Below are 288358 nucleotides of genomic sequence, written 5' to 3'. Positions count from 1 at the left end.
TAAATATGCATATACAACATATACATTATATATATGCATCATACATATACAGATACATCATATCACATACATATACGTGTATCAAAATATCAAACTGGAGGCCAGCATGTAACTCAGTTGATAGAGTGCTGGCCTAGCATGTATGACATCCTGGGCTCCATCCCCAGCACTACCTAAATGGTTGTCATGATATAAGCCTGTAGTCCCAGCACTGAGGAAACAGAGACAGAAGAATTAGATCAAAGTCAGCTACACAGCAAATTCAAAGCAGACATAACTATGTTAGACCCTTTCTCAACAGTAAAAAAGAAAACTGTACATTTAAGTACATGGAGTATTTTGTACATTAATTATACCTCAAGAAGTTTTTTCCAAAGTTTAGGAAAATTTGAATTTTATATAATATAAATTTTTATTTTGCCCTGGACCAAACTAAGGCATTTTTTTCTACCTGATCATCTTTCCTACTATAGTTCCATTGTCTATCATATACTACTGACATTTAAAAATTATTAGTGATAAATATTCATATGTCTCATCATATAATTTTTTGTTCCTTGAACTATTTTTTCAGAAAATGTATATTCCAGAGCTGAGGGTGTAGCTCAATTGACAGAGTGCTTACCTAATCTACATAAGACCCTGGGTTCCATGTACAGCACTGTGATGGTTTGAATAAGTTTGGTCCCCACGATTCATGTGTTTGAACACTTGGCCCATAGGGAGTGGCACTATTAAGAGATGTGGCCTCATTGGAGTGGGTGTGGCCTTAGAGTTTGGGTTCTATTGCTGGGAAGAGACACCATGACCAACTCTTAGAAAGGACAATATTTAATTGGGGCTGGCTTACTGGTTTACTTCCCCTCCTCCTCCATTCAGTCCATTATTATCATGGCCGGAAACATGGAAGTGTCCAGGCAGGCATGGTGCTGAAGAAGCTGAGAGTTCTACATCTTGATCCAAAACCAGTCAGGAGAAAACTGTTCTCCAGGCAGCTAGGAGGAAGCCCACCTCCACAATGACACACTTCCTCCAACAAGGCAACACCTCCTATTGTGCCACTCCCTGGGCCAAGGATATTCAAACCACCACATTAGACTAAACCTCTGATACTATAAGTCAGCCCCAATTAAATGTTTGCCGTTGAAAGAGTTGCTGTGGTCACAGTGTCTCTTCATGGCAATAAAACCCAAACTAAGACAAGCATCACACAAAGCTTGGATGGTGGGGCACATCTGCAGCTCAAGCACTCAGGAGCTGGAGGCAGGAAAATAAAAAGTTCAAGGGAAGTGGAACCAAGAATGGTCTAAGCTTAAGGTCAACGTCAGCTATTTTTGATGTTATCTCATCTCAAGAAACAAAGGAGGGGTGCAAAGGAGAGGAAACGGAAGGAGAGGGAAGGGAAGGGGAGGGAAGGGAAGGGGAGGGAAGGGGAGGAAATGGAAGGGGAGGAAAGGAGAGGAAACGGAAGGAGAGGGAAGGGAAGGGGAGGGAAGAGAAGTGGAGGGAAGGGAAGGGAAGGGGAGGGAATGAAAGGGGAGGGAAGGAAAGGGAAGGGAAGGGAAGGGAAGGAAAGGGAAGGGAAGGAAGGGGAGGGAAGGAAAGGGGAGGGAAGGAAAGGAGAGGAAAGGAAAGGGGAGGAGAGGGAAGGAAAGGGGAGGGAAGGGAAGGAAAGGAAAGGAGAGGGAAGGGAAGGAGAGGGAAGGGGAAAGGGAAAGGGAAGGAGAGGAAAGGGAAGGGGAGGGAAGGGGAGGTGAGGGAAGGGAAGGGAAGAGGAAGAGGAAGGGGAGGGGAGGGGGAGGAGAGGAAAGGGAAGGAAAGGGAAGGGAAGAGGAAGGGGAAGGGAGGAGAGGAAAGGGAAGGAGAGGGAAGGGGAGGAGAGGGAAGAGAAGGGAAGGAGAGGGAAGAGAAGGGAAGGAGAAGGAAGAGAAGGGAAGAGAAGGGAAGGAGAGGGAAGAGAAGGAGAGGAAAGGGGAAAGGGGGGAGGAAAAAGTAAGTGAGAAATGAATGGTTGACTCTGAGGGAAGCAGGGTGAGAGCAGGAAAAGATCCTTGAAATAAATGGCTGAAGGCAGAGAACACTGACTTCTTAACCAAAAGACAATACACTATATTTCTACAAAAAGCTGCATTTTATCTACCCTCTCTAGGAGCTTAGCCTTGCAAATATCAGCTCCTAGAAACAGAAATTGCACTGTTTACGAGCATTTCCCAGAGCATCTGGACTGAAACATGCTATTTGATGAGGACAATGATGTGCCAAAGGAATCCTGATTGTGCTCGAAAAATCTAGTTATTCTGCAGCTGTTTAAAACAAGTGGGGCTTTTCAGGACTCGAAAGAATGAAAACAAGCCAAGATAGCCGATTGTTTCAGACACCATCTGAATACTATGAGGCGTAGTCTGTCTTGTAAATTCTGGGCACGTGGGCCTTAGCTCATGGCCTCATCCATCATAAACTCTTCCCTCTTTGCGGGCTTCTCCTGAAACTGTGCTGGTGGCCTCAGCACCAGGGGTCTCTTAACAAGGGATGGCTCACCCTGACTTTACCATGCCTCTGCCTGTGAACACCATTAACCTCGTTGTGTTTTAAGCCTATCCAACTATGCAGAGAAAGAAGAGTGGAAGATCAACGTGTTTTACATGCTTGGTGGATAAAAGATTACATAAAGTAGTATTTACTTTTAGATGGTTTTTTCCTTTTCTTTTCTTTTTTCTTATGTGGAGTGTGTGTGTGTGTGTGTGTGTGTGTGTGTGTGTGTGTGTGTGTGTGTATGGGTGCATAGGTTGATGAAAGGAGTACTTTTTATTAGCCTTTGCCTTATTTACTGAGGTCTCCCAGGTGAACCCAGAGCTTACTAATGCAACTCTTCTTGTTAGCAGCTTGTTCCCAGGACCCCCATCTGTGCCTTCTGAGCACTGGGATTCCATGCCTCATCGCCCAACAAGGATTTATGTGGAGTTTAGGGATATGAACTCTGGTGCTCATGCTTGCCACTCGAGCAGCAGTGGATGCTAAAGCCATTTGACTCAATACTTTTTTTACACAAGTGTGTGTATGAGGTGTGTGTGTGTGTGTGTTTGTGTGTATGTGTGTGTATGAGAGGTGTGTATATGAGAGGTGTGTGTTTGTATGAGGTGTGTGTGAGAGAGAGAGAGACAGACAGAGGGACAGAGAGACAGAGAGAGAAACATGCATGTATGCATATGAAGGAAACAGGTCAACATTATGTTTCTCTCAAACACTTTCTACCTTAACTTTTGAGACAAACTATCTCACTGAACCTGGAGCTCACCGATTCAGCTAAGCATACTAGCTAGTGAACCCTGGATCCTATTGTCTCCACCTTTCCAGTGCTAGAATTACAGGTGTATGTGCTGTACACATATGCATGTGTGTAAGCACATGTAAGTAATACAAATTGTTCACTGAGCCTACTGTTTTAGCATCAGGTTGTTCAGCTTGAGAAAAATCAAGCTAGAGGAAAAAGGTTAATTTTGACTTGTGGTTTCATCCACAGTTGCTTGCTCTATCTGGATGCAAATGGGTGTATTTCAGGGAGGAAAGACATGGTTGGGAGAACAGGGTTGTTCACGTCATAATGGCCAGGAGACAAGGACAGAAGGGCCGGGAACCTGATCTCCCCTTCCAGTGCATACTCTCAATTTCCTTCTACTGAGCACCCCCTCCAGAAAGTTCTTCATCCTCCCAACAGCAGCATCTGCTTGCTCTGGCTCTCTCATTATTTCTGTCTCACCATCCCCATTTTACCTGCCCCGTGGGGAGTGAAACAAATGTCTTAACTTCAACTGGAGACCAAGCGTCCAACACATAGCCTATTAGGGAACATTGAAGATCCAAATCCAACACCTACTGTCTAAACTTCTCCTATGAAATGAGCACTCTGTGTATAGATCCTTTCTCTCAAAAATTGTGAGTTTACCAAAGGCAGGGCAACGTGTACCTCTTTGGATCTTAATATTGAGCATATATTCAGCCTTAATATTTTCACTTTCAAAAACTATTTGTATGGCACCTCCTAGGCAGTCATCTGTGTCAAGATGAAGCCAAGTGACTGGCTCTCAGAAAGTCATTGAAGTGGACAATGAACAAAAGCTTCTTTCTGTCTAGTCATGGCCACCGAGGTAGCTGCTGATGCTGTGTGAAGAGTGGTAGGGTTATGTGGTCCGAATCTGTGGTGGGAATGACAAACAAGGGTTTTTTTCATGAAGCAAGGCATCTGGACCCACAGCAGAGTGTCTGCTATTGAATAAAGGGACATTCTTGTTAGAGGTCAAGGAGAAAGTGCAAATCTATTCAGGGATGCATGGTGGATGCCAAGATGAGTGCTCTCAACTTGGTTATTGTTTAAAAAATGTTTTAATTACAAAGGCAAGAAGGATGTTTCTGGACTGACAGATATTACTATGCCAAGACACTTGGGACCCAAACAAGTACCCAGAATCCAAAAGCTTTTCAATATCTCTAAAGAAGTTGATGTCGACTAATATGTTGTCAGAAAGATCTTTAACAAGGTAGAATTCCAGGACTAAAGCACTTGTTATTCCATGTCTCCTACAACACCAATGTGGACTTATTGCTCTGAACAAACAATGCACTAAGGAAAATAAGGAGAAAGCTTTAGCGCATGCTTACTGTCTTAGGGTTTTACTGCTGTGAACAGACACCATGACCAAGGTAACTCTTACAAGGACAACATTTAATTAGGACTGACTTACAGGTTCAAAGGTTCAGTCCATTATCATCAAGGTGGATACATGGCAGCATCCAGGTAGGCATGGAGCAGGAGGAAGTGAGAGCTCTACATCTTCATCTGAAGGCTGCTAGCAGAATACTCACTTCCAGTCAGCTAGAATGAAAGTCTTAAGCCCACACCCACAGTGACACACCTACTCCAACAAGGCCACACCTCTAATCATGCCACTCCCTGGGCCAAACATATATAAACCATCATACTTACCTTTCTGCCAAAGTTTCAAATTCAAAGAAAAACACCAGGAACAGATTGTACAGAGATGTAGGCTCTTGGGGGGTGAGGGGGGTTCTACTTCTAAGTCTGACTCCAAAAAATAACAAAAAAAAGCAAAAAATAAATAAATAAAAATAAATAAATAAATAAATAAATAAATTCAGAACATCTATCAGTTATTTATAACAGTTGGTTTCACCATGGCAATCATGTTGGCTTACAATGAACTTTCCTCATATTAATCCCTATTACCTTGTCTTGTCTCACTTCTCCACCCACTGATCTCCTTCCTGTTCTTAGATACTTTTCTGTTCCTTGTACTTTTGTTCAGTTTCTTGTGTGAATTTAATTCGAGTTAATTACAGGAATGTGGGAACCTTACCAGTGACGACATCACTAAAAAACTCACTCTTTCCTAGCAACCATTAACCGCTTCTAGGTCCTGAGGAAATGGTAGAGCCTCACTGCACCATCCACCCGTGACAGACTGTGGATGGATCAATCTTGTACAGGTTGTCACATCTTGTATTCAGAAGTGTCACAGCCATGTCATGCTCAGAAGACAGCATTCCACAACACTTCACCCCTTCCTCTGGCCCTCACACTATTTCTTTCTCATCCTCCTCATTTTACCCACCTTGAGGGGAAGGAAAGAAATGTCTTTATATTATTGCCCTTTTCAAATTTTCTTTAGAGGCTAAATATGGAATCAAAGAACCAATCAAAAAGATTAGGTTATCTTTAATCAATATATATAAAGCACCAAACTTGCAATAACCCCAAGATTCTGTTGAGTTATTACAGAAATCCAAAGAGGTTAGAATAAGGAGGGCTCCCCAGACTTTGAACAGGATGAAGAACAACTAAAAGGCTCCAAAAAAGGAAAGGATGGTGCTCAGGAAATGGCTCAGTTGGTAAAGTGCTTAATGTGGATCCTAATTGGGGTTTCTATTGCTGTTATAAAACACTGTGACCAAAAAAGCAAGTTGGGGGGCAAATGGTCAATTTAGCTTTCAGTTCCATATTGTAGTCCATCACTGAAAAAAGTCAGGACAGAACTCAAACAGGGCTGGAACCTGGAGGCAGGAGCTGATGCAGAAGCCATGGTGGGGTGCTGCTTACTGGCTTGCTCTCCATGGCTTGCTCAGACTGCTTTCTTATAGGCCTCAAAGTCATTAGCCCAGGGATGGCACCACCTACTATGGGCTGGGCCCTCCCCCATCAATCACTAATTAAGAAAATGCTCTACAGCTGGACCTTATAGAGACAGTTTCACAACTGAGGTTTCCTCCTTTTTCAGGTAACTCTAGCTTGTAGACTTGATAGTTGACATGAAACTAGTCAAGACACTGTGCAAGCTGTGGGGCTGAGTTCCATCCCCAGAACCCGTGTTAAAAGCTAGGCATGCAGAATACAGCAAATACATAGGCAAATGCCAGCAGCAAACCACTGAACTGAGAATAGGACCCCCATTGAAGGAATCAGAGAAAGGACTGGAAGAGCTTGAAGGGGCTCGAGACCCCATATGTACAACAATGCCAAGCAACCAGAGCTTCCAGGGACTAAGCCACTACCCAAAGACTATACATGGACTGACCCTGGGCTCCAACCTCATAGGTAGCAATGAATAGCCTAGTAAGAGCACCAGTGGAAGGGGAAGCCCTTGGTCCTGCCAAGACTGAACCCCCAGTGAACGTAATTGTTGGGGGGAGGGCGGTAATGGGGGGAGGATGGGGAGGGGAACACCCATATAGAAGGGGAGGGGGATGTTGGCCCGGAAACTGGGAAGGGGAATAACAATCGAAATGTAAATAAGAAATACTCAAGTTAATAAAGATGGAAAGAAAAAAAAAAGCTAGGCATGGCACTTCACACTCATAATCCCAGCACTGGGGGCAATAAAGAGGGGCATATCCTTGGGGCTTGCTGGCCATCCAGCCCAACCTACGACCATGAATTTCAGGTCAGTATGAGACACTGCCTCAAAAGAGTCTGACAGTGTCCTTCAGCAACACCTGGGGGTTTCCTCTGACTTCCACATATACATGTATACACATACACTGCAATGCATACATGTCACCAAGTAAACACAAACATACACATATACATGAAATTAAAAATGAAAGGAGAGAGAGAAAAGGAGACAAAGAATGGGATAAAGAGAGCTTAGCCCCAAAAAGCTCTCTGTCTCTGTCTCTCCCTCTCCCTCTCCCTCTCCCTCTCCCTCTCTTCCCCCTCCCCCTCCCTCTCCCTCTCTTCCCCCTCCCCCTCCCCCTCCCTCTCCCTCTTCCCCTTCCCCCTCTCCCCCTCCCCCTCCCCCTCTTCCTCTCCCTCCCCCTCCCTCCCCCTCTTTCTCTGTGTTATCTACCTTTACCCCTTCTTCCAAAATAAATTTTAAGGACCTTATGAAAAATCAGGGGATTCGAAATAAATGCAGGATAGAGTAAAATTTAAAATAAGCGGGTGGGTTGAGAACACAGTTCAGTGGCAGAGCATTTACCTGGTATGTGCTCTGCGTTCAATTGCCAGCATTGCAAAACTAAAAATAAAAAATAATAAGTTGATTATAAAAAAATAGTTAATGATGAAGTTGGAACAAAGAAAATTATGGTTGCAAAATGAGGCAAAATGGAAATCGAGGCCATTATAGAAATTTCATGTCGCGAAGCCAATTCAACCTGACACACAAATCATTGCAAAATGAGGCAAAAACAAGCCAGTTTCTGGGAATTAGAGTAAAAGCTTATCTCGTTGCTGAGAATAAGGAGACCTACGAGCAGAGGATTTTGTGCTCTGTGATGAATAATAAGTACCCCCAACATAGTCTTAGAATAAACAGATCCAATAACATGAGCAGGTGATTGTAATGGTATGTGACTTAGTTAGGGTTTTACTGCTGTGAACAGATGCCATGACCAAGGCAAGTCTTATAAAGACAACATTAATTGGGGCTGGCTTACAGGTCCAGAGGTTCATTACATTATCATCAAGGCAGGAGCATGGCAGTGTCCTGGCAGATATGGTGTAGGAGGCGCTGAGAGTTCCACCTCTTGTTCAGCTAGAAGACTGGCTTCCGGGCAGCTAGTATGAGGGTTTTCAAGCCCATGCCCACAGTGACAGGCCACACCTGCTCCAACAAGGCCAAGCCCATCCAAGACCAAGAAGTGGGACTCATTGGAGTGGACGTGGCCTTAGAGTTTGGGTTTCTATCGCTGTGAAGAGACACCATGACCAAGGCAACTCTTAGAAGACACACTGGATATGAGATTATTACTGAACATGATTCACTGGAGTATAGGACAGCACAGTGGAAGTGCTTAGCAGTTCAGGACCCTCCATTTGCCTGAGGAACCATGACTGGAAATATACTTAACCCCACAGATATCAGGTTTGAGCCACTCCACAGCTACCATGTGTTTTAATTCATCTGCATTAAACTGATGAAGCCTCACTTCTTTGAGTGGTGCGTCTTCTGCCAAGTAAGGAAATTGAATTTGGCTTCAAGCAGGGTCTCAGTCACCTGTTCCTTATTCGACAACTTGGTGCAGATGGACATGATGACTCGGCCAATATGTACCCTGGCCACTGTGCCTTCGAGCCTCCCAAAGGCAACCTGCATAATTGTCTAGAGCTTGGGTTGGGGACAGCATTGAGATCAGAGACATGAATATCCAATAGAAAGTTGTCTCCAAGGTCCCGTAGGGCAACTCATAAGGGCAGCAGGCTGATGGTTCTATCATGAAAACTGCTGTTTGCAGCCAGCGTACACCAGGTTCCCATGAAGAAAGGAACTGGTCGTCTTAAATTGGTTACAGAGGGATAAATATTTCTTTTACTCTCCAGATGAGATATGTATTAGTTACTTTCTCATTGGTATGATAAAACTATATTTCCAGACCAAGATAAAAAAAAAATTGCATGTCCCCATGGGATCAAAACAAATATGCTGAAAGTCTGTGACCTACTAGATTGAAAGAGTCAGAAGCTGAATCCATTCATCTTCATGTGATAATGCTTGCAAAATACACAACAATGTCCAGCACTCGGGAGGGAGGCAGAGGCAGGGGGATCTCTGAGTTTGAGGCCAACCTGGTCTACAGAGTGAGTTCCAAGCTAGCCAGGGCTACACAGAGAAACCCTGTCTTGAAAAACCAATGAAGAAGAAGGAGAGGAAGGAAAAGGAAGGAGAGAGAGAGAGGAAAAAAGAAGGAAAGAAAAAAGAAAGAAGTAAAAAAAGAAAGAAAACAATAATATATATTAGTTGCTAATTTTTTTTAAAAAAATTGTACAAAGAAAAATGTCTCTGAAGTGCTGAGAATTGAAGTCAAGGCCTATACATGCTAGACAAGCTCTCTACTACTGAGTTACCCCTCCGGACCCTAAGGGGAAATTTTATTTAATCAACTGTAATCCAACTACCTATGGTATGACACTTAGAATATGTCCTTCTGGAAGTGACTTGAGAAGACTCGGTTCATCAAATATTTATGTGAAATCTTTGGGCTCATGAGCCCCAAGGATAAGACTTTGCTGTCAACCCTTCAGCATAATGGTAAAATCAGATAGAAGAACAAATGCAGAGCAGGCCAATTTCTTCAGAGAAAATTCATTATGCACCTTTCTTGATACGGCTATTAAAATGGTGGGAGCAGACTGTTCGCAAAAGGTAACTTTATAACCAGGACAAGATATGCTATTACTGCCTTAATAACCAAATTACTCTGTGATATTACTTTCATTCAGGAATGTTACATGCCTAATAAGAAGTGCCAGGATGGGGCGTGCTCTGAATTTTCGTATCCATTTATTGCAATACCTCGGAGCATTAGAGAATGTCTGAGAAATGTAATTTTCCAGCTAGGTCACGAATCTGCAGAGTTAGGGAAACTCAAACTTTAGATTCTGTTCTAGGGAATTTAGAATGTAATGTTACTATGACTATCTCATGTGCCACAGTAAACCCTGCAGTGTTAAATGACACTGGAGTTACAGCTGACTTACAAAAAGCAAACAGGCAGAACCAGAGCTGGAGAGACAAGAGGGCTCAGCAGTTAATGGGGCTTGCTGCCTAGTCCGGTGGTGGGGATCTAAGTTCGTTCCCCAGAATCCACATTGTAAAAGGACAAAACTATTTACACAAGTTGTCTTTTGAGCTCCATACATTCATTGTGATGTGCGCATATCTACACAAATATGCACGAAAAGTGAAACCTAGTCATGGAAGAGACAGATCTGGTAGCACGTAGTTGTAATTTCAATTCCAGCACTCAGGAAGCTGAAGCAGGAGGATCAGGTGTTTAAGGCCAGCCTGAGTTACAAAAGGAGATGAGAAACAGAGGAAAAGAGACTAATACATTCCTGTCAGTATTGAAAAGCCAAAAGCAATGTGATTATTCCATATCCCCATGCATATCTGGCTGCAATATAACAGAAAAACAGAAATAGGGATGGGGGTGTAGATCAGGTAATGAAGTACTTGCCTAGTGTGCAAGTCTAACTCCACATAACCCGGGCATGCTATTACACTGCTGTAATTACAAATGATGAGATGGAGACAGGAAGATCGGAAGATCATCCTCTACTGCAGACCGAGTTCCGAGTTCCAGCCAGCCACACATTCAACCCCACTTTTAAAAAAAGAAAAATGGTAGAGATGGGTTAGAAAGTCATGTGAGTGGTTAAAAGCACAAATGGCTCTTGCAGAGGAAAAGAAGCAGAAGAAGGAGGAGGGGAATAGGGGAGGAAGAGGAGAAGGAGGAGAGGGAGAGGGAGAGGGAGAGGGAGAGGGAGAGGGAGAGGGAGAGGGAGAGGGAGAGGGAGAGGGAGAGGGAGAGGGAGAGGGAGAAGAAGAAGAAGAAGAAGAAGAAGAAGAAGAAGAAGAAGAAGAAGAAGAAGAAGAAGAAGAAGAAGAAGAAGGAAGAAGACGACGAAGATGAATTTGGTTTTTTCCTCTTTCCCAATCCCTGCTCCTAGAATGATGACTCTGAGATTAATATTTTAGTATTAAATGCCTAAGCCCTAAGCTTTGGCTCATTCCCTGACCAGCTTGTAACTTATTTAACCCATTCTAACTAGTCTATGCCTTCCACATGGTTAGTTACTTCTCCTTCAATCCTGGCCTGCTTCTTCCTTCCCGTCTTCCTCAACGACTCCCCTAGCGTCTCTCTTGAATGTGTTCCAGCATCTCTCCCTGGGTCTCCTTTTATTCTCTATTTCCCAGAATCCTCTCTCTTCCTGCCAGTGTCCCACCTCCTATTTCCTGCCTCAGCTCATTGGCCATTGGCTTTTTCATTGACAGGTGATGCTTATAAGAGATTCTCTCTACAGAGGACCCGAGATTGGTTCCCAGCACCTAGGTCTGGCAGCTCACAACTGCCTATAAAACTCCAGTTCCGGGGGATCCAGTACCTCATGTGCTTTCATGAGCACATAACTCTTGTGCACATAGCTACACACAGACATGCGCATTACATAATTACAATTTTTAAACTAATAAATGATATACAAACAAAAACAGAAAGAGGTCAGGATATGTAAGCATAGCTTTAGGTACTAACTGGACCAAACTTAAATTGGTCAAAGACCAATGACCAATTGCAGCTACCTATCTGACTATGTTGCTGCATTTAATTTTATGTGTGCTTACAACTTACTTCCAAAAGTTCTAAGACATCCTAGCGAATACTCTGTGACTTCATCTTACCTGCAAGTTCAAAGGTGGCGTTATTTTAAGAATCTAAGCCACTAATGGCATCCTTATTGGTAATTATACATTGGGGGGTTGTATAACGATTCCCCCTGATCTTTTGATAATACTAGAACCTGCTGAACGAGACCCCAAGCGAAAGCAGAAACTCAGAATTTCCTTCCTTTGTGATTCTTAGGATCTAAGTCTCACCAGAGCTTTCTCATTGTTTGGGTCTTATTGTGTTAAAGGGCAGGGCCACCCTGATAAGAGCAAAGGAAAACCTTAATAAGGTTGGGAGAAGGCAGTGGAGATTTCCTCCAACATCAGCGCAGGGACCCACCCTGCAGGCCTAGAACCATGGGAACTTCCTACAGATTAAAGTACCAGCCTAGGGGCTGAGGAAATGGCTCAGTCAGCAAGCGTCTTCCCTGGTGAGGACCCCAGTTTAATATCTAGCACCCATGCAAAAAAGCCAGACAAGATGGCAAGCACCCATAATCCCAGCCCTATGAAGCAGACAGCGGGTGAATAATTTAAAGGAGGAGGAGGAGGAGGAGGAGGAGGAGGAGGAGGAGGAGGAGGAGGAGGAGGAGGAGGAGGAGGAGGAGGAGGAGGAGGAGGAAGCTGAAAGGAAAGGACATGACTGCTCCTAGATATGGTGGAGGAGAAAGTTTACTAAAAGGGAGAGAGTAGCCAGAGGCAGGGACATCTAGAGAAGTCCAGAGTGAACATGACCCTGAGGCTGGCCCTTTGAGGATGAGAAGAAGAGAGAAACCAGACCAAAAGGCTAGGAAAGCAAAGGATAGACCAGAAGAGGGCAGGTAACCAAAATGGCTGGATTATATAGGGAAGGGCAGACCAGTCCTGAGACTGGAGAGTTCAGGGAGAGGACTGGCGCTCCAGCCATGCCCTGTAACACCTAGGGGCTAAGGGATGCTGGGAGGACCCAGGTCCACTTTGGTATGTTAAATATGCACCTCAGCCATTTGTCCCAGGGTTTAAGACTTAGCAGGTAGATCCCTGATGTTCCCTGGCCAGGCAGTCCAGCCAAATAGATGAGGTCCTGGATCAGTGACAGACTCTGTCTCAAACACTAGGCTAGAAGGGATGGAGCTGGAAAAGCTCAGTGGTAGAGCACTCGCCTCTCATGCAAAGTCCTAGGTTCAATCCCCGGGACTGTTATAAGTAAACAAACAGCTATGTTATGTGGAGAGTGGCTAAGGAAGATGCCGGTTGTCCACCTCTGCCCCCTCAGTTGTACACTCAAATGTGTGTGAGTATACACACACACACACACACACACACACTCCAGACTATAACTTAACTCTCACCATCTCATTGATGGAGTCTGCTGACTCCAAGGAAAACTAGGTACCATAAGTTAAAGAAGTTCAAATGAGTGTCTCCATCTTCTGCTCTCAGTAAATCATCATGAAGGTCACAGACTCCATAGAAAAAAAGAGTTTTCCTATGACCCCAGTGAGCTGTGAAGAGTTCCATTTCTCTGCCTGAGGATGCCAACCACATATAAGGTACCAGAAGGGGAAAGGGAAACACGAAAGAAAGCACAACTTTGAAGTCGTTTCTGAAAACAGAGGATTGTCGTATATTCTGTTCATGCACTACCCTACCCAAAAGAACCTGAGTCTGTCCACTATCAGCTTGATGCTGTGACTGTCACATCCCTTGGGTGATACTCTGCTCTTGTTCAGTTGAGACTGACCAGTTGGTGAAAGCTTCCAGCAGCCCGCTGCCCTCCCTGCACTTCCATAGACACTTGGGGTCCTGCCCACTTGATTAACACAGTGAGCGGTTCTACTAGAATGGTTCTTTGCAACATGGGGTGACTTTATCCACCTTCATGAGACTTTTGGTAACATCAGGAAACTTTTTTTTTTTAAGATTTATTTATTATATATAAGTACACTGTAGCTGTCTTCAGACACACCAGAAGAGGGCATCGGATCTCATTACAGATGGGTCTCAGCCATCATGTGGTTGCTGGGATTTGAACTCAGGACCTCAGGAAGAGCAGTCAGTGCTCTTACCCGCTGAGCCATCTCTCCAGCCCAACATCAGGAAACTTTTATGTGTTTACGTGTGTGTTCATGTGGTGGGTGTGTGGGTACGTACATGATTGTCTGTGCACGTGAGTAAAGAGGCCAGAGGTCAGTGTCTGATGTCTCCACCTTTTAAAAAGTGATTTAGCTATTTGTGTGTGTGTGTGTGTGTGTGTGTGTGTGTGTGTGTGTGTGTATCTGGGTCTGGGTCTGGATCTGTGGGTCTGTGTGTGTATGTGCGTATGTATGTGTATATATGTCTGTCTGTATTTGTGTGTCTGTGTGTGTGTATATTTGTGTGTGTGTGTCTGTACACATGTGTGTATCTGTGTGTGTGTGTGTCTGTGTGTGTGTGCATATGAGTGCAGATGCCCACAGAGGCTAGAGGCATTAGATACCCCTGGAGCTGGAGTTACACATACTTGTGAGCTGCTTACTTGGGTGCTGAGAACTAAACTTGGGTGTTTGGAAGAGCAGTAAATGCTAAGCCAATTTTCCCAGTGGTATTTCTGTGTCCATTTCCCCAACACTGGGATTGCAAGGACATGGATTCCGGGGATCTGAACTAGGGTCCTCATGCTGGCACGGCAAACACTTTACTCACTAAGCTATCTCCCTAGCTTCCCCTGAAAACATTTTGAATTGTCCTACTGAAAGGAGGAAATGTTGGTCTCCTCCAGGAGCCAAATGGTAAGTGCTAACTTTTCAAGTGATTTCAACAGCTTTTCATGAATTGACTTGCTTTTCCAGGTGGTAAAGAAAAACAACCCAGATAACAGTCTCTGCAGCTCTTCAGAGATTTGAGAGCTGTGTGTGTGTGTGTTTGTGTGTGTGTGTGTGTGTGTGTGTGTGTGTGTGTGTGTGTGTGTGTGTGTGTGTGTAGATGAGCTAACCATTCAACTCATATACACTGGACCAAGCAAAATGTGTAATTCCTAAACTTGGCTTGTCAAAGCAATAGGATCAACTAGGAAGGAAACATGATACCACGGGAAAGAAGATAACACCTCAGTGGCTTTTTTTCAGAAAAATACAAAAAAGTCTTATAATGCCAAGGTCACCTGCTGAAGTCAAATGAACACAAAATGCCAGTGGAAAGCTGGGTGGTGGCACATGCTTTTAATCCCAACACTTGGCAAGCAGAGGAAGGTGGAGATCTGATTTTGAAGGCAGCCTGGTCTACAGAGCAAGTTCCAGGACAGCCACTGCTACACAGAGAAACCCTACCTTGGGGTGGGGGTGGGGGTGTGGGGGATGCTAACTGAGGCTACTGTGACAAGCCAGACAAGAGAAGGGGAGGACACATTCCTAATGTTGGTTGTCAACTTGAAACACCTGGGAAGTGGGGAAGCTTCAACTGAAGAATTGCCTCACCAGAGTGGCTGGTGGGCATGGTGGGGGTGGGAAGGTGTGGGTGTGGGTGGGGGTGTGTGGCAGCTTGTGGTCATCTTGATTTCTAATTTACATAGGAAGACCCAGTGCCCACTGTGGTCAGCACAGTTCCTAGGTAGGCAGGTCTGGACGGTATTAGAGAGGTAACTGAAGGAACGAGGCTGAAAGCAGTGTTCCTCCATGGTCTCTGCTTCAGATCTGGCCTCTAGACTTCTACGTGGGCTCCTGTCCCCACTTCCCTCAGGGACAGACTGTGATGTGGAAGAGTAAGACAGATAAGCCCTTTCCACCCACAAGTTTTGGTCATGATGTTTATATCACAGCAGCAAAAAGAAGCTGGAGCACCTTAACTACCTCTTATCTATTACTCCGAATGCAGACTTTGCTCGTTTACTAAACAGGTGGCGCTAGACCTGTGGCGTAGTTATTATATTCCTAACCGAGCATGCACAAAGTCCTGGGGTCACTTCCCAACACCAAATAAACTGGGTATGGCGACACATGCCTATAATTCCAGTACTTAGCGGGTAGAGACAGAGGATCAAAAGTTCAGGTCTTCCCACAACCCACCCCTCCATCCCCACATCCCCACCCCGGGCTACATAACAAGTTTAAGACTAGCCTTGGGTTAACTGAAGTCCTGTCTTGGAAAGAAGCACAGTGTCCAAGATTATCCCTCCTCACACCCTCCCTTGGTTACAAATCCTAGTTGCCCAGGTGCTTGCTTCTGGAAATGGAGTGGCGTGGGCAGCCTGAGAAGCCCTTACCTGTTACCATCCTTGACCTGAAGCGCGTCTTTGCTCCGAGTGCTTGGTTTACAGAGAACATGAAGGAAGAAGAACCAGAGTGATGTAAAGGAGGGTCCCTTGCTCAAATAAACTGGAGTTTGGACACAAGGGGCAATGGCTAACCTTGGCAGTCAGCTTGACAGGATCTGGAGTCACTATGGCGACACACCGCTGGGCTTATCTGTGAAGGTGTTTCCAGAAAGGTCTAACTAAGACAGAAGATGATCCCTGGAGGTGGGCGGCCCCATCCCATGCTCTGGGGTCCAGCGCTGAGTGAAAGAAGGAAGTCAGCCTCCATCTCTCTTTGCTTCCTGACTATGGAGGCAACGTGACCAGCTGTCGCACACTCCTATTGCTGTCAGCTCTCCACTCTGAAGGACTTACCCTCATCCTGAAAGCCAAACAAACCCTCCCTTTCTTGGGTTGCTTCTTGTCAGCTCTTTCTCACGGCTACAAGAAAAGCAGCTAACACGCAAGCGTGTATCGATGACATCATCACTTTGTTTTTTGTTTTTTTTTGTTTTTTTGGTTTTTTTTTTTTTTTTGGTTTTTGGTTTTTTGTCCCTTCTGAGAACCCGTCACATAAGCGCTGTCCTCTTAATTTATGTTATGAAGGTGTGGCAGAGCACACCTGTAATTCCAGGACTCTAGGAAAACTGCCAGTTTTAGACCAGCCTGTGCTACACAGGAAAACTCTGTCTGTAAATAAATATAGACATACATAAATATCAATGTATAATACAGATTTTCTATAAGTAGGTAGCATATCATAGAACATGTTTGTTTGCTTCTAGAGAAAGCGTTTCTCTGTGTAACCTTGACTGGCCTTGAACTCACAGAGATCCACTTGCCTCTGACTCCTGAGTGCTCCGACGCCACCGATGTCCAGCCAGATAACAGATTTCTAGAACTAACTCCTCACCTGTTCTCTTTCTTTCTTTCTTTCCTTCTTAAGACAAGGTCACCTCTATCCAGGGCCGGCCTAGAACTTGCTACGTAGCTAACTAAAGGTGACCTTAAACTTCTGATTCTTCTGCCTCAGCCTCCTGAGTTGGGATTATAAGTGGTGATGGAACTCAGGGTTCACGTTGGGTTAGGCAAACACTGTACCAACTAAGCTACATGCCCTTCCCCCTCCCTATCTTTTCTTCAAAATCCGTAGTGCCCTGCCCGAAATTTAATAGTCCTTTAGACAAATATAAAGAAACATCTCTGTTTGTACAACTAATAAATGCAGGGAGCAATACCAATGTCTGTCTGTAAAGCAGAGTCTCCCATGTGCACTGTTTGGTCTAGATGTTAGACCAGGAAAGGAAGAGGGAGGGAGTGTATGTGTGTGTCCACAAATATGGGTGTGTGGTTAAACATAAACTGACTAGTTCCCTACTAGGACAGAATGGTTTTGATTATTTGTTCTGGAATTTCTATACTAAAAAAAAAAATAATAATAACTGAGAAAATTCTTCTACCCAACCTCAGGGTCAAAGAGTTCTGTGTTCTTAGACTGTTGTTTTGTTTCCAGACTGTGTGATATTAATTGTTTAATTACCAAAATGGAAGGGGTGGTGTGGCAGAGAGTTTCATTTTGGGAGGTCTTGGTACCACGTGTCAACAATATTAGGAGAAGACACTGCCTTGTGTCTGTGATACACTCATAACACACCAAACTCTGACTGACTTCCCACAAATGCCGTCCTTTCTTGGTCTAACGTCCAGGCTCAGGCATCCCACCTAAAATGTGCTTTATATATATGCTCTCTTTCTGATTCTAACTACATTTACTTTTTGTTAATATTTCTGGTTAGCATACAAAGGATTTGGTTTTGCCAAGAAATCTTCATCCAGCTGAGCTGTTATACTTTGTTCTTATCCGTTCCCCTCCCCAACTGCCTTCCCTTCCAGCCCCTTCCCCCACACCCCTCCTCTGCTCTTACTGGCTCCCTTTCCTTAGGTAGCCCCGCACCCTTCTGTTTACTACTACTACTATTATTATTATTATTATTATTATTATTATTATTATTATTATATATCCCTTTCTCTGTTTCCCTGCCTCCTTTAAGATCTCTTACCTGTCATGATCTCCTTCCTTCCTTTTCTTTTTTTCTTTCTTCCTTTTCTTTCTTTTTTTCTCTGTGTAGCCTTGGCTGTCCTAGAATTCAGCCTATAGACCAGGCTGGCCTCAAACTCACAGATCCACCTGCCTCTGCCTCCTGAGACCTGAGATTAAGATGGGCACCACCCAACTTCCCACACCCTGCCACCCTCTATTCCCCCATACTCTCTAAAACCCCAACCCCCAGGCTTCGTGATCCCCTTTCTCGTTTTGTAACTTGAAAATACACACATGTAAGCACACACACCTATCCACATACGTAGATACATAATTTCAAGTTTAGGTCCTGTGTATAAGAGTCTGGCTTATTTCACTTAAGGTGATTTCTAGTTCAGTTCATTTTCCTGCAAAAAGCCATTATTTCTGTTTTTTAATGACTGAGTAAAACTCACACATATACGTATATCATGTTTTATTTATTCATTAATCTGTTCACGACATCTAGGCTGGTTCTATTTCCTGCCAATCATGAACAGAGTAGCAATACAGCAATACACATCGTTGTGTCAGTGTCTCTGTGGCGCTCTGCCTAGGGGGTCCTTTGGGTATACGCCCAGGAACGGTACAGATGGGTCATGTAGTAGTTCTGTTGGTGTGAAGAACTTGCATGCTGATTCCTTAAAAGAGCACGAGTTACAGCCCCACTGGCAGTGAACAAAGGCTCCTCCTTCCACAACCTCACCAGCGTTGACGGCCTTGTCTCCTTGACAACAGCCAGTTTGGTTGTCTTGAGATGAAATCTCAAAGTAGTTTTAATTTGCATTTTCCCCGTGGCTTATGGACGCTAAACCCTTTTTCCAAGTATTAGTTGGCCATTTGTGTTTCTTCTTTTGGAAGCCGCCTATTTTGTTAGACCATTTATTGATTGGGAGATCTGAGGTTGGGGAATTTAATTCTTGAGAGTTTTTTTTTGTTTTGTTTTGTTTTGTTTTTACTGCTGGATTTTAATCCACTGTGATGTGTAGTTCACAAAGTTTATCTTTTTTCGTTCTTTAGACAGTCTCTTCACTCTAGCAAGTATCTCCTTTGCTGTACAGAAGCTTTTCGATTTCATACAATCCAATTTGTCAGTTCTTGAGGTTATTTCCTACTCTGAGTCCCTTTCAGAAAATCTTGCCTATACGTTTAAGTGTTTCCCCTCTGTTTTCCTCTCGCAATTCCAAAGTTTCCGGTTTTCCCCTAGTGCTTCTCCAGGCGATCTAAGAACCACACTGCGTTGGGCAGCTGTTTTGTAAAGCAGGCCTCCAGGTGCTTGAGAGTCCCGCTCTGGAAAATATTCCGGCCTACTTATGTTTTCTTATGAGTTTCAGCTGGCCACTTGAAGCGGGTTTGTTTTTGTTGTTTGTTTCGGACTGCTGACGCGTTTCACACAATAGGCAGACAATTGAGTGCAACATCTGGGCTGGAAGCTTCAAGAGGAGGAAGCACTTCTGCAAGCAGTCTACACGCAGGCCCCGAAGCAGGGCACTGACTCAGAGGGTTTAGGAAAGGGAGTTCCTAATGACCTCCCCTTTAAGGATACCAGAGCTACCCCTAACCTCACGTATCCACTGCCTCAGCCCCTGACTTCGTTTCCCGGTGCCCTAGCCAGTCCTGTGAACGCTGGATTCTGGCTTTCCCTAAGTCTTTCAGGGCGCTCTGCAGGCGCAAGCATGCAGCGTCTGGTTGCCTGGCAACGAGCAGGCCCACAGCTCACTTTGCAGCCAGCCTGGAGACACATCCGCACTAGCCAGTCTGCCCTGGGAACCCTGTCCTGATTTCTCCCCCTCCATTGTTGTCGTTCGCACAAAAGGCTATTACAGAGCCAGTGTGGTCACCGGGCCTGAGTTACAATACACGCACGGGCTTTGTTTGGAACCGAAGCTTTTGTGGATAAAGATGCGTTCTATACCAGGAAGGACCAGAACTCCTGGCCAGGCTTCCCACAACGCCAACGTACTGTCTCAGAATCCCTTCCTCTCTGCCTGGTTCATCCGCCAGCTGGTTGCCAAGCTCCTGGCTAGCCTTTTGGCTGGTATGAGGTCATTCTTGTGGCTGATGTGGGCAGTCCTCCCCCGCCGGCGCCCTTCACGCTCAACCCAAGCATCAAATGCCAGCCTGGCTCAGTCGTCTTATCTTTATCCCAGTCAGTCTCTTTCCCTGCCCCCATGCCTCTCAAGTTTCCAAGGCTGTAGTTGCTATGGAACTCAGTGAGGACTGAAAGGTTTTCTTTGGTGTCAGCCAACCGGTCAAACGCACAGAGTGGAAGACTGATTCTTGATGCTTCCCTGTCCTCCAGCCTCAAGAGTTACATTTAACCCATCACCCTCCATTCTGTGACTCCGTGTTCAGGATCTGATTCGGGTTTCTGGGAAACGAAATTGTAAATCACACCTGGAAACTAATGAGTACAAAAACAAGAAAGGGTCTCCCTATAAAGAAAGAACACGGCAAACCTATGAAGTTTTTCTTCAGCATGTTCCATCATTCAATTAATACTCCTTATTTGCTGAGGGATAAGGGTGTGAGGATAACACTAAACTCACTATTTCTTTCTATAGTATTATTAGCACGAAAAAGGTGGATTCAACACACAGCAGTTCAGCCGTGTGCTGACCAGGAGTGGGGGCGCAGGCATTTGCTTGTGTCTCAGCACTTACTGGCCATATGGAAATCTAGGTGAACCAAAAAGGGGAAACATATATCCTAAGCATCCGCCCACACAATGCTGATAAAACCTTAGTCACAGGGAAGCAATGTAGGTCACAAGAGGGAATCAAACCCGAATCAGAGGCCTGTCTTTTAGCTGTTTTAATTGTGTGTGTGTGTGTGTGTGTGTGTGTGTGTGTGTGTGTGTGTGTGTGTGTGTGCTGGTAAATTCTTATGTATATGTGTATGTGAGGACAACCTCAGCTGTCCTCTCCCAGATGTTATCCATCCTGTTTTTCCCACCGGGTCTCTCACCACCCTAGAGTTCACTGTTGTGGTTTGCCCTGGAGTTATCTGTATTTTGAAGCTCATTCCACTGCCCCAAGGATGGCTGTCCAGTCACATACTCAGGAATCAGGTGACTTCACCAGAACCTTCTCCCTATTTAATTTGTAAAATACAGGTGAGGGCAGGTACAGGATAGAAGGAGGCCTGTCATTGGATGAGAAGGAAGGATGGGCGGGAGAGAAGTTTGAAGGAAGAGGAGGAGACTGGAAGGGAAAGAGGAGAGATAGGAGGGACAGAGGAGAGAAAATGGAAGCTGATGTTAAGATTATACTCTGTGTGTTTACAGGTTGTTATTAATGTTCTTAAGGGATGGATGTGTATGGGCTTTGTATGTTTAAGTGGGCAATTGGGTCAAAGGTTATTGTGTTGTGTGTTCTTTTATGTGACAGTTTGAGTGTAGGAAAGTGTGCAGCGGCTAGAGACACTGGGCCGCCATGGAGTTGGGATGTGTGTTTCTGGCATGGAAACCTGCCTTGGGAACTAGATAGGGAGAGAGATTGCTGCCAGGCTCAGAGAGAGGCCTTCGACAGTGTGATATGGGATGGAGCAGAGCAGGTGAGACGCTTTGCTAACTGAGAATTAAGATATCCAGCAGACATCTTGGGGCACCACGGTACCGGGTCTAGTGAGAGATAAAAGATAGCATTGTATTTTTATATTTTTACAACAACAGTTCACCATGTAAACTAGGCAAGCTAGCCATCAAGCCATAAGGACCCACCGGCTGCTGCCTCCCCAGTGCTGGGATTACAAGGTCTAGATCTCGCACTCAGTTTTTTGCTTTTTTTTTTTTTCTAACATGGATTTTGGACCTCGAACACATGTCCTTGTGCTTGCTTCAAGGAAAACATGTTATCAAGAGAGCTACCTCTCTAGCCATTTAACTGTTTAACTGGTCTACTTCAACAGCCGTTTGCCATGTCGGCCAGTTAGGTATGACTTCCAAATATTTGTCTATGGTGTGCCAAAGTATTGACCTATCTGTGAGGACGCACTGCCGTTGGCAGTGGCTCTGCCCAATGCTGAGAGTGAACCAGGATACAGCTGTGATGTAAGAGGGATCACAGCCCATCAGAGGCAGGTGGGTGGGGCTGAAGGGAAGCCCAAAGCATTGCCTTCCCCTCAGAGCTATTACTATTTGGCTACAAATCGTGACATAAAGCCAGAATGCATTAAATGAAGAGAAATACTATGTGACTACTACTAATAGCTGAGAACTTTCCTCGTTTAATTGCTAAACTTTCTAAACAACCCCCCTGAAATTAGTGTCGCCATTTTCCCTATGCAGAAACTAAAAATGAATAAATGAATAATAAAAATATTTTAGAGACATCTATCTTAAACATTTTGAAAAGATTTCTTTTGTGATCTGTGTATGTGTATGAATATGCATGTGTCCCTGTAAGTATTGCCACATGTCAGACAGTAGAAGTCAAAAGATGACATGGGGCTGGATTTCCTAACTGACTAGAACATATCTCCTGTCCTTTCTCTATAAGAGCAGCAAGTGCTGTTAACCACAGAGCCATCTCTCCAGCATCCAACCTTGTGTGTGTGTGTGTGTGTGTGTGTGTGTGTGTTTATGTTTCTACTTATGTTTTAGAGACAGTCCGTCAGTATAGCCCTGCCTGGCTGTCCTGGAACTTTGTAAGCTAGGCTGGACTCAAACTCAGAGATCCACCTGCCTCTGCTACCCCAGGTCTGGGATTAAAGGCATGTGCCACAACAACCTGCCTTTTTGTTGTTGTCATTATTGGTTTTTGTTTTGTTTGTTGTTTTCTTTTGCCTTTTTTTGTCCTTGTTTTTGTTTGTTGTTGTTGTTTTAATTTCCAGATAGTGTCTCACCATGTAGCTCAGACTAGCCTCCAACTTGAGTCTTTCAGAGATGAGCTCTCAAATGCTGGGATCAAAGTTATGTCCACCACACACTTATAACCTGTAAGGCAGGTGAAAAAGATAAATGAAGTATTTATTAATTGCCTGGAGGATTTGAGGTATAGTTCCAGGCAAGGCAGTGTATGCCTATAGATGACCACACCTTAGAAAAAGAGACTTAGCAACCATATACAGGGCAAATAAAAAGGAGAAAAAAACTGTGATCACGAATATTAGGGGTCTAGAAATGTGGCTTAGTTGGTACAGTGCTTGCCTAATGGCATGCACAAAGGCCTGGGCTCCATCTTCAGCTCTGGCATTAAGTGGGCATAGCGGTGTACATCTATAATTCCAGTTGAGAGGAGGAGGAGGAAGAGGAGGAGGATCAGGAGTTCAAGATCGTCTTCCAGAGGCCTTCCTGGGCACATGAGATCCCATCAAAAAGAAAAGAAGAAAACAAAAACAAAACAAAACAAAAAATATACTGATCAGACAAGGTTTGAAAGAACCTAGACCAGGACTGGAGAGATGGCTCAGCAGTTAAGAGCACTAATTGCTCTTCCAGAGGTCCTGAGTTCAATTCCCAGCAACCACATGGTGGCTCACAACCATCTTCTAATGTGTGTCTGAAGACAGCTGCCGTGTACTCATGTAAATAAAAGTAAATAAATCGTTAAAAAGAAAGAATTCTAGAAAGGCCAACAGGTGATGGCAGTGGCCTAGCAAACTTAGAGGGCAAAGCAGAGCAACTATGCTTTTCAGAAAAGGGGAGATGATGTCAGTGTTATTGGGGATCCCTTATGGGAGGGCCCCAAGTATCAACCACAGACCAGAGGTGGCAGTTAGGAAATAACTTTAGAGCCCTCAAGACCAGCAGATGGGGAAAGAGAAGAAAGTGATGTAAGAGGCTCTTGGGAAAGATTCTTGACTGCTGCTCTATGTGGAGAATGTGAGGCAGGAGAGGCAGGAGTAGCAGAGAGAGTTCCAATGGACAGAAGTTTGTAATAAGCAAAAGTTCTCAGGGAGCTAGGAAGATGGTTCGCTGGGTAAAACTCCTGTACACAAACTTGAGGTCCTGAGTTTGGATCCCCAGAGCCTACATAAAGCCCGGCTCAATAGCACACATGTGTGATCCCAGTGCACCTACAGTGAGATGGGAAGTGGAGACAGGAGAATTCCTGGAAGCTTGAGGGCCAGGTAGCCTGCTGTATAGCAGCCACAAATAAGAAGCAACCTGTCTCCATCAAGGTGAAAAGCAGAGAGCTAAGATTGTCCTGTGACCGCTACATGTGCGACATGGCACAAATGTGCCCAAGTGCCCGCCACACACGCACCGTTGCAAAAAATGTGCCGGAGTGCCTTCTCCATCTTTCTGTCTTTCCCTGTGACCCACGGACTTGAAAGTAAAAGCACTGTCTAAGGCCACACCACCTTCACCACTCCCAATCTAAAGAGTGAAAGTCTTCAGTGAACCAGCAAGGGTTAACTCCACAGCACAAAGCACCCAGCTCACCCCTGAGGACTTCACTGACAGAAAATCTGAACCAATAAGTAACTATTAAATTACTTTGCATTATGTAAAACAGTGCCAGGTACACAGTGGAAGCTAATTGAGTATTCATTGATTGACTGACTGCTCCAATAAACGGAGGAATAAATCTGTGCACGGACCTTAAATCGTTGTTCAATTTTGTGTCTTTAGCTCTGATGACTACCTGAAAGCATGACAGGCAGGGAGGGACATCTGGGAAAAGCAGGAATCTTGGGTTTGTGTCCTGGCTTTGTCTCTAACTTGGATGTAATGCCTTTCCAAGACCAGTTAAAGTTGCTGGAGAAGGGAAAGAGAGATGTTTTCTTCAGTGGTGTAGCCACTGAAACGTCACCCATAATATCCTCCCCGACCTGCGCGCCCATTGAAGCTTATTGGAACACACGCAGGCACAGACTCACAGACACATAGACACACAGACACACACACACGCACACACACAGACACACACACAAGATGTGATAGTAGGAGACAAGTTAGAAAAGAAAGAGGATCCACAGGAGTAGGAAAGGAACAAGAAAACTATAACCAAAATACATTCTGCACATGTATGTAAATGCCATGAAGAAAACCACTGGTATTTGTAATGCATGATAAAAAAATTTATGTAATGAAAGGGCTAGGATACATACATTCAGTATTCAAAGTTGACCTCTAATAGTTGGCTCTTGTTCAAAAGTCTTAGTTAATATAGTCTTGTTTTAGCGTTTTATAAAGTGACGTATATTTCATGGCAGAGTCAGAAAACGGGGTGGAAGAAACCTATGTGTTCCCTGTGGTTGGACACGTCTGTTAGTTACACTGATCATCTAAAAATCTAAATTGTATTACATAGACCTGACCAAAAGTCTTGCAGAAAAAGGAAATGAAGCCATTGTTGTTGTTGTTGTTGTTGTTTTGCTGTTGCTTTGTTGTTGTTGTTGTTATTGTTGTTGTTTGCTGTTGCTTTGTTGTTGTTGTTTTGCTGTTGCTTTGTTGTTGTTGTTGTTATTGTTGTTGTTTTGCTGTTGCTTTGTTGTTGTTGTTTTGCTGTTGCTTTGTTGTTGTTGTTGTTATTGTTGTTGTTTTGCTGTTGCTTTGTTGTTGTTGTTGTTTTGCTGTTGCTTTGTTGTTGTTGTTTTGCTGTTGCTTTGTTGTTGTTGTTGTTTTGCTGTTTTGTTGTTGCTTTGTTGTTGTTTTGTTGTTGCTTTGTTGTTGTTGTTTTGCTGTTGCTTTATTGTTGTTGTTGTTGTTTTGCTGTTGCTTTGTTGTTGTTGTTGTTGTTGTTTTGCTGTTGCTTTGTTGTTGTTGTTTTGCTGTTGCTTTGTTGTTGTTGTTGTTTTGCTGTTTTGTTGTTGCTTTGTTGTTGTTTTGTTGTTGCTTTGTTGTTGTTGTTTTGCTGTTGCTTTATTGTTGTTGTTGTTGTTTTGCTGTTGCTTTGTTGTTGTTGTTGTTGTTTTGCTGTTGCTTTGTTGTTGTTGTTTTGCTGTTTTGTTGTTGCTTTGTTGTTGTTGTTTTGCTGTTGCTTTATTGTTGTTGTTGTTTTGCTGTTGCTTTGTTGTTGTTGTTGTTATTGTTGTTTTGCTGTTGCTTTGTTGTTGTTGTTGTTGTTTTGCTGTTGCTTTGTTGTTGTTGTTGTTTTGCTGTTGTTTTGTTGTTGTTGTTGTTTTGCTGTTTTGTTGTTGTTTTGTTGTTGTTGTTGTTTTGCTGTTTTGTTGTTGTTTTGTTGTTGCTTTGTTGTTGTTGTTTTGCTGTTGCTTTATTGTTGTTGTTGTTGTTTTGCTGTTGCTTTGTTGTTGTTGTTGTTTTGCTGTTGTTTTGTTGTTGTTGTTGTTTTGCTGTTGCTTTGTTGTTGTTGTTTTGCTGTTGCTTTGTTGTTGTTGTTTTGCTGTTGCTTTGTTGCTTTGTTGTTGTTGTTTTGCTGTTGCTTTATTGTTGTTGTTTTGCTGTTGCTTTGTTGTTGTTGTTGTTGTTGTTTTGCTGTTGTTTTGTTGTTGCTGCTGTTGTTGAGCATACTTTCCAGCTTCCTGTGGTCCTAGAAATGCATCTTCTTGCTAAGGGGTGAAGGTCATGTTTTTAGCCTCTTTCTTATAAGACTCTTGGCAGTTGGAGGAGGTTTCCCATCAATTTTGATTCTCACAGCTTCACACTAAGGAAATGTCTACAGAGAAGCGATGTCTCTGGCAGCTCATGATCATCTGAGAGTCGATATAAATTTCACAGATGTGTCACAGGAGAGTAGGTCTCACTGGACAGCCAAAGAAGTTCCTTTGTTGCTAAACATAAATCATATTTACTCGAGTAATTTCCTCTATGCTTGTCAGAGAGGTGGGATCCTCCAAAATAGAAAAGGTTTTCTGTGTTTTGATGCTAGTTTGTGTTTGCTTTATTTTGTGTGTGTGTGTGTGTGTGTGTGTGTGTGTGTGTGTGTGTACATGAGTGCTCAAGAATGTGTACTTGAGACAGTCTTGTGTGATTGAGGCTGATTTTGAATTCACCATGAGTCAAGAATGACCTATAAAATTCCTGGTCCCCCTGCATGCACTTCCCAAGTTCTGGGGTTGTTGTATGAATGTGTCATCACACAAATTTATGTGGTGCTGAGGATGGAACCCAGACTTCATGCATGCTAGGCAAGCATCCTACCAACTGAGCTACATCCCCAGTCTGCACCACATGGAATTAGATCCATTCCTTTGAGCATTTCATCTTGACTTTTTCTCCATAGTCTCCATACCGTTTAAAAGGGGATAGAGGCTTTCATTGAGAGTTTAAATATAATGAAGCTTCTCAAATAGTAAACAGTAAACAGTTCTAACAAATTGTGCCCTTGGACAACTAGGAGCCAAGTGTGTGTGTGTGTGTGTGTGTGTGTGTGTGTGTGTGTGTGTGTGTGTCTACAGGTACATGTGCACTTGTACATGTGGATACCCAAAGGCTAAGTGTATTCCTTGATGGCTGTCCACTTTGTTTTTTGAGACAGTCTCTTACAGACCCTGAGGCTCAAATAGAGGCTATACTGATTGGTCACTGAGCCCAGAGATCTCCTGTCTTCATATATCCCCTCCCTGACATTACCTGTATGCCCCACCCTTTAATGTGGTTTCTGGAGATTGAACTCAGGTTCTCCTGGCTACAAGGCAAGTGTTTTTACCTACTGACCCTGTCTTCTTGTTTCCATATTTTTAAATGGTAAAAAAATAATTATAAAGAGTAATGACTACATTGGCCAAAAATGAAAGGAGGGTCCCTCTCCTAAAACAGAACAAGAACATTCCACATTCTATCACAAGCATGAATAGATGCCAGGAGAAGCCTGTGAACAGTAATGCTCATGTCTGAGACAGGTTTAGAACTCTTCTATCCATATTCTCTTCCTGTGAGCACACACCCACATCTGTAAGATCATTGAGGTTGAGAGTGCAGTATAACCAGACAAAGAAGAAAGCTCTCTGACCCATGCTGACCTCTGACATTGACCCCATTACCTAACCAAATGGGCCAGCCTCTCTTAGTCATAGGACATTATGTGTAAGGCTTAAGAAGAATCAGCAAAAGATCAGCTTTATGGTGCCTCTGACCTGATCCCTTTCATTTTTTTTAAACATTACATGAAGAGTACATCTGCACATTATCTTCACCTTTCAATATTTTTTCCACATAATGAGATCTGGGACTTCAGAGAAACCAAAGTCTTTTTCCCTTCATAGCTCTCAAATCTTTCCTTCAGTATACTTAAATTGTAAACGATAACTTTTTTCTCTAATTACTTTATAATAATCTCTACCGGTCAATTCCCAAAAGGTACAAATCTTCTCCCTATGCTCTGTAATCCATACCCAACACTTAGCAAGAGCTGGGAACCTAGCAGGTGTTTAAGATGAATTTGTTGGGCTGATAATAAATCTATGAGTTTTGTGCTTGCCTAGAATTTGCCTAGGTTTGGTTCCTAGTACCACATCAACCCGGTGTGATGCTACCCCTGGAACCCTGGAACTGGAGAACAGAGGATCAGAGGGCCAAGGTCATCGAGATGAATTCGAGGCCAGCCTAGGATGTATAAGAGCCCATATAAACAAACAAACAAACAAACATACAAACAACACACTCGCTGAGCTCACAGTGGTGTCATATGCTCTTTAATTCCAAAGCTCGGGAGCCTACTGGAGGAGGATGGCAAGTTCAGGACCAGCCTGAGCAAAATAGTGAGACCTTCTCTGAAACAAACATTGTTGAGCAATTGACTAAATAAGTAAATAAATAAACAGGGATCATAGGACTAAGTCCAAGCCCATAACTGTATCTCGTAGGATTAGATAAATGCTTACTAGATCGAAAATTTGCCCTACCTTCCAGAATTACGTGTGGTAATGAAATAGATTTCTAATAATGCGGATGGCTAATGTTGGGATTGTATTCCAGGCACATTACACACATTAACTCATTGACGCTTAGAGCAACTCTCAGAGGGAGCTACTTGGTGTGTGTGAATACGAAGCACAGTGAAGTAAGCCGCCCAACATCCGTAAATCTGGTACCTCGAGTTAGTTCCTGGTGGACTTGTGAGTAAATGCAGGCCGCTTCCACAAACAACACCCTTTTCTCCCTTTTCCTTTGTGTTGCTGAGGATAGAACCTCATAACCCCACATAAGGCCCTGTCCACAACAGGCAGAGAAATTCAACCACAACTACATCCTCATCCCCCGCATCTAGGGTTTAGGTTTTATTATTATTGTTGTTTGTTTGTCTTAAAATCTTATCCACTATTTAGTCCAAAACGACCTCAGATTCTCTATCTTCCTGTTCTCGTCCAGGTCGGCTGACCTTGGATTCTATATAGTTGAGGATAACCTTGAATTTCTGATCTTTTCACTTCTACCTCGAGTACTAGGATCGTCAGGCATGCACTACAATGCCCAATTCAATGCAGTACCGGGGATCTAACCCAGGACCTTATGCATTCCATGGACAACCAACTGAGCACAGCCCAGCTTCAGAAGCCATACATACTGTTAACATAACACTTTGGTGACGTGTTCTCTGAGAAGCCAACAGACTGTTGCCAAGAGAAGCCATGGGAGGGGTCTATATAGGATTTGAGGAAGCAGGGGAAGAACAACTGGGTACAAACCAAAGGAATAGCAACAGCCAAGCGTGAGCATGTGTGCTGCTGGGAAGACTCCCTGGGCACAGAGAGCAACGCGGTGGGTTGCTCGCAACGCGGTGGGTTGCTCGCAACGCGGAGTGTGGGTTGGAGTCAGTCTTCCCTTCCTTCTGCTTGCTCATTTCAGCCTTGGCATTAGTAACCTCCACTGTGAGCTCGGCGCAGCAATCAGGCTCTGGCCTCAAGGGTTGAACGGATTCAAAGGGTTTGGAATGGGACTATCAATGACCCCTAAGTTCAGAACTGAAGATGCAACGAGACAGTCACCCCCACACAATACACGGAACTGTTCTTCATCTTGGCCTTCCCTCTCTATCTCTACCCTCCCTCCTCCAGGAAGAGGAACCTGTCTCCTCCAGTCTCCGTGTGCATCGGGTCTTTCAAGCGGGATCACTTCCTCTCATTACTGATAGCTTATGAGTATGGCTTCTTGTTCCGCGTTTCAAGCAGAGACACCATCCAACTCACACCTCTCTCACAGGGCTCCACAAATTACCCTAGTCTGTAGACTTCATAAAAAATATACTCTTGGTTCCTCAAGTTCAACGGAACTTTGAATTGCGGGCGGGGGCGGGGGAGGGGGTAGACATTCCTCTGGTGCAATTTTTTAAAAGCTTGATCAGACCAGTTCGGTCAGAAAAAAGATAGTATTTAATTCATGCCTTCTATCTTTAATTAGCTCTTTGGTCACTGAATCAATAAGGCAAAGACCTTTTCCTATGAGATAAGTTACAGGAAGTGAAATCAAAGAAAGCTTCCACTCAATTAAAAGTTACTTTGGGACTGGCAGGATGGATCAGTGGGTAAAGGGGTTTGCTGACAAGCCTGACCACCAGAGTTCTATCCCTGAGACCCACGAGGTAGGAGCAAACCAATTCCCAGAAGTCGTCCTCCCACCGCGCAAACACACTTGCACATTAATAAATGAAAGAAATTCTTTTTAGGTTCTTTGATATGGCTTTTTCAACTTTCTGTACCTTTTAACGTGTTTTCTTTCCTTTCCTTTCCTCTTTCATATTTCTTTTATACTTAGGAAGTACCTGAATTTCTCAGTTCCAAAGAAAACCATTTAGGGAAGTAGTTTAGTGGGTAGGACGCTTGTCTGGCATACACATGAAGCCTTGGATTCCAATCCCTCCCCTCGCCCCCACTGCCAAATCTTGGCATGGTGGCACACACCTATAATCCCAGCACTCTGAAGGCAGGAGGGTCAGTTCAGGATCACCTTCAGCTACTCAGCAAATTCAAGGCCAGCCCTAGGATGAGGGCAGGGGGAGGGAGGAACAGCACGGGGCGGGAGGGGGATGGTAGGCTCTTCTTCCTGTGTTCCCTTACCCCTTGACATTTGGTAATGTCTTTCTTCCCCACCCTTTTCTCACAGCTCCTACTCTGCCCAGTTTCCTTTCTCTCTGGATCCCTCCCTGTTTACCATGTTCATCTCCGCCATTGATCCAGTTTCTCCCCCTTCCATGTGCCCAAGGGGACTTGTAAAAATATTTTTCTTCTCTTGTGTGTGTGTGTGTGTGTGTGTGTGTGTGTGTGTGTGTGTGTGTGACACTCTCTGCCTTAGATATTGAAGCAGAGTCTCTTGCTGAACCCAGAGTTGGCTGACTTGGGGAGTCTAGCTAGCCAGCTTGCTCCAGGAATCCCCTGTGTCTGCTTCTCAAGCACTGGGATTAGAGGCAGGCCAGCACTTCTGCCCAGAACATGCATGGATGCACGGATCCAAACTCTAGTCCCTGGTGCTTACCTGCTGACTGTCCCCAGCCCTACAATGGTACCCATTTTATGCCATTACGTGTATTTGCATTCATTTCTCTCTGCCTGCGATATGTTACTGTAGAAAGTGTTGCTGTCTTGCAACTCAGTATTAATAACCTCCACAAATCCCATTGCTTTCAAAATGAACTCATCTGTAACAGTAGCCAGGGGAACTACTGTTAGTTCCTAGCTAGTGAAGACTGGAGACTGTTCTTACCTTTCTGTCCAGCATCTTCCCATGAAGATGACTAGATGAAGTCAGTTACATTAGGGCACAATGTGTAGAAATGCCCTAGAGATGCCAACCTTGTGTGTGTGTGTGTGTGTGTGTGTGTGTGTGTGTGTGTGTGTGTGTGTGCATGTGTGTGTGTTTTGCCTGTGTATGTGCCTAGCTGTGTGTGTGTATGCCTGTGTCGATGTACCCATGTGTATTATATGCACATGTGTGTACATGTTTGTAGAAAGAAGGAGCCTTGAATGCCAACTACTTTATTTTTTTAGTTAAAATTTTTTATTATTTTTTGTAAGAGGGTGCCTTGCCATCACATATGTCCTTGTACTGTGTGTGTACAGTGGCTTTGAAGTCTAGAAGAGGCCATTGGAGATGCCCTGAAGCTGTTAGTCACTTGATGTGGGGTGTTGGGAACTGAACTCAGGTCCTCAGCAAGAGCAATACATGCTCTGACCCACTGAGCCATCTCCCCAGAACAGCACAAGCCTACACTCATGCACGTGCGCACACACATGCACACACACACACACACACACACACACACATACATACACACACACACACACACACACACACACACACACAAGCTTGGGGATTTTGCCAATATTTTTCACAATTTCATTGTGAAATACCAATTACATTCACACCAAGAGAAAGTATGAATGAATACAGAGAGGTGAGTGGTTGGACTAAAACAATCACCAGCTACACTTAGCTTTTTCTGGCAGTTTTGTTTGGACCTATTCTGAAACTGGGTCCCACTATGCAATCCTAGCTGGCCTGGAACTCCTTTTGTAGACAAGGCTGACTTTGAACTCACAGAAATCCACCTGCTTCTGCCTCCTAAGTATGATATTAAAGGCATGTGCCACTCACAGTCAATAGTTTTGCTAAATCCGTTGCCTAACTAATATAATCGACAATTTGTAATGCATGCCGCAACAACAAAAATAAAAGCAGAAAGAAGAGTGTCTTCTGCACTGTCACTGTTCAAAACAAACCCTCTTTCAACAAAATGCCCACATCCTAGGGGAGATGTCGAAACGCACAGCAATGTGCAATTCCTAATAACTTATGTGCTGTTAACTCCCTTTCTGCCTGTTAGCGTTCTTCAGAGCCTTAATGATCCTTATAATTAAATTACAGCTCAGAACAAGAACTTCCTGGGAACATAGAATGCTAGAAATATAGATTTTGTATAAAAATCAAAGCAGTATAATTTGAAGACAAATGGCTGGGTGTGATCGAAATTGGGGGAGCATGGACTCGAACAAGAAGTGCTTCTGAGAAGAAAGAGGGGGTTGAAGACAAGTGAGAGAACGGAGAGCCACACCCCAGGGGCTAAGGTCAAGATTAATTGACTTTCTAACTAAGACAGATGAGCGTCATTGCGCAGGAGGCCAAGGAGATGAGGGTCATGCATCAAGCTCTGATGCCTGTGGATCGCAAGGGCTACAAACGGCCCCTGAGCACTCATCAATTCTGTTTCATTGGGCAGCCTTAATGAACAGGGCATCGAGCTCATGCAATCGCACGGCATAGGCGTGGGGCAGGTTTTGACCAAGAAGTAAATGGTGTTAGATTCTTTTCAGAAACAGAACTACAAAGGAAAGGGAGGGAAGGGGGCTTGGAGCCTGGGTTCACCATCAATAGAAGGCAAGTAACTGTGTCCGAAAAGAAACGAAGGCACCATGGTTCAGCTGATGCCTTTGGATGGGGTCCTGCCGTCCTTTATTGGACAGGATGATGTGACAAATTTCTTAGTCCGTATTAGCTGCTTGCACATTGTGTGTATACGTGCTTGCGTGTGGACGTCAGGGGACGACCTTGGGCCTGATTCCTCAGGCACGGCCATGCACCATGTTTTTGAGATAAGTCTCTCACTGACCTGGAGTTTGACAAATTGATTAGGCTAGATGGCCAGTGGGCCCCAGGCATCTGTCTGTCCTCACCTCCTGGGTGCTGGGGTTACAAGCACACACCACCACACCCAGCTTCTTTATGCGGGTTCTAGAGAGCAAACTCAGGTCCTTCTACTTGCAAGGCAAGCACTGTAATGACTATGCAGTGTTTCCATAGCTCCCAGCCCATGTTTTCATATTTTTTTAAAGGCTGAAAAGAAAATGTTCAGCTCTGAAATGGGTTCTCCCCCCCTCTCTGTCTCTCTCTGTCTTCTGTCTCTCTCTGTCTCTCTGTCTCTCTCTGTCTTCTGTCTCTGTCTCTCTCTGTCTCTCTGTCTCTCTCTGTCTCTGTTGCTCTGTCTCTCTGTCTCTCTCTGTCTCTCTGTCTCTGTGTGTGTATGTGTGTATGTGTGTGTGTGTGTGTGTGTGTGTGTGTGTGTGTGTGTGTGTGTGTGTTCTTGTGCAGTCAACCTCAGGACCAATGCTTTGTGAGACTCCTTATTGTTCCCTAAAGCAAATGAGCTCTTCTAGGTGGCCAGAGAACAAAGACAAGGGCCCATTCTCTGCCCACCACACCCTCCCACAGCTGGGGGTAATGGCCTCTAGCTACTGTAGGGCAGGAGGCACCATGGCGGATGTCTGTCCTGTTCCGACCCAAGCTCCCACAGCACCATGGCAGATCACATCTGTTAGAACTTTTAGACTAATCCACAATGTCTGCTTAATTTAACACACTCTCCAGACAGAGCTAAGAATCTCTTGATATGAATGGCATTATCTGCAGATCAAAATAGCTCTAGCTTCGTCTAGCGGTTTCCACTGTCGCTCTCTCCAACCCATCACTTGTGCCGCGAGACTGTTTATCATTTTGCAAGTAATTAATAAATGCAGCTTAGTTGATAGAGTAATGACTCAGCATGCACAAAGCCCTGGGTTCCATCCCCAGCACCACATAAAAGCCAGTGTTGGTACACGTCTGTAATTCCGGAGTTTAGGAGGGAGGGGCAGGAGGATCGGGAACTCACGGTCAGATTCCAGTGTGGTGGTGCAACTCTGCGGTTCCTGCGCTCCTTAGTGAGATGCAGGGTGGAATAGCCCAGAGCTGAAGGGCAAGCTATCCTGGAATACGAAGTGTGACACAACCAGAGATCCTGGGGCTGTGAGATGGCTCAGAGGTTAAGACCAGTTGCCACTCCAGCCGAGGACCTGGGTTCAGTTCCCAGTACCCAAGGAGCAGCTTACAATGATCAGTAACTCCAGTTCCAGGGCATCCAATGTCCAACTCTGGATCCTCGCATGATGTAAATACATACATGCAGACAAAGCCCTCATACGCATGGAATAAAAAACAAATCGAGAGAGAGAGAGAGAGAGAGAGACAGAGACAGAGAGAGAGAGAGAGAGGGAGGGAGAGAGGGAGAGACTACCTTAATGAGGTAGAAAGATCGTCTCCCACATACATTAACAATAAAATAAATAGATAAATAAGATTCTAAGTCATCTTTGGCTATACAGAGAAGTCAAGGCCAGCCTGGGATACATTCAATCCTGTCACAAAAATAAATAAGTAAGTAAGTAAATAAATAAATACATAAATAAATACATAAATAAAAAGGTATCAGGGAGCTGGGGTTATAGCTGGATGGTAGAGCACTTCCTGGCATGTGGAAGGCCCTAGGCTGGGTCTCTGACACAGCACACAGAACCAAATACACAATGAGGATCCAATGCCTTTGCTGAGTGTAGAGATGATACAGAGTGACAAATAACAGTCTATGAAATCCAGCTTGACTTTGCCTAGGTCTAATGTCTGATAAACTGCATCCTGGAGATAGGAAGTCATCTTTCTTGGACTGAAAGCCCAGCCTACATTATGCAGCTATTCTTCTTATCATAATGGTGCATTTTCATAACGGTGTTCCAAGATGAAAGACTCTCTAAGAATCCCTGAAAAGCACAGCACTGAAATTCCTGACCTGCTGGATGCCTGTTTGGCATCCAGATTTCTTAGTGTTGGTTCCCAACCTGCTGGTCTGGACCCCACTGAGGGTCAAATGACCTTTTCATAGGGTCACATGTCAAATACCCCGCATATCAGGTATTTACATGACAATTCACCAGTTATGAGGTAGCAGTGAAACTAATATTATGGTTGGGGGTCACCGCAACACAAGGAGCTGTATTAAAGGGTCACAGCTCTAGGAAGGGTGAGTGTCCTACCTCCTAGCTCCTCTTTGCTTCCTCTCAACCAGAACACATTTAGAGGATAGCCTGAAGAGTGATGAGAGCCTACGTGAAGGAGACAAGAGAATGAGAGTGAGCAACGGAAGGAAAGAGGAAGGTGGAGGGGGTGGGGGCGAGATATAGCTCAGTTAGGAGATAGTGGTCGTCTGACAAGCACTAAATCCTGGTCCCATTTCCAGCACCAAACAAGCTGGAAGTTGTATGGGTCTGTAATTCAACTTCCCACTTGGGAAGTAGAGGCAGGGGATTGGGATATTTAAGGTCTTCCTCAGCTGCATTTTGGATTTGAGGCCAGTCTGAGTTAGAGAGTCTGTCAAAAGAGAAAGAGGGAGGAGTGACAGTAAGAAAGGAATGGGGGACAGAGAGAGGGAGAAGAGAAAAAGGCAGAAAGAAGCAAAAGGAGGGAAAGGAGGAAGGTGAAGAAAGAAAGGCTCTCTGCAGAAGAAACCAGTGCTGAGCCCACCCAGTGTTTATAGCCCCAGCTGAACAGAGTCCTAAGGATGGCTCTTCAAGTCTTGTTTCTATATGTATAAGCGCTGTGTGATACTTGGAGAGAGGACAAGCCAAATGGGAAGACAATATTCCACAGAGCCCAATAGAAGATTCCCACTGGAGTTTGTTTGTCCTTTATTTTATACACAGGAATTTAAGACAATATAACTCCTTCCTTTCAAAACAAGCAGTTTTCCCTTCTGGCGACCGCAGCATAACACAATTGTAACCCTGGCGTGCCTTGTGGGCCAGGGAGCCCGCCGCCTCCCCTTCCTCGGGACTCTGGGAGCTTCCTCTGCTCACAGTGTGTGCTCTGAGAGTTTGCCTCCGCTCTGCCTGTTTATAGCATAGGCGCAGGAAGAAACAAAGCAATTGTGAGGCTTGTTGAGAAGCTGTTCGTATGATATTAAAGGTGACCTTGCCACTTGTGTTTCTATTTATTCTACTTCCTTCCAACCCGGGGCAAATCCTTCCCTTCCGGGTTGGAGCAGCGCTCTCTGGATAGCAGTCTGTGGGAACAGAGAGGAGTTCAGGCCCTCAGAGCTTATTCATTACCGGTATCGGGACTATAGTGTTTCCTATTCACTCCCGGTCGGGTCTGTAAGTGACTGCTACTTGGCAAAAGGAAAGGGAGGCTTTGGTGAAAAGCAGACTTTGTTGGTGTTCACTTCCAAACACTTCCATGAGGCTTAATCTTGGCGTAGTAAGGAACATCTTCCAAAAAATATATAAATAAGAAGTAGGCATGTATAAAAGAATGTGTGTATGGCATATGTGTCTGTGGGTGACAGGTGTACGTGAGCATGTGTAGAAACCAGAGAGTGACATTGGGTGTCATCCACGGCTATTCCCTTCGTCAGTTGGACCGGCAAACCAGTGAGACTCTACCAACCTCTGCCTCCCGGGTGCTGGGGCTCCAGGCGCGCACCACTACCCTCAACCCTTTATGAGGGCACTGGAGATCTGAACCCGGGTCCTTAGGCTTGAATGTCAAGCACATTACAGATCCATCTCAGAACCCACATGGAAGGAATCGTACACACAGCAGAAGCCGTACGGCACATTTACTCCCTATCTGTGTAAGAACGTCTTTTGTGAAGTTGACCGCAATATCTGTCAGAATAGGAGCCAAAGTTCAATCTGGGATTAGTTGGCTATGCTGGGATTTTTGTGCTGCAGTTTGCTGCATTTTCCCCACAGGAAGTAGAGGCATTTCCTTCAAGACCATAGCAGGTGCATTGCTAAGTATAGTAAGGCACAGGGGTACAGGTTGTGCTAGATGGGGGCGAAACAAGCCTTAGCAAGACATGAGTTTGACGATTTTGGACAGTTACTCCAGCTGCTTAACTTCGTAACCACGTCACTGAGGGTGTCAAGGTAGCTGTACCATCAACACAAATGGAGCGTTTGCCGAATATTGACTCAGGGAATGTATAAATCGATGTGTGCGGTTCAATGGGTCAATCGCTGTTTCTCCACTGAAAACATCTTTCAGGAGTTGGGGGGGGTGGGGGGCTTAGTATGAAAAGCTCTCAGGGAGAACTTTCCCTCGGGATGGAGACCCTCTAACTCCAAAGACCAGACCGAGACACCACAGGATGCAATCAGCAAGAGGATTTGGTTTATTGTCGGGATACACAGGCACAGGCACCTGCGGGCGCTACAGTCACTCGGGGGACTGGCGCGCCCCCACGGAACCAAGGATGGGCTTTTATAGGATTTTGGGGAGCAGAAGCAAGCATACAGAAGCAGATGCATGGTTACAGGGATATAATTGGTGGATTCTAATATGGCAAGGGTTTAGCCCGGGGGCAAGTTTCCTAGCTACCTTCCTGAAACATAACGACTGACTCGGCCCCCCAAGGGTTCAGCCCGGGGGCAAGTTTCTTAGCTACCTTCTTGGAACATAACGGCTGACTCGGCCCCCCACCAGGGTGTGGGACCTCTCCCGGGGCTTTTCTCATTGTCAGGTGTTCAACGGCAGTCCTCTTGTTGCCAGGCCTTCAACCAAACACATCTTGTTTGGCAGCCGCTGTGTACTCAGTGTTCTAACCTTTCCCTGAACCAGTCATCTTAAGTACAGCCTTGCAAAATGGCGTTACTGCTGCTAAGCTGGGGTCTTTCAAGTAAGAACACTTGCCATGCAAGCATGAAGAATTGAGTTTGATTCCCCAGCAGTAACATAAATGCCAGTCATAACCAAGTGTGCCTGTCGCCCCAGGGCTGGAAGCTTCAAGCAAAGCCCAGACAAGCTCACTGGCTAACCAGCCTAACCAAAATTATTCATCAAGTTCATCGAGAGACTTGTCTAAAAGCAATAAAACAGAGAGCAAGAGAGGAAGGCATCGGATGTCCTGCTCTGGCTTCTGCATTCTCATACACTGGCCCACGCATCTGAATATAGGGGTACACATACACACCACACCACACACACACACACACACACACACACACACACACACACACACTTGCTTCCATTAAAAACAAATCCTATTGTATCTGTGCATCTGTCTGTCTCTAAGAGTTGCTGTGGTACTTGGGTAAGAGTCAACCTGCAAGAGTGGATTCTCTCCTTCCACTAAGTGGATCTCTGGGATTGAACTCAGATCCTCAGTCTTCATGGCAAGCCCCTCTACCCGCTGGACCAGCTTGAAAGCCTTCTCTGCTTGATTTGGCTCCTTAAGCTGTTTGGATAATTCTCATCTTGTGATGATGTGGACAGATGATTTGTCTTTTGGGCCTGCTGTTTGAAATACATGCTGTTGAGTCCTTTTAAAGCTTCTCAAGGAGCTTCATCAAGTCTACCCTCTCCTGTCAAACCCCTATGTTAGCATTTTGTCTGAGCTCCACCCCACAGCTACCTGGCAACAGCCAACTGTGCTCCATCACAGTTACCTGGCAACAGCCAGGTATGCCTGACTCACTATAAAAGGGACCTCTTGCCCTCTCCTCTCTCTCTTGCCCTTGCTCTTGCTTTCCTGCTCCCTGCTCTGTCCTCTTGTCTCTTCCCTCTCCTCTCTATTCCCCTCCCCCTCCCTCTCCATGTGCTCATGGTCAGCCTCTACTCCTCCACTTCTCTTCTCTCCTCTCCCTCCCCCCACCCTCTTCCCTCTCCCCTCCCTCCCTCCACCTCTCCCCTGTCCCTCCCCCCTCCCCTCCACCATCCTTCCCCCTCCCCCCTCTCTCTCTCTGCCTCTACTACCCTCTTGACTCCCCTCTCCATGCCCTGAATAAACTCTATTCTGTACTATACCATTGTGTGGCTGGTCCCTCAGGGAGAAGGGATGCCCCAGCATGGGCCCTTCCCCCACACGTCCATCAAAACATTTCCCACTCTCTTTACCTTTTTATAAACACATCACCCTCCCCTTTATTTTTATGTTTTCATGCAGTTTTTGAGGCTGGCCTCGAACCCAAGACTGACCCTGAACTTCTAATCCCCCCCCGCCTTCATTTCCCATGTTCTAGGATTACAGCCATGCACCACCAGGCCTAGTTTACACCACGGCGCTGGGGATTGAACCCAAGGCCACATGTATGCTAGGCAACCACTGTGCCAACTGAGTTGTGCCCTCAGCCCCTAACAAGCCCATTTCTTGATTAGAATTCCAACTGGCTGCAGTCACAATAATCTATTACATGTCCCATGAAGTAGAAGGAAGACACTCAAATATAGACAACAAGATGGAAATCCTAATGCCCTGGTGTTATAAGTGCTGCCATATAGCTGCCTTAAAACAGCACCTATTGTTTATGTATGTTATAGATAATATATAAGAAGTTTCATTTTTATATAAGTATTTATTGTTTATGTATAAGAAGTCAAGGGGCTGGGGATATAGCTCAGTTGATAGATCACTTGTTTAATATACATGAAGCTCTGAGTTCCATTCTTAGCACTTTGTAAACCAAGAATGGTGGCACATACCAGTAATTCTAGCCCTGGGGAGGTAGAGGCAGGATGATCAGAAGTTTAAGGTCACCCTCAGCTACACTGAGAACTTGAGGAAGCCTGAACTATTTGAGTCTTTGTTTCATTTTTTTTTAAATCTAATCTTTCTCCTTCCTCTGACTGTTGGGGTCCAGACAACTGGAGGATCAGAAGCCTGCAGCCTTCCTCGCTACCTATGTTGATCTCACACTCACTCTTAGTCCTAGTCTTTTCGGTCTACCCACATTCCATGCTCAATCATATGGAAACTCTCGGCCTGAGACCCCAGACCACACAAAAGTCAAAGAGCTGCCTTGGCACTCGTCACAGTCATTCCTCAAATGCAGAGAACGTTGACATCTGGCACTACGTCTACTGGGTGCCACTCAGCCTGTCCATTCAGTCCTCACTCCACTTACCCGACAAACTTCATAACCATGGGCTATAGGAAACTAAGCATATTCGGCTGTTCAAAATCTGATGGAGAAAAATAAAACATATGTTCAGGTCATTCTAATACAGATGAGAGAACCAGAGATAAATTATGATAGACGCAGAAGTGGGCTGAGGAAAGATAGGAATACTATAGTGACAGGTAAAGTGGCTTGAAAACTAGACTTTAGAGGCTGAGGGATAGCCTAGCAGTAAACAGCATGGGCTGCTCTTTCAGAGGAGCAGGATTTGATGCCCAGGCCGCACACAGCAGCTCGAAACCATCTGGAACTCCAGTTCCAGGGATGACACCTTCTTCTGGCTTCTGTGGGCTCCAGGCACAGGTGTGGTGCTCAGACACACATGCAGCAAAATACATACATGCAGCAAAACAAACAAACAAACAAACAAAAACATCAAAACAAAGAGACATTTTAAAACAAACGAAGTGTGGGCTGTGGAGACACAGGGCGTCAGAGGTGGAGGAATGGCGTCCATACGAGGAACTGTGAGAAAAGGGAGGGAAGCAAGGGCACACTTGGGGTCAGCTCAGGGCACAACCAGCAAGTGAGTCTGCCTGGCAAGAGCACGGACTATCTGGAGAGAAGCTCATGGAGGAGAAGGAAGTTTGACCTTAATAGAAATGACAAATTCACCTAAAAAACTCAGGAAGATGTTTCTCTAGGCCATTGAATATCATTTCTTTCTCTTTCTCTTTTTCTTTCTCTCTTTTTTGTCAATGTTTTGAATTCTATTTTATTAACATATTGATTATACTAAAACAGATTTCATTATGACATTTTTCACACACATATGTATTTTGATATTTACCTTCAATACCCTCTCTTGTCCCCCTCACACTGATCCTCTTCTCAACTCCTCCCCCTGTCTTCCTTTCTTCCTCTCTTTCTCTCTCTCCTCCCCCCCTCTCTCTCCTCTCTCTCTCTCCTCTCTCTCTCCCTCCCTCCCCCACACCCCGACCCCAGTGATGTTACATTAGGTACCTTAGGGATTATTTACAAGAGTACAAGCAACTAACCAGATGCTGTACTGAGAAGAAATTATCTCCCCCCCCTGCCCCTAGCAACTATTAACTGACTACACATGGTCGTGGAGGGATGAGATAGAGTGCCCTCTCCCATGACAGGCTGTCAAGAGGCCCAGTCTTGTGTGGGTAATCACAGATGCTGTGTGGTAGAACTCATGTTATACCTACAAGTCAGCACACAACACTTTATCATTCCATTGTTGGGGCACTTATTTCTTTACTCGCTCCCCAATCAGAAGCAAAGCTCTAAGGAGCACTTTTTATGAGAGCATTTTGTATGGGAGCACTTTTTTTTTCCGTGGTGCACATCTGTTCTTTGGAATGCATTTCTAAAAGGAGCCCTGCTAGGCTATGGAATATGCAAGGTTCTCTAGTCACAATAAACCAAGGAACATGCTCTAACAGAAAGGTTGCTTCTAACCTTCCCTACTCCTCGCTGGTCATTTTAAGTTGATGGTTTGAAAGACCAACAATTCATTACTATTCTAATTTTTATGTATTTGATAAGCAATAAGGGTAATTTTTAAAAAAAATAAAATATGTGACTACCATGCCAATACAGAAAATCCCTCAAATTGAATTGTATTAGTAAGAAGTGAACTAAAAGCCATCAGAGTGGTTTTGACTTTGCTCCCTAGATTGAAATTGGGAAACTATTGATCCCGAGATGCATCTCCAGGCAAACGGGAAAGGGTGGGCTGCTCTCCCTATTGATTGTTTCTCCCCTCATCCCGGACCTGCATCTGACTGGTAACAGCTGGCCCTGGAAATTGGCCACGCAGTAATGCACTGTGCCAGAACCCCAGTCCTCCATCTTATCCTGGGCGCTCTGAACCTTGACCCTGTCCCCTTTTAGCTCTTCGGACACTCATCTAAAATGTATTCCTCTCCAAAGGCACGCGCAGTACTCTGCCTCTTCAAGTAGGCACTTTATCTTTCCCGTCTGCCAAGTTGCGTTTCTTCGACCTTCCAGTCCTCTCCTTCCACGGCTGACATGCCGCCTCCAGTGTTTTTGAATGAAAATAAATGCCATGATTTGTAAAGCACTTATTTCTTTGTCTTAAAAAAATGATTTTCTCTTGTTGTCATTGGACCTCTCTGGTCTTGAGAAAGCTCCTTGGAATGAAAATAAAATCTCAACAACAACAAAAGAAGCTCAAACCCCAGATAACCAACACAATGAATTTATTACCCTCAGTATGCCAGCAACATCAAAGCATCCATTTCCCCCTTTCTAGACACTGTCTCCTTCGTGGGCCGAATACTATTGAATTATTAGATTTTTCTATATTCTAGTGCATGCAAATGCCATACTTTTAGCATGGTAAAGGTTCATATGGAAACATTACAATGAAACCCATTAAAAGTAATATTATAAAACAATTGCCTATTTAAAAAATAGAACATAAAAGCGAATTAAATAGGCTGGGTTTTTGCAAATAATTTTCGTCTTTAAATTCATGAGTAAATCTGATTTCTTTTACATATTTAAGGAATATTTACTGAAATCCTAAAATTAAAATCCTGACGTGTGTTGTGTTTCTCTGGAAAGGGTTTAAGTCTGTTGAGCACGGGACTTTGAAAAGAGCCTTAATAGCATACTTAGCAAAGGAATAGCGGCCAGCTGACCGGCTATTGATTGAATGTTCCATCATTTCCACAGTCCAATCAGACCCAGCATGGCGAATCAGTCAGAGCATCCTCAATGAACCAACAAATGAGCAATTCCCACACCAAAGGGACATGCCTGACGCATGGCGGGGGCATCCATAACTTATCATAAACAACTCGGGACCCAACCCGATGCCGCCTCACCTTGTATCATCAAGCCTTCTGTTTTCAGTAATGGCTTAGTCTTCTAATTGGCGCTCATCACACACCAGCGGTCTGCTTAAATATTCGTGCCTGTGATCCGTCTTTGCCACGAGGTCCGAGACCATTTCTCACGTATTCACTTTATCATTTCCCGGGACACGTAGTAAGTGGTCAACATCTATTTGTCAAATGAGAAACATATGTTAATGTCGAGGAGAGCCAGAGCTCGCTATATGCCTGTGGTTCACTCATCCTGGCCAGTCATTAACATTATCTGGGGATCTTTGTTTAAAAAAAAAAAAATATCCAGGTCCCATACCCACAGCTGTGGACCTAATTGGGCCTAAGGTAGGGTCTGGCCATTCTACTGAAACCCTGTGTTCGAAAGCTTCAAACGCGACTCTAATGGACAGCTAGGGTTGAGAACCACTGCTATCCAGTGGTAGAAGGAGACAGGCAAGCAAACTGGCAAGTGATCTGATAAGAACTATCATTTTGCACTCTCTTCAAGCACACATTCTCATCTGGCCTCTAGCCACGCAGCTGCTCCCTCCACCCCCAAGCCGGAAACTCAAAAACTCCAAGAGCCAAGGATCTGTGCAGACTCTGTGTTGTTTTTCTTTTCAAAATATGGTTCCATGCAGCCCAGATGGCCTAAGTCACTAGGTAGCAGAGGGTAAGTTTGAACTACTTACCACCCCTACGTGTGGCATGCTAGAATTATAGACAAGTACCGTCACACTGGGCTCAGAAATCCGAGACGTTCAGATGAAATCCGAGGGCTGCTAAGGCTTCGGAGCAACCACGATCCTGTTGGGTTCTGAACGGCAAAGCTAGAAGTACCTCAGAAAGGGGTTGGGGATTTAGCTCAGTGGTAGAGCACTTGCCTAGCAAGCGCAAGGCCCTGGGTTCGGTCCCCAGCTCTGAAAAAAAAAAGAAGTACCTCAGAAAAAACTGATTTCAAGCATACTGCGCTCAAAGCATAAAGCAGGCCGTGCTCCACAAAACAACTCTCTGGTCCTTAGTCATTCTCTTTTTTTTTTTTTTTTTTTTTTTTTGGTTTTTTTTTTCCGGAGCTGGGGACCGAACCCAGCCAGGGCCTTGCCGAACCCAGCCAGGGCCTTGCGCTTGCTAGGCAAGTGCTCTACCACTGAGCTAAATCCCCAGCCCCGGACCTTAGTCATTCTTAGGACCATCATACATGCTGGGCTCAGGGAGATGGTTCAACCAGTCAAGTGCCTGACAAGCGAGAGCACGAAGTTATTTGAGCTCTAGAACCCCGGGAAGAATTACCAGCCAACAGCAGCACAGGTCTGTAATCCCAGTACTGAGGAAGTGGAGACAGGCGCTTGCTAGCCGGCCAATCTCTCCAAATCAAATGAGAGTTCTGATCTTAAAGAGTAAGGTGGGCTGGAGAGATGGCTCAGTGGTTAAGAATACCTATTGGGGACTGGAAAGATGGCTCAGCCGTTAAGCCCACTGACTGCTCTTCCAGAGGTCTTGAGTTCAATTCCCAGCAACCACATGGTGACTCACAACCCTGATGCCCTCTTCTGGTGTGTCTCAAGAAAGTGACAGAGTATTCAAATAAATTTTTAAAAAAAAGGCTGGAGAGGTGGCTCAGAGGTTAAGAGCACTGACTGCTCTTCCACAGGTCCTGAGTTCAAATCCTAGCAACCACATGGTGGCTCACAACCATCTGTAATGAGATCTGATGCCTCTTCTGGTGTGTCTGAAGACAGCTACAGCGTACTTATGCATAATAAATAAATAAATCTTTAAAAAAATAAAAAAAAAAGAATACCTATTCACCTTGCAGAAGACTCAGGTTCCATTCCAAGCACCCACATGGTGGCCCACAACCATCCTGGTTCCACAGGATCCAATGCCCTCTCCCCACCTCTGAGGGCATGAGGCATGCATGCAGTGCACATACATACAAGTCTAAAAATATAATGATAATGATAATGATAATGATAATGATAATAATAATAATAATAATAATAATAATAATAGGTGGAGAAGGACAAGGATATGGCTCAGTCAGTAAAGTGCTTGCAGCACAAGTGGGAGGACCTGAGTTCAATGCCAAGCATAGACACAGAAAAAGCCAGGCCAAGCAAGGTGCACCTGTAATTCTAGCACTGAGGTAGCGGAGACAGGGGAACCTCTGGAACTTGCCGTCCAGCTAGGCTGGTCAAATGAGGTGAGCCAGGTTCGAGAAGAGAATCGGGATTGAGGTAGAGCCATGGGGCTTACTAATGCTCTGACCCTTTAGTGACAGTCCTCTAGTTGTAGTGACCCAGCCAGAAAATTGTCTTGTTGCTGCTTTATAACTGTAATTTTGCCTCTGCTGTGAATCATAATGTAAACATGTGTGATATGCAGGATATCTGATTTGTGACCCCTGTAAAAGGGTCGTTCAACAGCACCCCCAAAGGGGTCTCGACCCACAGGCTGAGTTGGAGCGGTGATTCAGCAATAAGGTATTAATGTTGGAGTTCAGGCGGCAACTACCCTATCAGACTGCTCACAAACATTTGTCTCCTGCCCCTGCTCCTGCCCCTGCTCCTGCCCCTGCTCCTCCTGCTCCTGCTCCTGCTCCTCCTGCTCCTGCTCCTGCTCCTCCTGCTCCTCCTCCTGCTCCTCCTGCTCCTCCTCCTGCTCCTGCTCCTCCTGCTCCTCCTCCTGCTCCTGCTCCTCCTGCTCCTCCTCCTCCTGCTCCTCCTCCTGCTCCTGCTCCTGCTCCTCCTCCTGCTCCTTCTGCTCCTCCTCCTCCTCCTGCTCCTGCTGCTGCTCCTCCTGCTCCTCCTCCTGCTCCTGCTCCTCCTCCTCCTGCTCCTGCTCCTCCTCCTCCTCCTGCTCCTCCTGCTCCTGCTCCTCCTCCTGCTCCTGCTCCTCCTCCTGCCCCTGCTCCTGCTCCTCCTCCTACTCCTGCTCCTGCTCCTTCTGCTCCTCCTGCTCCTCCTCCTGCTCCTGCTCCTCCTCCTGCTCCTCCTGCTCCTTCTGCTCCTCCTGCTCCTGCTCCTGCTCCTCCTGCTCCTCCTCCTCCTGCTCCTGCTCCTTCTGCTCCTCCTGCTCCTCCTCCTGCTCCTGCTCCTGCTCCTCCTGCTCCTCCTCCTGCTCCTGCTCCTCCTGCTCCTCCTGCTCCTGCTCCTCCTGTTCCTGCTCCTGCTCCTCCTGCTCCTCCTGCTCCTGCTCCTTCTCCTGCTCCTCCTTCTCCTGCTCCTCCTCCTCCTGCTCCTCCTGCTCCTGCTGCTCCTGCTCCTCCTCCTCCTGCTCCTGCTCCTCCTCCTTCTCCTGCTCCTCCTCCTCCTGCTCCTGCTCCTCCTGCTCCTCCTGCTCCTGCTCCTCCTCCTTCTCCTGCTCCTGCTCCTCCTGCTCCTCCTCCTGCTCCTGCTCCTGCTCCTCCTGCTCCTCCTCCTGCTCCTGCTCCTCCTGCTCCTCCTGCTCCTGCTCCTCCTCCTTCTCCTGCTCCTCCTCCTCCTGCTCCTTCTCCTGCTCCTCCTCCTCCTGCTCCTCCTCCTGCTCCTGCTCCTCCTGTTCCTCCTCCTGCTCCTCCTCCTCCTGCTCCTCCTGCTCCTCCTGCTCCTGCTCCTCCTGCTCCTCCTGCTCCTCCTGCTCCTGCTCCTCCTCCTCCTCCTGCTCCTCCTGCTCCTCCTCCTGCTCCTGCTCCTCCTGTTCCTCCTCCTGCTCCTCCTCTTCCTGTTCCTGCTCCTGCTCCTCCTCCTCCTGCTCCTGCTCCTCCTCCTCCTGCCCCTGCCCTTGCCCCTGCTCCTGCTGTTAGGAGTCCCACATGAAGACCAAGCTGCACAACTATTACCTGTGCCCTGAGGGCCTAGGTCTGCTCCATACATATTCTGTTTGGGGTTCAGTCTCTGTGAGCCCCTATGGGCCCAAGTCAGTTGATTCTGTAGGTTTTTTTGTGGTGTCCTTGACTTCTCTGGCTCCTTAAATCCTTCATTCCCTTCTTCCACAGAATTCTCCAGGCTCTGCCTAATGTTTTTGCTGTGGGTCTCTGCATCTGTTTCCATCGGGGTGGGTGAAGCCTCCCGATGACAGTTACATAGGCACCTGTCTAGAAGTACGACAGAGTACCATCAATAGCATCGAGGTGGGCTCTGTCTTGTGGCATGGGTCTCCAGCTGGGCCGACCATTGGTTGGCCATTCCTTCAATCTCTGCTCCGTCTTTACTCCAGCACATCTTGTTGACAGAAGAAATTGTGGGTCTAAGGTTTTGTGGCTGGGCTGGGTCCTAATCCCTCCATTGGAAGTCTTTTCAGATTAGAGCAGATGGCCATCTGAGGCTCCATATCCCCCACTCCTAGGAGTCTTAACTAGGAGTCTCACCTTCACAGATCCCTTCAGGTTTCCATTGACCTAGGTTTCTAGCTTATCCCCGAGATCCCACACACACACACCACACACACACACACACACACACACACACACACACACACACAGATTCCAACCGCCCCATCCTCCCTCCACTTAATCCCTCCTACTCCCCTCCCCAGCCTCTTTCCCACCCTTCTCCCTCCCTCCATTCACACCCCCATGTCTACTCGATTTCGCCTTCTTGGTGAGATCCAACTGTCTCCCCTTATTACTTAGTTTCTTTGAGTCTGCGGATTATAGCATGGTAATCCTGTACTTTATGACTAATATAATGATAAGTGAGTATATAACATGTATGTCTTTCTGGTCTGAGTTACCTCCCTCAGGATGAACTTTACTAGTTCCATCCATTTACCTGCAAATTTCATCATGTCGGCATTTTTAATAGCTGAATAGTATTCCATTGCTCAAATGTACCACATTTTCTTTATCCATTCTTCAGCTGAGGGACAAAGTTCCATTTTTAAAAGTAAGCTGGAGATAGAGGAAAGGATTTGGTATTGACCTCCATTTGTACTTGCACATACATGCACGTATGTTCCCATTCATACCACACAAACACATTCTTCTAAGGTCAGGTGAGGTTGATAACAGCAGCCTACACTTCCTGCATAGAGACTCTTGACCTTGAAAATGGACCAGCCACCAGCTGCCCTTGGGATGCTTTGTGGTGACCCTTACTGCTTGGGCAAGAGCTCTGTTACTCAACTTCCACTCTGCACTCGTTGTAAAATCAAAGGCGGCAGGAACTTCAAGCCACAGGCCCAACTTTCTAACCAGCTCTGCAGACCTTCTCAAGAATCCAAAGCCAGAACATACGGCCTCTGCTCTGTGGAACTGAGAACTGTAAATGTAGAACAAGGGAGACCTAACTGTCCATCTCCTTAGACACTTTTTCCTCAAGAGTTTCACCCTGGATCTGACTCAGCCTTGGGAAGGGAGGAGCACGGGGTGCTGCTGGCAGTTGGTGGTGGTGAGGAGGAAGTGACAAGAAGAAACAGGGTTGGTGGTGACAGCAGAAGTGGTAGAAGGCAGCCCACGTTGTGGCGAGAGGATGTCCTGACTCCTGACTGTCACACCCTGCTGCAAAAGGCACCTTGTTCACCACACCTTTATCTGGAATCCATTCAAGAGATACATAGAGCAGACTGCAAAGACGGCACCAATGTTAACAGTGTATACTGCTCTTCCAGGGCCTGCTGGGTTCCCAGAACTCATGTAGGGTAGCCTAGAGTGTCCTGTAACTCCAGCTCCAGGCCTCCAATCCTCTGACCTTTGGGGTACTCTCTCTCTCTCTCTCTCTCTCTCTCTCTCTCTCTCTCTCTCCCCCTCCCCCCTCCCTCTCCCTTTCCCTCTCCCTCCCCCTGTCTATTCCCCTCCCTTTGCCCCCTCCCACCACACAATATTTAAAAAAAAAATAAAACAATCTTTTCTTTAAAAAGAGAGCTGAGGACTTGCCTAGCATTCATTAAGCTGTGTGTTCTATCCCGAGTGCTGCAAAACACCAGGCATGGTAGAACACAGCTGTCACTCCAGAGGTAGAATCATCTTCAGCTATATATTGAGTTAGCCTGGGCTAACATGAAACCTTGTCTCCAAGCCAAAAAGAGAAAAGGAAAGGGGGCAACTCAGAACTGTTGATTTATAAGTAACTGTGAAAACTTAACAAATTAAGGTTGGCCTTGGAAGGTTGGTAAAGACATTACCCAAAGGACTGCAGACCAACCACAGAAATACTCACAGAGCCACATGAATGGCTGCATTGTTTTCAACAGACAGGAAATGTGACCAGCCTAGATGTTCGCCAACAGACGAATGGCTAAAGAAAATGCAATACATATAGATAATAGAGATTTATGCAATTGTAAAGAAAAAATAAACTCATGGCATTTTGGGGAAAATGAGTGCAACTAGAAGTTATTATTGTTAGATCTCGGAAACCCGTTTACTCTGCTGACCACATCAAGCATGGGTTCGTCCCTCGTGCGGCCTTTGCGGCTTTCTCCCTTATATCTACAGCAAAAATCTCCAAACCGTACGGTAGATGTCATGTTCTCCTCCTTCTATTTCAATTTTCATTCAATTGTGTTAAGTGAAATAATCCAGACAATTGTCAGAAAGGCAAATACTGTGTTTTAAATGTATGTGTGTGTTTGAGCAGTGTGTGTGTGTGTGTGTGTGTGTGTGTGTGTGTGTGTGTGTGTGTGTGTGTAAGTCACAAAACTAGAAAGGGGATCGTGAGAGGCAAGGGAGAGATCTTTAGTATGGTGGGAAATAGATGCATGTAATGTATGGTGTGTACACAGAGAGCATAAGAGGGCGCTAGAGAGGCAGGGAGCGAGCTGGATCAGGGCACGGTGAGTAGGCAGGCAAAGAGGAGACAAATGGGAAGTATGATGCATGTTAAAAGCCCCAGGATGACACTCATTATTTTGTATGATAACCTAAATTTTTAATTAAGAAATTAAAACTAAAAAACAAATCTGGGGTTAGGAAAGACACTGGGCATTGGGAAGGAGGAGCCCACGACAATAGAAGCTGTGCTCCTTGTAGATGTCTGACGTCATTCTTGGAGGAAGGAAGGTGCATGAGTGGGGTGGGAAGGAAAGACGGACAGGCTTCCAGAAAGAGGGAGCAAATACCAGAAGCAATAGCACCTGTTAGTCAGGATTTCTGCCGTCTCTGAAATTCTTTCTTGTTGAGTCTCCTATAGCCTGTGTGTAATAGCACATGCCTTTAATTCCCGCACTCAGGAGGAAGAGGCAAGTGGATCTCTGTGAGTTCAAGGCCAGCCTGGTCTACAAATCAAGTTCCAGGACAGCCAAGACTAGGGAGGCAGAGGCAGGTGGATCTCTGCTAAGAGGTCCAGACTATCCAGGGCGATCCAGTGAGACCCTGTCTAAGAAAGAGGGGGAGGGGGAAGAGGAGGAGAAAGAGGAGAAGGAGAAGGAGGAGGACACAACTAAATGAGAAATTAAAAGCAACTACTTGGGCTGGAGAGATAGCTCAGTGGCTAAGAGCACTGACTGCTCTTCCAGAGGTCCTGAGTTCAAATCCCAGCAACCACATGGTGACTCATAATCATCTGTAATGGGATCTGATGCCCTCTTCTGGTGTGTCTGATGACAGCAACAGTGTACTTATAATAAATAAATAAATAAATAAATAAATAAATAAATAAATAGCAACTACTTTGAGGGAAAGGCGTCAACAACTCACTCGAAGTCATCTAGGAAATACTGGAGAGAGGGTGCAGCACTTGAGAGTGCCCTGCTCTTGCTGAAGACCAGAGGAGTTCAGTTCCCAGCATCCAGGTCAGGCAGATAACCACCACCAGTAACCCTACTTCCAGGAGCTCTGACGCCCTTTTCCTACCTCTACGGGAGTCTACATTCATGCGTACATATCCACACTGACACACTCAAACATAGCATAAAAAAATCTTTTTGATTATTTTTTTAATGAGGAGCTAAAGGAAGAACAGATATATAAATGTTCACAACAGAATCCAAGAATTGGGTACAGGGAAATTCCCTACCTAACTTTCCCTTTTGTGCTTGATTTTTTTTTTTTTTCTTCACGAAAAAGGGGTGTGGGTGTCCTTTCATAGGTCCTGAGATCTTGATCAATTTTTTTTTTTTACTTAATTTGCTTGAACTTAGCCTTGCTCAGCCACAAAGAAAGAGGTGTTGAAAGAACTAACTGTGTCAAGGTCCCTCCGGCCTCCAAATTCCCTTACTCTCTCTCCTGTGGCAGGTAAGGTAAGGGTGACCGTCACGGAGTCATCTAAGCCACCACAGCTTGGCTTAGCTCTGCTCTGAGAGGCAGTTCATCTTCCTTACAGCGCGTCAGGGGTGAACTGAAGTGGACCAGGGCAGAGTGACAAGGCCGCCTGTGGCCCCAGAGCAGGTGCCGAGCAGCCAGACTGAACTCTGTTTTGAAAGCAGCCACCTGTTACTGTGATTGTGCGTCTGTTTTTCCTGGCTTATGGGATTTCACTTCAGCTGTTGTTCTCAGACACGGGTTCATTTCCTCTCAGAATCACCCAGTTCACATATCCTAAACTTAGCGCTCGGGTCTAATGAGTCAGCTCTGCAGTTCTCCAGAATCAGCCAACCTGCCGGGGACCCTAAAGTCACTCAGAGGTTTGAATGAGAGATTTCAAGGGAACCTCGGCGGTTGTCTCGTGAGGTCTCCGTTACAGATAATCAGCTTTTGAATTTTGGCTTCAGAAACAAAGAGCCACATGGCTCAGCTACATAGACTGGAGTATGTGGGCATTCCCTGTCAAAGTTCTTTCAAATTTTTCTGTGTACTTGAATATTTTTTTAATAAAACAGAAAAGTGTTCTTCCATAGGTTCTGTGATTCTGAGCCTGTTTTTATTTAACTGCCTCTGTTAACAGAGCTGGTTCCTGCTCTTTCCCTATTAAGAGATGGGAATTTTGCTGAGTCATATTTGGCTTTTTGCTGAGTCTTGCTTTTTTTTTTTTTTTTTTTTTTTTGGTTTGGTTGGTTTGATTTTTCTCATAGTTGGCTTTTTGCTCAGTCCCGATCTTTTTGCTGATCCACATTTGGTGGAGTTTGTTAAGCCATGATCTGGTGTTTCGCTGAATCATGATTAGACTTTTTTGTTTTGAGTTTTTTGTTGTTGGCTGTTTTGTTTTCTGAGACAGGGTCTCTGTGTAGCGCTGGCTATCCTGAGACTTAGTCTTTCTTCATATTACAGAGGTTTATTTATTTATTTATTTATTCATTCATTCATTCATTCATTCATTTACTTATTCATTTATGGTTTTTGAGACAGGTCTCTCTATGAGGCCCTGGCAGTCCTGGAATTTGCTCTGTAGACCAATGCTGGCCTTGGACTCAGAGAGAGATCTACCTGCCTCTGCCTCCTGAGTGCTGGGATTAAAGGCATACACACCACACCAGCATATTCTTACATAAAGGAAAATAAGAATAATAATAATAATAATAATAAAGTCATTTCTTTAAGAGGAGAGGTGCTGAATAGGTAGCTCAATTAGTAGAGAGTTACCCAGTATGCCTGATGCTCTGGCTGTACACCTAAAATCCCAGCATTTGGGAGGTGGTGGCAGGAAGATCAGAAGTTTAAGGTCATCCTCAGCTACATAGTGGATTCTGGGCTGGGATATATGAGACCTTGAAGTGAAATTTTCCTTTGACTCTGACATCCATCATGTATATAGCAGGAATACCACCACAGGTTTATAGGTGCGCTGTTTCAAGGTTTCTTCTTTTCTTTTTTTTTTAAGGCTTACTTATGACTGTCTTATGTGTATGGGTGTCTTGTCTACGTGTATATCTGTGCACCACATGTGTGCAGTAACCATGGAGGCCAGAAAATCCGTTGACCCTCTGGAACTAGAGTTACAGGTGGTTGTGAACCACCATGTGGGTTCTGGGACTTGAACCCAGGTCCTCTGCAAGAGTGGTCAGTTGGTCAGTGCTCTTAACTGTTGAGCCATCTCTCCAGCCTCAACATTTATTTTCTTTTTAATTTTGTATATTTGTATGTGTGTGTGTGTGTACTGTGTATATTTCTGTGTATATGTGTGTGTTTGTATGTGTGTGTGTAATAGCGTGTGACTGTGTGTGTGTGTGTGTGTGTGTGTGTGTGTGTAGTGCGTCCCCATGCTCCTTTGGAGGTCAGAGGACAAACTTGGGAATTCGTTTCTCTCTTTCTGCTATGTGAGTTGCAGGTATCAAACTCAGATCATCAAGTTACACAGTGAGTCTCAGAACAATCTAGGAAACAGAGATCCTGTCTCAGAGTTTTAAGTAATAATTGAAACAGAGAAAGGCTGGGCAGGGGACCGCATTTGTTGTCTTTCTACTGCCGCGATAAAACCCCATGACCAAAGCAACTAGACAAGGAAGGATTTGCTTTGGGTTTCTAGTTTCAGAGAGACAAGGGTCCATCGCCATCACAACAGGGGAGCAAGAATAACTGAGCGCTTACATCTGAAAGGACAAACAGGAAACAGGGATGAAATGTGAAATGGCTGTGTCATTAAATTCTCAAAGCCTCCCCCCACTCAGTGATGTACTCCCTCCCTCCTGGCCACATCTCCTAAGCCTCCCTAAGAGCCACCAACTAGAGACCATCTATTCAAATGCTTGGACTACGGGGACAGGTCCACAGGGGTGGCTCTTCCTACAGAGTGATCACCACATCGGGTTAGGAAGAAACCTGTCATGCCGAGATGGGGCAGAAGCACCGCAGGCTAAGAGACCAGAGGACTACACAGACCGGAGGTGGTGACACACACTGTGATCTCAGCACTTGGGGAGGCAGAGGGAGGAGCGGACCTCGAGACTCATCCTTGGCTACATCTCAAGTTGAAAGCCTAGGATGCACGAGGCCCTTTCTCAAAACAGCAACGAAAGTAAAGGAACTGAGAGGAGATAGGGCCTGATTTTGAAGGACTGTAGGCGCAGAAGATTACTTCTCAAGAAGCCATAAAACTAAAGGATGATTCTTTAAGCATACAGATGAAAGGACCGTCATGAAGACAAGGAATCTAAATACAAAGAACCTCTGGGAGCATAGAAGTCTATTTCTTTTCCTTTTAATTTTTTAAAAATGATTTATTCATTCATGTTCTGCATGTGAGTGCACTGTAACTGTCTTTAGACAATCCAGAAGAGAGCATCAGATCCCATTACAGATGGGATCAATTCCCATGTGGTTGCTGGGAATTGAACTCAGAACCTCTGGAAGAGCAGTCAGTGCTCTCAACCGCTGAGCCATCTCTCCAACCCCAGGTCTATGTCTTCTTAAAGATTTGTGTGGCTGCCTCTGTGCATGCAGAAGTAAAACAGTGTCTTCGCTCTTAGAGATGGAGGTACAAGCGTTTGTGAGGCAGGGGAGCTGGGGCCCAAACTCTAATCCTTGTGATCAGCAAACGTTCTGCAGCCCTGGGCCACCCTCCCCACCACACCCAGTAGTTTATTCAGAAGCAGCAGGGATGGAACCGCAAAGTGGGTTTTCTTAACAGTTCAGACTCGGCACTCTGTCCTTGTAGCCTATGGACATTGCTAGCCAGAGAGTATCTGTTTCTACAGTCTAACATTCCGTCACTCCCCGAGGTTAGAAGCTGCCACTGACACACACCCTGCTGCAGCATCCTCTCTAGACCTGCTAGCCTGACTCATTCTGTCCCTTAAATAATGACCGGGGACCTTTGAATAGACTGCGAGGGAGAAACAGAGACTCAGCGATAATGGCAAGAGACAGTATTTCAGTCTATCTGTTACCTCCGTGGTACTGCCTTGGAGCAAGACTGAAAATTTGGCCAAGACCGTCTCCTCCTCCCCCTACTCTTTGCAATGCTGGGGGTGGGGTGGGTGGAGAAGTTTGATATCACAAGTTATGCGGCTTTTTCTATTAAGGAGTGTTCTTCCTAGAAGGCAGCATGGGGGTGGGGGTGGGACTGTTAAATTAAGCTGGAAACACAGCCGTCCTCCATTCCACAGGACAGATCTTTGTTTGTTATCATAAGCACGTGTTTCCCCAAAATTTCCTGTTTTCGAGATGATTCGTGAATTGAGAATTCTGCCCCTGGAAGGAAAGCTGTGTTATTGAAGCCTTATACAATGGAATGACTCCGGCTTTAATCCTTTGAATAAGGCTTTGTTTCCCATTGACTGAAAACTTCCTCCAGGAAGGAAAGCTGGAAATATTCAGGAAGGATTTGTATTTTATTTCACAACAGCTTTGTGAGGAGCGGGGGCGGGGGTGGGGGGGAAGTCATCTGGAAGTTTTAGCCTCGCTTTCCTGGCTGACGGACATCAACTCGAAGTTTACTGTGGATGACGGCTCCCTGCACCCCACCAACTTCCCTAGTCCACTGCCAAGCTTGTTTTGTTGTTGTTAGACTGACACTCACAGACGTTCATCCTGTGCCGGGAGTTCACATGTTCCCAAGACATGACTAGGAACAGGTGCACCCAGTTTACTTCAGCTACTTCCGTGGCTCCAAAACGTTTCCCTGAGTCCCAGATTCCATGAGGCTTGTGTTGTATGCTCCTTAGCTCATGAGTTATCTGTTAACGAGAGACAAGGGCAGAGAGAGTCATGTCATCTCTCGAACTCTTAAGTTACTGGAAATCGCATTTCCCTCCCTCGCCCCTGCAGAATCTTTACTTACTCCATTGGCCAACAATAATTAAAACAAAACAAACAAGCAAACAAACAAATTCCCAAAACTGTTGATGTGGCCAGCTGATTCTACACAGCAGGCGTAAATTGTAGGGCCCAGGGCACAAGTCATTAGGACACACTACCTACGAAGTCAAAACTACCTCTTGGACACTTGCCCCTCCTGAGATTCTGAGTGATGTCAGTTTTTGCTTATTAATCCCCACTGACTAAAAAAAAAAAAAAAAAAAAAAAAAAACCACATGTACCCCTCACAACCATTGGCCCCTTAGGGCTCTGTCTCAGATGCCAGTCTGGGGACATAATTTAGGTATTTGTCATCCTGAGGATTATGTTTCAAGTAGGGATTGTAATTATAGGTAAGTCCCATCGGTGACTTCCTTAGAACAGAAGTGCAGCTGAGGCTGGCCTTGGGATTTGTTAGCCACAATTAGAGTATACAGTGCCTTCACATCTGTGAGTCCTGACTTTCCAAATTACCTGTGCCAGTAGGAACAGAGAGGGTATCGCTTGGTTAGGAGAACACCGGCAAGAGACTAGTCCTCTGCTAGGAAAATGGGATTCATTACAGTACACTGCAAGTCAGGGGAGCCCTGCAAATTACTCCCATTGGAAGGTTTAAAAGAACACTCTTGTCTAGCTTTTGGTCTTCTGTCCTTTGAGTCTGTTGGTCATTTGGAACCGTCTTCCAACTTTAAGAGAATCATGGTCTCGGAAAACTGTGACTAAAACAACTGTTTCGATTAGACATATGCAGTTTATAAATTTATAGAAGTCTACTTTATACCACATGTCTTAGGGTTTCTGTTCCTGCACAAAACATCATGATCAAGAAGCAAGTTGGGGAGGAAAGGGTTTATTCAGCTTACACATCCATACTGCTGTTCATCACCAAAAAAGTCAGGACTGGAACTCAAGCAGGTCAGGAAGCAGGAGCTGATGCAGAGGCCATGGAGGGATGTTACTTACTGCCTTGCTTCCCCTGCATTGCTCAGCTTGCTCTCTTATAGAACCCAAGACCACCAGCCCAGGGGCAGCACCACCCACAATGGGCTTGATCACCCCCTTGATCACTAGTTGAGGAAATGCCTTCCAGCTGGGTCTCATGGAGGCATTTCCTCAAGGGAGGCTCCTTTCTCTGTGATAACTCCAGCTTTTATCAAGTTGACACACAAAACCATCATATTTTTTTATATAAAAAATTTTAATTTTGTCTTTAAACTATAGACCGTACACGATTTGCAAAGGAGACTGCACCAAACAATGATACGAAGAATCATCCGTTCTGTGGCTTTTCTCTTGTCTGGTCACTCAGCAATAGAATGCTGTCAGCTATGACTGTTGTTGCCAACTCACGTTTTCATTCATGTATTCACCATAGCCCACTTTGCCTTCCACAAATACACGAGCCCCCCTTTTACATACTGATAAGCCACATCTCTGAGGCCTGCCCGAAACAGTGATATTCTGCACCATGTCGTCTTTTGACTGACGTCACCCATTTGGTATACTTCACCGTCCCCTGAGCGCCCCATCTCATTTGTCGCTAGAGAAAATATCGGGACTGGGTTTTTTCCCTCCACCTGTCTCCTGACAGGGTCCTGACCTGCTCGCCCAAGTAACTGAACACGATTCAGAGATCGTTGACGAACCAGACTGCTGGCTACTCCAGACTCCTGTCTTACAAACTGACGAAATACCTGTAACACGGGTCTTCAAAACACGGCTTCGGTTTTTCTTACAACCTAATCTTTAGGCTTTTCCTGACGGGCAAGACCAGACTGCCAGCGGCTCGCTTCCGGCCATGAAACTAGTATTTAAAAAAAAAACAGAAAGAACTTGAACTTGAAATATAACTTTCGGGGTTGGGGATTTAGCTCAGTGGTAGAGTGCTTGCCTAGGAAGCGCAAGGCCCTGGGTTCGGTCCCCAGCTCCGAAAAAAAAAAAAAAAAAAAGAAATATAACTTTCTCTCCGGCACTGCAGAGGTGTAGACGGGCGAATCCCTGGAACTCACTGGACAGATAGCCTAAGAGGGGCACTCCATGTTGAATGAGAGGTAGTATCTCAAAAGAGATTGGGGAAGACACCTAACATGGACCTCTGACCATACACAAACCACACACTATATACACATGCACCTGCTCACATCTACATGAACGTATACATACATAACAACCACAGGCACGCACACACACACAGACGACACACACAGACACACACACAGACACACACACAGACACACACATAGACACAGACACAGACACATACACACACACACAGACACACACACACATACACACACACACACAGACACAGAGAGAGAGAGAGAGAGAGACTTTCTTAAGTTAGACAGTGGCGGTTGTCTTTTCTTGAGGAAAGAGAGCATCATGGAACAGTAAACACCAAGATGGCCCTTGGCAGCTTGCGTTCGAAAGCTATACTTAAAGCTATGGGGCCAGAGACGTTGGCTACAGAAGTTCTTATTCTAATCAAGCATAGAGTAAATACTGATAAGGACAGTCGATGTTCAGAGAAGTAAACCAACTCTCCCGAAGCCACACATCAGACATGGAGGCCACTCAGGGTAGTCAGCTTCTGATGGCCTTACTCTTAGTGCACCACGAGGACATAGGCCTGCTGAGTATTATAACTCTACCTCAGATGCTCCTCAGATAGTTTCAGATAGACAGACGGGAAGCAAGTAGACTGGAAACAAAAACTGTACCACATTGCAAAGGCAGCTACAGAGCAGCCTGCACCTGCTGTGGACCTAGAAGGGAATAGCAGGGATGGCAAGTAGCATGGAGTAGCCGGCCTCTGGCTGCCCAGAACCCTGGTTCTCTAAAGAAGAGGAAGTCCCCTCATTGGTGGGGTAAGAAGACATAAAAAGCTCTGCCAATCCCCATACACACAGGCATCCTATCTCACTTGACAGCCTTTGGGCCCCCCCATGCCTACTCATGGTCTAGTGCATTCTGGGTGGACAGGAACACGAAAAGCAGTGTCGCTTCCAGCCTTCTCTGAACTGTGGCTTTACAAACAGCCAAGCATTTAGACGCCCCCTAAGCGTTGCTTACCATGGTGCACAGCCTGGAATGGAAATAAGTGAGTGAGTTCAATGCCGCCTTATGAAGCTTCCTTTGGGGGCTGGAGAGATGGCTCAGTGGTTAAGAGCACTGACTGCTCTTCCAGAGGTCCTGAGTTCAAATCCCAGCAACCACATAGTGGCTCACAACCATCTGTAATGAGATTAGATCCCCTCTTCTGTGTATCTGAAGAGAGTGATAATGTGCTCGCATTCATAAAATTTTCAAATAAGTTAATTTTAAGAAAAGAGAACCTTCCTTTGTTAAGTCAACCAACATAAATTTTAAAAAGTAATGCTTCATTCGCCTAAGTCACTTTAGAATTAACCTAGAGCTAATTTTGGGACCTCAGTGGCTAGACATGTGGCTCTGGGGTTTGATGCTTGGGTTTCTCAGGCTGATTTCACTCCATGCTATTGGACTTTCAACAAGTTATTTGACTCTCCATGGCTTTGTTTTCCCATTGGCTAAATGAAGTCCATAAAAAGTTGTTTTAGCTTAGTGGTAGAATGCTCACGTATAAGGCCTAGGTGACAAGGACCAGCCTTGGCTTGGAAGTGAAAGACCCCAGCTTAACAGCAGTAACGCCATTTTGCAAGGCTGTACTTAAAATGACTGGTTCAGGGAAAGGTTAGAACACTGAGTACACAGCGGCTGCCAAACAAGATGTGTTTGGTTGAAGGCCTGGCAACAGGACGACTTCGGTTGAACACCTGACAATGAAAAAAAGCCCCGGGAGAGGTCCCACACCCTGGAAGGGGGCCGAGTCAGTCGTTATGTTCCAAGAAGGTAGCTAAGAAACTTGCCCCCGGGCTGAACCCTTGGGGGGCCGAGTCAGCCGTTATGTTTCAGGAAGGTAGCTAGGAAACTTGCCCCCGGGCTGAACCCTTGCCACATTAGAATCCACCAATTATATCCCTGTAACCATGCATCTGCTTCTGTATGCTTGCTTCTGCTCCCCAAAATCCTATAAAAGCCCATCCTTGGTTCCGTGGGGCGCGCCAGTCCCCCGAGTGACTGTAGCGCCCGCAGGTGCCTGTGCCTGTGTATCCCGACAATAAACCAAATCCTCTTGCTGATTGCATCCTGTGGTGTCTCGGTCTGGTCTTTGGAGTTAGAGGGTCTCCATCCCGAGGGAAAGTTCTCCCTGAGAGCTTTTCATTTGGTGCGTTGGCCGGGAAAGGAGATCCTCCACCCAGGGACCACCGACCACCCACTGGGAGGTAAGCCGGCCGGCGTCTGTCTGTCTGTCTGATTTTGTCTCGTTCTGCCTTATTCTGTCTGTTCTGTGAGCGCTCAGCCAGGTCTGTTCTGTGAGCGCTCAGCCAGGTCTGTTCTGTGAGCGCTCAGCCAGGTTCTGTGAGCGCTCAGCCAGGTCTGTTCTGTGAGCGCTCAGCCAGGTCTGTTCTGTGAGCGCTCAGCCAGGTTGTTTGGAATTTGGGCGGGACGAAGAAGGAGCTGACGAGCTCGGACTTCTCGCCCCGCAGCCCTGGAAGACGTTCCAAGGGTGTTGGGGCCCGACTTTTCGAGGCCCAATCTGGGAGAGGAGAAAGATCCGGACTAACGGCACCTCTGTCTGTATTTTTGGCTTTCAGAGGGCCCCGGACCTTTGCCACCTCTATCTGAGAAAGATCCGGACTAACGGCACTCTGTCTGTATTTTTGGCTTTCAGAGGGCCCCGGACTTTTGCCACCTCTATCTGACTTTTTGCTTTCAGTTTGGTACCAAAGCCGTGCAGCACGCCTGTCTGTTGTTTGTTTGACTGTTGGTGTTGTTTGTTTTCTCTGTGTTCTAATCTTCCTTAGAACTAACATGGGACAGTCCCTAACAACGCCCCTAAGTCTCACTCTTGATCATTAGAAAGACGTCCACAACCGGACACACAACCAGTCCGTCGAGGTTAAAAAAAAGGAAAATGACAGACTCTCTGCACATCCGAGTGGCCCACTTTTGGAGCGGGATGGCCAATGAATGACACATTTAATAAGATCATTATTTTACAGGTTAAAGATCGGGTCGTCCACGGACATCCTGACCAGGTTTCTTATATTATCACTTGAGAGAGTCTCGCCTTAAACCCCCCCCCCGGGCGGAACCCTTCGTGGACCCGAATTGGCCTCCCGTCAACCCCCAGCCTGTCCCCTCGGCCCCGCCCGGTCTGCCGGCCACGTCTTCCTCTCTCTACCTTTGTGAAATCAGAGCCTTCTAAGAAACCTGTCCTCCCGGCAGACCCAAACTCCCCTCTCATAGATCTTCTCTCTGACAGGCCCAGCTAAAACGGAGGAGGCAGAGCCGCCGGCCAGATCAGTTGCCGGGCCACAGTCTGATAAGGGTTTCTCCCCTGTCGCAGGGAGATTACACAATAAGCGCGAGGTGATGCCAGATTCAACCTCCCAGGCTTTCCCACTTAGACAGGGAACCGGTGGCCAGACCCAATACTGGCCGTTTTCAGCAGCTGACATTTACAATTGGAAACAAAACAACCCTTCTTTCTCCAAAGATCCGGTGGCACTCACCGACCTAATAGAATCTGTTTTACTTACCCACCAGCCTACTTGGGATGACTGCCAACAGCTCTTACAGGCCCTCTTAACCTCAGAAAAAAAAAACAAAGAGTGTTCCTAGAGGCCAGAAAGCATGTTCTGGGAGATGATGGGCGTCCCACCCAGCTGCCTGAAAAAATTGATGCTGCATTCCCACTTAAGAGACCAAACTGGGATTTTAATACAGCTGAAGGTAAGGGACACCTACGCCTTTATCGCCAGTTGCTTCTAGCGGGTCTCCGAGGGGCTACACGACGCCCTACTAATTTGGCTCAGGTAAAACAGGTATTACAGGAAGCAGGGGAAACTCCCTCCGCCTTTCTAGAGAGACTTAAGGAGGCCTACCGTATGTACACTCCCTATGACCCAGATGACCCAGGACAAATGACGAGTGTCTCTATGTCCTTCATCTGACAGGCTGCTCCAGATATCAGGACTAAGTTACAGAGGTTAGAAAATTTGCAGGGCTATACATTACAGGATTTACTTAAAGAAGCTGAAAAGATTTTTAATAAGAAAAAGAATTGAGTCGAATCTTGGCCGCCGTAGTACAGGGCCAAGAAAGGAAGGGAGATAGGGGGGAGCTCGAAAGGGGCTGAAGCTGGATAAAGATCAATGTGCCTATTACAAAGAGAAAGGGCACTGGGCCAGAGAGTGCCCCAAGAAGCCTGGCGGACCCCGAAAGCCTCGACCACGAACCTCCCTCTTGGCTCTAGATAAAGATTAGAGAGGTCATGGCCAGGAGCCCCCCCCCCGAGCCCAGGGTAACGCTTAAAGTTGGGGGGCAGCCGGTTACTTTCCTGGTAGACACAGGAGCCCAGCATTCAGTCCTCACCCAAGCTTCAGGACAACTCAGCGACCGGACGGCCTGGGTACAAGGAGCTACTGGTGAGAAACAATACCGATGGACTACGGACCGCCGGGTTCAGCTGGCTACTGGTAAGGTGACCCATTCCTTCTTACATGTTCCGGACTGCCCGTACCCTCTGCTGGGCCATGATCTTCTCACCAAACTAAAAGCACAAATTCATTTTGAGAAAGGAGGGGCCCAAATAACTGGCCCCCACGGAACTCCCCTTCAATTTCTATGAATATAGACTATATGAACTGGGACAGGACAAGCCACAATCCCTAGAAATAGACACTTGGGTCACGAATTTTCCACTGGCTTGGGCAGAGACTGGTGGGATGGGGTTGGCACTCCAACAGCCCCCCTTAATTACACAGTTAAAGGCCACTACAACTCCAGTCTCCATAAAACAATACCCCCTGTCACATGAAGCTTATCAAGGTATAAGGCCTCACATTACGAGGTTTCTAGATCAAGGCATCCTAATCCCCTGCCGGTCGCCTTGGAATACGCCTCTTCTGCCTGTTAAGAAACCCGGCACTGGAGATTATAGGCCAGTACAAGACTTGAGAAAGGTCAACAAGAGGATAGAAGATATTCATCCGACTGTTCCAAACCCTTACAATTTGCTCAGTAACTGTTCATCGATGAGAAACAGGGGTATGCTAAAGGGGTCCTAACACAAAGGTTGGGACCCTGAAAACGCCCTGTGGCCTACCTGTCTAAGAAATTGGACCCTGTGACCTCCGGCTGGCCACCGTGCCTAAAGATGGTGGCTGCTATTGCTGTCCTGATCAAGGACGCTGGAAAATTGACTTTGGGACAGCCACTCACCATCCTAACACCCCACGCAGTGGAGGCCTTGGTAAAGCAGCCCCCAGACCGCTGGCTCTCTAATTCTCGCACCAAGCCTTGTTACTGGATGCAGAACGGGTTCAGTTTGGGCCCGTAGTCGCCCTCAATCCTGCCACCTTGCTTCCTCTACCAGAGGAGGCAAAACAGCATGACTGCCTACAAATCCTCGCAGAAGTACATAGAACCAGGCCGGACCTATCGGACCAGCCTCTTCAGAATGCTGACCACACATGGTACACGGATGACAACAGCTTCTTGGCAGAGGGAGAGCGAAAGGCTGGAGCTGCGGTCACTACGGAGGACAAAGTGATTTGGGCGAGAGCCCTGCCTGCTGGTACCTCCGCACAACGGGCTGAACTCATCGCCTTGACTCAGGCGCTCAAGATGACAAAAGGTAAGAGGCTATATATATATACAGACAGCCGTTATGCCTTTGCCACGGCACACATCCACGGGGAGATCTACCGGAGGCGGGGGCTGCTCACATCTGAGGGTAAAGATATGGCTAAAATTCTGGCCCTCTTAGAAGCCCTATTCTTGCCCAAAAGACTGAGTATTATACATTGTCCAGGACACCAAAAAGGGCACAACCCAGAGGCACGAAGAAACCGGCTGGCCGATGCCACGGCGCGAAAAGTGGCCATGAGCAAACAAATCTTGCCCTTAAATAGCCCAGACCAACCCACACCCCCACCAGTGGGACAAACCAGTTGGGTTTATGCCCATGAGGACATAGAGCTCCTAAAAAAAAAAATGGGGGCCATCTACCACCCTCAACTAAAACAGTGGGTCTACAAAGGACTTTTGAATTGATCTCCTTTTTACATAAGAAGATAAAAACCTTACTAGATTGGGAAGAGATAAATCTGTGTTTTTTTTTAATTGGGACAAAGCGATACAAAAGGTGACTGAGAGTTACAAAGCGTGCGCTCAGGTTAACCCGGGAAGGACCATGATTGGACAAGGAGTTCGTCCTAGGGGACACCGTCCCGGCATCCATTGGGAAATTGATTTTACTGAAATTAAACCAGGTATGTATGGATACAAGTATCTCCTAGTGTTTGTAGACACCTTCTCAGGATGGGTCGAAGCCTTCCCCACAAAGCACGAGACTACAAAAATGGTCACCAAGAAGCTCCTCGAGGAAATCTTTCCCAGGTATGACATGCCTCAAGCGTTGGGGTCGGACAACGGGCCCGCTTTCGTCTCCCACGTAAGTCAGTTGGTGGCCAAATTGCTAGAGATTAATTGGAAATTACATTGTGCCTATAGACCCCAGAGTTCAGGTCAGGTAGAACGCATGAATAGAACAATTAAGGAGACTTTATCCAAACTTACGCTTGCAACTGGCTCAAAGGATTGGGTGGCCCTCCTTCCCCTAGTTCTATATCGGGCCCGGAATACCCCGGGCCCCCATGGTCTAACTCCTTTTAAAATAATGTATGAAACACCACCCCCATTTGTCCATTTCTTTGATTCAAACATTGCTGATTTTGCTGACAGCCCTTCTCTGAGGGCCCATTTACAGGCCCTACAGATTGTGCAGAGAGACGTCTAGAGACCTTTGGCCGCTGCTTACCAGGACAAGCTTGAACATCCGGTGGTGCCACACCCGTTCCAGATTAGAGACACCGTGTGGGTGCGCAGACACCAGACCAAGAATCTCGAGCCACGGTGGAAAGGACCCTACACCGTCCTCCTGACTACCCCGACCTCCCTAAAGGTAGACGGAGTCTCGGCTTAGATCCACGCACCACACGTCAAGGCAGTCCGGTCTGAGAAATTGACTAATCACAACACTACACCCCAGACATGGAGAGTTCAGCACACTCCAAACCCCTTAAAGTTAAAACTCCTACGTGGCTCCTCCTAGCCCTTTTGTGGCCTAGAGTCAGTGGGGGAATAAGCCCCCACCAGACAGAAATTTCTTGACCAAGTCGAGTGAAAGATTTCACTCAAAGTTAGCAAAAAAAAATGGGGGAATGAAAGACCCCAGCTTAACAGCAGTAACGCCATTTTGCAAGGCTGTACTTAAAATGACTGGTTCAGGGAAAGGTTAGAACACTGAGTACACAGCGGCTGCCAAACAAGATGTGTTTGGTTGAAGGCCTGGCAACAGGACGACTTCGGTTGAACACCTGACAATGAAAAAAAGCCCCGGGAGAGGTCCCACACCCTGGAAGGGGGCCGAGTCAGTCGTTATGTTCCAAGAAGGTAGCTAAGAAACTTGCCCCCGGGCTGAACCCTTGGGGGGCCGAGTCAGCCGTTATGTTTCAGGAAGGTAGCTAGGAAACTTGCCCCCGGGCTGAACCCTTGCCACATTAGAATCCACCAATTATATCCCTGTAACCATGCATCTGCTTCTGTATGCTTGCTTCTGCTCCCCAAAATCCTATAAAAGCCCATCCTTGGTTCCGTGGGGCGCGCCAGTCCCCCGAGTGACTGAAGCGCCCGCAGGTGCCTGTGCCTGTGTATCCCGACAATAAACCAAATCCTCTTGCTGATTGCATCCTGTGGTGTCTCGGTCTGGTCTTTGGAGTTGGAGGGTCTCCATCCTGAGGGAAAGTTCTCCCTGAGAGCTTTTCATTAGGAGTCTGAGGACGGGGTGTTTGGGAGCAGAAGCAAAAAAAAAAAGATTTGAAGTCAGTCGTGAGGTACAAGCTGACACCCTTGTGTTCTGCTCGAGGCAGCTTTCTGAAGATTGCCAGATGGTTCAGTTCTTGCAGATCAAAGCCCGATCTCTTATTTACCTATCAATTCCATCGTCCCCCTCAGGTTCCCTTTTGATTATCCCACCAATCAGCACTTTTTGACCTTAGCCCCTCAACTTCTAGAAAAAAACAGCAAGCACATTTTCCTCAACATCGCAGATGAGTATGCTGCTGGGTGGTATCCAGCTCTGAGACTACTCCCACCATGCCTGGGCCTAAATTCTATCTGTCCCAGACCAACCTTGAACTCAGGAATCTGCCTGTCCTTGTACCTTTCGGACAAGCCGGTTCACAGTGCAGCTGCCTCTGTTCTTTAGGTCAGTGAAGCCCCTCACATAATTCATATTGCATCCTTACATTTTGCATAGTTGAGAAATTCTGTTTATATACTTTTGAACTCATGCTTTAGAGTTCTTTCCCACAGCCTTAAGTGCTGTCCTGAAGGTCACAGCCTTTACCACTTTTGCTAAGGACATAGACACACCCTGGCCTCCCAGATTTGTGCTCTAATTGTCATGGAATCATTAACCTTGACAGAGAGGACATTCCCTGATAACCTTGGCATGGAAAATATTTCCCAAAGGAGAAACATGAAGTAAAAAATGTATATTTTATATACATGAACAAACTTCACACCCAGAAACTGTCAACACTTGTGGAGGCCCCATGCCTTTGGCCCCCTGGCTCTGTTCTAGGAATGGAAACTATGTCATTTCATTTCCCCTATGACCTTTCAGGACTCAGTACTAGGGTTCAATTTCCAGACCTACAATCGCTAGTCAATCCATCAATCCACCATTCAACCAATCAATCAATCAATCAAAAAAGATGGCCTAAATATTAAGCATATTAAAAATATAATAGGGGGTTGGGGATTTAGCTCAGTGGTAGAGCGCTTGCCTAGCAAACGCAAGGCCCTGGGTTCAGTCCCCAGCTCCGAAAAAAAAAAGAAAAAAATATATAATAGTGCCTGACTTAGTGTATGAATTAGTTACTTTTTCTTTTTTTCTTTTTTTTTCCGGAGCTGGGGACTGAACCCAGGGCCTTGCGTTTGCTAGGCAAGCACTCTACCACTGAGCTAAATCCCCAACCCCCGAATTAGTTACTTTTACTGTGATAAAATGCCAGTAAGCTACTTAGAGAGGAAAGGCTTTACATATTCCTAAGCAAAATCCTCCAAGAGAGGCCAAGGCAGAAATTCCAGGTAGAACCTGGAAGCAGGAAAGCAGAAGTCATGGGAGGAACACTTTCTATTGCCTTGCTCAGCCTGCTTTCTTATACAACACAGGACCACCTGCCTAGGGGTACACAACCCACAAAGACCTGGGCCCTCTCACATCAAGCATCAATCAAGAAAAATACCCTCATAGACTTGCAGAGAGGTCAATCTGATGGAGGACATTCTTCAGTTGAAATTCCCTCCTCCCAAGAACATTTAGGTCTAGGTAAAGTTGACAAAAACCAACCAATACACTGTTCCAGAGGGCTAGCTGTCCATAACAGCAGGGAAGACATAATGAGCAGAGTAGGAAGCTGAGAGACCACATTTCAACCACAACAAGGAGTAGAGAGAGAACAGGAAGTAGGGTTAGGCTATAAAAACCTCAAAGCCCTCTGTCATGAGTTACTTTTACCAACAAGACTGTACCTAAAGCTTCCATAATCTTCCCAAACAGTGACACCAACTGGGGGCCAAGTATTCTAATACAAAAGGCTATATATATAGGACGATTCTCATTCAAACTACCACAGTATAAACATTAAAAGCTGTTAACAGTATAGTGATTCTTCCTTAGCCATTTTCATTGTCACTGAACCACTCTGTGAAAGAGTCAAAAGTGATTGTTAAAGACCTGGAAAGGGGTTGGGGATTTAGCTCAGTGGTAGAGCGTTTGCCTAGCAAGCGCAAGGCCCTGGGTTCGGTCCCCAGCTCCGAAAAAAAAAAAAAAAAAAAAGACCTGGAAAGGAAGCCATTCCTCCTTGCAGAGGTCTGAGGGTGATGCTGTGAGTTGGGTGACCTGGGGGCTTCCAGTCAGGCATGGGACACCATGGATCACCTCAATAGGCAGAGGCTTAAAACTGCAATTCCTTGTTGTTCTGATTATGTGGATTGATCAGCAGTTCCTGCACACGGAGAACTGTTTGGTTCTCTGCCAAGTAGCCACCAAAATTGACCTCATATGCATGTCATCTGGGAGCTCAGCTGGAGTTGTTCTCCATTGTGTGGCCTCTCTTAAGCCTCCTCACAGCCATAGCAGCTGACTCCAAGAAAGAACATGCCAAGACATAAAAGCTGATACATTCTTAACCTAGTCTTGCTGACCGCATCCTGTTCATCAAAATATGTCATGGGCCAGTCCAGTGTCAACAAGAGAGAAAGAGTATAATCCAGTCAAACAGAAAAGGTGGTTCAGGAGATGTCCATGGGGCCATCTTGGAAACATCATCTATCATAGCTAAGTGATCAGTAAGGAACAAAATTTATCCTCTTCGTGCATGCAGCTTCCTCTTCCCCTCTCTCTTTCCCTGTGTATAGTGCATATGTGTGCACATGTGTTGAGAGGTGTACACGTGGGTCCATGAGTATGTGGAGGCTATCGGTCAATACAAGCTCTCTTCCTCAATCTCTCCACCTTAGCCTTTGACGTAGAGTCTCTCCTGAACCTGGGGCTTACATTAAGCTAGAAGGACTGGCCATCAAGCGCTGAGGCTCCACCCATCCCTACCTCCCGAGCACTGGGATTATAAACACATACTGCAGAGCTCAGCTTTGTGCAGAGGTTCTGGGGACCTGAACTTAGGTCCTCGTGTTTGCACTAGAAGCACTTTTCCAACAGAGCCATTATTCCTGCCCCTGGGCTTTAACAGTGTTTAGACTGAGTGAGTCAATAAGGAAAACCAGCTAGAGTTTGTGCCATTGATACCAAGAAGTAGAATTAAATTTTAAATTAATGCAGCATACTTAATACATGCCTTACATAAGGCTACTGTCCGGAGCATAGAAAGTAGTTCCTTCTGGTCTAAGTCATATTTGAAACCATTCGTAATTCACAGATAAAATGGGTTAGAGAAAATAATTACCCCAAAGCAAGATGGAGGCCAAAACCATACCCTACCTGAACAGTGACAATGGCACACACAAAAGCAAAGAGCAGAAGATTCTATATTGAAGCCAGTAAAACATTCAGCAATGAGAGGAAATCTAATAATGACCAGCGAGAGCCGGACAGCACAAGAGTCTTGGTATTGCATTATTCCCCACATTTCAGTGTGTTGTTCTTTTAAAAGATGTAAAAGCTTTGTATTTTACATTTAATTTATGTATGTGTATATGTCGGGGTTGTTGTAAGGCCTCTGCAGAACTCCCAGATATTGTTGGAGTTCCGTAGAGATTTACAAAATGAAATCAGCTCCGGTTGGCCAGATGAATTACGACTTACCTTAAATTCTCCAGTGCCTTACAACTGTAGCCTCTCTCTTACCTTGGGATAATTATTTTCTCTAACCCAGTTTATCTGTGAATTATGAATGGCTTTGAATATGACTTAGACCAGAAGAGACTACTTTCTATTCTCTGGACAGTAGCCTTATGCAAGGCATGTATAAGTATGTTATATTATGGTGTGCATTAGAAAGGAGAAGGTTTAAAAGGAGAAAGCAGGAAAAGACCTGGTTAGATATTAGGGTACTAGGAAGAAACCACATGAAATAGTACCAAAATTTGGGAGCAAAAAGATAAAGGAATGGTTATTGCAAGTGACCAGGAAGGCAAGTGGAAGGGGAAAGACCAGGAGACAATTACAGAAACAAGTTTGGGACTCCGAAATGATTTTATGGTGGAATAGTAGCCATGCAACATTCTCAGACATTCTGACATCCAGCTTACTTCTGTTTGGGAAAGAGCCCCCCTCCCATTCTTATTTTATGAGACTATAACTTTTTACAATTCATTTTACTATTCTTCGTTTATTGAGTTGTTTCTACCCGGTGTGTTTACAGCTTACATAAAGCACTAAAGACAATCAAATACACAGAAACAAGGCTGGACAGCAAAACTCGGCCAGTGAAACTATTCCCCGGGATCTTGCAAAGGCAGCGTAGTAAAACAGTGCCTCAGGAAGAAGGTGGGCGGAAGACGAAACTGCTTTAAAGAAGGTGGACTCAAACAGGCGAACGAACGGAGAAGGAGAAAAAGCCATCTGAGTGAGAAGCTAGCGATCCTGCAAGAGGAGGATGAAGAGGACTTCAGGTGTAAGGCAGAGCATGCCTGGCAAGCATCACAACCAGGGCTTGGCCTTAAACATCACAAGATGCAGCAAAACGCAGAGGAGAAAAGAGGGGACGTTCTCGTGGGAACAGGATATAAGATTGATGACAATAGGCCTTCCGAGAGGATGGAGAGCCTTTTAACAATGTGCGCTATGCATTATTTGCATAAACTCCAAAGAACTTGGCACCATCTACATTTTCCGAATCACAATCACAACCAGGAAATAATAAGGAAAAAAATAGGAGGGGGCTGGGGAGATGGCTCAGTGGTTAAGAGCACTGGCTGTTCTTGCAGAGGACTCTGGTTCGAATCCCAGCAAACACAGGGCAGCTTTAACTATCTCTAACTCCAGTTTCAGAGGATCCAGACATATGTACAGGCAAAATACAGGATGGAGGTTGGTGCGTGTTACCTACTATAATAATATTTTACAGTATAGAGAATTAACCATGCACCAATCTCTCCTCTAATTCTACCTAGATGGATTTATTTATCACCATAGCAACCTAAAATGTAGAGAGAGGTCAAGGACTCACCTCAATAGTAGAGCCCTTGCCTACTATTCACAAAAGAATTCACAAAAGAAGAGATGAAGATTAGATACTTTTTACAAATGAAGAAATTTAAACCCAAGTTTAAGTTTATTCAAGTTTATAAAGCTAGCTTCAAAATTCACGGTAGTTCATATAGATGAGGTCTGAATGGAGGCCCATCCAGTGCTTACAGACTTAACAACCAGACCAGCTCTCTGCAAACTTAACTTGTGCCTAAGAATCATGTGCAGACTCTTTAAAAGAAATTGTTGGGTTTCACCCTTGAGCTTCTGATTGGAATGAGACTACAACCTTACATTTACAGCAAGTTCTCAAGTGTAGTATTTACCAAGGTTTCTATAACTAAGTTTTGTACCCCAGATGACTTAACAACAGAAAAATCTGTTTGTTTGTTTGTTTTTTAACCATTTTGAAAGTAAAAGTGAAAGATCAAGCTGCTAGCATGGTTTGTTTCTTTAGAGGCCTTTTTCATTGTCTTAAAGATGGCTGCCTTCATGTGGTCTCACTACATATACTCCACGGCGCTATCTGTGACCACCATGAGGCAAGTGACCTACCAGAGGCAAGAAGATAAGTAGTCCAGCTCAACACAACTCAGTAGCCAATTCAAACTTTGGGGGCCTGACCTCTAATAATTTATTTAGGCATATTTAAGCATAGCACAATTGGGTGAAAATGTTCCTGGTGGTAAATAGTTCAATCCCACGTGCTCAGTAAGGCTTAAGACATGACTACATCAAAACTCTTTGTAAAGTACATGTGACGTCTTCCATGAACACAGGTTCTACAGACTGACAAGTTCATGATAAAGGTCAGGGGAGGATCCCGTGTGGTCTCAGCCACACAGATAGCACCAAGGTATCCAGGTTATTAACAATGTCTGACCCCGGCCTTCTGGGAGGAAACCAGGTTATGTATCCCTCCCTTCAAAGGGACAACCCTGTGTGTTTTACATTCCCAGTCCTATCTGTGAGCACAAGAACCTCTAGAGCACTCGTATCTCCCCTCTTTTTATTTTTTAAAGAGAAACTTGGGGCTGCAATAGGGAACAAGATTGACTGCATAGCTGCATGGCTGGTCTAACACATTCAAACACAACAAGCTATAAGAATAGCTAATAGAGAACCAGGGAAAGGGGGAAGCCGTCCTAACCATGATGGCCATTCAGAGGTCACTTGAGATATTTTTTATCCTTATACAGATCATTAATTTGACCATTGATGATATGAGAAAAATCTGACACGTTAAAGTAATACATAACAAATTGTCAACAACCAAGATTATACTTAAACAATATATAGTCTATAGTAACTCTATTTTATAAAACTGTGGTTTTTCAATTCATCCGTCTCTGGATGAATTTCTACTAATATGTTTTGCTGTAACTTGCTAGTCATACAAGCCATTTTTGAAACCTCTCTTTGTATTCCAGTAATCATTCCTGGGACTGTTAATAATAATAATAAAAAGCCTAAAAGCAATGCTTAGCATACTTCCTATTAGAGCTATGGCCCTTAGCATACTGTCTCCTCTTAGAGGTGTGCCTACCATCTTCCCTGACGAAAAGCATTTGGACTCTACACTGACGAGCTGAGAATTAACAATATAGTCTATATTAATAATATATAGTCAATAAAGATAACAGCATTATCTTAGGGTCAGTAGAACTGTGTCCTCGTTGTCTCCCCCAGGTCTTGGCTTGATGAGTTAAAGTCTTGATGTCTCCACAGGTTACCAGCTTCCTTTTCCTCTAGAGATGGGTCCTTTGGATGGGTCTGCCACCGCCACCTGTGGACATTTTATCAGCGACTCTGGTCAGGTGCATCACAGTGGGAGTCACGCGGGATTTTGCTCATTTTCTGGAAAGACATAAACATAACCTCCCCTGATGTTAGAAGAACATTGGGCATTTTCTACTGGTTAGTTTCTAGATTTTTCCATTTAACATATACTTTAGGCAATAGTTTCCAACAGGGTAAAAACATTTTGTGGCAGCAGAAGAATCATTACCCATTAAAGTGAAAAAATTAAAAAAAATTTTAATTTAAAATTTAAAGTTAGTATAGCTGAATGTTGCATACTGTATATGTTACACACACACACACACACACACACACACACACACACACACACACACACACACACACTGTAACCTGGTTGCCTCTCTTAAGATTCTGTCTCCTAATCCAGTCACCTTCTGGGTTAGGATTTTAAAATATGAATGCTTAGGGGCAAAGTGGACCATACCATACAGACAATAACTCCAGTTAATCCTGGCACTGATGTGGGAAAAAAGAGAACAAGTCACATTCCAGAACCAGGTGGGCTCCTGGTGCCTGCCTCCCAGCCCACCTTCAGCAACTCAGCACCAGCTGCCAATCTCCTCCATTCTTGCTCAGAGGCAGCCTTTGAATACCCGCCCCCCAACAGATCTCTCCCTTGAGGTCTGTTGCATGGTGTAACTTTGTGGCATTCCTTAGCCCCAATCTGCCAAGGTAACTCTTCCACCACAAAACCCTAACTTTGGTGCAGAGACTTGGTATGGCATCCTGGTACCTGAATGTTCCCCTTCAGGGGTTTAAGCTACACCAGGACCCTATCTCTTATTTCCAGTCCCCTTCCAACAGACTCACCCTCTGGCTCACCAATCACTGGGAGCCCCATCCAACAGTGGTTGACACAAACACTTCCCTGGATGGGGCGGGGGTGGTCTGTGGAGTGTTGGTCATCTCTCTGGTGTTATTGAAGGCAGAGATACTCCAGCCATGGTCTTTAATTCTATGGTTGACTGATATTAATGACCCCACTCTGACCCTTTCCCTTGGGTGAAGCTTTATTTTCCAGTTTGGTTTCGCTTTTTAGAATGCTTCTTAGAGAACTTCATACCTCTCAATCTAGCTCCCAACTTAAAGGTCACTAAACTTAACTGCTTTTGCAGTTGCATCTGACCTCAATACTGCTTAGATAATCAATATGGCCACCCAGCAGGGCCTTAGATCCCAACATTATTAGGGACTCTACAACTATTGCCAGTGATTGGAGAACCAGAGACTTCCAATGTTCAAGCATTCTCTTATCTTCGCTCCATGCCTTCCCTCTGTTCTTCCTGTCACCGACTCCGCTCCTCCACTATGAAGTCTGAGCCAGAGGAGTCCTCCACTACTCTTGACCCTGCTAACGAGCACTCCCCTTACAGCCCTCAATCCACAGCTCCTTCTCCTCCTCCGGCTTCTTCAGTCTCTTCTTCTCCCTTTCCAGTAACAGTCTCCTCTACCAAAGAGGAAATTTTATCATTCCCAGGAATAGCTGGTTTCCTACTTTCTGAGATTCCCTCTTTTGTCCTCTTTGTCCTCTCCCTATATGGGGGAGCCCTTGGCCTCTCACATAAACCCATAAACCCCTTCTCACAGCCCTTTTAGAAGCTCCAACAGGCCCTCTTTTAGCCTCCAGCCCTACACCTCCCAGACTTAACCTGTCTCTTCTCCCATTATGTAACAAAGAGGGACATGCCCTTGGGGTCCCTTTGCACCTGCAGCATACTCGGCAAAGAAATTAGGCCTGGCCACCTAGGATAGGCACCTTGTATATATGCAGCTGCTGAGCTCCTCATACATGAATCCAAAAAACTAATTTTTAGATCACTGGCCACTATCATCTTCTCCCACAACCCTCCCTCAGTGCCACTAGTTAAAAATGAGACTTACTTTCCAATCATGCCCACCCCTCAACATCTCAAATCTTCTTTCCCTGCCAAATCCAGATCACTCCCAATCCCTTTCTTTCATTGAAACTTTAAAGGAACAACTTCCCCAACCTTCATATAGGAGGGCACAATGCCTCAGGCCATCTACAGCTGGCATACAGATAGCAGTTCCTTTTTACACAAGGGGGTCCAAAAATCAGGCCATGCCATGGAGTCAGATACCCGAGTGGTTGAGACACAGCCCTCCCTGCCCATACCACTGATCACAGGATGAACTAATGGCTCTCGCCCGTGCCTTCCAGTTGGTATAAGGACAGTCCCTAAACGTCTACACAGACTCCAAATATGCCTTTCACATCCTCCTGTCTCATGTCACCATCTGGAAAGACAGCATACTACTTACAACAAAAGGAGGATCAATAACCAAACCAGAGCAATTATGGCCATGCTAAAAGCCTCCCATCTCCCCAAGGTTATAGGGATTGTCCAGCGCTGACTCCGTCAACGGACAATTTTGTCATCTGTAAGGGAAATAACTGAGCCAATGAGGTGGCTAGAGCTATTGGAGGCCTAGGTCTATCCTACCTACCATTGGACATCTTTGCATGACAGCCCACATCCCCACAACTACCCCCTGACACTCTCTACAAATTCTATCCTATCTACACCAGCCCTTTCATCGTAAGAGCCAAGCCTTGTCTCAGTTGTTAAGGCCCATCTGCAGCCCACCCCTGAGGACTTACATTTCTTAAGAGCTATCACTGCCTCTTGTAAAATCTGTTAAATATCAGAACCCAACTCCAGCTATCTCACACACACACACACACACACACACACACACACACACACACACACACACACCCCTCTTTTTCCTACTCACCTGGACAGAGGCTCTCTCCCTGGAACTAACTGGCAACTTGACTTTACCCACATGCTCACTGTCAAATGTGTTACATACTTCCTGGTCCTGGTGGATACCTTCTCAGGATGGGTAGAGGGATCGCCCACTACCAACAAAAGGGCTCAGAAGTCTCTGACCTCCTCCTACCCCCAGGAGACCATTTCCAGCTTTGGAACCCCCAACTCCCTCCAGTTGGTCAATGGTCCTGAATTTACCTCCAGATTTCCCAAATCCTATGCAAAGCCCTCAGCATCCCTTGGCATTCCCATATCCCATAAAACCCCCAGTCCTCAGGAAGAGAGAATGCACTAACTGCTCCTTTAAAACCACCCTTGTCAAACTCTCACAGGAATTTCATCTTTATTGGGTAAAGCTCCTACCACTGGCCCTTCTCAGGCTACAGGAGTCTCTCCCCAAGTGACCTCTTTCCATCTCTCCCTATAAGCTCATGTATAGACAGCCAGTTCTGACCCCATCGCTCACCTAAACACCTCGCCTTTCCCTGATCACCAACTCACCCCCTTACTTTGTCTCCTCTCTCTTTTATGACCATATGCCAACTCCTGTTTGTCCCCAATCAATATTGGGGTCCTTCTCTCCCCTCCAAACCAATGCCGCTCTCCCTTTCTCCCTAAATTGTAGAGTTCCTTTAAGGTAATTCTTGTAACCCCCATAGCTGCTAAGCTTAGACTTTCCCTCTTTAATTCACCTATCCCACCTCAAACCCTTTATTCCTCTGCCTCAAGATAATTTCAACCCCAACAGGACCCTGCTCCCTTAAGTGTCAGAGGACAGCAAGTGAACCACCTTATTCTACTTCCGGGAGAATGAGGCTTCACTCTAGCAGCCAAGCTTGACTTTCCTAAATTGGACGTAGACTTTTCCTCCTCTCCCTCCTCTCCACTCTGTCCAGGGTAACTCTTACATATGGAGCTAAGAAACCCTCACTTCTACAATTCAGTCCTTCCAAATAAAGTTGGGAATTATTCCAAGCGGGCTGTCAGAAGCCAAGTAAAATTCCCCTCACCCCTATGTCCAACCTTCCTCCTTCATTTCATGACCTTTTCACCTACTTCCTCTATGCCAGACGGAAGGCCATTGTAAAGAGTAGCCAGGTATATATGGAGGCTGCCCTTACCAATCTTGCCAATACCAAGTGCAGCATGTGCACCTAACTCTGACTCCTACCTCTATCTATGAAATGGGGCTGTTTGCCTCTACCTCAGAGATCCATGGAATCCCAGGCGATAAGTGGGTGTGTTACCAGTAAACTCTACTGTTTCTTTAACTTCCCCATCACCAGGCGAGAAAAATACATTCTGGTTACTCAACCCTTGGAACTAGGAGAAACACTGGAGGTGAGTCAACATTCCTCCAAAGTTGTAACCTCTTAACATCCCTTCTCCTAAATAATACAAACCTGTCCTTTTGACTCCTGCTTCAGATTCTGACCTCAACAGACCTACCAGCTTCTTAATGTCACCCAACTTGGCCACCCTGGGGATTGCTGGCTGTGTGTTCCTCCTGGGACTAGCTCACAACTGCTTACTTAGAGCCTCTCCTGTAACCTCGTCAAACAATCTTATGTCGCCATTCACCAACTGCCCTGAGTCCAGTGTTGCCACAACTCCTTACCTTTTCCATTTTTCCTATCATCCTCTTTGGCATGGCAAACTGCTCTGAGGCACACAGAGCAGTAGGAGACTGTAGACTTGTGTAGGGGCATTAAATTTCTTAGATGGCAATCAACTCTAACGCTTGACACCTCACCTCAGCCCCAGTGCCCTACTACCCACAATGCTTTGATTCTTCACAGTATTCAGGTGTAAACATCACCTACCTGCCGGTTGGTTAGGAGTTTGCACACTAGTATTTCTCTTCCTCAAGTTGGGGATGACACATGAAGAAGAGCGTGTGCTGATTCTGGTTGTGGACTCAATGGCTGCCCAACATAATAAAAGGCCCATTCAAATCCTGACCCTGCTGGCAAGTATCTTCAGTTATGTTCCCAGTTCATCCAAGGCCTCCAACAACTGGCCCAAACCATACAAGGACAACTTGACTCCTGGGCAGCAATCGTGCTCCAAAATGGACAGGAAGTAGATTTTGTACAGCTGAAAAAGTGGCCTTTGCCTATACCTCCAAGAGGTATACTGCTTCTACGTCAGTCAATCCAGTATTGTAAAAAAAAAAAAAACCCAACAACTTCAAACAGACCTCTGAAAACCTCCAGCCCCTGGGCCTTTGAGGGCCCCATATGGAAGTGAACACTGCCCTTCCTGACCCTCCCCCTTCTTGTTTTCCTGCTTTTACTAACTGTACCCTCCTTTCTCAACCTTTACTTTCTCCAACGACAGATTCAAAATCTCAGTAATCCTTTACAGGAACGCCAACCCCTAACCAAAGAGCCAGAGATTTATGACTACTGAATGTGTCTTGATGGTGGGGATCAACAGTGCTCCAAAGATGTTGCCATTCCAGAAAACAGGAAGCAATCGAAAGAACACGGTGTCCCCATTTCTACCTCACCTGTCACCCCTTCCTATTTTCTCACCTTTTATAATAAATGAGAGAGAGGAATGTTAGAAAACCAAGAACTGTCTGCGTTCCAGAGCCAGGTCTTCGCTACCCCTGCATGCCTTCAGTAACTCCGGGCCGGCAGTCATGTCATCTCAACAGCCACCAAATGCAACTCATTCCTACAGTCATCATGGGTGGCACAGTCTCCCTGCACACATGCACTACACCCCTTCATAAAGCCTGTGTCTTCTCGACCTGCTCTCTTTCTCCTCCATCCTTGCTCAAAGACAATCTCTGTACCCCCCCAACCCCCGGTAAATCCCGAGTGAGGTTGTGACTTTATGGCACTCCTTGCCCCTGATCTGCCAAGGTACTCTTCCGCTGAGAAACCCCAACAACTGACACTTGGGAGACCTCAGGAGTATAGCGTGTGGCCATTGATGTAGCAAATGCTTTTCTTCTGTTAGCCGAGAAAACAAGAGCACGTATTGTTAGAACTAAGTTCAGGGTCACAAACAAAGAAACCACCATGCCAACTGAAGTATCTGGACGAGGTAAACTTGACCCTTGATCAAGAGGATGTGCTCTGAAGAGCAATCATCCCAACGCAGGAAGTACATTTGGTTTTTATTTTAACTCAACTGTGTCTTTTCCCCCATTGACTGGGGTCTGACCTCACAATCTTATTAGGTTGGTTAGTCTGAAAAGAACAGTGCACAGGAAATGGAAAAAGGAGGAAGGGAGTCACTGCTTAAAGGAAAAAGGGTCACTGTTCCAGGCCATCGAATTCCTAGACTAGAGCATGGTGCCTTTGTGTAAACAAAGGTATTACTGGGTGGGGAGGACTGCAACATTTTCCTAAGTCTTGCAAAGAAGGGGAGATAAAAAGATTTGAATTCCTGATCCTAAACACAAGTTTACAGTATCTGATAGAGAAAGTCATAGTTTATATTTCATACACATTTTTATATCACTACTCCAAAGGTACAATCTAAATAAAAAATGTCTTATCAAAGCAAAGGGGCCACAGTAAGAAGGATGCAGGAAAACAAGACACAGGAAGTAGTCTTGTGGGGGCTGGGGATTTAGCTCAGTGGTAGAGCGCTTGCCTAGGAAGCGCAAGGCCCTGGGTTCGGTCCCCAGCTCCGGAAAAAAAAAAGAACAAAAAAAAAAAAAAAAAAAAAAAAAGAAAGTAGTCTTGTGGACACACTGAAATATAACAATCTCACCCTACCAAATGACAACAGAATTTACATGTTGACTTTTGTCGATCAGTTCACATACATTAGTACTAAGCCTAAGAGAATAAATACTTCTTTTAAAAAAAAAAAAAGCAAGTTCACAGATGCTTTCTTCATTGGAATCCCTTGAGTATAATGGAATGTGTTACTGACCGTAAGTATTCAATATCATTCCCTAAGGAATGAGTACATTCTTCGGTTTTGAGCAAACGGGAGTAGACTATTAAAATGTGTCTCTTCTAGGGAGTCAGCCTGCATCAAGACAGAAGGTCAGCTCGGGTTCCCAGACAGAGTTAGGAACATGAACCATCAGTAATCATTTTATTGCCAATGGCTTATATAGTGCTTAGCACAAAGCAGGTATTTATAATCAATCATCGGTCAGTTACTTGGACCATATTTTCCCATATAATTACACAGTAAATTACATTCTCCATAGCCAAGACCTAAGTAAAGTTGTTCTTGGAGATCTTTCATTTGAGGGGATGAGGTGGGGCTGTGGAGGGGAGTCCACTTATAGCCTGTTAACGAGTATTGACCATGACATTTAATGCCAAGTAAAGACACTTCAGATGGCCGAACTGTGACAAAGACAGCTAAAACCTGATGTCCAGCAGAGTAAGAAGTATGTATGCAAACAAAGCTGGCCTCACTCTTGTACCCCTGCTTCCTGAGTGCTGTAATTGCAGTCCTGCATTACCAAAGTCTACATTCAACAAAACCAACAGCATTTTTTAAAAGTCTAATTTAGCGAAGACGCACCCAACCAACATTTTGCATTGCCAAAGGAAAACCCGTAGGTTAATTCTTTTTACAAGAGTACTCCATCTGGAACCTACCTACCTATAACACAGCATCCTGCGTTCCCACAGAGAGGAGCAGGTTGCCCAGAGGCTTCCTCTGGCCCAAAGGTCAGTGAAGTCATTCATTCCAAAAGCAGAAATCCCGGCCTGGGATTTCATCCTGCTTGCAGGATGTTTTGACAAGTTGTTTGTAAGGGAGGGTGAAACAGTGATACCCACCACCACCACCACCCCCGTCTCTAAACAAACAAACAAACAAATAAGCAAGCTCGTGCTATTTCACACTCTTATTCCCAGCTCTCAGGGAGCAGAGGCAGGAGGATACTTGGGAGTTCCGGACCAGACAGTGCTATACAGACCCTATCTTTAAATTAATTAAAATTAAGCTTAAAAAAGAAAAAAAAAAAAGAGGGACTTTGGGAACTTGGGGAAGACAATTAACGGGAATGAAGTTAGAGCAACCGGGCAGGTAGGTAGGTCAAGAGGCTCCACAGGAAAGGTACCTCGGAGCCCACCCCACGAGACCACACCCACTTCTGGGAAACTCCCATTGCTCCCGTGGGCGGGGCAGAGGGAGGGGCTGGCGACAGCGCGCGAGAGCTCGACTGCAGCTCTCGCGATATTTCTAGCCGAGGTTCCACGCGGAGTCTGGGGGCTTAAAACAAGGACTGGGAGGGCCAGCCTGCGGGAGGGAGACGTTTTTTAGCCTGTCCTACGGAAGCCTGCGAGGGAGGGTGGTATCCACTCCCCCAATCCAGTGTCCTGATGCCCAGCGCCAACGCCAGCCGTAAGGGTCAGGAGAAGCCGCGGGAGATCGTGGACGCGGCGGAAGTGGGTTTCCTCCTTCCCCGGGTCGGGGAGCGCGCTGAGGGAGGGAGTGGGGCGATCGGGGCGCTGCTTCGGGAGCTCCTGTCGGCACTTTGCGCAGGCCACGGCGTGAGGTGTCGCCGCAAGCCAATACTCCCAAGGATCTCAGGGCCATGTGTGGGCGCGCGGCCCGAACTACTTGGGACTGCTACTCTTGGAACCGTGGCCTAGAAGAAACGCGCTCCCGGGAGGGTAGAGGGATCGGGGAAACGTGTGGCGCTCACTGACCCGGAAGTAGCTGCAGCTAGGGTCACACGAGCCTTTCTAGGTTAGCACGTCTTGCACGTAACACACCACCCCAGTCCCCGGAAATTTTTGATAAAGCACTAGTCGATATCCTCTTAACCCTCATAATGTTCTGGCAAGTAATGACAACCCTTTGCAACACTGGCTGCCCGTGTATTTAATGACTTTTCCTTGTGACAGCTGCGAACACGTGTTATCTCGGTTTCCTTTCTCAGTGACCCTGTGGGGTAGGTAATGTAGTTCCCAGAGATAACCCTCAGTGATCCCTTTAGCACTTTCCAGAAGTCAAAGTTTGAAATCCTCCAAATTAGGTAGTAATACTTAGGCCTTATTCTGTGCCTGGCCCCTAAGTTTTTGATGGAAGAACTCAGCATTTGGTAACTGTAGCATAACTCAGAATAATAAGTTAATATTTAGTTCTGCCGAAGTGTGAATTACTAAATAGAAACGGTAACACTTTTTTCTTTTTTTCCCCCTTTTGGTTCACACCTATTTGTGGCACATGTCACTATGTGACTGTCTTTCTACTGTGGCCCCTTTACTCTATGCAAAAGTATTTTATTAATATTCAGAAGTGATTGCTTGGTAAAAGCCCCGTAACATGTTTTATTTCGGCGTGCTTGAAAAAGTTTCTCGTATTGAAGAGAGAATTTCGATAAGAGAATGTAGAAAGACAGAAACTGTTCCATACGTCTTTCAAAACTACCTTGCAAAAACCTAAGAAATTATTTTTGTGTGTTGGTATGTCTAGTCGTATAAATTATCAACACATCCTTGTAAGTAGAATAGGTATAAGGTACAGTATACGGTAGACATAATAGAGTTCTGTAAATACATGGAAGGGACTTAAGATCACTGTCGAGGTAAAGAAAGATAAAATGAAAGACTGCCTAACTAATAAGTGTAGTTCATAGCCTGCACTTCAGCTGCCGTTCCTAACTTACTACGTGAAATTTGATAATATTGCCATTCTCTAACTCATGTAATCTGTTATTATGAGGCTGGGTTCTAGAAATAGGAAGCAGGTGAATTTTCTGATCATGTTTTACAAAAGGAAAGTTGTAGTCAGCGTGTATCAAGCAGCTCCAATTTCTAAGAACTGAACATCTGGTGCTCAGAAACCTTACCCAAAGCATTGGTTCTCTTTGAACATCTCTTCCTGTAATAGGAAGTTAATAAAACTGTAGGACTTCATCTTACTCCCTTCACTGGGGAAATTTATATCTTCTTTGAAGTAGATTAATCTCCCTTTGGAATAAGGTAGTTAAGATGCATTTTATGCATGTGTAAATTATACCTGGGAGTACTATTATGCATGATACATCTATGCATATATGTATATATAATAAATATATAACCATAAACTGGGTGCTTTTCTGTTTGCAGTAAGCGCATACATAAGTGAATACATTTACATATTTTAAAATGGCTGAGTTTAATATATTTTTGGAAATTAATACAAATTTGTAGTTCTAGGTGCTTTTATTTATGTATTTAAATTAAAAGTCATATTACAAAAAATCTTTTTTTTTCTAGGATTATGCTAAAGAGAGATATGGGGTATCCTCTATGATACAATCACAAGAAAAACCAGGTTAGTATTTTCTTTTTAATTCTAGGACAACATGAAGTTTAAAATAGGATTGACTAAAAGTATAACTACAAAGGAATAACTTTGAAAAGTTTAAATGTCATTCATTGATGACATTTAAAAGTTTAAATGACATTCATTCTTTACACTCTGAAAACATTTTTAGCCAGCGGGTCTTAATCTGGAAAAGAATTTTTCTTTTTGGAGACACAGTCTTGTAAATTATAATTACCCAGGTTGGTCCTAAACTCTCTGTGGCTGAGAATGACCTATAGTTTCTGAACTTGCCCTGTATACCTCTGAGTGCTAATTTAACCAGCATGCCCCACCACTCCAACCAGATCTACTTTTTAAATTTATGGTTTGTTTGTTGAAATAGGGTCTCTGTAGCCCTGGCTGTCCTGGAATTTGCTTTGTAGACCAAGCTGGTCTCAAACTCAAAGATATCCACCTGTCTCTGCCTCTTGAGTGCTGGGATTAAAGTCAAGTGCCACTACTTCTCTGCCATATCTCTCTTTTACACCCTTAGGCTGCTCTGTCTTCTCTCCTGCACAGTGTGTGCGTCCGGATTTGCACAGTGGACGCAGCAGAAGTCCGCTTAGTACATAGTCTACTGACAGTATTCCTCTTTCGTTTCCTTTGCCTTTGGCCTTGAGAACCACATTTCGCTACAGTAGCATCTTTGCCTTATGAGACTAACTAGTGTATTTAGATAAAGTAGAGGCCTGGGAAAGGGTCATAATTCCCAAAGCTGTCTTAACCAACAGGTTGAGAGCCTGCTGGATTAGAGACTAGAGAGGCTATACCATCTCAGCCTGAGGTAGGAAATTTCAAGAGGCTTTCCCCAGCATTTATATATTAGTTTTAGTAAATGCTTCACTGGGTTACTAGTTCCAAGGAATGAGATACCACGATTATCCGGGCCTGTCAGAGATCCTTGTAGCTTGCCTATTTACATCTGGTGGCTGTTTTTACAGCATGGACACAAATCATCCTGTTAGCTTTGGCCCAGGCAGGTGAGGTACCTGTATTTGGCCATTTAAAATGTTCATCAAATTTGCAGTGTGAAATGTTTATGACCACAGTATAGACTAAATTAGAGAAAGAATACTTGGGAGCCTTTCATTGTAGTCTTAGGCAAGAAGATAGTAGAAAATTATAATTAGGGAGTGCAGTTCATAAAGGAGGCATATTGTGATAACAAGTTTTTAAACTAGCTACCAGACCATTATCACTGTAAATCTGAACTTTAAAATTGCTTTGCTGTGTGTTACAGATAGAGTGTTGGTTCGAGTTAAGGATCTGACAGTACAAAAAGCTGATGAGGTTGTTTGGGTCCGTGCAAGAGTTCATACAAGCAGAGCAAAAGGTAAGTTTGGCTTAACGGTTACAGCTCTTTGGATGCGTATACAGTTTGCTTTAAATCTTCATGGGTGTAAGTGTTTTCCTGGTGTGTCTTCATACAGGTGTGTGTATGCATGGTGCAGCGCCTGCAGAGTCCAGGAGAGGGCTGTGGCTCGAAGCCCTGGGCTTAAAGGTCAAGGCACTGTGAGCTGCCTAACCGAATTTGGGTTTGGGGAATGGAGCATGGGTCCTGAGTAAAAGCAGTGCATTTTCCTAACTTCTGTCTCTCTATCCCCACATCCTATATTTATAGTTGTAATTATTTAGATAAGAGAATATCAAAAGAAACATCAGGAGAAACATCATTTGTATCTTCCCGCTTTTCTAATTTAATCATGCCTATACATACATGAAGAGGACAGAACAGACTTTTCTAATTCACTTCTATGTAGTTTTTGTGTATGAGTGTGCTCTATTTCCATGTATATCTGAATTACAGAATAGGACATTAGATCCTAGATGGTTGGGAGCCTCCATGTGGTTATTGGGAATTGAACTCAGCACCTCTGGAAGAGCAGCTAGTGCTCTTAACTACTGTGCCATCTCTCCAGCCCCAAGCTAAGTCATTTTTGTCTCTTCAGAAGAACTTATTTAGTGCGTTTTTTAAAGCATTTTATTACAGATGAATATATGCATATAATTTTTAAAATTCTGCCATTTTATACTCATGCTTTCCAATACCATTAATTATTATTAAGAGTTTGTCTATTCTAATATCAAATTCTTAAGCAAATGAATACTGTTGTCAGACTTTGAGTAGTGTAGTGATAGTTTTAAATTGGTGACAGTTTGAACCAAGCAACAGATAATCATATGTAGTTGACTGCCTCTCTCTCTCAGTTGACTGGGAACCTGACGCTTGCTTTTTCTCTTTTTTAACTATTAAAGATTTTCTTTATGGTATGTATTCTTGTGGATATGTGCATATGAGCACTGGAACCTAGGTGTGAGCCATTGTCTTTAGCTCAGGCACTTTTTGTTGTTTGGTTTGTTTGTTTGTTTTTGGAGACAGGGTCTTTCTGTGTAGTCCTGGCTGTTGGAAACTCTATGTAGATCAGACTGGTCTTGAACTCACAGAAATCAACCTGCCTTTGCTAGGATTAAAGATGTGTACCACTATGCTTCGATCCTTTTCTTTTAAGATTGTTTTATTTATTGAGTGTCTGACATGGGTGGTAGAAGCTGAACTCCATTCTTCTGAGAGAACAAGTGCTCTGAGCCTGCTGAGCCGTCTGTCCAGCCTCATACTTTATTCAAATAAAGGAAGAAGAGTGAATCCATGTGACCAAGGCTTCCCTTAAGACCTGTTATTCCCCTCCCCTCTTTAAAAAGAAATCTCATCCATGACTCTTCGGTTTTGTTTTCTTTTGTTTGCTTAGTTGTTTGTTTTGGTTTTTGTGGTATAAGTTTATATTATTTTTTTTTCTTTTTTTCGGAGCTGGGGACCGAACCCAGGACCTTGCGCTTGCTAGGCAAGCACTCTACCACTGAGCTAAATCCCCAACCCCAGTTTATATTATTTTTAATTATCTGGTTTTGGGTAAAGGTACTCTTTGAGCCCAGAGGCATAAGACTCCTAGCACCTGATTACACATAGTTGTGAATTATCCAATATGGGTGCTGGGAGTAGAGCTCTCTTAATATATATACTCTTAACCACTGAGCATTTCTCTATCTTCTCTATTCAGCTTTTAAATTCATCAGTGAAGCTGAGATCTATGGTCCCAGTAAAATAGAAATTCCAGCCTGGGTAGACTTCCTTGAGGGAAAAAAAGTTTAAAATGACATTTTGAAGTTGTTTTAGGATAAACCTGATTTTTTTGTTTATTTTATACTGTATAACAGCATTTATATCATTTACAACATTTTGTTTTAACTTTTATTTTATTGGCATTGGTGCAAGGGTATCAAATACCTTACAAACTATATTACAGACGGTTGTGAGCTGGATATTCAACCCAGATCCTTTGGAAGAACAGGAAGTGCTCCTCAACACTGAGCCATCGCTCCAGCGACAGCCATGGTGCTTTGTCCTAGAAATAGAAAACTGCCTAAGACAGTTTGAGGGAGGCATCCTGTGCCTGACACTTAGATTTCTCTTAAATAATCAGTGTCTTTTGGGAGCACTATTTTCACTCTCTCTAGGCTATTTCTGGCCAAGTCCCTTTCACTTAAAATATTTTTTAATGGATTTTTTTTTTAATTTACATTGGGGAATTGAGTGCATTGATGTTAAGAGATATTAAGGAACAGTGATTGTTGTTTCCTATTATTTTTGTTGTTTGAGGTCGAATTATGTTTGTGTGGCTCTCTTCTTTTGGGTTGGTTGCAAAGAAATTACTTTCTTGCTTTTTCTAGGGTATAGTTTCCCTCCTTGTGTTGGAGTTTTCCATCTATTATCCTTTGTAGGGCTGGATTAGTGGAAAGATATTGTGTAAATGTGTTTTGTCTTGGAATATCAGAAAATTGGACATAGTACTACCTGAGGACCCAGCTATACCACTCCTGGGCATATAACCAAAAGATGCTCCAACATACAACAAAGACACATGCTCCACTATGTTCATAGCAGCCTTATTTATAATAGCCAGAAGCTGGAAAGAACCCAGATGCCCTTCAACAGAGGAATGGATACAGAAAATGTGGTATATCTACACAATGGAATATTACTCAGCTATCAAAAACAATGACTTTATGAAATTCATAGGCAAATGGATGGAACTGGAAAATATCCTGAGTGAGGTACCCCAATCACAGAAAAACACACACAGTATGCACTCACTGATAAGTGGATATTAGCCCAAAAGCTCAAACCACACAAGATAACAATTCACAGACCATATGAAGCTCAAAAAGAGAATGACCAAAGTGTGGATGCTTCAGTCCTTCTTAAAGGGGAAAACAAAAATATTCATAGGAGAGGATATGGAGACAACATTTGGAGCATAGACTGAGGGAATGGCCATTCAGAGACTGCCCTACCTGGGGATCCACCCTATATACATACAGCCACCAAACCCAGACAATATTGCTGATGCCAAAAAGTGCATGCTTACAAGAGCCTGATATAGTTGTCTCCTGAGAGGCTGTACCAGAGCATGACAAATACAGAGGCGATTGCTAGTAGCCAACCATTGAACTGAAAACAGGGTCCCCATTGGAGGAGTTAGAGAAAGGATTGAAGGAGCTAAAGGGACTTACAACGCCATAAGAATAATAATACCAACCAACCAGAGCTCCCAGGGACTAAACCACCATCCAGAGAGTACACATGGACTCCATGGCTCCAGCTGCATATGTAGCAGAGGATGGCTTTGTTGGGCACCATTGGGAAGAGAAGCCTTTGGTCCTGCCAAGGCTGGACCCCTCAGTGTAAAGGAATGTCAGGGTGAGGAGGCGGAGGGAAACACCCTCATAGAAGAAGGAGCAGATGGGATAGGGTGTTTATGGGTGGGAAACTGGGAAAGGGAAAAACATTTGAAATGTAAAATGGAATATCCTGGTTTCTCCATCTATGTTAATTGAGAGTTTTGCTGGATATAGTTGCCTGGGATGGCATTTGTGTTCTCTTAGGGTCTGAATGACATCTGTCCAATATCTTTGGCTTTCACAGTCTGTGGTGAGAAGTCCAGTGTAATTCTTATAGGTCTGCCTTTATGTGTTACTTAACCTTTTTTCCCTTACTGCTTTTAATGTTCTTTCTTTGTTTTGTGCGTTTGGTGTTTTGACTATTATGTGACGGGAAGAATTTCTTTTTGGTCCTATCTATTTGGAGTTCTGTAGACTTCTTGTATGCCTATGGGTATCTCTTTCTTTAGGTTCTATGGTATCTTCTGCCCCTGAGATTCTCTCTTCTCTCTGTTGGTGATGCTTGCATCTATGACTCCTGATCTCTCCCCTAGGTTTTCACTCTCCAGGGTTGTCGTCTCCCTTTGTGATTTCTTTATTGTTTCTATTCCCATATTTAGATCCTGGATGGTTTTGTTCAATTCCTTCACCTGTTCGTTGTGTTTTCCTGTAATTCTTTAAGGGATTTTTGTGTTTCTTCTTTAACTTGTTTACCTGTGTTCTCCGGTATTTCTTTTTTTTTTTTTTTTAAAGATTTATTTATTTATTGTATATGAGTACACTGTAGCTGTTCAGACACACCAGAAGAGGGCATCAGATCTCATCACAGATGGTTGTGAGCCACCATGTGGTTGCTGGGATTTGAACTCAGGACCTCTGGAAGAGCAGTCAGTGCTCTTAACCACTGAGCCATCTCTCCAGCCCCCTCTCCGGTATTTTTTTTTTTTTTTTTTCCGGGGCTGGGGATTGAACCCAGGACCTTGCGCTTCCTAGGCAAGCGCTCTACCACTGAGCCAAATCCCCAACCCTCCGGTATTTCTTTAAGGGAGTTATATATGTCCTTCTTAAAGTCCTCTATCATCATCATAAGATGTGATTTTAAATCCAAATTTTGCTTTTCTGGTGTGTTTGGATATCCAGTATTTGCTTTGGTGGGAGAACTGGGCTCTGATGATGCCAAGTAGTCTTGGTTTCTGTTGCTTAGGTTCCTACGCTTGCCTATCACTGTCTGGTTATCTCTGGTGTTAGGTAGTCTTGCTGTCTCTAACAGTGGCTTGACCTTCCTGTAAGCCTGTGTGTCAGTACTCCTGAAGACCTGGCTTTCTCTCAGTGGGATCTGGGTACAGAGAGCTGTGGGACTGGGTCAGCTCTGGGGGCAGACAGAAACTGTAAGGGTCCTGTCCCAGACTGCTCCTGGGTTCATGTGTCTTGAAGGCTGTAGGCAGGTCCCTCTGAGCAGAAGTGGTGGTCCTACCTCTGTTCTCAAGGTGTGTCAGCACTCCTGGCAACTGACTTTAGCTGTGGGAGTAGGCAGAGACCAGAAGGACCCTCTCCCTGACTTCTCCTAGGTGTCTGTGTCCAGGAGGCTCTAAGCGGGTTTCTCTTGGGCCAGGGATATGAGCAGAAGTGCCAGTCTCCCCTGAACTCTCAGGATTGTCTGCACTTCTGTGAGTCCAGCTCTCTTCCCCGTGGGATTTGGGTACAGAGAGCTGTGGGACCAGGTCAGTTCCGGGCATAAGCGGAAACCAGAAGGTAGAGTATTTTTTTTTTAGAGATTTATGTCTCTGTGTTTGTGTGTGTTTCTCTTCACTCCTGAGAGGCCAAAAGAAGGCGTCAGGTGTTCTCTGTCATTGCTATTTTGAGGTAGGATCGCTCACACTTTTTCAGCTGGACTAGAAGCAACCAAGCCTTAGTAATCCTGTCTATAGTATTCTTAATTTGTTTTCTTCATTATAAAACTAATACCTTATTTAACATATTCAAATAATATGGAATTAAGTCAGTAATAAATAGAAAATTAGCCATAAGTTTTTCAGACTGATTTCATGAGCCTGAGTATGAAGACTATGTTTGAGTCAACAATTTTATAACCCATACTTTTTATCTTTCCATGTCTGTGCATATAGGTATTCCCAGACTGATTTACTATGTATTGTTTATGGTGCTGGGGCTCAAACCCAGGCCTGTGCTAGTACACACACAACCATTGCTGTTACTGTTTAACTTTATACAGAAGGATCGTGTATGCTGCTTCTGGCTCTCCATGTGCAAGGCAGTGCCTTATAGAACATTGAACTAAGCAGTGCATGTCTCTCAATGTCACAGGCAGGGCCAAAGAAAAACAGTTGCAGGTGTTAGCACATGGCAAGACCTTGGCCTCATAAGTACTGATGGGAGTAGTTTGAGTAGACAGTTCTGGGCCAAGGCACCAGAACGGCTTTTCTGCCCTGGGTTTTGAATCCTTCTGAGCAGACTATCTGTAAAGCTGTAGTATTTAGAAACACTCTCACAGAGACAGCTTGGTACGGTGGCACCGAAGTTGACTGTAGGTCAGTTGTGTGAATGAAGCCTACAAACACGAAATGAGGGGTAACAGTTTTCGTTTTCTTCCATGAATATTAATGTAATGAATGTCTTTGTCATTATGACTTTTTCCATACTTAATTCCCTTTACATACATCCTAAGAAACATATTTTTTTTAACTGGGTGGTGGTAACACAGGACTTTAGTCCCAGCACTGTAGGCGGAGACAGATGAACCTCTGTGAGTTCAAGGCCAACCTGTCTACAGTGTGAGTTCCAGGACAGCCAGAGCTACACAAAACACTTGAAAACAAAAAGAGAAAAAGAAAGTGGTCTAAAATATAATTAATTATATCCTGCTCATTGCCAAATTGCCCTTCAATTAGCATTGGCTGAGTTTACTTTTAGCCAGTTAAGGTGGGATGCTTTTTACTTAACTCTTTGAGCATTGAATATTCTTTTTTTTTTTAAATTTACTCATTTGAGAAGTTAATAATGTATCACCATTATTTGCTTCAACTTCTGTTGCTGTCATAGCACTAACATCTCATGCCTTACAATTAACTTTGGTTGTTGCTTTGTTTTTCTTTTGAAACAGGCTTTCTCTGTGTAGCCCTGGCTGTCCTGGAACTCACTCTGTGTAGACCAGGCTGGACTCAAAGAGCCTGCCTCTACCTCCCAAGTGCTGGGAAAGGTTTGACTCACTATGCCCAGATGATAATTTTTTTTTTCTTTCATGTTACCCGTTTTGAATCATTGCCTGTTTTTGTCTTTGTGAGGGGCGATTCACTGTTCTTATAAATCTTTAAGAACTTTATACACTAGTCCTATTAATTGTTGTTCAGGTCCCTTAGAAGTAACTGGTTATGTCTGGTTTTGAGATGCCTCGTGGGTGATGGGGCTCAAACTTGAATTCTCTGGAAAAGCAGCTTGTGGTCTTAACTGCTGAACCCTGTCTCTCCAGCCCCTGTTGTACCATTTTCAAAGAAAAGTTCTTCCTTTGTTGTATGAGTTAGTCCTCAGTTTCATTGTTTACCGGTTTTCTTCTTGGACCAGGAAGTGTTGTACAGGCTCTCCCAATGAGGTGTTTTGCCCTCTTTGTTCGGGTTTGTTTGTTTTAGTTGTTTGGAGGCTTTTTGTTTGATTGTTTTTTTTCATTTGTTTTTGGATATACTGTCTGTCCCATGTAGCCCATAGAGGCCTCAACCTCAGCTGTCTGACTGGATAATCTTGTTCACCTCTGAGTTCCAGCGTTACAGGCGTCTACTTCATGTTTTCTCCGTCTGGTAGATATCGTTCAGTCTCTGAAGCCAGGTGCTTAGGTCTTGGGCTTCACAGACGTGACAATTTAGGATCAGAGCAGAGTGAGCTCAGGGGACTCTGACCATTCAGCCCTCCTTCCTAGTCTCTGGCCTTTTCTGTTTCATTTTTGTTTTTGTTTTTACTTTGCCCCTTCATAGTCTTTCCAGTAGTAGATGTATCAGATCTTGGGATGCTTATTTCCTTCTGTGTTTAAGTCCTAGACGTTCCCACATTTTCTTTACTCTGTGTGTTGAATCCCACACCCAAGGGTACATCTAGAATGTGTTTTCCTTTTTAGCCCTGACTTTTCCTTTTGTGCCTTGTCTATGATCGTGGGGTTTTTTTTGTTTGTTTTTGTTTTTTTGGGTTTTTTTGGCCTAGAAGACTACTCAGTGTGTACAGTGCTTACTGCCTAAGCATAGGGTCCTGAGTTCCGATCTTTAGAACCTATCCTTAAAAGCTAGCCATTGTGGCATGCACCTTTCACCCAACACTGAGATGGATGGTGGAGGACAAGTGGATTCCTAGCCAGCCAGTATAGTCAAAGCGACAAGCTTCAGGTTCAGAAACTGAACAATTCAAGGAGGGCCAGCAAGATGGCTTAGTGCATGAGAGCCTTACTAGCCTTATGACCTGAGTCACATCCTGAGAGTACATATGACAGAAGGAGAGAACAAACTCCTGCAGATTGTCCTCTGACTTCCATGTGACACACACACAGGGTGGGTGGGCGTGGGTGTGGGCTGCTATTGAGGAGAGACATCCTGATATAACCTCTGGCCTTCACGTGGCTATATAGGCAAGCACACCCACCCATACATATGTGCATACTCTATATACATATTTTTTTAAACTTTTTAATTAGGAAAGATTTTTATTATAGAAAGAGGGTGTATGTGTGGTGGTTTGTTGTTCGTTTTGTTTCTGAAAGTTTCATTATGTATTCCTGGCTGTGAAAAATCACTAAATAGAAAAGGTAAAACATGACCTCATAAGTGTTGACCTGACTCTGCCTCTAGGGTATATATTCCAGCACTCTCGGCCTATAGCAAGTTCTAAAAATAGAAAAATAGAAGAGCAATATTCCTTGTTATTTTGTCAGTTGTTACCAGCCACATTTTGATGATTTTTCCCCCTTACCATCAATTTTAACATATTTTTTATGTAATTTAAAAAAATATTTTATGTTTATGAGTGTTTACATATATGTATGTGCACCACATGAGAATAGCGTTTAGGCCATCAGAAAAGTTGTTGGATCTCATCTGGAGTTGGAGTTAGCATTATGAGTTGACGTGTAGGTGCTGGGAACTTAACCTGGGTCCTTAGCAAGAACAGCAAGTGCACTTACCTGCTGAGCCGTCTCTCCCTCACCCCTTAGCATACTGAACAAAAACAAATGGAACTGCCTGTGCAATTTGATCAGTTTCTCATGTAAATGTTTACTGAATAGTTATCCTTATCCTCAGCCTTTTGCATAAATTGTACATAGTTATTCACCTACAAAATAGGAATGATAAGCAATCCTCAAATAAGCTGCCAATATATCATCCTCGCAATTATAAATCTTTATAAGAAGAGTAAACCTTTGAGAAGTATGCTAGTCTGTATTTTGCAAATGAATAGCAGAGACCTACAATGGCTTAATAGTTTTCTTGTGAGACCACTTTGTAGAAGTGATAGGATGTTTTCTCTGACATTCAGAGTTCAAAGTCTTGCTGGGATGCTGGTGGCCCATATCTTTAATCCCAAACCTGTCCCTACCCACAAAGCAAGTTCCTGGATAGCCAGGGATACACAGAAATCCTGACTTGAAAAAAAAAAAATCTATCCAATCAATCAAACAGACAAAAAACAGGTTTCAAAGTTTTTACTCTATCAAACCATTCCGTCGAGTGTTAATTCCTAGTGCTAACCCTTTTGTAAACTCCTTAGAAGTCTCCATTCACTAGGAGTCTTTTGTGCTGTTTTAGAGTTGTATTGTATTGCTGGGAAGCTTTATAATGGAGGGAAGATTGGGCTGCTTCTGTATGAACTACTACAGCAGCTAAAATACTGGTTCCTCTCAGCCTGCACTGGGTTTATAATAAGCACACCACCTTCCATTTCTCTATACATTGTGTTCTAAGTGGGACAGGATCCACATTTTGACGATTTTTCCCCCTTACCATCAATTTTAACATATTTTTTATGTAATTTAAAAAAATATTTTATGTTTATGAGTGTTTACATATATGTATGTGCACCACATGAGAATAGCGTTTAGGCCATCAGAAAAGTTGTTGGATCTCATCTGGAGTTGGAGTTAGCATTATGAATAGTAATATTCTTAGATAATGTCATTTTGATTATGTGCAAGTTTTGGGGGTAATTTTTTTATCATCCAGTACCTTCAATGCCTTTGAATTTGTTTAGTTTTAACTCTTATCTGAATCATATTGTAAAACAAGAGGGAAAAGTTAGTGTCTTTTTTTTTTTTTCATGATAAAAATCTGTCGATTATGTGACTACCAAGTCAATAAATTCTATCTCTGTTGACATTCTACTTGCAACCTGCCTTTTTTAAATCTTAAAATTTTTTATTTATTTTCATATTGTAGCTATAAATCAGGCTGGTCTCAAACTGAAAGAGCTCTGCCTGCCTCTGCCTCCAAAGTGCTGGGATCAAAGGTGTGGGCCAAAATGCCTGGCTAACCTTATTTAAATTCATGATTGCACTCTGGTCACATTTAAAATTCTATGTGTTGACAGTAGTAACTGTTTGCTTCCAGATTTTGGTTTGTTTTTTTGTTTGTTTGCTTGTTTTTGCAAGGTTAATTCTTAATATAAAAGAATAATAAAAAGTCATAATTTGTGATGTTTCATAAGATAATCTGATGAGACACATGGTCTTAGAAAGATTAATTCGGGCTGGAGCTATGGCTCGTGGTTAAGAGCACCTGACTACTCTTCCAGAGGTCCTGAGTTTAAATCCCAGCAACCACATAGTGGCTCAAAACCATATGTAATGGGATCTGATGCCCTCTTCTGGTGTGTCTGAAGACAGCTACAGTGTACTTATATATAATAAATGAATAAATCTTTTTAAAAAAAGATTAATTCATTTTTATGAGGAAATAGTTTTCTAGAACTCGATCAGAGACTTAAAATGATCTGCTTTGGAAGAAGAGGGATGGACAATACAGAATGCATAAGTAATGTTTTTCAGGCTAAGAACAGGAAATGACAACTCTTATGAAAGGATAGGAAGCAAAAGGCCAGCATGCGTGAAAATACATGTGAAAGTACAATTAGTTACAAGACTTATTAAAAAGTGGCATTTTAAATAAGAAATACCCAAGTTAATAAAGATGGAGGGAAAGAAAAAAAAGGGGGGAAAAGTGGCATTTTACTGACAAAAGTAATATTGCTAAGTTTTAAAACGCGGGACTGCTGCAAAGGACAAGTGAGTGGGAAATGGAATGCCAGAGACAGGAGCTAGCTTGCTAATCTGTGTGCTCTTTGAAATGTCTTTTGGCAGAAGGACCCCCGTAGATGGACCACCCCAAAGACACTGCACTCTAACTAGTAAACACTTGATTAGCACTTTGTGATTGCATGACTGACGTCTCCATGGTAGTTAGTGCAGTCTCCTTGCCTGTAGAACATAGAGACATTTGGTTGAATGGTGAAAGTCATCTGAAATAACTTGCAATTTGTTTAATGGTACAGAGTAATCTTCTAGATTTATGTATCTCTATGTTCTCAAAAGAATCTGTCCAAATGTACTTTTTGATATTCATAGAAACTAGTGTTTCCGTAACTGTCAGTTGAGTGTGGGTATGCTGGCTTTGAAAGCGATAGATGAGCATAGGCATATACTTTATGGATGAGTATATAAATTTTGTAACCTAGTCTTAAAGTGGAAAAGCATTTTCCTTTGTAAAACCTGAAATAATATGTTCTTAGTGTGCCGTGTTCTTTCTGTCTCCTGCAGGGAAGCAGTGCTTCTTAGTCCTGAGGCAGCAGCAGTTTAATGTCCAGGCTCTTGTGGCGGTGGGAGACCATGCAAGCAAGCAGATGGTGAAATTTGCTGCCAAGTAAGTAAGCAATTATATCCTGTTGTCAGAATAAACAATGGTGGGAACCAAGACTCCCAGGGGTTTGGACCATTTTCATACATTAACATCAATGCTTCGTTTGTTTAAAAATGTAGTTATTTAAATTGTCAGTTCAGTGTTGCTTGAATACATTAAACTCACAAAGGAGAAAATATGGAGCACAGGCTTGTGATTCACTGGGAACTGCTGAAGCTGCAGTCTTCACAGACAAGTCACATTCCTTCCAAGTAGAGCCACAAAAGCCTGGCACCCTGAACAGGCACAGCAACTTGATTTTGCTGTGTTTGTTGAGTTTTGTTTCCTCCCTTCCCCCACCCCTTTGAGATACATAATGAGCAACAAGTTTTCTAACTAATAAAAGTATGTAAAATAAGACAGTGTGCTTTTGCAGATGATTTCCTCCTGAAGGAAGTCAGACATGTATTAATAATGTTACAGCTTTTAACTTTGACACCAAAGAGTCTGGGGGAAAAAAGAGATAAAACTTGTTTTTTCCTAGCTGTAAAGGAATTACTGCTTGGCTCAGAGCTCTACAGAAGAACATTGTTTTGTTTGGGTTGCAAGAAGCAGGATATTGAGATAGGAAAGAAGGGAGGTTAGGTACTCTGACTCCATGGGCATTCACCCACTCACAAATACAAGAAATTAATTTTCTTTTAAACAGAAATACAGATAATTCTATATTCATGGTTATGAAGTAGAACTCAACAAAGATCTAGATGGCATTCATACTTAACAGTTGAGCTGTAAGAGTTTGTTGCTCTTTTGGTTTTGTTTGTTTGTTTGGTTGGTTGGTTGGTTGGTTGGTTGGTTGGTTGGTTGGTTGGTGTTTTGAGACAGAGTTTCTGTCTGTCACAGCTTGCTTCTGCTTCCCAAGTGCTAGAATGAAAGGCATGTGCTGAAAGGATTTTAAAGCATGTACCTATTTATTTAGTGCATTAAAATTAGACTCTATACAGTTAGCAATGTGTGGGAGAAAGTATAAGCTATTGCAAATTATAAAACCTTCAGTTATATACAAATGATGTAGCCAATTTTATACAGTAGCTTTAGTACATGCTTAGATTGTAATTGTGTAACTCTTGGCACTGATATACTAAAGAATTAAGCGAGAGTAATTAATAGTAGGTATATTGATGGCTTTTGTTACCTTGTAAAAAATGAAGATTCTTGTGACTAAGACTCATGGTGATAATTGGTAGCTGTTTGGGTTGCTTAATAAGACAATTTTCTTGAAAACATTGGTGCAATCTCCAGATGAATTAAAGCACTGGTTTGCGGTCTCTGTCTGTCTTAACAAAGGAAACACGGGATTGAAACACCGAATTTACATAGGAGCAGAGGATAAGGGAATTCTGGGTGAGGAACAGGACGATGGGGAGGAGTGAGGGAAGGGTTCTGGGAGAAGACCAGGAGGATGGGGAACAGTGGGGTTTACACAGTAAAGGGAAATAGTTAGAATTCATTGATACAAAAAACAATTCCAAAGGAGGAATTAAGTTTTCTAACTGTAATACTAATGTTTGTTTCTTTTATAAAGAAGAAGGGCCTTCCCAAGAAATCACCTCATATTTAAAAGCATGCTGTAAAAACAATAGAAGAAAAGGAGTTATAACTGAGTTTGTTTGCAATGACAGTTACTTTTTCTGAATAGTCTCAGTAATAAAAAATTTAATAGTTACAAATGTGGACCTTGATGCTACCAAATAGACCTAATAAACCCACATACTTTTGATAAGGCTTGGCCTTTTCCTCACCAGCATGGCCTTCAGCAGTGTATTTTATAATTTCCCTCACTCCCATTGTAAGGAATGAAGTGCAGAATCCCCCAGTGAAAACAGCTGTGTGGTAATGTTGGGGAAAATGCAACTCAAGATTTAGAAGTCCAAGTAACTGCCTTCTGCCAGGCTTCTGTGAAGCACAAGGATCTACTGGCTGGTCCTGTTGCTCGCCATTCTGCCTTGCAGGTATTTATCACACAGCTGTACAAGCCAAAACTCCCTAAATTGCTCTCTGCTCTCCCTAGAGAAAGTGCTCTCAGGGCACAGACATGAGCAGCATCCTATTAAATTACATTTTTCTAAAGTGGGACTTAAGACATTGTCAGTTCTGTTGTGTGACATGTACATCCCTAAAAAAATCACTGTGCAGCCTGGAATTGGGCAATAAGATCACGGTTTATGGGGGAGTGAGGTTAATGACATAATGCTGAGAGACTTAATGGCTCAGTTTTTAAATTGCATTTTTATTTATATTTTAAGTGTCATCCCCCCCCCCCTTTTTTTTTGGTTTCCCCATCAGAAACCTACTATCCCCCCCCACCCCCCATACACACACACACATACACACTCCCTGCTTCTGTGAGGGTACTCCCTCACCCACCCACCCACTCCCTCCCACTTCTTTGCCCTCACATTCCCCTACACTGGGACATTGAGCCTTGACAGGACCAATTAATGGCTCAATTTTAAAGGGCAAGAATTTGACTTTTTAAGTGTAGGTGAACAACTTTACAAATGTTGGGTGGTTAGTAAATACATAGTAAGTGTGGTACTTTACTTTGAGGAAAATATCTGTGATTTGCTTGTGAACGAAGTGTAGCTTTTGTTGTGAAATAGTTGTAGGAGCTGCCTGGAATTGGAGGGAAGGTAGGACATCAAGTGCAGATGGGTAGAACTAGTAACTCAGTTCACAGGATGTTTCTTCATGCTTGAAGTCACCCACATTACCACTGTGATTGGGAGCCTCATGTTTCTCATTGGCAATGCCTGACATAGACAGATAGTGTTGGCATTGCTCTTAAATAAGTGTTACATCTTCTTGAAAAAGGTCTTGCCTGTTTGCTAACTACTCCTGTGTGGGAATGAGAAAAATAACAGGAGTGGAAGATGGCTTCAGAGTTTTGGAACTCAGTAGAAATAACCCCACTGTTTTCTTAGGCCCTTCCCTCACTGCTCCCCATCATACTGTACTTCACCCAGAACTCCCTTATCCTCTGCTTTCTCTTCCCCTTGCCTGGCGATGTGTGTAAGCTCCTCATTCTACAGACTCCTGGTGCTTTTCTCACACCGAGACTGAGGCCATTGTGTGAATCATGACCTGATCTGCCATTCAGCTGGGCCCGTCCATATATTCTACCTGACAATTGGGATCAAAATTTAAGACTTACAGCCTTTAGATACTTTTGTTAATTAGCAGAATTCTTGAGGATCTTTGCTTTTTAATCCTTTCATTTATAAGAAGAATTACACAAGAAAAATTTGAAAAACAAATAAGTTCTATAAAATATGCAGTGGCTTCCTATTAAGATGAAAACAGCACATGACCAGCTTCTAAACCAGTTCTGGGTGTTGTGCTTAAATCAAATGAAAAGCTTACTTATGTTTTTAGCTGACGTTAAGATTCTGAGGACCAATGAAGCATGAAGTGATTGGAAGGAATATTTTGTAGCACATTGTTTGGGGGAAGCCAGCTGCTTTTAGGGAGTGGGCCGGCTAACTGTGCTGCCAAGATCTGGTTTAGAAAATAATACCCACAGAAATATGTGTGTGAGGAAAAGGCTGCTTTTAATCCGCACTTAGTGTTTATTCTCTCCTGGGTCCATCTATACATATGAAATGCTGTGACTGATTGTACTGTGGAGGGAGCCTCAGGACACTGTTGGCTCTCTAGGTGTTTCCATTTTGAAGATTGCAACCCACGGACACTGGACGATAGAACATGAACTCTTACATAGCAAAGTGGGGGAAAGAATGGTATTTATATGTTAATTCCATACAGCCCTATGTTTAACCCTATTCCCATTGGCCTTTACCAGGTGGAGAAAAGCCAGGACTCCACTATTAAAAATACCAAATCAGATAGTTCCAGCTGGGGTTTCCTAATCACTTAAAAGGCAGAAATCAAGGTCACTTTTAATATCTTAAGTAGGTAATGATCTTAGCATTTACTTTAGATATTAAATATGAGGCCTTATTGACTAAACTGTATTACTAATTTTAAGCTTTTGAATTTTTTTCCTTGAAAGGAAACAGTGGAGTTTAATGTGGAGGAAAATGTGTCCTGGGATTATCCAGTTTATCAATATTCTCACCCAAAAGTTGGCTCACTAATTAGATTCAGTGCCATAGGATGGTTGAGCAGATCATTTTAATCAATCTGTTGGATCAATTTTCTTGTGACTGAATGAGCAGAAAAATGAAGCAACTGAATGAATTACACAGGGAAGTTGACACATCTGACTCCATAGGGATTTTAAGGCCAGAATCTTAATTGTGTGTCTGAAATGGTGGACAGTCTTTCTGAAAATGAAATTTCTCGGAAAGCAGAAGGCTGTGCCTTTGACCTCACTTTACATTGTCACTTGATTCTTTAAAGAGTTATACAAGAAGTCAGACTTTATTTTTCTTTTGAAAAACATTTTTAATTCAGTGTCATTTGTGTGAGTTACAGTTAAGTCTTATAATGGCAGGGGCGGTTTTTTGTTTGTTTGTTTGTTTTGGTAACGTGCTCTGAAAGCCTTTCAGTATCACATACGTGTTAATAGAGGACAGCAGTTAATATAAATGCAAGGTTTTGAGGTTTTAGCAGATTTTATAGCAGCAGCCTTAAAGAACTGTAACTGATATGAATAGTAGTTTGGATGCTTGTTTTGTAAGGGATAGCCTCTCACCTAGGAACCCTGGCTGGCCTAGAACTTTGTGTAGACAAGTTTGACTTGGAACTCAGAGCTCTTCCGGCCTCTGCTTCAGTAGTTTTTAAAGTTAAGAATTACCTATTACTCTTCATGCTCACTGTCCCAAACATCAGGCTGTTTTGATTCTGAAAACAAAGCTTATTCTGTACCTACATATGTGTCCACATTAGTCATGTGGTTGAATGATGTGATGGTTGGCGAGTCGCAGCACAATCTTCATTCTCTACTGAGTCACCTAGCTACGTGCTAGTTTCCTTTACTTTCTTTCTTTTGAGATATTTCACCTAAAATAGATATTTCCCTGATTGGTAGGTGTAAAATTTCTGTTTACTACATTAACTATTAGAGCTGTGAAATAGAAAAAATAGTACTCAGAAGTCTCACTGACTTAGAAAACTTAATAGCACCTGCATTGGTCCAGGCACCTGGCCAAACTAGGGTAACAAAGGGAAAGAGATTAAAAAATAGGGAGACATGTTAGTTCTCTGGTAAGAGCAAATACTTGCCTCGAGTTGAGACTCAAAGAAGCCAAGTATCTACTTGGATAAGTTGGTGGCTTAGGCCAAGGCCTTGCAGTGTTATTCGTTGCCACTCCTTGAACCTACATGCTTTGACTCTTTGCCGGGACAAGGTGCTGTCTGCTAGGGAAGAGATGACTGTGTGTGTGTATGCAACTGCCCCCACCCCCGAAATTTTGAATAAAGGTATGCTTTAAAAATTAGACTAGGAGGCCTGGAGAGATAGTTCAGCAATTAAGAGAACCAATTATTATTACACAAAACTGGGTTTGATTCCCACCTGCATAACATCTCATAACTGTTTGTAACTGCAGTTGCAGGGGATTTGACATCCTCTTCTGACCTCCAAAACACACTCCGTGCACACATGGTGTGCAGACAAAATACCCATATACATAGCAATAAATATATAAGTAATATGGTTTTAAGATTTATTTGTTTAATGTGAGTACACTGTAGCTGTCTTCAGACACACCAGAAGAGGTCATCTGATCCCATTACAAATAGTTGTGAGCCACCTTGTGGTTGCTGGGAATTGAACTCAGGACCTCTGGAAGAGCAGCCAGTGCTCTTAACTTCTAAGCCATCTCTCCAGCCCTATAAGTAATTTTTTTAAAACTTCAGTCTAGGGTTGGGAATGTTTCTCAGTGGCTAGAGCACTTGCCATACCATTCAAGCCTATGGACCTGAATTTGAGTCATCGGTGTAAAAACTGGACAAAGAATCCTACAGGTCTGTTATCCCAGCACTCCTCCAGACACACAGAAGAGTAAAGACAGGAGAGTCCCTGGAAGCTCTGGCTGGCTAGCCTGACATACAACGTAGGAAAATGATAACAAGACCCTGTCCCAAACCAACTAGAAGTAAGGACTGACACTCTTATTCTCTGACCTTAGGAGCTCCATACACACGTAAGATTAAGTCTAAAATCTGGTGTCAGGAATTCTCAGCTAGTTTATGGCTTTAAATCACCTAGCTTAAATATAACTAATAACTTATTATTTCATACAAAGATTCTGCTGAGCTCTGTGAAAGTTGGCAACATCAGGGCATCAAGCTATATCAGCACTATTGAAGAAGGTAATAAGATTCGTGGACTTTGGAAAACTCTTAGCAGATGGCCCATTACTTGAGTGTCACAAAAGCTTTGCTTTAGAGAAACATAGCCCATAGGGTCTTAAAAATGAGAGTAGATTGTTTGCAAATATGATGAAGATAATATTTATATTTAAATTTAGTGCTAATTTTTGAGTCAGTAACAAATAACATTTGATTTATTTGGGCCAGCTGCACGGTGGTCGCTAATCATTTAACCTCTTAGGATCTTTTTTTTCTATCTTTAAATGATAAACCCTATTGTATGGGCACTTGTAAAGTTTAAGTGGAAAACAACTGGACTTAGAAGGCAATGGCTGCGCGATAAAGTGGGCATTGCTTTAGAGATTTGCATATTACGCTGATTTTTTTTTTTTGAGCTACAAAATAAAAGTGTGTTAACCTTCAGCATTTAGAAAAACACAGATAAATTCAACAAAATACTGTGAAATGGTAACATAAAATTTATAAAGCATTCCATATTACCTGCAAATGAGAGAAAAAAAATGTGAAGTTATGTACCAAATAGAAACCTGACCATAGAGGATGAAGTTGGATTAGCATTTGAATCTGGATAATAAAGTATTCTTTTGTAATTGAAAAAAATAAGGTGGTTTTTAAAAATTATTTTTCTTTTCTGTGTGTGACACTGCATGTTCGTAAGTACACAACATGTGTGTGTAGTGTCCACGGAGGCCAGAGTATGAATCACCAGAGGTGGGTGCTGGGAACTGAGCCTGGGTCCTCTGCAAAAGCAACAAGGGTCTCTTAACTACTGAACCCAGAAGATAAGTTTTAAAGCCATGTTTTCTTAACTTTTTTTTTAATAGCTTAAGGACTAGGAATGTGGGTCAGTAGGAAGTAGGATACTTCACTAACATGAACAGTGAAGCCCCAGACTCCAGCCTCAGCACAGCCAATAAGTAGCTTAAAATCTAAGAACAAACCGTGCTGCTCTGTCTGTCTTTCCCAGATGAGTGACCGTCTAAGCTGGAGGTCTGGTCTGGCTTGGTGTTTTAGATAGATTACAGGGTCCCATGCTGTACCCAGGCTGGCTTCTAGTTACTTTGTAATCCACGTGTCTGAACTCAACATCAGTCCTCCTACCTCAGCCTCCTGAGTGCTAACACACCGTACTCCAGAAAGACAGAACAAAACTGGAGGAATGAAAGAAGGAGGGAAAAAGGAGGGTGGAAGAGCTGGCACTTGGCCCAGGACCCAACATCAAGATAAGAATGCTGAGATGGTTTTTCCCTCCCCAGGTTTACATCTTCACTATCTTCCCATGTGCATGTAGTATTGCCATGGTTTTGACTAGAGTAGTGTGCTACTTAACATTTATCTCATGCCTGTGTAGAAAGGAAAATTTGAGCAATGACCTTCAGATTATCTACTCAAATAGGAGCGTTTTCACAGCATTTATAAGTTTTGTTTAGTCCAGTGATCTCCAGAGTAAATGACCCACTGAGGGAAAGAAAATTCACTAATATGCCTTTGTGTTGGTCCCTCCTTCCCTTCCCTCCCTATCTCCCTTCCTTCATTTGTAGTTTCCTAGTTTTGTTTATTTATTTATATGAAAGGATGAGAAAGTATTTGATCTTTCTAATGTTTAATTTGGAGTAAGCACAAGGCTTGTTACAGCCCCGTGTCTCAGCCAATTTTTCTGAAGATCCCAGTCATGAAAAGGGGCTGACACAGGCAGCCTCATGTTCTGATTCACTGATAGATGTGTTATGACCAATTTCAATTTACCGCGCCTAATTAACTGAATTTTTTTAAATTTCTATGTATGAATGTTCTATCTGCATGTATGTTTGGGCACCACTTGTATTCCTGGTGCCTGCAGAAGCTAGAGGAAGGTGTCAGGTCCCCTGGGACTGGAGCTACAGGCACTTGTGAATTAGCGTATGGGTGCCTCAGTCTAACCCAGTGTCTGCTGGAAGAACAGCCAGGTGCCTTAACCACGGAGCCATCTCTCCAGTTCCATGACTGGAACTTTTTAAACACTGGAACAGTTAAAGTTATTTATGTTTTATTTTTTGATATTAATATTAGAATGAGATCTGGGGACAAAGATTACACTTTAATAGTTATATGCTTGTGTATTGAGTTGACAAGGGTTCAGTTGTATTGTTTGTGTGTGTGTGTGTGTGTGTGTGTGTGTGTGTGTGTGTGTGTGTCAGTGTCAGCACAAGTTGGCTTTTGTGTGTGTTGGGAGGGTATCAAGGTCCTTGTGCTCACAGATGAGTACTAGGAGAGCCAGGGATGTCTTTTCAAGGGGAGGGATGTATAACTTATTTTCTGCCCAGAAGGCTGGGAATGGACATGGTCCCCTTTGTGCTATCAGTGTGGCTAAAACCACACCAGGTCCTCCTCCAGACCCAAATCATGAGCTTGTCAATCTGCAGAACCCATCTTTATGGAAGACATCACATGTATTTTTACAGAGTTTCAGTGTAGTCACAACGTAAGCTTTATTGTTGTGCATCTAAGATTAAGTTAATCATCACCAGGAAAGCTCTACAAAATGTGTCTAAAATAAACTAGTTGAACCAACATGGGCTACTGAACTGAACTACCTTCTTGCCTCCCACACATTGTTACTCTGCTGGCCATGCTGGTCACAGAGACCTCTGCAGGGATCATTTGAGAAGAGGGAACCTCAACTGAGAAAATGTCCTCACCAGAATGGCTTGTGGTGATTTCATTTGATTAATGATTGATGTGGGAGGGCCCATCCCATTGTGATCTGTGCTACCCCTGGGCAGGTGGGCCTGGGTTGTATAAGGAAAGAAGGCTGAGTAAGCCAGGAAGCAGCACCCCTCCATGGTCTCTGCTTCAGTTCCTGCCTCTGGGCTCCTTCCTGCCTTGAGTTTCTATTGAGTCCCTTCTTGGTGGACTACAACTAAAACATGAAATAAACCTTTTCTGCCCAAGTTGGGTTTGCCATCTTGTTATCAACAATAGAAACCTAACCAGGTCGGGATTATGTTTTAATAAACTGACCCTCTGAAGTGGGTAAGTGGTACACACCTGTAATCCTAGCACTCAGGAAACTGAGGACAATGAGCTCAAGGCCAACATGGACTATAGAACAACTTTCAAAACAAAGCCAAACTCATTATAGAAGGCTTTTATAAAATATAAAAATGATTCATTCCGGCTAAGATCAAAAACTCAGGGGACAACAGATGCTGGCGAGGATGTGGAGAAAGAGGAACACTCCTCCATTGTTGGTGGGATTGCAAACTGGTACAACCATTCTGGAAATCAGTCTGGAGGATCCTCAGAAAATTGGACATTGAACTGCCTGAGGATCCAGCTATACCTCTCTTGGGCATATACCCAAAAGATGCCCCAACATATAAAAAAGATACGTCCTCCACTATGTTCATTGCAGCCTTATTTATAATAGCCAGAAGCTGGAAAGAACCCAGATGCCCTTCAACAGAGGAATGGATACAGAAAATGTGGTACATCTACACAATGGAATATTACTCGGCTATCAAAAACAACGAGTTTATGAAATTCGTAGGCAAATGGTTGGAACTGGAAAACATCATCCTGAGTGAGCTAACCCAATCACAGAAAGACATACATGGTATGCACTCATTGATAAGTGGCTATTAGCCCAAATGCTTGAATTACCCTAGATGCCTAGAACAAATGAAACTCAAGACGGATGATCAAAATGTGAATGCTTCACTCGTTCTTTAAAAGGGGAACAAGAATACCCTTGGCAGGGAAGAGAGAGGCAAAGATTAAAACAGAGACTGAAGGAACACCCATTCAGAGTCTGCCCCACATGTGGCCCATACATATACAGCCACCCAATTAGACAAGATGGATGAAGCAAAGAAGTGCAGACCGACAGGAGCCGGATGTAGATTGCTCCTGAGAGACACAGCCAGAATACAGCAAATACAGAGGCGTATGCCAGCAGCAAACCACTGAACTGAGAATAGGACCCCCGTTGAAGGGATCAAAGAAAGAACTGGAAGAGCTTGAAGGGGCTCGAGACCCCATATGTACAACAATGCCAAGCAACCAGAGCTTCCAGGGACTAAGCCACTACCCAAAGACTATACATGGACTGACCCTGGACTCTGACCTCATAGGTAGCAATGAATATCCTAGTAAGAGCACCAGTGGAAGGGGAAGCCCTGGGTCCTGCTAAGACTGAACCCCCAGTGAACTAGATTGTTGGGGGGAGGGCGGCAATGGGGGGAGGATGGGGAGGGGAACATCCATAAAGAAGGGGAGGGGGAGGGGGATGTTTGCCCGGATACCGGGAAAGGGAATAACACTCGAAATGTATATAAGAAATACTCAAGTTAATAAAAAAAAAAAATGATTCATTCCTTTTGCAAATTGTTCTATGGAAACTGTTGGTTATAACTAAAGTTTTGAGTTAGTGGTTGGGAGTTCCTAATGAATGGCATGTAATCTGTTTTGCCTTTTCCTTAAGAACATCTTAATATCAAGACTGTACTAATTTATCTTATTTACTGAGTGATTAATTATATGGAGAGTCAAAAGAGTGGTTGAAAATGAAAGAGACTGGACTACGATGCAGTGACCATGTGTTTCAGGCATTAATAATAAAAACGACTGACCTAGTTCTGGCAGAGATGTGTGTAATTTACGCCCTCCATTTCTCCTGTACCGAATCAGCTCCTGGGAGTTCCTTTGCTTTCCACCAGGGATTATTTTGCACTACACAGCATCTATGAAACTCAAGCTTTCTAGTTACCTGGTAGAGACAATTCTTTTTCAAAATGCAGACATAGAGGCATGTTTCAAATGTGGAATTGAATGCTACCTAGTCCAGTGTCTTTCTGGTGGCAGACTGTCCTATACACTGTCTTTACATGCTGCTCTGGGGTTGGGTGTAGTGGTACAGACACATCTGTAAGCTCAGGTGGAAGTAAGGCGTTCAAGGGAAACCTCGGCTACATAATGAATTAAATAAAAGCCAGCCTGGGCTTTGGGAAGCTGTCTCAAAACCACCCCACCTCAGAAAAAAAATTACATTGGCAGGTAGTTTTGTCGCTGTGCTGACTGTAAGTGTGCATGTATGTGCATCTGCACACACAAATACACAGAAAACTCTCAGCTGCTTACAGGTTGTTCTACTAGAAAATTTTAGAATTAGTGCTTTGTTATAAATTAATTTTCTTGTTTATGTTTTTTTCTTATGAACTCACTCATTTCTGCAAATAGGGGTAGATAAAGGCATAAATTTAGATATATAAAAATATCAGGGTTGGGGATTTAGCTTAGTGGTAAAGCACTTGCCTAGCAAGCACAAGGCCCTGGGTTCAGTCCTCAGCTCCAAATAAATAAATAAATAAATAAATAAATAAATAAATAAATAAATAAATAAAAAAAATATATAAAATATTATTATTATTAAATGGATTATTCAAAATTTAAAGAACGTGTGTGAATGAATAAAATAGGAAAACAGAACTTGACTAACTGTTCCTAGGTGTGGTGGAAGAGAAGTATATTACAGACACATGGGAGAGCATATCCAGAGGCAGGGCCATCTGGGAGAGTCCAGAATGGACATGAGCAGACTGAGCGGTGCTGGGGCTGGGTGGCAGCCAAAAGACCCAAAGGTACAAAGAGGACCAGTAACCAAAATGTTGGATTATATAGGGAGGAGCAGCCTAACCCCCTGAGCTGAAGAGTTGGGGGTAGGAGGTGGGGTATGCCAGTCAGGATGGCCTTGTAACAACAGGTAGGGGCTGAAGAATACGAGAACCTGGCCTTCATGTCCCCTTTGATATGTTAAATAGGCACCTCATCCAATTATCTCCACTTGAAACCTAACATCTGGTACTAATAAGGAAATTTCCAGCCAGTCCTAAGCAGAGGGTCTCTTTGCTCACTGTCTCAGTTAGGGCTTCAATGCTGGGCACAGACACCATGACCAATTCTTATAAGGACACCATTAAATTAGGGCTGGCTTACAGGTTCAGAGGTTCAGTCCAGTATCATCTAAGCAGGCACATGGCACCATCCAGGCAGGCCTGGTACAGGAGGAGCTGAGAGTTCTACATCTTCATCTGAAAGCTGCTAGCACAATACTGACTTCCAGTCAGTTGGATGAGGGTCTTAAGCCCACACCCACAGTGACACATCTACTCCAACAGGGCCACACCTCCTAATAGTGCCACTTCCTAGCCCAAGCATATACAAACCATTACATTCAAATTTTTATATTTTTCTGGAAGGAAACTAGTGTAAAATTAGAGTTCTCAGTAGATAAGAATACTTGCTCTACAGAGGACCTGGGTTCACAGCCATCTGTAACTCCACCTCTTCTAGCCTCCGTAGGCACCAGGCATGCACAGGGTACCCATGTATACATCCAAGCAGAACACTCATCATGCACACATGAATCTTAAAAATAAGTACAAAAAGTGGAGCGATTGGGCCAGCAAAGTAGTCTGGCAAGAAAAGGTCCTTGCTGCCAAACCTGACAAGTTTGGTCCCTTGCACCCACACGATCAGATTAAAGAACTGGCTTACCCAAGTTGTCTGAGTCTGAATCTCAGCACCCTGCTAGTTCAACATGTTTGTTTTATAGAGGTAAACAGAAAAGCAGGTTATTGTATGCAATTTAATCAAGGAAGCAAGGATTAAGGAGTCAGGTTTAGCTAATTTTAGTAGGAGTAGTCTCTAGGGAGCAGTCTTGAGGCAGTAAATATCTAATGGGGTGTAAGCTGTGGGGAACATTTCCTTCACATCGTCAACATCTGCACATGGTCCAGAGGAAAACTACCATTTTCCCATGAGCCTGAGGTTTGATGGGGTCCCAAACATTGCTGTATCCATGTCAACAAACACACGTTCACTCAGGACCTGAGTCATCTAGGGCTTCCGACTGGTTTATATGCATCTCCTCCCACCCCCAAACACACACAGAATTAAGTCAATGTGATTTGTTTGTTTGTATGTTTGTTTAAAGCAGTGTTATGGGCATGGTGTCTACACCTTTCATTCCAGCTGTCTGAGTTTGAGGCCAACCATGGTTATATAGTAAGTTCTAGTACAGCCGGTCTACATAATGCAACCCTGTCTCAAAGGAGGTGGGGGACATGTTTAAGTGGCTTTGAAGAAGGCTCTCTGCTAACAGAAGATGGAGAGGATTATCAAAGGCCTCTACATGGGAGTCAGAGGGTGTAAAACCAAAGAGCTATGAGCTATGGACAAGAGGAAGATTGGTGCTATCATGAAGTAGGGTTAGCTACCGGTATATTATATTGACAAGTGAGGAAAAACTTTCCTCCCGGAGACGTGTGAAAGAAGCCCTGAACGCCTCTTCAGGCCTCAGGTGTGCTCCTGCATGCAGACGGGCAGCTGTTAGGAGAGTCGGGCAGGCACTACACTGCCAGGGTTCTTCCACCTACTTTTTAGTTACAAACTATGATTTTTCTTTAGCTAGGTATTCAGTCATGACTGTGATACAGGATACTCAAAAGAGAAAAGCTACGAATAGCTGTTAATTCTTTATTTTATTTTATTTTATTTTATTTTATTGAGACAGGGTCTCGGTGTAGCCCTAGCTTTACTTGAACTCACTCTGAGACCAGACTGACCTCCAACTCAGAGACCCCAATGCTTCTGCCTCCAGACAGAATCCTAGGCGTTCAGCCTAGGCTTTCCAACCCTTTGTAGATTACCTTGTGGCTTACTGTGGTGTTCTGGTGTAAAGGTAGCAGTGTGTGGTTTCCAGGCTGTCTAGTAACATCACAACTACTGAAGGTGCAATTCTGTAGCAGAATAAAAAGAACTTTTCCATGAACACTAAATCTTACAGTTTTCACCAAATACAAGTGTCACATAAGCACTCCTTAAGTGTGAGTGCACACAAGGTTATCAGTCACAGTCCAGGGGCAAGGTGAACAAAGAAACCCTAGACAATGAAGCTGTGATTGCAAAGCAGCACCCTAATAATCTTAGTACTTGGAACAGTTTTTGGTTGACCTTCTTCTATTACTTAATTCTATTACATAACAGTAATCGCATTTATTGAAGCCAGTGTTTCTTATTAGAGGAAATGCTGATCTTAGTGAATCGCGAATATAAGAAGGAAAGGGTTTTCTAATAATTCAGAAACTTCACAGTTCACTTTGTCCTATTGCCTTTTATGTTCCCAAATATCTTATAAATGGTTACTAAACTGTGGCATCTTTTTAAAAAGTCATCACTTTAACCAAGTCTCCCAAAGTATACTGCATAATAGCATGCTTTAAGTAGATCGAAGAGGCTGACTTTATCGAAACTGTCTCCTGTATTAAAGAATGGTTGACATATTCTGCTGCTTAAATACCAAATGAATTCTGACACCTCTAATGAGATTATTAACATGAGGATTTTTTTTCTCTTGACAGCATCAACAAAGAAAGTATTATTGACGTAGAAGGCATTGTGAGAAAAGTAAATCAGAAAATTGGAAGCTGTACACAGCAGGATGTTGAGTTGCACGTCCAGAAGGTAGCCTCATTTAGTAATATAATTGTGAGGTCTGGGGATACAGCATAGTATGCATGGTACCCTGGATTTGACCCCCAGCACCATAAGAAAAGAAAGAATAAGAGAGACACGGATAAGATTATATATAGATTTGAGGAATTCTTAGACCATTTTATGTCAGATCTTTATGTTCGTAATAGTTGTAGCTGGGCATCTTAGTATACACCCTTAATGGAAGCAACTGAAGACGAGATAGGCAGATATCTGTGAGTTTGAGGCTAGCCTGTCTCAGGGGAAAACCAAACCACAACAACAAATTGATGTAAAATTCTGAGGTTTATGTTAGTCATTGAATTGGTTAGTTTGCGTGCGCTGTGGGACCCACTCAATACATGGAGAGAACCAACTCAAAAATGGCTCTCTGACCTAGTCCTATGATGTGAGCAAAAATAAATAATCATATATGTGCACATTCATATAAATAAAGTTTTAAGAAGTTTCCAAGACAAGGGATAGTTTCTTCCCTCCCTCAGAAAGAACATGTACACAGAGACACCTTCCCACAGAAGGGAAGAGCAGAGTACTTAGGAGCATACGTAAGAACGACTGGTTGACACACTCAAGAGAGTTCAGGACATCTATACCCGTGGATTTGGGAATGAAGTTAAATTTAATAGGAGTTAATTGTCATGGAGCTCTGAGATACAGAAAATCTTGTATTGTTGCTGAGCTGACCTGACACATTACTTTCTTTGTTAAGTCTACCAAAGAAATCTGTTTATATTGACAAAAAGGATATGTCACCACTATCTTCCAACTGACGTGTTTTCAGTACTCTACTAAGGAAAACTTAATGACTTAAAAAAAAAAAAAAGAAAAGAAACCACATATTTTTATGTTTTTTTGGAGCTGGGGACCGAACCCAGGGCCTTGCACTTGCTAGGCAAGCGCTCTACCACTGAGCCAAATCCCCAACCCCATTTTTATGATTTTTATTGGAAGGAATCTACCTCAATGGCAGAGCACATATCTTGCATTAGAAGTATCAATAATAAATATTTAAATCTTAGAAACTTACAAGTTCCATCATCGTCGTGATATATTCTATATATTAATAATATAATAATAAGGGCTGGAGAGATGGCTCAGCGGTTAAGAGCACCCGACTGCTCTTCCAGAGGTCCTGAATTCAATTCCCAGCAACCACATGGTGGCTCACAACCATCTGTAAAGAGATCTGATGCCCTCTTCTGGTGTGTCTGAAGACAGCTACAGTGTACTTATATATAATAAATGAATAAATCTTTTTAAAAAAATAATATAATAATAAAGTATTTTACAAAAAATTTAAATTGTATCATAAACAATTGACTGTCCCTCACTCTTAATGTATTCAACAGTTACAGCTATGTATTTTGTGTCAAGTACTCTGTGAACTCAGACCAAATGGAGGAGAGGGTGGATTTCCACTGGTTATGAAAGTCACAGTAAGGGGCTGGGGATTTAGCTCAGTGGTAGAGCGCTTACCTAGGAAGCGCAAGGCCCTGGGTTCGGTCCCCAGCTCCGGAAAAAAAAAAAAAAAAGAAAAGAAAGTCACAGTAGCACTTGGGTTCTTCAGCTTGGGATATGAAGGTCAAGATTGTGTTAACCAACGGAAGCCTAAAACTTGGGTGTAGGGAACCATGATAGATAATTCTACTTTAGAGTAAAGCCTTCTGACACTTTTATCTGAATGCCAAGTGTAATCTACAAACTGGGAGACTATAGCTTCCTTTCCTAGCTTAACTAAATAAAGTTAATTCCCTTTTGTGAGTCACTGAGTGTAAGTGATAAGACAATATGTTGTTAAGGGTGTTCAGAAAACCCTACCTGTCTTAGTCAGGGTTTCTATTCCTGTGCAAAACATCATGACCAAGAAGCTAGTTGGGGAGGAAAGGGTTTATTCAGCTCACACTTCCATCACCAAAGGAAGTCAGGACTGGAACTCAAGCAGGTCAGGAGGCAGGAGCTGACACAGAGGCCATGGAGGGATGCTGCTTACTGACTCGCTTCCCCTGGCCTGCTCAGCTTGCTTTCTTACAGAACCCAGGACTACCAGCCCAGGGACGGCACTACTCACAATGGGCCCTCCCACCCTTGATCACTAATTGAGAGAATGCCTTACATCTGGATCTCATGGAGGCATTTCCTCAAGGAAGGCTCCTTTCTCTGTGATAATCCCAGCTTGTATCAAGTTGACACACAAAACCAGACCGTACACTGCCTTACTCATAAACTCACTATTTTTATCGGTAAAATATAAAATTAGTGTGCTTATTGAGGGACTTTGACAGCATAAAAGAGCATCCCCTGTGAGGCAGCTCCTGACCAGACAGGCAGGAACAGAAATGTGATGTTTAATGAGAGGAGACAGTTAAAGGAGACAAAGAATAAAGAAAGGAAGGTGGGCGTAGCCTAGCAGGTCATAGTGGTGGGGAATGACTGAGAATTGCTAACAGTAATAGCAACTCCTGTGTTAATGCTTTGGTCCTTGTGGTAGACTCCATTTTAAATGAAGCTTTGGAATTGATTTCCTTAATCACAGTTTTCATTTATTACATTGGTGTATACCTACGGATAATAAAATATTTGTTCTTTTTGTTGACTTCAAACAATTCATAAAGTCAAAAATATTATCCCTGTTACATAGATTAAAAATGGATATCATCTGGGCAATTGATTAATGATTCAATTCCCTAGTTCAATTCCTAGCACCCACATGGCACCTCACAACTGTTTGTAACTCACGTTCCAGGGAACTGACTCTCACTCAGACATACATGCAGGCAAAACACCAATGCACATAAAATAAAAACAAATGACCTTTTTAAATGGATATCACCTTATTTTATTTCACCAAGTATTTTCAGTTAAAGATGTATGCAAACACCATTTCATGTACATTGTCTTTAAGCAGAAGATAATTGGTTTTCTTGACTTAATATTTTTGGCAATTTCTCACTTTTAGATTTATGTGATTAGCTTGGCTGAGCCTCGCCTGCCCTTGCAGCTGGATGATGCCATTCGGCCTGAGGTGGAAGGAGAAGAGGTAAAGTTTGTGTCACACTTTGTGCTTGCTGTGGGTAGTCAGTAACACTGACTGTATTTATGTATTCAGTACCTAGAGATTGATCTGAGTTCTGTTCTTTTTTTTTTTTTGGTTCTTTTTTTCGGAGCTGGGGACCGAACCCAGGGCCTTGCGCTTCCTAGGCAAGCGCTCTACCAACTGAGCTAAATCCCCAACCCCCTGAGTTCTGTTCTTAAACTTACAGGGCAGGCAGAGGGTTCGCTCTCTATTCAAGAGGCCAGGGTCAGTACATTGCTCTTACTCCTTAGAAGTTTTGCTGACCTGACCTGGTTTACAGTTAAGGTTGCTGCAGCTCAGTGATAGAGCTTTGTCTATCAGGCAGGTGTCCCAGAATCCAAAGGAAAAAGTCCTTTTTTATTTCCTTAAAAATATAAAAGATAACCCCATAAGCTTTTGTTTTATTGATGTGTTTGTCAGTAAAGTATTGCATGCTTGAATATATTTTAGATAAAAAGTAAGTGTCCAAAACATACTTTATATTTTCCAAAACAAAACTTTCCTGTTACAAGTGTGACATCATGTTAAATATGGACAAAGTGTAAATATCTAACTGTATACATCTAGGTTTTCATAGTTCTTGAATTCACAGTGTTGAGAAGTTACCAACCATACAGCTTTTACAAAGTTCTTTTTTTTTTTTTCAAAGATTTATTTATTTTATGTATGTGAGTACGCTGTTGCTGTCTTCAGACACACCAGAAGAGGGCACTGGATTCTATTACATATGTTTGAGCCACCATGTGGCTGCTGGGAATTGAACTCAGGACCTCTGGAAGGACATTCAGTGCTCTGAACTGCTGAGCCATCCCTCCAGCCCACAAACTTCTTAATAGACTCATGAGTGAGAATGAAAAGCATTGTAGGAAAAAAAGAGGTCTAGCCACAGTGGGACAGAACAGGCCTTTAATTCCAGGCAGGCGCATCTCTGACTAACCTAGTCTACAGAGCAAGTTCTAGAACAGCTGAGGCTACACAGAGAAACACTGTCCCCTCCCCCACTAGTGTCCCAAAGGAGAGAATGATCTCAGGGATTCCTGAAAGTCTTAGGGGACCTTGGGAAGTCCCCAGAGCGTACTTTTAAAACTGCATAGGTTAGTAACACAAAGCGCTTGGTCTGTGTATTTTTCCTGTTAGGTATTAGCAAGGGCATATAGGTTAAATCCAGAATGCAGAGAGTTGGAGAAGGGAAAGAAAGCTGTGTTGCGTATCTGTCCCTTCTCATTCTATCATCTCTCTGTTTTGTGTGGGTGGCTGCATATGTATGTGTGTCCATGTTCCCATGTACGTCAGTACATATGTGCAGATTAAATTCGAGAGGTTGATAGTGGGGTGTCTATCCTCCTTAACCACCTTAACCTTTTATATTGACACAGGGTATCTCTCTTTGAACCTAGAGCTCACTAATTAAGCTAGTCTAGCTAGCTTCATGTATTACTGCCAGGGATAATTGGCATTTGAAGTCCAGTATTCATCCCTTATAACATATGCTTTACCCACTGAGACATATCTAGTCTAAGCCTCTCTCCCCTTCACTCCCTTTTCTCTTTTGTTGGTGTGTGGTGTTGGGGGGCAGGAGAGTATTTGAGATACAGTTTCACTCCCTATGAGTTCTGGTTAGCCTCAGACTCACAGAGATCCACCTGCCTCAGCTTCCCAAGTGCTAGCATTAAAGGCATTCCATACCATCCCCAGCATTATCTCTGCCTCCTAACACTGACTTTTCCCTGGCTTTCTTTTTATTTTGTTCATTATCTTGGCTTCTTGATTTCCATGTACATTATTAACTAAACATCTCTCACTAAAGGAAACGTCGCTTCTTAGAGTGGGGAGTATGTGTGCTTGTGTACTGCAGAATACTGGTAAAATCTGTTTTTCTCATCCCCTCCCACTTCTCTCTTTTTTTTTTTAAGGACGGGAGAGCTACCGTTAACCAAGATACAAGATTAGACAACAGAATCATTGACCTTAGGGTATGCCTCATTTGTTTGTTATGCTAATATTGAAATGTGTGGAGAGACCGTAAAGCTAAGTGCCACTTGCCTATGTGTTAATATCATGATGTAAGACATAGTGTACCTCTCTGACTGACCCTTCCCACAGAAAGGGCTGCCAGTAACAGGAGCAGGTGAGTACAGTTCACAGGGTACTGTCTTCCTTTGTTTGAAAACAACAGATGATTATAAAAACCAATGTTTGGGTGGCTTCCAGGTGATGTCTGTTTTATACAGGTTTGTCAGCAAGTGGAAATGCAACCATTAAATCACTGCAAGATGGGAAAGAAATTGCTTACAATTTAGTGCAGCCAGGTAGTGACAGGTGTTGTTATGAAGAAGCAGGTCCCCGTCTGTCGTGGTCTACACTGCCGTCTCATGGGGCTTCTATTTCCCTTTTGGTTTGGTTGCAAGTGAAAGAGTTCAGTGGTTTCATCATTGATTTGTCATCTTTCTTTCTTAATGTTTGACCACATCTTCCTCCTTAAGTACTCTATCTCATGCTCAGGTTCTTTGCTCCCCCAAGTTCTGTCTGACTTTGATTCTTCTGGAGTTGTGCGTGTCCCCTTGTCGTTTCTTTTATTTGCTTTCTGTCTTATTTTTAAATCTCCATTTTTAAGTAATGTTGAAAAACAAAGCAACCTGGTAGTGCCTAGAAAGCTCAGGTTTTTTTCATGTATTTGGTCATAGGAGTTGGATATAATGTGTTTGCTCATAGTATTTGTTCAACATTGTTATTGGCTTACTCTACAGGTTGGCCCAGAAAAATTACGTTAGTGGTGTGGGCGTTTTAATTTAAATGCATGGCCACCATTGAATAATGGAAGTTTTGCTGAGAGCAATGGCACAGGCCTGCCATCCCGGGTATTTGGGAGGCTGAGACAGAACAATCACTTGAGCCCAGGATTTAACCAGGCTTGGTTGTGTGTACCAGTGACCCCAAAATTCAGGAGGCTCAGGCAGTAAATATCAAAGTGTACTTAGATTACATAGGCAACTAGAGGTTAGTCTTAGCTACAGTAATGAGACCAGCTCACAAACAAGTAAAAGAAAAATGAGTTGGAGGCCATCTTGTAGTGTTATGATCTGTGGGAGGAAAAGAAAGTTGGGAAGATTTTCATACTAACATCTAAATGACTTTTCTTGAAAAGCTGGAGATCCTAGCAGTACTGGGCCCAGGTTGGTGAAAATACTAAGTAGAGAATATGTCTTTTATGCTTGTGGTTTGCATGTGCATATGTGTATATTCCCCTCTATGGAGGTCCATGTGTAAAGATGTGTGTGTGTGAGTGCCTATGCCCTTCGTGCATCTGTGTGTTAGGGCCTGAAGCAGTTGCCCACGTTCTTCTGGACCACTCCTCACTTTACATATTGAGACATGCAGGGTCTCTTACTACATGCAGGGTCCCTGTTGGAGGTCGGTCTCCCTAACCAGCCTGCTCCTGCCTCTGGCCCCACAGTGCTGTGAGTGTAAGTAATCACTATATGCACTTGCCTTTTTACGCACCAGTGAGCCAAACCCTTGTCCTTAACACTTGCATGGGCCATCTTATGTATTTTGAGGAAGGGAGACTTGCAGTGGAGCACATGTGAAAGTCAGAGGACAGCTTGTGGGAGTCGGCTCTCTCCTTACACCAGGTAATTTCAGGGGTCAGACTCAGGTCAACTGGATTAGAGCAAGTATCTCTTCTGGCTGAGCCATCTCACCAGACCCTTGTGTTTATTGTTTTTGAGACAGGCCTCATGCAGTCCAAGCTGAACTTGAACTTTCTGTACAGTTGAGGATGACCTGAACTTCTGATCCTCTTGCTTTTACTTCTCAAGTTCTGATAGTCTAAGCAGATGCTATTATATCCGGTTGTGCTGGGTATTGAATCTAGGACCTCATAACATGCTGGGTAGGTACTCAACGGACTTAACTATATCTGGAGCCTAAATGTGATATGCTTTTTTAAAATAGTTCAGCTTGTACGATAACCTGACAATCCCAGGAAGGTAGGACTGCACTAAGACCTCATACAACGGTCTAATCTCCTAAAATTACCTAGGAGTTCTTTGAAGTAGATAACTGCTATATATTCCAATGTTTATCTATATGAAACTGGTAACATGAGCAGGGGGTCAATTAAAAAATGAATAAACTATGGACTGCAGAGATGACACAGTGGATAAGAGCTCTAGCTGGTCTTCCAGAGGGCTTGGGTTCAGTTCCCAGCCCCCACATGGCAGGTCACAACTGTAACAGTCCTGTAACTTCCAGGTTCAGAGGATCTGGTGCTCTTTTGGGGCTTCCAACAGCATTCCATGAATAGAATGTTAGATAAACATGCAGGTAAAGCACTCCTACACATAAAACAGTAAAAGGTTTTTTGAAATAAATAAATTGCAGTGTTACACTAACTAATGTAATATAGTTCTATTTAGGGAACACTTATTTACAGAATGAACCCCAAGAGGAAATGTAAATATTGCTATTTTGGTGACTTTTATCTGTGCCTAAGAATAAGAAGTCAAAGAGAGATTCTGATGTAAGTGCCACCCTTCCACAGAGTTTCACAAATAGCCTGCCATTGTTGGAGGGTGAAGTAAACTGCCACAGTGATCCATAATAGGGGCCGAGTGAGTGAGGGCTCTTACAGAAGTCATTGAACTCAGAGGTTTCTGAGAAAAAACGCCTTTAACAATGTAACAACATTCTTGGAGATACCCAGATGGCTCATCCGTGTGGGTATCCCTGCACCAAGCAGGGATAAAAGGAGACAGTCAACTCTTGAATGTCATCCTCTGGCTGCCACATGCATCGTGGCAGGTACCTGCCTTCCCTCACATAAGTGCTGTGTTGTTTTGTCTGTTCTGATTTAGGCGCGAACTGGAGAGATGGCTTAGTTGTTGGGGTGCTTATTGTTCTTGCACTGTGGTTTCCCAGCACCCACATGACAGCTTGTAACTAACTCCAATTCCAGGGGATCCAACGTGCTCCTGTAGACCTCCCTGGGCACTGAAACCACATGGCATACACCCATTTACGTGAATTTTTAGTTAAAAACAAATATTAATAAATGCATTGGGGAGTGGAGGGCTGTGGAGATGGCCCAGCAATTCAGAGCACTTGCTCTTCTTGCCAGGGACCCAGGTTTGTTTCCAAGCACTGTCATGGAAACTCACAAGTATCTGCAACTCCAGTTTCAGAGAATCTAATAATGGCCTCTCCTGACCTCTGAGGACACAATGGGCATACACATGGTACACATCCATACATTCAGTCAAAACACTTATATGCATACTTTATATACATAAAATAAATCTAAAAAAAAACTTAAATGTATTCCCCTTTTTTAAAAGAATTATTTATCATGTATGTAGCTGTCTTCAGACACACCAGAAGAGGGCATCAGATCTTATTACAGTTGGTTGTAAGCCACCATCAGGACCTCTGGAAGAGCAGGCACAGTTTTTAACCACTGAGCCATCTCTCCAGCCCAATGTATCCCTTTCTAAGAATGTCATTAACAAAACCGTAAAATCCTAAAACACTTATACAACAATTAGACAGTTTATAATAATGGTCTGTTTTCTTTTTCAACTAGAAAATAAAAAAAAATCTGTATTTCTAAAGAATTTTTATACCCTTTTAATACAAAAGATTTTCTTGGCAATATAATTTGCATGCCAGCATATTGGAATTTCTGACATTTCAATTTTGCAATATTTTTCTAAAACTGGAAATATATAGTGGAAATCTATACAGATACATATGGTGGAATCAGATACATTATATTTTAATAGCTAATGTGATTTAACTTGCAAATTAAATTCATGTGTTCATATATGATATTGCTAAGGATTTAAGGTGTGATTTAAAGGGAAATAATTATTATGTAAGTGAAACCCACCGTGGCGGAAATGAGTAGAGGCAGAAACAAGTTGAAGTAATGCTGATTTCTGTGAGCAGCAGAGAGAACATTGGGAATGCTGTAAGAATCATAGCTGGGTGGTTACCATAATCTGTAGCATTTTAAACACAGTTTCAGATGGTCTGAGGGTAGTCCGGGGAGTGTCTTAGATGTGTGGTAACTGTTGGCCTGAATCAGTGTTGTAGGGATGCCTGATACTGTTGTGTTGCAAACCCACCACTCTCAGTCTGCAGTGCCTTTATCGCGTGCCCCCGTGTCTGCATGCTCGAGTCTTGGCAGGAATTTAACCTGAGTTCTGCTGAAGCCCCTATCATGCTAATATAATTGCAGTTTTTCAGTGATTCCAGGCTTTTTTTTTTTTATCTCAGAGGTTACTTGAACTTGATTATAAATTCTACATCAACCTGATTTTTTTTTAAATAGCTCATTTGGAATGAAAAAGGTATAATTTTAGAAATAGCTTTCTATCCAGTTTTCTATGACAGAATGAATGTCTTTTGTATGTAGTGCTTGGAACTGTAAATATTTTGAAGTCTTTTCAGATTTAGGAGTATGCATGTACATACCGAGATACTCTGGAGATGGAACTGAAGTCTAAATGAAATTCACTTATAATCTGTATGTATACATAGTCTGAAGGTGATTTTATATGCAATATTTTAAATTAATTTTCTGCATAAGACCGTCTTGAAGTGTGGATTTTTCTGCTTATAGCATCATATCAATGTTCAGAAAGTTTCAGATTGTAGAGCATTTCGGATTTGCAACTGAGAAATGTTCATCAGATCTCTCTTCAGTCCAGCTTCATAAACCATGAACTAGAAAGAAGCAAGAGCTATCTATAGTGGGTTCAATTGAGGTAGCAATTGATTTTTTTGTTTTGTTTGGTTTTTTTTGTTTGTTTGTTTGGTTGTTTTTTTTTTTTTTAAGCCACAAGCTAAAAATAATTTATTGTGAGACTGGTGAACTAGTCAGTGCCATTGACAGTTCGATTGTAGACGTGGGCTTGTCTGACTTCTCAACACTTCGGACTCTTCCAGTATCCTGGCCCTCTTGTCCTAAAAGATGAAAAGATGCAGCGATTTCTTTCTTATTGTTCTTCTTCCTCCTCCTTCCAGCCATCCCCTCCCTCCTCTTTTAGTTTTTTTAAGACAGGATCTCCCCTTGTACTCCTGGCTGTCCTCGAACTCACATAGATCTGCCTGCCTCTCTGTGCCTTCCGAGAGCTGAGATGAAAAGTGTGTACCACACTCCCACCACCTCCTGGTGCAGTGGTCTTCTCTCATAACATGACCTCGGGGAGACTAATTCTCTAGAGTCTTGGTTTGAGCAATTTTCCCCCTTTATTTTTACCTTGTCTAACAACTGCTGGGTTATCTCCAGTCCCTGAAATTAGTCTCTATTTTAAAAGAATTGGCAGAAGCAGGTTTTGATTCTCTTTAAATATTATTATTCTAACTAGAATGACTGTTTGTCCAGAAGACAGAAAAGTCCCTTGACTGTTGCTTAGATTTTACTAACTCCGTGTCATCCTCTAGTGTCCTAAGGATGCTTTGTGACTGAAGAAGGAGCAGATGCGGAACATGATTCAACAGTAGACTCAGAGTTTCCAGGCTTTGTGCTTTGGTCTGATGAGCACAATCCCTCTGAGGACAGTTTCTTCCTCTAGGCAAGTTTCCATACAGAGATAGATACTTAAGCTTCTTAGTGGTGGCTTTTTATGTCTTGAGTACAAAGATAACTGAAGTTCAGTCAGAAGTATCAAGTGTGGTTCTCTTTGTAAGAATTCTTGTCAGCATTACAAATAATCAAAATAATTAAGGATTTCCTTTGAAACGTTTTCTTTCTTACTGCTTTTAGAAAAACCGTATTTTCAAAATATAAATTCTGATTCACTCTTCTTACCAACCTTATTCTTCATTGTGGCAGGACTCAGTCCCCGCCCTGTCTTTGGCAGGCCTCCTATCTCACCCTAGGAGCTGGTGTTACAGGTGTGCACTGCATAATCATGACAAACCGTTTAAGAGGTAGAATCTGCTGGAGAATACCCCTTAGCATATAGGTGCTAAGTAGAAAGTGGGACATACTGGAATTATCATCTGAATAACTGTGTTCAGTTTCTTGGTATTTTTTGGTTTTGGTTTGGTTTGGTTTTTTCGCGTTTAGAGATTAAACCCAGGGTCTTGTGCGTGCTGGGCAAGACCTCTACTGCTGAGCTACACTCCTGCTTTCTTCTTTTTAATATTTTCTTCTTCTGTAATACAAATTGAGCACAGGCTTTTGAATATTATTAGCCTACTAGACAAATGATACAGCCTTGAGTTATATCCCCAGTTCCTTCTTTTTAATAAAATAGGTACCTGTTCTAGCAGCCAGCAAGTACCTTGAGGAGCTTAATGGGGCAGGGAGGTGTTTTATTCCTATACAACATGGTCCATTTTCCACACACATTGACAGGTTTATCGGTATGATATAATCAGGAAACCAAAAATAGGGGTTTGATATGTGATACAGTATATTTATTTTTTGTTTTTTGGTCTTGTTTTAAAATTTGCATTTTAAAAGTACTAAGTTTAGCTATGCCTGCTAAAAGAAATGAATAGCTATGAAGCAAACTAGTGGCCCTTACAGAATATCTTCCACTAAAGTGAATTGTGTTTCCGTATGTGTAGCAATATAATGACATTTGATGTATCTTTAACGTATAGGTTACTAAGTTTTGAAAATAGAAGGATACACAATTTGTGGTGATTGGGTGAACTGGTGTTTCTTTAAGTCACTTAATGCAAAAAATGAATGAATGAATGAATGAATGAATGAATGAATGAATGAGTAAATGAACAAGTAAATAAGTAGAGTCCCAATCCTCTCCCCTTTAAATGTAAATATCTTCAAAGTGAATAATTAAACAGATTATAGAGGCTTTTAGAATATTTATTGTTTTGTGAGAAATCGTTAATTTGTACTTTGAATTTGAATTATAAAGTAGCATTGCTTAAGTGTGCCCTGGTTTGAGATGGCAAGATGACTCAAGGCATAAAGTCACTTGCCACTAAGCCTGATATTCCGTACCAAGTTCTCATGTGGTATAAAAAGAAAGCCAATTTCCGTAAGTTATCCTTTGACCTCGAAGATAAGGTGTAACACATCCACACAGAATAAAATATAAAAAATAAACCCCCAACTGGGGGTGGTGATGGCACAAGCCTTTAATCCTAGCACTCAAGAAGCAGAGGACCTTTATGAGTTCAAGGCCAGCTAATCTACAGAGCAAGTTCCAGGATGGCCAGGACTACACAGAGAAATCCTACCTTGGAAAACAAACAACAAACAAACAAGCAAAAATAAGCCCGGATCTTCTTTCCAGTAAAGGAGATGCAAAGAGGTGACCTCATCCTTAGTGTCCGCATCAGAATGCTGTGTGTGCCTACGCAGGAGTGAGCTGTGCCATAGAACAATTCATTGAAATTCCTCAGTACCAACCCAGTGGTATGGTTTGATGTCCGGTATTTTACCAGACACCTATCTGGTTATAACACTTTTTTCCTTTAATGTATTAGGCAAGACTTCAAAAGAAGCCACTTCTTTTGACTGGAGCACAGATAATTAATAGAGAGCTCTGGTCACTATCGATCCTGATTGAGACTGAAAGTAAACAAAGGAAGCCAGAATAATTAAGGAGGTGAAGAGAAAAAAATGAAAGGAAATAGAAAAGGAGACAGTAGCAAGCTCTCAATGGAACAAACGCATGGCTATCTATAGTTAGCATATAATTGGTGGTGAGGATTATACCACCAGTTGTCTCTGGTGATTTGTTGCTCCATGCTAAACTCTTACTTAGGAGAGTATTTGTATGCAATGTAAATATTGACACATCTCACTTAATGGGTTACCTCTAAAAACAGTCCCTGAGAGGACCTGCAAGCAGGGTGTTTCATTAATAGTTGAGTATTTTCTCAAATGGAATTCTTACAAATTAGACCATCTGCTCAGGAAGCGTCTCTAGTCAAAATGGCTCAATGTAGTCATATGTATTCATTAGATTGCAGCGAGTTTCATCATCTTCTCGCTCGGGTTGTTGTGTGTTCTATCCAGTCCAGTACTGTTGGCCTTAATTGTTGAGAACCGGAATAGTTTGACTTAGTCTTGGTGAAGGCTTGGCATTCCAGATTGATTAAAGGAGATCTTGATGCTCTCTTACAGACATCAACCAGCCAGGCCATCTTCCATCTCCAGTCCGGCATTTGCCATCTCTTCCGAGAAACGTTAATTAACAAAGGTTTTGTGGAAATCCAGACTCCTAAAATAATTTCAGGTATGCTTCATAATGTTTCCTGTAATTAAAAAACATTAATTGTTCTTTCTAGGTGTTGCTTATATTAATTATTAACTGAATAATCCCAAGAGTCCCTTAAGGTTTAGTTCCATTTCAAGGTCAGTAATACCATGGTCTACAGTGTTCCCTATTCTTCCTTCAAGAGTCATGTTGTGGTAATTATGAGGAAATAGTGCAGTAGCAAAGCACAGCACAATTCCTACTAGACCATAGATATTTTTATTACGTAAATTTTGTTCAAAATTTACTAGTACTGCAATCTGGTTTTGTATAAAATGCATTGTAAAAATCACTAGATACCCATTAATGTCATTCTTGCATGAGAATCTTGTCTTGATCATCTACCCTTTTAGAACTGCTGACCTAACACTTAAAAGATGTATTACAAATAGCATTCTAGCTGGTCTTCATGGCAAAACACCTTTCACCCCAACGTTCTGGAGCCAGAGGCAGGTAGATCTTTATGCGGTCCAGGTTAGCCAGAGCTACATAACGAGAGCTTTTCTCCAAAGGGGGCAAAATCATTTCAGGACCAGTGTGTGATGGTTCAGTGAGTAAAGGGGCTTGCCACTGCCACCGAGCCCAACAACGTGAGTTCAGTCCCCAGGGCATTGCAGGCAAGGAGAGGAGGAGAGAACCGACCTTTATAAGCTGTCCTCTGGCCTTCCAATGCATTCCCCACAGGTGAACATATACACTAAATCAATAAATAGTTTTAAAGACTATCATTCATGGGCTGGAAAGATGGCTCAGTGGTTAAGAGCTCTTGTTGCTCTTCAGAGGACCCAGGCTCAGTTCCTAGCACGTACACCGTAGCTCAGAACCATCTATCTGTAACTCCAGTTTCAGGATATGCAGTGCCTTCTTCTGACCTCCTCTGCTACAAGGTGTGCATACAATATACATATATTACATACAAGCAAGAATAGCAGTTAATTAAACATTGTATTTTGTTACAGTTAGAAAAATAATTAAAATGCCAGACATGGTGGCACATACCTTTAATTCTCCCACTTGGGAAGCAGAGGCAGGTGGACCTCTGAGTTCAAGGCCAGCCTGATCCTACAGAGTGAGTTTTAAGACAGCCAGGGAAAGGCAGAGAACCCCTTTCTCAAAAAAGAAAATTAAGACAGTAGCTTTACATGATGAGGCTCTGACTCAGAAAAAGGGAAGAAAGGGATTAAGAATGTCTTTCCTTCTATTTATTCATGTAGGTTATTATAGCCTTAAAGTAATAAATATAAAATCAGTTCTGAAAAGGGAACATTTATCTGCAATTCTCGATTTTCTAGGTGTTCTTTTTTTCTCTAAGTGAACTACTTTTTCTTTTACTTAAGAATTCACATGACTTAACATACAATTGATGATGTAATGCAAACATTTGTGTTTCAGCTGCCAGCGAAGGAGGAGCCAATGTTTTTACTGTGTCTTATTTTAAAAGTAATGCCTACCTCGCTCAGTCTCCACAGCTATATAAGCAGATGTGCATTTGTGCTGATTTTGAGAAGGTTTTCTGCATTGGGCCAGGTAAGATATTTCATTTATATGTTCCTTAATTTTGTGATTATGTTGAGTTAAATAATTGTATTAAGTCCATTAATTATAGAGCGGTTACCAGTTTACTTTGAAAGCTTAAAACCCTTCTATATGCTGACTATGCAAGCACTAGAATGTACGAGCCGGGTGCATGGCTAGCTCAGTGATAGAACATGTTAGTGTGCGCACAGCTCTCCATTCAGTTCCACAAAAACAAACAGAAAAAATATCGACCTGAACTTCAAGATAGAATTGAAAGCGTGTGTGTGTGTGTGCGCGCGCGTGTGTGCGTGTGTGTGTCTGTCAATGACAACACCTCATCTTAAAAGTTAATGCTTTAAGGACCAGCCATGCATGCTTGGTGATACATACCTTTAATTCCAGGACTCAGAGGCAGACAAATCTCAATGAGTTCTCGTGCAAGTGCTGGGAATCAAACCTAGGTCCTCTGGAAGAGAAGCCAGTGCTCTAAACTGCTGAGCCATAGCCAACAACCACCTAGGATTCCAGTTAGAGGGGTTTGCTTAAGCTTTTGCTAATAGGGGAACTGGCACAGGCATCTCAGTGTGAAATTATCAAGCAGCTATTTGCCGGACATGTATTGTGAGTATTCTTAGGCTGGGTGCCGAAGCAGCAGCATGTGTGGAATGCTGATGAGGATTTGGTGAAATGCAGTTCTGTTGCACCCTCAGGTAAAACCTGAGACTGGGCTCTGACACGCACGCAGGTGACTGCTGCCACTCCTAGTTCACAGACCATGCCTTGAGTGAAAAGGTAACATGTTATCCCCACTGCTTGTACTGAATATGCCATGTGGGGAATAAGCAAATGAACTGCAAAATAACCCCATGAGTATATCCAAATGACATCTCCTTAAGTCTGTGTCGGGGAGTCATGTGGTGACTCATGCCTATAACCCAGCACTCAGGAGGCTGAGACAGGAGGATCATTGTGAGTTCCAGACAACTAGGGCTACTGAGTGAGACCCTGTCTCAAAGGAAAAAGAAGAATCAGAATGTGCTGTAAAATTTAACAGTGAGTGTAGAAATATTGCTGAAGTCACCGTAAAAGAAAACTCAAACTACAGTGTCTTTAAGGATGTAGTTGGATATATAAAAACTGAGGTGATGTTAAAAGTATGGACTACCAGAGAAAACAGAAATAAGAGTATGGTTAGAAGGTAGAAGGACAGGCTAAGATTAAATTGCAAAGTGTAAAGGTTTCAGACTTATTTTATGTCTTGGGAGTCCCTGTGAGTGTCCAAGTGGGGCTGGTTACAGGAATATTAATGTGCAGTAGAGTGAAAGGTGAGCCAAGCTGGTCGGTCAGAGGACTGCAGGGAGATGCAGGCAGCATGGGGCTGCACTGGGAGTTGCTGGAAAGTGTGTAATGTTGCTTCACTTACGCAGTTTCATTTTGCTTGGGTCACATCTTAATAAAATGGAGACAAACTCACTATATTGGTCATAATTGAGTCTGGTTTTAATTATTGAGGTGGCGCCTCAGGATCTTGCATTCCCTGGGGGTTCTCAAGAGCCTCTTATTAATTTGCATTTGGTTCTGCTTTTCACCAGGACTCGGGAGTTTGTGATGAACTTGCTGTCTAGGAGAATGCTAAAACAGATGGCTTATCAGTGCTCCATCTCGAGCTGTGGGGTGGGAAAACAGTATCACTTGGGCACTACCAACCAGAAATCTGCAGTTAAGTCCTCACTTACCCAAGGCTTAAAATATTGTCCTGTTTTTCTTTGGTTAACAGTTTTCAGAGCTGAAGACTCCAATACCCATAGACATCTGACTGAATTTGTTGGTTTGGATATTGAAATGGCCTTTAATTATCATTACCATGAAGTTGTAGAAGAGATCGCTGACACTTTGGTGCAAATATTCAAAGGACTTCAAGAAAGGTTAAAATTATTTAATATCCTGAAATGGCCTTAATTTCAAAACAAATGCACTTTTTTGTTTTGTTTTTTTGATTTGGGGAGTGGTCATGGGGGGCAACAGTTTGAAAAACAGCCTTCTATTATAGTTTATAGCTCATTTAGAAACCGTTTGCTGCTCTGTCCCTTGTAGTTTAGACTGTCAGGCTTATGCTGTATCCCACTCATGTTTAGGATGCAGGACAATATGCAGATGGACCTGTCAACTGTTGGGAAGGCCCCAGCAGTCTCAGAGAGTAGGAGCAAACAGTCAGAGCAGCAGTCATTTCCAAATCAACGATTGTGCCAGGTGCGACACACACCTAGAATCCCATATGAGCGTAAAGATTATTTTTGCTTTTATTATGCATATTGGGGGTGGTATGTGTATATGTTTTGAGGACAAGTGTCATCAGAGTCTAGAAGGTGTCAGTTTCTCTGACACTACAGTTAGGAATTGCCTAACATGGATACTAGGAATTGCACTTGGTCCTCTTCAAAAGAAGAATGCTTTTAACCACGAGGCATCTCTCCAGCCCTTACTTTATAGCATGTTTAAATTGGGGACATTAAGCCTCGCAAATCCCATGTACTTAGTACTATCAGGCTAGTTCTTGTTATGCCCATTTCCCTTCCCCATTTGAAGCAAGTTTCCTATCATTTCATCCATAAATATTTTAGCAAAAAAAAAAAAAAAAAGCTTTTCTAAATCTTATTAAAATATCTCTGAGCCAGGTAAGGTGGCTTATGCTTTTAAATCGCAGCATTTGAGACCGTGACATAGCGGATTACAAGTGTGAGGCTAATCAGGGTCTCAGAGAAAAGAAACCATCCTTCACAACGGAAGTGCAGGTCTCTGCGGTTACCATTTTTTTCTTGTCCTACTATGTGCAGGGTAGACATTGGGCCTTGGGGATGTCACAATAGGAAAGAAGTAGTGCTCTTTAAATAACTTAGAAAGCATGGTGGGATGGGAGAACGAGGCAGACATGCATTAGTGTCCTGTGGATAAGAAAGGATTAAAAGAGTTAGGTTTTTAATGCTTCACAAAATGGGTATTTTGTGTCTCGGGTAACAGTGTTAGCTGATAGTTACTGTAAATATCTTAATCCTTTAATGCCACTGTAATTTTTTTAAAAAAGCGTGAAACTGAAATGTTTTAATTATTAATTCTAAACAATTTGATAATGCTTTTCTTGGTTCGGTCACTGGTTCAAAGACTGATACTGTGTATTGCTTATAGTGACCTCTTGTGGAAGAAACTTTTAACTAACTATTAACTAAAGCATTGAACATACAGGTTTCAGACTGAAATCCAAACTGTAAACAAACAGTTCCCATGTGAGCCGTTCAAATTTTTGGAGCCAACTTTAAGACTGGAGTATTGTGAGGCTTTGGCTATGCTTAGAGAAGCCGGAGTTGAAATGGACGATGAGGAAGATCTGAGGTTGGTCTCTGACATTTTCTCCTTTAACTATAATGCTTGGACTTAATCTGCTTCACCTAGGGGATAATTCTTATTAACATTAGCATTTTGCGTAATACTATTTTACATAGTAAAATTTAAAATGTTACAGTTAATACTGTTTGCCTATGTGTCAATAGTTTTGTCTATAACTTTTCAGTTTTCTCCCTATTTATAACAAATGTAGGAAGACATACCTGGTGGCACAGGCCAGTAATCCCGTGTGCTCTGGAGGCAAGAGGCTTACTAGTTCAAAGCTTGCATGGACTACAGAACAAGATCTGGGCCAGCCTGAGCAGCTTAGACCTTGCCTCAAAATGAATGAAAGATGGCTCAGCGGATAAGAATATTGCCTATTCTTGCAGAACACTTGTAGGCAAACAGTCACACACAACAAGTAAATATAATTTATTTATATACATACACACATGGGGGCAGGACTGGAGCTCAGCAGTTAAGAGCTCTTGCTCTTTCAGAGCATCCAGGTTTGCTTTCTAATGCAGATGGCTTACAACTATCCATAGGTCCTCTTCTAGAGGACCATGGTCTTACAGGACACTAGGTATTCCTGTAGTGCACATATATACAGGCAAAACAGTCACACATATAAAGTAAAAGTAAATGAACCTTTAAATAGTATTTATGGACAGCCATAGTGGTCCCCGCACTCAAGGGGCACACCTGGTCTATACACCAAAATCTAGACAGACAGACAGTGAGAAGTGTGTGTGTGTGTGTGTGTGTGTGTGTGTGTGTGTGTGTGTGTGTGTGTGTGTGTGTGTAAAAAGGGCCATAGAGGGCATAGAACCTAACTTATCTTATGAAATACTCTAGTAATATAGAACAAGAAAGAGAATGTGGAGAGTTTTCCCTTCTGTTTGCTTGTTTTGTTTTGTTTTGTTGTACTTTCAAGTTAGGGTCTCTAAGCTGCCAATACTGTAAGTCACTACTAGAGCAGGCTGGTCTTGAACTCAGAAGTCCACTGGCCTCTGCCTCCCAAGTGCTGGGATTGAAGGTGTGCACCACCAAACCTGGCTTTTGCCTGTGATTTTTATTTATAATGTTACTTCACTTTATAAATCACCATGAAGGCTCTCTTTCGAGTCTTGGCTCCAATATGACCAAAAAAAGGAGAAACAACGGTCGTGCCAAAAAGGGCCGCGGCCATGTGCAACCAATTCGCTGCACGAACTGCGCCCGGTGCGTGCCCAAGGATAAGGCCATTAAGAAGTTTGTCATTCGGAACATTGTAGAAGCCGCTGCAGTCAGGGACATATCTGAAGCAAGCGTCTTCGACGCTTACGTGCTTCCCAAGCTCTATGTCAAGCTGCACTACTGCGTGAGCTGTGCCATTCATAGCAAGGTTGTCAGGAATCGATCTCGTGAGGCCCGGAAGGACCGAACACCCCCACCACGATTCAGACCTGCTGGCGCTGCACCACGACCTCCACCAAAGCCCATGTAAAGAGGTGATTTCATGAAGACAGAAAGAAAAATACCATGGGAAAATAAAACTGAAGTTATACTTTAAAAAAAATAAAAATAAAAAAAATAAATCACCATGAAGGCTGGAGAGATGGCTCATCAGTTAAGAGCACTGACTGCTCTTCCAGAGGTCCTGAGTTCAATTCCCAGCAACCACATGGTGGCTCACAACCATCTGTAATGGGATCCGATGCCCTTGTCTGGTGTATCTGAAAACAGTTACAGTATACTTATATAATAAATAAATAAATCTTTATTTAAAAAAAAAAGCCCGCTGCTAAAAATCACCATGATAACAGGGGTAAAGAGCATTCTAATCACCCCATACAGGACTAAAATACTAATTTCTGTGTGTTATCAATATTCCATATTTTGTTACCTAAACATAATTATTGTTATATTATTCCTTATTATTTAGGAATCAGTTACATAGTAAAAAATAGAAAATTGCTGTCAATAATAGACATTTTATTCAGAGTTTCCTGGTCAAAATAGTTAAGCATCATGACAGTACATAGGAAATATATGGAAGCAGAAGGTGGTTGCCTTTATTTTTATTTTTTTACCCCAAAAATATACTTGACTCTAAGCCCATTATTTGTTTATTTAAAGACTTGGGTATACTGGTTGTTGTGCTATAGACCTTTGTGGAATAATAGGAAAGGAGACTATTTAATGGCAAGACCTTCTAATGCTAACCCAGTAGATTTTATTTTACATAATTAGTAAAAACTCTGCCTCCCATTTCTGGATCAGCAGAATCCTAAACCCTGCCTGGTTGTAAGTGCTGGAGCAGTGTGTGTGTATTGCACCAAGTAACTGGGGGAGGTACACTTATAGGTGGCTCCCTGAAGTGTCTGTCTTAAGAAAGAAGCAGGGAGCACAGCTGACCGTGTGTCCATTTTCCTTTGAGACCCTCCAATGGAAAGGTAGGTGCCTTTGTCATTTAAAAAGTAGTTTAAGTTGTGGCTTGGTGGGGACTAGAGAAATAGCTCAGTGCTTACGAGCTCTGACTGCCCATCCAGAAATGGTGAGTTTAGTTCTCCGCACTCACAGCAGGCTGCTTCACAATAGCCCGTGTGACTCAGCTCTAGGAGATCCAACTTAGACAAAGTTTAAAATTAAAAGAGTTTTGTTTCACCTTCAAATACTACTTTCATGTTTCTTTTTCAGTACACCAAATGAAAAACTGTTGGGTCGTTTGGTGAAGGAAAAGGTAGGATTCATATATGTGTTGGATTTTTTTTTTTAATCTGAAATGTTCCTTAGGAAAAGAAATAGCAAAATCTTTTACCATCTCCCTGCAGTGGTATATCTCCAGAGTTAGTAAAGAGAACCATACTTTTGTTCTTAGAAAGTGAAAAAAATGTTTAGTCAGGTCATGATCAACCATTTAAATTCAGTGTGTGACATGTCTCTAAAGGACAGCAGATTAACAGATTACTAGTGAAGGGTCTCTGAGTAGTAAAGGTCTAACCTGTGCACCCTTGCTTTTAGTTTCTAAATCTAAAGCCAAAGGAGAGTAAAGTTTATCTTCATTGTGGTTTGATGAAGTGGAGAAAGACCTTGAGCTCCTCCTGCTGGTTGCACTTGAAATACTTACGCGTACTGGAAACGGGCTTTCTGTGAAGCCCTGAGCGTGCTGTCTCAGCACTCCAGCACGCTGTCCCATTCTCTCCCATTCTCTCTCGTCTGCAGCTTTAACAAAACGGTATAGAGTTGAGGAAGAGCTGAGATGTAATTGCCTTTTAACTAAGCCTATGAGACAGTAAAAAATGTCAAACACTTTAATCATACTTATTTTAATTGTTTCCATTTGATGAACATTACCCAATTTTCTTTACATATCTAAACAGAAAACTAAATTATTAGGAAAATAATTCAGGGGTTTTATGTTAATATAATGATTGATATTACAAACTTCCACAAAATATTGTGTAGATCTAACACAGTTTCTTTCTTTTAATAGTATGATACAGACTTTTATGTTCTTGATAAATATCCATTGGCTGTAAGACCTTTCTATACCATGCCTGACCCAAGAAATCCTGTAAGTAATTTGATCTTAAATCATTTATTTGTGGGAAAGAAAGACAACTTTCTAGTAACCAAATTTGAATATTGTAACAAATTAGTTCTGATAACCTAAGTTAATATCCTAGGTCATTTTTTTTCTGAGGATTTATTGGAATGGGGGCTATAAATGCTAAATAGCTGGGCTGGAGAGATGGCTCAGTAGTTAAGAGTGCTGACTACTCTTCCAGGGGTCCTGAGTTCAAATCCCAGCAACCACATGATGGCTCACAACCATCTGTAATGGAATCTGATGCCCTCTTCTGGTGTATCTGAAGACAGCGACAGTGTACTCACTCATATATAATAAAAAAATCTAATAGTACTAGATACTCAGAGTTTAGTGAGAGTCTCATTCTTTAGGTTGAACTGGGAATTTACTTCTCTAAATTTAACACTAAGGTGGTAAATTGTGGGGGTTTTGTTTTTTTATAACTTATTTAATTTTATATGTATTCATGTGAGAGAGTCAGATCCCCTTAGAGACTTACAGATAGTTCTGAGTTGCCATGTTGGTGCTGGGAGTTGAACCTGGGTCCTCTGGAAGAACAGCCAGTGCTCTTATAACAAGTTCCAGGTAATACTGAAGTGATCTGGGAATCACAGCTATTGTTTATTGGAAAGTTAAAACTGATACTTTCAAATGCCTGATAGGCAACAAGTTAGGCATAGGTTAATTCAGTTTCAATTTAACTTTCCATAAATGAGTTTTATTAAATGGACTAGATATCTATTGATAATTTGCAATCAAACAGACCAAAATCCATATCTTTTTTTAAAAAAACTTTTCAGGCAATAAAGTGAAGTAAAACCACACCACTGCTTAGATGGGGTGTTCTGATTACTGAGAAGTAAGGCAAAGAAAGAACAGAAATATGAACAGAGAAAACAAACCTATTCTGCCCTTAGCAGTTCTGCCATCAAGAGGAAATTATGTAGAAGGGTCACACTAACTGGGACATCGTTTCTCCCTCACGTTCATCCTAGGAAAAGTGAGGTAACTAAAGTAGTGTTGACTCATTCATTTTTCTTCTGTAGAAGCAGTCCAACTCTTACGATATGTTCATGAGAGGAGAAGAAATATTGTCTGGAGCACAAAGAATACATGATCCTCAGTTGCTTACAGAGAGAGCTTTACACCATGGAATTGGTAAGTAATTTAAAATATTTAAACATGTATATTATAAAAATAACATGTTGTGAACATTTTAAAGGTGTCTTGTTATAAGTCTCCCTCATCTTCATTTTAGTAATAGCTTTTTTAAAAATTCTAAGGTGATAAGTTATTTTTTCTTTTTTAGATTTGGAGAAAATAAAAGCTTACATTGATTCCTTCCGCTTTGGAGCCCCTCCTCACGCTGGTGGCGGCATTGGTAATACTGCTGTTGCTTATAGATAGTTATGTTAAAGAACCTGGGGAAGTGGTGTTCAGAGCCGTGCCTCTCTTGCAGAGGACATGAGTTTAGTTTCCAATACCCACATAACAACCATTAATAACTCCAGTTTTAGGGACCTTAAAGCCTTCTTCTGGCCTTAGCAGGCTTCTTACATACATAGCAGTATGCATAAACTCATGTATTCACACACATATACATAAATAAAAATAAATCCTTTTTAAAGGTCATAGAACAATGTTTCTCCCCAATGATTAGAACAGAATTTATATTTACATGTTAAAGAATAAAGTTAAACCCGTACATAACCACATATAAAAATAATAACCCAAAATGGAGGATCCAAAACCTAAATGAGAAACTAACACTATTAAACTTTTAGAAGAAAACAGAGCAAAAGCATCAGAACATTGGCTTTGGCCATGGTTTCTTGATACAGTACCTGTGGCCCACACAGCAAGGTAATTAATAGCCAAATTGAACTTAGGGAGAGTTTTAAACTTTGTGTATCAAAAAAGTAGTTATTTGTCTAGCATATACAAGGCTAGGTTTGACCGTAGTACTTGGAGTGGGAGAAAAGACAATTAGCGTATATAGCTTGTTCCTAGCACCCACATCAGGGGGCTCACAGTCACCTAAAACCTCAGATCCAAGAGCTCTGACGCCTCCTGAACACACCTGCACACACTGCCATATAATTACATAAATAAATCATTTTCTCAAGTTAAGATATGAGTAAAAGACAGCTTGCATGATGGGAACAAATATTTACAGCTCATATTTGATAAGAGGTCAATATTCAGAATAAGTAAACAGTTCAACATGGGCAGAGGCTCTGAGCAGGAGTTCTCCCAGAGGACGCGGATGGTTGGTGAGTGTGTGAGCGGGTGCTCAGCAGCACCAGTCCTCAGTGAGGGCCGCCTGCTCTGGCTAGGATAGCTGCTAACTTAGGCTATGATAATACTCACCAGAAACAATGTGGAGAATCAGTACGCCCCTGTAGAAGGCAGCATTGCTGTTCCTCAACAAGATAAAGATTCATTCACCATAGAATCCCACAGTCTGCCTCTGTTTATACCTTAAAGAAAGAAATGCCATGTGACCTAGCAGTCTACATCTGCGTGTGTGCCCAAAAGAATTAGAAATGGCACATCAAAGAGATACTTCTATGTTTACATCTTCATGGTAGTTTTGACAGTGGCTGAGACATGGACACAGCCAAGTATCCATCGTGAGTAGATGGGCCAGCAGAATGTGGTACTGGTTAAGGCTCCCCTGTCTGACATGTTCAGGAGGAGAAGTGTTTCAATTTTGTATTTTCTTAAAGTTTAGAATAAATTCATAGACTTTACCATTGAGAAACCTTGAGTATTGCATGATACTCCCAAAATTCCAGATTTTAGAACATACTGTTTCTAGAATAAGATGTTCAATCAGTCTTTAAAAGACAGAAATGCTGGTGTATGCTTCAGCATAAATGCACTGTGCAGACAGTATGTGAGTGAATACACAAGCCAGTTGCAAAAGGACACGTTCTGTCTGAGTCTACTTGGCCAGCATTTTAGATCTGTCAGGTTCGGAACCAGAGAGTTGATTGGTGAATGTCTGTGTCTGGGAGAGGAGGAAAAGGAATATTTACTAGGTATAGTTTCAGCATTTGGACTGGTAAATGAGAGGTTTTTCAAAAGGAGATTAACTGTTATTTTCTTGTCCACAGGGTTGGAAAGAGTGACGATGCTGTTTTTAGGATTGCATAATGTACGTCAGACCTCAATGTTCCCTCGTGACCCGAAGCGACTCACGCCTTAAAGCCACACTTTTTATTCTCTCTAGTAACCTGCTGTTGATTAGCTTATACCTGAGGTACTTAAGATATGCAGTAGAATTAATGCATTACTAAAGTGCCACAATTATTTTTTAAGTAGCTCAATACGAATTCATTTAAGTCAAAACGTTTTAGAACTTCAGATATGCTTAAATAGGAAATACTTGAACATTTTAATGAGAAATTTCTATGGTTGAAATTCATAGTCTATCACTATAGGAAATGTTAAGGACAATTTAAACAGTTTAGGATTATATAATTTTTTTTTCTTTTCTATATTGTGGTGACCACCATACTAATATCCTAAATTTTCAATATTTGAACTTTTAACTCTTGACATTGAGAAAAAAAATTGGAGAAATTACCAAGATTTTAACATATATAAAACTGGTATGTCTTAAAAGTTACTTTCAGAAATCATGTAAAGTATCTGAAAACACTGGCTAGAAGCAGTAACACTGAAACCTTGTTATCAATTCTGAGGCTGAAATTCAATAAAAACTTAAAGCTAATGATAGTTTTGTGTGACTTTATAGAAATCTGATTTTATAACTGGTTATTGATGTATATACATTGGGAAAATAAAAAGTAAACTGACACTAATATTAGATGGGAAAAGTAATACAGAGCTGAGGGTGCATGACCGCATGTGCCTGTGACCCCAGCACTAGGGGTGTTAGCACAGGAGGCTCAACAGTCCAGGACTATCTTCTGCTTCATGAGATTCTGTCTCTTGGTCTGTCAAGGTCAGTACACACTGGGCACAGCTAACTCAGAATAGCTGGGGGGGGGGGGTTGTGGTGTTATTCGGGGTGATGAACTTCAATAGTGCAGATCAAGGCAGGACGGCCAGGAGTAGAAGAGACCTCCAGCTGCTAGGAGTCCAAGAGAACAGACTCTTGGGAGATAGCTTCAGTGAGACAGGTCGTTTAATTGGGAGGCCAGGGGAAAGGGGACAACAGCTACTTAAACTTTTGTGGGGTGGGTAGGTGTTTTCCGGGTGATTGCACATCATAGGCCAAGGCCTTGATGATGCTGGGGATGCCTCATTTGTATAAGGAATTCCAGGAGCTGCCAGAAAGTTTAACCTGGCTACTGGACTGACAACCTGGGTTGGGGATGAAAGTGAGGGCACAGGGTTATAAGGGCAGGACTCGCAGAGCTGGGGCAGATGGGAAGCAAGTCTTAGGAAGATTTCCAAGGGTCTGACATACCTCGGTCCCACTCTTGCTCCAGGGGAGCTTCTCCTGTCCCACCCTGTGGGTCAACACGAGATGCACTCACCCTATCTGTGCTAGTTCTCTAACTTCAGGGGCTTGTCTGCCAACAGCAGGAGTTGATGCTGTGCTCTACTGTAGCATCTACCATCCCTAGAGACAAAACATCCCTTCTGTAGAAACTTAGCCATTCCAGGCACTAACCACCAGGAGAGGGTAGATGTACACCTTAGCCTAGACAACACAGTCAGTTACATTGTCTCTCCTGCCTGTAAGGCTTGTTCTAGGTACAATATCCTGTGGCTGATAAAACTTAATGTGCCAATGAGGAGCCCTATGCTACAATTTAGACTGGGTCCCACCTTACCACAAAGCAAAGACATGACCCTTGGAATGTACGATCAGGAGCTGACTTAGCTAAACTCCTGTATGTGCTTTCTGAAGCTTAACTATAGATGAATCCAAAGCTTCAGGCCCTCCTAGCCAGCCATGCTTTTCATTTCTTCTCTGCTGAGAGATCTCATAGAGGGAGAAGAGGGAATCTATATGTGCATATAAATGCACAGGTGTGTGTGCATGTGTTCATGTGGCTGCTTAAGTGTATATAGGTGTGTATGGACACGTGTATTGGTGTTTAGAGGCTAAAGACAACTTTGCATATTGCTTATTTTGAACCAGGTCTCTCACTGACACTGGAGCTTGCAAAAATGACTAATCACTGAAAACCAGAAATCTGCCTATTTTGCTTCCCTGGTTCTGGAATTACAGGCACATAATACCACCATATCCTGCTTTTTTTTTTTTTTTTTAAACCATGGTTTTTTTTTTTTTTAAACTACCATGTGGTTGCTGGGAATTGAACTCAGGACCTGGGAATTGAACTCAGGACCTCTGGAAGAGCAGTCCGTGCTCTTAACTGTTGAGCCAACTCTCCAGCCCCCAGACTAGGGATTCTTAAAGACACCATTCCCACTGTGAGTCAGTACTCAGAGTTTTCTTCCTTATTTCTCATCTTCTCTTGGGGCCAAGAAACTACCAGAGCATTCTGCCCAAGATCCCCATGTCTGCTGGTTCACCTCACTCCATAGCATGGTGCCATTTCATGGAGAAAACAAAAGCACTTTCTCTGGCTTTTTTATTTTTTTATTACTATTTTGGCTTTGACTTGTGCTCTTAACATTGCAATAACACAACCTTTGAAAGCTTGCTAGAATACCAGCTTGCAGGTAATTGTACATGAAGGGGACACTAAATGCCTTAGCAAGCAATTTTAAATAATCACCGTTGAGTAGACTGCAGGGGTCCAGGGTACAGAAGTGTAAGGGATAGCTCTGCTTGCCATCTCTTGCACTGAGTGAGTCCGTTGAGACTTTTGTTCATCCTTCCTAGATGGGGAGCTAAATGTCTACATCCCCAAAGAGTTAGCTCTTCAGTTAGGAGACACAAGAAGAGCCTCTGGAAGTGCAACGGTATTGTGCTCTGCCACGTTAGGCCCCTCGTGCCGAAACCAGCAGTTAAAGGTTTAGAACTACAACATGACTGGTAGTGTCCGTCTGAAACCCTGGTTTTCAGCTCCAGCACTGTATAAACCACGTGTGGTGGTGTATGCCTATAACCTAACATTTAGGGATAAAAGCTGGAAGATCAGAAGTTCAAGACTGTCTTCAGCTACAAAGGGAGTTTCAGGTCAGCCTGCGCTACAAGAGACTGTCTCTTAGCCTTATTGTCTCATTAGTCATAATAAAAAAAAAAAAACTTAATACTTAAAGTAAACTTAAAAAAATACACCACATGAATGGCCTTTACAGTAATAAACGAAATACAGAAAGGGGCCGGAAAGATGGCTCAGTGTTCAGGAGCGTACTGCTCTTACACAGGACCAGAATTTGATTTCCAGCACTCATGTCTGGCAGCCCCCTGTGTGCCTGCATTCAGGTGCACATGCCCCCAACATGGCCACACATAGATACACATAGTTAAAGCTAAGCCTTTCTTTCTAAACGCAGGAGATGGACACCATGGAAAGCCAAACGCAGTAGAGATGGTGCCTATGTAGAGCCTTTACCCGCACTGATTAACATTTCACGGTGCTAGAAGATACTCTGCTCACTACCAGAGGAGGAAGGCTACCACCAACCACAAGCTAAAGCCCTGCGATCTACAGTGGCTACCTGCCTGCATTCCGTGCCAATGAGATAGCAGCACATTCTGGGAAGTAACTGAACACTGCATTTAAGGCCCTCTCCACAAGATGGGACCTATGCCTGCTTAGGTAGCCTTTAGACTACATAGGCCCTGGGCTTAGAGGAGACCAGATGCTATTCTGTTCAAGGGACATAACAATTAAATGACTCTAAGGACATTTGTCTATCGCCATGATCAGTGCCTTACTCAGCCAGCATCAGAGAAGCTGCTTCTTGCTGTGGGTGGGAACTAACAGGCCCACAACTGGACAGAGTGCAGAGTGAGATTGTGGAACATTCAGTACTAAATGGGTTGTCTTCATCAAGCCCCACCCTTCAGGCTATGTGGCAGAAGAGGCCAAAGGATTGTGGGAGGCGGAGGGGATGGATGACACGAAGGACACATCGGCTCCCAGATACAACAGGACTGATGCACACAGGAATGCAGAGAGTGACAGCATGCGTGGGGCCTACCCAGGTTCAAGCCAACAGAGTCTAAGGGGTGGCAGGGGAAACTGACACGAGCCCCCATCCCTAACCAGGAAGCTGTCTCCAATGGACATCCACTTGCAAAGAAAAATTAGATTTTATACTTTTGGATCCTGTGAGAGACCTCAGGGAAGAGACTTCCAGGTTCCACATTGATTTCTCTAAGTTCTAGGTCCAAAGTGTGTGATGTCTGCCACAATAAGAGTTTTACCTTCAAGGTCTGGGAGGCAACCAAGGACGACTATATTTTGGGGGGAGTCTTGAATTTCCTTAGTCAACAACTTAGAGAAAATTTTCATGCCTAGACTGGAGTTTTTATTTAGATCTCTTATGTTATTACTGCAATTGAAATAACTTCATAAAATTTATCTTCATATGTATACATGTTATATATAAATATATGTGTGTGTGTGTGTGTGTGTGTGTGTGTGTGTGTGTCCTCCCTCCCTCTTCCTCTGCCTTGCATTCCCTCTCTCTCTCAAAGTAAAAGTCCTATTCCACAGGGGCTGTCTCCAATTGTCTTCCCTTGCCATTTGTGATTTGCTATCCTCCCTTCTAGAGCGCTTTCTACAACCTCCATGATTCTTTTGACTCTCCTAGTTTCTGCTGTTACGTCTAACTATACACACTCATCCAGGGATTCAGAACTAGTATCTACAAATAAGGCCGTTCAGTTGGGTTTTCTGACTCAGTAAAACCTTTCTTTCCTTTTTTCTTTCTTTCCTTTTTCCTTCTTCTTTTGGCAGTGTCTCACTTTGTAGCACTAGCTGGACTGGAACTTTATCAAGAGGAAAAAAGTAACACACGCACACACACTGTGATGGCTAATCACTTGACTACTTCAGGTAGTGGTGCATGCCTTTGATCCCAGCCCTTGGGAGGCAGTGACAGGTGGATCTCTTGAGTTCAAGGCCAGTCTGGTCTACAAATCAGATTCCAGGACAGCCATGGTTACTATACATAGAAACACTGTCTCAAAAAATAAAAAATAAAAAAACCCACCCTAAACCTGGGCCACACCTGGTGACAGTGTGGCTAAGACGACACAGAAGGAAGCCTTTTGTGGTTTTGCCTGCTTGCCCTCACTCTCACTGGCAAGTTCATCTATCCAGCCGCTGAAGCAGCAGTTAATGGTATTAGAACCCGTTTCTCCAGGACTCCAACAATTAATGAAAACCTGCTGAGACTTCCAGCCTTGTGGACTGAACAACTATCAGATTCTTGGCCTTTTTGCTGGAAGACAGCCACTGTTGAACTAGCCAGACAACAGCCTGTATATTAAATTTAATAAATCTTCTGTGTGTGTTTGTGTGTGTGTATTTATCTGTTTTGTTCCTCTAGAAAACCCCATATAGTCACACAATGAAGGCCACATTTGGAGTTGGCAAAGGACGCAAGGATTTGAGGCTTCAAGTCTTCAACATCTTTTAGTAGGATAATGCCTTCAATTGCAGATCCCTATAGTATATACCTTAATAGTATTAAAATATTAATTTCTTTTTTTTCCCACCAGCTCTCCTCTTGCCCAGTCGATGTCAAAATATTAACTTCATCTACTCTGCCTGGCATTAAATTTCTAACATCCTGTAAGCCTTAAAAAAGTGACTTACTTATTTTGATCCAGGCTTGGTCCTGGAGGCCCAGGATAAAAGTACTGGTGGTGAAACACATTATCAGCACCAAGGTATCCAACCCAAGGAAGGACTGGCAATGAGGCTCATTTACTAGCAAGGTAGCCCTTGTTCCACACTCAGGAAGCTCTAGGTTCAGTTCCAGCATCACATGAACCCAGAATTCAAGGCCGTCCTGGGCTATGTGAGACCCTCTCTCAGTTTAAAAAAAAAGTTTTATAGATTTTACTGTCAGAATTTAGCTATCTCTAACTTGTTTTTAAGTGGATGTGTATGCACTCGTGTATGCTAGTGTTCACAGAGGTCAGCAGAAGGTATCAAGTTCCGTGAAGCTGGAGTGAGAGGTCTCGTGTAGGTGCTGAGAAGCCAACTCGGGTCTCCTGCAGCATGAGTTATCCTCTAAGCCACCTCTCCAGTTCTCCACCTGACTCTTAAGGGGCTCTCTCCTGTGGCTGGTTTACAGCCTACTTCCCCAAAATAGACAATTCACGGTAGGTTTAACTCTGAGTGACTTTTCCCTTTTACGGAGCCTTATTCTTATCTCCCAATACCAGGGAAACAATCTTAAAAAACATAAAAATAGGATAAAAGTTTTAAGTGTATTCCTTCTTTGGGGTTCCTTCCACTCTTAAGTTATTTTCCCACTTAATCTACATAAACTCTGGGGGGAAAGGGATAGAAGGGGGAAAAGAGAAAAAGGAAAAGGAGAAGGGAAGAAAGAAGGGAAAGGGAGGGAGGGAGGGAGAAGATAGAAGAAGTGAAAAACCCACCACCTTTTAGCTCTTTAAGCCAAAATAACCAGAGGGGGGGCGACTACATTGCGCATGGGCAAAAGCTTCTTGGCGTCTGCTTTTGGCGCGAAATTAGCGTGTGGTGGGCGGGGCTCTGGACGGAACCGCCATTGATTGGACAGACTTGGCGCGAAGTAGCTCAGCTCCCGCTCCATTATTGGCTGGGGTGAGGAGGCGGGGCTAACCAGAGGAGCGCGCGAAGCGGTGGCGCGGAAGGAGCTACGCGTGGAGCTTGCGGCTAGGCCTTCCGCTGCTGCGGCTTCTCGGCGGTGGTCTTTCTTCAGCAGTGCGTACTTTTAGCGCTGCCATGGACCTCGCAGCGGCTGCGGAGCCCGGTGCGGGAAGCCAGCACCCGGAGGTGCGCGATGAGGTGGCCGAGAAATGTCAGAAGCTGTTCCTAGACTTCCTGGAAGAGTGAGTGGCCTCCGGGGTCTCGCGGGCCGGGCGGAGGTCTAGGCCCTGTGTGCTCGGGAAGGGTTGGGGCCGGGCCAGGCCAGATTCCAAAGCCCCCTGGATTCCTTTCTCCACCTTCCTTGCGTCATACTGCGCTTCTTTCTCTTTGCGTTTCTGAGACGGGGTTTCGAACTCGCTGTGTAGCGCAAGATGGTTTTGAACTTGTGATCCTCCTGCCTCCACTTAGCTGGTTGCTGGGATGACAGATGTGCACCGCCATGCCTGGTTGATGCGATGCTGAGAATGAAACCCAGCCCCTTCCTATTTTATTTCAGGGCTCACGTCACAGCCCAGTGAGGTCAGGGTTTGGGGAGAGCCCGTTACCTCTTGGGTAGGATTGAGCACACAGCCAGGAACCGGGAGCTTTTGCGGAGCTTGCACTGGACCACCTTATGTTGAAGAAAGTTCTAACAGGAACCTATGGCTTGATGACTGCCCTATATAATGAAAGAGTTGTTCTGGACATCTGCCTCCTTCCATCTCTCGCCTTCCCTGCCATCCTCTAAGGTCCTGGCCTCATAGCTTCCACCACCTAGCAGCAACTACACAGCAGTGCGCTTGCTCCTTACTCTGCTGCCTCCAATATGGAGTGTAAACACCGTGACTTTACTTACAAAATTCTTTCCTTTTTTTAAAAAGATGATGTCAGTATATAACAAAAACTTACGGTTTTGACCTTTTGGGAGTCGGTGTGACTAATTTTGCTAGACGTGCAGCTTATTGTAGTCCAGACTTTTCTTTACAGCAGAATAAAATGACATGACATGTATATATATTGCTGTATATATATTCATCGTCCTTTTGGATACACAGCTATCTTATGAAATTCTGCTATACTTAACTGTAGTCAGGGCAGTGGTGGCACGAACCTTTAATCCCAGCACTTGGGAGGCCGAGGTAGGCGGATCCTCTGAATTTGAGGCCAGCCTGGTCTACAGAGTGAGTTCCAGGACAACCAGGGCTACACAGAGAAAACCCCGCCTGTGATTTAAATTCTATATTCCTACATTTGTAATGTTCTTGGCAGTCAGTACAACTGCTTGTCCTTCAAAACCCAAGACTTCTTTTTTTTTTTTTCTTTTTTTTTTTTTTTTTTTTCTTTTTTTGGAGCTGGGGACCGAACCCAGGGCCTTGCGCTTGCTAGGCAAGCGCTCTACCACTGAGCTAAATCCCCAACCCCAACCCAAGACTTCTTTTGATGAAACTGTAAACCAGTGCTTATTAACATGTTGGTCAAGACCCCTTGGAGCAGCACATATCAGGTACACATTATAATCCATGACAGCAAAATTACAGTTATGAAGTAGCAATGAAATGATTTTTTATGGCTGGGGTCACCATGACATGAGGAACTAATTAAAGGTCACAGCATTGGGAAGGCAACAAGCAGCAGCTACTTTTCCTGGGATCTCAGTAGGCCTGCTATTTCCAGATGCTTTCCCCTGTCAGCTATGGGTTCTCAGCCCTCGGGCCATCTTCACGAAGGTCTTTTGGAAGAGTACATTTTAGCAGACAGTAAAAGTGCCTTTTCTTGGTAGCTAAGTGCTGGTCTTAGCATAAACAGGACTTAGTTTTTAAAATAATCAACTTCCTGTCACAGAGCAGCTTTGCTTTTGCTTACAGAATACTAAATTTTTCTTTGTTTGTTTTTTGAGACAGGGCTTCTCTATGTAACCCCCCAAACTCAGATCCGCCTGCTTCTGCCTCCCAAGTACTGGGGCTAAAGGTGTGCACCATCACCACCCAGCCCTGTCTAAATTTTCTATTACAGTTTCATTCTCCAAAACCATCCTCCGTCACTGTGGCTGCTTCAACCATCTTTTTCGTTGCTCGCTTGTTTTCTTTTTACACTTTTTTTTTTTTTTTTGGTTCTTTTTTTTCGGAGCTGGGGACCGAACCCAGGGCCTTGAGCTTCCTAGGTAAGCGCTCTACCACTGAGCTAAATCCCCAGCCCCTCTCGCTTGTTTTCTTAATGTGTTAGGGAAGGAACCCAGAGCCTTACATATGCTAGACAGGCATCCCACCCCTGAGCTGTACCCCCTTTTATTTCTAATTTGACAGACCTTACTGTGTTGCCATAGCTGTGTGCTGGCATTAAAGAAGTGCATCACTGCGCCCAGCTCCCTGGGCCTTCTTTGCCTTTTTTAATTTTGAGCGAAGGTCCCTCTAAGCTCCCTAGTCAGTCCTCGAACTTCCAACTTTTCACCTTTAGCCTCGTTGACAAGGATTAACAGGCTCACATCACCAAGCCCAGCCACCACTTTTCAGTAAATTTACCTTTTAATGACTTCCAACGCCACCTTTTACATCTATGAATCTTTATTATAGCTTCTCCTGTGGGCATAATTAGCTTCTATTTCTGGCACTTGTTGTCAATAAAAACATTTATTGTTTTGAGTTTTGTCTCCTGAGAATGCCAACCCCAGGACAGAAACGACACTACCTTTTCTGTGCTTTTAGGTATCAGATGTAATACTTATGCTTGAGTGCTTCTTGCTGTAATTGGAAGAGGAAAATTAATTTTGCTCCTGCTCCCTTCCCCCCAAAAAAAAACCCTTCATTTTCTTGAGCTCTTTAACAATAGTCATTTCTATATGGGTGTTATTTGTTTTGCTTGCTTTAAGTGTGTGTGTGTGTGTGTGTGTTAGAGATTAGAACTAAGACTTCATGTGCGCTAGGCAAGCACTAGCACTGAATCACGTCTCCAGCCTCTTAAATTATGCTTCTTAAATTATGACTGGTGGGAATTAACTCAGGGATTTTAACTCTCTGGTCTTAATTACACATAACAATAATTTAAAAAAACCTGTTCATTAGAAAATGTTAAATCATCTGGGTGTGTGGTACTGGGACACCTTTAATCTCAGTACCCGGAGGCAGTGGCAGGTGAGTTTGGAATAGAGAAAGTTTCAGGGTAGCCAAGGCTACAGAACAACAACAACAAAAAACCTGACTTGGAAGAAGGGAAAAAAAGAAAGAAAAGAAACTGTTAAATCAGAGCTGGGGAGATGGCCCCGTGGTTAAAAGCACTGGCTCCTCATGTGGAGGACCCAGGTTCTATTCCCAGCACCCACTTGGTAACTGTAGTTCCAGGGATGCCCATTACCTTCTTGCCTCCTCAAGCACCAGGTACATGTGCAGTGCATGTGGATATATGAAGTTTACTCGTACACATAAAATCCAAACATTTTTAATTGGGGTGAGGACTGGGGCTGATGGCTCAGTGGGTACTGCAAACCTGACGATTTTGAGTTCAATCCCTAGGGCTCATGATAGCAGAAGAGAACCGACTTCCATACGTTTTGTTTTGGATTGGGTTGGTTGGTTGGTTGGTTTTAATTCGGAGGCCTGAAGAGAGTGTCAGATCCCCTGGTGCTAGAATTACAGTGCTTGGGAGCTTCCTGATATGAGTGTTGGGAATGGAACTCGGGTCGTCTGGAAGATCAACAGCTCTCATAACAGCTGAGCCATCTCTCTGGTCCCTATAAGTTGTACTTTCACATGTGGGATGTAGTATATACACAAACATAAATAGAATAGATATATAAATGTGTAAGCATTGTACAGTTCATTTTAGAGGTATCATCTAAGCAATTTTATGAGATTAAGTTTAGAAAAGTAAGTAATTTGCCATAAATCATGTAAATACTGGATGTAACCCTAAACTCTGACCCTAAACTCGATGCTGGTTGATCAGTACACTAAGTTATTTAGTGTCCGGATTAGTTTTTACTGCCTAGTTTAATGTGACTTGTATGCATCTGCAGGTTCCAGGGTAGCGATGGAGAAATTAAATACTTGCAGTTCGCAGAGGAGCTGATTCGTCCTGAGAGAAACACACTGGTTGTGAGTTTTGCAGACCTGGAACAATTTAACCAACAACTTTCTACCACCATTCAGGAAGAGTTCTACAGGTAAGAGTGTATTCATTTTTCCTTTAAATAGACATGAAGCCTGCAAGCCCAGCTCCTTGCCCTGGATGTTCCCTCTAAGGAAGGAGGACGGCTTTCATAATTACTTCCCTCCAAGGAGAGGACCTTTGGTACAGCAAGTGGTTCTATCGATGCAGGTCTGACTTTAACCTTGGCCTTTGTAGAGCTGGGTTTCCTTGTCTGAGATATCAAAAACAGTTGCTTGTATGTAGTTTCCCCAAGACGAAAACTGCTCACTGTGTGTCAAACATAGAGTTCTTTTGCTTTCTCATTTTATTGGATCTTTGCCTATCCCATCTCCCCACTGGAATGGTACTTAGAATAAGTTACCTAGTTGGGTCCTAAGTTTGCACCAACGATAATGATTTTTCAGATGGGGTCTCATTGAGTGAGGTGCTGCCCAGGTTGACCTTGAGCTCATGTTTAGTGCCTAACCTCAGCTTCCTGAACAGCAAGAATTATAAGCACACACCACTCATGCCAACTTAGGGGTCTTTATAGCAATAATGTTGTATTTGTTCTCTTAAAAGTTTTAATTATTTTTCTGGTTATGGAAGTAATATATATCTCTTTTAAATTTTTATTTAAAAGGGCAGGCAGGTACACGTGTGGAGTTTGTAAAAGTTTACATGAGTTGGATCAGCCGCTCCTCCTTATAAGTCCTGTGATTGAACACAAATTCTCAGCTTTGGGGACAGCACCCTTACCCACTTCTCCATCTTGCCAATCCATGTGTGTCTATTCTAAAAAAAGAGTAGAGAAAAAAATCAAATTATCTGTATGCTTTTAACTCTGCCACTCCTTGGTAGCCAGTCTTTGCAGGTCTGGAAGCAAGCTTACAAAAGCCTTTCAAGTCTAGAGTTCTATAAGGACCTTTACTGTATTTCGATGTCTTCCTATGTGTATATAGTTTGGGGGAGACTATTACAGATAATGTACTCTGCTCTTTTTGATCTAATATATAATTTTCAATATAAAATTCCCTGGGAATATTTTAATAGCTTGAGTGTGGCGTTTTGTCTTTTGCTTTGAATCAGGGTCTCAGTATATACCATGCTTGGCCTTGATCTTGTTTTTTGTAGGCTAAGCTGACCTCAGACTCAGAGCTCTCTCTGTCTCTGCCTCCCAAGTATTGGGATATAGTGTGCACCACTATATCCAGCATTCATAGCTTGAGTGTTTTAGAGGTAGAAATAACTTCAGCTTGTTTTGTTTTTAGCTATGTATGACAAAAAAAATTGTTCACTAATACTGGTCTATATTTCTTCTAAATATATATTTGTATAAATATGAATTTTTGTTAACAGTGATAAAAGAGAAGTAAAGACACACAAGTTAGAAACATGGTCCTGTTTTCATGGTGAATTGGAAGCTGGAGGTCTCTGAAATTTTTCATTCATAGCTGATCAAGAATAGTTGAAGGGGAGCTGGGTGAGATAGCCACACGGGTGAACGTGCTTGCTGCAGAACTATTAGGGTCAGAGTTCAGTTCCCAGCCCTACATAAAATAGCTGTGGTAGTTATACCGATAACCCCAGAGCTGGGGAACAGTCTAGCTACTGAGTAGTGGGGCCCAGGTTCAAGGAGAGACCATGCGTGGGAAAAAGTGATGCAAGGAGACACCTAATGTTGATCTCTGGTTTCACAGGTTTATGGGTGCACATACCCTATACAGGCAGCAGAGTTTATTATAAAGCAAGCAGAGGAAACATAAACTAGGACTGACCAAATAGGGTTCTGCTTTCCTAGTTTGTAAACTATCCAGAGAAAACTAACAATACTGAACACAGTGCTGACAAGGTTTAAATTACCTTGGACAGGAAAGTTGCCTGTGGTTTGAGTACTAAATGATTCAAGCAACAAGTATAACACTTTGTGTTTGGAGTTTCTATGTGTGCTGGGATAGAGGTGGTTGATAAAACCATCATGCAGTTAAGTTTTAAAGCTTGACTGTGACCAGATGAAATGCTGTGCTCTCAAAGTTGACAAACATGAAAAAGAAGACAGATTTAGTAAGACTAATCTGTCACTGGTTCTGCTTGCTTTTCAGAGTCTACCCTTACCTGTGTCGAGCCTTGAAGACCTTTGTCAAAGACCGAAAGGAGATCCCTTTTGCTAAGGATTTTTATGTTGCGTTCCAAGACCTACCCACTAGACACAAGTAAGGAAGGAACCTTTAGGGGGTGAAAGGACCCATTGTATCAGATACCACTTACTCTGGGCATTTATAACACCTGAGGTGTGCCGCTCAAGCCAGTGTGGTGCACAAATCAGCCTCCGTTGGCTGGGTCTCAGAGTCCTCACCTATCATAGAGCACTGATACTGTGACAGTTCCTCTTGTTTGCTGTGTCTTTTGAAAATAAGGCCTTCTTGGGTAGCTTGTGCTGGCTTCAGATTCCCAGTCCCCAGATGCCGAGGTCACACTGACGTTTTTGAAGTATTCAAACTCAGGAAGTTTAGTTTGGAGAAACTTGTTTTTCCTTGGAGCTAGGAGAGGCAATATGAGTTGAAGCAGGTACTTGGTGTTGTTATTCTTAAAGCACCTTTTAGGGAAATCAGGACAAGATTTGCCAAGGGAAAAAATGTGAGAACTGAGGCCAGCTGGTCTAAATAATGATTTCAGGTCAGCCAGAAATATGTAGTGATATGCTGTCTCAAAAAAAAAAAGAATAAATTTCAAGAGTAAAAACTTAATGAATTTTAGGACTTTAATGAATATGGACTCACAGTATGTAGACCTGGCTAGCCTTGAACTCACAGAAATCACCTTTTATAGAAATTAGGTGCTTCTGCCATCCTAAGTGTTGAGATTGAGTCATGCACCACTAGGATTGGGAGAGATGTTCAGTGGTTAAGAGCACTGGCTGCTCTTCCAGAGGACCAGGTTCAATTCCCAGCACCCATGGCAACTCAACTCTATAACTCCAATTTCAGGGCATCTAATACCCTCTCACAAACAGATGTACACACAGGCAAAACACCAATGCACATAATAAAAATAAGTAATTTTTAAAAAGAAGGCATATATCACCATGCCCCCATTCCCCCCAACTTAAATGCATAACTTTGAAACATCTTTTTTTTTTTTTTTTTCTTTTTTCTTTTTTTCGGAGCTGGGGACCGAACCCAAGGCCTTGCGCTTGACAGGCAAGTGCTCTACCGCTGAGCTAAATCCCCAACCCCTTGAAACATCTTCTTAACTTGAAGAAAATCATTTGAAATATTTATTTGTGGTGTGTGTGTGTGTGTGTGTGTGTGTGTGTGTGTGTGTGTGTGTGTGTGTGTGTGTGTGAGAGAGAGAGAGAGAGAGAGAGAGAGAGAGAGAGAGAGAAACACAAGTGTGTACACTACCCAAAGAGACCAGGAGACCAGAAAAGGGTGCTGGATTTCCTGGGGTGACTTTCCTTCCTGTTGTGACATAGGAACTCAGATCCTCTGGAAGAGCTGCAAATACTCTTAGCCATAAGTTCTCCAATCCTGAAACAGTGTTTTTCCGAGTCTGAGGTCCTCCGGCTAGGCTGTCTGGCCAGTGAGCACCCAAGATCTGCCCCTTCAACAGCACACTGATTTTAGATGCATGTCATGGCACCCACCCAATTTATTTCTTCAGTCATTTCTTATTTGTTTTTATTTACTTATTGTAGCTTTTTGCCACTTTTTCTGTTCAACCCTGGTTGTCCTAGAACTTGCTCTGTAGACAGACTGGGCTCAAAGTCATGTCCGCCTGCCTCTGCCCCAAGTGCTGAAACTAAAGGTGTGCGCCACCACTGCCAGCTCACTGCCCAGCTCACTTTTATTTTTAGTTGTGAATTTGTGTTACACAGTTTAAAAGAAGTTATGGACTACAGCGGTAACTCAGCTACTAAGAGTGAAGTGTTCCTTGCAAAGGACCTGAGTTTAGTTCCCAGCATAGTGTCGGGAGGCTCACGACCGTTTGCTGCTCCAGATCCAGGATGACTTGGTGTCTGGTGCCCGCCCTCACACGTGCACACCCGCAGAGACATGCTCACACATGAGACAAAAACTTAGAAGATTTTCTTAACAGGCGGAAGTGGTGTGAGGTTTTAGGTTCAGTCCCTGGAACTGAAGTGGGGAAGAGGACAGAAAGGTGTCTGCTAATGTGACTCTTTCTTCACATAGGATTCGTGAGCTCACTTCCTCCAGGATCGGGCTACTCACTCGCATCAGTGGGCAGGTGGTGCGCACTCACCCAGTGCACCCCGAGCTTGTGAGTGGGACTTTCCTGTGCCTCGACTGCCAAACAGTGATCAAGGACGTAGAGCAGCAGTTCAAATACACACAGCCGAGCATCTGCCGCAATCCAGTATGCGCCAACAGGAAGAGGTTCCTTCTAGACACCAATAAATCGAGATTCGTTGATTTTCAAAAGGTACTTACTTCTGCTTAGATTACATTCTTATATGTAAATGTATTTATTAGACAGATTAGATTTAAAGCTAATAATGCTAATAATTCATTTTTGGCCCTCGTAATGACATATTATGTCAGTCTCTGTGGGAATGTAGTGCCCACAGAGACCAGAAGAAGGTATCGGGTCCTCTGGTACAGATTGTCCTAGTTAAGTTCTGTTGTGTGATAAACTTGACCAAAAGCAATAGGGGGTTGTGGGGTGCGGTGTTCGGGTTTACTTCATCTTAAGTTACAGTCTGTCATTGAAGGAAGGGAGTCAAGATAGGACTTGGGAGGTAGGGACCAAAGTAGACGCCATAGAGCAGTAGTTCTCAGCCTGTGGGTCTCGACCCCTATGGTTAGGGGTTACTACATGATGAACACTATGTTAAAGGGTTGGGGCTCTAGGAAGGTTGAGAACCACTGCCATGGAGGAATGCTGCTTACAGTAATCCAAGGCTTGCTCAACCTGTTCTACAACCCAGGACCACTTACTTGGGAGTGGTCCAAACCACTGTGGTCTGGACCTTCCCACACCAGTCATTAATCAAGAAAATACCCCCACATGCCTGCCCACAAGCCAGCATGACCGAGGTCCCTCTTCCCAGGCTTATGTTAAGATGATAAAAACTAACCAGGACATAGGTGGTTGTGAGCCTCCACGTGGATGCTAGCAACCAAATTCTGGTCCTTAACCACTGAACCACCTCTTCAGTCCCAGTAGATTCATCTCTTGAGCCATTTGACTAAAAGGGCACAAAAGTTTATTATGTGTGTTGCCCACATGTGGTGCAACATTTGCAAAGCAGACCAAGCTCTTAATTAATTACCCAGCTATCTCTCCAGAGCCAAGAGATAAATTGCTTAGCCAGGTGAAGTATTTGAGTAAAAGTTTTAGGGCACAAAATTTTTATGTATTTTTAGGTATATGGGTGTTATGCTTATATGTATATCTAAGAACCATATGCATGCCGTGCCTACAGAGGCCAGAAGAGGACATTGGAGCCTCTGGGGCTGCAGTTGGTGGTGGTTGTGAACCCTCCATGTGGGTACTGGGATTAAACCCAAGTCCTCTGGAAAAGCAGCCAGTTCTCCTAATAGCTGAAACGTCTTTCAAGCCCCCAGTACAAACTTTAGGTGAATATTGGTATGTGTCACAAGTCTATAGGGCAGTTTGTCAACAAGCATGGAGACCTATATTTGATCCCTAGTACTACAGAAAGAGCTAAGTGTGGTGGCGTGTACTGTGCAGGGGAGGAAGAGGCAGCCAGATCCCTAAAAGTTAGGTGGTCAACCAGCCTGGCCAAATTGGTGAGTTCTAGGCCAGTAAGAGGCCCGGTCGTAAGAGAGAAGGTGGGCGGTGCCCGAGGAGTGACACCTGAGACAGGTGTGACCACCTGCACACACACACACAGAACAAGGTGTGCAAGGAGGCTGGGTTAGGTGGGTGTTTGTAGCATTTGATTTCAGGTGTGTAGCGTGTGAAAGCATCTCTCCTTTGCTGTTGGTCTTGGTTGTAGGTTCGTATTCAAGAGACTCAAGCGGAGCTTCCCCGGGGAAGCATCCCCCGGAGTTTGGAGGTTGTCCTGAGGGCCGAAGCCGTGGAGTCAGCCCAGGCTGGTGACAGGTGTGACTTCACGGGGACGCTGATTGTTGTGCCGGACGTCTCCAAGCTTAGCACACCAGGTCAGTAATTTGTTGCTTGGATGTAACCAGTCCTGATCAGTCACCTACTCTCAGGATATCTGGCTTCTAGAATCTTCTTTGTAACGTACCGATCGGGATGAGCACAGTTAAGTATGAAGAGAGTGAAAAATAGACTTTTTCTATGAAGGATGGCGTTTCAGCTTTGGCTTATTCAAGCACGTTATTCTTATGAGCACCATTAGTATTTGAGCTGTGAGACACCTGTCTTTCGCTCTTACAGGAGCACGTGCGGAGACCAACTCCCGAGTCAGTGGCGCTGACGGGTATGAGACAGAAGGCATCCGAGGGCTCCGAGCCCTGGGTGTCAGAGACCTGTCATACAGGCTGGTCTTCCTTGCCTGCTATGTTGCACCAACCAACCCACGAGTAGGTCTTATTTTTACTTACTTGTCTGTTTACTGTGCTAGGAATTACATAAGCATGAGATCTGTGCCTGCTAGGTAGGAACTGGGCTCCATTCTCAACCTCAGTGTGAGATTACTAAGTTGGCAGAGCATGTCAGTGACGGGCTTCTCACTACAGTTCAGAGATAGAAATAAGCCAACGGCAGCATTTTGTTTCCTCTGGCCAGAAGATAAGCTTTTACGTATCTTTATTAACTGAAGCCTCGTTTAGGGACTTTATAGTGGAATTTCTTTCCCTTTACGCTATCCTGGCTCTCTATAATGTTTTTTATTTTGTTTTTCTTCCACCTCTCAGTTTGGAGGGAAAGAACTCAGAGATGAGGAGCAGACAGCTGAGAGCATTAAGAACCAAATGACGGTGAAGGAATGGGAAAAGGTGTTTGAAATGAGTCAGGACAAAAACCTGTACCACAATCTCTGCACTAGCCTCTTCCCTACGATCCACGGTAAGAGCTCTGTCTGTGACGGAGACTCGACGTCAGTAGTGAACATTTCATGGGTAGTACTGGTTCAGGGATTTTCATGAAGACATTAGTTTGGGGTTGAAGAAATGGCTCAGAAGATAAGATTATTCCTACTTTTTCAGAGAACCCCGGTTTGATTCACAGTACTCACATGGTAGATCACAACCATCTGTGATCCCAGTTCTAGGGGATCCAGTGCCTTCTGGGGATTCTGAGGGTACCAGACCTGCATGTGGAACATAGGCAGACGTGCAGATAAAATACCAATGCACTTAATAAAGTTGATGCATCAGCAGAAGCTGTAGACACCCAAAGGTAGACTAGGGGTTAGAGCTCCTCAGGGACTCACTTTGACTCAACTTAGTGCTGGTGGATAGTTGGCAGCTTGGATTCCTCACAGGGAGACATCCAGTGGGCAGGTCTTCATCACAAGCAGCCCATTTACTGTAGAAATGAAAGCAAAGCAGGAAGGAGACAGTGCTCTCCGGGTCTTGGAGCTACAGGCCTTAAGTTCACATAGCTATTGTTAAAGTCACACTAGGCATAGCAATACCTACATTCTCTGCCATGGAGGAGGAGGCTGACCCAGGGTGCATGTGAGTTTAAGGATAGCCTGGACCATATCTACAAGAGAAGCTAAGTTCATGCCAACTTCAAAGGTAGAAAATTAGATTCCATCTCCTTTGTTTGAGACAAGATCTTACTATGTAGTCTCAACTGCACCGGAACTCTATAGGCCAAGTTAGTCTCATACTTATGGGACTGGAATTAAAGCTATAATCTACCACAGCCAATAGGTTCCATCTCAGTTTTTGTTGATTTTAGGCTGTCCCTGAATTTAAGGGATTCACCTGTCTCCTGAATGCCATACCCAGTTAGGTTCTCTCAAAATAACGAATATCAAAGCTTCTATGAATGAACTATTTAAAACTCATACCCTCAGCACATTTTGTCTCAGGTTATGTCAGTTTTGTTTTAGAATGGATTTTTAAATTTTCTGTTTCTGTATGTGTATGTATATACGTGATTGGGATGATGAGCAAAGTCAACCTCAAATGACATGCTCAGGAGCTGTTCACCTTGGGATTTGTTTTGGCTTTGTTCTCGAGGCAGTCCTCCATTAACGTGCAGCTCTTGGAGTAAGCTTTGCAGTGGTCTGCAAAGCCTAGTTAGTAAGCTGCCTGTCTGCTTCTCCAGGATTACAAGTGTCAGCCACTGTACCTGGATTGTCAGATGGATTCTAGGGATTGAACACAGGTCCTGAGCATTGCCTGGCAAGCACTTTACCAAATGAACTGTCTCAAGCCATTATTTCTCTTTGTTTATTGGGGGGTGTTTAAGACTGTGGTCTTGGGCTGGAGAGATGGCTCAGCGGTTAAGAGCACTGATTGCTCTTCCAGAGAGGTCCTGAGTTCAATTCCCAGCAACCACATGGTGACTCACAACCATCTGTGAGTGGATCCGATACCCGCTTCTAGTGTGTCTGAAGACAGTGACAGTGTACTCATATAAATAAAGGAAATAAGTAATTCTAAAAAAAGAAAAAAGACTGTGGTCTTTATATTGGATTTATGAGCAGTTATAAATTGCATTCAGCATGTTATCTAATTAGTTTAGTATGCATATATTTAGTGCTGGTCAACAAAAGATGTCACCCCAGGTTCCTGAAGGAACTGGAGCAGCCACTAGCAAGAACCAGCAATGAACTGGAAGAGTAGCACTCATGCCACTCCAACAAAAAGGAAAAAGAACTTAGAACTGTGGCAGTGTGTAGTGGGGAAGCCTGTGTTTGTGGGAGAAGTCTGTGGGAAAGGCCTCACACAGGAAGTGGACAAGGAAAGGCTCCTAGGATGGTAAACACGGACTGATAGCTGTGGTGTGGGAGAAGACACTCGTGTGGCTTCTTTCTCTTGGTTATGTTGTCCCTGAGCCCTTTAAGTTATACCGTGTGGATGGATCATGCCAAGGGGGAGGCACATTTGAAGGTCAGGACAGCTTCGTAGAGTTGGTTCTTTCCTTCTGGTCTTAGGACCTTTACCTGCTGACTTCACCATCCCTCTGAAAAATCAGTTTTCATCTGGAGCTTTTCACTTCAGGCAATGATGAAGTAAAACGTGGCGTCTTGCTGATGCTGTTCGGTGGCGTTCCCAAGACAACAGGGGAAGGAACCTCTCTTCGTGGGGATATAAATGTTTGCATTGTTGGGGATCCAAGTACAGCTAAGAGCCAGTTTCTCAAGTAAGTGCCTGAGGTAGTGCAGTGGGAAAAGTATGCCATGTTCTCTCTGCCACCAAGGACGCGGTTGGTGTCGGCTGCTCCTTACTTTTGAGACAGCATCTCCGTGTAGCATGTTTCGCTGTGCCCACCTTAGAACAGTTTTAGATAATTGCTTTACATACTTTCCCATTTTCCGCAGAACATACGAGTGACCTGCAGGTAGACAACATTGTACTTTTATGTAGGAACATGTTTTGTTTTAGCCATTTTCCTAGTTGCTACCACCCTCTGTCTCCAGAACATCTTTTTGTTCTCCTGAACTGAACCACATACTTGTAAAGCCACGTTCTCCACTCCCTCTCAGCTCCTAGCAAGCACCATTTTACACTGTTTAACTGAGTGTAGCCCTGCTCTTTGGGCCTTTGTGTCTGGTGTGCTCCAGTGCATCGACTCTTATCATGCTGTGGTGATCGGTCTGCATATTCTGTTTCATGCATGTGCTGCGTTGTGTTTTATACATAATGCATAGGTGGGTGGTTTAGTTCTTTCTATTTTCCCACTATAATAGTAATGGTTCCATGAAAACCACTAAACTGAGTTGTCAGAGACTGCTTTTCTATTTTGTTTTGAGACAGGGTTTTACTCTACAGCCTAGAATGGCCTCACTGTAAGATCTCCTTGTCTTAGTCTCCTAAATACTGAGATTAGAAGCTTGTACTACATCCAATCTATTCCTTTTTTTTTTTTTTTTTTTTTTTTCCTTGGTTTTTCGAGACAGGGTCTGTGTGGCGTTGGTTGTCCTGGAACTCACCAGGCTGGTCTCAAACTCATAAAAGTCCGCCTGCCTTTGCCTCCCAGGTGCTAAGAGTCAAGGCTGCACCACTACACCTGACTTCCTTAAATTTTTTTACTGTTTATTTTTGGGAGCTGAAAAAATAGCTTCGCAAGTGACTGGTGACTAAAGTTTAGTCCCTGGAGAGCTTGTGTAGAGTGGCAGAAAGGAGTCACAAAGTTGTCCTTTGGCCTTCATTTACCACTCTGTCACACACACAAAGTAAAAATGAATGCTTTTTTTTTTTTTTTTTTTTTAATTCATCTGACAGGAATGAATTTGAGTCAGTTTTGGAACTCCTGTTAGCTGGTATTTCTGGAACTGGTGTGTATTGATGTGCTAATGAGCCTTTGTGTGGTGTTCTTGAATAGGCATGTGGATGAGTTCAGTCCCAGAGCTGTGTATACCAGTGGCAAGGCCTCCAGTGCTGCCGGCTTGACAGCAGCTGTGGTGAGAGATGAGGAATCTCACGAGTTTGTCATCGAGGCTGGAGCGTTGATGCTGGCTGATAACGTAAGGACATTGTGTGCCACTGGACATGGGGAGATCAGCGCCCTTTGACCTTTCACTAACTAACAGGCTATAGTTTAATTAAGTTACTTAGTGTGTTAACTCAGCTTTGTTAATCTACACTGAGTTGAGACTTGTCGTTAGTTGATACTTTCTGAGCATCCCTAGAATGTGTTGCTTACTGTGACTAGACCATCCCAGTTTGTTGCTTTGCAACATCTCTAAGCAGGTCTATCCATGAATACATACATATATATTTGGCAAAGATGAATTCCTTGTGAGGATGCAAGTCTATATTCGTTGTGGTACTCCTCCATCCACTCTTTACTGTTACAGACTAAAATCAGTGGCTAGACCAGTCAGTCACCTGTGGCTGGCCCGGGACTCCCAGAGATCCGCCTCTGCCGTCCACATCTTTGATCACAGGTGTGCACCCTTCCACCCAGCCCAGTGCTGAGGTTTAAGTTTGAGTCAGGCAGGAGAGTCCTTTATCTCTGCTCTGCTGAGACGTCTTGCCAAAACAGGAACTGAGAGTGTTTATATCCCAGCTCCATTTGCCAGGGGCATGGAAAGGTCTCTGGTGGAAACTTTGTAAGTTTACCACCTTACATCTGCAAAGCAGTTTCTCTGATTTCCTTACTCGTGCTAAGCAAGGAAGTACTCTGCCACCGAGCTATATCCTCGGCTCTGCAAGGAAATCCCTTAATGCTGGATCTGTTTGGTTGCAGGGTGTCTGTTGCATTGATGAGTTTGATAAGATGGACATGCGGGACCAAGTTGCTATTCACGAAGCTATGGAGCAGCAGACCATATCTATCACTAAAGCCGGAGTGAAGGTGCGGGTCCCCTTCGCCATGCAGATTACTGTGATAGAGACGTCCACCTGGTGGAGTGCACTGTTCCAGTGTGTAATGTGGCTATGATGGAAAGTAATGGGACTGGTGCGATTTTTAGCGTTTCATTTTTCAGAAATGTGAAGCTTTATAAATATTCATTTATTGGGGGGCTGCCATGGCATCTGTGTGGCAGGACAACCTTGCTAATGTGTTTCTTTCCTTCCATCTTTACATGATTTCTGGGGCTCACACTCAGGTCACCAGGCTTGCAGACGGACATGGGACCTGCAGAGCCAGCTGTGACTCACAAAGCTTCATAAATGCGCATTCTTTACAACAGCCTCCTGCCGCAACAAAGACAGCTATTGTTGCCAGTACCACAGATAACCCACTGATAAGCCGAATTTAAATGCCATCTGATTATCATATGATAACCACCATTAAAGAGGACCTTAACATATTAAAGCAGTAGGTTTGGGGGACAGACGACCTAGCAGTTCAGAAGAGCACGTACTGTTGTTGCAGAACTCACATGGGCAGCTTACACCTCCAGAGATTCCAGCTTCCTCTCCTGCCTCCTGCAGACACATGGCACTTACATAGAGCAGACTGCATACACATAATGCACTGATGTATAGATTTAAGAAATCTCGTACAGCTCATAGTACAGTGGATACTAGGTATATGCTGAGTATATGTGCACAAGTAAGCAAATACATACAGTGTGTTCCCCCTTTAGCTTCATAATTTTATTGCCAGTCTCCCTGTAGTAGCACCTGCTAGGTCCACTATGATTTATCCGCCTTGTGGCACTCAGCTGCATGAACCATACATTGGGTGGCTTTCAGTCTGGTTGTCACAAGCTCCTTCAACTGTCGCATCAGCTAAGGGGCACCGTGTGGAAGGCTCACTGTGCCCTTACTAGGCTTGAGTCCTGATGTTCAGTGAGTGAGAAGCTTTTGCTTCCGTCTAGTTAGTTGCATGAGATAGAACTTCATACTGTATCTATATTGGCCATTTGGGGTTTGTTTTTTTAATCTCATGGTTTTCTCTCATGAACAGGCAACTCTGAATGCCAGGACATCCATTTTAGCTGCAGCAAACCCTGTCAGCGGACACTACGACAGGTCAAAATCTCTGAAACAGAACATCAATCTGTCAGCGCCCATCATGTCCCGCTTTGACCTCTTCTTCATTTTGGTGGATGAGTGCAATGAGGTAGCCACTTCAGCTGCTCGTGTTTGCATTTGTGTTCAGTTTCATGACCTTTTGTGCCTCTTGGCTGTAATACTTCTAGCCTGAGTTATTTGTTCTTAGATTTAAGTATTCGACCTTATCATCTCAGATGTGTGTGAACACACAAACAGCCCACTACCCCACAGGGTCTTGTGTAACGCACGCTGACTTGAGCTCTGTGTAACCCACCATGCCCATCTCCTAATCGATAAGCAGGAAGTTCCTCTATTTCAATAGTTGATACAAAACCCTTGCTTACAACCTGACTCGAGACGCTATCGAAGTAAAACCGCCTAGCTCTTGTGAATGTTTGGGGGGCTTGGGCTTAGTTTCTCCCCTTTTCCCTTCACAGGTACACAAATGTAATTAACTCAGAGATAATAACTTGGTAGCTAAGAGGACACACTGAAGCTACACTCTTCAATCCTGTCCCAGACTTACTAAGACCCTGGTCAAATACTTTAACTTTTCTGGGACTTAGTTTACTTCTGTGTAAGATAAAGCTGTCATCTACTTCAGGAGGCTTGCTACAAGACATACCTGGGAAAACAGTTTCATGTCAGAGGCTCTTATAAATGTTCTGCTACGGCTGTTCTTTTGAAAGTTTGTTTGTTTGTTTGTTTGTTTGTTTGTTTTTGAGACAGTCACTATGTGGCCCTGACTATCCTGGAATTCACTATGCAGACCTCGCTAGCCTCAAAATGACAAAGATCTGCCTCCCAACCGCTGGGGTTAAAAGCATGTGCTTCTGTGCTGAGCCCTCATTAGACCATTTCTATGCACATGTGTCAGTGACATTACTCTAACTGGTTACTTGCCCCTGATTTGTTTTGGCCAATTCCCTACCCCCACCCCAATCTCTCCAGTTCTTCTGTTCTCATAGCAACTGGGCTACGTTACTGAAGGCATTCAATTCCATCCAGGTATATTCTCAGGGTAAGGTAGGCATCGGGGTACTATAGAGATATTTTAGTGGTTGGGTGCACTTGCTGCTTTTGCAGAGGTCCAGGTTTGATCCTAAGCCCACCCTGTATGGTGTCTAACGACTGTCTATAACTCTAGGGGGTCTGAACCCTCTTTTGGCCTCTGGCCACCAAGCATGTGCAAGGTGCAAAGACATACACATAGGCAAGTAAATGTTGTTGCTTTTTTGAGACAGAGTCTCACCATAACTCTGGCTGGTCTGAAACTTGCTGTGTGGGCCAGGCTGGCCTCAAACTGGCAGAATTTCTGCCTCCCCTGTGCTGGGATTAAAGACAGATGCCACCATACCCAGCATTAAATGTATTTATTTTTTAATTAAAAATCTATTGTAAAACCTTTGATCATGAGGCTGGAGAGATGGCTGGAAGTTAAGAGCACTTTGTTCTTGCAGAGGACACACATTCGATTCCCAACACCACACAGTAGCTCGCAAGCATCTACAACTACCATACCAAGAGATCCAAGGCCCTCTTACAATACCCTGTGGCCATCAGACATGTATGTGATACACAGACATGCATGTGAGCAAAACATACATATAGAATAAATCTAAAAGAAATAAGTAAATAAAAACTCTGCTCAGAAAGTTGATACCTATTAATAACTTCTCTCAGGAACATGGAGGTTAATTTTGTCTTCTTTCAAGATAGGGTTTCCTGTAGCATAACTGGCCTCGAACCTCCTATGTAACTGAGGCTTAACTCCATTGAGGTTCCTGCCCCTACCTCCCTGGGATTGCAGCCCTCACTACACGCCCAGATAAGAGAGCATTTGTAGCATTCCTTCTTACTACATACAGTGCTTTGGAGTCAGTACTACTATGACTGAAAGTTCTCTTGTTTTGAATTAGGTGACAGATTATGCTATTGCCAGGCGCATAGTAGACTTGCATTCGAGGATCGAAGAATCGATAGACCGGGTTTATTCCCTTGATGATATAAGAAGGTATCTTCTCTTCGCCCGACAGTTTAAGCCCAAGGTAATCTGTCCTGCCAAACCTGGATAAGTCATTGTGTGTAGCGTTGTTAATATTTATTTAAATAAATGGGTTGGGGCTGGGGATTTAGCTCAGTGGTAGAGCGCTTACCTAGGAAGCGCAAGGCCCTGGGTTCGGTCCCCAGCTCCGAAAAAAAGAACCAAAAAAAATAAATAAATAAAATAAATGGGTTGCGTGGAAATTAACTGAACTTGGTTAAAACCCACTTTAGATTGCAGCTTTAGATTTGATTTGATCTTTTGAGGCAGGCAGGGTCTCCACTGTGTAGTCTAGTCTAGCCTCAAAAATATTTCAGTCGGGGTTGGGGATTTAGCTCAGTGGTAGAGCGCTTGCCTAGAAAGCGCAAGGTCCTGGGTTCGATCCCCAGCTCCGAAAAAAAGAAAAAGAAAAAAAAATATTTTAGTCAGGAATGGTGGTCTGTATAGTGAAACCCATCTAACAATAAATGTGTAAATAAGGATTGTTAACGACTTTTGTGTGAAGAGTGTATATTTGCCAGTACTGCTATGTACTGGGGTTCTTGCTCTGAAAACCTGAGGGTCTTTTAGGTCAGTATATGCTGTCTTTTCCTCTACAGCCAGCATAAGTTCATTAGCTAAGCCTCCAGGATAGACTGAGTGCTAATGAGCTTTGAGATCTTGGGGTACGTCTCATTTTATTCTATTGGCTTCACATGTTAACATTATGAAATGGTCATTTGCTTACACTGGTCCATTGTCCTCATGTCCATAAAATTAGTACATGAATGTACAGGCTTCTGAGTGTCGGTTTCTGAAGTAATCCATTGTCCTCTATGTTTCCTGGAGTGCTCCCATCCAGAACCTCTTTAACTGGAGTTTAATGTAGTCAATCAAATAAGTATAAATATCTCCCTGATTTGAATGGTTTTGAAACAGATTTCCAAAGAGTCAGAGGACTTCATTGTGGAGCAGTACAAACGCCTCCGCCAGAGGGATGGCTCTGGGATCACCAAGTCGTCGTGGAGAATCACTGTGAGACAGCTTGAGAGCATGATCCGACTCTCAGAATCGATGGCCCGCATGCACTGCTGTGATGAGGTACCAGCCCCTGTGATAACACGGGAACAGGAATGCATGAGTTGGCTTGTGGGCATGTTTTTATCTTTGTTATGGAATATCCCACTACCAGTTGATACTATTCTCCCAGTAAGAAAGTTGCTATCATGCAGTTATGAGGCATGGTATCTAGACTGATAGTAACAGATAAAAATGTTTATTATAGTCAGTAAGTTATGGAGTACACATACAGGTGAGTAATATTTAATCTCTACGTTGCCCTGGGCCTCTGGCTGGGAATACAAATGTGACTGTGACTCCTGCCTCGGAAGGAGCCTTCTACCTTAGGTTGTAAAATCCGTGTGGGGTGGGTTTGGATATTGTTTTGGTTTTGCATATGCCAGGGCAAAACACTCATGACACTGTCCTACATCTTCAGCTCCGTAGTCGCTCTTGGTGCCCTAGAATTACAGCAAATGTCAGATCCTGGGAAAGGGGCAATATTAGAAACCACACTTCCGCTTCACAGCAAGAAGCTTTTGTGTACTTTAGATACAAAGTTCAGTTAGAATTCAAAAGGGAGGTAGGTTCATTTGTTTGTTGTTTTTCTGAAACAAGATTTATTATGGTAACCTGGCTTAAATCCCCAGCCCTCTGCCACAGACAACCATAGATGGAATTATAGGTGCACTTGGGTTTTGAGATAGCATTTAAAGCCCGAATTGGCCTTGAACCTTGATCACATGCCTATAATCCCAAGGCTTAGGAGGTGGAGATAGGAGAATCATTAGTTCAAGGTCATCCTCAACTACATTTCTTTTTTTTTTTTTTTTTTTTTTTTCTTCTTCTTTTTTGGAGCTGGGGACCGAACCCGGGGCCTTGCGGTTGCTAGGCAAGTGCTCTACCACTGAGCCAAATCCCCAACCCCCTCAACTACATTTCAAGTTTGAGGCCAATTTGAACTGAGTGGGTCTTTGTCTCAAAAAAATAAGTCAATAAAACAAGATTGGGATGTTGTAGATACTTGTATGTTGAGCCCTGGGTTCAGTTTTCAGTACTGTAAGTGAAGGGAGAGAGGAAGAAGCCAGGCGGTGGTGAGGGCCTGGTCCATGACGCCAGTCCTAAGGGATCCAGTGCCTTCTGCCCTGCAGGCTCTGAGTGCGTGTGGTGCAGACATAATTGCAGACAAATGCACATCAAACAAAGCCGCTCTTGATAGGTCCACTTCTGCCTCCCAGCTCCATGCTCCAGAAATGAGACTTAAACTCAAAGTATGTTTGCGGATGCCCTGGCCATGTAACTAGGCTACTCCAACTACTTCATAACTAAAGATAACCCATTTATTTTAATCCACATTTTGCCACCTATGCTCAGGTATCATGAGTCTGTCTCCTTAGATCTTCCCAGACAAATCTTCCACATGGCTCTATCCCAGAATTCTTTCTCCTCCTAGATATCCCACTTGCCGTTTCCTGCCTAAGCCCTAGGCTTTTTAATTGGCAGGTGATGCATCCATGCAATACACATGATATTCTTTGCAAACCCACATTGGGCTGCTCACAACTGCCAGTCAGACCCACACACAGATACATAGAGTGCATACAGCTGTATCAATTCATAGACGCCCGTGGAAAGTGAGAGTTAGCTTCGAGCTCGCTAATACCTTACATAACTAAGTTGTCTGATTACTGACTTAGGTCCAGCCTAAACATGTGAAGGAAGCTTTTCGATTACTGAATAAATCGATCATCCGTGTAGAAACGCCTGACGTCAATCTAGATCAAGAGGAAGAGATCCAGATGGAGACGGATGAGGGACCAGGAGGCATCAATGGTGAGGAGATTGCTCATCTCCTGTGGGTGTCGTGCTGCTGGCACACTTGTCAATGGATGTGAATGGATGTATCAAACGGGATTTACATTAACTGTAAGCTGGAGCACAGTTAAGTAGCTGTACAGAGTATATACGCTGGGAAGACCAAAAGAAAGCACATCAAAATGGGCAGGTCCTCATCCTCTACTCTTACTTACAATATTCTATTTAGCTCTTGAATTTAAAATGTCTTCTTGGGTCAGTAGATGGTTGAGTGGGTAACTGCCCTCACCTGGGAACCTGGTGCTCTTAGCATGTGAAGGCAGGAGGGCTGAGTCCTCTGATCTGTGCATACATTATGACATGCTAGCGTGTATCCATGTACGTAGTAGCAATTTAAAGATTTTTAAACCTCGCCATCATATTGAAATGTCTCACTAGGTGGGTAGCCTAAAGTTGTCTTAAATCTGGTCCAGCCTTTTACATGCACAAAGTATAGGTGTGTGCTGCCATGCCCTGCTGCAAATGCTATCAATACCAGCTCTGTCCCCGTCCTGACACTCTCCTCAAACCAGTTGTCGTCACTGGTAGGATTTTAGTTTTTTTCGGATTTAGTTACAAAATGATTGTTTTCTGAAGTTTGTATTAGGCACAGAGAGTATGTACGTGGGTTCTAGATGTTGAAGGCACAAGGAGAGGACTTAGGTGGTTACTTCCTTCCTTAGGTCATGCTGACAGCCCTGCCCCTGTGAACGGGTTCAATGGCTCTGGTGAAGATGCCAGTCAGGAGACCGTTCCCAAGCCCTCCCTTAGGCTGGGCTTTGCTGAATACTGCCGAATCTCTAACCTCATCGTGCTTCACCTCAGGAAAATGGAAGAAGGTGAGATGTACCCCACGCTATTTATTTGCTGTTCCCGCCACTTCCGGTGTTGTGTTCTATCGGAAGTCAGGAGAGGTGATCGATCGCTTAGGTTGGCTCACTTTAGGAAGGAGACTTGGGTAGGGTTGGCATAGCTTCCCTACAAGTTCCTTGTCAGAAGCTTACAGATCATTCTACGATACAGAACATAAATGCAGGTGTTCCTGTATTTAGCTTATGATTTTGAAGCAGAATCTTTAGATCGCTCACATGAAGAACAGCTTTGCAGGCGGAAATTACTATAGTTGCTTTCTTCCCAACAGATGTCTCGCCAGGGTATTTATGTTTTATCTATAGAACACCACAGTGTAGTAGAACCTTCCCTGATGTACCTGGTTGGTGGGACACTTGCCCACTTTTTACCCTTAACTGCTTTGCCATGATTTCATATCAGTCACGGTTTGCCAGTTACTCATGGGTGGGAGGATGAACCATCATCTGTTAGTGTTGTAGTTAATTCTTTTGTGTGTTTATAGGCATTTGTGTATGGGTGCCCATTAAGACCAAAAGGGGGACTGGGCCCCGCCAGGGCTGGAGTTACTGTAGGTTGTGAGCTGCCCAGCATGTGTTCTAGGAACAGAAAGTTCCAAGGCCAACTCTGGTGGCTTCTAGGCTTAAGTCACCATGCAAAATGCCAGTCTGTGCTGCAGACTTTCACGGCCAGGGTCACCTAGTACTTGAAGTCAAAACGAAATGCTCTGATGGGGGTGCTTACAAATCCATGAGATTTTATATCTGTGCATGAAGATTGGATCCAGGAATTAGTACATACTAAGCACATGTTCTAAGACCACTGGTCTTTATTCTTCACCTTGTTTTGCAAGTTTCTAAAATCAGCAGTGCAGTTTGCTAGGGGTCAGTCCTTTTAAATGTGCTTTGTTGCAGAGGAGGATGAGTCAGCCCTAAAGAGGAGCGAGCTGGTCAACTGGTACCTGAAGGAAATCGAGTCGGAAATCGACTCTGAAGAAGAGCTCATAAATAAGAAGAGGATCATAGAGAAGGTTGTTCATCGTCTCACACACTACGTGAGTACCCGCAGCAGAGGAACAGTGCCTGTGTCTGCAGGTTTTGGATGAGTTTGTGTGCTTTGACACGTGGTCATAATTGTAGTTGAGGAGAGCTAGCGGCAAGGGAGGGACTTTTCCTAAAATAAGCAGAATTTAGATAAAAGCTGAGCGGGCAGCTTTTGGACCTTACTTTTGGGTGGGTTTTTATGGTGTCTGCCCCTGTTTGGGTGCTCTCTGACTTTTTCTTTTCACCCTGTTGGCTTCATTCATACGTGGCTATATGGTAAATTCTCAGCCAGCCCACTAGCACCACCTTGTACCTCACTCCCACCCCCAATCCAATACAGTCTTACTTGAAGTTTCTTTTCTATTTTGTTTGGCAAAAATTGCTTAGGGGCTGAAAGAGAAAAGACAGATGGTGTGTTCTACATTATTTTTACTGAGAAAATCCCCAGATGAATTATGTTTAGATATTTGGTGTTTGTTAACTTAGAGATTGTGTCTCACAGTGAAGCCCACACTGGCCTAGAAGTCAGGTCTTTGTGCCTTTGCCGCCTGAGTGCTGATGTTTCGGGATATATACACCATCACAGGCTTTGACCTGTTCCTAGTTTTAGTTTAGTTAGAAATAGAATCTACCTGACATGTGAGAGGCCTGGTATGACCCTTCATAAAAAAGAAGTAAGAGATAGAGGGAGAGTTCAATGTTATGAGCATGCACTACTCTCCCTGAGCACCCACATCAGCTGGCTAAACCTACCTGTAACTCTTCAGAATAATTTAAAAAGGAGTAGAAATCGGGTCTAGCTGAGCGTGGTGACACACACTTAAATCCTAGTGGTCAAATGCGGGCAGGAAGACTGCAAGTTTCAGGCTGGGATAGCAGCATAGACGCCTCAGAAGGTGGGAAGAGGGATTCCTGAAAAGGATGATAGGCGGTGATTAAAAGTTATATTAACAAGCATTGATAATATGTAGGGTGCCTTATTAAAATCACAGTATCTGCTGGGTTTCTTAGTTTTTCAAGGCAGCTATGCCTAAAGCATCCTGGTAAGAAGGGAGTTGAGCAGCACACTGATATTGGCTTTAAGGTGTGGTTCTAGTCTAGAAGCTTTCGGAGAGGAAACAAGACAATGTGTAAGTAGCAGACATGTGTAAGAGTCTGGTTCTGGACTGAGGACAAACTGTGTTCTCCAGGATCACGTTCTGATTGAGCTCACCCAGGCTGGACTGAAAGGCTCCAGTGAAGGAAGCGAGAGCTATGAGGAAGATCCTTACCTGGTAGTCAACCCGAACTACTTGCTTGAAGATTGAGATATAGAAGGTGACTTACGGCCAGGAACCGGGGGTGGCCTACCTTAGCCGGGACCTGGGCAGCACTGAGACCGTTTCTGGAGCGATGCTTGGGGACAGTTGAGAAGAGACAGCTGAGTTCATGGCCGTGGATTTCATGCTGGCACATGCGTGGGCACTTTGTGCTTGTCCTGTTGAAGTTGGATCCCAATCATGTTTTCTGAAAGACTTTTTATTTCATGTGTAGGAAAAGCCTGCTGCATTTGTCATACATGTGACTGCGGGAATTGCTTTTTCCTGTTTCCAGCCACTGCTTTTACTCGTGAAAATAAAGCAATTGTTCTGTGGTTGTCTGTTGGATCTGTTGGATTCATTTCTACTCTTGATTATTGCCTCCGTGTGGGCTACAGAGTAAGTCTGTCTCAGAAAGGGCCAAGGAGAAAGCCCATCATAAAGCGGTCATGGGCCTGTCTTGGTTACTGCTGCTGTGATGTAACACCATGACCAAAGAGCAAATAGGAGGAAAGAGTTTATCTGGTTTACACTTTAGCACTATTCATAATAAGAAAGTCAGGACAGGAATGCTAAAACAGCAGGATCCCAGAGGCAGAGGCCAGGGGTGGGTGCTTTTTATTAGGTTAACCCCTGTGGCTTGCTTGGCCTCTTTGAACCCTGGGCAACACTCACCATGGGCTGGGACCTCCCTTGTGAATCCCTAATTAAGAAAATACCACTTAGACTCGCCTACAGCCCCATCAAATGGAGGCATTTTTTCAACTGAGACTTCCTATCTGATAACTCCAGCCCACACAGCAAGTTGGCGACAGTAGTCAGTGCAGGGTCCAAGCAAAATATCGAGATGGTGGTGCATGCTTATAATTTGTTGCTGGGGAAGTAGACAGGCAGGTCCCTAGGGCCTGATAAACTACTTGGTAAGTTCCAGGCCTGTCAGAATACCTGGGTTTTTTGCTATTTTTCTTTTTTAAATGTACAACACCTAAGGAATAACACTCAGCACCCTCATGGTGGCTTACAGCCGTCTGTAACTGCAGGCACCAGGCATGCGTGTGATACACATGACACGTGCATATAAGCAAAACATCTACATACATACATTTTTAAAACGTGTGTATATGTGTACATACATACATGTGCTCAGATGGCCCAACAGGTAAATGTGCTTGCCATGCAAATGTAGCTCAATCCCAGAATCCCCAGTGAGAGGCAAGAAGCCACTTTACCTCTGACTCCACACATGTATGTGTACAATAATAACTGAAAAATACAAGTTTTGATATGTTTAAAGACAGTCTTGCTGTGTAGCTCTGTTACGAATGTTGTAGAGACAAGCTCTCACTATGTAGCCTGGCTGTCCTCAGACCTGTGCCTCTGCCCCCCCCAGCAGTAGGATTAAAGAAATCCCCACCACACCCGACCTCAGTGTGTCTTCAAAGACACTTGAAAACTCTTGATTGTATTTTAATGTGACATGAAAACTTGATATAGTTATTATACTGTCGAGACACCTCAGTCATTAAAGTACTTGACCCTCAAACATGAGTAACTGAATGTGGAAAAGACATAAACTTGAATGTGGTGGCCCATGCTTGGAATTCCCGCACTGGGGAAGAGATGGAGCCCAGCTTCTCCTACCAAATCAGTTCCAAGCCAGTGAAAGATCCAGCTTAAAATTAAGAGGGCCTCCTGTAAGACCACTCAGCAGCTGAAGCACTTACACAAGTTGAGGACCTCAGTTTGCTCCCAAGGACTGACATGGTCGAAAAAGACCCAGCTGATCTCACAAGGTGGTGTGGAATTCATGCACACACAATTTCATTTTTAAGTAAAAATACAAGGTGAACAGTGTCTGACCAAAGCTGCCCCTACTCTACACAAATGCACACACACACATGCACTTTCATACCATGTGCACATACATGTATGCAGAGAAGGGCTGCTCCCCCCTTTTACAAGATTGATGTATGTGTGTGTTTTGTCTACACATATATATATATGTACCGTGCATACCTGGTGCCTATGGTCAGAGGGCCTCAGATCCCCTGTGAGTCATCATTTGGGTACTGGAAATCAAACCTGTGACGTTTGCAAAGCAACCAGTCAGTACTCTTAAATCACTCAGCCAGCTTTCCACTCCTACCCCTGTTTAAATTTTGCTTTTTTTAGACAGGTCTCACTAGCTCTGGCTGGCCTGAAAATCACTATGTAAGCTGGCCTGGCCTCACACTCAAGAGACCCGCTTACTTTGGCTTCTTGAGTGCTGAGTTAAAGAAGGCAGGTACTGCCATTCTATCTAGTTCCTGTGTTTTCTCTTTTCTTCCGTTGCGATGACAACGCACATCTGTAATTCTGTACTGAAGAGGCTGAGACAGGCAGTTCCCTGGAGCTAGCAATTAGGGAGGACTCCTAAGATCTACCTCTGACCTGTGTGTGCACACAAGTGCACAAACACGTTTACACAAACACAAAACACTTTTTCCCCCTGAAGATTATACTGGCTGAACCAAGTTCTGATTTATCTATCCTAGATAACCCAGTTAAATATTGTGTGGATAATCACTATGTTTTACAGCCTTGGCTGTGCTCATAAAGTTAGGATTCCTTCCACATGCTTCTAACAGTTCCTTCAACATGGAGCTGCCTTGGACAGCACTCTTCCTGAGTACTGTCCTCCTGGGTCTTTCATGCCAGGGCTCTGACTGGGAATCCGACAGAAATTTTATTTCAGCCGCTGGTCCTCTAACAAATGACTTAGTGCTTAATCTGAACTATCCACCGGGAAAGCAGGGCTCTGATGTGGTATCCGGTAACACCGACATCTACATCTGCCAGCAGCCACTGCCCTCTTTCTTGTCTCAGTATTTCAGCAGTCTTCGTGCCAGCCAGGTTACCCATTACAAAGTTCTTCTGTCATGGGCACAACTTCTCCCAACTGGAAGCTCCAAGAATCCAGACCAGGAAGCAGTGCAGTGCTACCGACAACTCCTCCAGTCCCTGAAGGATGCCCAGCTTGAGCCCATGGTGGTCCTGTGCCATCAGACGCCACCCACCAGCAGCGCCATCCAGAGAGAAGGGGCCTTTGCTGACCTCTTTGCTGACTATGCCACATTGGCTTTTCAGTCCTTTGGGGACCTTGTTGAGATCTGGTTCACCTTCAGTGACTTGGAGAAAGTGATCATGGATCTTCCCCACAAAGATCTGAAAGCTTCTGCTCTTCAAACCCTCAGCAATGCCCACAGGAGAGCCTTTGACATTTACCACAGAAAGTTCTCATCTCAGGGTGAGTACACACTGACATGGTGATGTTCTCTCCCACCTGTGCACTTCCAGGAGACCCCCCCCCATCCCACTGCTGCCAGATCTAAGCACTGCTGAGATTCAGTAATGCGACCATTCCCAAAGGGGACACAAATGTGCCCTGCATTTGTCTGAAACATCTTTTCTCTTTCTTTGAGATAATGTCTCTTGTAGCCTAGGCTGGCTCACTGTGTGGCTGAGAAATAACTTTGAACGCCTTATCTTCCTGACTTCACCTCCTGAATTCTGAGATGACAGGATTATGCCAGCACATCCAGTTTTATTCAGTGCTGAGCTAAAATCCAGGGCTTGTGTATGCCAGGCAAGCCCTCAAACCACTAAGCCTTATCCTGTGCTACTGTAAATTATGTGTGCGTATGTATATATATATATGTATATGTATGTGTGTGTGTATATATATGTGTGTATGTATGTGTGTATATATGTATGTGTGTGTACATGTATATGTGTGTGTATATATATGTATATATATGTTTGTTTTATGTATATGGGTGTTTTGTCTGCATGTATGTCTGAGCACCATGTGCAGGACTATGCCCTTGGATCCCCTGGAACTGGAGTTACAAAGAGTTGTGAGCTGCCATGTGAATGTAGGAATTAGACCTGGGTCATCCGGAAGGACCGCCAGTGCTCTTGACTGCTCCCTTCTAAAACCCTCCCTTGGGGTCAAGTCTGTGTAACTGTCTTTCTCTGTCCTTTGGAGGGAAGGTTACAAAGTCACGAGTCTTCCCACATTCTTCACCACTAATTAATTATGCTGCAATGACTATCCCCATGTATATCTTGCCCACTCACTCACAAATTCTTTTTGCTAGGGCCTTCAAATTGAAATTAGCCAGATGTGGTGGTTCATGCCTTTAAATCTCATACTTGAAAAAATGAGCAAGACGATTGTAAGCCTGGTGTGCAAATCTCTGAATTCAAGAGCAGCCAGGATTACATAGTGAGATCCCCATCCCTGCCCTGTAGATAGATAGATAGATAGATAGATAGATAGATAGATAGATAGATAGATAGATAAAAAAAATAAAAACAATGTGTTAAAATATGTGCTTTCTTTAAGACCTCAAAGCATAGCACTATATATACCAATTGCTACATGTTGCCATTCTGTTCTGTTCTGCCAATTTTAAATGTTTCTGTTATATATAGTGTGAATATAAAGAAGTTAACTTTTAGCTGGTCCTCATGCCCAAGCCTTTAATCCCAGCGCTTGGAGGCAGAAACAGGTGGATCTCAGAGTTCAAGGCCAACCTGGTGAGTTCCAAAGAAGCCAGAACTTCACGTAGTGAGACCCTGTCTTCAAAAAACGAACTTAAAAAAAGGTTTGTGTTAAAAATTTTAAAACTAGGGCTGGAGAGATGGCTCAGCGGTTAAGAGTACTGTCTGCTCTTCCAGAGGTCCTGAGTTAAATTCCCAGCAACCACAAGGTGGCTCACAACCATCTGTAATGGAATCCAGTGCCCTCTTCTGGTATGTCTGAAGAGAGCAACAGTGTACTTACATGAATAAAATAAATGCATCTTTTTAAAAATTTTTTTTAAAAACTAGCCAAGTGTGGTGGTACACACCTTTAATTTCAACATTCAGGAGGCAGAGGGCAGTTCGTGGCCAGCCTGGTCTACAAAGTGAGTTCTCGTACAGTCAAGCCTAACCCTGTATCTAAAAACAAAACAAAACAAACAAAAAACCCAAACTAACAAACGAAAATTTGAAAACTAAAATATAGAAGCCTTTTTAAAAAAAGACTGTGTCTCTTTCCAGAGCCTCGATGGGCCTAGAACTTGCTATGTGAGCCAGGCTGACCTTGAAGGAGCAGAAATCTTCTTGCCTCTGCTTTCTTTTTTCTTTTTTTCGGAGCTGGGGACCGAACCCAGGGCCTTGCGCTTCCTAGGTAAGCGCTCTACCACTGAGCTAAATCCCCAGCCCCTTGCCTCTGCTTTCTGAGTGCTGGGGTTAAAGGTGTGTACTACCATGCTGGCCTGAAATCTTTCTTCAAAAAGGAACTCAACAGTCAGACAGAACTCAATAGCAAGACAAACTATAATTCAATTTTTTATTGAAAAAAAAACTGTCATACAATATATTCTGATCACAGTTTACCTGTTACCCAGCACCTTCTCACCTACATACTTACCCAATTCCCTGCCCTTTCTCCTTAAAACAAGGAATATACACATACAACAAAGGCCACAGAAACAAAAAACAAAAGACCAATAGGGCAAAAAAAAAAAAAAGTTCAGAGTACTATGAGACAAAAAGTTTACAAAGTATCATTGAGTTCCTTCTGTGTTAGCCTGCTGTCAGCAAGGGGCCTATTCTGAAATGTGGTTAGTATACCCAGTGAGACAGACACCACTGGAGAAAAAATTCCCCTTTGTAAGCAGGAACCAATTGCAGATAGGTTCTTGGTTAGGCGTGGGACCTCCTGCCTACTGACCCCTCAGTGCTGGGAACCTCACCCCATCAGACCTGAGCCTTCGAAGCCCTTTGTGAATCCAACAGTCCTGTTGTGCCGGGAAGACACTTTCTTCAGAGTCATCCCTCACCCTTGGCTCTTACACTCATTCCACCTCCTCTTTCACACATCCCTGAGATTGAGGGGTATAATTCCACCTGAATTACACAATGGGAACTAGAGAGACATCTTGGCAGTTAAGAGCACTTGCTACTTTTCCAAAGGACCAAGCTTGGATCCTAGCACCCTATCAGCTCACAACTGCTTATAATTTCAGTTCCAGGGGGATCCAACACCCTCTTCTGGTCTCCAAGGGCCCTTGTACACATATGGCAAGGCAAACAATGAAGCATACACACATGTGAATGAAAATAAACCTATTTAAATGAGCAGAATTGCTCAGCAGGTAAATGTGTGTTGCTGGCATACGCAACAGCCTGAGTTCTGTCTCTGGAACTCACAGGGGAAGGAGGAACCAGTTCCCCAGAGTTGTCCTCTGACCCCTACACATATGCCCTTGCATGTGCACTCCTGTACTCATACAATATCACATACATCATGATGATGATGATGAAGATAGATGGATGGATAGACAGACAGACAGACACTTAAAATTTTAAATGAGGGGGCTGGAGAGATGGCTCAGTGGTTAAGGGAACTGACTGCCGTTCCAGAGGTCCTGAGTTCAAATCCCAGCAACCACATGGTGGCTCACAACCATCTATAATGGGATCTGATGCCTTCTTCTGGTGTGTCTGAAGACAGCGACGACGGTGTGCTTATATATAATAAATAAATCCTTAAAAATTTTTTAAATGAACAGTGTGGTTGTGGATATAGCTAGTTGGTAGAGTGCTTGCCAAGAATGCAGGAGGCCCCAGTTTCATCCCCTGCATTGCATAGGTGACATCGTATAAGGCACAGTGACACAAGTCTTAACCCAAGCGCTGAAAAGGTGGAAGCAGACTGACCAGAAGTTCAAGGTCACCTTGGGGGCGCATGAGATCTGGACTCATAAATTAAGTCATTAAGTATTAATTTATTAATTAAATTATTAATTCAGGGGTTGGGGATTTAGCTCAGCGGTAGAGCACTTGCCTAGCGAGTGCAAGGCCCTGGGTTCGGTCCCCAGCTCCGAAAAAAAGAAAAGGAAAAAATAATTATTAATTCAACCGACAGGTACAATGAGCATTGAGCACGAGACTGTAGTTAGGTCAGTAGAGCTCTTATGTAGCCTGCACAGAGCCCTGGGCTACATTCCCAGCATGGCATACCCCAAGAAATGGAAGCAGAAAGAGGAATGAGAACTTAAGGTCACTCTCAGTTACACAGCAGGTTCAAGGCCAACCTGGGTTACAAGAAACAAGGAAAAAGGTAAGGAGGAAAGAAGAACTCTTTTTTTTTTTCCTTCCAAAACAGTGTCTCATGGTGTAACTCTAGCTATCTTTTGAACTCACTATGTAGACCAAGCTGGCCTTGAACACACGGAGATCCTGCCTTTCTTTTTTTTTTTTTTTTTTTGGTTCTTTTTTTCGGAGCTGGGGACCGAACCCAGGGCCTTGCGCTTCCTAGGTAAGCGCTCTACCACTGAGCTAAATCCCCAGCCGATCCTGCCTTTCAAATGCTGGGATTAAAGGTGTGTGTTACTATACCCTGTCAGAAAGGGGTGCAGAGAGGAAGGAGGACAAACAAACTCATAGCAACAGGAAGCAGGAGCTGGATGTGGTGCCAGGTTTGTGTGTTTGAGGCCAGTCGGGGGTGAATGGTAAGACCTTATCTTAAATCCTACCGTCCAGAAATGGGCTAAGGACATTCGTAGATACGTCCCCAATGTAGAGGGCAAAGCAGCAAAACATATGAAGCCCCAGTAACCACTAAGGAAGTGCAAATCAAGCCCGTGATGAGTGTCTGCTTCATACCCACTAGGATGGCTCTGAGGCAAGGACCTGAAGGAAAGTGAAGGCTTGGGCTTTGCTGTGCAGAGTGTCGTGTGGTGCACCGGGAAGCACCCCAGCTAACACCAGGAAATGCACACGCACTCGCACACGAACACGCACTCGCACACTCCGCAAACAACCAACAGATAGAGTTGATGATGCCTGCTGCGCATGATTAAGTCGTGCGTGTTGAAAGGTTGCATGGGCTGGGAACATACCATCCCATCCATGTGTGCTGATGCAAGCTTGATTTAATTATGGAAATCTAAAGGTTGTAGTGTGGCCCCACTGGGCCGGTCACTCAATAACCAGGGACAGCTTTATCTTATCAGAACGAAGACTGCCTCCCAGAGACAGTCGATACTCCAAGCTTTTCAAAGTTCCTCTGTGCATAGGCCAGGGGTGCAGTTCGGTGGTATGGTACTTGTCTAGCTTGTGAGAGGCCCTGGGGCCAATCCCTAGTGCTGCAGCAAACTCCGGGGTTGTGCTCAGGAGTGTCTGAATGCTGTAGGGAAGTGAGTGTCCTATAGTTTCACCCAAACACTAGTTTTACTCCATTTCTTTTGGTTTCCAGACCACAGAGCCGAGCAACTTCTCTGTGTGGCTCCAATTTTAGTCTTAATGCTTGAAGGAATCAAATGCTACCGAGTGTGTGTGCTTGTGAGCACATTTGTAGAGGGCAGAGGACAACCTCAGGTATCATTCCTCAAGGTCAGAGGTTAAGAGTACTGACTGCTCTTCCAGAGGTCCTGAGTTCAATTCTCAGCAACCACATGGTGGCTCACAACCATCTGTAATGGGATCTGATGACCTCTTCTGGTGTGTCTGAAGAGGTGTCTTCACAGTGTACTTACATACATTAAATAAATAAATAAATAAATAAATAAATAAATAAATCTCTTTTTTACTTCTTTTCGGAGCTGGGGACCGAACCCAGGGCCTTGTGCTTGCTAGGCAAGCGCTCTACCACTGAGCTAAATCCCCAACCCCATAAATAAATCTTTTAAAAAAGAGAGAGAAACCCTATCTCGAAAAAAAATTCTTATTTTGTTTATTGTTAGTGTGTATTGTATGAGTCAAAGGATAACACTAGGAGTCTGTTCTCTCCTTCTACTATGAATTCCGAGGTTGAATTTAGGTTATCAATGCACAGCAAGCCCTTTGACACACAGAACCAACTCACTAGCCAAACACCTTGTGTCTTAAAATATGGTCTCTCACTGGCCTGGAACTCACTAAGTAGACTATGCTGGCAGACCAGAAAGACTCAGGGTCCACCAATCTCTGCCTTCCCGTGTTGGGATCACACACATATACTACTGCCCCTGGCTTACTTCCACAGATGCTGGTCCTGTCTTAGTCAGGTTTCCATTGCTGTGACAATGAGACGTGACCTAAACGCAAGTTACGGAGAAAAGGGTTTGTTTGGCTTACACTCCACATTCAAAGAAGTCAGGACAGGAACTCGAACGGAGGATCCTAGAGGCAGGAGCTGATGCAGAGGCCATGAAGGGGTGCTGCCTACTGGCTTGCTTCCTTTCCATGGCTTGTTCAGCCTGCCCTACCCAGGGATGGCACCCCCACAATGGGCTGGGCCCTCCCCCATTGATCACTAATTGAGAAAATGCATTACAGCTGGATCTCATGGGGACATTTCCTCAACCAAGGCTCCCTCCTCAGTAATGACTCTAGCTTGTGTTAAGTGATACAAAGCCAGCCAGTACAAGTCCTCGTGTTTGTGAGGGAATCACTTCACCAACTGAGCCCAGCTCTAGCGCTTCGGTCTTTCTTCTCAAGGAACACAGAGTGTACGGGATGTACGTACATATGCCTGTTAGACAGGAAGGCAAGGCATCTGAGAAGCCCAGCCTGGCGCATGACTGTCTCTCAAAGCCACCTAAGGAGCACAGGATCAGAATGACACAGATAGAAAGCTTGTGTTCCTGGCTCAGGACAGAGCTGAATCAGTAGAGTGCTTGCCTGACATTCCGAAGGCCCTACTTCAATCCCCAGGACGGGATAAACCAGGCCTGGTGGGGTCTACCTACAGTCTCAGCTTGGGAGGTGAAGGTGAGGAGGATCAGAAGTTCAAGGTCACCCTTGTCTGAGCAGTTTGATTCCCAGCACCTATATCAAGTGATTCCAGCTCCAGGGGATCCAACACTTTCTTCTGGCCTCTGGACATCTGTATATGAGTCGCATAGACTCACACGGACACGGAATGTACACATAAATAAACATGGATGTGTTCTTGTGCCCATCCATCTCTTGACTCTAAATCTGAAGATGGGTCTTCAACATTGGCTTTCTGCTTTCTTCTTTGTTTTTTTAAGACTGGGTTTCTCTAGGTAGCCCTGGCTGTCCTGGAACTCACTGTGTAGACCCGGCTGGCTTTGAACTCAGAGATTTGCCTGCTTCTACCCTTTGAGTGCTAGGATTAAAGATGTGCACCATCATCCCCCAGACTCACCTATCCCTACACACACACACACACACACACACACACACACACACACACACACACCCCTACACCAATATTCTGGGGTACACAAAGCTTGAGAACTGTGGCTATGCTCCTTGAGATGAAATGAAAAAGTCACATACATCAGATTTTCCTGTTTCTCCCTCAAGTCACAGCAGCTGCACTGAGGGCAAAGAAACAGCAGTTTCCTGGGAGCCCCCAGCCTTCAGGTTTGGTTTGGTTTGGTTTGGTTTGGTTTGGTTTGGTTGAGGTATTCCTGATTGGCCAGGAATATAATTGGGGATATAGTGAGGGTGACCTTGAACTTCTGATCCTTCACGCCTCTACTTCTCAAGTCCTGGGGTCACAGACTCATGCCATCACACCTGGGTTATACAGTACTGGTGACCACTGCAAAGCCCAGAGCACTGTGCCTTTAAATAGAATTTAGAGGCTGGCTCAGCAATTAAGAGCACTGACTGTCCTTCCAGAGGTCCTGAGTTCAATTCCCAGCAACCACATGATGGCTCTCAAACATCTGTAATGGGATCTGATGCCCTCTTCTGGTGTGTCTGAAGACAGCTACAGTGTACTCATATACATAAAATATATAAAATAAAATAAATTTATAAATAGAATTAGAAAGGGGTTCTCTTGCCACCTTCGGATAATTCTTTTTATTCTGAGTCTTATGAGTGCTCTGTATGGCAAACATTCATATTCATAACAAAACAGTCTTTAGTCAGGCATGGTGATTCGAGAGTTTACTCCAAGCACACAGGAGGCAGGGGCACAAAGACCTCTGTAAGTTCAATTCCAGGACAGTTAGAGTCACGAGGTGAGACTGTGCCCCGCCCCCCAAAAAAAAAGACAAATAAAGAATGAAATAGTCCCTTGAAGAGACATGGTGGGTTTGGACCACTTTGTTTTTGGAAGTCTATCAGTCCCCTAGAGGCAAGCCAGAGAAGAGATCTGTTCAAAGAGCCTCAGCCTCCCTCAGCCTTCGCTCACTCTCTGTCTGGTTGCAGGGGGAAAGCTGTCTGTGGTCCTGAAGGCTGAAGATATTCCAGAGCTTCTGCCAGACCCGGCATTGGCTGCTCTCGTCCAGGTAGGCCAGCATCTGTAATGGCTTGGGAGATCTTGATTGTATTCATTGAGATAAAGCCTCAGTATGAACACAGCAGGAGGCCGCTCAGTGGCAGCGGGCAGGTTTATTTCTGAGGAAGCCTGAAATGGGCTGTCATCCAGGAGACAAGACAGTGGCCTTCTGTCACCAGGAGGTGTTTACCAGGGATAGGGAGGTGAGTTAGTCAAAGGGCTGAGCTTGGGTTTGGCCAGGTTTATTAACTGTTGATCTAGGACATCACACGCATGGTACTCATGTCCGCTGGATGTCGGTGACTTAGAGAAACTGAAACTGTTCGTCACGGCCAGGGGTGGTGAGTGCCTAGGCTGCAATGTAACCCCAGGAGTGGTGCTACTTAGGCCGGAATGGGGCTGCCTCCAAGGTAAGGTGGTCATGTTCTTGTTCTCTCAGTTATGTGGGCCAGGTGGCCTCGAACTCACAGAGACCCACTTGCCTCTGTTTCCCAAGGTGCTAGGATTAAGGTGTGCACCAGCACATCTGGATAGAGCATGCTTTTTTTTTTTTTTTTTTTCTATTCTTTTTTTCGGAGCTGGGGATCGAACTCAGGGCCTTGCGCTTGCTAGGCGAGCACTCTACCACTGAGCCAAATCCCCAACCCCTAGAGCATGCTTTTTTAATTGTTAAAAGTGAGGATTTTTTTTATTTGCTCCTTTGCGGTTTTTTTTTTAAACTTTGAATTTTTGAGATAGGGTCCCGTGTGTCTGAGAACTCAGCAGAAGAGGATCTTGGACTTTTGACCCCCGCCCCACCTCCTGAATGCTACATCCTGATTACAGGATGGTCTGTGCGGTGCTGGGCACGCACCCCCGACGACCTGCTACAAACCCAGCTCTGGTTTGCCGTCTCCACAAATTCTTCCAAGCAGCGTCCACTCCCGAGATATCAGCTCCCTTAAAAAGAGACTGAGAACAAAGGTTCTTCTGGGACCCTCATGGTAGAAGGAGAGAGCCGAGCCCCTGCACCTTGTCGTCTTACCTTACATGTGTACTGTGGCTTACGCTTGCCCACACACAGAGGAAAACTCACTAAGTATACTAACTTTAAAATACACTTCTTAGAGTACCCATCTGATTTACGTTCTGTATGCCTTTTAAACTACAGCTTATCTTTGGTTTGGTTTGGTCTTGAAACGCGGTCTCCCTGTGTAGCCCAGGCTAAACTCTTGATCATCTAGTTTCTGCTTTCTGAGGTCTGGGGTTTATATGCCTGACTTTACTATATTTTGTTTTGTTTTGAGACAGGGTCTCACTAAGTAGCCCAAGATGGTCTCAAATTTGGTCAATCTTCTTGTCTCAGCCTCTGAGTGCTAAGACTGCCTCTAGGGAAGTTCCTCGAGTATTAATATTCAGTCATTTACTTGTTTATTCATTTTGTTTTTGGGAAAGGGTCATATGTATCTCGGGCTAGCCTGAAAGTCACTGCATAGCTGAAGATGTTCTTCAACTCCTGATCCTCCTGCCTTTACCTCCCAAGTGCTGGGATTATAGGCATGAACCACCATACCCAGTTTGTAACACACTAGGGATGGAACCCAGGTCTTGATGCATGCTAGGCAAACAGTCTGCCAACTGAACCATATCCCCCTAGCCAAGGTCTCCACCTGTGTAAGCACACAGCTCCCAGGGGAAAGCACCTCAGGTTGAGAGAGGAGCTCTGGTAGGAGGACATTCTTGTGTGGATGTTAACAACAGAAGAATTTTATTGGACAAAGTGACAGAGGCTGAGCAGGAGGGATAGCAGTACAAGGCAGGCATCATGTAATGATGGGAAGCCAGCATAAGATACACACAGGGCAAATCAGGAAGTGAATCCAGAGTCAGAGAGATAGGTATCCGCCTTGCAGGCCCATTGGAGGCCCTGGGTTTGCACTGAGTAGGGTGGGAGTAGAGAGAACCCATGCTCTGTGCAGGGTTCATCTCAAACCTCCATGCTGCCTGCATGGGTGAGATAGCAGTTCAAAGGCTGTTGTTGGGGAAGCATTTTTATGATCAGCCCTTTGGTCTCCTGATAGCAACTATCACTGTTTACAAATTAATTTAGATGGCCTTTAGTCAGCAGGAGATTTGTTTATCCCAACCCTTATCATGCATGGATTTCAAGTTCCTGAGTTGGCAACCATGAAATCTGGTCCCTCACACATATGGCCCAGGACAAGGCAGCTGTCAGCATACACACTGCAGAACGCTGTCCCACATTGCCTTGCCGCCAAAGCAGGTCAAAGTTCTCCTGCTTAGATGATTTATTTTTTTAAAAAGTTATACTCAACAGGGCTAAGTATGGAGGTTAACGAGTTGGTGGAGTGCTTGCCTGGCACACATCAGTCCCTGGCTTCTATCTCTAGTACAGCTATCTGGGCACGGTAGCAGAAACCCATAAGCCCAGTTCTCGGGATGTAGAGGCAAGAAGACTAGGAGTTCTAGATCATCTAAACTACACAGTGAGTTTAAGGCTAGCCTGGGCTACATGAAACCCTGTCCCTCCCACAAAAGGGGAAGGCAGTGAAGGGAGAAAGGGAAGAGAGGGGACAGGAGGAGAGAGGAGGAGAGGGGAGAAGGGGGCGGTGAGAGACCAGAACAGCCTGCTTAGGTAGATCTGGCCTAGGGACTTTGAAAGTGTCCCAAGTTCCCAGGTGAATCTCATTCGTGAGCACTGAGCCTCCCTAGTGCTGGCTTTTCTTACAACCCTTATAATTCTCTGCTTTCTCTTCACGTGTTCAATATACTTACCCTCCTCCTTAAGCTGTGTATCCAAGTCTTAATCTACCTGTGGCTGCGAGTGTCTCTACCCCCTGTACCTGGTGAGTGGCTCCATGCCTGTGTCTTGTACACACCTGACAACAGAAACAAGCATGCAGAATGTGTGTGGGAGGCTTAGTGACATAGTCTCCTGGAGCCAGCCTGTGGAACCTGGTGAACACTAGGGGTCATTTGATTAGGAGAGCACTGGGGAGACAGTGATGGGTTGGGTTCAGGTCCCAGGCAGCAATGAGCTCATGAGATCCCAGCAAGGAGAATAATTGAGTGGCCAGCCAGGCACGTGGAGGCAGGGGTGTGTGCACGTATGTGTGTGCGTGTGTGCGTGTGTGACTCACATTGTTGTGATCTTTTTAGAATCTGAATTTTAAATTTTCAAGCGCATGCCAGGCAGAGAGCCCTTTCTTTTCCATTTTGATTATGTTTTTACTCTGTGTACATGTGTGCAAGTGTGTGTAACATGTGCAAATGCACCGTCCTGTGCCTTCGGGTGCTTGTGGAAGCCAGAGGCCAACACTGGTGTCTTCCCTTGTCATGGTCCACCCCTCCCCTCCCCTGAGGCAAGGTTTCTATCTCTGAACCTGGCACTCACTGACTCAGCCAGGCTGGCCGGCCACTGAACCCCCCATCCACCTTCCCTGATGTCCCAGAATTCAGTTAAAGTCATACTCTTGGGCAGGGCACGGAAACACATGCTTTTAGCCTCAGCACTGCCTCAGGCAGAGGCAGGCAGATCTCTATGAGTTCAAGGTCAGCCTGGTCTACTTAATGAATCCCAGGCCAGCCTAGTACTGCACAGAAACAAACAGTAGTGAAACACAAAACAAAAAGTCTCACCCTTGGATTTCATGCGTGTACTGAGGCTCAGAACTCACAGAGAGGACTTACTGATGGAGCCCTTTCTCCAGCTCCTCCCTTTACTTTCACTTTTCCTTTTTTGAGACAGGATTTTCTGCATAGTCCTGGCTGTCCTAGAACTCATTCTGTATGCCAGGCTGGCTTTGAACTCAGAGATCAACTTGGCTCTGTATCCCAAGTGCTGGGATTAAAGGTGTGCGCCACTACTGCCTGGTCCTCCTTTTTCCTTCTTTCCTTTTACAAAAATGTATTACGTTTTGTGTGTGTGTGTGTGTGTGTGTGTGTCTGTGTGTCTGTGTGTCTGTGTGTCTGTGTCTGTGTCTGTGTGTCACTGTACAGGTATGCACATGCCATGGTACTTATGCGGATGTCAGAGGATAATTTTGAGGGGTCTCAGTTCTATCATGTGGGATCTGGGGGTAGATCAGGTCACAGATTTGATGGCATGTGCCTATATCCTCTGAGCCAACCCTCTATTCTCCTCTTCCTCCTCTTCCTCCTCTTCCTCTTCTTCCTTCTCCTTTCCCTCCTCCCCTTCAAGACAAGATTTCATGTTGCACAAGCTGGCCTTGAACTCACTAGGTAACCGAGGATGAGAATGCTGAATTACAGACATGCACCGCCATGCTCTGTTTACGTGGTGCTGGTGCCAGACCCAGAGCCTTGCACATAGCAAGCAAGCACCCTTCCCGCTGAGCTACACACTCAGCAGGGCCAGAGTCCCTAACCAGAGTATGGGTTAGAGCATGGCTGATCAGGACTATGTAGCTTGTGCTTTCTGCTAGTAAACTAGTCAAGCCAGGGTTGACTGGTGAGGACTTCAAACTATGACCTGAAGTTAAAACCAAACCCCAGCCCCGAGAGGGTCCCCAGATATCACAAAGGTCAAAGGGGAGTGTGCTGCCTAGGGCACAGGGAGCTCCAGATGCTGATTCCCTCCCTCGGTGCACCTCCGTTTGTTGGCACCCCACACCCGGCACACCCATTTACACACTTATTATCTAACTACACGTTCCCGCTGGGGCAGTAGGTGTTCACGTGCACACGCATCCCAGAGTTCTCCCAGGGAATCCCAAGATCAAGCTCAGTCATGGGGACAGTCACAACTCATTCCTGAACAGGACCTTGTTCCTAATGGCATGATTTCCTTACTTCTAGGGCTCGGTGGATTTCCTCTCTCTTGATTTGTCTTACGAATGCCAAAGTGTGGCGACTCTACCACAGAAGCTGAGTGAATTGCAGGTAATGTGAACACCTTTCCATCTTGATGTTGAGTGGCAAAGACTCTGGACAGCTTTTTAGAAATGGGATGCTTTGACTAAGGCATGGGCTGACCCTTCAACTTGCTCAATCAGGCCTGCTGAGCCTGAGATGGGCTCGCCGTGAGCTTGACATAGGCTCGCTGTGGACTCTGTGTGGCTCCTCAGTTGACAGTCTGCTGCCTGGAATGTGCAAAGTCCCGAGTGCCGTCCTCAGCACGACAGAAAACAAGTGTGTTAATAGAGGTAGAGGCAGGAGGATTAGGAGTTAGCAGAATTATTCTCAACTAAACATTGAGTTCAAGGCCAGCCTGGGCTACATGCGACCCTGTTTGAGAGAGAGGCATGGGGAAGAGAGGCCATCAGCGCAAGCAGTCACGAGGAAAGGTATATGCAGAAGCCATCAGACCAGGACCACCAATAAAACACTCTTAAGTGGCATCAAACATATCAGCCTCAAGATAATTCTCCCTCACACCAAAGACACTGAAGGGGGGAGGGGAAGAGGGAGGGAAAGAAAGACTTCGAGAGTCAGTGTCTCCTAGAAACATCGCATGCTACAACCGTAACATCTCACCAACGTGACTGCTGAAACGTGAGATCAACAAGGACAACAGCAACGGATGTTCAAAACTGGAGAAGAGCCCACGAAGCCTCAACTCCACACCAAGATCTGCAGGCGGCTGAGCAGAGCTGGGGTGGGAGAGGGGTTGTCCCCAGAGAACTCAGCAACTGACAGCCCCGTGCAAATGGTCACCTGAGAGCACTCTGACGGTCCTGTGTAAATAGTCAGCGCTGCAAACGTGCATACAATCTAAGGACTCAACAGGTTATATTTAGCAATATATGTATATAAGCATACATGCAAATACACGTACAACGGCAATGACGGCTGATAAGAAAGAGGCTAGAAGGAAAGGAAAGGAAGAAGTGTTATAATGAAATGACAATCGCAAAAGATAAAGAAACCAGAAGACTAGAGCGAAGGCAGCCACACGTGCTGAGGTCCTAACAGTGTCAGTGCCTTGACTCTTCAGAACAGCAAGTGTGTGTGTTTCCGTGTGACTGTGTCACCTTTCTGTAAGTGCATGCGCCTCGTGCTGTGAGGGAAGGGTGTGCACCTGTAGTACAGAGGCCAGAAGAGGGCATCACATCCCTTGGAGCTGGAGCCACACGTTTGTGGGAGACCTTACACGGGTGCTGGGGTCTGAACTCCAGTCCCTGTGATTGTGAAGTCGGCGCTCTTAACCATGGAGACAGCAATGTGACCTCTTCTGTGACTTTTATTATGGAGAGTTTGAAACAAGTCCGAAGTACAAAGAGAAGAATAGAAACACCTATGCAACCGGGGCTATCTTGTTCAGCTGTGGTCAGCTTGTTTGCCTCTTCTGTCTCATCCCCTTTCGAAAATATAGTGTGTGTGTGTGTGTGTGGGTGGGAGGTGGTTATATAGCCCAGGCTGGCCTCCTGTAGCTAACTTTGAACTGCTAATCCTGCCTCCATGTCTTGAGTGCTGGGATTATAGGCCTGCACCACCACACCCAGTTTATGTGCTACCAGGGATGGAACCCAGGGCTTCATGTGTGCCAGGCAAACCAGTCAACCCCACAAACCAGAATATTTTTTGAGCAAGCCAGGGATGCTTATGAGCATAGTGGTGGTGGCTTCCTGGTTAAGCTTCTTGGGTAGCACAGGTTCTTGACATGAGCACCTTGCTCTTAACCCTAATGTGGCTGCTGTGAAAGGGACTGATGTGCGTCACTTCCTCTGGGCAGGGTTAGTGAGCGATGGTCTTTGACTGGTGTCTTTTTCCCTCAGAGCCCAAGTCACTGTCCTTGGTAAGTGCGGTGGCTAAGGTCATTTCCAGAAGGAGAGCCTAGGGCATCTCACCGGTTCCCATTGCTAAAGGCACACTTGTTGGTCTTTGTCTCTTCTAGAACCTTGAGCCAAAAGTGAAAGTTTTCATCTACACCCTAAAACTTGAGGACTGCCCAGCGACCGGGACGAGCCCCTCCTCACTGCTCATCAGCCTCCTGGAAGGTGAGTGGACCAACATGTGACAAGTGCTGAGCGATGTTCTGTACATTGGCTTGTTGGGTGGCAATACTGGAATCTGGGGTTCCCATGAGGGAGGGGCCTAGGAAAATGGCTGGACTGGGAGCCTACCAATAAGGCTAAGGTCCCTTGCCTTCCCTGACAGTGTGCTCCTACCGTCTGCCCCAAGACACTCAGAGGCTCTGTAGAGATGCCCAATACAGACAGGAAATCTTCAGGCTTCAGGTGGGAGCTGTGAGCATGGAAACAGCCTGTGTTCCCGTTACAGGTGCCCAGTGGCACCTAAGACGCTAAAAACTTCTAGGTGTGGGACCGCTGTTCTACCCACTGTTCTAGAACTTACTATGTAGCCCAGGCAGGCCTTGGGCTCAAGGATAGTCTTTTTGGGGTGTGTGTGTGTGTGTGTGTGTGTGTGTGTGTGTGTGTGTGTACACATATGGGTGCAGTTGCATGAGGAACACAGAAGAGGGTGTTGGATGTTCTGGAAATGGAGTTACCAGCAGTTGTGAGCCACCTGAAGTGGGTGCTGTGACCTGGACTCAGGTCTTCTAGAAGAGCAGATGGCTCCTTAACGAGAGTCCAACCCCATGCCCAGCTTTTTATGTGGTCCTGGGGACTGAGCTGGGCATCTCATGCTTACCAACAAGGCACTTTACCAAGTAACCCCCCAGCCCTCTTTTTAAAATGTCTTCCTATCTGAGCACGGTGGTGCAACCTTCAATGCCAGCACTCAGGAGGTAGCGCAGGCAGATCTCTGAGTTTGAGTCTAGCCTGCTCCACAGCGTGAGCTCCAGGACAGCAAAGGCTACAAACAAACTCTGTCTCAACAAAACAAACCGGTGAGAATCATTGCTGGGGTCCGGCTGGTTTTAGAATAAAGCAAACTGCATGTTTGTGCTTGATCTCACAGACAGTCAACTAAGCTTCTTTTCTTATAGCCATAAATAAAGACCAAATCCAAACTGTTGGCTTTGATGTTAATGCATTCCTGAGCTGTACGTCCAATTCTGAGGAGAGGTATGTATGTCACTTGCACAGTTAACTATAAGAAACTGGCACTGCGGGCTCTGCTGTTCTTTACAAGGGCAGTCACCGGGGACTTTGTATGTGTGTGCGCGCGCGCACCATGCCCACGCGAGCATATAGAGGTTAAAACAGGTATCAGACCCTTGCAACTGGAGTTCCCATGTGGGTGCTGGGAGCTAAATCCAGGCCCTCTGCAAGAGCAGGAGTTGATTTTAACTCCTGAGCCTCTCCAGCCCTGTGCTGGCCCCTTGGAACAGCAAACAGATATAGTCATTAACAGATGAGAGAAGGAGGCTCAGAGGGAAGGCTGCAGGAGAAGCAGTCCCTCCTTGTGATGTATCTGGGCCCCCACAGTCTGCTTCCTCACTGTCCCATTCTCCTAGGTGTACACAGCTAGCAGAGTTGATATCTGAACCTGTGCCTTTTAGTTGAAGATACTGGGAAAAGTGGACATGCATGCGGCAGAGGAAGCAGGCTATGGGGTCAGCTAGATGATTCAGTGGGTAAAGACGCTTCAGCCAAGCCTGGTGACCCGAGTGTGACTCCTGTGGCTCACATGTTAGAAGGAGATAACAAAGTGTCCTGACTGCCACACATATGCAGTGTGTACATGTGTACCCACGTGAGAGCACACACGCACACCTGCACGCACACACACACGGCCTATAAATAACTCAGTAAAATGTAGGACTAGCTGACGACTCAGGCGAAGGCACTGCCTTGGGTCACACTTCACTTTCTGTTGCTGTGATAAAACACTGACCAAAGCAGCTTGAGGAAGAAGGTGTTTACTTCACCTTAGAGCTCACACTCCATCATGAAGGGAAGTCAGGGTGGAAACTCAAGGCAGGAACTGAAGCAGAGGCCACGAAGAGGCTTACTACTTCGCTTTCCGTGGCTTGTTCAGCCCTCTTTCTCCCTCCCCCCTTCCCTCCCTCCCTCCCTCCCTCCCTTCCTTCCTTCCTTCCTTTCCTTCTCTCCAGCTATCTCTTGTTAAAGATTTATTTATATACTTTTAATTTAATGCATGTGGACCCTTTGTCTGCATGTATCCCTTGTAACTACAGTTACACAGTCTGAGCCCCCTGCCCCTCACCCTCCTGCCTGCTTTATTATCCTCCTGCCCAGAGGGCGTACGACCCACCGAGATATGGGTCCTCTCACACCCACCATTAAGAAGACGGTGCCCCACTTGTGTAGAAGCCAGTCTGACAGAAGCATTTCCTCCGTGAAGGTTTCCTCTTCCCAGGTGACCCTAGCTTGCAGTCAAGTTGACAGAAACTAACCCTCACAGCAGGCAAGCCTCATGACCTGACTGTGGTCTCAGGTCCCATGTAAACAGAGAAGAGAAGGGACTCCATGAAGCGGTCCAACCACAACCAATAATAATAATAAAACTTGAAAAGTAAATAAATACAATAAATTTTTAAAGAGAAGGAAAAAGAGAAGCCAGCTAGGTATAGATCTAAGTGGTCCATGGCCGCTTCACGAACTAAGCTCCTGGCCCAGGTTTTCAGTGTGAAGTGTAAAGCACCTTCCCCAGTGAATTCGGCACCAGCAGAGAGGGTGCTGGGCACACTCGGAAGAGTCTGACTTCCTTTTCTGTGTCTGGGTGTTTCGGCTGCTCGGTCTACACCCCCTTTATGTGCATTGCCTGAGAAGTCCCGAAGAGGGCATGGAATCTCCTGGAACTGGAGTTAGACAGTTGTGAGCTGCCATGTGGGTGCTGGGAGTGGAACCCAGGTCCTCTGGAAGAGCAGCCAGTGCTCTTAACCGTTGAGCCATCTCCCCAGACCCTAGAATCTTCCTTTTAAAAAAATTGTAAGGGTTGGGGATTTAGCTCAGTGGTAGTGCACTTGCCTAGCAAGCGCGAGGCCCTGGGTTCGGTCCCCAGCTCCGAAAAAAAGAAAAATTGTAAACGCACTTTGGGCTGGAGAGATCGTTTGTCTATAAAGTGCTTTCTCTGTGAACACAAGGGTCTGAGCTCCACCCACAGAACAAGCATTAAAGGCCAAGAACGGTGTTACACACTTGTCAGCCCGTGCTGGAGTCAGAGATGGATGGATCTGGGGTGTAGCCAGTGTAGCCGGAGCAGTGAGCTCCGAGTTCAGTGAGAACCCTGTTGCAAATGAGGCCCCACATTGTCCTCTGACCTCACATACATGTACATACACGTGCATACACGTGTACATTTCCATGTGCACACACGCACAGTTTTAAGAATTTAGAGCAGACTGGGTTTATCTTCACAGTTATACCATATTCAATTCTAAACAACGTGAAAGGCAGTGCTGGGACTCCTAAATTCCTTGGCTTATGGGGGCCTGCCATGTGAACTGTACACACCCAGAGGGGACAGTCACTGGGGGCCAGACTCTCAGGCGGGAGTGCTCTTCGATCCCCGACAGCGACAGCGAGATCGAGATCGGTGCCGCCCTGATTTACACGCTCCTCAGCTGTCCCTCCACTTCCCTTCTCTTAGCTTGATTCCAGTCAGCAGCTCACGTGTGCTTCCTCTAGGGCTGTTTGTCAGGCTTGTCCTGTGAGTACACGTGGTGTGATGGGCAGACAGGTCAGAACAGGTTCCAGACCATCCGAGAAGTCAGATGAGCTGTGCAGGGCTGTGACTTCAGGGATAGGCATCCAAGAGGCTAAAATCGGACGGGCTTCTACACAGATGACTCCAGCGGAGCTTCCTCCATTCGAACCCTGACCTTCTGGTACCTTTCCTGAGTGAAGAGCCAACATTGACATATGACTAGGGTCTCTGCCTCAGACAGGAAGTAGACGGAGAACCTGCTGAAATATGGGGGTTGGGTTTTCTTAGTAAGAATGTTATGAAGATTTACCTTACTTGGGAAGAAAGACGATATGGGTTTTATGGTGCCGCCCGGGCTGGCCTTAAACTCAACAGCACTCGTGCCAAAACCCAGAGGATGGGTTTTCTTCCTGGAGAATTTTGGGTGTCACAGATGAGGAAGAGAAACCCAGTTCAACAACCAGAATGCTTGGCAGGAGACACACAGCTCGGCATGCCACATAGGAAGGGTGGATTTATCTGAAGTGCTAGGACGTGAGATGGGGGCTATCTTTGGTGTGTAGCTTAAAGCTGTGCAGCTCCCCCTCCCCCATTTTTCTTCTTTCTGTCCTCCTCCTCCTCCTCCTCCTCTTCCTCCTCCTTTCTTTAGATGAGGTTCACTATTTAACTGGAATTCACTCTGAAGAGCAGTCTGGCCTCACACTCACAGAGATCTGCCTGTGTCTGCCTTCTCAGTGCTGAGACTGAAGGCCTGAGCCAGCATGCCTGATGCTGTTCGACATTTGTGACTCAGTCATTAATTATGTCACTTCAATCCCACAGCCCATCTTGTTCTTTAACCGACAGCCTGGCCCTTCAGACTGAGCAGCAGCAGGAGACAGCTGTACCCTCATCCCCTGGATCAGCCTACCAGAGAGTTTGGGCAGCCTTTGCTAACCAGTCTAGGGAGGAAAGGGATGCTTTCCTACAAGATGTGTTTCCAGAAGGGTTCCTCTGGGGCATATCCACGGGAGCCTTTAATGTGGAGGGAGGCTGGGCAGAAGGCGGCAGAGGGCCGAGCATCTGGGATCACTACGGTAACCTGAATGCTGCCGAGGGACAAGCCACAGCAAAAGTGGCCAGTGACAGTTACCACAAACCAGCTTCTGATGTCGCCCTCCTCCGAGGCATCAGGGCTCAGGTGTACAAGTTCTCCATCTCCTGGTCCCGCCTCTTCCCCACTGGGCAGAAGAGCACCCCCAACCGCCAAGGTGTCGCCTACTACAACAAACTGATCGACCGCCTGCTGGACTCACACATCGAGCCCATGGCTACACTGTTCCACTGGGACCTGCCTCAGGCCCTGCAGGAGCAAGGCGGCTGGCAGAACGAGAGTGTGGTGGAGGCCTTCCTGGACTACGCAGCCTTCTGCTTCTCCACTTTCGGGGACCGTGTGAAACTGTGGGTGACCTTCCACGAGCCATGGGTGATGAGCTATGCAGGCTATGGTACTGGACAGCACGCACCAGCCATCTCTGACCCAGGAATGGCTTCCTTTAAGGTACTTCCTCCCATCCTGCAACTCCTGTCAATTAGGAAACACGTTCTCCGTCCTGTCCCTGGAAGGAGTCCAGAGAGAGGGCGGAGAGTACGTTTAGTTAGTGTTGTCTAATGCACTTGAGGCTGATACCTAACTTACAATGGGGCTGGGGATGACCTTGAACTCCTGATCTCTTGCTTGCATTCCTGAGATCTGCCACCATGCCTGATCTTTAAGCAGCAGCGGTGAGGATTAGGCCCGGGGCTTCTTTTATCATAGGCAAGCACACTACCAACTGAGCCACACCCTCAGCCCCTCTGTCAAGACTTCTTGACTCCAAAGGCAAGTTCCAGGCTTGGAGGCCCTCAGTTGTAGAGCTCTGGCCGAGCATGCAGGTGGTGCTGGGTTCAGTCTCCACCTCCTTGGTGCTGGGATGGCAGTGTGTGCTGCCACGCCAAGTTTTAGACAGCCCTGGTGGACCAGGAGGGGGGTAGGCTTTGTGCGTTGTGGGCAAGCACTTACCTATGTAACTTAACCATAGCCACAGCCTTTAACCTTATTCATTTGTTTATTTGCTCTGGGTTTCTGAGATAGGTCACCATTTGTAGGTCAAGCTAACCTGAAACTCACAGTGCAGTCTTCAGCTCACAGAAATCCTGCCTCAGCCTCTAAAGAGCTAGGCTTGCAGACCAAGCCACCCAGCCTGGTTTGTGTAAGCTTTTCTTCTTTTCTTCTCTTTTGCATCCATGAACAAATGCTGGATTTCAAGTAATAAGCACACACACAAGTAAGATATTTTCTTACAAAACGAGCTGGGCATGGCCCAAGCTTACAGCCCCAGCATTTGGGAGGTTTTGGCACGAGTGCTGTTGAGTTTAAGGCCAGCCCGGGTGGCACCATAAAACCCATATCGTCTTTCTTTCCAACTAAGGTAAATCTTCATAACATTCTTACCAAGTACACATACAAAACAGTAACAATAATAAAGTCAGATAGAAGAAACATTTAGGAAACACTGTACAGAAATACACACACACACACACACACACACACACACACACACACACACACACACACGCCATATAGCGAACTTGCCCAAATGAGTGGAACTACAGAAGTCAAAATAGAGCATCATTTAGGGCCTTTTCCAGACCTGTAGACTATGATGGATTTGCTTTGCTGTAAGCTTTTCTTACAGTTGAGATTTTCTGAGATATTTCACAGGGCTGAGAAAGGCTTTGCCTTTCTCCTTCACTTACGTCATGGTTACTTTTCTTATTGCTCTGACAAAATACCTGTGGAAAGCACTGAAGGCTTTCTTCTGCCTCACAAGCCAAGGCACAGCCCCTCCCAAGGCAGGGGAGGCACAGCGTCGGCAGCCGGGCATATGACGTCGGCATGATGCAGCCGGGAAAATAGCATCCGCTGCCATCAGAAATCAGAGAGAGACGGATGCTGGCGCTCAGCTCCGCTCAGCTCCCGTTCTCCTTTTTCTTCAGTCCAGGAGCCCAGCCCATGGAACGGTGCCACCCACCCTTTGAGTAGGTTTTCCCACCTCAGTTAACCCCACTTGAAACTTCCTCAGAAACTGTCTCACAGACAGGCTCAGGTGTGTCTCCTCGGTGGTTCTGAATTCTGTCAAGCTGGCAATGTTGTCGAAAATTTTTTCTTCTTTCTCTTGGTGGCCCTGTGGGTGGACTGTCCCCTACAGCTTCACGTGGTCCCCATTTCTTTGTGGTCTTGAACCTCAAGAGCAGGTAGACAAGCGCTCTATACCCTGAGCCACAGCCCTCAGCATTCACTTCCTATGGCTTCAGGGTTACGACCTACGTCTCATGGCTGCTGTGACACGATACTGAGGCTTAAACAGCGTAAACAGTCTGTGATCAAGAACTAACCTGCTCTCATTTCCAGTGTAGTTTGTGTTTTGTCTGTAGACAGCTTAGGTCTTCCAGGGAGGAGAGAGCATGGGGATTGGGGGCGGGGACAAAAATGGAGCATACCCACTGGTGGCTCCTTTTATACCAGTGTCATCCTGTCCTACCCAGTCACCTCCCAAGGGCCTTCCCAAACACTATGCATCGGGACTTAGGGCTTCACATGTACATATAGGGGACACAATTTAGTCCACAGTAAATGTCACAGATAACACTTGTTACTAGGACTGATCCTGTCCAGTACTGGGTTTTCTTCTGTGGCATTTTCATAATTGGCCTTAGTTTAGTGATCCTGGTTCACTCAACGCACTGTCATCAGAGCTAAGTCCACACTGCTGTTCAGCTGTGGTAGCTCTTTCCTTTGTTTGAAAGAGGGCCTCAAACCTCAAGACCAGGCTGGCCTTGAACTTGCCATAGATAAGTCTGGTCCTCCTGCCTCCACCTCCAGAGTTCAGGGGTTCCAGGCTTGCACCAGCACACCAGGTTCACTGCAGGAAAGGGAGCCCAGGGCTTTGTGACTGTGAGGCCGTCTACCAACCCAGCCACACCCCAGGCCCAAGGCTGCCCGTGTAATTTCAGCAGTAACTTGTGGACACTGACTTGCTAATGCCACCGTTGACATCATGTCCTCCTTTCTCCCTCACAAGGTGGCTCACCTGATCCTCAAGGCACATGCCAGAACTTGGCATCTCTACGACCTTCACCATCGCCTACAGCAGCAGGGGCGCGTGGGCATCGTCCTCAATTCAGACTGGGCGGAGCCCCTGGATAGGAAGAGTCCTCAGGACCTTGCTGCTGCTGAGCGCTTCCTACACTTCATGCTGGGCTGGTTCGCACACCCCATCTTTGTAGATGGGGACTACCCCACTACCCTTCGGGCCCAGATCCAGCACATAAACCAGCAGTGTGGCCATCCTCTGGCCCAACTCCCAGAGTTCACTGAAGCGGAGAAGCGGCTCCTTAAGGGCTCTGCGGATTTCCTGGGTCTGTCTCATTACACCTCCCGCCTCATCAGCAAGGCTGGGCGGCAGACCTGCACCTCCAGCTACGATAACATCGGAGGCTTCTCCCAGCATGTGGACCCCGAGTGGCCCCAGACTGCATCTCCCTGGATCCGAGTGGTGCCCTGGGGCATAAGGAGGCTGCTTCGGTTCGCGTCTATGGAGTACACGAAAGGGAAACTTCCAATCTTCTTGGCTGGGAATGGCATGCCAGTAGGGGAAGAAGCGGACCTCTTTGACGACTCAGTGAGAGTAAACTACTTCAACTTGTACATCAACGAGGTGCTCAAGGGTAAGAGGGATGCGGATCCCTAGAGGACTGGCTCCAGAGTTCTGTTTATTGAGACCAGAGATTGTATTCAGATCATCAGGCTTGCTCCGAAAGAGCCTCTACCCACTGAGCCATCTCTCCAGCCCCAGTCCAATAATATCCTAATGCACTTAGTTTATAACTAATACTTACCGAGAGCCCACGATGAAGCAGGGATTGTAAAAGACAGTAGAGGTAGTACTGAATGAATGCCATTCTTTCTAAAGGGGACTCTCAGACAGTAGAGGTAGTACTGAATGAATGCCATTCTTTCTAAAGGGGACTCTCAGACAGTAGAGGTAGTACTGAATGAATGCCATTCTTTCTAAAGGGGACTCTCAGACAGTAGAGGTAGTACTGAATGAATGCCATTCTTTCTAAAGGGGACTCTCAGTCCATAGTGGGATCCAGAATGGACTGACACTTAGGACAGAGCCCTAAGCCATGGACTTCCCACAGGGCACCATTTCTTTGAGCTCCATCTCCCTTAGCTGGCTGTCCCATCTGCATGGCACTTCCCTGCCCTGCCCTGCCCTGCGGTGGAGCCGTGCACCCCACGCCTTTCTTATCCAAGTGGTTTCCAGCACAGATAGGTCATGAAACTAGAATCAGCTCATGATCCCTGTCACTCAGAGAGGCCAACGAGCAGGGCAGGAATGGAAAGTTAACAGAGATCGGTCAATCCGAGAAGGCAGGAGTCTTCCCGGCACGGTCTTCCACATCCTTTCCAGCCACAGATTATCCAGAGAGTGGGGAAATTAGCCTCACTCACACCAGTCAGTGCCTCCGTCTCCACGTGAACTTTCTCCTTAAGGACACTTGTTGATGCTTGCGTTTGCGCACGCCTTTATCCCTAGCGCTTAGAGCCAGGGCAGGAGGATCTCGAGTTCAAGGTCATCCTGGAATGCTTAGGGAGAGCCTTCTCAAAACATAGGTAGGGGATGTAGCTGTGTTGGTAGAGCACTCTCCTAGCACTGGTACAAGGTTCCATACATTAGGTAGTGTACGCCTGTAACACGTACTCAGGGTAGAGTGCCAAGGACCAGCCTCGGCTTGGAGAGAGCTTCTGAGGAAGGGGTGTCTGGGAGTGCCGTAAACAAACGACTTGCAGTCAAACCATGGGCCCAACTTTCTGATCTGCTTTTTCTGGAAATCTCCAGACACAGTGCTCATTCTCTCTCTCTCTCTCTCTCTCTCTCTCTCTCTCTCTCTCTCTCTCTCTCTCTGTTCTAACTCAAGACAGTGAGACCGTTCTCCAAGCAGTTCTCTCTTACAATTCTAGAGATTCTCTGGATAGCTCATGTGAAGATCTTCAGCCCAGTCTTTTACTTTACACAGCAGTCCAGCCACTCACTTCATGTTTCCTTTTGATTATCCCATGAATCAGCATACTGTGACCCCAACCCCTTAATTCTTAGGAACAGCAAGCACTGTTCCTTTTAGCACTGAAAAAAAACAAAAAAACAAAAACAAAAACCTCAGAGACCTGCCTGCCTCTGTTCAGCATAGAGGATAAACTAGCTGGGTGGGACCCTGTCTTGAAATTAACATTTCTACCATACCTGGACCTAATCTTGCTCTGGCCCAAACCAACTTTGAACTCAGAAATTTGCCTACCTTTGTATCTTTCTGACAAGCTGGCTCATAGTGTAGCTACCTCTGTTCCTTTAGATTCGTGAAGCCCCCCATATAGCTCATATTTCATCTTTATTTTGATAGTTGAGAAATTATATATTTCTTTAAAAAAAGGTTTATTTACATATATATAATAAGTACACTGTAGCTGTCTTCAGACACACCAGAAGAGGGAATTGGATCCCATTACAGATGGGTGTGAGCCACCGTGTGGTTGCTGGGATTTGAACTTGGGACCTCTGGAAGAACAGACAGTGCTCTTAATCACTGAGCCATCTCTCTAGCCCAAGCTTATATACTTTCAAACTCATGTTTTTAGAGCTCTTTCACACAGCCTTAGGGGCCATCATGAGGGTCCCAGTGTTTACCATTTTGCTGAGACATTAGCCACACCTGTGCCTTCAGGACTTGTGCTATCTGATTATCATGGAGTCTTAATGTTAGCACTGGTGGAGGCCCACATCCACTGGCCCTGTCCAGGGGGCAGGAACTGTGTCATTCTGTCCTCACCAAGGTCATGCTGACCGGGCAGTGGATGAAATAGGACCAGGAGTTCAAGATTACTCTCAGCTACATAGAGTTTGAACACAGCCTGGGCCACATGATTTTTTTTTTTTTAAGGTAATGGGGGGAGGGGTTTGGCAATCGGAGAAACGGCTCAATGGTTAGGAGCACTGTCTGAACCTGAGTTTAATTCCCAGGACCCTCATGGCAGCACACGGCCATCTGGAACTCTAGTTCCAGGGAACCTGATGCCCTTTTCTGACCCCTGCAGGCACTGCACACACGTGGTACATATGCAGACAAAACACCCATACGCATAAACATTTTTTAAGTTAAAAAGAGAAAACTCAGGCTGAGGGGGATGAAGAACAATAGGTAGTTTGTGCCAGGTAAGCGCACGCACGTGCGCGCGCGCTCGCACACACACACACACACACACACTGACTTTCATTTTCTCTTTACAGCTGTCAAGGAGGATTTGGTGGATGTCCGTTCATACATTGTTCGTTCCCTCATTGACGGCTATGAAGGACCCCTGGGCTTCAGTCAGAGGTTTGGGCTATACCATGTCAACTTCAATGACAGCAGCAGGCCACGAACTCCCAGGAAATCTGCATACTTCTTCACCAGCATCATTGAAAAGAATGGTTTTTCAGCCAAGAAAGTCAAAAGAAACCCACTGCCCGTGAGAGCAGACTTCACCTCCAGAGCCAGGGTCACCGACAGCCTTCCATCGGAGGTGCCCTCCAAGGCTAAAATAGTGTGGGAGAAGTTCTCCAAGCAGCCCAGGTTTGAAAGAGACTTGTTCTATCACGGCACATTCCGGGATGACTTCCTGTGGGGTGTATCCTCTTCAGCCTATCAGATCGAAGGAGGATGGAATGCTGATGGCAAAGGCCCCAGCATCTGGGATAACTTCACCCACACCCCAGGGAATGGTGTGAAAGACAATGCCACCGGAGACGTAGCGTGCGACAGCTATCACCAACTGGACGCCGACCTAAACATCCTTCGAACCCTGAAGGTCAAGTCCTATCGATTTTCCATCTCCTGGTCTCGAATTTTCCCAACAGGAAGAAACAGTACCATCAACAAACAAGGCGTTGATTATTACAACAGACTGATTGACAGCTTGGTGGACAACAACATCTTCCCCATGGTGACACTGTTTCACTGGGACCTGCCCCAGGCCCTCCAGGATATTGGAGGTTGGGAGAACCCTTCTTTGATTGAGTTGTTTGACAGCTATGCAGACTTCTGCTTTAAGACCTTTGGTGACAGAGTCAAGTTCTGGATGACCTTTAACGAGCCCTGGTGTCACGTGGTGTTAGGCTACAGTTCAGGGATATTTCCCCCAAGTGTTCAGGAGCCAGGCTGGCTACCTTATAAGGTTAGCCATATCGTCATTAAGGCACATGCTAGGGTCTACCATACTTACGATGAGAAGTACCGCTCGGAGCAGAAAGGTGTCATCTCTCTCAGCCTCAACACTCACTGGGCAGAACCCAAGGACCCAGGGCTCCAAAGGGATGTGGAAGCCGCTGACCGGATGCTGCAGTTTACCATGGGCTGGTTTGCCCACCCGATTTTTAAAAACGGGGACTATCCAGACGTCATGAAATGGACTGTGGGGAACAGGAGTGAGCTGCAGCACCTGGCCAGCTCCCGCCTGCCTACCTTCACAGAGGAAGAGAAGAATTACGTCAGAGGCACCGCTGATGTCTTTTGCATCAACACCTACACGTCTGTGTTTGTGCAGCACAGCACTCCCAGGCTGAACCCACCCAGCTATGATGATGACATGGAGTTGAAGCTAATCGAAATGAACTCGTCGACGGGTGTGATGCACCCAGACGTGCCCTGGGGGACGAGGAGGCTGCTGAACTGGATCAAGGAGGAGTATGGCAACATTCCTATTTATATCACTGAAAATGGACAGGGACTGGAAAACCCCACACTGGATGACACAGAAAGGATCTTCTACCACAAAACCTATATCAACGAGGCTCTGAAAGGTACGTGGAGGTTCGGTTCTTCTCCCTAAACCTCCCCAACTCCCAGTCCTCCGTAAATGACGGGTCTCAATGCTTTGGCAGGTGCTTTGAAGGGCTCTCTTTGGAGCATGGGGCAGGGAAGTAAAGTGTTTGTCTTGCAAGCACATGGATCAGAGTTCAATTTATAGGAAAAGGCCAGACAGAGTATCCATTCAAAATCTCTGGGCCGGGGTTGTGGATTTAGCTCAGCGGTAGAGCGCTTGCCTAGAGAGCGCAAGGCCCTGGGTTCGGTCCCCAGCTCCAGAAAAAAAAAAAAAAATCTCTGGGCCTAGGAAGCAGAAGGGGTGCACTATTGGGGTTCACTGGCCAGCCAGCCTAGTCCACTTGGTGAACTCCAGGTCAAATGAGAGGCTCTGAAAAAAATTGGGTGACACTCAAGGAATGACACCTGTGGTTGTCTTCTGGCCTACACACACACACACACACACACCATGCACACACATACACACATACACACAAACATGCACACACACATACACACACACACCATACACACACATACACAAACATACACACAGACACACAAACATGCACACACACATACACACACACTCACACATACACAAACATACACACAGACCCACAAAAATGCACACATACACACACATACACAAACATACACACAGACACACAAACATGCACACACACTCACACACTCACACATACACATACAAAAACATACACACAGACACACAAAAATGCACACATACACACACATACACAAACATACACACAGACACACAAACATGCACACACACACACTCACACACTCACACATACACATACACAAACATACACACAGACACACAAACATGCACACACACATACACACACACTCACTCACACATACACAAATAGAAATGTAAAATTCCCACTTACAGAGCTCCGGGTGTGGTTCAGTTGGAAAGTTGCTTGCTTAGAATCCAAAGCCCTAGTTTCCAACCCACAAATGAAAACCAAAAAAGAAAGAAAAGAAAAGAAAGTTAAAGGACACCATTGGGCAGGAGAGATGGCTCAGAGGTTAAAAGCACTGACTGCTCTTCCAGAGGTCCTGAGTTCAAATCCCAGCAACCACATGGTGGCTCACAACCATCTGTAATGGGACCTGGTGCCCTCTTCTGGTGTGTCTGAGGACAGCTACAGAGTACTCATATAAATAAAATAAATAAATCTTTTTAAAAAATAAAAATAAAAAAGAGGACATCAATATATTCACATTTGTGCCTAATATCTAAGGGGAGCTCAGGCCCTTGCATGTGAAGCACACCCCTTAACAACTGCTGTAAGGTCACTGAAGCTAGCAAAAGTAAACGTGACAAAGTAACCCATTGCTCTCTTGGGAAGCAAGTGACCGGGCACACATCTGTGGTTTAAGAACAAGCCTGGAGTCTAGCAGTAGCACATGACTAGGCTGCTTGAGGCTCCTGCCTCCTCTTACAAAAGTTTTCTTGCTTTCTGTGGGCTATCCCCAGCCTACAAGCTGGATGGTGTGGACCTTCGAGGGTACTCTGCCTGGACGCTGATGGACGACTTCGAGTGGCTGCTTGGCTACACCATGAGATTTGGATTGTATCACGTTGACTTTAATCATGTGAGCAGACCTCGCACAGCAAGAGCCTCAGCCAGATACTATGCAGAGGTCATTGCCAACAATGGCATGCCCCTGGCCAGGGAAGATGAGTTCCTGTATGGAGAGTTTCCCAAGGGCTTCATCTGGAGTGCGGCTTCTGCTTCATACCAGGTGAGGACTTTGGGGCCACGGAGATCAGTTTCCCGCATCGCGGCTGGGTGGGCTCCAAGCTTCCGTCCGTACAGCACTGGGGAGGCAAACACACAAGCCGGAGCCTCCGGCAGACCTGTGCGGGCCAGCGTGTGTTTGTAAGGGATCCAGGTGCTTCACACCCCCAAATCCAGTCAGATGGGTTTGGGTAGGGACTGTCTTGTTCCTTGTCTTGTCACTGTGATAAAATATCCGGCAAAGGCAGCTTCAGGCAGGAAAGGGTTGATTTTTGGTCCACAGTTTGAGGATGCTGTGATGGGAAGTGGGGTGGACCTTGGTCAGGTCGCCTCTGCAGTCAGGAACTGAGAGAGATGGGTGCTGGAGTTCAGCCATTGGAGGGTACCACTCACACTCAGAACAATTTCCCCTTTTGTTAATTCAGTCTAGACACATCTTTCCAGATTGGCCAGGTATCTATTTTCTAGGCGTCTGTAGATCTGAAGGCCAAACAGAGCAGGTTGAGCCGTGACAAAATGTTCTGGGAAGGGTCCGCCAATCAACAGTCTCCATCTAGAGGTCTCCGCACCCCGCTCATCGAGTAGGCAGCTTGCCTAAATTGGTTCCAAACTGCCTGCCCTGCTCTGACACCAGACTCCTGCTGCGATCATGCAAAAGGAGGCTAATACAGAGAATGTGATGCTATTCTATTACTTTCCTCAGAAAAAGGAAAGGTAATGGCAAGGGGTGGAGTCAGGGCGGACATGCTCACCATTATTCGTGAGGCTCTGGGCTTGACCTACAGTACCATGGGGGGAAAGCAATAGCCACTTGATGAGGAGCTCACAGTGGGTCCCCTCCCATCTACCTCTGAATTGGTTACTCTGTAGTAAAATAAACAACAAAGCAATTCATGGAAGGACGGGCTCATGCGGGCTTTGTCTAGATGTCACTACCGCCCAGGTCAGCTAGCCTCTGGTGCCCACCCCACAGCACACAGTGCTGCCACCGACTGACGTTTATTAGGTAAACAGTAGCTACCCACTCATTTGTTCTATTACTCAATTCAGGACACCCCAGGTCTCGTCCTACTCAGTGCTCTGGCCAACACCTTACTCTAAAGACTCACAGGGGCAAATGCTAAGATTCCGGAGGGTTCGCTTGTTATGTCTCAGGCAAACAGCATCAGTCCCCTGTAGCAGGATTTCTCAACTTGGGTCTGATTAGCATTTTTGTTTTAATTTGTTTTGTTTAAATTTTGTAGAATTTTCTCCCTCTCTCCCTCCCCTTCTTCTGCCTCCCTTCATCACCACCACCACAACCATCATCGTCGTCATCATCATCATCCCTCCTCCTTTTCCTGTTTTGTTGGTTTGTTTTTGAGACAGGGTCTCATACAGTTTGCTGAGCACCCCTAATTCTTGAATTCTTTACCCTTCTGCCTCCGTCTCCTCAAATGCTGGGGTCACAGGCGTGCGCCACTGTGCCTGGTTTCTGAGATGCTGGGATGGGATAGTCCGGGGGTTCATGCGAGCCAGGCGATCCTCTACTGGTTAAGCCGTACCCTAGCCATCTTCCTTTCTGGCACTGGGCTCATCTTCCTTCCCCACTGTTAAGCAGCCATTTCTCCAGTGAGCCCCAGCTGTTTTTCACAACAGCAAACATCTGGATATTGGTATCCTCAGGGCCCCGGAGTGTCACAGCTGGTAGTGCTCATAGTTATCAGAACTGAGAAGCATGTGTGTGTGTCCACATACGGGCCTGTATCTCTCTGCCCTGATGCCCTCCCACTTCACACTTATTTATTATTTATTTCACATGGGACAGGGTCTTATGTAGACCAGGCTAGCTTCAAAGTCATTCTGTAACCAAGGATGACCTTGAACTTCATCCTCCTGCCTCCACCTTCCACTGTGCTTACTAGCATGCAGCAACACTCGCAGTGTATGCAGTGCTGGGCAGCGAGCCCAGGTCCCCCTGCTTTCCAGTCAGAGCCTCTTCTGACTTAGCCACCTCCCAGGAAAAAAATCTGACTCCATAGGGTTAATGCTAGCCCTTTCATTTCTCCATGTTTGTATCTCCTCTCTCCAGTGAAGATCGCTGCATAGAATGTATACAGGCTTCTTACATCCTCACAACAGTGCTGTTGGCTGCACTCTGCCCCTCCCAGCCAGGACTGGATGTGCATTATTGAGTGACAGCACCGCCTTAGCTGTGACCAGTCACACCATAGTTGTTGAAATGTTTTAAAGTAAATTACAGAAGCGGCACCTACATACCCAGTGAACACCATAGACAAGCATTCTCCAGTAGCTTATCAGAAGGGAGTTAGAGGGGAGGAGGAAGGCATAGAAACAGCTGTGTATGTCTCGACCACAGATTCTCCACATAGATTATCCTTGCTTTCTGATTGGCTCTCCTCAGAGGTGGTAGGGGATATGAAATTGTTCACAGAAGATCTTTAGTGGGTACCCACCATATGCCAAACCCCACTGCCAGGATTAATTGGGAAAATAAAATGAAATATACAGTCTTGGAGTTGGAGATGGTGTATGGAGAGCAGATTCAGTTAGTAGGATACTTGGTTCCTTTGGTACATAGTTTAAAGCCAGCCTAGGCTATATGAGACTCTCCCTGTCTCTGTCTTTCTCTTTTACACACACACACACACACACACACACACACACACACAGAGAGAGAGAGAGAGAGAGAGAGAGAGAGAGAGAGAGAGAGAGAGAGAGAGCCGGAGCCGGAGCCGGAGCCAGAGCCAGAGCCAGAGCCAGAGCCAGAGCCAGAGCCAGAGCCAGAGCCAGAGCTAGAGCCAGAGCCAGAGCCAGAGCCAGAGCCAGAGCCAGAGCCGGGCGGGGTGGAGGGAGAGAGAACATGCCCACACTCCTGCAGTACATGGCCACTCAGGAAGGCAGCACAGCAGCAGACTGCAGTGTGCTGTGTGGAGCAGCTTTAGTACCTGGAGGTGGGGTATGCAGAGGAGACTCCCACAGGCGACACATTGGGAGCCTGTGTTTGTTCAGATGACTTAGACTGTCTCTTGTCATCTTGAGGTTGAAGGCGCGTGGAGAGCAGATGGCAAAGGACTCAGTATCTGGGACACATTTTCCCACACACCACTGAGGATCGGGAATGATGACAACGGAGACGTGGCATGTGACAGTTACCACAAGATTGCCGAGGATGTGGTGGCCCTTCAGAACCTGGGCGTGTCCCACTATCGCTTCTCCATTGCCTGGTCTAGAATCCTCCCAGACGGAACCACCAAGTTCATCAATGAAGCGGGCCTCAGTTACTATGTTCGATTCATTGATGCCCTGCTGGCTGCTGGCATCACACCACAGGTGAGGCTGTGGTCCCTGCAGGCAATGGGCCAAGCGGAGCCCACTTATACCAACAGAATGCTGGGTTCTTATTTTATTTATTGAATATATTTATTTTTAGGGTGGTGCCTCTCATATCCATTTATTTGTCAGACCGGGTCTCACTTATTTACTTATGTTTGCGACAAGATCTCATATGTCCCAGCTGGCCTCCAACTCCTTAAGGAGGTGAAGATGCCCTTGAACTTCTGATCTGTCTGCCTCTACCTCATACTTGTATTTAGGCGTGCAGTGCCATGCCCGCTATGTGGTGCTGGGATGGAGCCCAGGGCTATAGGAGTGACTTCTGTCCTTTCGCTATGTGGATTCCTGGTCTTGAACCCATGTCCCCGGGTTTGGTGGCAGCACCTCTGCCTGCTGAGCCATCTCCCCCAGCACCAAAACAGTTTTTCAACTTTGGCTTTGAATTTGCCCATAAACTCACATGGACAGAATTAAAGAATGGAACATTCTCTTCCCAGTCTCTGAGGTAGTTCAGAGCTCCTCGAGCCTGTCCGAGTCAGTGACCCTTGCGCATCGCCAGCTTCCTGAGGAAGCGTCTGACGGAACCCTAATCTGACTTTCTCATAGGTGACCATTTATCACTGGGACCTGCCCCAGGCACTGCAAGACGTGGGGGGCTGGGAGAACGAGACAATTGTGCAGCGGTTTAAGGAGTACGCGGATGTGCTCTTCCAGAGGCTGGGGGACAGAGTCAAGTTCTGGATCACTCTGAACGAGCCCTTCGTCATTGCAGCCCAAGGCTACGGCACTGGGGTGTCTGCTCCAGGTAAAGGCCCCGCTTGTCAGCTCCTGGGCCATAATTTTCTCAGCACCTTGAAAACCTGAACTCCAGATGTCATGAGAATCATGGCCAGGCCGTGAGTTAGAAACCTTGCCTCCATGGGCCAGGGAAGATGGGTCAGTTGGTAAAGTGTTTGCCATGAAAATATGCGGATCGGATTCTCTCCCCAGGCCCCATGCAGCAAACAGACAGACAAACAGACAAACAGCCCAGACACAGTTGTAATCCCAACCCAGAGAAGGCAAAGTCAGGTGGCTCCCTGAGGCCCACTGGCCACTCAGTCTCGCTTAGTGAAGGCCACAAGTGACCCTGTCTCAGAGAAGTAGCCCGTCTTCCTATGAATGACACCCGAAGCTGCCCCTGGCTCCCACCTGCACTCACACATATTTGATTTTAAACTTGCAATGGAAGGGGGAGAGATTTCTTGGATTACTGATAGACGTATCTTCCCAGCTCTCAGTTGGCACTTTGATTTGAGCACTTGTTCTCCTGGAGTGTGTCATTGTGGCCACCGGGTGTGTTCTCCAGTCCTGACTTCATGGTGGTCCTCTAGAGCTCAAGAACCTCAACTTCTGAGTGTACATCACGGTAGACATCCCTCTGCAGAAGGGGACATAAGCCACCAGAGATCTAGCACCTTCTGTCAGCTAGAGTGCTGCTGGCTGCCCGCCCCCTGCCCCAGGCAATCGCATTTCGTTCTCTAAGAACTCTCTGCTGCCTGTTCCCTGAGAAACGCTGCAAGGCTGACTACTCTCTGCATTCAGTGGTGGGAATTGGAGTCCCGGTTCCTAGTGTCAAATCCTTCTTCCCTCTGTATGCTGAGAGGATGATGTTTTCTGCTGACAACCTTGTGTGTTTTCAGGAATCTCCTTCAGGCCTGGCACAGCTCCGTACATTGCTGGACACAACCTAATAAAGGCCCACGCTGAGGCCTGGCATCTCTACAACGATGTATACCGCGCCCGCCAGGGAGGCACCATCTCCATCACGATCAGCAGTGACTGGGCTGAACCCAGGGATCCCACCAACCAGGGAGACGTGGAGGCAGCCAGGAGATACGTACAGGTCTGTGTTCTCTCCCCCGCGTTTATAGAAGTAGATGGAGATAAGAACCGACGGTTTGAATCTAGACTCAGTTTTGCTCTTACTTGAGGTTTCAAGCTCAAGGGGAAATGCTTAACTTTCCTGATCCTCACGTTCTTCATCTGTGTGAAATCTTTCCTGTTCACCCAGAGGTGTGCTGGGCAAAAGGCATGAGTTATAAGAGGCCGCGAGGGGGTTGGGGATTTGGCTCAGTGGTAGAGCGCTTGCCTAGCAACCGCAAGGCCCTGGGTTCGGTCCCCAGCTCCGAAAAAAAGAAAAAAAAAAAAAGAGGCCGCGAGATTTTTTTAAAAGATGTATTTTATTTTCATGTGTATGCATGTGTGTCTCCGTGTGGGCATGTGCGTGCGAGTGCAAAAGCCTGTGGAGTCCAGAAAAGGGCATCAGATATCCAGGAAATGGTTGGGAGCCACCTGGTCAGGCTGCTAAGAACCAAACGCAGGTCCTCTGGAGAGCAGCGAGTTCTCTTCTCCTCCCAAGAGCTGATTTTAAGGCTTAAAAACTCATTTGTGGGTTGGCAGGATGGCTTGGTGGGCAGTTACTTGCCAATGTTAGCCTGGTGGCTTGAATTCTGTCCTCAGAACCCACATAGAGTGGAAGAGAAGACACCCCACAGGGCTATCTCCTCATTTCCATATGTACACCGTGGTATGCACCCTCACTCTGCCATGCACACATGCACACACACACACACACACTGAGGCATGCACACACATGCATATACACTGAGGCATGCACACACACATGCACATGCTGAGGCATGCACATGCACACACACACACACAAGCATCCATACACACACACACACACACACTGAGGCATGCACACACACACACTCTGAGGCACACACACATGCATGTGCACACACACACTGAGGCATGCACACACACGTACACTGAAGCATACACACACACACACACTCTGAAGCATACACACATACATACACACACACACACACTACTATTGCCACTCCTAATGATGTTAAAACCCTGTTAGCACAGGGCCACTCACTCAGCATGCACGAAGCCTGGATCTGTCCTTAGCACTGCGTTAGACAGGCGCTGCTGATGTATGTCTGTAATGTAGCACCTTGGAGACTGAAACAGGAGGGCTGTGAGCTTTAAGGTCATCCTTGGCTATAATGCGAGTGCTTCAATGAGACCTGACTACAGTAGGCAATAGAGCCCCGCTGAACCCATCACTCCGGGTGCCGGAATCCCTTGATTTCCGAGAAACTCTTTAGTGTCCCTGATTTTCTAGTTCTCAAAACAAGGGATGTGCACACTCCCCCTGGAAATCAATTCTACAGTAAATCAATATTGACATGGAGCACCCACGCTCAATGAAGGGCTGCTGGCAGGAGGGGGAGGATGGCCCTCCTGGCACAGCCTCCTAGGATAGCCAGTGCCTGTGAAAGGTGAGAGACCACTCTCCCATATCAGCTTCAACAAAGATTTACCACCCCCTTGCCCCCCACAGTTTATGGGGGGCTGGTTTGCTCACCCCATCTTCAAAAACGGAGATTACCCGGAGGTGATGAAGACACGGATCCGCGACAGAAGCCTGGCGGCAGGCCTCAACAAGTCCAGGTAAGTGCTGGGCCCACAGCAGTGCGTGTGTGGTGTGGGTGGCAGTGCCAGGCAGGGGGCCACGCCTACAGCTCTGTCTTTGCTAAGAAGACAGCGTGGGGCAGACAGCATGTGAGACTCAGTCCTTCGTATCTGACGACACTGCTTCCATGGAGCCATCCGTCACCTCTGACTCCGACTGTCTTCCTACCTCCTGTTCCGTGCATAGATCCTTGAGGGGAGGAGGGGCTCGATGGAGGCATTTAGGATTTAGTGCTCCTAGGTCTCCCGGTCTCTGCCCTCTGTCCAGTTGGGTTCATGTGTTAGTTCCCATCTACTGCAGGAAGATGCATTTTTGATGAGAGTTGAATCTCTGATCTATGGGTAGTTTTCGTTGTTTATTTTTGAGAGAAAACACAAAGTTGGCTGAGTAGGGAGATTGGGGATGGGGTAGAGCTGGGGAAGAGAAAAACATAATCAAAACATTTTGTATGAAAAAAATTTAATTAAAAAGAAAATCAGCTCAGGGACAAACGATTGCTGTTCTTGTTCTCCAGAACAGTACAGACTCTGTCCCAAGAGCACCCACTTCTAAGCAACCCTGTTCCCTCACTCCAAGGACAAATTCCCCTGTTTACCCAACTCTCCAGGCACATGCTGTTTGCCATTCAGCCAGCAGATGGCAGTGGTTCATAACATAACACCACTTCTTCCGGGCTCTACTCACTCCTGTCAGGATCAGCTCCCAGTCCTGGATCCCATAACTGCTAAAGATAGGAGTAAAGGCCAGGGCAAGCATGCTTAGCCCCAGGAGTGATGCTCAGAACAGGGCTGCCCGCCGCCAACCATCCAGGTGTAAGAACCATCCAGTTGCCATTAGAGGTACTGCTGTGGAAACACACAAAAAGATGGCCCCTGGCTTTATGGGGACAGAGTCACCAGCTCTCCCTAGCTCCTGTGGCCAGGGGAGGAAGAAAAGGACTCAGCAAGTATGTGTGTCTAACGGCCTGTGAGGCTTTCCCCCAAATCTTAATCTCTCCCACCCTGGAATATTTACAATTCTGGTTCTTACCGTGTAGCACACATCTGGCCCGGACAGGACAGGTCCTCATGGTTGAGGCTAGGCCAGTGTCTGATGTGCAGGCTTCGAGGGGGCATTTTGGTTCCTGCACATGGCTTTGCTGAGCTGCTGCACCTCTAGGTCAGAACCCAGAAGGGTCCGTAGGCGGAGTCTGGCCCCTCCAGTGGCTGACAGAGCAGCTGGCATGGTGAGATGACATGGAGCCCTCAGTTTTCTCAGTAGAAGGAAAACTCCAAAGGATCATGGGAGGCCGGCCCTGGGTGGAGCTGGGCCTTCATAGCAACAGAGTCCCTGTGTCTCAGGGTTGGGGTGCAGAGTGCATGCAGCACAGAGCTGAGACTGACCCTGCTGCGGCGTAGGCCCAGGGCCTTGTGAGGGAGATCTGGGAGCCAGGCAGGCCTTGGCCTTGAGGGCACCAGCTGAGGAGTATTATGGACTCCAGAGGGAGACGCAAGGGTGGGGAACACGAGCCCAGCGACAGAAGGAGCACAGAGAAGTCCACACGGAGTTCTCAGAGCTCTCCTGACATCAGGTGACTGAATACAGCAAGTGAAAGTGCAGGGACTCCCCAAGGGTGAGCTGGGAGGACTCAAACGACAGAAGACTACTTAAGAGCACGAAGGAATCATCCAAGGTGATGGAGATGTGCTGGTGCTTTCCACATCTACCATAAATGGTGAAAATCCGAATGGTGTGAAAAAGGGGGCAGGGGGCGGGGACTTACACAGTGAGGCTGTGGGCAGAGAGGCTCTTTGGGGAGAAGGGAAGCGGCACACAGAAGGTCTCTCTCTCCGGGGAGCTCTCTACTCATAGCTAAGCACCCGGAGTTCTGAGTGCTCCCTGCCTGTCCAGATTCTCTCCTCAAAGTGGGATTCTTCCTGGGTTTCTTCCCCTAATGGCTCCCTCTTTCTAGGCTCCCTGAGTTTACGGAGAGTGAGAAGAGTAGGATCAAGGGCACCTTTGACTTTTTCGGGTTCAACCACTACACCACTGTCCTAGCTTACAACCTCGACTACCCGGCTGCCTTCTCCTCCTTTGATGCAGACAGGTAAGGTGGTCAACAGGGCCCGTGAGGCAGAAAGTGCCTGTGCCCGTTTGTGCTCAGGTCTGTTTGGCCTCAGAACAGGGTGTGCTTGATGGTTGCATCCAGCAATGGCCACACAACGCTGCCATTTCTGGGCCGCTGTCCCTAACCCATGTCCTTGGCTTCTTTCGTCAGCACAGAAGCTAAACCATCATTTATGTGCACGCGGTCACCTGGGAAACAAGAATAAGAAATCCTTGCACGAGCCCAACAGTAGTGGCACACACCTTTAATCCTAGCACTCGAGAGGCAGAGGCAGGGGGATCTCTGTGAGTTTGAGGCCAGCCTGGTCTACAGTGAGTTCCAGGACAGCCAGGGCTACACAGAGAAACCCTGTCTCAAAAATTAAAAAAAAAAAAATCGAGACTGTTGTTGTTGTTATAATTGCAATTTATTTATAACAGCAAAAGTTATTGTACCTTTTGTGTGTGAGAGCTGGGTATGTGCGGGGCTTCCTCTGTCTGCCTCCCCAGCACCAGAAGTACAGACAGGTACTGCTACGCCCCTTCCTCTTGTAGCTCATGCTTACAAGACCCATTCTCTGAAGGCAGAAGACAGGACGTGCAGAGCTGGTCCGTTACTGTGAAGTGTGTTCTGTGGGAAGGGTAGGTTCCATAAGCGAGACCTGGAGCTCATAAGCAGGAGCTGACGTTTGCCTTTAAACTTGCAGGGGCGTTGCTTCCATTGCAGACAGCTCTTGGCCAGTCTCTGGCTCCTTCTGGCTGAAGGTGACCCCTTTTGGCTTCCGGAGGATCTTGAACTGGCTGAAGGAGGAGTACAATAATCCTCCGATTTATGTCACCGAGAATGGTGTCTCCAGACGAGGAGAGCCGGAACTCAACGACACCGACAGGATCTACTACCTGCGCAGCTACATTAACGAAGCCCTCAAGGGTAAGAGCCCTGGCTTCCACCCTGCCTGGCCCAAATGAGCCCCTCGCTGCTGGAGCACCACAACGTCCGGAAGAGGACACTCTGGCAGCCCAAGGGCCTTTGCTCTTGAAGCATTTGTTTGAGGCTAGAATCTCAGGTCTTTTTCCTTCCTAGAAAGTAACACCCGTTGCCTGAACTGGCTAGACCTGGGTGTCCGACTCGAGTCCTCTGGAACCTTTAGGTTCTCTTGCTTCTTGGCATCTCTACAGCAGGCCGAGGGCAGCCTGGGCTTCTTGTTTCCAAGGCCGCAGGCTTGGGAGAGCACTCAGCTGGTAAAGTGCTCATCGCATACCCATGAGACGTGAATTCAATTCCAAAACCACGGCGGATCGTCTCTGGGCCCCACATGCACCCACACAGCACTCACACGAACACATGGCTGCACACTATGTGTGTGATACGTATGTAGACCCTCGGTTCTACTACAGCCAAGGGAATGGCCAGGGGTCCTATTACAGATCAGATCTTTTGCTTCTGGAAGCTCCTGTCTCTCTGTGGGGAAGAGTATTTCAGGGCCCTGACTCAGTCGCCTTAGCTACAGAAGAATGCAGTAGGGTTGTTCCACTCAGAACTGAGCCTTTCTAGAAAGATACCAGTGGCCCTGCAGTCCAGTGTAGAGGACCTGCTAAGACACAGGGTGGGCTCTCAGAGCTGAACTCACACTCTACTATTCGGGCAGTGGGGACAGCCATGAGGTGTCCTGCTGTGAAGAACACTTACACCAGGCCTGTGTTTGAGCAGCTGTACAGGACAAGGTGGACCTTCGAGGCTACACGGTATGGAGCATCATGGACAACTTTGAATGGGCCACAGGCTTCGCAGAGAGGTTCGGTGTGCACTTTGTGAACCGCTCTGACCCATCTTTGCCAAGGATCCCCAAGGCATCAGCCAAGTTCTATGCCACCATCGTCCGCTGCAATGGCTTTCCCGACCCTGCACAAGGACCTCATCCTTGTCTCCAGCAACCAGAAGGTGAGGTGGCTCTGGGAGGGACCAGCTAATGGGGCAAGGGCAAGAGGGAACTTTTCCCACCCACCTCCTAGTTCAGACGTTCGCCCACACTTTTGACCCCTTCACTCATTAGCAGGCGCTCCAGGGCTTGGGCTGCTACGGGACTCAGAGCTGATGTTGCCTGCAGAGACTAGGGTCCTGCTGTAGAACCGAGCGGATCTGGATTCTTCCAGCCCTGACCCCTGAACCACCAGGGCATCCTCCTTGAGGACAGATTCTTCCAGGCAGTTACTAGGTCAAGTTAGAGGACTGTGAAAGCATTGAGGCCAATACTCACTGGGTGACTAAAAATATAAATGACTATGAAAACCAGAGACCATTGTCCAAGTCAGGGTGTGCTTCAGATGCCCAAAATGATGCTTAAAACAGGGCCGTGGCTGTGGCTATGGCTGTGGCTGTGGCTGTCTCAGTTGGTGGGGAGCTCATCCAGTGTGCACGAGGTGATACCTAGCACCATACAAATGGGGTACGATAGCACACCCCTTAATCTTTTTTTAGTTGGATTTTTTTTATTTACATTTCAAATGTTATTCCCTTTCCCAGTTTTCTGGACATAAGTCCCCTCCCCTTCTTCTATAAGGGTGTTCCCCTCCCCATCCGTCCCCCTTCCCGCCCCCCCCACAGTCCCTACACTGGGGGGTCCAGCCTTGGCAGGACCAGGGCTTCTCCTCCCACTGATGCCCAACAAGGCCACCCTCTGCTACCTATGTGACTGGAGCCATGGGTCAGTCCATGTGTGCTCTTTGACACCCCTGTAATCTTAGCACTTAGGAGGGAGAGGCAGTAGAATTTGAAGTTCAAAGTCATCCATGGCTACCTACCTACTTAGAGGCGTCCCAGGAGAAAAAATGGCTCAGTAGGTAAAAGCACTGTGGCATGAGTTCAATACCAGGAACCCAAAATAGAATTCCTGAAAGTGGTCTTCTGACCCTACAGGAGCATCATGGTATGCACATACATATTATAAAACCAAATTAAAAACCAAAACAATTATAAAAACAGCAGAGCAGTGAAGGGGACCCAGGCCCACACCACAGCTGTGAGCTTGCTTGTCCTGCGCATGTTTGGGGTGCACTGTGCAGCCTCTGGACCGCAGCAGTCAGCAGGATTTTTCCGAGCCCACTGGTGGCTGACAGTGCCAGAGCCTGAGCCTCCGTTGCCTTTTCCTAGACGCTGCACCCACTGCCAGTCCCGTGCAGTCGGAAGTGCCCTTCCTGGGGCTGATGCTGGGCATCGCAGAAGCACAGACAGCGCTGTACGTGCTCTTCGCTCTGCTGCTGCTTGGAGCCTGCAGCCTGGCATTTCTGACCTACAAATACTGCCGGCGCTCCAAGCAAGGGAACGCGCAGCCAAGCCAGCACCAGCTGAGTCCAATTTCCTCCTTCTGAAAGTTGTACAGAGTGGCCTGATTTCTTTAAGAAGCCATGCTAGCACCAGACCCCTCCCTGCCTGCAGCAAGCGTCTTCCTCGTTCCTCGTGGCTTTGCGCACTGTTCGAGGTAATTTCTGTTGGTATCAGGAATTGCCCCTAGCAGTGACACCTTTTGGCTACTGTTGGCATGGCAATGGCCAAACATTCCCAGAAGACCTTTTGGATCAATTCGCACCTCCACCTGGGAATAAAAGGCAGATTCCCTGCCCCCTAGGTCTGTTTTTCTCTTCTTTCTGTCACCCCTTTCCTTTGTCTCCTTCCCCCATTAAAATCTCCCCACGTGGAACCGTGTTGGTGTTCGTTTGGTGTGCTCTGTCCCCACGGGTGTGGCCGATATTCTGATATTATTAACAACATTGGTGGCTTGTACAATTTCCATCTTGAGGCTTTTCAAGTTTCTAATTGTAATGAATTCATCTTCAGTACTGGGAGTTTTTCTGCAGTCTCTGAGAAGCCTGCAAGGCGCCCCTGTAGAAATGTAGACGCTGAAGTGCTAGTGGTTCTGGGTACTCATTTCAGTGTTTCATGGTAGACTCGTGTGTTCAGCACCTCCATGGGCTCCTTCTTGGGATGAGTACCCAAAAGCCGGGGAGTAGGAATGTCCAGGTTCTTTTAACAATTTTATGGTAAATATAATCCCTGTATTGGCACCTGATTGAAACATTCTAAGACCCCAAGTATGTCCACATGTCCAATCCTGGTTTCAAACCGTGGAGGTAAATTTAATATTTAGGGGGATGCACCATCCCCTTGTTTTAGAATTAGAACCTCCACAGTGGGAATCTGGGAACATGCATATTAGTAGGACGGGAGGTATAAGTCAAACAATGCAGTGTATTAGGTGATAAAATTCTTTTTTTTTCTTTTTTTTTTTCTTCTTCTCTTTTCTTTTTTTTTCCGGAGCTGGGGACTGAACCCAGGGCCTTGCGCTTGCTAGGCAAGCGCTCTACCACTGAGCTAAATCCCCAACCCCAGGTGATAAAATTCTTAAGAACAGGAGAAAGGGGCCAGGCAAGAAAGCTAGGGGTGGCTCGTTGAGAGCTGGTGGAACAGCCAGATCAGGTGACAAATAGCATTCAGTCACACAGCTAAATGAGGAAGCTTTCTTGGGATGAAAAAGCCAGTGCAAAAATAAGTGCAAGCTTTGTGCCTTGAAACAGAAAGGCAAGCAGAGGGGCAGTCGGAGTCTGTTACCGACTGTCTCTCTGGACTTAGATTCTCCTTAAGGAGTACCTCCCTTCAGTGTCAGCTTGGTGGCTCTGCCTCTCAAGAGACCCAGCCTCTGAAGGACACTAGGCTTCCAGTAAGAACTAATAACAAAAGGGTGGAGAGATGGTTAGGACCCGGGTGCTAGATGCCAAGCGGCTGACAAAAGAACTGTATGGCTCGTCTGCATTTGGGGGGAAGTTTCTTCCAGGCTGTCAGACACTCCTGGCGACCTTGAGTCAAGAGACCAGGAGAAAATAGCATCTGAGTATTGAAGGAGGCTCACCCAGGCGGGTGTGGTCCGATTGAAGCCCCTGGTATCAGAGAGCAAGCTATAGTCAGAGATGACTGGCTATAAGGACTCTTTCTGCTGCCATTCCTGAGATAAGAGTCCACGGTTAAACAGGGCATCCTGCCTCTTATATCCAATAAAGAGATTGCTAACACTGGAGTACTGACCTTTAATAGAACTACAGCCCTCCCAGGACTTCAGCAGCAGTCCTTCACCAAGCTGTCTCACTGGGTTAGAGGCCCATGGAGAAGAAAACATTGACCCTGACCTTGGCCACAGCCTCTAGTTGGAGTAGCTGAAGAGCCCGTGCCAAGACTTTCTCCTCTTATCATCCTAGAGTAAGGCCTGTTCTGTCTGGCAAAACAAAGTTCCTCGCAGTCTGCTGCAGACTCTTTCTGAAACTACTTTAGGGGCTTCCCTGCCCCCCAACCTGGGGCGTTTTGACCACAGGGGCAGGAACTGACTGTTGCGGGGATAGAATCAGAGGTACTCTCTGTGTCAGTGATGACTAACGGGAAAGGTGACTTAATGCTGGAGACTGACTCCTCTCCTGGAATAGGGCCAGCAGATGAGGCAGGCTCCCTGGCAGAAAATAATTTCTCGCAAGCAAATTATTTCTAAGTTGAGCACCAAGAGGACCAAATAAAACTCTTTGACAAACAAAACAAACTGTTCCATGATTTTAAACACAGTTGTCAGTCCAAGTCCAAAAATGAAACAAAAGTCAAAAAGACACTGGACAATACCTCAGAAAACAAACTAGACAAACAAGACCAAGACAAGGCATCCTATAAGCAATTTCCACAGATGCCTGATACCTTCAGTATTTGGCCCAAACTGCAGCTTAACCTTAGCTGCTTCCGGGATGAGGAGGACTATCTGATCCCACCTCCCAATGGGATTCTAGAGTGTCCTCTAGATTCCTTTCTCCTCCTAGAATATCCTCTAGGGCCTGTGACTAGCATGTCTGCCTGTCACTGCCGTAAGCCCCTCACAGGGCCCACAGCAACCACCAAAGGGACTCTAACCCCTCTCCAGGGGGGACTCAAACCCTTCAGACAGCAGATGCAGACAACACAAGACAACATGAAACCAAGACGAGACATGACACAGAGACAAAACAGAAAGTAACACAGAACACAAAACACAGATTTGCTCGAGCTTACCTCTGATCTCCTCGACAGTTGTGGTCTGAGGGGAGTGCAGTTCCTGGCAGGTGCACCAAAATGTTTCAAGACCCCATAGTGGCCTTAACTCAGGAGTGCCACCCACAGAGCACAGATTGACAAAGTGACCGCTGCAATAGCATGAGGGTATAAGGTTTTTAATCCATGTATGTGGGGTTGCTCATCCATGCAGGGAAAGGCAAACTTGAACCCAAAAAGCACACAACTTTTATCCATTACAGAGGGCAGACTGGAGCAACAGGGTTAGCTGATCCATTAAACAGTCACTAACTCGGCACTGTCTCTTGTATCAACTGTTCCCTTCTGGGGGAACTATGGACAAATATTCCTACAAAATCTAAGAATTTAAAAAAAAATTTTTTTAACCCTATTCTTCATGTCCTGAGTGACTCCCTCAGTCCTGTTACAAAAGGTGACTGTAGAATGCTTGTCCCATCACTCACCACTGAGATCTGCATCCTCCGGGGAGAAACACACACCAAGCCTCTGAACCAAGGTCGGGCAGTCCATGGTTGCCAGAAGCAGGGGAGCAAAGTCTCTGAGGGGGAGCAAAGGCTCCGACAAACAAGGCAGACAGGCCTGTCTATTCACAGGGGACGGTGTTCTCCTCCAGGAGACCTCCAAACAGCCGCACGTTGGGCGCCATTTGTAAGCGATGGTGCTGGGTGGTACCTGGAAGAGGATGGGGGACAAGGGACACGAAGAAGGACACCAAGACAAGAGTCTGATCAAGGCGACAATTTTATTGTTCCCCAAGGCTGAATTTATACCATAACATGGGTAACAGAGGGAGGGGGGAAGTGTGAAACATTTACACAGGTCAAGGACACAGTATTCGTGTTGTCAGGGAATCAGCTGATGTTGACAGGTTGTCAGAAAGGCCACAGGTCTGTCATATCTATTAGTCAGCAGGATGTTGGTTTCTCAGAAAGGTTACAGGTCATCACATTGGGCATCTTGACGTCAGATGTATTTCTCAGCACGGTCAGAACTTTATCATATCATTATTCATCCTGACCACCAGGTTTGTATTAGTCTTCTGCAGCTGGCTGGGGATTTTCCATCAACCCGGTCATACTTAATTCTAACCATAATAATAACATCAACAATGGAGGGCTTCAAAGGCATCGCTCCCAACACTCGGGAGCATGGGCTTCCTTTGGTAAGAACCTGCCCCTGCCCCCTCTTGCAGTTCTTTCCGTAAACCTATGTAGACTAAAACTGAAAACAGACACCATGTATCGAGTCCTGTTGTGGCCGCTCTTGAGAAGCAGTCAATGGGAATGCATGAAGCTACACCAAGCGTTTCCAAACCCAGACCCCAGCTGCTGCCTTATATTCCTCGGGGGCTTTTTCTATCTCCCTTGCCAACTTTTATGGCACTCCTGGCTCTCCTGAAGTCAGACACTGGGCCCTGGCAGGGCATGAAGGCCAAGTGATTTGAGCCTGGCCTGGGAGCTCCTTTCCCTTCTGTCTGTGGTGTGCTCATGTAGGTGTGTGTGTGTGTGGGAAATCCCTGACCATCCTGCATTCCCTCCCTCCCCTCTGTCAGCGCTCTCTTCAGCCTGTGAAACCTTTCTGAAAACACCACCCAGTCTAAGCTCAGGGCCCACCCCCTCTGGATCACTTCCCCCTCCACCTTACAGCTTGGCTACACTACCCTGGGATTTTATTTCTCTCTACTGTAAGTTTCTTGGGACCAATGACTTTGCCCGTCTTTGGCCAGAACATTTTGGAAACAAAAGTGGAAATCATAGCTGCTCCTTTGTTTAGCCATTTACAAAAGAAACCACGACTGCAATGGGAGAAGGTGAAGATTCAGCCCTTAGTAACTGTCCTGAAGACTCAAAGAAACAACCACAGTGGAGAGCACTGGGAGCCCCATTTGTCCCATGCCATTTCAGACAGCTAGGAAATTATTACCTAGCGAACTAATTGTCTTTTTGAGACAGGAGCTCTCTGTGTAACATATCTGGCTGTCCTGGAACTCTGATCCCTCTGCCTCTGACTGTTGGGATTAAAGACCCGTACCACCACAGTCCAGCCAGGATGTTATTTTAAAATAAAAAGCAAGCTAGATGTGGTGATACACACACACCTTCAATCCTGGTACTTGGGAGGCAGAGGCAGGAGGATCTCTGTGAGTTTGAAACCAGCCTGGTCTAAATAGCAACCTCCAGGACAGCCAGGTCTTCATAAAGAAACCCTGTGTCAGCTATTAACCAATTAAATAACTCAGGGCCTCTGGGCTGGAGAGATGGCTCAGTGGTTAAGAGGTGCTGAGTTCAATTCCCAGCACCCACATGGTGGTTCACAACCATCTGTAATGGAATCCGATGCCCTCTTCTGGTGTGTCTGAAGACAACTGCAGTGTATTCATATAAATAAAAATAATAAATCTTAAAAAAAAAAGAAAAACAAAATGAACTCAGGACCTCTGGAAAAGCAGTCAGTGCTCTTAACCGCTGAGCCATCTCTCCAGCCCCTCACACAACTTTTAAAAGCTAATCAGCATCTTTCATAATCCAAACCTCAAATGTTCTTTAGGGTAACAAACCATGTCCCATGGGAGTGATTGCAACAGGGTTTTTCTGGGTAGCCTCATATGTCCTGGAACTCTAGACCTGTGTTAAATTTTAATATAGTTTACATTTTTTAAAGTTTTTACTACATGTGTATGAATATTTTGCTTGAATGTACGTAAACATACTACTTGTTACCCGATGCTTGCAGAGGCCGGTGGAGGGCGCTATATCCCTTGGAACTGAAGTTAGGGATCGTGTAGGCCATTGTTGGTGATAGGAACTGAACCTGGGACCTCTGAAAGACCAGCAAGTGTTCTGACTGCTGGGCCATCTCTCTAGCTGCGATTGATAACATCTGGTCATGACTCTTTCTGCCCAAGGAACGCCCTCAGAGTTAGAAGCACCCATGTTTGACCTGTGGTAATACATGTCTATAACCCCTGTATTCTCAAGCAGAGACAGTAGGATAACCCTAAGTTCAAGGCTACCTTGATGTACATGGAGTTACAGTGTCAGCCCTGGATAAATAATTATGCCCTTTTTCAAAAGATTCTAAACCAAACCCATTTTGGCAGTCTTTTCCTATTAACAGAAAAAGAATGTGCGTTCACCAAAAGTTTCTGACTGCCGAGCTAGTCGTACAGCCTTTAAATAAGGAATTTTTAAAGATTGTATATATGTATGGGTGTTTTGCCTCTATGCGTGTATCACATGCATGCAGTGCCCACAGAAGCCAGAATAGGGCACTGGATCCCCAGAACCGTAGTTACAGACAGTTACAAGCTGTAGTATGGATGCAGAGACAGACTCCAGCCCAAGTCCTCTGGGCGAGCAGTCAGTGCTCTTAACTGCTGAGCCATGTCCTCAGCTCCCTGAACAGAAATTCCTGCGATAGAGATGCTTATAAAATAACAAACCAGGCAGAATCACTTCTTTTCTTCTTCTTCTTCTTCTTCTTCTTCTTCTTCTTCTTCTTCTTCTTCTTCTTCTTCTTCTTCTTCTTCTTCTTCTCCTCCTCCTCCTCCTCCTCCTCCTCCTCCTCTTCCTCCTCCTCCTCCTTGTCCTCCTCCTCCTCCTCCTTGTCCTCCTTCTCCTCCTCCTCTTTCTCCTCCTCCTCCTCTTCCTTGTCCTCCTCCTCCTCCTCCTTGTCCTCCTCCTCCTCCTCCTCCTCCTTGTCCTCCTTGTCCTCCTCCTCCTCCTCCTCCCCTCCTCCTCCTCCCCCTCCTCCTCCTTCTCCTCCTCCCCCTCCTCCTCCTTCTCCTTCTCCTCCTCCTCCTCCCCCTCCCCCCCCTCCTCCTCCTCCTCCTCCTTCTCTTTTTCGGAGCTGGGGACCGAACCCAGGCAAAATCACTCTTACTTGCTTTTAAATTTTTATTATTTTATATGTATGGGTATTTTGCCAGTTTGTATGTCTATGTGTCACATGAGTGCCTGGTTTCCAGGGGAGCCAGAAGAGGGAGTTCCCCACAGTTATGAGCGGCCATGAGGACCGGGAATGAAAACTCAGGGACTCTAGAAGAGTAGCCGTTGCTCTTAATTGCTGAGCCATCTTTCTGGGCACATAATAATCTTTAAAATTAGCCAAAAACTGGGGGCAGGGGCTAGGAATTGAACCTTCGAATCTCTGATAAGAAGTGTTTTGCCACCATGCTCTATGTCGCTGGCCTCAAACTAGAAAGCCGCCTACCTCTACCTCCTAAGTGCTAGGATTACAGGCAGGCACGTACCATCATGGCTGTAGGCTTAGGTTTTTTTAAACCTCCTTTTTTTATTTAAGAATTACTTATTTTCAGAGCTTCCAGGGACTAAGCCACTACCTAAAGACTATACATGGACTGACCCTGGACTCTGACCTCATAGGTAGCAATGAATATCCTAGTAAGAGCACCAGTGGAAGGGGAAGCCCTGGGTCCTGCTAAGACTGAACCCCCAGTGAACTAGACTGTGGGGGGGAGGGCGGCAATGGGGGGAGGGTTGGGAGGGGAACACCCATAAGGAAGGGGAGGGGGATGTTTGCCCGGAAACCGGGAAAGGGAATAACACTCGAAATGTATATAAGAAATACTCGGGGCTGGGGATTTAGCTCAGTGGTAGAGCGCTTACCTAGGAAGTGCAAGGCCCTGGGTTTGGTCCCCAGCTCCGAAAAAAAAGAACCAAAAAAAAAAAAAAATACTCAAGTTAATAAAAAAAAAATTACTTATTTTGGGATTGGGGATTTAGCTCAGTGGTAGAGCGCTTGCCTAGGAAGCGCAAGGCCCTGGGTTCGGTCCCCAGCTCCGAAAAAAAGAAAAAAAAAGATTTATTTTATGTGAGTACACTGTCACTGTCTTCAGACACACCAGAAGGGCACCAGATCTCATTACAGATGGTTGTGAGCCACCAAGTAGTTGCTGGGAATTGAACTCAGCACCTCTGGAAGAGCAGTCAGTGCTCTTAACCGCTGAGCCATCTTTCTAGCCCCTAACCAAGTAATTTTGAATAACCACAGAATATAACCAACGGTGAGTAATCAGTTGGGTCCTTATGTCCAGCAAACTGATACAGACAGTAAGAATGAGACAGCTAGCTGTGTGTGGGCAGATCAAGATCTCTGAGACTAAAAAAAGAGCAAAATGCAGGGTAGTACATACAATATGATCCCATTTATTTAAAAATAAAGATTACATATTTGCTTATATGCATAAAATTTTTCTGAAAATTACATTAGAAATTATTAATAGTTACCTCTGGGTAATGGTAGTGGGGTGAGATGCCAGGACACAGACATCATTTTCTTATATTTTGGAACTTTTCCAACCATGCATACTTTTTAAAAGAGATAATGTTGAAGAGGAATCCTCTTATTCACACATGAATTAAGGACATTTTAATACTTCTATTTTATTTTCTTCAAGACAAATTGACTTGAGGTACTTAATGTTTTTCCAGGATTCATACCCACTTGACAAGTAGTTTTTAAAAATCACATATTGCCTTGTTATTGGAGAGACAGATCTCATTCAGCCTGGGCAGGACTTGAACCTGTACCTGAGGATAAATGTGAACTTCTGATCTCACTGCCTCCACCTCCTACTTGGACCCAGGAATGAGAAGCCACCCCAGCTTGCTGGACTTTTAGAAGATGACTGGATTTTTGTTGTTTTTTTTTGTTCGGAGCTGGGGACCGAACCCAGGGCCTTGCGCTTGCTAGGCAAGCGCTCTACCACTGAGCTAAATCCCCAACCCCAGATGGCTGGATTTTTTTTTTTTTTTTTTTTTTTTTTTGGTTCTTTTTTTCGGAGCTGGGGACCGAACCCAGGGCCTTGCGCTTCCTAGGCAAGCGCTCTACCACTGAGCTAAATCCCCAACCCCAGATGGCTGGATTTTAAATGCAATGTTACTAGAAAGTTTTTTTTTTTTAAAGAAGATTTATTTATTATATACAATGTAGCTGTTTTCAGATACACCATAGAAAGCAACAGATCTCATTACGGTTGGTTGTGAGCCACCATGTGGTTGCTGGGATTTGAACTCAGGACCTCTGGAAGAGCAGTCAGTGCTCTTAACCACTGAGCCATCTCTCCAGCCCTAGAAAGTTTTTTAAAACTCTCATTTTTGTTGTTTTTACCTTAGAGCCCTGGCTGGCCTGAACTTGTTAAGTAGACCAGGCTGGCCCTTACACTCAGAGATCCACGTGGATCTGATTCCCAAGTGCTGGGATTTTAAGTGTGAGCCACCGTGCCTGGCAAAAATTCTCTTTAAACAGTGTAACTAATGTGATCAATGCAGAAGACTGCAAGAATTTAAGAGTATAAGAGAACTAACTACAAGGACATACAATCATTACTGTTTCTTCTTTATACACACAACTTATTTACAGAGCTGAACTCGTCCTGAGCCTACACACTGTGCCTCCTGCCTTCTTCTCACCACCACAGCGGCCATTTAGTAAACACGGCAAGTGCTGGATTAGCATGCACCATTTAGTTGTTTCCAGTTTTGAGTTAACTAATAGCGGGTCTAGGCATAGCTAAACTTGTGCAGTGAGGATCCTTACTTAGAGAAGGCTGTTGTGTCAAAGTATGAAACATCTACAGTTCCTGGGCGCACTCTCAGGAAGGCTCTGCCGCCCAGCACTTGAGCGGCCACTGCTCTCACCCGCACTACTGGCTTACAAGCTTCTGACTCCACAGGGGACAAGAGTTCCTCCTCTCCACACAAATCCAAGTTCTCTGACACAGCGTGACTTTCCACTCTAAGAACAGAAGAACGGCAAAACAGACCCCACGTTTCAGACCTCAGGACTTTGAGAGGAACTTCTGAGTCTGAGTCTGGGAGTGCTTTCCAAACGTAGGCATAATGGGAGGAGTCTCTGCTGTGGTCCGGCCTGTGTGACTGCTGAGTGTGAGATCTCAGTACACGAGTGAACACTCCAAGCTGCAGACTGGCCATTATCGTCTGTCTGGCATCAATGAGGAAAGATTATAAAACAAATGCATCAGTAACCTAGGACACAGTCTCTACATTTTATTTTTTAAAAGAAAGGCAGTCAGTCAGTTGTTTTGCTGACAGAATCAGGGCAGCACTGGGAGGAAAAAGTCAAACAAAAGTGACCTCGGTACAGCCCTGTACAACAAAAAGATGCTTTACAGCAAAAATAAGATCATTCTGGTTTTTTGAAAACTTTTATTTAATATTTAAGTAAGATTAGAAACAACAAGATTTTTTTTGAGGCTGATGAGTGCAAAGAGAAACGCTAAACATCAGTTATCACCTGATTAGCTCGCTTAAGTGCTCGGGGCTCAGACTACTCAGTGACATACCAATTACTGTGTGGCTTGAGAATCTTGCAGCAAAAAGTGTCCTAAATGAAACGCTGGGCTAGAGGGCTGTGAAGTCTGAGTAGGAAGTGGCGGTGGCGGGGGCAGCCTTGGCTTCTTTTAGGCTGAGCAGCTGGTTACCCTATTGATTAGACAAGGACCTAGCATCCAGCTACTTCATGTTCTGACTTTTTCAGGTTAAACAACTTAACTCACAATCTCTTAGCAGAAATAGACTATAATGGTCTGGAAACATAGAGCAGACCCACTTCCCCAGCAGAAAAGTGCTGAGTGGATCCTAAAGGAAGCAGCGGGGAGCGTACACTCCGGACTACATCTGCTGCGTGGAGTTCCCATTCCAAGTGTTGTTCTCATCTTCGCCGTCATCTTGAGTCCGCAGTCGGTATATTTTCCCCTCCTTTTTAAAGTCTTCTCCTCGTTTTTCCAGCACTCTTTTCCGGACAGGTTCCCTGAAGTAGGAAAGAAAAGATGACATAAAATAGAAAGCACACATCCCTCCAATTCAGGATCGGCAACCACAGTCTACTTGTACCTCTGTGGCAATACTCCTGAAGTTTATTAGTCTTTAATAACTTACTCTCCTTAGTTATGTAAGTCAAACTAGCCAAACTGCCCATTTTCCAGATGATTTATTAAACCCTAGAAGAACATGATCATTTGCTAACTGTTCCTTTAAAAAAAAACACCTCACACAAGTCGACACAATACTAGACATAGTTTACAGAGCATCCTAGGAGCTACACAGTTCCAGTTGTACCTTAACTGATTGAAACGGCCAGTCACCTGCAATTCTTTCAAAACCTTTACCAGTGACTTATAACCAAGAATAACTAGGACCTCCTTATTTGAAAGCAGGAAGGAAAGAGTCTAGGCTTAGAAAATCTTACAAACAACAGAAAATGGGAAGCCCTTTCCTTCCTTGAGAAAAGTTTGTTTGTTTTTTTTAAATTCTTTCCCTCTTCCCCCTCCTTCCTTGAGAAAAGTTTAACGATTCACATGGCATCCTACTCCATAGGATTGTAATTACGACTTAATATTTCTACTACTCTTCGGCAAGACTAAGGTACTGACCTTGGTGCCTAACAGTCAAGATAAAGACCACACCAGCCAATCACAGTATCCATATATAATCACTGTAGTGGTTTGAATATGTACTATTTAGAAGTGTGTTTTTGTTGAAGGAAATTCATCACCTTGGGTGTGGGCTCTGAGGTCCTACGCTCAAGCGCCACCTACCATGGAAGAGAGGCTCCTGGCTGCCTGAGGAAGTCTGAGTCTCCTGGTTGCCTTCTGACCAATGTAGAACTTTTGGCTTTTCCAGCACCATGCCTGCCTGGATGCTGCCAATCTTCCTGCCATGATGATAATGGACTGAACCTCTGAACCTGTAAGCCTGCCCCAAATAAAGGCTGTCCCTTATAATAGTTTCCATGGTCATGGTGTTTCTTCACAGTAATGAAACCTTAACTAAAACAGCCCCAAAGAATCAGTGAATCATAGGACTAGGTGTCTCCAGACAGCAGAGTGACAGCTTCCAAAATATTTCTCCCTATTCTTTAGCAAGGCCCAAGAGAAGTGAGTGTAGTGGTCAGCACCTATAATCCTAGCCCTTGGGAGGAAGAGGGAGGAAGGTCAGAAGTTTGAGGTCACAAACAGTTAGAGGTGAGCCCAAGTAGCCCTGCAAGATGCAAGCTAACAGAATATATGTAACAGGAATAGATATTATTTGTTAGATGGTGGTATAACCTCTTTCTGTATAATAGTTCCTGTTAACTTGTTTTGAATATGCCATCAGAGTATGGGCTAAAGCTATCAGTGCTGTCCGTACAACCAAAACTTTGATCTGTAATGAAAGTGAGGCATTTGGTTAAAGAATTAAAAGTAAGTCAGAAGACATTCTTATTCTTTTTGTGTTTTGCATTCTCCTTTTGGCTCAGGATTTCACTATATCCTAGAAAGGACTCAAACTCATGATCTTCCTTATCCACGACCAGGCTAAACTCATGATATCATATCCATCCCACCTCCACCCTGACCCCCACTCCCACACCAGTGTGGTGGCACAAACCTTTAATCCAGCCCTTGGGAAGCAAAGGCAGATGGACCTCTCTAAGTCTGAGGTCAGCCAGGGTAACATTAGGACCCCATCTCAAAAACAACAAAAACCATGGCTAGCAAGAAAGACACTACATACTTTGGGGGAGGAAACCATATTGGTTATCATGGAATAAAGAGTGTTCAGTGGATGGGGGAAAAGAGGCAAAGTTGCTTTACTAGCACCAAGGGTTAAGGGCACCACTGGACGTGACCTGTGTATTTCACTAGCAGAGAAGACGAGAACACACACCTTTTCTCTGACTTGCTGGATGACGCCGAGTTTGAAGGCTCTGTGGACGTGGCTCTTGCTGAAGTCTGTGCAGGAGGAGGATTACTAAATAAAAAATTGCTAATTAGTCTCCATATGGCCAGGAATGGATAAAGCACCGTTCCCAGTAATGTCCAAATGTCTCCACTAGAAGAGGGGACAATGGATGTGGCTGGCCGTCCTGCCTAGAAAAGAAAAAAAAAAAAAAAGATTAAAAATTAACAAAGAAGTAAAGGTTATATCAATACAATCGAATCACATTTGGGTCTTAGATGCTCTTTTTATTTGGAAATAAATCCAAGGAAGTAAAAATGATCATCTACTTCTTTCTAAGTGCCCATGAACTTATGGGGACTCCTAGAGCTGTTTTCACTATTTATTTATTTTTATTGAGGCAGGGTCTTACTATGTATGTAGCTCTGGCCATCCTGAAACTCACTCTGTAGACCGTACTGCCTCACAAATATCTGCCTGCCTCGGCCTCCTGAGGGCCAAGTGTAAAGGAAGACACCATCCTGCTCTGGTGAGCTGTGTTTACTTTTGAACGAGTAATTTTATGTATGTGTGTCTATGTGTATGTGTGTGTCCATGACTGTCTGTATGTGTGTCCGTGTGTGTGGCCATGATTGTCTATATGTGTGTCCATGTCTGTGTGTCTGTGTGTCCGTGTGTGTATGTGTGTCCATGACTGTCTATCTGTACATCACATGTATCACCTGGAAGTAGAGTCACAGACAGCTGTGAGCCACCCTGCTGGGACTAGGAACTAAAGCTGGGTCCTCTGCGAAAGCAGCCAGTGCTCTTAACTGATGAGCCATCTGTCTAACACCTCACAATACTTGGCTTAAAAAAAAAAAATCTAGTTTTCTTTTATGTGTTTTAATGTTTTTCCTGGATGTTATGCATGCATACTAGGTACGTGCTTGGTGCCAAGGCAGGTCAGAAGAGGATATCAAATGCCCTGGAACTGGACAGCTGAGGTTTCAGAGCCCACAAAACATTAGCACACAGATTTATAAAGCACAGGATAAATAAATGGACTATAAATTGATCTAATTTTGGCTACTTTGTTATTTTAATTACACAGCCGTTTTTCTTCTTCAAATTCTAAGAAATGATCAAGAATAGAACAGACAGAACCCAGAACTGTACACTTACTGGCAGCAGCACCACAGAGGCGCTGGGGGCCAGCTCCAGATCCAGCAGCTTCCTCTTATAGTCCTCTCTGGTGAACTCTCTTCTGGGAAACATAGTTGCTAGTGAAAAATTACCATATGTGTTGCCAACAGTCTGAAACAGAGCAATGAATTTTAAACCTTACAAAGTTGCCTTTAAGAAATAAAGAACTAGGGCTGGAGAGATGGCTCAGTGGTTAAGAGCACTGACTGCTCTTTCAGAGGTCCTGAGTTCAAATCCCAGCAACCACATGGTGGCTCACAACCATCTGTAAAGGGATCCGATGCCTTCTTCTGGTGTGTCTGAAGACAGCAACAGTGTACTCATATACAAAATAAATAAATAAATCTTTAAAAAAAAAAAAAAAAGAAATAAAGAACTAGTTGGGGATTTGGCTCAGTGGTAGAGCGCTTGCCTAGCAAGCACAAGGCCTGGATTCGATCCCCAGCTCCAAAAAAAAAGAATAGAAAAAAAAAAAAAAAGAAATAAAGAACTACCAATACGCATTGTTTTAGATTCTAGAATGATTGTTATAATTAAAATTACCTTAATTTATGAAATTCAATTAGACATAGATTTAAAATCACTTAGAAAAACCATGTTTCAAAAAGTAGCTGAGAAATACCAAATCCAAATGGCTTAAAATTTTTTAGCATCTAAAAAAGACCACTGCCTTCCTTTATTACAACTGCTGCAAGTAAGTGGAGGGCTACTGAGAAGCGTATGTCTCTTGTGCGAGCCAGCTAGGGAGAGAGCTGACCTTCATACTGTAAAACTTGAAAGGCACCTGTCCTAGGAGAGCTCCTCTGTGCTGACTGGACTACGTATTTTTGTTTACTAAAGAGCACTGAAAGATCTATGACCTACAGTTCAAATTCCCCAACCCCCTTCTCTCTCTCTCTCTCTTTTTTTTTTGAGAGACAGGGTAGACACCAGCCTGGCCTTGAAGTAACAGATTCACTTGCCTCTGCCTCCCAAGCACTGTGATCAAAGAGGCAGGCACAATGCCTGGCTTTAAAAACAAACAAAACTGTGACAACAACAAACCCCAAATGTGATGGAGACATAAGCACCTAAGGTAGCAGATGGTCCTGTTCCCTTCTCAGGGGTCAAAACACAAAATCAGCTGAGCAGTCATCATGATGAGTAGACAGAGAAAATGTCATATAAACACTAATAAAGCTTTATTCAACAGAATAAAAAAAAGAAATTATGTCATTTATAGGAAAAGTAGATGGAGCTGGAGAGCATATAGAGCAAAGCAAGTCAGACAACCACCACAGCCTTCTTGTATGTGCACCCTAGATTTTGATATACAATGTGTATGCACTAATGGGTGCACACAAAGCATCTGTGACAGAAGAGCAGAAGATACATCAGGACTCGGGAAAGCAATGGGGAGAGGGAGGGGCTAGTTGATGTGAACATGAAAATGTTCTGTAACACACTGTGTCATAATTAAAAATCACTACTTTGTACATTAATTTAAAAACAAAAGAACATGTATTTGATATAAAAAGTAAAAGGAAAAACAAACTACTGGACAATGGACCAGTAAGATGACTCAGTAACTGAAACCATCTGTGATGTCAGCCTGAGGACTTGAGTTTCACTCTAGAGCCCACTGTAACAGGACAATCAAGCCCTGAACGCTGTTCTCAACACACGTGCACACATTCACCCGCTCTCAAACACCAGCCATAAATAAAGTTATAAATAAGAATAAAAGGATCATAAATAAAAACAAAACAGGAAAAAATGGTATCCATAGAATGCTGCAATGGGGCTTGCCTATGCGTTAAAGAAATTAATGGTCATTATCACTTCTGAAAACATATTTGGAGACATGATCTCAATGAGTGGGCTGAGCCATTCCAGATTTTTAATAAGAAATACTGTAACGATCCAAGTATGTGTTGGTGAGTCACTAGATTAAGTTTTTCAAATGCTAGCAAAGACCCCAGCTGTACAAAAGCACAGCTGCCACTTTGCTGCTGCTTTTACTTGACAGGACAGCGCTGTGTGGGAGGTTGGGGTGCACACTGTGGCACATATGTGGGGGCTGTGGCAGTCCTCGTTTCCCACACAGGCCTCCATGTACCTGCAGCAGCTGTAGTAAAGCAAGCCTTGCGGGGTCCTCAAGACAATGAAGCAATGAAGCAACCATCTGGAGCGAGTCCTGCAACTCTTGAGGCATGATCCCTTATGACTCCACATGATGGAAAGACTATTTTGAGGAGTAGTTTGGTGAAAAGGTCTAAATGTATTATTCCAACTTTCTAATTTTAACCTTGAAGTCATGAGAAAAATTCTGGTACATACAAAGAGCTAAGATCTCAAAGGAGGATTTATACCCAGAATCCATTTGAGTCAGGTCTAAGAGAGAAAAACAAAGTACTGGAAAGTACTTCTATCTTACTTCCTATGTTATCAAATTTCACAACACTCAGATTTTGAGTAAGCCCACACACACTTTTGAAGTAAATTCCTGATCTTTTGCCTTGACCAATAGAAAAATAATCAACTTTCAGAAAACAAAGGAAAACCTTTCCTTTCTAGGACAGACAATTCTTAGATCTGACATCTAGGAGACCACTTATTTTTTCATTCCTCTTGCTAAGCATGACAGTAGAACTTTCCTGAGCCTGCCGTACACTGTGATCATGTATAACACAAGCCAGAAATCTGTCTGTCTCAGGGCTGTCTCCTGTATTTCTTCTGGAGCTAAGTCAAAACTTATCTATATCTTTCAAGTTCTGCTTTGAAACGTCTCCCTCCTGCAAGGTTTTACTAACCTACACATCTATTTTTATAAACTTACCTGTGCAGCAAACTGCCTTGCTTCTTCTAAAGGAGCATCAGAAGGAAACTGGTTTGTAAAGGAAGAACCATCAGGCAGCCGGAACTGAATTCTTGCAATGGTGCTATGAAAAGAGAAGAGTCAGTTTTTTTTTTTACCTACAGTGTCATCAACTATCAAACATAGGGCTAGTGACACAGCTCTGTAGGTTAGGACTTGTTCCCAAACTTGATCACGAGCCTGATCCCCATGGTGGAGGAAGAGAACTGACCTGTACAGATGCACCCTGGCATGCTCTCCCACCCCTAGAATTGGTTTTCTTCCTTCCTTTCTAAAGTTCAGTTTGAGTAAAAATTTATTTTCTTAGGTAGGAAAGATGACTCAATATGCAAACCCATCAACCTGTACGGTATCACTTGAGAGGCTAAAACAGGAAGATCACAAGTTAGAGGCAAGCCTGGGCTACAAAGTCAATGAAACTTTGTCTCAAAACAAAACAAGGGCTTGGTGAGATGACCTAAACTCAGTTAAGAGCTTATCTCCGTGGAGGAAGGAGAAACCTAACTCCTGAAGGCTATTGTTTTCAGGAATTATCATAGATTCCATGACACACACAGCCTCCATCCCAGGCCCACAATGATAAAAAAAAGTTGCTTTAAAAAAAAAAAAAAACAAAATAATAAACAGCTATCACACTAATAGCAGAATATTTCATTACTTCCCCAAATCACCCTGAGCCCATTAGTAATCACTGCCATTTCTCTCTCAGGCCCTAGCAACTATGAACAGATTTGCCTAGTTGGGACCTTTCATCTAAAAGAATCATATTACATACAATCTTCCACACAGCATTATGTTTTCAAAATTCATCCAAACTCAAGAATCAAAGTTCTTGATTCAATCTGGGAAGTGGTAGTGCATGCCTTTAATCCAAGCACTCAGGAGACAGAAGCAGACAGATCTTTGAGGCTAGCCTGGTCTACAGAGTGAGTTCTAGGATAGTTAGGGCCACAAAGAGAAACTCTGTCTCAAAAACACCAAAACCAAATGCAACTAAAAGTTCTTGATTTTTTTATCATTTAATCTACTCTTTTATTTGTATTTAACTTTTAAAGATTTATTTATTATATATGAGTACACTGCAGCAGTCTTCAGACATACCAGAAGAGGGCATCAGATCCCATTACAGATGGTTATGAGCCATCATGTGGTTGCTGGGACTTGAACTCAGGACCTCTGGAAGAGCATTCAGTGCTCTGAACCACTGAGCTATCCCTTCAGCCCCACTGTTTTATTTATTTTCTTTTGGTTTTCCAGACAGGACTTCTATAGATAGCCTTGGCTCAATCTATAGACCAGGTTGGCCTCAAACTCAGAGATCCTTTTGCCTCTGCCTCCTGAGAGCTGGGATTAAAGGCATGAGTCATTACCATCTAGCTCATGTACAAATTTTTGTGTGGACATATATTTTCAATCCTTGTACTAGCCAGTTTCATGTCAACCTGACACAAGTGAGAGTCATTAGAGAGGGAGTCTCAACTGGGAAAATGCTTCCATAAGATCTGAATTACTAACCATTGAAGAAGAGCCCAGCCCACTGTGGGTGGTGCCACTTCTGGGCTGGAAGTCCTGGATTCTAAGAAAGTAGGCTGAGCAAGCCAGAAGAGCAAGCCAGTAAGCAGCAGCACTCTTTTTTTTTTTTTTTTTTTCTTTTTTTCGGGGCTGGGGCTGGGGATCGAACCCAGGACCTTGCGCTTCCTAGGCAAGCGCTCTACCACTGAGCCAAATCCCCAACCCCAGCAGCAGCACTCTTCCATGGCCTCTGCATAGTTCCTGCTTCCATGTTTCTGCCCTGTTTGAGTTCATGTTCTAACTTCCCTTAAGGATGAAATGTGAGGTAGAAGTGTAAGCCAAATAAACCCTTTCTCCTAAGTTGCTTTCATCATGGTGTTTTATCACAGCAGTAATCGCCCTAACTAAGACAACCCTCTTGGAGATATATTTAAGAGTGAGTGCTGGGCTACCTCTCCTCTGGTAACTCCATGTTTAATATTCCGAGGACTTGCTAAGTGTTTTTCTACATGGCTATCATTTTCTAGCCTACTGATGTTGAAAGGCTCCAAATTCTCCAGCTCCTCACCAACATGTTACTGTCTTTTGTATTTTACTGAAGACAGTCTCACTGTACAGACCCTGTCCAGAACTCGCTGTCCTGGCCTTGAATTCAGAGATCAGTTTGCCTCTACCTCAGAATGCTAGGATTGAAGACATGTGCCATCATACCCAAAGTGTTACTGTTTTTAAAACTGAATTATGCTACGGAGTGTGAAATACTGGATTGTTTGGTCTTGTGAGAGTTTTACTGTGCAGCACAGGCTGGTCTGGAGCGTGATATATAACAGACTTGCTGTTTTCTTGACTAGGATTCCCAAGGGTTGGACTTATGGCGTGCTCCTAACACCTGGCTTGTTTACTGGCCGTTTTCTTCAATGATTCCAATCCTTCTCCATAAAAGCTGTGTTATCTTTTCACTGCTGAGCTAGACAATGATTAGGATAGCCCAGGTACAAACTTCTTATCAGATATATACTTTCTAGTATTCTCTCTAATTCCTTATGAAGTTCAGGATTAGAAATTCTGTAAAAATCAAGAATGGAGAGATGGCTCAGCAGTTGAGAGCACACTGCTCTTGCGGAGGACAGAGACTGGCGCCCAGCTGCAGGGCTGTGAGCTCCCTTAACTGTAGCATCAAGACAGCTAACCAACATCATCTTTCTGGACTCCATGGAAGCTCCCTTGAAGATTGAAAAACAAAAACAGGAACAAAAACAAAACATTTTTTTATCTGCAGAGGGGGTATGCAAGCATGTTTGTGTATGCACCTATGCAGAGGCCACAAGGCGGCAAGGGATTTCCTTCTCTGTCACTCTCCACCCATTCCTTTAACCTGGGGTCTCTATTGTCTGAGCTAGGCTACAAGCCAGGTGGCGAGCATTAGCAATTCAGTCTCATGCTTGGAGCAGGGTTACAGACACTTGGTGGGCTCCTGGCTTGCTACATGGTGCTGGGATCTAAATTCCAGTCCTTATGATTGCATAGTAAACATTCATAATTGACAAGCCATTTCTCCAGCTCCTAGAATGACCATTTTAATATGACTTCTGAAGAATGAACAGAGCATTTTTCCATTTAGGTTTTACTTCTTTCACTTTTTTTTTTACTTTTTACTGTGTCAGACATATTTTTATTAAATTTTTGTTGCAAATATTTGTTGCATTTTCTAAGAAATTTTAAGGGAGGGGTTAGGGGGCTGATGGTCAGGAAACTGGGAAAGGGAATAACATTTGAAATGTAAATAAGAAATACCCAATTTAATAAAAATGGAAGAAAAAAAAAGCACTGGCTACTCTTCCAAAAAAAAATATATATATAAGTATTAAAATTCACCATTTTACAGATGAACAAATATTAGACATAAAACAAAAACATTTTTAAATTAATTTTTAAAAAGATTTATTCTATTTTCCTTTATGTATATGTGTGTATGTGTATGTGTGAATGCATGCCTATAGGTTTAGGTGCCCTTGGAAGCCAGAAGTGGGTTTAAGATCCTCTGGAGCAAAAATTTATGGGTGGTTTTAAGCTACTTGATGTGGGTGAGAGGAACTGAACTCATGTCCTTTATAAGAGCATCAAGTGCTCCCAACTTCTGAGCCATTTCTTTAGCCCTTCTGAAAAATCTAAATTTTTTTTTTCCTTTTCTTTTTTTCGGAGCTGGGGACCGAACCCAGGGCCTTCGCTCTACCACTGAGCTAAATCCCCAACCCCTAAAATCTAAATTTTTAAAAAAGTAATTTTCTGAGACAGGGTCTCATCATATATCCCTGGAACTCACTATATAGGTCAGGTTAGCCTCAAACTCAGAGATCTGCCTGCCTCCCAAGTGTTGGTATTAAGGTATACACTGCTGGGCTGGAGAAGTGGCTCAGTGGTTAAGAGCACTGACTGCTCTTCCAGAGGTCCTGAGTTCACTTCCCAGCAACCACATGGTGGCTCACAACCATCTGTAAAGAGATCTGATGCCCTCTTCTGGTGTGTCTGAAAACAGCTACAGTGTACTTATATATAATAAATGAATAAATCTTTTTAAAAAAAGGAAAAAAAAAGGTATACACTGCTACACCCAGACAAAATATTTGATCATGAAAGTTAGCAGTTGTCCAGTTTAAAGTATTTTAAAAACATTCTTTTTTTTTTCGGAGCCGGGGACCAAACTCAGGGCCTTGCGCTTGCTAGGCAAGCGCTCTACCACTGAGCTAAATCCCCAACCCCTTAAAAACATTCTTAAACATTAACCAGTAGCTGGGCTTGCTGGTGCAAGTTTTAAACCCAGCAGTTTGGAGGCAGAGGCAGGTGGATCTCTGTGAGCTCAAGGCCAGCCTGTCCTACATAGTGAGTTTCAGATCAGCTAGGGCAAAATAAAGAACAGAAATAAACACTAAAGCCCCAGATGCACAGCCATTTCAGGTGTGGTTTATGAAGTAAGAAGCACCTTCTGTCCCGTGTGGAAGACTCCCTCTTGACTTCTGCTTCTGCCTGTTTGGCCAGCAAGGCAGCAGCTTTGGCAGCCTCTGCTTCCTTTGTCTTTGCAAAACGAGCAGCTCTTTCTGCACGATCCTTTGAAGTAAAATACAATTGGACACATTACCTTCACTGTCAGAATCTATACATGTCTACACAAAAGGAATAATAACTACAAATACACGAAATCCTTTAAGCTCACATGCAGACATTACACACCACGACATGAGATTTTTGGTTGTTTTCTTCACTTAAGCACCTGTGTAGAATCCAAGTCACTATTACACGAGGAAGATGGATTGGCTTCATTCATTGTGGAGGAACAAAGTCTGGCACAAAGTTGATATTTAATGAGTGTTTGTTAAACAATATTGATATACAGGCAGGAATACTTTTCATATGTATATGTAGGATGATGTCATTATGGAGGTGAAGGCAGGTACAAGACAGAACGAGGTCTGTCATTGGATGAGAAGGAAGGATGGGCGGGAGAAAAGTTTTAGAGAGGAGGAGGAGACTGGAGCGAGAAGGGAGGAGAGGAGCAACTAAGAGAACACTGAAGCAGATGTTGATTCCTCTCTGAATGTTTACAGGTTGTTATGAATATTCTTAAGGGATGGATGTATACAGAGGTTTGTATGTCTAGGTGGGCAATTATATCTTATCAGTTGGATCAGAGGTTATTGTGTTGTGTGTTCTTTCATGTGGAGATTTAATTGAATTCAAGAGAATTTGTGGTGGCTGGAGACACTGGGCCACCATGGAATTGGGATGTGTGTGTTTGGCATGGTGGCAACCTGCCTTGAAAACTAGACTGGTAGAGAGATTGTTGCCAGGCTCAGAGAGTAGCCATTGGCAGTGTGACTGGGATGGAGCAGAGTGGGTGAGACGCTTTGCTGGCTGAGATGAAGATATCCACTAGATATGTTGGGGAACTGAAGTGCCGGATCTAGTATGGGATAAAAGACAGCATTTTTTTAAAATAATTTTACAGCAACATGTATATAATAGCTTAATTTAAAAAGACATTCCTGCCTAGAGAGATGGCTTCAGTGGTTCAGAGCACTGACTGTCGGACCCAACACCCTTCTGGCCTCTTTGAGCAATGCATGCATATAGTGTATATACACACACCTAGGCCAAACATTTATATACATAAAACATAATTTAAAAAAGAAAACTAAGTGGCTGTAAAAACATCCAAAGCCTTGAGCTGTGTCTACATCTTTTAAAAGTATCTCAAAAATAATGCTTTTATAGAGACTGCAAAATAACAAATTTTTAAGTTTGTTTCCAGGAAAAAAAAATTGGGGAACATTTTCACCATGTGGCCCTGACTAGCCAATGATTCCAATGATTCCCTTTGTAGACCAGGCTGGCTTTGAACTCACAGAGCTCTATCTACATGCCTAAGTGCAGGGATTAAAAGCATACACTATCATGAATCTGTTAATGCTGTATTTTCCTAGAAAATTCTCTTTTTCTGTTTTTGAAGATAGGGTTTTTCTGTGCAGAGGTGGTTATCCTGTGTCGACCACCTGGCATCCGACTCACAAAGATCCACTCACTGTGGTGGAATTAAAGGAGTGTGACAGTCCTTGACCCCCAGCTTAGAAAACTCACATGCCTTTAACCCTAGTGCCTCTCTGAATTTGAGGCCAGCATGGTCTACACATTGAGTTCCAGGGCAGCCAGGGCTATATATACTGTTAGACTCTGTCTCAAAGAAAAAAAAAAAAAAAAAGGCTCAGAGGTTAAGAGCAAACGCTGCTCTCCCAAAGGACCTGAGCTCAGCTTCTAACGCACTCATCAGGAAGCTCACAGCCACCTGTAACTTCAGTTCCAGAGGATTTGATGCCTCTTATCTCTGAAGATACCTACACATACATAACTGAACACACACCCTATATGTGAACACACACGGGCACACACACACACACACACAAACACCAAGCACAAACACCCTATCTTGGGTTAGTGAGATGGATTCAAGGGTAAAAACACTTGCTGTGCTGTGTGTGCCTGCTGACCTTAGTGTGAGCCCAGATCCATACAAAGGTTGAGCAGAGTGCGGATTCCACAAAGTTGTCCTCTGACCCCAAAGTTTCATTATTCTTACATAGAAGTTTTTTACAGAGGCAGTGGTAGAGAGAGGGCTCAGTGACTTAGGAGCACCTGTCGCTCTTGGGCAGGCTTGGAATTCAATTTGTAGCACTGACATGGTGACTTACAACCATCCGTTAACTCTCTTGTCCCAAAGGATCTAATGTTCTCTCCTGGCCTCTGAGGGCCACTGACTCACACAACCTACACTCATGCAAGCAAAATACTAACACGTGTGAAATACGGAAATAGTAAGGAAAAGCCTTTTTCTTTTTTTGATTTACTCTGTGTTATCTTGGCTGTCTTGTAACTTAGTCTACAGACCAGGCTGGCCATCAGACATCTACCTGACTCTGCCTCCTGAATGCCACCACTGCCTGGCAAGACAGTACTTTAAAAACCACTTTTTTGAGGACTAGGATGTGAGAGGAAAAAAAGAAAAAAAAAGTTAAAATGATTATCTGTTAACTTTTCATAACTATTTAAATTCAATATAATATTTTTTAAAAAGGAAGTCCAGGTTGTTATTCTTTTTGTTACTAAAATGAGCCATTATACATACCATATGGTAACAAATGAAAAGCCATTCTGTGGGGGTTGGGGATTTAGCTCAGTGGTAGAGCGCTTGCCTAGCAAGTGCAAGGCCCTGGGTTCGGTCCCCAGCTCCGAAAAAAAAAAAGAAAGAAAGAAAGAAAGAAAGAAAGAAAGAAAGAAAGAAAGAAAGAGAAAGAAAAGCCACTCTGTGTGAAGAAACTGCATCACATGGAGTCAAGCATTTAAACTAAACCTACACTTCCGTGGCTTTCTACCATCCCAGCATTCAGCAGGTTCAGCCAAGAGAATCTCAAGCTCAGCAAAGTGCATTAATGAATGGGGACACAGCAAAGCTCACCAGTGCAATCTGCTGCTTGATGCGCTCCCGAGCTGCTCTATCTTCTGCCTTTTCTCTGCTTCTTTCTTCTAACATTCTTTTTGTTAATTCTTCTTCTTGTTTTCTTTTATAATCCAACATTTCCTTTCCAGTTTTTCTCCTTTCAATTTCCTTCTTAATCTCTCTCTGAATCAAAAGAAAGTTTTATGAATTAAAGGAAAGTTTTATAAACCAAAACCACAATCTAATCTTCTGTTCCAGATAACACTGTGATGTAATAAAGGCTGACTATAGAATGCACTTAAAAGAACAGGACTTGGGGGCTAGCGAAATGGCTTGGAGGTTAACAGGACTGACTTCTTCCAGAGGACCTGAGTTCAATTCCCAGCACCCACATGGCAACTTATTATTGTATACAATTACAGTCCTATGGGATCTAGTACCTTCTTCTGGTGGGCAAATGTTCATGCAGACAAAATACCAATACAGATAAATAAATCATTAAAAAACAACAGAAATTCATTAAATGATCGTTGGAGAGACGGCTCAGTGAGTAAAGAGGCCTGCCATCAAAGTTCACATTAGGGACTTACACAATGGAAAGAGAAAACATGACTTTAAGTAGTCCACTGATCACACACATACACACAAAGTAATTTTTAAAAAGGAAAAAAGGAGGTGAAAAGATGACTCAGTTATTAGGCACATGGCTATTCTTCCTGGTCCTGGGAACTCAGGAAACTTAGGTTAGATTCCCAGCACCCACATGACAGCTCACAACTGTTTGTGACTTCAGACCCAGAAGGCCTAATGCCCTCTTCTGGCCTCCACAGGCACCGGGCATGCAAGTAGTGCAAAGATTTGCATGCAGGCAAAACACCATACAAATAAAATGATTAAAACAAGTATTTTACGGACAGCATGATTACTGGTCAAATATCTATCAACTTATAAACTTTTGTCAGTGTCTCTGTTAAGAGTACAGTGTAATCTGTAACCAAGAAAAAGTACACATCTTGCTAGGGGCAAGTGTGTCTGTAAACGGTAATCAATTATTTGGCTTGAAAAAAAAAAGATAATCTATAAAACCCCAAAGAGATGGGGCACAATTACTGTGCAAAAGATGATACATACACTAGAATTCAAAGTTACATTAAAAATTCAGGAGTATGTACACAAATTGGACTTTTCTCAAAGCTAGCAATTTTACATCAACTTCCTTTAGATATTTAGTATGAAAGACTTGCTGCACAGAGGAAAAGATTATTTAATTATCTCTAGTAATTTATAAAATAAGGAAATAAACAGCTGGGCATGGTACCCCATTGCATCCCGACGAATTCCAGGCCAGCATGGACTGCACAGCAAGACCCCGTCTCAAATACACACAAACAACAGCCAGAACCCTAACATGTAAACACTGTGATCTGAGCACACAGAACTGAGAACTTCCTTCACCACAATACGACAACGACACTGAGCTCAAGGATACTGCCCTAGGTCTGCTCAGTTGGACATCACGTCAGATACAGCCTCAAGTAACAGAGAGTGGAACTTTGCTAAGGGTGAGCTCTACCTGGGCCTCTTCCTTCCTCTTCTCTTCTCTCCTTTCTTCAAGCTTTTTTGTTAATCTGCTTAAAAAAACAAAACAAAACACCAAGATAGATTCTATTATTCAAAGCACATTCAAGAATTCCATTGGGAGTGGGGAACAGAAATGTTGGTGCCCGTCTTTAAAATTAGCATTTAGGAAACAGAATAGCTAGGGGATACACACTGTCTCAAAAGAGTTTTATTTAGCTTACACAAAGGGAACTATAGAAACCAAATATAATCCTCTGGAAGCCCAGCAGGTTTATCTGTCCATTCCTGTCCCTCCATAGATCCATGAATGAACAGGAGCCCATCATAAGCCTGTTTCTAGCCTTAACTGCCTTATATTTATATCAAGAGTTCTCACTCTTTGATGATTTATCTGATTGGTAGTGCTTGAGAATAAGCAAATTTAAGCTGGAGAGCTGGCTCAGCAGTTAAAAGCTTATATTATGTCTGCATTGGACCAAACTTCTATTCCCATAGCCCACTTCTTTTTGAAGGGGTCGTTTGTTTTTTTTTTTTTTTTTTTTTTTAAAGATTTATTCATTTATTATATATAAGTACACTGTAGCTGTCTTCAGACACACCAGAAGAGGGCATCGGATCCCATTACAGATGGTTGTGAGCCACCATGTGGTTGCTGGGATTTGAACTCAGGACCTCTGGAAGAGCAGTCAGTGCTCTTAACCGCTGAGCCATCTCTCCAGCCCTTGTTTTGTTTTTTAAGACAGGGTTTCTTTGTGTATCCCTGGCTGGACTCAGAGCTCCACCTGTCTCTGCCTCTCAAGTATTGGGATTAATGGTGTAGGCCACCACCAGCCAGCTCTATAACCACTTCTTGACACTCACAACCATTTGCAATTCCACTGCAAATGGCCAAAAAGATACCAATTCCTTTGAAGGAATTTTATTCTATTTATTACTGTCATTATTAATGTTTTTCCAGAGCAGAAGATTTAACCCAGGACCCCATGTCTGCTAAGCATTCTAGCACCTAGACCCTAGTCTCCTCTAAGAAGTATTTTTTTAAATAAATAATTCTTTTTTTATTTACTTATTTATTTTATGTATGTGTGTCCCTGTCCTCAGACACACCAGAAGAGGGCATCAGATCCCATTACAGGTGGTTGTGAGCCACCATGTGATTGCTGGGAATTGAACTCAGGACCTCTGGAAGAGCGGTCAGTGCTCTTAACCACTGAGCTATCTCTCTAGCCCCTAAGAAGTATTTTTAACTTCCATATAATATTAAATGGTTTTAGGTTGGGATTACAAATATTATTAGTCATTAACTAATACTTTTTTTATTATAGCATAACAGATGAGTTTCATAATTACTGTATTTTATAAACCCTAAACTGGAAACTACAATGGATCAGAGATGTTTAACTGGTCAGTCCAACAAATAAAAAATGACATTGGTAGGTAGGTGGTTATGCAGAACCCCAGCTCAGTGCATATAGGTGTGAACTCAGTAAGCTCTTCTTCATCTGGAAATTATTCTCCCGGCACAAAGAAACAAAAGCAAGAATGACAGATGGACTCATACATGTATGCACTCAAAGGGACTCAGACAGAAACGCTCAGATCTATAGCTGACTGACAACTTTAAAGATACAGAAAAGCTAGACCCTAGTTTTAATTTTCATGGAATAGCTGAGTTATTGAGGCTATCAGAAGGTTAAACCTGCAGCTCTGTCACTCAAGCTAACAAAATGACTAGGAACTGTAATTTACTAAACAAAATGCCGTCTACAAAAGGAAAAGTAAACCTTTCCACTCTGACGGTGAGGTCCTCTGCTGGTCTCTGGTTTGAACATCCAGGAGGCTCCTGAGAGAGGCTGTCATGACCTGCGCATTCTCCTCCTTAATTATTAAAATGAAATAAGAATATTGCATTAGAAGCAATCTCTAAGATCAAGGCCAGCCTGTTCTACAGTGAATTCCATAATAGTCAAGAGTACAGAGAATTTCAACAACAACAACAAAACAATGAAAACAAACACCACTACCCCCAAACACAAAGGAAACTGCATTTAATGCAACTTGTAAAAGGTATAAATCATCTATTAACCTTTCCTCTTGAGGATCTGGATGACAGAAATGCATCACTGTGCCTGATGGAATGACAGTCTACTAGCTAAACCCTAGCCCGAGGTTGGGTTTGTCAGGATGTAACCCCATTTGCAAAGGCTTGATGTTATCTGTCTGGGACGCTACAGTAAGACTAATCCATGCCTTGAAGTATGAACTGAAGAAATACTTTCACTATACCTGCTGCAGTATCTGACTTTGGGTCAGAAGTAGTTGGTGTCTCACAAAGCTCTGTATTTCTGGACTCGGCACTTTCACATATGTCAGGTTCAAATGAGGCAGATGGGGTAGATACGGAACTTTCTGACTGTTTGTCATTTGTCACTGATGTTTCACCTTTCAATGAGTGCATCTTGGGAGAAAACAAATCAGAACTTAATTAGTGTGAGACTGTATAGTCATTTTATGGTCTCTCTCTCTCTCTCTCTCTCTCTCTCACACACACACACACACACACACACACACACACACACACACACACACACACAAACCCCTGATAAGAGTAGAAGTATTAAACTTTCTAAAGGACAAATTGAAAATGTAGAGTTCTAGACATAATAAAATCTGTATTATGGGTTGAACATGGTGGCACAAGCCTTTAATCCCAAGCAGAGGCAAGTGGATTTCTGTAGGTTCAAGGCCAGCCTGGTCTACATAGCAAGTCCTAGGATAGCCAGGGTTATACAGAGAGAGACCCTCAAAACAAAAACAAAAAAGAAAAATTATATTGTGGGATTTAACTACAAGCTGGGAAGAGCATAATTCTCTCTCTCTCTCTCTCTCTCTCTCTCTCTCTCTCTCTCTCTCTCTCTTAGTACAGGAGGGTGAGCTATATTTCCCATACAAAGTTTTAAAGTGGCTGGAGAGATGGCTCAGAGGTTAAGGGCACTGGCTACTCTTCCAAAGGTTCTTAGTTCAATTCCTAGCAACCACATGGTGGCTGCCCACAACCATCTGTAGTGGGATCTGATGCCCTCTTCTGACGTTCAAGTGTACAAGCAGGCAGAACTCTATACATAATAAGTAAATCTTTAAAAAAATTTTAAAGCTGAGTGACTTTTCTGGCTAGTGGAGGAGGCTTAAGACACTTCTGAAAAGAAGGCAGATGAAAGACAGGTAGTGCCGCCCTGGAACAAGCCCACTTCCCTCAAGGGCCTCAAATTCTAGCAGGTGCCTGATAGATGGGTCAGTGGTTAGGGTAATCCTACTTTGTCAAGCTATGGTATTAGGAGGGCGGTTCTGTGTTATCTTCAGAGAATAACCACTGTTAAATTTAGTTACCCCAAGGGCCTGAGATCAGAGTACATACACAGGTTAGGAAGCATCAATTTGGATTGCCACAGCCCGAGTAAAGGTCCAGACAGAGAGCTGTGGAGAGCAGGAGGGAAGGACCCTGTGGACTGAAAAATGCAGGTGGTAGGAACCTGGCTTGGTTAGAAGATATGTTAAGAGATGTCTCCGCCCTCAGTGGCCCAAACCAGAGTCTATCCAATGAGAATTAACCTGGAGCTCCACAGCTCTGAACTTAAGACCAGTGGGTGAATCAGATTCTAGAGTCACACTTCTCTACTGCTGTAGTCTGAGAACTAGGGATCCACAACTGTACTTGACACTTACACATAAGCACAACTCTAAAGGGTGATTAATACTCAAAAGCCTTGAAAACACAATGGTGGGTCTTGTATCCACACCAAGGGTTGCTTTCTTGTCAGGAGCCATTAGGAAAGGCTAAGGCTAGCAGGTGGCCTTCCAGAAGGTGGCCCCCATTTCTCCATGGTCTGCGATGGGTGAGCTCTATGAGGCAAGGTCCCAAAGAGACGTCATCTCAAGATTGCTTCTTGCAGCTGATAGGCCTTTCCTGTCATTATTAAATTAATATAATAATCTCTGAGCATTATACTGCCCTATTGAGCAGATTTCCTGCAGATCAACATAGAGATGAATTTTTATGAATTAATGATGTTTAGATGAATTAATGATTTTATAGAATTTCTGATTTGATTAAAATAATCTTAGGAAGAAAGTTTTAAGAGATGGTTTTAGTTGTTTTGCTAGAGAGATGTAATAAAGTTAGAATCAAGAACAGAATGTGTCCCCTCCTCATATAGTAAGTAAAGGCGGCATAAGGAATACAATGAGCTTTCACAATTATACTAAAAAGAGAAATTAGGCTTGGGACAGATTTGTGCTCAAGGAAAAGCATTCAGGTGTATACTATGATAAGGCAAGGCCACATGTAAAAACTGTTCCTTTGAACTTACAATGAGTATAGAATGAAACACTGCTTTGAACTTAATATCAACATCCTTTTGTAACTCCTATTTTGTAACATTTTACCTGTGAGGTAATTTTCTAAGAACTTTTGTTTATAAGAAGAAATAAAGATGATATGTTGGCTTGGGCACCTTTCCCCCATCCATCCACCTACCAAATGTATATGTCTGTTTGTCTATGTGTAGGTGTGCACGAACACTTGTGGAATAGATGACACAGATGGTTGGGCCCGGCCAGAATGTGTGTGTATGAATGTATATGTGTCTGTGCATAAGTGTCCGTGTAAAGGATTTTCATTCTTTCCTTTCCTCCCTCTCTGGTTCACAAAGAGTTATCCAGCCTAGCCATGGAGAAGCGTCTGGCAGCCTGGCCAGAGAAGAGAACTACTAGCAATAAATCCTTACTTACTCCCCTGCTGCTAGACAGCATCTGCTAAGTGCCAGAGAATTATACAGTAAGTTTACAAAGTAGTAGGAGTTAAGTTTTCCATTGCTTATCAATCATGTAAAATTATAAAGTAAACAGATCATCTATTTTGTGTCCAATACTGTGTCCCACTTCATCTTCTTCCAGGCCAGGCAGGCTCCCAGCACTTTCTATACTCAGATAAATAATTAAATTAAAAAATAAATTAAAGTTCCAGAAAACATGAACAATCCAAATCTTGAAGCAGTCGATAGCAAGAAACAATAAAAGCAAAATTAATGAAAAAATAAGTAAGATTGACAAACCCCTAACTAACTAACCCAACTGAAACAGACAGAAGACCCAAATTAATAAAAAACAAATTAAATAGGACAGGTTACTATAGAGATCAATGAAATACAGAAAATTAATTATTTATTAATTTATTAAAAAAAAAAGACTTCAAGCTCTCTGGAGGCAGAGAGATGGGTCAGAGGTTAATAGTGCTTGCTACTCTTGTACAGGATTTGGGTCACTCACAACAGATAGTCATAACTTAGTTCCAAGGGACCCAGTGCCCTCTGACCACCTTGAGCACCTGAATGCATGTGGAGCACATATATACCATCAGTCATATGCACATACACACAAAGTACAATCATTTTTTTAAACTGAAAATTGCCAGGCATGGTGATGCACACAGGCAGAGGCAGGCAGAACTCTGAATTTGAGGCCAGCCTGGTCTACAGAGTGAGTTCCAGGAAAGCCAAGGCTACACGGAGAAACCCTGCCTCAAAAAACCAAAAATAAATACATTATAATGAATTGAAATTAAAGCAGGAATTAAAAAAGAATCTTTCAATAGGGGCTATTCAGGATTGAAAATAAAATCTTAAAGTAAGCTCTGGCTCCTTCTTACCTGTTGGACTTTGTGAATTCTTGTAACAAGTTCATCTGCAGAAACACTCCCTGCTATTACTTCCAAAGGGATTCCACTGTCTCCTATAAAGAAACTGGACGGAACACACACTACAGGATCTGTACTCGACAATTAAGTTTAATAATTCATGCTTGAAGTTTTATAAAATACAGTTAACAAAGCAAAACATATCATCTTAGTGGATTTCATAATAGACTAGTTAGCAAGTTTCTCACCTCAATGTATCTAGTGCATGTGGTATGTAAAATGATTTATGGTCTGTACAGGGTATCAGAATGAACAATATATCTTATTCTCCTATATCATAGCTTTACTTTATCCATTTGCCTCTTGCCATCTACTTCTAACACTTCAACCAAACTATGCCATACTGTTTTTCAGATATGCACAGTTAAAAAAGATGTACTTGGCCACTAGCTACAATGTATTATCGCAAAAGACAATCTACAACATTGCTTCTGCAAACAAAAGGTAAGTTTTCCTAAGTAAAAATAATTCCCAATTTTTTTCCCTGTTTCTTTGAGACAGGGTTTCTCTGTGTAGCCCTGGTTGTTCTAGAACTTGCTCTACAGACCAGGCTGACCTCCAGCTCAGAGATTTCCCCTGCCTCTGCCTCCCAACTGCTAGTATCAAAGGTGTGTGCTGTCACTGCCCAGCTTAATCACTAATTTTTTTAATTAAAAAAAGAAAAAAAAAAAAAAAAGCTCTTCCGGTCTCTTTGGCCTCGCCAGTAGAAGCAAGATGACAAAAGGAACGTCATCCTTTGGAAAGCGTCGCAATAAGACGCACACGCCTGCCCTTCAGAAGTCGACCTGTGGCAAATGTGGCTACCCTGCCAAGTGCTCGAGGAAGTATAACTGGAGTGCCGAGGCCCAGAGACGAAACACTCCCGGGACTGGACGGATGAGGCACCTACAGATTGTCTACCGCAGATTCAGACATGGATTCCGTGAAGGAACAACACCTAACCCAAGAGGGCAGCTGCTGCAGCATCTAGTTCACCTTGAGGATTTCAGTCAGTCATAAAATAAATGTTCTGGTTTCAAAAAAAAAAAAAAAAAGGAAAAGCAAATATTTATGAAACCAATTCTTCAATGAAAGGATACAAATTTGTGAAAACTGTAGACAGGCTTCGCTGTAAAAAAACAAAGATATCAAGAGAAAGATCATTACACAAATTCAACTACTTTCCAAATATGTTGCTGTCATTAAATTTACTATACCAATATAAGTACTTTGTAAAAGTTACTAGTTGACATAGCAATAAGCAGGAGAGAAATGAGAATTTTATATTACAAGACATTTTTGTTCTTTTTAATTGTTGTTTTACAATTTTCAGTTTATAAAATGATTTGTTCTTATAACCCAAAAAGTGGTGGCTGGATTTGCTAACATTCCAGCGCTCTGGAGGCAGATTTTTGTGAGTCCAAGGTCAGTTTGGTTTACACAGTAAGTTCTAGAATAGCCAGAGCTACATAGAGAGAACCCATTGAGAAACAAAACAAAACAAAACAGAGGTATCTCATGTTGCTTCTTTAAGAAGTAATATACCTAAATAAAAATCTTAGTGGCTGGAGAGATGGCTTAATGGTTAAGAGCACCTCTGCTCTTCCAGAGGTCCAAGTTTGACTTCTAGCATCCACACAGTGGCTCACAACTATCTGAAACTCCAGTTCCAGGAGATATAACACCCTCTTATAGCTTCCTTGGGCACTGCATTACACATGGTGCACAGACACACATGCAAATACTCATATAATAAAATAAATCTTAAAAATATCTTAGCCTCTAACAAGATATAGTGACCACAAATTACCTGGACACATGATTAACATGTACTAACAAGGTTAAAACATCCTGACTGTCCATCGAGAAAAACCATATAAAATTATTAATGGGAAAAAGATATAAAGAGCTGTTAAATTCCATCATTTCTACCAAAAAAAAAAAAAAAAGGAGGAGGGCCACTGGCAAGGTTCGCTGGGTAAGGCAACTGCTGTGCAAGCCTGACAACCTGAGTTCAATCTACCTTTGTTCAATCTACACAAAGGTAGTAGCAGGAGAGAATCAACCCCAGCAAGTTGTCCATGTGTGCTATGCTGTGTGTCCCTCCTCCCTACGATAATAACAATTCTTAAAACTGAAAAGTATGTTTAACCACTTTATTAACTCCAGTAAAGAGCTTGGCGGTCAGGGACGGGACAGGACGGAGATAACAGGGAAGCAAATGCCTAGCACGCACCGTTCCTCAATTCAATCACCGGTGCATGTGCCCATGCTTGGTGCACATACACCAACAGGGAGAAGAAAGACTTTCTACAGAAATATCACTTAGATACCAAAGTGAGTGATCCAGTAATTCCCAGGTACCTCTAAAATACCAAAACAGCAAATTGGGAGAGTGGCTCAGCACTTAATAGAGCTGGCTGCTCTTGCGGAAGATTCTAGTTAGATACCAATACTCATATTGGGTGGCTCACAACCACTTGTAATTCCACTTTGAGAGGACCTGAACACCCCCTTCTGGCCTCTATACACAGCATGCATGCAGTACATACACATAGATTCATTCAGGTGTGCAGTGTGCGTGTGCATAAACACACACGCACACAGGTACGCACAGATAAAACATAAGCTAGATAGTTCAGTTACTATAAAAAAGGTTTTATGCTATTTTGTCAATATGAAACAATGTAAGTGAATATTTTATAAAGCTTACAAGTAAACTTCTGAACATTGATGTATTTAACGTATATGGGTACTTTGTGTGTATGCACACCACATGCATGCCCAGTGCCCACAGAACCAGAAGAGGGCATTGGAGGAACAGGTCACAGGTTGTTTTGAGCCTCCATATGGGTGTTGAGAATTGAACCAAGTGTACCAGTGTGCTTAACAACTGGGTCACCTCTCCAGCCTGAACATTTTAATGCTTTGGGTTTTTTTTTTTTTTTTTTTTTGTTTGTTTTTTTTTTTTTTTTTTTTTTTTTTTGTTTTTTGAGACAGAATTTCTCTGGAACTCACTTTGTAGATTAGGCTGACCTTGAACTCAAGTAGACCTGCCTGCTTCTGCCTCCCAAGTGCCAAAATTAAAGGCATGCAATTCCACTGCCCAGCTTCATTTATTTTTTTATGTAGTTTAAATATTTGTGTGTATATGAGTAGGCATGGTATTCAGGTCAGAAAACAACTTGCAAGTTGTTTCTCTTTTTACAATGTGTGATATGGAGATTAAACTCAGACTGTCAGTCTTGGCCGACATTTTGTTTGCTGATCTACTTTGTTAGCCCCAAATCATAATTCTTTTTTTTTTTTTTTTTTGGTTCTTTTTTTCGGAGCTGGGGACCGAACCCAGGACCTTGCGCTTCCTAGGTAAGCGCTCTACCACTGAGCTAAATCCTCAGCCCCCATAATTCTTGTTACATGCTACATGGATGTTTGGTAGACAAGATAAACTTAAAAAATGTTTTTAGAAAGGTGTAATGATGAATTTGAAAACAGCAATCAGAAATTAAGTTCCCTTGAAAATATTAATTTTGAATTACAAGTTCTTTATAATAAAGTTCTAATAGTAATCATAACAAAAGAATTTAAATTCCCAAAACTGGGTCTGGTAGTATATTCACAAAATTAAAAAATAATTTGTTTCCAGTATACCTTAGTACCTTTGTTATCTATAACCATAAAACTAAAATTCTTAATAGTCTCTAAGATATCATCATAGGTAATAACAAAAAGTCATTGCACAATAAGAAGTAAGGAAGCATGAGAGGGCACGCATACCTTTTAGTATCAATTTTAATAGCAACAAAGTTGTCTGATGATGCTTCCCTCACTTTCTCATCTTCCCAACTTGCAGCCATCTGTGTAGATTGCTCATCGTCCCCTGTGAAAACATTTCAAGGACTTAAGAACACAAGGCCAGGAGTCGTTAATTCTAAATTCTTTCCCTTGTGAAGCTAGAACTCCAAATAAAATATAACCCACAAATATTTTTTCTTTCAAATTTTGTATTTTTTTGTGTATGAGTGTTTTGCCTTGCATGTGTTTAAGAGCATCACATGTGTGCAGTGTCCCAGGCCAGAAAATGGCTTTGAACATCCTGGGAATGGAGTTATAGACAGCTCTGAGCCGTCATGTGTGTGTTGGGAACCGAATTGGTCCTCTGTAAGAACAGCAGATGTATGTTTGTTTCTTTCTTTCTTTCTTTCCTTCTTTCCTTCTTTCTTTGTTTCTTTCTTTCTTTCTCTCTTTCTCTTTCTTTCTTTCCTGCTTTTCTTTTCTTTTTTATTGAGTCAGGGTTTCTATGCAGTCCTGGAACTCCCTGTGTAGACTAGGCTAGCCTTGAACTCAGACATCATGCCCCCAAGTGTTGGGATTAAAGGTATGCACTGCCACATCCAGCTTAGCATGCACTTCACCAAGTCTGAACACTGATCTTTTGAAGTCATGGATGTGGTCCCATTGTACAGTGCTTTCACAAAGTCCTTGGTTTGATCCCCAGCATAGCGAACACAAACAAACCCAAAGAACTCTATAACTCCAGTCGGCTATGTCAAAACAGACACAAATTAACTGCTTATAGCTTCTACTGCCACCACCTTCAACAAAGCTGGCACAGGCCACCCAGATACTCAGAGTAGCCTAAATGGGTCTTCCCTGCCGAGTCTATTTTTAAAGATTTACTTATTTTTATTTTATGTGTATTTGTCTTCATATATAGTCTGCCTGGTACCCAAGGAGGCCATTAGATCCCCTGGAACTGGAGTTAAGGACAGTTGTAAGCTGCCTTGTGGTGCTGGGAACTGAACCTGGGTTCTGATGAAAGAGGAGCAAGGTCTCTTAGCTTGTCCAGTCTCACTAGAATGTCTATTCTTACACAGCAATTGGCTATCATGTAGCCAATGTGGAACAAAACTTGGGACCCCCTGTAAGAGCAGCAAGTGCTCTTAACCACTAAACTATCTCTCCAGCACCACTTAACACATAAAAAAAGTTCTTCTTTTTCTTTTTTAAAATTAACTTTGTTATAAGAATCTTGGACAGCAAAACCCATTACAGGCCACTCACCTTTTAATAAACTATACATCTTAATTATCTTTGTCTACTGTCTTTCTCTCCTAGTTAGAAAATAATGTTCCACGAAAGCAAAGACAGTTTTCCCTGTTATCTTAAGACTGAAATCCCTACAAGAGAAAAGCAGTGAGGTATATAGACGTATCCTGTGTCTACCGGAATGACTGACTCTATGTCTAGCATAGTGAGCATACAGGCATGTCTCCAATACTTGACTGCATGTCTGAATGAGATGAGAGCTGAGGAGAAACGGACATGGAAACACAATAAAGAACCAGGGAAAGGACCACTGCAGAGACAATGGGGTAGGAATTTTCAAGAAACAGACTCAGCTATCAACACAGAAACAGCTATTTAAGAACACTCTGTACAATCACGTCAAGCAGGAAGTAAAGAGCGAGGAGTCTTTATGTAGTCTATCATTCTTTCATCCTCTATTTTATTTTATGTTAGTTCTTTTGTTGTAGACATTGGGTTTATGTAGTAGATATAAATCAATATCTGTTCTCAGCATAGATTAAAATCTAATGGTGAAAACAAAAAACAAGCAAACAAAAAAAAGTAGACAACTTCCAATTTCTTAAAGAAGTAATTGCTATGAATGAGTGGGTTTGGGTTTGGGAAGAGTTATGAGAAGGCCTAAGTTTGATTTCTGGCATGTGAGCATACATACAAATAAATAAAATCCTTTTATTATGGTCAGAGAAGCCTCCTCTGAGATAGATCTTTTTCTTTTCCCTTTTTTAAAGTCAGGGTCTTTCTACATAGCCTTGGATGTCCCAACTTACTATGTAGACTAGGCTAGCCTTGATCTCCCAAGTGCTGGGATTAAAGGCATGCACCACCATATCGGTCTCTGAGGTGACATTTAAGGTAGAAAACAAAGAGAATTGAGTCACACCAAATACAGAAAAGTTCACCATGAAGAAAGAATACATGTGTAGGGAAAGGTCTGTGTGGCCAGAAAAATAATAAACAATGGTGAACATGAGACAAATGAAACTGAAAAGCTAAGGAGGGCTACCCACACCACAGCTTATCTGACAGAATGCACAATGGTGACATTTAGCTAGAAACCCTGGGGGAGAATAACAAATGAGGGCAACAAACATCTTTACCCTTGAGTTAATCCTAAGAAAGAGATTATGGCTTTTATGAAGTTGGTGCCTCTCATTTCCTCACCTATGCTGACTAGGTTAAGGCCCTGACATCACATTCCCACTGGCACTGTTTGTCACTCAGCCTTGTGATGGCAGGAGCAGCTGAACACAAGTCTCAGTGAGAAGCTTAATACAATTACCAGTTGCCACTGCCAGTATCTTTAGTGTCTTATTTTTAATCAAAATATCAACCACCTAAAGAAATCTCAATTACTCAGACCTCAAACGCTGTGGTCTATATTAAAAAAGAAGGCAGTCAACAGTATCAGACAAACAATTCTCGGCAAATACCACTGACCAGACAGACATCTTTGTTTCAGGTTCCTCTTCAGATTTTTCCTATGGTACAACTGACTTTACATCTTTCAGTTTAAACAGATACAACTGAAGATTCTTGTTAATTTGGCTGAAGTATCTCTAGTTTCTAATACAACTCTACAATTATATAATTTTTACTTATTAAACGAATTACTTCATAAAAACTATATTTAAAAAAGCCAGATGCAGTAGCCCATGCCTGAAGATACTTGGGAGGTCAAGGCCAGGACTACTGAGCCCAGGAGTTTGAGGACAACCTGGGTAATAACAAGACCTAGCCTCTAAAAAAGGAAAAGGAAACAGTTCATGAAATAAAAACATTTTTTCTGAAATAACTATTTTAAAAGCTATTTTACGTATGTATATATGTATCTCTTATGCATAGGAGGCCATAGAGGTCATCAGAAGAGGCATTAGACCCCCTAGATCTGGAGTGGTAGATGGTTGTGGGCTGCCTGGCATATGGGTGCAGAATTCAGGTCCTTTGCAAGAGCAGTAAATGCTCTTAACTTCTGAGGCATCTCTCTAGCCCTAATATATTGCATGTATGTGCACATGTTCATGTGTGTGTGCCTGTGTGTAAGCCTAGAACTCGCTTGCCCTGTAAAAGTTTTCATATTCAATTCATGGCCTTGAGTCAAAGTATAAGAGAATAGCTATGACTATTATACAATTTGAAATCTTGTGAACTTTTAAAATATCTTGAGGATTGTGTGTGTGTGTGTGTGTGTGTGTGTGTGTGAAAGAGAGAGAGAGAGAGAGAGAGAGAGAGAGAAGAGAGAGAGAGAGAGAGAGAGAGAGAGAGAGAGAGAGAGATTGAGAGATTTGGTGGGAGTGGGGGTGGGGTGTGACTTGATTATAAGGTTCTAAGGTGTGAACTCTGTAGATAGCAATGCCATGTCACATGTCAAAAGATTGGAGCTACCTACCTGTGAGGTGCTACCTGTTGATTGCTGCTGCTCTATGATCTCAGTGTCTATATATTCTTAGAGTAACACCCATCCTACTTTGTGTTAAGATGACCTAACTAAAACTCTAGAAAAGCTATCTGCATTTTGAAAGAGCGTAACAGACAGATTCTACCCCTAAGAGTAGTTCTGCAAATGTTCAATAGTTGTTGATATTATAAACATACATAATATCAACTCACCCCAGTAGGGTTATCTGAGGAATGTGTTTATGCATAAAGCTCTGAAAAGTGTAAGACTTCAATTACTTCTACAGTTTTCCAAAATCTGATAATCAAATATAGCATTTTAGACTAGGGATATAGTTCATTACTAGTGGGGTAGAGCAACTACCTATATAAATAAAGCCCCAGGTTTAGACCTACCCATAAAGGGGAAATTTTTTAGGAACTTTTAGTATTTTTTTAGGAATGTTTAGGTACCATCGATTGTATATTCTGTTAAAAACCATGATCATAAGTCTTATTTCTCTATTGACTTATTTTACCATATAACTTACAACTATTGTCTTCCTTATTCTTCCTCCTCCTCTTCTTTAAGGCAGGGTTTCTCTGTTCAGCCTTGGCTGTCTTGGAACCAGGTAGACCATACTGGTCTTGAACTCAGAGATCTGTCTCTGCCCAGCAAGTGCTGGGATTAAAGGCAAGTACCACCACTGCCACAGATCTTCCCCTTTCTCTCTCTGTCTCTTTTGATTGACCACTTTTTTTTTTTTCTTTTTTTTTTTTTTTTCGGAGCTGGGGACCGAACCCAGGGCCTTGCGCTTCCTAGGTAAGCGCTCTACCACTGAGCTAAATCCCCAGCCCCCCACTTTTTTTTTTTTTTTTTCTCTGTCTCTTTTGAGACAAGGTTTCTCTGTGTAGCCCTGGCTGTCTTGGAACTCCCTCTATAGATCCGGCTGGCCTCAAACTCAGAGATCCAACAGCCTCTGCCTCCCAAGTACTGGGATTAAAGGTGAATGCCACTCCTGTTCAGCTTTTTTTTTTTTTTCTCCTTAAAAAACAAAAATGTCACCAGATATGGTAGCATACACCTAAAATTCAAGCACTTGAGAGGCTAAATTTGGGACCAGCATACACTACAAAGTAAAGGCCTACACACCTTTGATCCCAGTACTTGAGAGGCAGAAGAGGAGGCAGACTGATCTCTGAGTTCCAAGCCAGTCAAGGTTATACAGTCAAACCCTATAATCTCTCCCCCTCCAACACTGTTAGAATGTAAATGTTCACCTGTTGTGGTTGCACAAGTCTGTAATCACACTTGGGAGTGTCAAGTCATAGCTTGGGCTATAAGAAATTCTGTCTCAAAACAAAACAAAAACAAAACAACAACAACAACAAAAAAAACCCCAAACCAAAAACCAACCAAACAAAAGCAACATACACATCCCAAATTCTGGGAAACCAACCACAGATTTTGTGAGCCTGATCCAAGTTACTTTACAACTTTGGACCTAAGTTGCTCAAGTACAAAAACAGGGCAATAAAACTACTTTCCCCCCAGAACTATTGAAATTTTGTGTGGAACAGTTTAAAATGTTATAAACCGTGGCAAGAGAGATAGCTCAGTGGTTAAAAGCACTAGCTGCTCTTTCAGAGGACCTGAGTTCAATCTCCAAACCCATGCAGTAGCTCACAACCATACTAAAATCTCGTAAACTTCCACTGACCTCACACTAAAATGTCCTGTTCTTTGCATTTTCGTGTGTCTAATGTCCTTACTGGATTACAAGACTAATTTATTAATTTAAAGTATAACTCCAATATAACTTAAATAATTTACGCTCTCCTAATCAAGGCAAGCACCAAGCTGAAAATTTAGCACAACGAAACAGATATTTAAAATTTAAAGCTCAAATTCGTATTTCAGTCATTTTTCTTCAGAGATGGCCAAAGTTACAGAACTAGAATATGTGGGTCAATTATGAGTAAACTGTTACGAAACACGAGTGACTGGAGAAACACACTTCAAATTAACAGTTGCCACACACACTGGTCCATGTATCAAGAATATACAAAACTACAGAAAGAGATGGTTTACTGCAGATACACAAGACATCAGCAGTATAAGAGGAGACTATGGAACAAACTGATCTAGAGCAACATAGAGTAAGTGAGTTAGCACATGTCTGGAAAACCAGACTTTAGGTTAGAAGAGAGGAAGAATCAGGACTGAGTGTACTTTAAAAACTACGTTAAAAGTAAAAAAAAAAAAAAAAAAGAAAAGTCAACTTGTAATAAAGCAATTCTTGCATGTTAGAGATTCCCTCCGAGCTCTGTAAGAGAGTACCCATCTGTGAGCTCAAGTTTATGTTTCAGGAACATTCTAAGACATCAGGTGGTTTCTTCGTGGCTTACCGATGACACAGCTTTCTTGACAGCTCACAACTTTCTAGACCCGATTGTCTGCCTAGTGGCCTGTCCCAACCACATCTGCACACCAAGAATTAAAAGGTCCGAGTTGCCAGGAGAGGGGATCCCAGAGGACCAAGGGGACACCAGGGTGCGGGTCTTGGGAAGGGGGTCTGCCTGTGACAACCCGACTGCCAAGGCCTGCGGGGCGCGTCTCCTCGCCGGATTCTGTGCTTGGGGATAGGGCCTGGACGAGCTTCTCACACAGATGCAGAGAGGTCACGCCGGAGTCCCAAACAGACCCCAGAGGCACCAAGCGGCCCTGGGCCTGCCCGCGGCCTGAAGAGGCTTGGCGTCTGGGTGGCCCTGCAGCGGAGCAAGCCTGGAGCCCTATAAAACCATACTGGTCGGGATAGGAGACGAGTGGGCCCGGAGCACACCCAGCGGACCCAAACAGACCGAGCGCCCGGGGGACAGGGTCTTATGCTGTCGGAGCCCAGCCCACCGTAGCTCCTCCTGCCTAGCTCCCTCGACGCTAACAGAATCAAGAAAAAGCCAGAAGCACTATCATTCTCAGGCCTTCTCCCCAGTCACCTGCCACGAACACCACGAAGACCGCGCCGCTCCTCTTAGCAGACGCGATGGCCGCCGGGATGGCGCCCTGGAACCACAGCATCGCTCCCCTCAGGCCCGGGCGCTCGCTCGGTGTGTCGTCGCCGCGGTCTCACAGCCGACCCCGCCCTCCTCGTTCTCTGGCCTCGTGGCCCCGGCAACCACCGGCTAGCCTAGCCCCTGGCCTGACGACCCAGCTGGCCCGTACGCCCGACAGCCGCCCCCTGGGGACGCGCACAGGAGCGCGCAAGGCAAGAATAGCACGCCCCTGTGTCACGTGACAACACTCCTCGTCAGGGGTCGCGCGCCCCGGTGCCTTGTCTCCTAGGTAAGTCCGTGTGTGCGCGCCCCCGCGAAGCCTCAGGTTCCGACTCCAGGAAGTGGAAGTATCAGGAAGGATGACTAACCGCTACGGCACGTTGACGTCGCCTGCAGTGAAGCTTCCTGGGAATTGTAGTCTTCCGAAGCTTGTTTGTTTCCTGTGGAAAGGTAAACTAGTTTCCAGGCACGACGAGAGTGGAAGTAATGAGCAGGCAGAAGTCACAAAGAAATAAACAAGCTTTACAGGGGTTGGACCGAAGCCTTTGGTTTTTATTTACTTTGACCCTGTGAAAAAGATGGGATTCAGGGGGGCGTGGTAACTCAGGCGTTTAATCCCAACAATCAGAAAGCAGAGGCCTGCCTATCTGTTTGAGCTGGAGGCCAGCTTGGTCTACAAGGTGAATTTCGAGGACAGTCAGGATTTGTACAGAGAGACCTTGAATAAACAAAACAAACAAAACCCCAAACAAAAGAAAAAGACTGGCTAGAGGCACAACAGTGATTTTTTTTTCGAGTACCACATGGCCCCTGTACATGAAGGGAGGTAGTGGCAGAATGCTGGTTTGGGGGATATAACTGGCATTTACTAACTGAATCACACTGTAAAACCTCCAGCCACTATGCTATTGAAACAACTTATTTTTAATTCTGTGAAGACAATCCTACTGCCTATGCCTCTCAAGTGCTGGGATTGGAGGTGTGTACTATCTTGGCTGGCTGCACTTAATTTGTATGAAAATCATGTAAAGAAAATAGTTCTGTTTTCTTGAGTGTGAGAGGTGTAAAGAAAGTTGTCTATATGGAGTAAATCAACTTGCGTATAGGTCAGTAAGAAAACAAATTAATATGTAAGCTTTACGGATGCACACGAAATCAAAATGGAAGTTAAAAACATTTGCACAAGTTCCTAGTGTTTGGTTTCTGACCTGGGGACAAGGGACTGAGGTGGGTATTTTACATACCAAAGCAGACCTGACCTAAGGTTCTCCCAACATCCCTCAGTCCCTACCTGGCATACCCTGTCCCCAACCTTGAACTTTCCAGTCCAGACATTTTGGTCTCTTCTCTCCTCTCCCCTCCTCCCCTCTCTTCTCTTGTTTCCCTATCCCCCTTTTCTCTCTTACTATCTCCCTCTGCTAACCCTTCCCTAACCACCCCCCTCTCCCCATGGCAACTTCCTTGGCTTTGGTCCTTGGGGCAGTGAACTCACCTACCCAAAGCAGATTCTGAAGAACCTGCCTTTAATATAATCTAATCTGGTTTAAATCGGCTCATTTCTCCTAGCTTCCTTAAGAACCATTTTTTTTTTCCATGTGAAGTACTTTGACATCTCTCTTCTGCTTCGAAGGCAGATACAAGTGAATAATATAAACCAGCACTAGTGTCAGGAAGTGGAGCAATGACAAAGGGGTAAACCCATCCAGCGGGAAACAGCCACCCCAGTGCATGAGCACCCCCTATTTATTACTGGAACAACTCTGGGCACATTTCCTAAGCTCTCGGATGGGTCAGTTCCCTCACTAGTCAACTGGAGACATGAGATGAGGGAACCTGCCGTTCAAGCTGTGTAATCACACAGAAACCCTTTAAGTGTTCAGCAAGTCCTTGTTACTGAAGTGGCAATTAGGTGCTTTACAGATGTTAGCTATTGTTTCTGAATGCCTGCCTAAATCATGTTCAAGAAGATTATGCATGCCCATCTCAGAGCTCAAAGTTTTGCTGGATCATTTCTAAATTTAATCAGCATTTGTTGAGGTCTTAGTAAACAAAAGAAACAGACAACTTATCTCAAGGATTACATTCCTCTGACCAATAGTAAAGCATTAAGCAATAAATTGGGCAATTAATTGTGTAATTGCCACTATAGTAAATGGCATGGAAGAATTCCAGGATATTTTAATTTACACCAAGTCATTAATTATAGTTCACCAGAAATGGCCTCAGGTAGGGCTGAAAGGAACCACAGAAGTTGGCTTATTGAAGGAAGGTAGTATTTAAGTATGAACTGAGGGGCTCTGTGGAGAGAGATGCCAAGTTTAAAGGCACACATTGCTCTTACAGAGGACTTGAGTTCAATTCTGAGTACCTACAGTAGGTGGCTCACAACATCCTATAATTTCAGCTGCAAAAGATCTTACAATCTCCCGTGGCCTCAGTGGATAACCGCATGCATGTGCACATATTACACACACACTTAAAAAAAAAAATCACGGGGTTGGGATTTAGCTCAGTGGTAGAGCGCTTGCCTAGGAAGCGCAAGGCCCTGGGTTCGGTCCCCAGCTCCGAAAAAGAGAACCCCCCCAAAAAAAAATCACTTTTTTTTCCCCAGAGCTGAGGACTGAACCCAGGGCCCTGCGCTTGCTAGGCAAGCGCTCTACCACTGAGCTAAATCCCCAACCCCCCCAAAATCACCTTTTTTTTGAGTTAAATTAACTGTAAAATGCCAGTAGAAGAAGAATGAATGTCCTGGGAAGAGTTTGGTTTCTAGCCACCTATGGCAGGCAGTTCACACCCCCCCCCCCCCCACTATCTCTAGCCAGGCAGTCCAGCATCTTCTGACCTCTGTGGGTACTCACACACACAGGCACATGGAAATAAAACTAATCTTAAAAAACACACACAACCCCTTGGAGCTGGAATTATAGGTATTTCAGAGCTGTCTGGTGTGGGTGCTGGAAACCGAGCTCCAGTCCTTTTGACAGAGAAGCAAACACTCACAATGGCTAAGCCCTCTCTAGCCCCCCTCCTCTCGGGAGAATTTCTAAGGATGGAATTACCAAGCTTGTGAGTGTGGAGGGTGGCTGGTAAGCATACTGAGGGTAAACAGACCACTCAGGAGCCTAGTGCCATTGTTCATATGAAACAAAGAGTGAAGGGACACTTTAGATTCCAGCTCTTTCCCACACTAAAAAGGGGTTAAGATGGTTCGCTGACTCCTCCAGCTCATTTATTTGCATTAAAAAATTTTTATTTATTTTTTATATGAGTACACTGTAGCTGTCTTCAGACGCACCAGAAGAGGGCATCAGATCCCATTACAGATGGTTGTGAGCCACCATGTGGTTGCTGGGAATTGAACTCAGGACCTCTGGAAGAGCGGTCAGTGCTCTTAAAAACTAATCTCTTCAGTCCCTTCATTTCTAAAAGCATCTTTTATGTCATGAATCTACATTTGACTTTCCCTCCATTTGTAGTCTGATCACCCAACATTTCCAACTCACGAGATAATGACTGTAAAGATAGAGGACCATACCCCAGGGTTCTAGGGTGACGCTGTCTGATAACACTTAGAATTCTGGTCCAGGAGCCAGCATGCCTGCCTGAGCACCAGAACACAAGTGACTGAAAAGTTGTCCGTTGACCTGTACAAGTTTATACCCACCTTAAATAATGAAAAATTTAAAGAAGTTCTGGGCTGGGGTGTTATATAGGGAGGAACCCCAACCTCTGTTACACATTCCACTTGAACCTCAAAATAATTCAAGCCAGGCATGGTGGTGCAAGCCTATAATCAGTTCTCAGAAGATAGGCATGGTAGTAGTGAAAGTTCTACATCAGTCTGCTCTACATGGAATCTCTTCCCAAGTAACTATAATGCGATGATAGTCCTGGACCAGAGGGATGGCTCATCAGTTAAAGGCACCTGGCACCATGCAGTTGAAGATAACCTTGAATTTCTGACCCTCTTGCCTTCATCTCCGAAGTGCTGGAATTAACGAGTATGTGCTATCTTGCCTGGCTTATGGAACGCTGTGCATGGAAGCCAGGTATTCAAGCATGCTGGGCAAGCTTCATCTCTACCAACTGAACGACACTGCTGGCAGCTCCCAGCATCACTACTCTTGGGCTACAGTCAATACTAGGAAATAATACAGAGCAATAATGAAAACAATACAGGGCCAGAGTGATGGCCCAATGGTTAAGAGCACTGACCGCTCTTCCAGAGGTCCTGAGTTCAATTCCCAGCAACTGCATGGTGGCTCACAACCATCTGTAATGGGGTCTGATGCCCTCTTCTGGTGTGTCTGAGGACAGCTACAGTGTACTCATATACATACAATAACTAATTAAAAAAAAACCAGCAGCTCTGAGGTGACTTATAGGTGGGTAATATGATGGTGTGGGTACTATGCAAAGGGATTAGTGGGGATGATAGAGCAGAATAGCATGTTTCATCATAAATCATGTGTTTAGAATGATACTAACTTAAGAGACACAAATAGCTTTTTTTTTTTTTAATTTCTTTATTTCATGTGAGTACAGTCACTGTCTTCTGAGTGTGAAGTCAGTAGTCAGGGAGGGTGGCAGGTTCCTTTAACTGATGAGTCATCTTGCTGGTTCAGAATTATCCTTTTATTATTTTTATTTGAGATAGTCTTATTTGTAGACCAGGTTGGTAAAGAACTTTTTTGATCACCATGCCTGACTCCTGAGAGCTGAGGCCTGAGCCACCTCACCTGGCTTGAGTTAATTTGACTCTCCGGTGAAATGTATACAGAGGTGAGCAGTTTCTAACAGTGCTCATCCTTTTGCCTTGTGACCCGACTTCAGTCTTCCTGAGGATGGCTGCTCTCAAGTCTATGGAGGCTCTACTTGGTGACAACACCTTTATCCCTTTTCTTCAAAAAGCATATGAGCAAGCCCTCCACCAGCGCCTTTTTAAAAATTTTACCATCATAATAGATTTGACCCAAGTCAGACCAGCAACCAATTTCAGGGTCTCACATAGACCAGGCTGTCTTCCAACTTGCCAAAGATAACCTTCAGACTCTTCTGCTTCTACCTTCCAATGCTGGGACTGTATGTGTGTACCACCACACCTGGTTCATGTGGTGCTTCGGATCAAACCCAGTGCTCTCCAAGCGTTAGACAAGCATTGTGCTAACTAAGCTACTTCTTTAACTAGAAGGACCTGTGTGTGTGTGTGTGTGTGTGTGTGAGAGAGAGAGAGAGAGAGAGAGAGAGAGTGTGTGTGTGTGTATGCGTGTGAGTGTGTGCGTGCGTGAGAGAAAGAGAGAGAGTGAGTGTGTGTAGAGGGGGTCAGAAGGCAACTTACAGGAGTCAGTTTTCTCCTTCCACCACATGGATCCTAGAACTGTAAGTCCTGCATCAACCTCCCAAGTGCTGTGATTATAGACATTCACGACCACCATGTGGTTTAAGGCTTATGTTAAACAACTAAATTTCTTAAGCAACAAGAGAACTGAAACTTACTTGATTAATAATTTTATCTACTTTCCCTTTTTCCTTTCCTAAAGAAGAACTACCTTGATCACTTTTCTGTTTTCTGACTCAGGTTTTTCTGTCGTTCCCTTATGCCCTTCCTATTTCCATGCCAGGAAAGAAAAAAATTAATCCAAAATGAATTGGTTTAGAAATATGCCAGAAACATGCACGATGCTGCTTGAGCTGATGGAGCAGTGGGGCACTGAAGTGCAGCTGCAGCCAGGCAGTGGTGGTGCATGCCTTTAATCTAAGCACTCAGGAGACAAAGGAAGGGGGACCTCTGAGTTTGAGGCCAGCATGGTCAGCCATGGCTACGTAGAGTGACACTATCTTGAAAAAAACCAAAACCAAAACCAAAACCCAAAGCAAACCAAGCAAGCAAGCAAACAAGCAAGCAAGCAAGCAGCTGCAGTGTTTTACTCTGGTGAAGTTTTACTCTGCAGTGTTTTACTCGGGGTACCGATGGGTTGAATGTATGAGTAGAAGCCTTAGGTTTTCTTCCAGTGTCAGATCTCAAAGCTTCAAGAATCCCAGATACAGGGCCATGGTTGATTAGTGGGGTACTGGACCATGAAGACTGCTGAGGTGCTGGGGTCAGACAATTTTCACAAAGACCTGCTGCTGAGCCTCTGCTGAGGTCTGATGTTGACATTTTTCTGTTGCTGATGTGGAGAATTCAACTCAGCTGCTTTGTGGAATGTGCTGCCTTGACTTACATCAAGCCCACCAGACTAATAGGCTTTTAATCTGAGGTCTACTTCCTCTCCTCCCAGGCCACAAGTTCCTCCATATTAGGATCAGGAAAAACCGTCCCTTGGCCTGAAGGAGAGGTCAGATTCCATTTTGTTGTCAGCTATGACGCTATTTTTTCACTTACTACTTTGACACCATGGGAAAGCACACTGTGGTCACAGGAGAAGTCTGGGTGGTGGGATCTCTCCTACCTTTAGTGGATTTTAGGGATTGATGTGCAACACGTGCTTTCACCCAATGCACCACCTTACCAGTCCCTAGGATGTTTCTAATTAAAAAATAAAAAGACAAAGTAGGTCTACATTTGTAAACATTTATTCTCTTGAACTGAAAAAGGCTTGCATCAGCACATTGTACAGCCTTGCAAAATTACACAGAAATTGAAAATAAAGTTCCTTGTTCATAAGTGCAATGAATCTTTGATGTCCAGTAATCCGCTGCAAACAATGAAAACAAAATTTAAACCACTTAAGAAGTTTCAGCACTCGTCAAGTGCATTTCCTCAGGAGACAAAATTTCCAAAGAGGACAATGCTGACGAGCGGCATTTAGTTATTGGAAGGACACTTAAAAAAAAGTGGAATAATTTTCCTGCCTAGGATGATTCCTATTTCTTTTTAACCTAAGTGGTTTGATTAAGAGGCATTGAGAACATAATTTACCTTACACTTAACAGCCATACTACCTAAATGAAGAAGGAAGGACCCTGTTGGGGAGTTCTGGATTTCCTGGAAAGTTTTCTGTGTTTAGCAATTCAGTGGAGGAGTCATTGTTTATTTGTGGGTCTCCTTAGCACCCTCAGAGCCCCCCAGAGGATAGTTTTGACATGGTTTTGACTTGGTTATTCCACTCCTGCATTCTTTTTCTCCCAAAGTTTGAGTTGGTTCACACTGTGCTGGCTGCAAAAAGAAATACAGGCTGCAACTGGTTATAATCACTTTGAAGAATAATTTGCTGTACAATAGAGCTTTGGATCTGATACAAGAATTCAGAAATATAAAACAAAATAACTATAAAAGTTAGGAGGCATCTGAACAGCATTTCCTTAGAGAACGCTGCTAACTCTGTATCATTCCTGTGTGGATTCCTATAGTCACTGGGGTGAAATGGGTATCTCCCCCCTCCCTTCACTGGGTCCCTGGACTTTCTTCCAAAAGCTGTAATTCGGCCAAACATCCCAGGAGTCTCTATATTACATACGCTCCACTTAACAAGCCAATCAGATGGGAGAGGGCAGGGAATTCTAGAGTGGGGTCCAAAGGTAGCGGCTGGTTTACTGAGAACTTGCCCTTTCCAAAATGTGGAAGTCGTAGTGCTTCTTGCTCATTCTCAGCTTAAACTTGTTCACTGAATGGATCTGCTTCTTCAGTGCACTCTGTGCAGCTGAAATGGAGGGGAACGTGGCTAGGACAGTGTATGTAGAGGCCAGGTCACTGGGTTTAGAGCGCTCGGGGTTGACAGTGTTATCCCCACTACCACAGCAAAGAGGATGACGACGTAGCTGGGGCTGAGACTGGGGGTCCCGGAGCCATCGGATCTTGGCGCCAATTTTAAAGAGTTCCCCAAAAAGCTTCTCAGCTTCCATTCGAGTTATTCCGTCTGGTAGTTCTGTGATCTCCAAGACCTTGCCGACGACTAGCATAAAAGAGGTGAGAGAGTTAATGCCTATCACCAGAGAAGTTGGACCAAGTACTGCTGTCCCAGATGACAGGAAACAACATTCTGACATATAAACTCACATCTCCATTACTCTTTAAAATCATTCCAATTCAGCACTAAGTGCTAAGCTACTGGTCTCAGTCTTTACTCTGTGGACTAAGCAGTCGCTTTCTCTAGATCAGGTAGGTCATCTTGGGCAAAACTTTTCTGACTTTCCAATGTGAACTAAAGATAACAGCACCCACCCTTAGGACCCAAGGCTGCTTATTGGAATTGAAGTACAAAGACAAAACATACCACAGAAAGACAAGTCCTTCCTTGTTGCCCTTTACTGCTGATGTGAAGCCTTTCTCTGCCTGGTGCTCTCAGGCACATTTTTACTCTGTGACCCTCTCTATTGCTCCAAAGTTACCTGCCAAGGTCTTACTATATACACGCTCACACCACACCTAAGACCCTGAAGGTGGAGGCGGACTCTAGAAGAATGGAGCCCAGGTTTGCGGTGTGGTAGTATGGGTATTCAGACCTACATCTATGGGCATACCTGCTTCTCCTGCTCCAAGGTCTGTGGATGCAGCTTTCTTAGCTTGTCTACGTCCTCGGTTTCCATGCCTGCTGCCAGACTGACCCTAGAAAAGCCGAAGAGTTGCAAACTAAGTTGTAATATTTGAAGATATAGCACCTGAACAAGCTTTGGGTTTTGGATTTGGGCAGAAATTAAACCAGTGTCAGGCTGGATGCTGCTCTGTAACACTGGCACTCACTAGGGCATCCCTGCAGACCCTCTTGCATAAGCAAAGGTGTGGGGCCTGTGGCTACCTTCACTTTCTGGTATCAGTGACAAAGTACTACTCAGACACTGGCTGCCACCTTGTCCCTTGCTCCGCTGTGCTCGGGGCCAGTGCTAGCAAGCATTAGCTGCTGGCTCTAGCATCTCTGCTATCTTCAGGAAGAGTGAGGGTGTTTGGCAGCGAAGCCTGTGGAGCAGACTGCCTGTCATACCTGTTGATGTGGAATGTGTCCATGCAGAAGAGTAGGAGGGCTGTACTGCAGGGGCTGGCCAAGCAGCGGATACCTGGCATCTCCTGAAAGTCATTAAAAACACTTTTCATGGTTCCCTCTTCTTGGCTGTAATGTACTTACCAGAGTTTGTTAAACTGTTCAGAAAGAAGATAAACACAGGAAACATGTTTGGTGGGAAACAAACAAAGGTAATAGATGTTTTTAAAACTGTTATTTGTGTATCTGTATATGTGTGCATATAAAATAAATTGTGGGTGTGTGGGAACAGAGGACAACCTGGGGACATTGGTTTTTTTCCTTCTACCACGTGGGTTCTGGGAATCGAATTTAGAGACATAAGAATTGGTGTCAAGTTCCTTTAATTTCTGAGCCATCTAAGCCAAAGACCTGGCTGGCCTCAAACTCACAGAGATCTGCCTGCCTCAGCCTTTCTAGTGCTAGCATTAAAGGTGTGCACTACCACCACCTGGCTTACTTTTATTTTTTTCTTAAATGGAAAAAGTTCCTTAAATTCTTCAAAGGGTCAGTGTAAACGTCTGAAAGGTGAAGAACTGTCGGCAGGACTGTGAGAAGGGCTGATGGCAGGAACAGAGTGGGGAGGGCGGGTAACCTATACTGCATTCTTTTTTTTTTTTTGGTTCTTTTTTTCGGAGCTGGGGACCGAACCCAGGGCCTTGCGCTTCCTAGACAAGCGCTCTACCACTGAGCTAAATCCCCAGCCCCCCTATACTGCATTCTTATGTAGTCTAAGCTCACAGAGATCTGACTGCCTTTGCCTCCTGAGAGTTGGGATTAAAGGCATGCACTACCAACGACCAAGTTAATGTTTTAGTTCTGTGTGTGCCTCTGTGCACAGGAGTGCAGGTGCCTGAGGGGCTGGAGGAGGGTGTTACACCCCTGAGATGGAGGAACAGGCGGTTAGGAGCTGCTCAATATGAGTGCTGGGAACCAAAAAGTCCTCAACAAGAGGTCCTCTGAGTAGAGTTAGTAAAAAACAAAGTCCACCTACTTATTTACTATTTACTGCATGTGTGGACATGCACTTTTCATAAAACAAGTGTGAAGATCAGAGGACAATCTTCAGGAGTCAGCCCTTTCCTTCCGCCATGAGAGTCTGTCCTGGGAATCTAACTCAGGTTGTCAGGCTTGGCAGCAAGTCAAGTGTCCTTATAAATGAAGCCATTTTACCAGCCCCTCACTTAAGAGTTTTTAAAAAATAAATTTAATTATGTACATGTGTGTATGTGTGTGGGCATGTACACAGGAAAGCAGGTGTCCCGGGAGACAGGGGTGCTGGATTCCCTTGTAAGTAAAATGATGGGCACTTTTGAGCTGTTTGATTTGGGTGTTTGGAGCCATACTCAGATATTCTGCAAGAGCAGTCTGTGCTCTTCTTTTTTTCTTTTTTCTTTTTTCTTTTTTTTTTCGGAGCTGGGGGCTGAACCCAGGGCCTTCCGCTTGCAAGGCAAGCGCTCTACCACTGAGCTAAATCCCCAACCCCCAGTCTGTGCTCTTAATCATTAGCCATCTTTCCACTTAATTTTTAGCCATGTCCATGGATTATTTGTTTATATAGCTGGGTAGCAGGGGCCCATTCCTTTAATCCTAGCACTTGGGAGGCAGAGGCAGGCAGATCTCTGATTCAAGGTCAATCTGATCTACAGAATGAGATTCAGGATAGCCAGAGCTACACAGATAAACCCTGTCTTGAAATACAAAACAAACACACTAATAAATAAATGAATAAAAAAATAACAAAAAACAAAATTAGGGGCTGGCAGGGCAGAAGAGATGGTTCAGAGGTAACGAGTCCTGGCTTTTCTTCCAGAGGACCTAGATTCAATTCTCAGCATCTACATCACAGCTCACAACTGTCTGTCAATCCAATCCAGGGAATCATAGTCTCAAACAGGCATACTTATGCAGGCAAAACAGCGAGGCATATGAAATAAAGAATAAAACAAAACAAAAACCCAACAAAACAAATAAATAAGAAACAGGAGCTAGAAAGATAACTCAGCAGTTAACAGAACTGGCTGCTTTTCCAGAGGGTCTGGGTTCAATTCCCAGCACCACATGGTGGCTCACACTGATCTGTAACTCCAGTTCTAAGGGATCTGACCTTCCGGCCTTCATAGTCACCACGGACCCATGTGGTACACAGATATACATGTAGGCAAAAGACCCATATAAATGAAATAGTATTAAATATATAAATAAATATAAGTATTAAATACATATAGAAATTTTCAAAGTAGATACATTAAGTTCACACCCACACTCATATAATAATAATAATAGTAACAACAACAATAATGAATAAGGTATTTCCATTTTATAAAGGGGGAAATATAAGTCATCCCGGTAATTCTATCGCTTCTGATGTTTTGGTGTGTATATGTTAAGTCTTTGTTATATTATACAAGTGTGCTCATTTTTGCTGTGTGTATACTCTACCACTCTTTTAAACAGTGAGATTGACTTGTTATACGATAAAAATGGATATTTGAAGGGTCGTGTTCGATGAATTTAGACAGTAGTATGTCTATGTAACAATGACTACAAAAAGGGCAAAGGGTATTTGCATTCTTCAGATTATCCTCTACATCTCATTTCTAGCACTTTCTGACTTCTAATTTGGATTTACAGATTGGATGAACTTGCTGTAGGCAAATTTCACATAATTAGAATCTTATAGCACACTTTCTTATGTGGCTGGATTTCTGTTTAAAACAATAAATTAGATTTATATATATAGCTTGCTTTGTTCACTTATTACTATGTACTCCACAGGACACATGGTATATATAAATAAAATACATTCCAGGCGATAGATATATAATTTAATCAAGTCCCATTTGAGCTGAGGTTTCTGTAAATGTTCTTGGTTAGGTCTGAATACAATTCATTCTCCTTCAGCTAGGAGTGGAGTGGCTAGGCTATGTGGCAAGAGATTAACAAGAAACCTCTTCTACTTTCTCCAAAGTGCCTTTATTCTTTTATATTCTTACCACCAAGGTCTATTTAGTTGCTTCTCTGGATCTTCAACTTCTGGTGTTGACAATATTATTGGTCATAGTTATTTTAGTGGGAATAAAATAGCAACTAATTTTTGTTCTCTGCTTTTTAAAAAGATTCATTTCTTTACCAAACACTGTCTTCAGACACACCAGAAGAGGGAATTAAATCCTGTTACAGATGGTTGTGAGCCACCACGTACTTGCTGTGAATTGAACTCAGGACCTTTGGAAGAGCAGTCAGTGCTTTTAACCACTGAGCCATCTCTCCAGCCCTCATTCTTGTTTTAATATAACATTTCTACAATATAAAACATTTCTGGCAATTGACTATATTAAATCAAGGGCTTTATGGAAATCTTAATATTAACTTGTTTTACAAAGTCATACTGTGAATATCTCCCCATTTAATAATTTTTCATTTATAAAAAAAATTGCAAGCACATGTGTGTTTGAATCTGCTATGACTGCATGCACTTCTTTATTCATAGAGCAGGGCACAATAAACTTTGCATAAATGCTCACTGAATCAATCTCTTAATAAATAACACATATAAGTCACTGTGTACTGTTACAATGAAGGAAGGAGTTAAAGCCATTACTATATTGCTAATGAGGCATCAGCACCAAGCCTGACAACATGCGTTTATCCCCAGAGCTAACATGGTGGAAGGAGAAAACCAATTCCAGGAAGTTGTCCTCTGACTTTCACATGGATGCACACACAAACGAAATAAATAACTGAGCAGGTGAACAGAGAAGAGGGACGGGTGCCATAGACACGGTTTACAGCTCTCTGACGCTATGACCAGTTTCACGAACACTTACCCTGCCCAGGAACAAAAGGTCTAGCGAACTGGGACACGATGGAAAGCGGCGGCCCGGAGGGACGGGTGGTCTTTAGAGCGGACAGCTGCGCTGGTGCTGGTGACTGCACAGGAGAAAGGATGGGGCTGCTGAGCTGCGGGCTGTGCTGCAATCACAGTAGAGGGGAAATGAGGTCACACTTGGGGCAGGCTGTTGGAAAACTTACATTTGGAAAAAAATCTATTCACTGAATTATAAAATTATTCACTGAATTATAAGTTGATACTTGTTAAAGAGTTAAAGTCATTATGAATAACGAATACGTACTCACACATCATTACTACTACAAAAATGAGAACAGACTATAATTTTTTGAAACCTGCTTTGTAACCTGGCAAAAATGTCGCTGCTTTTTCAAGAATAATACACATACTATCCCTCTCCCCCCCCTTTTTTAAAAACTAAACATTTTAGATTTAATTAAAAATAATTTCATCCTTTGAAAATAGTCACAATAATGACTGTTATACAAAGGATTCCCAAGTTTCCTAAATGGTGTTGTTTTGTCTTTTTGGCAGTCTTACTGTGTAGCCCTGTCTAGCCTCAAATTCACTATGTAGACCAGGCTGGCCTCAAACTCACTGGAGATTTTCCCAACTTTGCCTCTTTTTTTGTGCTGTTTCTAGGCACGTACCGCCACAATCAGGTTACATTTTCCTGACATTTATTTACTTTCTCTCTTCCTATATATAGTTACATGACTTCATGATATGAGAGTCTCTTGATAAATATGCCATTATAGCATTGGGGTATTATGTCAGCATTTAAGTGTACTTTAAATCACTACAATGGTGCTAGGTGATAGAAATTTTTCAGCTCCATTCATTATACATCTGTTTCTTTGGGGGGAATAAGACATTGAATCTAGGACCTCAGACACGCTAACCCAGGTCTCTCCTAGTGAACCACACCCACAGCTGACCATTATACCCCCGACCAGTGTTGGACACTGTTGACCGAAACGATGGTGTGCTACACAACATATGCATCCTATCATTTTTTTCTGAAAATAATTGGAGTGAGCAGCCCATGATACTCCTTTAGGAGAAATAAATTAGTGTCTATTTCCTAAAACCAATGACTTTTTCTGTTTCCCTATTTAATGTATGTGGGTGTTTGCCCCCCATAGATGTATAGTACTATGTGCATGTCAGGTGCCAATGGAGGTCAGAAGGGGACACTGTATCCCTTGGAACTAGAGTTACAGGCAGCTGTGAGCTGCCATGTGGGTGCTAGGAATCCGGTCCAGTCCCTCTGGACAAGTAGCCAGTGCTCTTAACTGAAGAATCATCAAAACTTGAGACATCCATAGTAATACTATCATCCAAACTACAGAGTCCTTTCAGTTTTAACACACGTCTCAACCACTTTCTTTGTAGCAGAAGAGAGGCAGTAACATCCCTTATTTCTGGAATCCAGACTACAGTCAGTGCTGCCATGAGTCAGAGGCGCTGTGGTGTTCAGCACTATTATCCCGTACGACTTCTTTTCAGAACTCTGATGTCTTGAAGACCCAATTCTAAAGATCATTTTGACTTTTGTTTTTTTCCTCGAGGTGAGGGCCTCAGACCCAGGTTATCCTCCCTCAGCATCCTAAGATCTGAAATTACAGGCATGCATTACCACTGTGAATAGCTTGTTGCATCATTCTTTACTGGAAAAATTCCAAAAGTAGATTTGTGATTCAGGCTTTGTACCTTGTGTGTTTTGGAAAGCGGGAAAATGTCACCATCTGGCATTCCAGAAAGAGCTGGATCAATTTATACTACAACCCAGAAACTCTTAAGAGAACTTGTTAAGTAGATCTACCTGTAAACATTTTAAGTCATGTATCACCGAACTTCCCAATTTAAAACAGGAAGTACTATAAGATCAGGGTTTAGTTCAGTGCCAAAGTACACGCCCAAAATGCATGAGGCTCTGGACCCAATCCCCACAAAGACAGACGGACACCACACACACATACACACAACTGCAAGACATCAAATGAAATAAACACAGTTTCACTGTTTAATGGCCATTTATAGTTTGTTAGCACACCCAAACTGTTTTATTCAGCTATGATTTTATCACATATACTTAAAGTATATTTTCTCCTCCTCCTTCTTCTTAAAATGTATTTATTTGTTTTATGTATATGAATACACTGTCGCTGTCTTCAGACACTCCAGAAGAGGGCATCAGATCTCATTGCAGATGGTTGTGAGTCACCATGTGGTTGCTGGAAATTGAACTCAGGACCTCTGGAAGAGCAGTCAGTGCTCTTAACCTCTGAGCTCCAGTCCAAGAACCTCTTTCAAAACAAATAAAGGATATTATAAGAGAGAAAGACCAAGTTACATATAAAGGCAGGCCCATGAGAAGAGCCCCTGGTCTATAGAGGATACTAAAGAAATATTTCAGTCCTCAGAAGAGAAGATTAACATATCTGAGATGGCACAAGTAATAAATAATTTCACGAGAGTTGTTAATGAAAAGAAGTCTAAGAAGGTCCTCAAGGAGATGGTAAACCCATTGGGAGACCAACAGTGTCAACTAAGCTGGAACCCTGGGAACTCCCAGAGACTCAGTCACCAATCAAAAAGCATACATGGGCTGGTCTAAGGCCCTCAGCACACATACAGAGGGCTGCCTTGTCTGACAGTGGGAGAGGATGCACCTAATCCTACAGAGACTTGATACACCAAGGTGGGGAGAATTTGGGGGAAGGAACCCTCTCAGAGGCAAAGGTGAGGGGGATAGGGGAAGGAACTCTGCAAGAGGGACCAGGGAGTGGCAGCATTTGGGATGTAAGTGAATAAATAATAATAAAGAAATACCACCACAAAATAACAGGAGTCAATAAACACTGTCATCAGTGACTGTCATTATCTATTTGTCTTTATTCACTCATTCATTTATCCATTTTTTTTTTTTCGGAGCTGGGGATGCTCTACCACTGAGCTAAATCCCCAACCCCCATTTTGGTTTTTTTAAAGCAGGAATTCTCTGTGTAGCACTGGCTGTCTTGGAATTCTCTCTGTAGACTAGGCTAGCCTTCAACTCACAGGGATCTGCTGTCTCCTGCCCTCCTGAATGCTGGGATTAAAGGTGTGCATCACCACCTCACTAACTCTCAGTATCAATGATATCAATTCCCCAATAAGAAGAGTCTAACAGACTGGATTAGAAAACAGGACCCGCTTTTTTCTTTTTGCTGTCTCCAGAAACAATAGATACCATCTTAGGGTGAAGGGTGGAAATAAACAAGAGGGTAGAGCTATTTAATATCTGACAAAATAGACTTCAAATCATATCTAGCAGGCTAGAGCTTTCATAGTCACTAAAGGAAAAACCCACCAGAAGATCACAATTCTAAACATTTATGCACCAAACACAGGGGAACCTGATTTCATAAAGGAGACACTATTAGAGCCAAACCACAGACTGCTCTCAACACTGTGATATTGAGTGATTTAATACCTGACTCTCCTAATCGACAGGTCATCCAGACAAAAGCTAAACAAAACTCTCTAGTTAAATGATATCATAGATCACATGCATTTACAAATACTTCCATCCAAACACTAAAGATCATACGTTCTTTTCAGCAGCTACTGGAACTTTCTCCCGGAATGGCCACATATTGAAAGAAAGTCTCAACAAATTTAGGAAAATTGAAATAACATCCTGTGTTCTAATAGACTACCAAGGAATAATACAGCTGGGTATGAAAAGCAATAGAAACCGCAGAGCATACACAAACTCACAGAGACTAGACCCACTAGTGAACCCAAACTGGGTTAAAGAAGAAATCAAGAAGGCAATTAAAAATTTCAAGAACTGAATGAAAATAAAAATACAACATATCAAAATTTACAGGACATAATAAAAGCAGCTCCAAGAGAGAAATTTATAGCCCTCAGTGTCCAATAACAAGAAGGCTTGAAAGAGTGCATATTAAATACAAGTCTGAAGGGCTTGGAAAGAACAAGAACAGTGGCAAAAGAGTAATGGACTGCTCAAGAGCAGGCTCGGCCGGTAACAACACTACTGCTCTCACACAGGATCTGGGTTTGAATACAGCTAACAATCGTAATGAAAGAATGTGAGGAGATATACAGAAGGGAAGGGAAAGGGACATGGTACCAGAGTTGGAGAGAGAAAATTGAGAAAATGTTTAGGAAAACAAAGAAGAAAACCTGTAACACCAAAATTAGTGGTCAGTCCTACAGATGCAAATCTGCAGGCACTCCATACCATGGGGAAACAACAGAATATTGGAGAGGAGTCCTGGTGAGGACCCAGTATTGATGGTGTGGCAGAGGCAGAGGCCTGGAACCAGGCTCGCTGCAGTGAACAACTGCCAAGTAAAGAAGTGTGGACAAAAGGGTATACCATGCGACATACTGCCACATAGTACAGCTTCTATAATGAGATTTTTTTTTCCTCCTTTTTGGTGGGGGAGGTTACAAGGGCAGAGGGCAGGCAGGAAGGGATGAGTGGGCCTGGGGTGCGTGATATGAAATTCACAAAGAAGCAAAAAAAAAAAAAAGTTAAATAATCAAATAAAACATCAGACCCAGAACGGGTTGGAAAGATGGTTCAACAATTAAGAGCACTGATTGTCTAGAGGACGGGGTCTAAACACTTGTATGCACATAATGATTCACGCCCATCTGTAACTTAGCTTTCGGCCACCTGATACCCTCTTCTGGTTTCCAAGGACACCAGGCATGCAGGTGCATGGACATAAATACACATAAAATAAACAGTTAAAAAAGATAAAGATGGGGGTTGGGGATTTAGCTCAGTGGTAGAGTGTTTGCCTAGCAAGCGCAAGGCCCTGGGTTCGGTCCCCAGCTCCAAAAAAAGAAAAAAAAGAAAAAAAAAAAAAAGATAAAGATGTTTTATAAAAAGGATAATTTCTCTTCAATATCCTATTAGTACCATATAATTTGTTCTTTTTATACATGTATAAATAAGCCTCCAGGCCTAAAGTATTGATTAAATTTAGGTGTAAAAAAAAAAAATTTTTTTTTTTTTTTGAGACAAGGTCTCATTATTTACCTACTCCTGAGCTGGCCCGGAACTCTCTAGGTAGACAGGGCTGACCTTGAATTCAGACACCTGCCTGCCTCTGCCTGCAGGGTGCTAGGATTAAAGGTGTGGACCAGCACTTGGCTAGGTCTAATTTCTGTCTCTGTCTCTGATAAAAGCGCATGTTAGATGTATCCTTCCTTACATACCACATTAAAAGGTAAATGTTTGGTTGATCCATCTTTCCTTGTGACAACTGATAAGTACAGCTCATCTAGGTTCAAAGTCATATACCTAATCTGTTTACCCTCTTTAAAGTAACACTATTACCCATTACCCATCAACACTTTTACGTACTGTTTTAAGCATCTGCTAATTTTCACTTGTTTTTTGTTGATAGGGTCTCAACAATGACAAGCAGACACAGTAAGGCCAAGCTCACTATGTAGCAAAGGATGACTCTGCACTCCTGGACTTCCTGCTGCCAACTCCTAAGTAACTAACACCATGCCTGGTGTGCTGCTTCAAATAAGAATGCTCCTATAGGCTCACACTGGAATGTTGGATAGCTAGTTGGTGGAACTATTTGGAAAGGATTTGAAGGTGTGGCCTTGCTAGAGGAGACCTGTCACTGCAGGCAGGCAGGCTCTGAGGTTTCAAAAGCCCAAGCCATTCCCAGTTAGCTTTCTGTAAGCTCCAAGCTACCATTCCAGTGCCACGCCTGCCCACTACCATGTTTCCTATCATAATGATTATGGCCCCTAATCCTCTGCAACTTTGAGTCCCAATAACTAATTTATGAGTTGCCTTGGTCATGGTCTTTCTTCATGGCAAAAGAAAAGTAACAAAGACATCTGGTGCTTGGGCTGGAGAGATGGCTCAGCGGTTAAGAGCATCCGACTGCTCTTCCAGAGGTCCTGAGCTCAATTCCCAGGAACCACATGGTGGCTCACAACCATCTGTAATGGGATGTGACGCCCTCTTCTGGTGTGTCTTAAGACAATGACAGTGTACAATGTACTTACATAAAACAAACAAATAGGGGGTTGGGGATTTAGCTCAGTGGTAGAGCGCTTGCCTAGGAAGCGCAAGGCCCTGGGTTCGGTCCCCAGCTCCGAAAAAAAAAAAAAAAAATCTTAAAAAAAGAAAGAAAAAGACATCTGGTGCTCAACTCTTTTCCTTTGTCAAACTTAAATTCTTCTGCCTTAGCTTTCTGAATGCTGCACATTTAAAGTTATAAACTAGCATGACCAGCTCTCTTCTGATATGCTTTCGATCAAATTTATTTTGGATATAAATAAGTTGACGAATGAAAATGAGGCAGAGTCGTACTTGTGTAATCCCCAGTACTTAAGAGGCTAAAGGATAAAGAGTTTGAGGCCAGCCTAGGCTACAAAAGACCTCATTTTAAAAGTTGGAAAATAATATTTGAACTTTGATATAAATATCTGGAAGTAAACAATGTTAAAAATGTCTCTATTATTCTTAGATTTCAAATCCAATGTTAAATCATAGTATGTGATGAAAATGTTGTTTCTAAATGACAAACCAAGCTACAAGTAGTGGTTGTTGTTTTTATCTTAGGGAGGCAGAGGCAAGCAGATAAACATGATTTCCAGACCAGCCAGGGCTACACAGTGAGACCCAACTCAGAACCAGACAGGTAACAGTCTGTCTTACCTGGACAATACTGTCCATGTGGCTCACTTCCATACACTTCTGCCCTCTCTGATGGTCACAGTGGTACTTGTTTTGCTTCCACTGTGGGGGTGAGTGCGCTCGGGACGGTGCGTTGTTTGGTAGGTTGAGCTGCATCATCACCATTCCTCCACCAGGTGGCTGCTGTGGCAAAGCTGGAAATCCCGAGAATTAGTGCACTGACACCAGTCATCTCAACAACTAGCTGTTGTTTGGAACACTAGGAAAACAGCATTTGTCCCGTATTTCTGAATTAGTTTCTCAACTATGTATATACGTCAGATTTAAGTTCAAGAGACACCTGCTACATACAAGTGGTGTGTGTTTAAAAAGGCATTAAAACAAAACCTCTGGAGAAGGTTACAAACCTGGAATCTCAGCACTTAGGACACAGACGCTGAAGGATCATGCCTGAGTTAGCCTGGTCTACGTATCTATGTAATATGAACTTACTTCAAACAAAAGTCCAAAGCTTCAAGAAAACAACAACACACCGGGGGTTGGGGATTTAGCTCAGTGGTAGAGCGCTTGCCTAGCAAGTGCAAGGCCCTGGGTTCGGTCCCCAGCTCCGAAAAAAAAAAAAAAATGAAAAAATGAAAACAACAACACACCAAGCAAAGAAACAACAAAACCTTAAAAAACCCAAAAAGCCAAAACAAAATAAAAAGCAGGAATCCTTTAGACCGAGCATCTTAAATGACCTTGTAGAGAACAGTGTGTGTGTGTGTGTGTGTGTGTGTGTGTGTGTGTGTGTGTGTGTATGCTCCCAACTTTTCCAAATAAAGACAAAGTTTGTGAAGGAAGGTTAATCATAGTGGTGCATACCTGTAATCCCTTCAATACAGATCTCTGAGAGTTTCAGAGTTTCAGGCCAGCATGGTCTATATGGAGAGTTCCAGGACAGCTAGGACTACATTGAGAGAGCCTTTCTCAAAAAGCAAACCAAGAACAAAAATACCAAAAATAGGAGGAAATGTTACTCATGTACAGGTTGATTAGAGAAAATATGGCCCAAGAGGGTCAGAGAGCCCAGTTTTAGTACTTGTGGGTGCCTGGCTCAAAATAAGACCCTGTCTGGCTTTGAATTCAGAGCTCTGCCTGCCTCTGCTTCCTAGGTACTATATTAAAAGTGTGCACCACCATACTTTGCATTAAAAAACAAAACCAAAAAAAAATATGTGTTACTAAATGGGTCAAGCCTGGACTGTCATGCTCAGGTGGCTGGTGCCTGTATCCACTGAGTCATATCCTAGGTCCCATTTTTCATGGTAAGTTTGTACTTTGCCTTACTTCTGGACTATTAAGCTGTGTGAGACAGGATCCATGCCCTTGTCTTCTAGATCCCTACGTAGAACCAGTCTGACTGAGAGGATGTCTCAAAGGTATCCTGAGCCTCAACTGGCTGGTTACTGTTACAGTTAGTCATTTACTGACAATCAGTTATTGTTTGTCAACACAACACCACAGGAAAATACAGTGCAAAGCTAAGGTTTGAATAAGCTCCTATAGAAGCAGAGAGCAGCATGAAAGGGTTTAAACATCTGGAGAAACATTTGACGAAGGGAGGATCTGGGGAACAGGCATTCCTAGGAGAGGGAAAGACAGTAAAACAAGTACTTCTGCTATGAAAAGTTTTAATAGTCAGCACTCAGGAGGCAGAGACAGGAGAGAGCCTTCAATTTGTGGCCAGCCTCAGGCAGACTGAGCTATAGGCTAATTTGGCTACAGAGACTCAGAACAAATAGGGGTAAAAAGAAAAAATTGTAATATGAAATAAGGTTCTGCATATTTGAGCACACATGTACTTGATAGTGGGAGAGGAAAAAAGGTAGTACATTGAGTTACCGATTTTTTTCTTTTTTAAATTAATTTGCATGCTGTGTGTATGGTATTGTCTGTGTGTATGGACCGTGCACATGCAGTACCTGAGGATGACAGAAGAGGGAAACAAAAGCCAGATGTTAGCTACTCTGTGGGTGCTAGGAACAGAACCAGGGTCCTCTGGAAGAACAGAGCTAGTCCTCTTAACTGACCAGAGAATGACATGAAGAAATTTCTGTTTCAGGACAGTAATTTTTAATAATTTTTGTGTTGGGGAAATAGATGAATCTGAGGAAAACATAAAATACTTAAGAGATTACTGCAAAGACATGAAAAGAACACTAAAATCAGCAGTTAGGGGAAGAAAGAAGCTTCTGGCTGTGAGGAAATAGGGACTTTATGAGTACCACAGGGAGTCATAGAAGAGTCATGAGTCTGAGACCTCTGCACTGGTCACAATATTGAGGCTGTGGTAAGCTAAGTAAAATGGAGAGAAAAATATTGAGTCTGACATGCCTTTGAACTTTTGGGTGGAGATGTCCAGTAAACAACTGGCTACATCATTTTGTTACAGCAGAAGGAAGATACACTAGGTGTTAGCAAGAAGGCAGCAGTTGAGGTCTTAGGCCTATTTGATTGCCGAGAAAAACCTAGAGAATAATCAAGAGGGCTTAGGAAAGGTTCCCCAAGATTACTAACCCCATAGACAGGGGAGAATGAAGGCAGAAGAATGAACCTAGTATTAGAAAAGGAAGGAGTGAGCTGTGCATGACAACCTGACTCAACACAGGATGTGAGACCTTGGGGTGTGCATGTTACCACCCAGCCAGCTGAGAACCAGTTAGCTATCCTCAATGAATGACCCCTGAGCCCTGCATCAGCCTATGTCTAGGCTTACCTGCACACTGGTGGCCTTGGAGCTGTTGAGAGCTGCATGGTGATGTGGTTCGAGGAAACTGTACTTGTTCTGACCCAGGATGTTGTAAGTAACCGACTGCAGAGCTATAGGGAAAAACACCAAACACAGAAAAACAGCACAGTGAGATGCAGATGACCAAGTAATCTTTGAAATAAACATTTCTCCAAATTTATTTAGATGGGTATTATTTTTCAGATTGGTTGACAGAAGCAAACCTAATTTAACTATTCTCTGAATTGTAATCATTCAATAAAAACCACTTTATGTTCATAGCATTTGACTGAGACACTGAAAACATATCTCCTAATCCTATCGCTGAGAATTTTACAAATTATTCTAACATTTGTTTAGGAAAGGGAAATTATAATCTCACACGCACAAAAAAAAATAGACTTAGAAGAAAATGTTATTTCTTAAAAAAACGTAGTAAGCCAGGCTGTGGTGGCACATGCCATTAACCCCAAAACTTGGGAGGTAGCAGCAGGCAGATCGAAGGCAGCCTGGTCTACAGAGTGAGTTCCAGGATAACACCAACCCCAAGTTGTTGAAATACTGTGAATGGCATTTATAGTCAAAGTATATGGCTTAATTATAAACCTTCAAGGTTTTCTCTTTTAGCCAGCTTTTCGAGCTAATGATGTGAAGTTATGGATCTTAATTTCTATTATCCCAATCAATCCTATCTAGTTCTCTTCCTATTGAGAACTTTAAATAAGTATTACTTAATAACGTCAACCATTTCTTGGAAGTGTCTCACATAATTGCATTAAAAACACTAGTTTGAACCTAACTACCAATGAGGTAGAAACTACAAAGATACATGTCAGAAAACACAATAGACATGATCAGTCAAGTCCCGAGACAGGATTTCTTAGGACACATGCAGAACTTACCATCTTACTTAAGGAATTACAAATAATAATAATGAAAAGTATGAGTGGCATAATGGGTATATGCATTTCAAAAATCTTTAGGGATAAATTTGCTGAAATGTTCATGAATTTAAAGAAAAAACAAAAACAAAAACAAAAAAAACCCCAAAAAACAAAAACCAAAAAACCGACCCTGGTGTCTCCAGGAGGGTGAGCTGGAGAGCTGGCTCAGTACAAATCACTTACTGCATTTGCAAAGGACACACGTTTGATCCCTAGCTCACAACTGTGTAAGACTCCAGTTCAGGGGATCCAGGGCCCTCTATTGACCTCCAACGGTAACAAGCATGCAAGCGGTGCTAGCACACACATTCAGGCAAACATGTATACCCATAAAATAATAAAATAAATAAGCCTAAAAAAAAAAAAAAAACCAGTAAACTCTAGCTAAGGAGGCAAGGAGGCAGAAGCAGAGGTACAGATGAAAATGCAGCAGTCGCTGTGTTAGGCGTGAACACATGAAGATCTGTATGTTAATTTTTATACTTACATGTTTTAAAAATGCCCAATGATAATAGCAGGCAGCATTTTTAAAGCCTTGTGTTTAATTCTTGGCAACATACACACAAATTTATATGAAATTCAGACTGATTCCTTAATTACAACAATTATCTTTGCTGCTTAGGTGGTAGTAAGCCAACAGCTCAATTAAATGGAAAGAGAAAGGAATTAAAGGGAGGGTTAAAGTGACTTGAGGGGCTGAAAAAAATGGCTCACAAGGTAAGAATGTTTCTCTCTCTCTCTCTCTCTCTCTCTCTCTCTCTCACACACACACACACACACACACACACACACACACACACACACACACACACACTTTGCTGTTAGTTATGCCCAGAACATATTATATGCGTATGAATGACCTATAGAAATAATATAGCTTAAGCAACTGCTTGGAAAATTTTTCTGGTTTCCTTGGCCCACAGAGAGTCCATCACCAGATCTCGTTCACACGCTCATGTCTAGACATGATTAGTCCCTTGATCTCCATACTAGTGTGCCCACATTATGCCCTCCTACATAAAAACAAACAAAAAAGGTTCTACCTTTTAAGGAAGAAATGAGATGTTCTGAGAAGACAATTTAGCAGTAAAAAGAAGACTTATCTTATTCATTTAATGAATTATAGTCTTTTGCTACTTACTCTGTTATTGCTACAAAACCCACATTGTGATTGCCACTGCAGCCACTGCAGCTAAGAGTACACTAGTTTGCTCATAAAAAATACTTACGGCAAAAACATTTAACAAGAAACTCACCACAACACTCACTTTTCTTTTTATTTTTTTTTTTAAGGTTTATTTTATTTATCATATACAAGTACTGTAGCTGTCTTCAGAGAGACCAGAGGAGGGCATCGGATCTCATTACAGATGGTTGTGAACCACCATGTGGTTGCTGGGAATTGAACTCAGGACCTCTGGAAGAGCAGTCAGTGCTCTTAACCGCTGAGCCATCTCTCCAGCCCCACTTTTCTTTTTTATTATTGTGTACTTATTCATTTATTTCCTCATTTACTTATTTCCTCATTCATTAATTCATTCATTTATATTTGAGACAAGGTCTCATAGCCCAAGCTGGCCTAGAACTGTGTAGACTAGGCTGGCCTATTATTCAGAGCTCTACTTGCCTCCGCTTCCCCAGTGCTGGGATCAAGGACATGATGCCACCATGTCTGGCATCTTCTGGATGTCAATAAGCAGCTCTGGCTGGTCTAGAACTAGGAGAAATCTGCCAGACCCTGCCTCTTGCTTCCAAAGTACCCGAATAAAAGGGTGTGTCTACACATTTTTCTTTTGGCAGCGATCAAACCCAGGGCACTGCAAAGTCTTAGCATATCACTTGTCTCTGAGATTTATCCCTTAAAAAGTTGTTTCTTTTCTTTTCTTTTTTTTAAAGATTTAGTTTTTTTTGGGTGTATTTTTGCCATTGTATGTGTGCCTGGTACCTGGGAATCAGAGGAGGTTCAAAAGGTTGTGAACCATGTTATGGGTGATGGGAACTCAATCCAGGTCCTCCACAAGAGCAGCTGAGTCCTCTCTCCAGCCCCAACGCTAACCATTTTGTACAGATCTCAAGACTATATTCATCTGGCATACCTGAGGATTTATGGCTTATTACTGTTTACTCATTTTTTAGGCTAAATGTTTGAAACTTACTTCTTAATAACAGCAAAGGTAAAACTGCACCAAACAATATAAATTAGATTGACAGACTTTATTACTAAAAATTATATTAAGGATGATTGAGAAAAACCAAATAGAAAACAAAACAAAAGTAGGAGCAATAATTAAAGTTCAAGAAGTTATAAGGAGTAGGGCCAAAGGACACACATGGGGGTTACTGGAGCATATTTTAGAGTTACTAGGGCACACTAGGCATTAGTAGGGCACACTCGAGGGTTACTAGGGCACATATAGGGGTTACTAGGGCACACTCACAGGAAAAGGCTTAAAGCTGGCTTTCTTTATCATTATTTCATAAAGATTCTGTGATACAAAGCATTTTCAAAGAGTTTTAAATAAAGGTTTCTGTGTACATTAGGCTGCCCTCTGAGATTACAGATCAAAGCAGATCTATATTATGCTTTTGAATTTGAAAATGAAAAATGAGGGGCTGGAGAAGGTGGCTCAGAGGTTAAGAGCACTGGCTGCTCTTCCAGAGGTCCTGAGTTCAATTCCCAGCAACCACATAGTGGTTCACAGCCATCTATAATGAGATTTGGTGCCCTCGCCTTGTGTGTCTGAAGACAGCAAGAGTGTACTCATATACATAAAATAAATAAATCTTAAAAAAATCAGAATTAAAAAAAAAAGAATAGAAAAATGAAGGGTGAAATAGTAGAAAAATCCCCTAAAACAAGTCTTTTGAACAATACTTCTAAGGACAAGTAAATTAGTACTAGTCAGTCAGATAGGTTTTAGGAACGCCCCAAAAAGTGAGAGACGCTCAGTGAGAGTAACCCCAGCAGTGTAACAGGAAGAACACCAGGAAATAAGATGCCAGGCCAGGCCTTTAATCCCAGCACTTGGGAGACAAAGGCAGATGGAGCTCTGATTCTGAGGCAAGTCTGATAGTGGGTTCCAATATGTAGATGTTTGCATGTGGCTAAGTACACATGAGTACAAGTGCCTGTGGGGCTAGGGGCATGAAGTTGGACTTGTGAGCCACCAAGTACTCTTAACTGTTTAGCCATCTTTCCAGACTGTATTTTCAAAGACTTTAAATCCACACAAATTTCTGTTTTTATTGTATAGCAGCTTTACTTTACAGGGGCTGGGATGATCAGCTTATGCAAATGTGTAAGAATCACTAAGAAAGGGCTTGAGGATGGCTGAGCAGGGAGGAGCACAGCTGTCCTTGCACAGCACCCGCCTCCAGCTCCCAGCATCTGTATGGAGGTCCACTGCCATCTGTGACTTCAGTTCCAGGGGACCCAATGCCCTCTTCTGACCACTCTGGGCATACATGTGGTATGTACTTAAACACATGCAGAAAAACACGGACATAAAATAAAAATAAATAAACCTAAAGCAATTATTAAATAAACAGCACCATACCCTTTCTGTTTTATAAGAGAAAATGATCTTAGAAATCCAGTTAACTGTAGCCCTGGTCAACTTTCTTTTTTTTTTTTTTTTTTTTTTTTTTTGTTCTTTTTTTCGGAGCTGGGGACCGAACCCAGGGCCTTGCGCCTCCTAGGCAAGCGCTCTACCACTGAGCTAAATCCCCAACCCCCCTGGTCAACTTTCATGGAGCAGTGGAACACAAGCCTGGTGAACAGTGGGAAGCCAGGAGGAGTAGGCTTTGTAGTCAGACTCACCTTAAATTACTTTGTTGGCCAGGTGGAATGACACTGTAGTAGACTGGCATTCCTGCTGTGGGCAGAGATCCTTGATTAGACTGATTAGGGAACACAACAGGCTGTTGGTAAGTCTGATGGGCAATTCCTTGAGAACCTTGAGGCAGTGAAACCTAAAATTTGAAAGACAATTTAAATAGAAAAAAGAATTTTCTAAGCCTTGCAGATATTCATGTCAAGATCCTCTAAATGTGTAAGGCAGTACCAGTTAAAACACGCTCACCACAGCATCACCACAATGGTCTACGTGCCCTTGGGGCAGCTACTAGTTTTGACTGACTCTTATGAATCGTAAAATAGGTTAAGTGTATTCAAGTTTGAAAGACATGATTTTTCCTTAACAAAGTTATTTTAAAAAAGAAGCCTAAGCAAAGTGGTGATCTTGTGACAAGGAAGAGACATCAACTCCACCTCAGACACAGCTTAGGGAGGGCATCTGTTAAGCACACCACGTCATGCCAAGCCGTGGAGCTTCAGCTGTCCAGACTCAGCTGTCCACCGTGTCCTCACTTGGTTCTGACGCTGGTGAATGATGTAACTGCTCTGGGGTAGCTCAGTTCCCTATCAGAAAAGCTGGAAATGTGTCTCCAGTATAAGCAAGGACAGGCTGATCTGATAGAAGACAGAACATCTAAAAATTTAGCTCAGCAAGCATCTGACACTGGATGGTCTTGGTAGATCTTAACACTGTCTACCTCAGTTCTCTCGTTTCTAAACCAGAAACCACAAAGCATGATGAGGTTTGATTTATAAATGCATCACAAAACTACAGTGGGCTATTGTGTTTTTACTAGGTACACCTCACACATAACTCATGACAGTAACAATAGGGTAACACTACTGACCACTTACTGCCAGCTTCCAAACGCTCTGTGAGTTACCTCATTAAACCTCGACAACCCAGGAAAGTGCTTTCATAAATCCTTGGGAATTCTGTTGTGTTTCAGTTTTCTTAGGTCTTCTTTGAGACAGGGACTTGCTATTCTATCTGGCCGTAAATTTGTGTTGCAAACCAGGCTGGCATGACGCTTGGCTGTAGTCCTCCTGGTTCTGTCCCTAAGTACTGGCATTACAGGTGTGTGCAGTTGTGACCGGCAGCATCTTCCTTTCTCAGTAAGCGGATGAGAAGTAGGTAATTCTCTGAAGGTGTGCTGCACTCCAGTAGTGAGCACACACTGAAACCCAGCTTAAAGAGCTAATTAACCTTTAAGTCTTCCTTATGTGACATTTTCCTGAAATGCAACCTGCACCCAGTCACCTCAATTCAGACTAAACTCTCAGCTACTTTCCCTTTGGTGGATTTATTCCAAATTAGATACAAACAAACAAACAAACAAACAAACAAACCGATTTATCCATCTGTGTAAAATATAACACATTTCAGTCTTTTTGTTTACTGAGAAGGTATATGCTTTTCTGAGATTATTTCCAATTGTATAAGTTACAGTAAAAAAATGACACAGCTTTATCTAGCCGACTGAAGCCCCTTAAGTGAGTCTCTGTGTCTGCACACTGTGTGTAGATGCATAGACTTATATACCGGAAGCAGAGACAGACATCAGGTGTATCTCAATCCCTCTCCAGCTTATGTTTTTAAGACACAATCTCTCACTGAACCAAAGTTCACCAGTTTCACTAGGCTGGCTGGCTGCACCAGCAAGCCCCAGGGACTCTCCTGTTTACACCTCCCCAGCACTGAAATCACAGTGCATAGCTCACTGTGTGGGTGAAGATGGACCTCAGATCCTGATAACTGCAAAGGAAGCAAAATATACTAAGCCATTTCTCCAGCACTTAAATATATTTTTAACAAGAAAAAAAAAAACCTGCCAGGAATAATGGTACATTCCTTTAATCTCAGCACTTGGGAGGAGGAGGCAGGCAGATCTCTGTGTGTTCAAGGCTAGCCTGGTCTAATTAGTAAACTCTGGGACAGCCAGACCTACATAGTTAGATGATTTCAAAAAAACAAAATAAACAACAAAATCTGAAAAAGAGAGAGAGAGAAGGGATGCTGCTTGAGAATGTGTTGCTTTGGAACACACTGTTAAGGATGTAGTATTTGGCCTGGCTTGATTTTCAGATGATAGTTTATCACTATTCAACTCATCTGCCTAAAATGGTAGAAACAGGACAAAGGAAGCTTCTCCTCACAGTTGGATACAACACTTCCTCTAGCCATTTACCCAGTGTGAGGACCGCTTGATATACCATGAGACCTTGTGAAAAATGCATATTGTAGTGCAAGCATAATGCTTCAATCCCCAGAACAAGATGTCTTTTAAAAACCAGGAACTATTTTGAATATCCAGCTCCATCTAAAAATTACTATATTCACTGGGCGGTGGTAGCATTCACCTTTAATCCCAGCACTTGGGAGGCAGAGGCAGGAGGATCTCCTGAGATGGAGGCCAGCCTGGGCTACAGAGTGAGTTCCAGGACAGTAAAAGCTACATAGAGAAACTCTGTCTTAAACAACAACAACAGGCAACAATAATAACAAAAAGGCAACAACTACAAAATATACTAACAAAGCTATACTTTATTTAAAATTACATTTCTCTCAATGAATTGCGAGTTCCTAAAATCCAAGGGCAAGTCTCTTTTACCCGCACCTCCAGCTGGAGCAGCAGCAGCAGTAACAGCAGAGTAAGCCGCTTGATGCTCTGGGTTAGAACATCACAAGGTAGTGGATGGTTCTGTCCTGGCTTGGTGCCTACCCTGACTCTCTAGGTGATGGGAAGCTATATGACTAGGTCGTGAATGGATGGTACTGTAAAAGACACAAGGAAGCAGGGAGAAGAAAAGACATGAAACATATTTTCATATGTCTCCTTTTTGTAATTCCCATGTATTATCAATGGTCTTCAAGGCTAGACACTCCTGACTACTTTATCACAGATACATAACTGCTTATATCCTTCCTATCCTCTGAAGAGCTTTATAACTAATTTATGCCTGGACTATTAAAAAATAGTTGAAGGCTATTTTAAAATAGGATCTCTCTGTGTAACCTTGGGTAGCCTGGAACTATGTAGATCAGGCTGGCCTTGAACTCACAGATATCCACCTTTGCCTGTGCACCACCATGAACACTCGTTGAAGGCTTCTAACTTCCCAGTCTTTGCCAGCAGGCCTTTCAGATGCTCACTGCTTCACGCATGGTCTCTCTGTTACTAGTCCGTACAACAAGATCACCAATATGTTTACCTATGTTTACATAGAATCTATGTAGTTTCTCTTCACTGTAAGTTTAATTTTTTTTCTATTTGAATGAAAATGACCTTTCAACTTATTTCCTAACTTTCCATTCCTCAGCTATGAAAAACCAGGAGGCTATGAAATCAAAAGCACTTACAGATTACTTCCTGATGACCTGGCATGTGGGGACATTCCATCACACTTGCACTCACCACACTTGCCTTTGGGCATGGCTGCACAGAATTTTATCAATAACCAATGGATGTATGAGGACCCCACCACTAGTGGGCAGGTGGGCCTGGTCTATGTAAAACAGACAGGTATTTAAGCCTAGGAGAAAGCCACAAAGCAGCATTCCTCCATGATTTCTGCTTTAAGTTTCTACCCTGCTGGAGCTCCTTCTCTGATAGATGGTTTGTAAGTTGTAAGATGAGACAAATCCTTTTCTCCCCAAGTAGCTTTTTTCTGGTCTTGGGGTTTATCACTGTAACACAGACAACTAGGACAGCCCCTAAAGGAAAAGGAAAAAGCAAATTTCTGAAAATATGTCACATCATAATAAAGATATCTGCTTATTTGGGGAACAATGAACCTTCAAGATCTATAAATCAGACTGTGACATTTGTATTTCATTTATTTATTTGAGACAAACTCTCACTGTATAGCCCTAGTTGACCTGGAACTCATTATGTAGGCCAGGCTGGCTTTTGGTTCACTGAGATGTGTGTTTATTCTTACCACCCAAGTGCTGGGATGAAATGTATGTACCATCATGCCTGGCCTTCCATGGTTTTCTTTGGTTTTAATTTTGGTTTGAGTCAGGATCTCACAATATAGCTCTGGCAGACCTTTATAGATCAGGCTGGCCTTGAACTCACAGAGATTTGCTTGCCTCTGCTTCCTATTCAGGAAGTCAAGGTATGCACCACCATGACTAGCCGGCACTTTAAATATATGATTAATCATAACATGCTGGAGACTGAAGTAAATGGTGGTCTCATTTGGGAAATGGCACTTACATACCAATCCTGCAAATATGGACTGATGGTCAGCATAACCACATCTTGTCACAACAAACACTTAGTCCTTGCTTTTATTTTCCTTTCTATTCCTCTCTCTCCCCAAAGACAGAGTTTTTAGAAAAGTGAACAATATAGTAAACTCTTACTTACATAGCAAGTATTAAGTATTACGAATAAAGTAATAGGTGGAGGGTAAATGAAGTTGAGACAGTTAACAAAACATGTAGGGTGGTGCTCTCTTACAAGAGCACTTCGTGCACATTAAAGGGACAGAAGAGCTGAGAGTGACAGCAAATGCATGTGGACAACCATGGGCTTGAAGCCAGCACAGGCTGCACAGTCAAGGCTGGCTGGCCAAGGTCAAATACAAAGTAAGACCCTGTTTCAAAATCTCAAACCAAAACCAAAAGAACAGAAATAACACAATGCAGTCAGGCTGTCATAGAGCTTTCTGTGTGAGCCCTGACTGGCTTTAGATCTTTCTGTCTCGGCTTCTCAAATGCTAGGTGAGGCTGTACCACAGCTATCGATCCAGTTGATCTGAGACCATTTCACGCTAAAGCAGCTGAGAAAACATACCTGATACGATGGCACTGAGGGGTAGGGGATGACTACTCCTTGGATATGAGGTCCAGTGCTGTTTGGCTGGCCTCCCATGAGGCTCTGACTCTGCGGTGACTGAACTCCAACTATTCCTTGGTAGTTTTGCTGCTGGTTGGGCATAACTTGATAACCTGTAATGGCAAAATGAGTTGAATCTTGTTTTGAGTTTTTTGTAAATAATGATATATTTCTGTATTTTTAATTAAGCTCTGTGTGACCAGAAAATCTCAGAATTCTATTTAATCAGCATATAATTAGTGGCCCTGCTGAGGACAAAAAGTATGCATGTGCAAGGAGCGGGTTTTTTGGATAGATTTATGTTTTTGGTTTTTTTTTTCTCAAAAAGAACAGAAGAAACAAAACAAAAACCAACAAAACACATCAAGACATGAATGTGCCAGAAACATAAAGTGATTGATTGGATTTATTCAGTCCTTTTTAAACAAACATTTTCTTACTGTATTATTAAATTGATCTGATAGAGAAACAGATCATTAAGGAGATTAAACTTAACTGCTAACTTTAGTAAGACCATTGATTAGCTTTTATGAAGTAAAGTCTTTGCTTATAAGAATCTATGATGGTGGGGTTGGGGATTTAGCTCAGTAGTAGAGCGCTTGCCTAGCAAGCTCAAGGCCCTGGGTTTGGTCCCCAGCTCCGAAAAAAAGAAGAAGAAGAAGAAAAAAAAAACTATGATGGTAACTAAGCTTAGAATATCAATTGTATTTTGTTACCCAAGTCTAAGAACATTCTTCCATGAATGTCAATTAGCACACTAAAGCACACTAAAGATTTCTAAGCATTACTGAAAATTCTTTCATTAAAAAAAAGAAAAAGAAAAGCAGATTAAAAACAAGCTTTTGTATGCTGAAAAGTTTTTTATAAAGGACACCAGTGGTTCTAGATCAAATGTTAGCAGATAAAGGCTGATGAGATTATGCCACTGATAATAAATTTTAATTTTCATCCTCCTTTAATTCTAAAGTGACAGAAACTATCTCAAGGCCTCAGGCATTGACTGTAAGTGGGGACTTCAATGCAGCGGACTTCCTGTCCCTCTAGCTGTGCACTGAAACTGTATCCTCTAGACCATCTTCTGTAAGAACCAGACTGGTACTGTGCTCCCTGCTATCTCCTCTACTGTGCTTTGCTACACTGCTTCAGTTTGGACATGGACAAAAGAGGCAAAAGAAACACTTTGTCTAACAACATTCAACCCTACCTTTAGTTTATCAAATGACACACTTCAAATTCATACACTTAATTACAAGCATAATCAACATAAATACACTGAGACACATTTTTATCCTTAAAAACTTAAGGACAGGAAGAAAAAAGGGAAACAACTATGAGATATTATGTCTGAGATGCCACATCAACACCCTCACCTCCACACATAACCACAACCCACACACAACACACACATGCATACATGTCCTACCTGGAAGAATTCACTGTAAGTATTTTAAATAAGTAGCCATACTTTCCCAATAAATAGCAAGTGCTCTACATGCTGTTTGTTTATTTTTGAGTAATGCTGGAGAATCAAACACATAACCTCTCACATGCTCAGCATCCTATAAAGCACTGAACTAATTTCTAGTCTGAACATTAGTCTTATACTTTCTTTAAAAAGATCAAGGTTATCTATTTAAGAAAAAAAAAAGGTGTATGTGTAGAAAGCCAATCTACATTGCAAATGCAGTTCTTTAAAAGCAAGAACAAAAACAAAGAAATAAATAGCCTTACATATACTTGTCAAATTTTGGAAACCTGTCTTGGTGGCATCTTTCTTAAAATTCTATTATTAAAACAGCCTGATAAGGAAGGTTTTCAAATGAAGAGCTACAGACACTATGTCATGTGGTTTAATGTAGAATGACTTGGATAGTACACTATAGAATCTGCATCACTAAAATTCCTTTTCCATTTGTACTAATTGCCATATATAAACACATAAAACCAACACCACCATTAACATTTGGAGATCATGGTAATAGGAAATCGAAACTATCCAGCACAATTATCATTTACAGAGGAAAAGTTCTACTTGTCAATCGGTGACATGAAAAAGGAGAATGAAACCATCTCTAAAATGAAGATTCTGATACAGTAAGACTGGAGAATTAATGGTCTTGTGAAACGGAGTAGAACTCTTACACATATGGATGTGTAAATGTTTGTGATTTGCCTTAAAGAAAAAGAATACTGTGGCAAAAAAAAAAAAAAAGGTCTGGAATAAAGGGGAAAATTACTATGTTTGAGTAATAGAAAGTGGTGTGCAGTGGTTACATACAGTAATAGATATAGTGTGTGGACTGAAAACCCCAAGATAAAGGTGGTAGAGATTCCCAGTGAAGAAACAGTGTATGACTAGACAGGTGAAATCCATAGGGATGCCCAGTAAAGAACAGCAGGTGGCCCTGTCCTGAAGGACAGTTCATTTTGGCTCACGGATTCAGAGGTTTCATTCCAGCATGGAAGGAAGGGCAGAGTGGAGTGTCACACATGGTGGCCAAGGAACAGAGAAAAAGAATGCCTTTGTCAGCAGGCTTCCTTCTTTCCAGTTCACTTCACTAATTCCTATCCAGTCAAGCTGATGATCAAGGTTAAACTTCACCGTTTTCTCCTTCTGAGATCCAAGAAGATCCAGTGTGAAAGGGAAGATATAGTCAAGGATCACACCACCTTTGGACTGACATTAATTAATCCATTTACTCCACTCACTCCAGTCTATAGTTTTACGTTAAAATTTCATTCACAAGCAGCATAAATTAACTGTGACAGTATCCTTGGCCAGCAGTGGATTTATTAAAAATAAGAATGACAGGCACTTTAAAGAAAATATTGTTTTTCCTAAGGCACTCCCTTGTGAAAATTCTGTTCAATATCTTATAGAATACCCCCCTAAACTGTACTGGTAACATGAACTTGCTCTTGTATTAATCCTTTTGTAATATGTGTATACTGTTAAACAAAATAGAAATGATATATCAGTTAAGAGTAAAGAAAGAAAATTTAACACCCATCACTGTCTGTTCAGACAAAAACATTTTGTATTAACTATCACTTAGCTAAAATGTAGATATTTAATATTTGTACTTAAAACAATGGTGAAAACCTCGTTCACAGAGTAGAAACAAATTAAAATTTTTTTTACATA

At 43.9% G+C, this 288358-nt stretch overlaps 6 protein-coding genes, 1 long non-coding RNA gene, 3 other non-coding genes and 3 pseudogenes across 26 annotated transcripts in view; 8 read left to right on the top strand and 5 right to left on the bottom strand.

The window, feature by feature from the left end:
* Positions 1 to 8670: 8670 nt before the first annotated feature.
* Positions 8671 to 8805, bottom strand: LOC120096378 (small nucleolar RNA SNORA70). The gene has a single exon (XR_005492811.1). It is a non-coding gene; the product is annotated as a small nucleolar RNA SNORA70 (small nucleolar RNA).
* A 48488-nt stretch (positions 8806 to 57293) lies between these two features.
* Positions 57294 to 58970, bottom strand: Ssbp1-ps2 (single stranded DNA binding protein 1, pseudogene 2; annotated as a pseudogene).
* A 4424-nt stretch (positions 58971 to 63394) lies between these two features.
* LOC134481487 (protein NYNRIN-like) lies at positions 63395 to 65861 on the top strand. The gene is made up of 2 exons (XM_063272677.1): positions 63395 to 63746; positions 64432 to 65861. The coding sequence occupies exons 1-2, from the start codon at positions 63737 to 63739 to the stop codon at positions 64908 to 64910; spliced, it is 489 nt and encodes a 162-aa protein (XP_063128747.1). The 5' UTR covers positions 63395 to 63736; the 3' UTR covers positions 64911 to 65861.
* A 14834-nt stretch (positions 65862 to 80695) lies between these two features.
* Positions 80696 to 135812, top strand: Dars1 (aspartyl-tRNA synthetase 1). The gene is made up of 16 exons (NM_053799.3): positions 80696 to 80886; positions 82705 to 82762; positions 84036 to 84128; positions 95313 to 95415; positions 110151 to 110253; positions 113240 to 113320; positions 115270 to 115329; positions 123468 to 123579; positions 124993 to 125127; positions 126896 to 127043; positions 128359 to 128505; positions 131182 to 131224; positions 131978 to 132058; positions 133120 to 133231; positions 133383 to 133454; positions 135193 to 135812. The coding sequence occupies exons 1-16, from the start codon at positions 80821 to 80823 to the stop codon at positions 135282 to 135284; spliced, it is 1506 nt and encodes a 501-aa protein (NP_446251.1). The 5' UTR covers positions 80696 to 80820; the 3' UTR covers positions 135285 to 135812.
* LOC134481554 (uncharacterized) lies at positions 115336 to 122978 on the top strand. Its single transcript, XR_010057190.1, has 2 exons — positions 115336 to 117248; positions 117775 to 122978. It is a non-coding gene; the product is annotated as an uncharacterized LOC134481554 (long non-coding RNA).
* Rps26-ps11 (ribosomal protein S26, pseudogene 11) lies at positions 129618 to 130052 on the top strand (annotated as a pseudogene).
* Positions 135813 to 141810: 5998 nt separating the features above from the next.
* Mcm6 (minichromosome maintenance complex component 6) lies at positions 141811 to 167002 on the top strand. Its single transcript, NM_017287.1, has 17 exons — positions 141811 to 142025; positions 145832 to 145978; positions 148047 to 148157; positions 150138 to 150387; positions 151928 to 152093; positions 152335 to 152480; positions 152814 to 152964; positions 155079 to 155220; positions 156403 to 156544; positions 157270 to 157377; positions 158440 to 158595; positions 160448 to 160576; positions 161491 to 161652; positions 163308 to 163443; positions 164148 to 164303; positions 165228 to 165367; positions 166547 to 167002. Exons 1-17 carry the CDS (start codon positions 141919 to 141921, stop codon positions 166661 to 166663), a joined length of 2466 nt encoding a protein of 821 aa, NP_058983.1. The 5' UTR covers positions 141811 to 141918; the 3' UTR covers positions 166664 to 167002.
* Trnas-aga41 (transfer RNA serine (anticodon AGA) 41) lies at positions 160889 to 160969 on the top strand. The gene has a single exon. It is a non-coding gene; the product is annotated as a tRNA-Ser (tRNA).
* Positions 167003 to 169290: 2288 nt separating the features above from the next.
* Positions 169291 to 211816, top strand: Lct (lactase). The gene is made up of 17 exons (NM_053841.1): positions 169291 to 169940; positions 177863 to 177942; positions 182751 to 182834; positions 184789 to 184891; positions 185845 to 185923; positions 189294 to 190011; positions 192575 to 193220; positions 195842 to 197392; positions 198904 to 199172; positions 202211 to 202501; positions 203111 to 203309; positions 204187 to 204389; positions 205905 to 206014; positions 207988 to 208122; positions 208829 to 209052; positions 209833 to 210063; positions 211273 to 211816. The coding sequence occupies exons 1-17, from the start codon at positions 169292 to 169294 to the stop codon at positions 211488 to 211490; spliced, it is 5790 nt and encodes a 1929-aa protein (NP_446293.1). The 5' UTR covers position 169291; the 3' UTR covers positions 211491 to 211816.
* A 9418-nt stretch (positions 211817 to 221234) lies between these two features.
* On the bottom strand, positions 221235 to 253817 carry Ubxn4 (UBX domain protein 4). 4 transcript variants are annotated; one of them, NM_001012025.2, is made up of 13 exons: positions 253236 to 253665; positions 246552 to 246654; positions 243875 to 243903; positions 242748 to 242866; positions 239330 to 239501; positions 238828 to 238921; positions 237036 to 237090; positions 235481 to 235645; positions 232457 to 232581; positions 227926 to 228028; positions 225087 to 225218; positions 223911 to 224113; positions 221235 to 222012 (listed from the first exon to the last, which is right to left on the bottom strand). In NM_001012025.2, exons 1-13 carry the CDS (start codon positions 253315 to 253317, stop codon positions 221874 to 221876), a joined length of 1521 nt encoding a protein of 506 aa, NP_001012025.1. In that variant the 5' UTR covers positions 253318 to 253665; the 3' UTR covers positions 221235 to 221873. The 4 variants fall into 4 exon arrangements, with proteins under 4 accessions (NP_001012025.1, XP_006249761.1, XP_038946618.1 ...); XM_006249699.4 differs by having other exon boundaries at positions 221392 to 222012; positions 237036 to 237093; positions 253236 to 253817; XM_039090690.2 differs by lacking the exon at positions 225087 to 225218 and having other exon boundaries at positions 221392 to 222012; positions 237036 to 237093; positions 253236 to 253817.
* On the bottom strand, positions 229625 to 229705 carry Trnap-agg78 (transfer RNA proline (anticodon AGG) 78). The gene has a single exon. It is a non-coding gene; the product is annotated as a tRNA-Pro (tRNA).
* On the top strand, positions 243510 to 243775 carry LOC108352527 (60S ribosomal protein L37 pseudogene; annotated as a pseudogene).
* A 6034-nt stretch (positions 253818 to 259851) lies between the features above and the next one.
* Positions 259852 to 288358, bottom strand: part of R3hdm1 (R3H domain containing 1) — a 138031-nt gene continuing 109524 nt past the window's right edge. For 13 of the 14 annotated variants that reach the window (XM_008769460.4, XM_008769461.4, XM_008769459.3 and 10 more), the window contains 8 exons: positions 285172 to 285326; positions 280331 to 280482; positions 275555 to 275658; positions 272818 to 272990; positions 266080 to 266224; positions 262214 to 262296; positions 261756 to 261840; positions 259853 to 261187 (listed from right to left, as the gene is read on the bottom strand). In XM_008769460.4, the coding sequence (XP_008767682.1) occupies positions 260826 to 261187; positions 261756 to 261840; positions 262214 to 262296; positions 266080 to 266224; positions 272818 to 272990; positions 275555 to 275658; positions 280331 to 280482; positions 285172 to 285326 (1259 nt within the window). In that variant the 3' untranslated portion in view covers positions 259853 to 260825. Of the gene's footprint in view, positions 261188 to 261755; positions 261841 to 262213; positions 262297 to 266079; positions 266225 to 272817; positions 272991 to 275554; positions 275659 to 280330; positions 280483 to 285171; positions 285327 to 288358 lie in introns of all 14 variants that reach the window. The other variant, NM_001134867.1, reaches the window with a different exon arrangement.

This window comes from Rattus norvegicus, chromosome 13, assembly GCF_036323735.1.
Source record: "Rattus norvegicus strain BN/NHsdMcwi chromosome 13, GRCr8, whole genome shotgun sequence".
Lineage (NCBI taxonomy): Eukaryota > Metazoa > Chordata > Mammalia > Rodentia > Muridae > Rattus > Rattus norvegicus.
Note: the sequence above shows the minus strand (reverse complement) of the source record. Positions and strands in the feature narration are given on the sequence as shown.

What these genes read in the sequence shown, in the direction of transcription:
- Lct (NM_053841.1), top strand. Translation starts at nt 169,292, where the DNA reads ATGGAGCTGCCTTGGACAGCACTCTTCCTGAGTACTGTCCTCCTGGGT. An exon ending in CGGCTTCTGCTTCATACCAG is followed by an intron (nt 199,173 to 202,210) that starts GTGAGGACTTTG and finishes TGTCATCTTGAG; the next exon opens with GTTGAAGGCGCGTGGAGAGC. An exon ending in TTGTCTCCAGCAACCAGAAG is followed by an intron (nt 210,064 to 211,272) that starts GTGAGGTGGCTC and finishes GCCTTTTCCTAG; the next exon opens with ACGCTGCACCCACTGCCAGT.
- Mcm6 (NM_017287.1), top strand. Translation starts at nt 141,919, where the DNA reads ATGGACCTCGCAGCGGCTGCGGAGCCCGGTGCGGGAAGCCAGCACCCG. An exon ending in GCTAAGAGCCAGTTTCTCAA is followed by an intron (nt 155,221 to 156,402) that starts GTAAGTGCCTGA and finishes GTTCTTGAATAG; the next exon opens with GCATGTGGATGAGTTCAGTC. An exon ending in GGGACCAGGAGGCATCAATG is followed by an intron (nt 163,444 to 164,147) that starts GTGAGGAGATTG and finishes TTCCTTCCTTAG; the next exon opens with GTCATGCTGACAGCCCTGCC.
- Ubxn4 (XM_006249699.4), bottom strand. Translation starts at nt 253,317, where the DNA reads ATGCTGTGGTTCCAGGGCGCCATCCCGGCGGCCATCGCGTCTGCTAAG. An exon ending in TCAAGCAGCAGATTGCACTG is followed by an intron (nt 232,582 to 235,480) that starts GTGAGCTTTGCT and finishes TTTACTTCAAAG; the next exon opens with GATCGTGCAGAAAGAGCTGC. An exon ending in TCTTCCACACGGGACAGAAG is followed by an intron (nt 228,029 to 232,456) that starts GTGCTTCTTACT and finishes CTCTTTTCATAG; the next exon opens with CACCATTGCAAGAATTCAGT.
- Dars1 (NM_053799.3), top strand. Translation starts at nt 80,821, where the DNA reads ATGCCCAGCGCCAACGCCAGCCGTAAGGGTCAGGAGAAGCCGCGGGAG. An exon ending in ACAATCACAAGAAAAACCAG is followed by an intron (nt 82,763 to 84,035) that starts GTTAGTATTTTC and finishes TGTGTGTTACAG; the next exon opens with ATAGAGTGTTGGTTCGAGTT. An exon ending in TTGAGTTGCACGTCCAGAAG is followed by an intron (nt 110,254 to 113,239) that starts GTAGCCTCATTT and finishes TCTCACTTTTAG; the next exon opens with ATTTATGTGATTAGCTTGGC.